This window comes from Scyliorhinus torazame, chromosome 1, assembly GCF_047496885.1.
Source record: "Scyliorhinus torazame isolate Kashiwa2021f chromosome 1, sScyTor2.1, whole genome shotgun sequence".
Lineage (NCBI taxonomy): Eukaryota > Metazoa > Chordata > Chondrichthyes > Carcharhiniformes > Scyliorhinidae > Scyliorhinus > Scyliorhinus torazame.
Window position 1 is genome coordinate 38,292,215 of NC_092707.1, and position 288,358 is coordinate 38,580,572.

General features: G+C 49.2%; 1 protein-coding gene across 1 annotated transcript; it reads left to right on the forward strand.

The window, feature by feature from the left end:
* Window positions 1-959: 959 nt before the first annotated feature.
* Window positions 960-164,818, forward strand: LOC140413697 (NACHT, LRR and PYD domains-containing protein 1b allele 2-like). The gene is made up of 8 exons (XM_072500926.1): window positions 960-1,202; window positions 3,595-3,613; window positions 47,162-47,415; window positions 47,509-47,628; window positions 48,543-48,684; window positions 124,929-124,970; window positions 161,389-161,427; window positions 164,769-164,818. The coding sequence occupies exons 1-8, from the start codon at window positions 960-962 to the stop codon at window positions 164,816-164,818; spliced, it is 909 nt and encodes a 302-aa protein (XP_072357027.1).
* The last annotated feature ends 123,540 nt before the right edge of the window (window positions 164,819-288,358 follow it).

The window sequence follows — 288,358 nt, forward strand, 5'->3', positions numbered from 1 at the left end:
GGACCTCCCATCTAAGGTCATTGAACGTCTTGTGGCCCTGTCGCCAGGCCTTCAGGGCTTGATACTAGTCATTGACGTTGCCGGCCATGGTTTCCTATTCACTTCTGTGGCTTTGCCTTGCGGACCTCCTGACCTTTGACCTTTCACTGCATTGTTTCTATCCTTTAAAAGTTATTTTTCCTTGTATTTACCAATTTTTCATGTTACTTTATAAAAGTTATTTTATAAAAGTAAACTTTTATTTTGTTTCACCTAATTTCAATCCCCAATTATATGTGTTATTTTTGAAATACAGCAGTTAATTTTAAATCACTTCCCTTATCTACCTAGTGTAAATTCACATTCATGCATTACCAATGGTCTGCTGGCTTGGTGATGGAGGAAAATCTGAAAAGGTTATGCTCAATAATTTTATCAAACTTATAGAATCATATAATACCTGCAGTGCAGAAGGAGGCCATTCGGCCCATTGAGTCTGCACCAACCTTCTGAAAGAGCACCCAACCTAGACTCAATTTCCCACCCTATCCGCGTAACCCCACCTCGGGGCAATCTTGCGCAGCTGATTCACCTAACCTACACATTTTTGGACTGTGCGAGAAAATTGGAGCACTCGTAGGAAATCCATGCAAACTGAGGAAGAATGTGACAGTCACCCAAGGTTGGAATCGAATCCGGGCCTCTGGCAACGTGAGGCCATTGTGCCATCGTGTCACCCTTGTATTCACCAATCCAAAGAGGCATGGAAGATCCAGGTTGTATGCAAGCTTGCCTTAGTTCTGGCTCTCATATAAATAAAGAGAAGGACCTGCTGCATTGTGACGTGGGGCCAGGAGGAACAACAGCTTGAGCAACAAGAGACAATGGTGCCTCTAGAATGTTAAGATGCTGATGAAGATGGACAAATGCAACAGTGAGCATTGACCCTACCACGGGTGTATCTCAAGTGGTGCTTATTCATGGAAATGTTGAAAGGCAAAGCTGCAGGAACCTTCACTTGTGTGCAGCATTCCCCCATCTGTTTCACACAGCCATACATGGAAGTCACAGAAGCTCTGTTCATGAAAATGTACAAGAGGGCTGGTATTTGCAGCAATATCTGGTTTCCTGCAAATGCAGCTGCAATTGACTGCACATATGGTCTTGAGAACTCCCTGGCAATATTCTGTCAGATTAAACAATCGAAAACAATTTCACTATTGGTACGTACAGCTAAATTATGATCCCAGAAGGCATTTTTGTGCTTGGAGACAGAGAGCTCAGAGCGCTTTAGTTTTGAGTCACTTGCAGATGCCACAGGTATTGCAGGCTGGCTACTTTGGGACAAGAGACACTTCCAGAAGATGTGGCTGTTGATGCTAGTTCAACATCCACAGAATACTGCTGAGGAGAGATAAAATGCTGCAACCCTTCTGGGTTTGTGCCACATCAGCCATTGACTGCGCCACCACTGCACCGTTGGCCAGTGCCTGGGCAATGCCGCCGATGCCCTCAGCCATGGCCCTTGTGACTGGGCCATGCTGAGGAGCGCCGCTGCAATGTCCAGGTGGTCCTGGCACATGGCTGCCTGTGAGAGGGCAACCCAGTCCTCGGCCAACGCCTGCGCAGAGTTCCCTAGAGCTTGGACATCCTGGCACATGAATGAAACCTTCAACCCCAAGACCTCCACCGCTAATGCCACCCATGAGATGTTGGCCTGGTTAACACGCATGGCCGGCACCATCTTCTGCTGCTGCAGGTGGTGCGATTATTCCAATTGCACCTGCAGGCGTTAGACGTTTCCTGACACCCTCTCATGTCTCTGGCTCTGAGATTGCATCTCCACAATAGATGGGGCCGCCCTTTATAGAATCCTGAAACAAATCCGTATTGCAGCTAGTCCTTGAGGTCAGGCTGCCCTCCGACTTTCCGCCCCCTCAGGGGTTCCTGCATCCACCTGCTGGACCGCAGCAAGTGTGTGGTGCACATCAGATGTTGCCCCAGGAGCCTCTTCGCTAAATTTCCCAACCGATGTGCGTGTCTCTGGGATGGTGGAGGGTGTTGGCAGACAGCTGTGACTGAAAGTCAGTGTCATCCCCGGACCGGTGGTCCGGAGTGTAGCCGGCTCCGGGGCGATGGTTTCCGTCCGTGTCCTCGCTGCTCTCCTGAGGATTGGGTTGTGCTTGGGTTCGGGCGATACCAGAAGGGTCTATGTCATCGCCAGGTGATCCTCCCAAGACACAAGACATGACGCATGATTGGACGTGGGAAGGGCTGATGTGTGGTGGTAGACGGGGCAGCGTAGGTAGTGGTGGTGAAGGGGCAGTTAGGGGTTGTGGGGATGAATGGGGCAGTGCGGGGAGGTGTGTGGTGGTGGGGCAGTGTACCGGGGTGACTGGGGGTGGTGGGAATGTGCGGGAGTGGCGACTCACGTGCCACGGGGAACCGGAAATCAACTCATTACTCACCTGATACCGACCTCTGCACCCCGAGCCTGGTGGTCAAGTCCCGGGTCCACTGTTCTGCTGCGTGAGGGGCCGCAGGTCCAGTGGTTCCCCCTCCGGTTTTCTCCCGTTCCTGGCGGTTGTGCGCTACCTTCTCCTATGGGTGGGGGAGGAGTCAGAAAACGCACAGTATTAGACAGTCGGATACATGCAGCACACGGAGTAGGTAGCTGGTGGTCTTTGGCCAGGGCTCCTGGCCATGGCGGCTGGTATGGGTGCTTGGAGGTGGTGTAAGGTATGTGTTCGGTCGCTGTTCAGTTTGCGGGGGGGGGGGGGGGGGAGGATTATAGGTATGTTGATTGTGGGTTAGTGCCAAGCCCACAGTGCTGCCTCCTCATCCTGGCCGCCCTGAGGAGATTGTGAATTTTCTTGCAGCACTGCTGGCCAGTCCTAGCGGTGTTGCCCATGGTGCTCACAGGCTTTGCCACCTGCACCAATGCCCGGTGCACGGCAGTGGGTGACAATCGCCTCCCCACCGCAGGGTATAGGGTGGCCTGCTTCTACTTCGCTGCGTCTCGTAGGGTCTCAAGTTCAGCATCAGTGCATTGTGGTGCTGCTCGAATTGCTGCCATCATGTTGGCTGGGTTGAGTGTGTGTGTGGGGAGTGGAGTGCTTATATGCAGCTGCAGCTTGTCAGCCTCTCGAGTGCCAATCCCTAATCCAGCAAATCTGACACTATTTTTCATTGCAATCGATTGTTTTCCACGTGGTGGTGGTGCTAGACCCTTAAAAGTTCGTGGGTTGATCTAGGAACAGCTCCAATTTTTCTGTCGTAGAACACCACCGATTCAGTCCCTGCCTCAGCACTTTGTTTCTGGCGTGGAGAATTCTGCCAGAGGTTCAGATGTTTGCACGACCATGGTGGAAGTGTCCAGTACTCACCACAGAGTGTGATGTGGCCTGGATCATCGTTGTCTGTTGTGCCCTGCATGACCTTGTACTGCGAAAGAGAGGTATCTTGGCAGAGGGAGACATGGAGGAGTGAGATATCTCCTTCGATGAGAAGAATGGTGAAGGGGTGAATCTTATTAGGGCCAGGATGTTGCTGAGCCGCATGAAGATTCCTCAGAAAATCTCTGATTTGACAGTTGTGCTCATGTCATTCTAATAGCTACCAGATTGCAAGCAGAGTAAGCTACTGATACATTTATGTAACAGTTTGGTGTCATCTTGTTTGCTGGCTGGAAGCCAGCACCTCTTTGTTTGCAGACATTACTTCCCTCCAATATCCATGATTTATGAGAGATGAATTAAATAGCACTACTTCCCATCTGCCCTCATGTTAATTTGAATACATTAAGCTCTGGTTAAATACAGGCGCTGGTGGTAAGTGGCCATTGTAAAACCTAAACAGCACTCCCAACTCTCACGAACGTAGGAAATTTCAAGTAGAATAATAATTTCACCCATACCCTCACATAGCCAACATGCGTGGCAGCAGTTTGACATCATAACTTGTCAGGGATGCTTTTATGTCACCATGACCCTTGTTTTCAAAGGGGAACGACCAGGCAGGAAATGATTTCATGCAGCAATACATCGATGGGTGAACAGGGAGGAGAAGCATAAGAACGCAGAAGCATAAGAACGCCATCTGTGCCCTTGAGATCACTCCCCAATGCTGATTGATGCGGGATGACTGTGCCCCTGCCCCACCAATCACGCATCATAAACCCATATTATAATATTTGAATCTTGATTTGATTGTATTTCCTCAGGTAATCCATACCTTGAAAAGAATTGAACCAATTTTGTCACTATCATTTTTGCCATAATCTTCCCCAAAGACATTGCCTCAGGAAATATTCATAATTTAAAAAATATACTGATATCCCCTTCTGGTTTTAGGTTGGGGTCTGACACAATTCAGTAAGACCCTGCTGAATTGTTCTTCAAAAGCTGGTATCAGAACAAAGGATGCAGATTCGATTAATGCTTGGGGTTGCTCCTCCACCTGACATTATGACATGTCTTGCAAAATATATTCATATATTCATGCAATCCTGGCCAATAAAAAGGTTTCAGTATTTTAGATTGCATTTTTCTAAACCCTGAGCGACCCGCCATTGGAATTTTAGGAACCACTTGAAAAATTATTTTACAACACCCTAATAGGAGCTGATGAACTACTGCCGAATCCCCATTGGCTGACCTTTGAGGTAGTCTCCATTTCCTCATTAGCACTTTGTATTTTTTTTTAATAAACATTTTATTGAGGTATTTTTGGTATTATAACAACAAAAAAATAAACAATCTCCATGAAACTACAAACACAGTGCAAAAGCCGTCTCCCTTCCTGACAGGTTCCACCTTTATTAATCCCCTACTCTAAGCTAAACTAACCCCCCCCCCCCCCTTCTGCTGACGATTAATTTTCCGCGAAGAAGTCGTGAACGGTTGCCACCTCCAGGCAAACCCTAACGGCAGTGAAAGAGCGCGAGGAGAGCGGTGGGGACACAGTGAAAGAGCGCGAGGAGAGCGGCGGAGACACAGTGAAAGAGCACGAGGAGAGCGGCGGGGGCACAGGATAAAAGAGCACGAGGTGAGCAGCAGGGGCACAGTGAAAGAGCGCGAGGAGAGCAGCGGAGACCTTGATCTAAAAGCAGGTGGGGGAGGGGAGTCAATTCAGGACAGTTTAAAAAGAGCAACTTGTAAACTCACTCCCAGTGAGTTCTCCCAGTGAGCCAGAGAGAAGACAGCCAGAGTGAGACAGCAAAGAGTGAGTTTGGGAATTTGAATCTAGGTTTGAATTGAATTGAATCAGTAAGGCAGCTCCTTTTAAATTTCAGGAGTTTAAATTAATTTAAATTAGTCTAGTATTGTGCAGTGTAGGTTAACAAGGGTTGCCCCACCCACTCACATAACTGGTTGGCAGTTAAGTGCCTGTCACTTAAATCTACCTTGATCTAAAAGCAGGTGGGGGAGGGGAGTCAATTCAGGACAGTTTAAAAAGAGCAACTTGTAAACTCACTCCCAGTGAGCCAGAGAGAAGACAGCCAGAGTGAGACAGCAAAGAGTGAGTTTGGGAATTTGAATCTAGGTGGGAATTGAATTGAATTGAATTGAATCAGTAAGCAGCTCCTTTTAAATTTCAGGAGTTTAAATTAATTTTAAATTAAGCTAGTATTGTGCAGTGTAGGTTAACAAGGGCTGCCCCACCCACTCACAAAACTGGTTGGCAGTTAAGTATCAGTCACTTAAATCTACCCTGATCTAAAAGCAGGTGGGGGAGGGGAGTCAATTCAGGACAGTTTAAAAAGAGCAACTTGTAAACCCACTCCCAGTGAGTTCTCCCAGTGAGCCAGAGAGAAGACAGCCAGAGTGGACAGCAAAGAGTGAGTTTGGGAATTTGAATCTAGGTGGGAATTGAATTGAATCAGTAAGGCAGCTCCTTTTAAATTTCAGGAGTTTAAATTAATTTAAATTAAGCTAGTATTGTGCAGTGTAGGTTAACAAGGGCTGCCCCACCCACTCACATAACTGGTTGGCAGTTAAGTGTCAGTCACTTAAATCTACCTTGATCTAAAAGCAGGTGGGGGAGGGGAGTCAATTCAGGACAGTTTAAAAAGAGCAACTTGTAAACCCACTCCCAGTGAGTTCTCCCAGTGAGCCAGAGAGAAGACAGCCAGAGTGAGACAGCAAAGAGTGAGTTTGGGAATTTGAATCCAGGTGGGAATTGAATTGAATTGAATCAGTAAGGCAGCTCCTTTTAAATTTCAGGAGTTTAAATTAAGCTAGTATTGTGCAGTATAGGTTAACAAGGGCTGCCCCACCCACTCACATAACTGGTTGGCAGTTAAGTGTCAGTCACTTAAATCTACCTTGATCTAAAAGCAGGTGGGGGAGGGGAGTCAATTCAGGACAGTTTAAAAAGAGCAACTTGTAAACTCACTCCCAGTGAGTTCTCCCAGTGAGCCAGTGAAGACACAGCCAGAATGGGACAGCAAAGAGTGAGTTTGGGAATTTGAATCTAGGTGGGAATTCGAAGCTGGGTGGGGAGGAAGTGCTTTTTATCCCTGGTAAGTAGTGTTTCTGTTTTTCTGTTTCTTTTCATTGGTATATTTATTTATTTTTTCTTGTTTTTTTGTTGTTGAAATTGTAGTTGTTGAAGTTAACAGAAGGTTTAAGACATGGCAGGAGATCTCAGACCTGTGTCATGCTCCTCGTGTGCCATATGGGAGCTCAGGGACACGTCCACTGTCCCTGGCTCCTTCACGTGCAAGAAGTGTGTCCAGTTGCAGCTCCTGTTAGACAACTTGACGGCTTTGGAGCTGCAGATGGACTCACTTTGCAGCATCCACGATGCTGAGGACGTCGTGGATAGCACGTTTAGCGAGTTGGTCACACCGCAGGTGAAAGGTACTGACGGAGATAGTAAATGGGTGACCAAAAGACAGAGCAAGAGTAGGAAGGCAGTGCAGGTGTCCTCTGCGGTCATCTCCCTGCAAAACAGATATACTGCATTGGATACTGTTGAGGGAGATGGCTCACCAGGGGAAGGCAGCAGCAGCCAGGTTCATGGCACCGTGGCTGGCTCTGCTGCGCAGCTGGGCAGGAAGAAGAATGGCAGGGCTATAGTGATAGGGGACTCAATTGTAAGGGGAATAGACAGGCGGTTCTGCGGACGCAATCGAGACTCCAGGACGGTATGTTGCCTCCCTGGTGCAAGGGTCAAGGATGTCTCGGAGCGGCTGCAGGACATTCTGGGGGGGGGGGGGGGGGGTGAACAGCCAGCTGTCGTGGTGCACATAGACACCAACTATATAGGTAAAAAACGGGACGAGGTCCTACAAGCTGAATTTAGGGAGCTAGGAGTTAAACTAAAAAGTAGGACCTCAAAGGTAGTAATCTCAGGATTGCTACCAGTGCCACGAGCTAGTCAGAGTAGGAATGTCAGGATAGAGAGGATGAATACGTGGCTCGAGAGATGGTGCAAGAGGGAGGGATTCAAATTCCTGTGACATTGGAACCGGTTCTGGGGAGGTGGGACCAGTACAAACCGGACAGTCTGCACCTGGGCAGGACTGGAACCGATGTCCTAGGGGGGGTGTTTGCTAGAGCTGTTGGGGAGAGTTTATTCTAATGTGGCAGGGGGATGGGAACCGATGCAGGAAGTTGGAAGGTAGTAAAACAGGGACAGAAATAAAAGGCAGTAAGGGGGAAAGTGTAAGGCAGAGAAGCCATAGTCAAAAATTAAAAAGGGCGACAGTACAAGGTACAGTGACTGAGGGGAGCTCAGTGAATAGGACCAGGAATGCTAAAAGAAATAAAACGGGAAGTGAAAACATTAATGGTAAGCAACGTGGCAGGTTGTTACATGAAGCTATGGGTTCGACGACAAGGAAAATTAGGAGAAAGGTTAAGAGGAAATATAACTTAGGAGAGGTTACTGATCGAGGTGTTAAGATTCAGAACAGAGGTAAAAAAAGCCAACATAAGTGTACTTTACCTGAATGCTCATAGTATTCGGAATAAGGTAAATGAGTTGATGGCGCAAATCATCGTGAATGACTATGATTTAGTGGCCATTACTGAAACATGATGAAAGGATGGTCATGACTGGGAGTTAAATATCCGAGGGTATCAAACTTTTCGGAAGGACAGAGTGGATGGTAAGGGAGGTGCGATCACAATATGGTGGAATTTAAAATACAGATGGAGGGTGAGAAGGTAAAATCAAGCACTCGTGTTTTGTGCTTAAACAAAGGAGATTACAATGGGATGAGAGAAGAACTGGCTAAGGTAGACTGGGAGCAAAGACTTTATAGTGAAACAGTTGAGGGACAGTGGAGAACCTTCCAAGTGATTTTTCACAGTGCTCAGCAAAGGTTTGTACCAACAAAAAGGAAGGACGGTAGAAAGAGGGAAAATCGACCGTGGATATCTAAGGAAATAAGGGAGAGTATCAAATTGAAGGAAAAAGCATACAAAGTAGCAAAAATTAGTGGGAGGCTAGAGGACTGGGAAATCTTTAGGGGGCAACAGAAAGCTACTAAAAAAGCTATAAAGAAGAGTAAGATAGATTATGAGAGTAAATTTGCTCAGAGTATAAAAACAGATAGTAAAAGTTTCTACAAACATATAAAACAAAAAAGAGTGGCTGAAGTAAATATTGGTCCTTTAGAGGATGAGAAGGGAGATTTAATAATAGGAGATGAGGAAATGGCTGAGGAACTGAACAGGTTTTTTGGGTCGGTCTTCACAGTGGAAGACACAAATAACATGCCAGTGACTGATGGAAATGAGGCTATGACAGGTGAGGACCTTGAGAGGATTGTTACCACCAAGGAGGTAGTGATGGGCAAGCTAATGGGCTAAAGGTAGACAAGTCTCCTGGACCTGATGGAATGCATCCCAGAGTGCTAAAAGAGATGGCTAGGGAAATTGCAAATGCACTAGTGATAATTTACCAAAATTCACTAGACTCTGGGGTGGTCCCGGCGGATTGGAAATTAGCAAACGTGACACCACTGTTTAAAAAAGGAGGTAGGCAGAAAGCCGGTAATTATAGGCCAGTGAGCTTAACTTCGGTAGTAGGGAAGATGCTGGAATCTATCATCAAGGAAGAAATAGCGAGGCATCTGGATGGAAATTGTCCCATTGGGCAGACGCAGCATGGGTTCATAAAGGGCAGGTCGTGCCTAACTAATTTAGTGGAATTTTTTGAGGACATTAACAGTGCGGTAGATAACGAGGAGTCAATGGATGTGGTATATCTGGATTTCCAGAAAGCTTTTGACAAGGTGCCACACAAAAGGTTGTTGCATAAGATAAAGATGCATGGCATTAAGGGGAAAGTAGTAGCATGGATAGAAAGTAGTAGCATGGTTAATTAATAGAACGCAAAGAGTGGGGATTAATGGGTGTTTCTCTGGTTGGCAATCAGTAGCTAGTGGTGTCCCTCAGGGATCAGTGTTGGGCCCACAACTGTTCACAATTTACATAGATGATTTGGAGTTGGGGACCAAGGGCAATGTGTCCAAGTTTGCAGACGACACTAAGATAAGTGGTAAAGCAAAAAGTGCAGAGGATACTGGAAGTCTGCAGAGGGATTTGGATAGGCTAAGTGAATGGGCTATGGTCTGGCAGATGGAATACAATGTTGACAAATGTGAGGTTATCCATTTTGGTAGGAATAACAGCAAAAGGGATTATTATTTAAATGATAAAATATTAAAACATGCTGTTGTGCAGAGAGACCTGGGTGTGCTAGTGCATGAGTCGCAGAAAGTTGGTTTTCAGGTGCAACAGGTGATTAAGAAGGCAAATGGAATGTTGTCCTTCATTGCTAGAGGGATGGAGTTTAAGACTAGGGAGGTTCTGCTGCAATTGTATAAGGTGTTAGTGAGGCCACACCTGGAGTATTGTGTTCAGTTTTGGTCTCCTTACTTGAGAAAGGACGTACTGGCACTGGAGGGTGTGCAGAGGTGATTCACTAGGTTAATCCCAGAGCTGAAGGGTTTGGATTACGAGGAGAGGTTGAGTAGACTGGGAGTGTACTCGTTGGAATTTAGAAGGATGAGGGGGGATCTTATAGAAACATATAAGATTATGAAGGGAATAGATAGGATAGATGCGGGCAGGTTGTTTCCACTGGCGGGTGAAAGCAGAACTAGGGGGCATAGCCTCAAAATAAGGGGAAGTAAATTTAGGACTGAGTTTAGGAGGAACTACTTCACCCAAAGGGTTGTGAATCTATGGAATTCCTTGCCCAGTGAAGCAGTAGAGGCTCCTTCATTAAATGTTTTTAAGATAAAGATAGATAGTTTTTTGAAGAATAAAGGGATTAAAGGTTATGGTGTTCGGGCCGGAAAGTGGAGCTGAGTCCACAAAAGATCAGCCATGATCTCATTGAATGGTGGAGCAGGCTCGAGGTGCCAGATGGCCTACTCCTGCTCCTAGTTCTTATGTTATGATAAAAGAGCACGAGGAGAGCGGCGGGGACACTGAAAGAGCGAGTGGCGTGCGGTGGGGACACAGTGAAAGAGTGCGAGGAGAAAGGCGGGGACACAGTGAAAGAGCGCAAGGAGAGCAGGGGAACACAGGATAAAAGAGCGCGAGGAGAGTGGTGATGACCCAGGATAAAAGAGCGCGAGGAGAGCGGCGGGGACACAGCTGCAGGAGAAGCGGACTTCAGATTTTTGGTGGGGGCAGTGGCCCAGGGGTCTGTCGGGAAGGGAAGCTTACCTCTTTAAAATCTTTAAAAACTTACCTTGAAGAATGACATCACAGCAAAGCAGTGACTTGATTGGCTGGTAAGGCAAGTGCTCCAATTAGCAGTTGCTGGGCGAAATTTAACTCTTCGTGTGTTAGTAAGTATTGTGATTGGTAAGTAAAATCTATATTCTTTTCACTTAATCATTATTTGATATATTTGTAATCAGTTAAGGTAAAATGTAAAAATGGCAGGCGATCCCAGACCCGTGTTATGCTCCTCGTGCTCAATGTGGGAGTTCAGGGAGACGGCCGATGCACCTGACTCCTTCATGTGCGGGAAGTGTGTCCAGATGCAGCTCCTGTTAGAGCGCATAACGGCTATGGAGCTGCGGATGGACTCACTTTGGAGCATCCGTGATGCTGAGGATGTCGTGGATAGCACGTTTAGTGAGTTGGTCACTCCGCAGATTAGGATTGGTGAGGGAGATAGGGAATAGGTGACCAAAATGCAGAGAAAGAGCTGGAAGGCAGTGCAGGTGTCCCCTGCGGCCATCTCCCTCCAAAACAGGTATACCTTTTTGGATACTGTTGGTGGAGATGTCTCACCAGTGGAAGGCAGTAGTAGCCAGGCTCATGGCATCGTGGTTGGCTCTGCTGCACAGAAGGGCAGGAAAAAGACTGGCAGGGCTATAATCATAGGGGATTCAATCGTAAGGAGAGTAGCCAGGCGTTTCTGTGGTCGAAAACGAGACTCCCGAATGGTATGTTGCCTCCCAGGTGCACGGGTCAGGGATGTCTCAGATCGGCTGCAGGACATACTGAAGGGGAGGGTGAACAGCCAGTTGTCGTGGTGCATATCGGCACCAACAATATAGGTAAAAAACGGGATGAGGTCCTACAATCAGAATTTAGGGAGTTAGGAGATAAGTTAAAAAGTCGGACCTCAAAGGTAGTAATCTCAGGATTGATACCAGTGCTACGAGACAGTCAGAGTAGAAATTCAAGAATAGTCAGAATGAATACATGGCGTGAGAGATGGTGCAGGAGGGAGGGGTTCAGATTTTTGGGACATTGGAACCGGTTCTGGGGGTGGTGGGACCATTACAAATCGGATGGTCTACACCTGGGCAGGACTGGAACCAATGTTGAAGGGGGTTCTTTTGCTAACACTGTTGGGGAGGTTTTAAACTAATGTGGCAGGGGAATGGGAACCAGATTAGGAAGTTAGAGGTCAGTCAAGAGGCAGCAACTAAAGCCAGTAAGATACTAGATAATAAACTCAATGCGACTAAGGGGAAGAGTAGACAGGGAAGAGATGATGAACGCAAAGGGACAGGTGGTCTGAGGTGCATTTGTATCAATGTGAGAAGTATAGCAGGTAAGGCAGATGAATTTAGGGCTTGGATTAATATCTGAGAATATGATGTTATTGGTATTAGTGAGACTTGGTTGAGGGAAGGGCAAGACTGGCAACTAAATATCCCAGGGTATAGATGCTTCAGGAGGGATAGAGAGGGAGGTAAATGGGTTGGAGGAGTGGTATTACTGGTCAAAGATGATATCACAGCTGTGATTAAGGAGGGCACGATGGAGGATTTCAGCACTGAGGCACTATGCGTAGAGCTAAGAAATAGGAAGGGTGCAGTAACATTGTTGGGACTTTACTACAGGCCTCCCAAAAGCGAGCGTGAAGTAGAGGTACAAATATGTAGACAGATTATAGAAAAATGTAGGAGCAATAGGGTGGTCGTGATGGGAGATTTTGACTTCCCCAACATTGAATGGGACTCACACAGTGTTGGAGGCGTAGATGGAGCAGAATTTGTAAGGAGCATCCAGGAGAGGTTTTTTTAGAGCAGTATGTAAATAGTCCAACTCGGGAAGGGGCCATACTGGACCTGGTATTGGGGAATGATCCCGGCCAGATGGTTGAAGTTTCAGTCGGTAATTACTTTGGGAATAGCGATCACAATTCCGTAAGTTTTAGAATACTCATGGACAAAGACGAGAGTGGTTCTAAAGGAAGAGTGCTGAATTCGGGAATGGCAAGTATAACAAAATTCGGCAGGAGCTAGGGAATGTGGATTGGGAGCAGCTGTTTAAGGGTAAATCCACATTTGAAATGTGGGAGTCTTTTAAGGAAAGGTTGATTAGAGTGCAGGACAGACATGTCCCTGTGAAAATGAGGGATAGAAATGGCAAGATTAGGGAACCATGGATGACAGGTGGAATTGTGAGACTAGCTAAGATGAAAAAGTAAGCATACATAAGATCTAGGCGACTTAAAACTGATGAAGCTTTGGAGGAATATCGAGAAAGTAGGACAAATCTCAAACGCACAATAAAGAGGGCTAAAAGGGGTCATGAAATATCTTTGGCGACCAGGGTTAAGGAAAATCCCAAAGCCTTTTATTCGTATATAAGGAGCAATAGGTAACTAGAGAAAGGATTGGCCCACTGAAAGACAAAAGAGTCTTATGCATGGTGTCAGAGGAAATGGGTGAGATTCTTAATGAGTATTTTGCATCGGTATTCACCAAGGAGAGGGACATGACGGATGTTGAGGCTAGGGATGGATGTTTAAATATTAAGGTGGACAAGTCCCCAGGTCCGGATGGGATCTATCCCAGGTTACTGAGGGAAGCGAGGAACGAAATAGCTGGGTCCTTAACAGATATCTTTGCAGCATCGTTGAGCACGGGTAAGGTCCCTGAGGACTGGAGAATTGCTAATGTTGTCCCTTTGTTTCAGAAGGTTAGCAGGGATAATCCAGGGAATTATAGACCTATGAGCTTGACGTCATTGGTAGGCAAACTGTTGGAGAAGATACTGAGGGATAGGATCTATTCACATTTGGAAGAAAATAGACTTAACAGTAATAGGCAGCATGGTTTTGTGCAGGGAAGGTCATGTCTTACAAACCTAATAGAATTCTTTGAGGAAGTGACGATGTTAATTGATGAGGAAAGGGCTGTAGATGTCATATACATGGACTTCAGTAAGGCGTTTGATAAAGTTTCCCATGACAGGTTGATGGAAAATGTGAAGTTGTATGGGGTTCAGGGTGTACTAGCTAGATGGATAAAGAACTGGCTGGGCAACAGGAGACAGAGAGTAGTGGTGGAAGGGAGTGTCTCAAAATGGAGAAAGGTGACTAGTGGTGTTCCACAATTCAAAAGCGGACTACACGGTCAAGGGAAGAGTCCTGCAGAAAATTGATATACAGAGAGATCTGGGAGTTCAGGTCCATTGTACCTTGAAGGTGACAACGCAGGTCAATAGAGTGGTCAAGAAGGCATTCAGCATGCTTGCCTTCATCGGACGGTCATGTTACAGTTGTCTCGGACTTTGGTTAGCCCACATTTGGAATACTGCGTGCTGTTCTGGTCGCCACATTACCAGAAGGATGTGGATGCTTTAGAGAGGGTGCAGCGGAGGTTCACCAGGATGTTGCCTGCTATGGAGGGTGCTAGCTTTGAAGAAAGGTTGAGTAGATTAGGATTGTTTTCGTTGGAAAGACGGAGGTTGAGTGGGGACCTGATTGAGGTCTTCAAAATTATGAGAGGTATGGACAGGGTGGATAGCAACAAGCTTTTTCCAAGAATGGGGGTGTCAATTACAAGGGGTCACGATTTCAAGGTGAGAGGGGGAAAGTTTAAGGGAGATGTGCGTGGAAAGTTTTTTACGCAGAGGGTGGTGGGTGCCTGGAATGCTTTGCCAGCGGAGGTGGTAGAGGCGGGCACGATAGCATCATTCAAGATGCAACTAGATATATGAACGGGCGGTGAACAGAGGGAAGTAGATCCTTGGAACATAGGCGACAGGTTTAGATAAAAGATCTGGATCGGCGCAGGGTTGGAGGGCCGAAGGGCCTGTTCCTGTGCTGTAATTTTCTTTGTTCTTAGTTCTTTGTTCTTACAGTGACCCTCTCAAGGCGAACTTGATTTTCTCCAAACAGAGAAAGCTAGCCATGTCCGATAGCCAAGTCTCCGACTTCGGGGCCTTTGAGTCCCTATAAGCTAATAGTATCCGTCTCTGGGCTACCTGGGAAGCAAAGGCTAGAACGTCTGTCTCTTTCTCCTCCTTGATTCCCGGGTCTTCCGACACCCCGAAAATCACCACCTCTGGACTCGTGCCACCCTTGTTTTTAACACCGTGGACATGACATCTGCAAACCCCTGCCAAAATCCCCTGAGCTTCGGACATGTCCAGAACATGTGGACATGGTTCGCTGGTCCTCCCGCACATTTTGCACACCTGTCTTCCACCCCAAAGATTCTGCTCATCCGGGCCCCTGTCAAGTGAGCCCGATGAATGACCTTGAATTGTATCAGGCTGAGCCTGGCACATGTTGCGGACGCGTTGACTCTACTCAATGCGTCCGCCCATAGACCATCCTCTATCTCTCCTCCCAGCTCCTCCTCCCACTTGCACTTCAGCTCCTCGGTCTGCATCTCCTCTGACCCCATAAGTTCCTTGTAAATGTCAGACGCTCCCTTCTCCTACCCACCCTCTGGAAACTACCGTGTCCTGAATCTCCCTTGGCGGTAGGAGCGGGAAGGTTGACTCCTGTTTACGTAGGAAGTCCCGCACCTGCAGATACCTGAATTTGTTTCCCCTCGCCAACCCGAACTTCTCCTCCAGCGCCCTCATACTCGGAAAGCTCCCCTCTATAAACATATTCCCCATCCTCTCAATCCCTGCTCTCCGCCATATCCGGTATCCCCATCCATACTTCCCGGGGCAAACCGGTGATTATTACAGATTGTGGACCAGACCGATGCTCCCTCTGCTCCCACATGTCTCCTCCATTGCCCCCAGACTCTCAGGGCCGCCGCCACCACGGGGCTGGTGGAGTATCGTGCTGGTGGGAATGGCAGAGGCGCAGTTACCAACGCCCCCAGACTGGTGCCATTGCATGAAGCCGCCTCCATACGCTCCCATGCCGGCCCCTCCCCCACCACCCACTTCCTGATCATGGCGATATTCTCCGTCAGTAATAGTTACAAAAATTTGGCAGTGCCAGCCCACCCTCTCCCCGACTCCGCTCAAGCATTACCTTCCTTACTCGCGGGGTCTTGCCCACCCAAACAAAGCCAGTGATCACTTTGTTGACCCGTTTAAAAAAGGACTGCGGAATAAAGATGGGGAGTCACTGAAATACAAACAGGAATCTCGGGAGGACCGTTATCTCCACCGTCTGCACCCTCCCAGCCAGTGACAACAGAAGCGCGTCCCACCTCCAAAAATCGTCCTTCATTTGGTCTACCAACCGGGCCAGATTTAATTTATGCAGCTGGTCCCATTCCCACGCCATTTGAGTGCCTTGGTACCTAAAGCTTCCCCCGATTAGTCTAAATGGCAGCTCTCCCATTCGCCTCACCAGCCCCTTGAGGCTCTCAGAGCAATTGCCAACGGCTCTATAGCTAGCGCACACAACAGTGGGGAGAGGGGGCATCCCTGTCTCGTCCACCGGTGCAGTCTAAAATAGCCCGATGTTGTCCTGTCCGTCCGTACGCGTGCCACAGGAGCCTGATACAGCAACCTGACCCAGTCAATAAAGCCCTGCCCAAATCCGAACCGTCCCAGTACCTCCCACACATAATCCCATTCTACCCGATTAAAAGCCTTTTCTACATCCATTGCGATCACTACCTCCACCTCCCTACCTTCCGGGGGCATCATGATCACATTTAACAACCTTCTTCCATTGGCCACCAACTGCCTACCCTTAACAAACCCCGTCTCGTCCTCCCCAATGTCCAGAACATAATCCTCAATCCTGGAGGACAAAATGTTGGCCAACAATATCGCTTCCACATTCAACAGGGATATCGGCCTGTAGGACCCACACAGCTCCGGGTTCTTGTCCAGCTTCAGAATCAGCGAAATCGTGGCCTGTGACATCGACGGGAGCAGCACCCCTCTTTCCCGTGCCTCATTGAACATCTTCATCAACACCGGCCCCAATATCCCAGAGAACTTTTTATAAAACTCCACTGGGTACCCATCCGGCCCCGGGGCTTTACCCGACTGCATGGCCTTCAGACCCTCCACCATCTCTCCCAACCCGATCGGAGTCCGCCGTCCTTCTACCAGCTCCCCGTCCACCTTAGGGAAATTCAGCCCCTCCAAGAAGTGCCTCACCCTCTCCGGCCACACAGGGGGTTCTGACCTATACAGCCTGCTGTAGAAATCCCGAAATGCCTTATTCACCCCTGCTGAATCTCCAACCAGGTTCCCATCTCCGTCATTTACTTTCCCTATCTCCCTGGCTGCCTCCCTCTTTCTAAGCTGCTGTGCAAGCTTCCTGCTGGCCTTCTCTCATAGATCGCTCCCCCCCCTCGCCTTTCTCAGCTGCTCCACCACCCTCCCTGTGGTTGACAAGCCAAACTCTGCCTGTAGCCTCCGCCGTTCCCTTAAAAGCCCTGCCTCTGCGGTCTCCGCATACCTCCTATCGATCTGCTGTATCTCCTTCACCAGTCGGTCCATCTCTGCCCTGTCCACTTTCTCCCTATGGGCCCGTATCGAGATCAGCTCCCCTCTGACCACCGCCTTCAGTGCTTCTCAGACCACCGCTGCTGAAATTTCCCTCGTGTCGTTGACCTGCAGGTAGTTCTGAATACATTTCCTCAGCCGCTCACACACCCCTTCGTCAGCCAAAAGTCCCACATCTAACCTCCAGTGCGGGCACTGGTTACTGTCTTTACTAACCTGCAGGTGAATCCAATGCGGAGCATGGTCTGAGATTGTGATCGCCGAGTACCCCGTGTCCACCACCCCTGCCAGTAAGGCCCTGCTCAAAATGAAGAAATCAATCCGGGAGTAAACTTTATGCACGTGTGAGTAGAAGGAGAACTCCTTCACCCTCGGCTGCCCAAATCTCCATGGATCCACCCCCGCATCTGCTCCATGAACCCTTTTAGTTCCTTTGCCATTGCTGGCACCCTGTCCGTTTTCGAGCTTGACTGGTCCATGCCAGGGTCAATAACTGTGTTGAAGTCCCCTTCCATGACCAACCTGTGCGAGTCCAGGTCCGGTATCTTCCCCAGCATCCTCTTTATAAACTCCACATCATCCCAATTTGGCGCATACACATTTACTAATACCACCTGCACCCCTTCCAGTTTCCCACCGCCCTCCCACATCTGAGACTTCTGCCCGCCTCAAACACCACCCACTTATTGATCAGGATCGTGACCCCTCTTGTCTTTGAGTCTGGTCCCGAGTGAAAGACCTGACTGACCCAGCCTTTCCTCAATCTAACCTGGTCAGTTACTCTAAGGTGCATCTCCTGCAACATTACCACGTCCGCCTTCAGCTTAGAAAGAGGGAGGCAGCCAGGGAGATAGGGAGAGTAAATGACGGAGATGGGAACCTGGTTGGAGATTCAGCAGGGTGAACAAACATGCCCTTTTGTCCGGCCCATTTCACCCTCGAACATTCCAGGTGATCAGCCTAGTTGGGGGGCTCATTGCCCCCCCCCCCCCCCTTCGCTGATCAGCCATCCACTTTTTGGGGCCTGCCTCTCGCCCATGGTCCGCGCCTCCACCGGTCCACCCCCAGGCAGCCTTCGCCCCCAACCTCCTCTCTGTCCCTTAGCCCAAGTCCCTCCCTCGTCAGCACAATATTTACCCCCCCCCAGTGACAACACTCTGTAAACCAACCCCTTTAATAAACCGAACAGATGCACACCCACCCACTGCGCTTCCGTGAGCCAACCCGCCCAGCTAGCTTGGTGGTCCCCATCCCTGGCGCCGGATAGTCTCCCACCTATTGTTCCCTCCTCACCCTCTCCCCTGCTCATACAAACATATCCAACATCAAACAATCCCCACACAATTACCCGCCAGAAAAACACCAAGATCTAAACAAGCACACCTCCATTCCCCAACAGTGCAAATGAAAACCTTAACTCACTCAGCTCTACCGCTGGTCCCAAATCAATGCAAAAGATATAACAAACAGCTTCAATATAACGAAAAACGAGAAACTTTTTTTAAAAGAACAGAAAAACAAACCAAAAAAACATGAACGTTGCAGCAAAGTTCAAAAGTTCTCAGTCCACCAACAGTCCTTTCCTTTTCGCGAAGTCCAGCGCATCCTCAGGCGACTCTAAATAAAAGTGCTGTCCTCATGCGTGACCAAGAGACGGGCCGGATCCAACAGTCCGAACTTCACCTTTTTCTTAAAAAGGATCGACCTAATCTAGTTGAAGCCTGCTCTTCTGGCCACCTCCACACTCAGGTCTTGGTAAACCCTCAGGATACTGTTGTCCCACTTACAGCTCCGTGTCTGCTTGGCCCATTGTAGAATGCACTCCTTATCCAAGTACCTGTGGAATCTCACCACCAATTTTGTCACCGTTTAGAAAATAGCCCATGCCTCTATTCTTTTTTCCAAAGTGCAAGACCTCGCACTTGCCCACGTTGAATTTCATCAACCATTTCTTGGACCACTCTCCTAAACTGTCTAAATCTTTCTGCAGCCTCCCCACCTCCTCCATACTACTTGCCCCTCCACCTATCTTTGTATCATCGGCAAACTTAGCCAGAATGCCCCCAGTCCCGTCATCTAGATCGTTAATATATAAAGAGAACAGCTGTGGCCCCAACACTGAACCCTGCGGGACACCACTCGTCACCGGTTCCCATTCCGAAAAAGAACCTTTTATCCCAACTCTCTGCCTTCTGCCTGACAGCCAATCGTCAATCCATGTTAGTACCTTGCCTCGAATACCATCGGCCCTTATTTTACTCAGCAGTCTCCCGTGAGGCACCTTATCAAAGGCCTTTTGGAAGTCAAGATAGATAACATCCATTGGCTCTCCTTGGTCTAACCTATTTGTTATCTCTTCAAAGAACTCTAACAGGTTTGTCAGGCACGACCTCCCCTTACTAAATCCATGCTGACTTGTCCCAATCTGACCCTGCACTTCCATGAATTTAGAAATCTCATCCTTAACAATGGATTCTAGAATCTTGCCAACAACCGAGGTTAGGCTAATTGGCCTATAATTTTCCATCTTTTTCCTTGTTCCCTTCTTGAACAGGGGGGTTACAACAGCGATTTTCCAATCCTCTGGGACTTTCCCTGACTCCAGTGACTTTTGAAAGATCATAACTAACGCCTCCACTATTTCTTCAGCTATCTCCTTTAGAACTCTAGGATGTAGTCCATCTGGGCCCGGAGATTTATCAATTTTTAGACCTCTTAGTTTCTCTAGCACTTTCTCCTTTGTGATGGCTACCATATTGAACTCTGCCCCCTGACTCTCCGGAGCCCAACGATCTCAAGTACTGCCAGCGGGACCTATTCTCTAGGTCCTCCACCTTCTCCAGGAGCTTCTTCTGCCGGTCTCTCATAATCCCCACCTCCAACTCCACCGCAGTTTAATGTTCCTCCTGCTCAGCCAGCGCCTTCTGGATCGCCTGACCTTGTGCGTCCAATCTAAGCTCCAGCTGCTCAATTGATTCTTTTATCGGGTCCAAGCTGTCCCGCTTCTGCTTTGCAAAGCCTCTCTGAATAACTTGGATCAACTGCTCCATTGACCGCTGGGCTGACAAACCAGAGGTCCAGTCCTCTGCCATGCTGTCTCCTGCTACACTTCAGCCTAAGCCTCCTCTGTCTTTCTGTTTCTGCCTTTACGAGCACTTCTCGTCCTTCTCTCCATGCACCGATGTGGGAATTCAGTACACAATTGACTCTGTCATCAGTTTTGCAATTCAAGTCCAGTAGAAAATCAGGGAAAAGGTCCAAAAGTCCGACAAGAGTGGGAGCCACCAAATGTACGACTTGCTCCTTCATAGCCGCCACAGGAAGTGAGCACTTCGTATTTTAAACAATAACATTCAAGTTTTAATTCTGATTTAGTCGCTGAATAGGCTGTTTGATACAGCCTGTGCATTTCTTCTCACCAAGAGGTCCAAATTTGTCAGCCTAATTTTCTTTACCTTCCTCTTCTTTACTTAAGTTTTCAAAAATAGTGTGAGATAACTGAATTTTTCCATCTTTTCCCTTTTGTATCACTTCTCCCTCTTCCTGGCTAATTTTAAGGGTTTGAGATCTAGTCATGACAGTCAGAAAACAATCCAGGATGTTTTCCTGTAGCATCTCAGTTCCACTGGCTGTTCCAACACTCTCGCTGAGGCCAATATTTTTGAGATAGCCTGGGCATTCCCCAAGAGAAAATCAATTCCTTCTATGGTGATTTGATGCACTATTCCAACTCCAGCAGTCCTCTTGGTATCAGAGACCTTCAGCAGGATTCTCTGTTTCTGAGACTAACTGTTGACACCAAGCACAATCCATGGATATTCACCACAGCAAAACTGGCACCACACCTGGACCGATTCTGCTACTGTTAAGGGGCTAGCACCGGCGCCACATGGAACACAATCGATTATAATGAGAAAAGATGCTGGATTCGCTGGTTTCGTGATTGACACTCAGGAGGCTGACAAGCTGCAGCTGCATATACACTTCTCTCCCCAAACACACCATCCCAACCAACAAGATGACAGTAAGACGTGCAGCCCCATGTTTTTCAGATGCAGAGCTGGAAACCCTCCTGGACGCCATGGAGGACAGGATGGTGAAACTGTACCCCAGACCGGGAAATAGGCTGCTAGCCGCCACTGTTCGTCGTGGCTGGGCAGAGACGGTCAGCACCATGGGCAACGTAGTCCGGACGGGCCAGCAGTGAGAAACAAACTGCAAAACCTCCTCAGGAGGGCGGATGAGCCCCTAACCTGCCCCACATACCGGTACCCATACTGACCGCCATGGCTGGGAGACCTGGCCACTGATGCCACTAGCTACCCACCCCTGGGCTGCATGAGTCAGACTGTCGAACACTCATCTTCTGTTTCGCCCCCCAATGTGAGGAAAAGACCGTGCACAAACACCGGGAGCGGGAGAAGACAGGAGGAGGACCGCCGGACCTGCGGCCCCTCACCATGGCAGAGCAGAGGCCCGGAGGAAAGGGAGGTCGCCGAGGTGAAGTTCGGCCGCAGGCGAGGAAGAGAGACCCCGCTTAGTTGCCGTTCCCCATGACATATGTCAACCACCCCCGCACACCACCCTCACCCCACACCACCCTCATCGGACACGACCTACCCACACTCAATCCCACACCCTACACCACCCTCACTCACCCGACACCACCTCCACACCACTCTCAGCCTACACCAGCCCCACACACCACCCCCTACCCAAATAGCCACCCCCACTTCCTGACGGCCCATGGTCGAATCATGTGTCTTGTGCCTTACAGAACCTTCTGAGGATGCTGCGGGTTCATCTGCCGTTCCTCGTCCCCAGCGAGTGTCGCAGCCGGACGCCCCCCCCCCCCCCCCCGAGCCAAGTAGTGATGGGGAATAGCAGCTTGTACACCAGCCTTCCACCTGAGACTCAGGAGACCCCAGAGATTTGGTCCAAGGGTGACAGTGATTTTCTATCACAGCTATCTCCAACACCCTCCACCATCCCAGAGACACTCAGCCCAATTGGGCATGTTAGTGGAGAGGCTCCTGTGACACTATCTGGTACGCACCACACAGCTGATCTGGTACAGCAACTGGAGGTAGGAACCCCCGAGGGGACGAACAATCGGAGGGCGGACGGCCCCAGGGAATAACTGTTGTCCAGATTGGTCTCGGGCTTCTGGAATGGACAGTCCCATCTATAGTCGAGGTGCAGTCACAGATCCAGGGACTACCTATACAAGGAATCCAGATACGACATCCGCAAAGTCATCAGGGATACCAAGAGACAATATCAGACAAAGCTAGAGTCACAGACTACAGTCACGGACTCTCGTTGGTTGTGGCAAGTCTTAAACAACATAACGGGCTACAAAGCAAAGCTGAGTAGAATTTCCGGCAGCAGCGCACCCCTCCCCGATGAACTCAATGCATTCTATGCTCGGTTCAAGCAGGAAACCATCAAACCGTTGTCAACTGCCCCAGAATCCTCGGACACATCCATATCTACTGTCACAGCTTCAATGGTCATGCGATACATCAACTCCATATTCCCAGAATGCCTAGGTCCAATGCAATTTGCAAACCGCCACAACCGGTCCACAGCAGATGCCATCTCCCTGGCCGTACACTCATCCCTGGAGGATCTCGACAGCAACGTCACTACAAACTATTCATTGACTATAGTTCTGCCTTCAACACCACAATCCCAGCCAGGCTCATATCAAAGATCCAAAGCCTAGAACTTGGCTCCTCCCTCTGCAACTGGATCCTGGACTTTCTGACCCATAGACCACAATTTGTAAGGATAAACAACAACACCTCCTCCACAATAGTCCGCAATATCGGGCCCTGCAAGGCTGCATACTTGCCCCCCTATGGCAAAATTTGGCTGCAACTCCATCTGCAGGTTTGCTGATGACATGACCATAGTAAGTCGGATCTCGAATAACAATGAGTCAGAATACAGGGGGAGATAGAGAACCTAGTGGAGTGGTGTAATGACAAAAATCTCTCTCTCAATGTCAGCAAAACTAAAGAGCAGGTCATTGACTTCAGGAAGCAAAGTATTGTACATAAACCTGTCTGCATTAATGGTACCAAGGTGGAGATGGTCGACAGCTTCAAATTCCGAGGCGTGCATATCACCAACAATCTGTCCAGGTCCACGCATGTCGGCGCTACGACCAAGAAAGAACAACAGAGCCTATACGTTCTCAGGAAACTAAGGAAATTCAGCATGTCCACATTGATTCTTACCAACTTTTACAGATGCACCATAGAAAGCATCCTATCTGGCTGCATCACGGTCTGGTATGGCAACGGCTCGGCTCAAGATCGCAACACACTACAGAGAGTTGTGAACACAGCCTGGTCCACCACGCGTACCTGCCTCCATCCATTGACTCTGTCTATACCTCCCGCTGCCTTGGGAAAATGGGCAGCAAAACCAAAGACCCCTCCCACCCTGCCGATTCACTCGTCCAACTTCTTCTATCCGGCAGTAGATACAAAAGTCTGAGAACAAGCACTAACAGATTCAAAAACAGCTTCTTCCCTGCTGTGACCAGACTTCCTTTTCAAAAAAATATATTTATTCAAATTTTTCAACACATTTTCAACAAACCCCCCCCTGCCACCAAGAAGAAAAAAACAAGAGCACAACAAGCAGAAATTATACATTGGATTTCCCCCATATACAATAACCCCCCATACAACATTTAAAAACACAAATAGGGATAAACCCCCCACCTTCACCCAAACGCCACCCCAATATAAACCCGTCCCCGCCCCCGGTCTGCTGCTGCTGCTGACCTCCTCCTAACGCTCCGCGAGATAGTCTAGGAACGGTTGCCACCGCCTGAGGAACCCCTGCACAGACCCTCGCAAGGCAAACTTTATCCTCTCCAGCTTCATGAACCCTGCCATGTCATTGATCCAAGCTTCCACCCTAGGGGGTTTTGCATCTTTCCATAGTAGCAAAATCCTCTGCCGGGCTACCAGTGACGCAAAGGCCAGAATACCGGCCTCTTTCGCCTCCTGCACTCCTGGCTCGTCCGATACCCCAAATAATGCTAATCCCCAGCTCGGCTTGACCTGGGCGTTCACTACCTTGGACATAGTCCTCGCAAAACCCATCCAGCGCTGGGCACGAACAGAACATATGGACGTGATTTGCCGGGCTCCCCGACCACCTCCCACATCTGTCCTCCACCCCAAAGAACCGACTCAACCTTGCCTCTGTCATATGCGCTCTGTGAGTAACTTTGAACTGTATTAGGCTGAGCCTGGCGCAAGAGGAGGAAGAATTAACCCTACTCAGGGCACCAGCCCACAGACTCTCATCTATCTCCTCCCCAAGTTCCTCCTCCCACTTGCCCTTTAACTCCTCCACCGAGGCCACCTCGTCTTCCTTCAGCTCCTGGTAAATCGCTGAAACCTTGCCTTCTCCAACCCATACATCCGAAATCACCCTGTCCCGAATCCCACGTGCCGGAAGCAGCGGGAATTCCCTCACCTGCCGCCTCGCAAACGCCCTCACTTGCATGTACCTGAAAGAATTTCCCGATGGTAGCCCAAACTTCTCCTCCAGCGCCCCTAGGCTCGCAAACGTCCCATCGATGAACAGGTCCCCCATTCTTCTAATCCCTGCCCGATGCTAGCTCCGAAACCCCCCATCCATCCTTCCCAGGACGAACCAATGATTCTCCCAAATCGGGGACCAAACCGAGGCCCCCACCTCGCCCCTGTGTCGCCTCCACTGCCCCCAGATCTTCAGCGTCGCCACCACCACCAGACCCGTGGTGTACCTTGTCGGCGAGAGCGGTTGCGGTGCCGTCACCAGCGCCCTCAGGCTCGTGCCCACACAGGACGCCATCTCTAGCCTCTTCCACGCCGCCCCCACTCCCTCCATTACCCACTTATGGATCATCGCCACATTGGCTGCCCATTAATAGCCACACAAATTCGGCAGCGCCAGCACCCCCCTGCCCCTGCTACGCTCCAGAAACACTCTTCATCCTCGGGGTCTTATTCGCTCACACAAATCCCATAATGCTCCTGCTTACCCGTTTGAAAAAGGCCTTGGGAATCAAAATGGGAAGGCACTGGAACACAAAGAGAAACCTCGAGAGGACCGTCATTTTGATCGACTGCACCCGACCCGCTAGTGAGAGTGGCAGCATATCCCACCTTTTAAAATTCTCCTCCATCTGCTCCACCAACTGCGTCAACTTGAGCTTGTGCAGGGCCCCCCAACTCCTAGCTACTTGGATCCCTAGGTACCGAAAGCTCCTTTCCGCCCTCTTCAGCGGCAGCTCGTCTATCCCCCCTTCCCTGGTCCCCTGAGTGCACCACAAAGAGCTCACTCTTCCCTACGTTGAGTTTATACCCCGAAAAGTCCCCAAACTCCCTAAGGATCTGCATGAACTCCGCCATCCCCTCCATTGGATCCGCCACATACAACAACAGGTCATCGGCATACAACGACACCCGGTGTTCCGCTCCCCCCCCGAACCAATCCCCTCCATTTCCTGGATTCCCTCAGTGCCATGGCCAGCGGCTCAATTGCCAGTGCAAACAACAAGGGGGATAAGGGGCACCCCTGCCTCATCCACCCGGTACAGCCGAAAGTACTCCGACCTCCGCCGGTTCGTAGCCACACTCGCCACAGGGGCTCTAGATAGCAGCCTGACCCAACTGATGAACCCCTCCCCGAACCCAAACCTCTGCAACATTTCCCAAAGATACTCCCACTCCACTCGATCAAAGGCCTTCTCCGCGTATATAGCTGCCACTACCTCCGCTTCCCGCTCCACCGAGGGCATCATAATCACATCGAGGAGCCTCCGCGCATTTGTATTTAGCTTCCTACCCTTCACAAATCCCAATCGGCACCCCCAAACCAGCCACCTCCTCCTCCTCCACCCTCGGGAACCTCAGCTGATCTAGGAATCGTCGCATCCCCATCTCCCCCGCTGGGGGCTCAGATCTGTACAGATCCCCATAGAAGTCACTAAATACCTTGTTTATTCTCACCGCACTCCGCACCGTATTCCCCCCTCTCTCCTTAACTCCACCAATCTCCCTCGCTGCCTCCCTCTTACGAAGCTGATGTGCCAGCATCCGACTCGCCTTCTCCCCATACTCATACTTCGCCCCCTGCGCTCCACTGTGCCTCTGCTTTCCCCGTGGTCATCAGGTCGAATTCCATCTGGAGGTTCCGTCGCTCCCTAAGTAGCCCCTCCTCGGGGGCCTCTGCAGAACTCAACTCCTGTCCACCCTTAAAATCTCCCCCACCAACCTCTCCCTCTCCCTCCTCTCTCTCTTCTCCCTGTGGGCCCTAATGGAGATTAGCTCTCCCCTGACCACCGCCTTCAACACCTCCCAGACTACCTCCACCTGCACCTCCCCGTTGTCGTTAGCCTCCAAGTATCTTTCAATACATCCCCGCACCCGCCCGCACACCCCCTCATCCGCCAACAGTCCCACATCGAGGCGCCACAGCGGGCGCTGGTCCCTCCTCAACTCCAGCTCCAGCCCAATGGGGGGCGTGGTCCGAGATGGCTATGGCCGAATATTCCGCTCCCTCCATTTTTGGGATTAGCGCCCTACTCGAAATGAAAAAATCTATCCGGGAGTAGGCTCTATGGACGTTTGAAAAGATGGAAAATTCCCTGGCCAGCGGCCTGGCAAACCTCCATGGATCCACTCCCCCCCGTCTGGTCCATAAACCCCCTGAGCACCTTGGCCGCAGCCGGCCTCTTACCCATCCTGGACCTAGAATGGTCCAGTGCTGGGTCCAACACCGTGTTGAAGTCCCCCCCCAATTATCAAGCTTCCTACCTCCAGATCCGGAATCCGACCCAGCATGCGTTTCATAAATCCGTCATCATCCCAATTTGGGGCATATACTTTCACCAGTACCACTCACCATCACATATCGACCTCCATTATCCACTACAATATTTAGTGCCTCGAACGACACCCGCTTCCCCACCATTATTGCCATTAACCCCTCTGTTCTTCGCATCAGCCCTGAATGAAAGACCTGCCCTACCCATCCCTTTCTCAGCCTAACCTGATCTGCCACCTTCAGATGTGTCTCCTGGAGCATAACCACGTCTGCCTTCAGTCCCTTTAAGTGCGCGAACACCCGGGCCCTCTTGACCGGCCCGTTCAGGCCCCTCACATTCCAAGTTATCAGCCAGATCGGGGGGCTACTCGCCCCCCACCCCTCCCTGCCGACTAGCCATCTCCCGCGCCTCCCGCACCCTCCAGTCCCCCAGGCGTCAGACCCCCGCCCCGTCTACCTCTCCTACTTCTAGCTCCACTTTGGCCAATGCAGCAGCAACCCCGGCCTCTCCCGCCATTCCATCGACCCCCCAGTGTGAGAATCCTCCCACCCTTTGGCAGTCAGTGTGTGCTCCTCTCCAGCACCGCCCTTCCCCCCGGCCCCGCCCCATCCTTTCCTAACGCGGGAAAAAGCCCGCGCTTTCCTTACCGTCCCCGCCCCCTCTGGCGCAGCACCTTTTTGTGGCCTTACCCCAACTCCCCATCCCCGGGCCTCCAACCCCCCTCTTCCTCCGCGGGGCCCTGCTCCTCCAACACCGACGCCCACACTCTCCCACAGCCCCCATATCAAATCCATTCACCCATCCCCACCCAGCACCAAAACAAAAAGAACATTCCCCAAACGCAGTAAATACAGTAAACATCCCCCCACGACAGACCCTCAGTTTGAGTCCAACTTTTCAGTCTGAATAAAGTTGCATGCCTCATCAAGCGTTTCGAAATAGTGGTGCCGATCTTGGAACGTGACCCACAATCACGCTGGCTGCAGCATCCCAAACTTCACCCCCTTCCGATGGAGCACCGCCTGAGCCCGGTTAAAACCAGCCCTCTTCTTAGCCACCTACACAGTCCAGTCCTGATAATTTCGCATCTCTGTGTTCTCCCACTTGCTGCTCCGCTCTTTTTTGGCCCATCTCAGGACACACTCTCTGTCCATAAAGCGGTGGAACTTCACCACTACAGCCCTTGGCGGCTCGTTGACTTTGGGCCTCCTTGCTAGGACCCGATGAGCCCCATCCATCTCTAACGGCCTCGGGAAAGCTCCCGCGCACATCAGCGAATTGAGCCTCGTGCTCATATATGCCCCGGCATTGGGCCCCTCCACTCCTTCGGGGAGACCCAAAATCCAAAGATTCTTCCTCCTCGACCTATTCTCCAGGTACTCAAATTTTTCTTCCCACCTCTTGTGCAGCACCTCGTGCGCCTCCACCTTCACCGCCAGGCCCAAGATCTCGTCCTCGTTCTCCGAGGTTTTTTGCCGCACCTCCCAGATCGCCGCCCCTTGGGCCTTCTGTGTCTCCAGAAGCGTCTCAATCGCCGCCTTCATTGGCGCCAGCATTTCTGTCCTCAGCTCCGCAAAGCAGCGTTTAAGAAACTCCTGCTGCTCCTGCGACCACTGCGCCCACGCTGCTTGGTCTCCACCCGCCGCCATCTTGCTTTTTCTCCCTCGCACTTTCCGCTGCACCAGGATCACTTTTTTAACCGCTCCACTCCTGGTCCATTCCATATAGTGCCGGGGGAACTTTGCTGTCACCTTCCCACACTGGAAGCCATCGAACAATTGCCGTTGGGGCCCCTCTGAAGAGCCCAAAAGTCCGTTCCCGGCGGGAGCTGCCGAACGTGCGACCTACCTAGGCATAGCCGCAACCGGAAGTCCCTGTGACCAGACTCCTAAATGACCCTCTTATGGACTGATCTGATTGATCTCTTCAGACATCTTCTCTACTGAGCAGTACTACAGTTCTGTATCCTTCACCTGATGCGTGTCACTACGTCTTTACATTGTGTATTTATGTTTCCCCTCATTGTTTTATTTTCATGTGTGGAATGATCTGTCTGGACTGTACGCAAAACAATATTTCTCACTGTACCACGGTACATGTGCCAATAAACAAATCCACCCATGAGGGGTTGTCGGCGAGCATCCAGCATCTGCAGGTGTAGTTGGAGGAGTCCAACCACATGCAGGAACAACAATGCATGTCACCAAGGCCAACACCACACAGGGTCCGTTTGCGGTGGGGGCATTGGGGCAACAGTCGTGGCTATGGATCAGCATGTCCAAGGCCTGGGCATTCTGTGCAGGCGCTGACTGAGACCCAGGGTAGAGTTGGGAACTCACAGGCAACATTTGCCAGAGCCACCAGGACATCGTAGCGGCGCTCCTGAGCGTGACCCGCCACAACAGGCCATGGCTGGGAACGCCGGCGGCATTGCCCAGGCGCTGGCTGATGTGGCACAGTCCCAGAGTGGGATGGCGCAGTAACTGGCTGATATGATACAAACCCAGGAGGTGGTGGCATAGTCAGTGAGTGATGTGGCCCAATCCCAGACAGAGATGGCCCACTTTGTGACTCGTAGAACGTAGAACGTAGAACATTACAGCGCAGTACAGGCCCTTCGGCCCTCGATGTTGCGCCGACCTTTGAAACCACTCTAAAGCCCATCTACACTATTCCCTTAGCATCCAAATGTTTATCCAATGACCATTTAAATGCCCATAATGTTGGCGAGTACACTACTGTTACAGGCAGGGCAGCCCTTACTACTCTCTGAGTAAAGAACCTGCCTCTGACATCTGTCCTATATCTATCACCCCTCAATTTAAAGCTATGTCCCCTCGTGCACGACAACACCATCCGTGGTAAAAGGCTCTCACTGTCCACCCTATCTAATCCTCTGATCATCTTGTATGTCTCAATTAAGTCACCTCTTAACCTTCTTCTCTCTAACGAAAACAGCCTCAAGTCCCTCAGCCTTCCCTCATAAGATCTTCCCTCCAGACCAGGCAACATCCTGGTAAATCTCACCTGCACCCTTTCCAATGCTTCCACATCCTTCCTATCATGCGGCGATCAGGACTGCACGCAATACTCCAAATGCGGCCGCACCAGAGTTTTGTACAGCTGCAACATGATCTCATGGCTCCGAAACTCAATCGCTCTGCCAATAAAAACTAACACACCGTACGCCTTCTTAAAAACCCTCTCAACCTGGGTGGCAACTTTCAGGGATCTATGTACATGGACACCGAGATCTCTCTGCTCATCCATACTACCAAGAATCTTACCATTTGCCCAGTACTCGGTCTTCCTGTTATTTCTTCCAAAATGAATCACCTCACATTTTTCCGCATTAAACTCCATTTGCCACCTCTCAGCCCAGCTCTGCAGCTTATCTATGTCCCTCTGTAACGTGTTACATCCTTCCGCACTGTCCACAACTCCACCGACTTTAGTGTCATCGGCAAATTTACTCACCCATCCTTCTACGCCATCCTCCAGGTCATTTATAAAAATGACAAACAGCAGTGGCCCCAAAACAGATCCTTGTGGTAGACCACTAGTAACTGGACTCCAGGCTGAACATTTCCCATCAACCACCACCCTTTGTGTTCTTTTAGCTAGCCAATTTCTGATCCAAACTGCTAAATCACCCCAAATCCAATGCCTCTGTATTTTCTGCAACAGCCTACCTTGGGGAACCTTATAAAACGCTTTACTGAAATCCATATACACCACATCAACTGCTTTACCCTTGTCCACCTGTTTGGTCACCTGTCAAAGAACTCAATAAGGTTTGTGAGGCACGACCTACCCTTCACAAAACCGTGTTGACTATCTCAAATTAAATTATTCCTTTCCAGATGCTTGTACATCTTATCTCTCATCAACCTTTCCAAGACTTTGCCCACAACAGAAGTAAGGCTCACTGGTCTATAGTTACCGGGGTTGTCTCTACTCCCCTTCTTGAACAAGGGGACAACATTTGCTATCCTCCAGTCTTCTGGCACTATTCCTGTAGACAATGATGACATAAAGATCAAAGCCAAAGGCTCAGCAATCTCCTCCCTAGCTTCCCATAGAATCCTTGGATAAATCCCATCCGGCCTAGGGGACTTATCTATTTTCACACTTTCCAGAATTGCTAACACCTCCTCAAGAACCTCAAGCCCTTCTAATCTAGCAGCCTGTATCTCAGTATTCTCCTCGACACCATTGTCTTTTTCCTGTGTGAATACTGATGAAAAATATTCATTTAGCACCTCTCCTATCACCTCGGACTCCACGCACAACTTCCCACGACTGTCCTTGACTGGCCCCACTCTTACCCTAGTCATTCTTTTATTCCTGACATATCCAGAGCAAGCTTTAGGGTTATCCTTGATCCCACCTGCCAAAGACATCTCATGTCCCCTCCTGGCTCTTCTTAGCTCTCACTTTAGGTCCTTCCGAGCTAACTTGTAACGCTCTAGCGCCTTAACTGAACCTTCACGTCTCACCTTTACATAAGCCTCCTTCTTCCTCTTAACAAGTGATTCAACAATTTAGTAAACCATGGTTCCCTCGCGCAACCACTTCCACCCTGCCTGACAGGGACATACTTATCAAGGACACGCAGTAGCTGTTCCTTGAACCAGCTCCACATTTCAATTGTGCCCATCCCCTGCAGTTTCCCTACCCATCCTATGCATCCTAAGTCTTGCCTTATCGCATCATAATTGCCTTTCCCCCAGCTATAACTCTTGCCCTGCGGTATCTAACCTACCCTTTTCCATCGCTAAAGTAAAAGTAATCGAATTGTGGTCACTATCACCAAAGTGCTCACCTACCTCCAAATCTAACATCTGTCCTGGTTCATTTCACAGTACCAAATCCAATATGGCCTCGCCTCTCGTTGGCCTATCTACATACAGTGTCAGGAAACCCTCCTGCACACATTGGACAAAAAAGGACCCATCTAACGTGCTCGAACTATAGCGTTTCCAGTCAATATTTGGAAAGTTAAAGTCCCCCATAACAACTACCCTGTTACTTTCGCTCCTATCCAGAATCATCTTTGCAATCCTTTCCTCTACATCTCTGGAACTTTTCGGAGGCCTATAGAAAACTCCCAGCAGGGTGACCTCTCCTTTCCTGTTTCTGACCTCAGCCCAAACCACCTCAGTAGACGAGTCCTCATCGAACGTCCTTTCTGCCACCATAATACTGTCCTTGACTAACAATGCCACCCCTCCCCCTCTTATACCACCTTCTCTGAGCTTACTGAAATATCTAAACCTCGGCACATGTAACAACCATTCCTGTCCCTGCTCTATCCATGTCTCCGAAATGGCCACAACATCGACGTCCCAGGTACCAACCCATGCCGCAAGTTCACCCACCTTATTTCGGATGTTCCTGGCATTAAAGTAGACACACTGCCTGCCGGTACACTCCTGCAACTTAGAAACCTTACTCCTGACCTCACTACTCTCAACCTCCTGTATATTGGAGCTACAATTCAGGTTCCCAGACTCCTGCTGAACTAATTGAAACCCTCCCGAAGAGCATTGGCAAAATTCCCCCCCAGGATATTAGTATCCCTCTGGTCCAGGTGTAGACCATCCCGTTTGTAGAGGTCCCACCTACCCCAGAATGAGCCCCAATTATCCAGGTATCTGAAACCCTCCCTCCTGCACAATTCCTGTAGCCACTTGGTCAACTGCTCTCCCTATTCCTCGTCTCGCTAGCACGTGGCACGGGTAACAACCCAGAGATAATAACTCTGTTTGTCCTAGATCTTAGTTTCCACCCTAGCTCCCTGAATTCCTGCCTTACATCCCTATCCCTTTTCCTACCTATGTCGTTGGTGCCTATGTGGACCACGACTTGGGGCTGCTCCCCCTCCCCCTTAAGGATCCCGAAAACACGATCCGAGACATCGCGGACCCTGGCACCTGGGAGGCAACACATCAACCGCGAGTCTCTCTCGTTCCCACAGAATCTCCTAACTATCCCCCTAACTATAGAGTCACCAATGACTAGTGCTCTACTCCTCTCCCCCCTTCCCTTCTGAGCAGCAGGGACAGACTCTATGCCAGAGACCTGTACCCCATGGCTCCAATTTATTGGAGTTTTTCGAAGGAGTCATATGTGCTCTGGATAAAGGGGAACTGGTGAATGTGCTGTACTTGGATTTCCAGATGGCATTTTCTAAGGTGCCACATCAAAGCAATGAATTGAAAGGTTATTGGGGGTAGAAGGAACTGTGGAGTTGAGGTCACAATCACATCAGCCAAGATGTTATTAAATGGCCGATCAGAGCCGTAAGGCCAGTTAGCCTGACATAATTAGTTGGGAAGGTGCAAGTCTATTATAAAAGACATGATAGCAGAAGCATTAATGGGATTGGACAAAGCCAACATGGGTTTATGAAAGGCAAATCATGCTTAATCCTCATAGAAAAGGGAGAACCAGGAATTTGGTGTATTTGGACTTTCACAAGGTTTTCTGATTAGGTTAGTGGGCAAAATTAAAGCCTAGGGGGTAATATATTGGCATGGATCGAGAATTGTTGACACACAGGAAACAGAGTCTTTTTCTGGGTGGCAGGCAGCGACGAGTGGAGTGTTGCAGGGATCAGTGGTTAGGCCCCTGTTATTGCTTGGGCTGGATCGTTTCAGCTATCAAGAGAGACTGGATAGGCTGGAGTTGTTTTGCCTGGAGCAGAAAAGGCTGAGGGGCGACCTGATTGAGGTGTATTAAATTATGAGAGACATAGATAGGGTGGACAGAAGGTACTTTTCCCCTTAGTGGAAGGATCTATAACCAGGGGCATTTAAGGTAATGGGCAGGAATTAGAGGAGATGTGAGGAAAAACCTTTTCACCAAGAGGGTGGTTGGAATCTGGAACTCACTGCCTGAAAGGATGGTAGAGGCAGGAACCCTCAGCTTTTAAGAAGTATTTGGATCAGCACTTGAAATGCCATTGCATGCAAGGTTACAGAACAACAGGATTAGAATAGTTAAGTGCTTGATGGTCGGCACCTCATTCCGTGCTAAACTGGGTGGCACTGAGTAGCACTCCTTTTTAAAAATGAGTCCCTGGCTGAAGGGCTTCTGTGGGGAGCCGGGGAGGTGAGTAGCCATTGCTGCAAACAACATCACCTGGAGCGGGCGCCGGTCCCCTCCCCATGGCACTCACCCACCCTCTGGCCTTGCGGCTGAAGCCTTGGTTAAAAGGGAATTGGTAATCATGGTTAAGTGAACACGTCACACAACCCAAGTGGATTCCCATGGGTGGGTGGGCCATGTAACGTGGGAGTCATTGCCTAGCAACCCAGTCAGACTGTGATGCCTGGACACTGTGGGAGGGAACACCACACATGCAGCAGCCAACATCGGAACAGCCAGGGAATTGGACAGATCTCCGGGGACATGTCCACGGTGGAGGGCAGGTGGGTGCCGCGGAGAGGGTACCAGCGCCCGGTCCAGGTGACGCCATGTGCGGGTGTCAGAGATAGAGTCTGGATTGGATTGGTTTATTGTCACGTGTACCGAGGTACAGTGAAAAGTATTTTTCTGCGAGCAGCAGCTCAACAGATCATTAAGTACATGGGACGAAAAGAAAATACATAATAGAGCAACACAACATATACAATGTAACTACATAAGCACTGGCATCGGATGAAGCATACAGGGTGTAGTGTTAATGAGGCCAGTCCATAAGAGGGTCATTTAGGAGTCCGGTGACAGTGGGGAAGAAGCTGTTTTTGAGTCTGTTCGTGCGTGTTCTCAGACTTCTGTATCTCCTGCCCGATGGAAGAAGTTGGAAGAGTGAGTAAGCCGGGTGGGAGGGATCTTTGATTATGCTGCCCGCTTTCCCAAGGCAGCGGGAGGTGTAGATGGAGTAAATGGATGGGAGGCAGGTTCGTGTGATGGACTGGGCGGTGTTCACGACTCTCTGAAGTTTCTTGCGGTCCTGGGCCGAGCAGTTGCCATACCAGGCTGTGATACAGCCCAATAGGATGCTTTCTGTGGTGCATCTGTAAAAGTTGGTACGGGGTAATGTGGACATGCCGAATTTCCTTAGTTTCCTGAGGCAGAGTAGGCACTGTTGTGCTTTCTTGGTGGTAGCAGCGACGTGGGTGGACCAGGACAGATTTTTGGAGATGTGCACCCCTAGGAATTTGAATCTGCTAACCATCTCCACCTCGGCCCCGTTGATGCTGACAGGGGTGTGTACAGTACTTCGCTTCCTGAAGTCAATGACCAGCTCTTTAGTTTTGCTGGCATTGAGGGAGAGATTATTGTCGCTACACCACTCCACTAGGTTCCCTATCTCCCGCCTGTATTCGGACTCGTCGTTATTCAAGATACAGCCCACTATGGTCGTATCGTCAGCAAACTTGTAGACGGAGTTGGAACCAAGTTTTGCCATGCAGTCGTGTGTGTACAGGGAGTAGAGTAGGGGGCTAAGTACGCAGCCTTGCCGGGCCCCGGTGTTGAGGACTATTGTGGAGGAGGAGTTGTTCATTCTTACTGATTGTGGTCTGTTGGTCAGAATATCGAGGATCCAGTTGCAGAGTGGGGAGCCAAGTCCTAGGTTTTGGAGCTTTGATATGAGCTTGGCTGGGATTATGGTGTTGAAGGCGGAGCTGTAGTCAATAAATAGGAGTCTGATGTAGGAGTCCTTGTTTTCGAGATGCTCTAGGGATGGGTGTAGGGCCAGGGAAATGGCGTCTGATGTGGACCGGTTGCAACGGTATGCGAATCGCAGTGGATCAAGGCGTTCTGGAAGTATGGAGGTGATGCGCTTCATGATCAACCCCTCGAAGCACTTCATTTCGACTGAAGTCAGGGCCACTGGACGGTAATCATTGAGGCACATTGCCTGGTTCTTCTTTCTGGGGTTCAATGAGGGGGCCACTGAGGCCGGGTGTACGTGGGCAAGGCGTTCCGGGGTTGGGGGGAGAGGTGGTTGGGGCAATCAGTGGGGGAAATGGAGGATCCCGGGATGGGAGCAACCACTATTTGTCAGTCTAACATCCCCTCCCAACACCTTACAGATATTAAATGCTATGGAATGGATTTTGGACCCAGAGCTTGGTGTTGCTGCCAGGCCGGACAGCCAGAAGTCATAGACGGTGGTCGCAGCAGCATCTGCAGATGCTCGAGGCGGCAGACCATGTACCAGACCCCGCGCCACACTGTGGACCCGGCCGCCATCAGGGACCCAGAAGGGGAGTCCCGGAACAGCTCACTGTGTACAGGCATTGCTGCTCGCTTGAACAGATAACAGACAACGTGTGGTCAGGAAGCTCCGCCTCAACAAGGAGACGGTGCGGCACCTGTGCCATGTCCTCGCAGACTTGGCACCACATGGAGGAGGAAGGCACTTGCTCCACGTGGCCGTCCAAGGTCACCGCAGCTCTGAACTTTTACACCTCGGGATCATTCTAGAGCTCGAGCAGGGACATGTGTGGCATCTCGCAGACCACAGGTGAATCCAACAGGTCACGGATGCCCTGTTTACCCGGGCGGAAAACTACATCAACTTTGACATGGGTCAAACCCAAAACATTGCCCGGGCAGCAGGTTTCTCCACCATCGCCAGTCCAGGTCCTGAGAGTCATAGATGGCATGCATATAGCCCTGAGCTCACTGCACCATCTGGGAATGCCCAACGTTAACAGAAAGGGGTTCCACTCCTTCAACATACAAATCATGTGCAACCACCAGATGAAGATCATGCATATGTATACATGCTTCCCGGAGAGTGTGTCCATGACAGCTACATCCTGGGGCTGCCCAGGATGGGCGGCTGATTCTTGGCGGACAAGGGGTGCTCACTGAGGCCCTGGCTAATGACGCCAGTACAGAGGTCGGAGACCGAAGCGGAGACCCGGGCTGTGATTGAGCGGTGCATCGGAATCCTTAAGAGGCGGTTCTGATGCCTCGACCGCTCCAGCAATGCACTCCAGTCCACTCCCCAGAGGGTCGCCTGCTCTGTGGTGGTCTGCTGTGCCCTGCACAACCTCGCACATCAGTGAGGCGACGAGCTGGAGGTTGGTGATGAGGAACTTGTGGCCACCTCGAGAGGAGGAGGAAGAGGATGATGAGGCGGCGCCGGACCAGCAGGGGGCTGGAGGACAAGCCCCGGGAGGAACCGGAGGAACCGCCGGAGGAACAGCTAAATCGCTGGCTTTGAAAGCAGACCAAGGCAGGCCAGCAGCACGGTTTAATTCCCGTAACAGCCTCCCCGAACAGGCGCCGGAATGTGGCGACTCGGGGCCTTTTCACAGTAACTTCATTTGAAGCCTACTTGTGACAATAAGCGATTTTCATTTCATTTTCATTTCATCACCTGCACGTGTGTGTCCAGCGAGGGGAGGTTGCCTGGACAGATGGGCCAAGGATTCGGAGGTTGGCCTGCATTGTGAAGAAAGTGACAGAGGCATCATACTGGTTGTGCACAAGGGTGTTGATTGTGTGTAACATTCCCCACTGGTCCGCTCCCCCCCAATCCTCTTCCACCCCTCCCCCACTCCATCCCAATCTCCCCCCCACCCCAATCCAATAATCCACTCCCCGGTGCACTCAATGATCCAGGAAATGCTTTGCTTTCCTACCTCCGCATCTAGGTGTGTCGCCAGGATGCACATGGGCAGCAGGGTAGCACAGCGGTTAGCATTGTTGCTTCACAGCACCAGGCACCCAGGTTTGATTCCCGGCTTAGGTCACTGTCTTTACGGAGTATGCACATTCTCCCCGTGTCTGTGTAGATTTCCTCCGGGTGCTCCGGTTTCCTCCCACAAGTCGTGCTTGTAAGGCGAATTGAACATTCTGAATTCTCCCTCTGTGCAGGCGCTGCAGTGTGGCTACTAGGGGACCCCCACAGCGACCTCATTGCAGCGTCAATGCCAGCCCACTTGTGACACCAATAAAGATTAAGAGGTGATGGCGGCCGCTGCTTACCTTATCCCGTCACTTCGATGGCCCTGGCGGGCGTCCTCTGGGGGACAGAGGGCCCCAGCTCACTTGTCGGCGGCACATGCACAGCCTTGCCGCCCTGTGCACGTGCTGGCTGCGAGACGCAGGCTCTCCGAGGGGTTAACTCGGGGGAGCTGGTGGCTACCGTTGCCACTCCATGGGACAGGTCTGAATTGACACTCCGCATTCTGCTCCTGCTCGGTGTCCATAGGGCCCTGGGGTTCACCTTGGACGGAGGGGCAGCTGGTTTGAGCTCCAGCTGCCCCTGCACCATCTGGCTCGGTCAGCCTTGGCGGTTCCCCATAGTTTGCACCATCGTGTCAACGCGCTGTGATGCTCCTCAGTGACTGGGACATGCTCAGCAGTGCCTTGGCAATGCCCATCTGCGATTGGGACAAGCTCCGCAGCACCTCACCCATTCCCATCTGAGAGCGGGACATTTCCCACAGCACCTCATCAAGGTCAGCCTGGTACTGGATCACATCCCCCAGCGAGGCGGACATTCTGCCGAAACCCTCAGCCATGGCCGTCACCTACTGCGCGAAGCCTTGGACACCTTCACTAATGGTGCCGACGTTGTGCATCAGGCTCTCCACTGCGGTTGCCACCCTTTCAGTGTTGGCCTCGGTGCCATGGTTTGCCGGCGACATCTCCTGCACCTTTAGCCTATAGGACTCCTCCAATCAGCCGTGGATCTGCTGGAGTGTCGCTGACATCTCCCTCTGAATGTCCTAACTGCTCCCTATCATCTCCATCAGCTCCTGGATTATCTCTTCCAAGGCTAAGCATCAGGTTGGGACTTAGCTGGGTTCTGGAATCTAGCAGACCTCTGACTGCTCACTCACTTGGGTGTTACTGTCTCCACCTGATGTGCATCAGCAACTGTGTGGTGCTCGCCAGATTGTGCCCCATAGGCCTGACCACTAATATTTCTCACCGAGGTCTGTGTATCTGTGCTGGTGGGGGGTGGGATGACAGCTGTGACGTCTCGATCGTGTTTTCCTCGGAGCTCCCCTCTGGGAGGCTGGAGTGGGGGCCACCTGGGATGGGCAGTCGCCATCGGCTGGAGGACCTCTGCAGCGCCTGCCATGGCCCTGAGTGTGTGGACCCAGGTCGAGACCAGCGCGGGACTCCAGGAATAGCAGCGCCAGGGGCTGTGGGTGCCTCGGGATGGTTCCACTCACACCCCGGTCCCATGGGGCCATCGGGCACCCTGAGGGAGGAGGAGGTGATGGGGCCTGTACCGGTGCCTCCATGGGAGGTGCCAGACCATCACTGCGCCTCGGACTCCTCCCTCCCCCCTTTCTGTCCCTGGTGCATCTGTTGGGCAGTGGGTAGAACAGGGCAGAACCACGTCACCTGTATCCATTCAGGCCAAGTCACGTCAGAAGATACCCACCAACGGGGGACCCAGGTCGTAGGGCAGGAATTACAGCAGATTGTTTCATCTGGGGAACCACCTAGGCATAGCTTTAGGGCCTATAAGGCCAGGAAGTTAGACACCAGTTGAGTTTCCACGGGTGCAGAGCACTGTTTAGTTATAGGGGCTAGGGTACGAATCTGTAAATATTTATTCACATTAATGAGCTGTTACCACTGTTGCAACCGTCTCGGTGCTTTGTCACGTAGGTGTGGGGGAATGGACGCATGTTGATGGGGGTTGGGCGGACCCTGTGAGTCACCTGGGTTCCACACCCCCTCCCCACATCCTTGGACTGTCTCCACCACCGTCATTCCAGGGATTCGATGGCACTGTGTGATGGAATGGCCAGCTCACATGCAGGGATCACCCAGGTGGTCGGTTAAAAATGTGACTGCGGACAGGAGTCTGACATTGTCAAACGACGTGGAGCACCAGAGCTCACCGCAGAGTGGGGTCGTCATTGTCATCCATCCCATGGACCAGACCCGCCGTTATTGCCGCCCAAAGGCCTCCACCCCGTTGCGTGACAGGAATGTACTTGGGTGGGAGTTGTAGGCGGGGGTGGCCAGGGGGGGGGAGTGAGGGCGTGGGATGCGATGTCCGTGCCCCTGGCCAGTCCCCCCCCCCCCCCACTGCACCACCCCAACTTGGTGAACCTGGAGGCGATCAGAGCATCCAGTGTGCGTTGGCCCTGGCGATGTTGGCCGGCACTACCCCCGCCTGGGGTATGCATCGCGGCCCCCCTGGGGACGACTCGGTGTTGCCCTGTGTGGGCCGCTGATGGGTGGTGGATGGGTGAGGGTGGCAGAGGGTGGTGTGGAGGGGTGGGGGCACCCATACAACAGGTGTCACTCTGCAGAACTAGGGACTAAGGTGGGTGATCGGGGGTGTGCAGCACGATGGCCGCGGCAATGGTGGTCAGTGACTCTACACCTCCCTTGTCCCGTGGGGTTTCATCCCGGCCACACGGCCCATTCCCCCGTCACCCCCATTGCCCACTGGCTCCGACAGCCCCCCAAACCCCGTCAGTCCGACCAGTATCCGGCCCGGCAGCCTGCAGTTGCTCCCCTCTGTGTCCTACCTCCCCTTTCTCCCTCAGCAGCCACGATGCCGGTTTCACGATTTTTAAAAGCACAAGTGAACCGCGCCATCCAGAATTCGGTCCATTGGAGGAGGAGAATCGCAGAGGCCCTGGAGAATACCAGGTCGGGCCCTCTAATGATATACAATCGGTCTTTACTGTACTGCATTCTGGTATGCATTGACACTGCTGTCGAGGCGATGGAGAATTCCAATTTGGTGTCAAATCGGCGCCTGTGTTGCGATTTCGGTGACGGGCAGTGGAGAAGCCCGCCCTTTGACTGTCACTGCTTTCGTTAGCTGTTGGACGTATCGGTGATATGCTTACCAGAATGTGACCACACGTCTAATTTGGAACTTTGACCCACTTAGGTGACTGGACCTGCACTGGTGCAGGCTGCAGGTGAACATCATGACATTGCATCCTCCTCAGACACGGGTGTCGTCGGATAGAGTAGTAGGTTATGACTGATGTAGACTATGACATAACAGTGACATCAGCAGTAATGAGCCAGAATCTCAAGATAGGAGATGAAACACTACTCATAAGAAACATACCTACTCTAATCTATTTTACGTATAGTGTTAATAAACCAGTTAGAATCTCAGATTTTCAAAACATATTTCTCCTTTGTTGCAGCAGTGAATGTTTTGCTATGAGAGTCTTCAATGAAGCTGAAGGTCCTTTGTCTTCTCAGGTCTTTTCCCAGTATATGTCTTAATGAGCAGAAAATCCTTGAAAGGTTTCTAATTTCTTCTCTTCTACTTCAAGAGAGTTTAAATGTTGATGTCTTTCAACCTCTCTCTTGGATTTAGTCTTTCTTTAAAAAGGACCCATAGTCAATATCTTTCAGTGGTTCCGAAGACTACACTTTGATTACCAGTAGTCCTGCAAAGCTGTTCCATTTCACTGTTGAAGATGATTTCCAAGAAAAAGAAGAATTCTCGCATGTCTTCAAGATGTCTTCCCAAACAGTCGAGAACATTGTGGGAGAGTGAAACCCTCATTACAGTGACTCGGCGTGTAGAGAAGGAAAAGTAGGAGTTGGGATAAAATCTGGAGCTATAAAATTCAATGTAAATAGTTCAAATATAGTTTCACGCTGTTGTTAAATAGATAGAATACTTGGAAGGGAAATGTAGTGTGATGGGTAAATGGAATAGGTACGATAATAAGTGATGTAGACCTTGATTTAACAGTGACTTGCAGTCATGCTAGACTCTCGGGAGAGAGGATGGAACACTGTACTCATGAGAGACATACCTACTCTGTGGGGGATGGTTTAGCTCAGCTGGCTAGACAGCTGGTTCCTGATGCAGCACAAGGCCAGCAGCACAGGTCCAGTTCCCTTAACATAAGACATAGGGGCAGAATTAGGCCACTCGGCCCATCTAGTCTGCTCCGCCATTCAATAATGGTTGATATTTTTCTCATTCCCATTCTCTTGCCTTCTCCCCATAACCGTTGACCCCCTGAGATTGTTTGTGAAAGCCTGCCTTGTCCCTCACCTGAGGTGTGGTGATTCTCAGGTTAAATCACCACCAGTCAGCTTTCCCCCTCAAAGGGGAAATCAGCCTAACAACATCTGGGACTATGGTGACTTTTCTTGTTTGTTATTCACAGCACAGAAGGAGGCCATTCAGCCCATTGTGTCTGCATAGGCTCCCAATAGAGCAACCTAGTTCATTCCATTCCCCAGCCCTATTTGATTTGATTTGATTTTTTATTGTCACATGTATTAGTATACAGTGAAAAGTATTGTTTCTTGCATGCTGTACAAACAATGCATACCGTACATTTACTGAGCGGGTCTCTGGCAATGGGCCCCCTGTGGCTCAGTGTACTCATCGGTGACGCCGTTGTTCGGTGCCCGGAGAATCGGCGAACTGGAGGCGGGCCCGATTATGGCGACAAACTGGATTCTCTGCCCCGGCGTCGGCGTGATTACTGCGTCGGACTGCGGAGAATCCAGCCCAGGATCTATGCACATTTAGATGTGAATGGTGTTATTAGCGACAGGAAGCATGGTTTTGTACGAGGGAGGTCATGTCTCATTAATATCATTACGTTTTTTGAGGAGGTGACAAAAATGATTGATGAGAGAAGGGCTGTGGATGCTGTCTACATGGACCTTCGTAAAGCATTTGATAAGGTCCCTCATGGCAGGCTGGTGCAAAAGATTAAATCACATGGGATCAGGGGTGAACTAGCTGGATGGATTCAGAACTGGCTTGGCCATAGAAGACAGAGGATAGCAGTGGAAGGGTGTTTTTCCGAATGGTTTTTCCAGAGGAACGTAATTAAATGAAAAATGAAAATCGCTTATTGTCACAAGTAGGCTTCAAATTAAGTTACTGTGAAAAGCCCCTAGTCGCCACATTCTAGCGCCTGTTCGGGGAGGCTGTTACGGTAATTGGTGGTGTTCCGCAGGGATCAATACTGGGACTTCTGTTGTTTGTATATAATTGGAAGAAAACGTAGCGGGTCTGATTAACAAGTTTGCAGATGATACTAAGACTGCAGAAGTTGCGGATAGTAATGAAGATTGTCAGAGAATACAGCAGGATATAGATAGGCTGCAAAATTGGGCGGAGAAATGGCAGATGGAATTTAGCCTGGACAAATGCGAAGTGATGCATTTTGGTAGATCCAATTCAGGTGGGAGCTATAAAATAAATGGCAGAACCATCAGGAGCATAGAGACACAGAGAGATCTAGTTGTGCAGGTTCACAGATCCTTAAAAGTGGCAGCACAGGTGGAAATCGTGTTAAGCATTTGGCATGCTTGACTCCAATGGATGGGGAATGAGTATAAAAGCTTAAAAATTATGTTACAGTTATATAGAACATTGGTTCGGCCACATTTGGAATATTGTGTCCAATTCTGGCCACCACACCACCAGAAGGCCGTGGAGGCTTTGGAGAGAGTACAGAAAAGATTTACCAGGATGATGACTGGCATCGGGGGCATTAGCTATGAGGAGAGATGGAATAAACTAGGATTGTTCTCCCTTGAGAGACGGAGGCTGAGGGGCGACCTGATAGAAGTTTATAAAATTAGTAGGTTATAGTTAGGGTGCACAGGTAGAGGCTTTTTCCCAGGGTGGAATTGAAAATTACAAGGGGGCACAAGTTCAAGGTGAGGGGGGATAGGTTCAGTGGAGATGTGTGGGGGAAGTTTTTTACGCAGAGAGTGGTGGTGGCCTGGAATGCACTGCCAAGTGAGGTGGTTGTGGCAGATATGTGAGCGATCTTTAAGACTTATCTGGATAGGCACATGAGCAGATGGGTATAGAAGGATTCAGGCGGTTGGTCTAGATAGAACATGTGATCGGCGCAGGCTTGAAGGGGCGAAGGGCCTGTTCCTGTGCTGTATTCTTTGGTCTTTTTGTTGTTTGACATGGTTATGCTTTTCCTTTGCTAAATCAGCACTCTGTTCCTCAAAGGAGGTGAGGTCTAGGTTTTCGGCCGTATCTCCTCCAATCTTGGACAGTTTTGTTCTGTTCCTTGTCTGCTAAAAGACAGAAGGATTGATTTTGATCAAGTGGGTGCATGACCAGTTCAGGAGCATACATGCCTATTGTCAAGAAACAGGCAGTTTTAACCAATCTGTGTTTGTATTGTCGGATATTATAAATAAGGTATAGATTTAAGTGAGTTTAATTTAGTGCTTCAGTGTGAGAAATGTTAACAGTCCAGTGAGATCCATGTTAAATAAAGATATTTGCCTGTATGGGGTTTTTTGTTTAATTTCAAACTGTGTCTGTATTGTGCTTAGGGAATTTATGCCGTGAAATGCAAAAAAGTGTGAAGAAAGTCTGAGCTGTTGATAAGCAACCATCGGCTACTTTTAAGTTACAAAGACCTTTTGAATGTTGTTTTAACGGGACCCAAGACAGTTGGAGCTTTGCAGTTGGAGAGGAAACCACTCTTTCACCTCCAGCAGAAGCAGGAAAATGGAGTAATGGGAAGAAAGGAAGTCCCAGAAACTAAAGAATAGATATTTCTGGAAACCAGGGAATGAATAAGAAGATTGAAGCCAAAGGAACTGGAATTTGAAAAAAAATACTGTCAATTGGAATTCAAGGATAAAGCAGAGAAAGGGCTCGGAGTTAAAGAGAAACTGCAGTAACCAGATTTAAAGTGAAGAACTAGACATCAGAGGGAAATCAAAAGTTTGGTGTCATGACAGCCTGCGAAGCAGTAGCATTCTATTGGTTTGGTTGAATACCTTAGAGATTGTGTGTGAGCTTGAGTGTATGTGGCATTTCAAGGCAGAGGAATACTAAAAGGAGAGTTCGAAACCCTGGAAGTGGATCCTCGCTGAAGACAGCTAAGGAAAGCATTGTTTGGAAGAAGATTCTACCGCATGTCTTTTCGAGAGTGGAATTTGGGGAGACACCCGTGTGGAAGCCAGAGTCCAGTGAGACCAGTTGTCTCACAGTATAATAATCACCTGGATTGGGGGGGGGGGGTTCAGCGGAGGGTTTCGAGGCAAGGTGGGGAATGTTCATTACCGTGTTTGAGGAGGAGTTCATCGCAGGGTGCTGAGGGGAGGGAGGGTGAAAAAGGGGAAAGATTTGTACAAACATATCGTTGTGTGTTGGGAAGTTTGTTTCGCGAATATTTTATGTGTTGTAACTTTTCAAATACATTTGGAATAAAATACATTCAAAAAAAATAAGCTGTTTGTCCTGTAACTGTTATGTGATTAGAGATTAAAGTGGCTGGCACATATTCCCATTGATATCACAACCACATGAATGTGACATCCATCTGCACAATTCTTAATTTCTAACCTTCTAACTCTGATGCCCACCTGAGAGTAAAAGTAGATAGTGCACTTACCCTGACGGAGTACAGCAGATCATTCACCCTCTTATGGCACTGCAGTCGTGTTCTTTTCTAGGCTCCATGTGTGCTTTTCACCATGTAAACTCCTCCTGTGGTTCAATGGCAGAAGCTGCTGCTGTCGTCATGAGGAAATAGTACCTCCTTTTCTGGATAGCCTGGAGGAGAATATCCAGGGAGGCATCGCTGAAACGTGGGGTTGAAGGTTGCTTTTGTCTCTGATATATGTTTGGGAGACAGCTTTTGGAGCTCCAGGCCTGCAATGAGTGAATGGCTCTATGGGTGCACCTTAAATATGGTGTCCGCACCTTCAATTCAATGTGGTACCAGCAAGGATGAAAAATTCTTGCCTGTCTTTTGTAAGGGCCACGAAGAATCCAGCACGAGTTTGTACAGTCAAACAGAAAGTAGCTTTATTGACAACAATATGTGCACAGTACCAGTTGTTCACTACTGGCTCACTCACTAGCTGGCACCACACTGGCCAGCTCTATTTATACAGTTGCACTGCTAATGATTGCCTCCCCCCCCCCCCCCCCCCGCATTGGGGGAGCTCATATTCCACAAGGAACGTGGGGTAACTGTCATGTGAGAGTACCTTTAGGAAATGGGTGTTTATAAATGGGTATGTATATAAATATCTGATGTGAGAATATTTTAAGAAATGGGTGTTTATTACTGCAGTGATGTCAGAGTGGATGGAGCTGGGCTGTCTCGGCTTTTTACTTTTGTTTTAGGTTGTTTGCTGCAGGGTGTGTTTTAGTTTAGTTTTCAGTGTTGGAGCTGAAACCAGACCAAGCAGGTGTACTGTTGTTCTCTCTGCCATGAAAAGACTATCTCTTGATCATTTGGTGAATTCAGAATTATAAATGTTCTCAGTAGTGAATGTAAACCTAATGTCCTTCTTTTGAAAGGTGTTTTTTCTGTCTTCTGGATGTTTGGGAAGTTATTAAGGATTACTTAGTGTTGTATTCTTTGGGGGTTATATTTGAATTGATGGTTGCTAAGATGTTCATTGCATGTTTCAAAAAGGTTAACTTGATTTCATAGAATAAACATTGTTTTGCTTTAAAAATTACTTTTCCATTTCTGCTGTACCACACCTGTAGAGTGGGCCATGTGCTCCCCATACCACAATCTATTAAAAGCTGTGGGTCAAGTGAACTCCGTGATACACTTTGGGGTTCTCTAAACCCTGGCCCATAACATAACCAATAATAATAATAATTATTATTATCTTTATTGTCACAAATAGGCTTACATTCCGGCGCCTATTCGTGTACACAGGGATAATTCAGAATATCTAATTCACCTAACAGCACGTCTTTCGGGAGTTGTGGGAGGAAACCGGAGCACCCGGAGGAAACCCACGCAGCCACCGGGAGAATGTGCAGACTCCGCACAGACAGTGACCCAAGCCGGGAATCAAACCTGGGACTCGAGCTGTGAAGCAACAGTGCTATCCACTGTGCTACCTATCCCCAGCCAATAGGATCCGGCAGGTTATAACACCGTCCCCGCCATGAAATTCACCGTGGTGCTCATTAGTGTAATTCAATGAACAGTGCAAGATCACGCAAGATTAGTCATCGCATTCCCTCCTTGCCTCATGAAGCGGGAATCACTCCCTGACCTCTAAACGTAGACTTCAGAGTGGAGGATTCAGCCCCATGAAACAAACCAGAATGTAACTTAACAAAACGTATCTGCATACTTTCTGAGTTAAAAGTTAAATTATATTCGCCAAAGTAACTAGAATCCGCATTTTTACGAATTTAATTGTTGTAAACTTCGTAGAGCAGATTATGTTTGGTAGCAAACTAAGATTGTGTAAAATTGTACAATTTCTTTGACAGATGAAGATAAAAAACTAAGATACACATTTGCAATTTTCTATGTGGAAGATCGTTCTTACCAAGTACAGAAACCATCTGAAGTTCATCAAACTCATCTTGCATTAAAAGTGCCAACATTTTCTCTCATGGGGGTTATTGTTGACAAACAATCACCGTTTGCATTCCATAGCGTGGCAATGATTTATCAAATACCGTCTACTGATGCTCAAATTCTCCATATCTATGTTGTTCCAAATGACTTCTCAATAATACAGGTACTATCAAAATATATCGCATTTGATAGTTTTGCAGGATTTTCCTCATTAGATTTTGAATTACAAAAAAATGTTTCATCTTTCCTTTTGCAGTCAGTTCACATGCAGGAATCTCAATCTACGATGCTCGAGTATCCTTCACAGATACAATCACTGTACTTTGGCAGAAAGTATTCTCTACTTAGCCCAGCAGATGTTCTGATAACACCAGAAGTAAGTTGTAGAATAAGGTACAATTGAAAGTTGTGTTCTGGAAAATGTTACTCATGTTGCTGTCTTGTAAACCTGAGAAAGTTGAAAATTGAACTGAATAGAAATGTTAAGACCTTGGGGATGAAAAAGAGACTTTATTTAATTTTTATGGGGGAGCTCTCTGTTCAGCTTTATGGAAGTTGGAAACAAAATTGTGCAAAGTGAGATTCACTTTCAGATACTGCAAATCTCATTTTTCTGTGCCTTGGAGGAAATATTTTCTGTGCGTGGGTTGCAAACCAGACTTGTTCCATTTTGGATTTTTGTGGCTTGCAATATATTGCAAGTATTTGAGAGAAAATAATTTGACTACTTGTTTTAAAATGTACAAAGATTTAGATTTTGAACTTTTATCTTCCCAATTTTAAGATAGGAAAAGAATATTAGGGAAAAATTCCTTTTTGTGGAGCTTGTGGATGCTGATTTCCTAGATGCAAGGAGAGTAAAAGAAGTTGAAATCCATTATGAAAGGTTTCCACACCAACTATGTAATGCTAGGATTTCTTCAGCATCTCCATGTTGGTGAAATTGATTCTGAACTTGGAAGCAGAGTCAGGCCCAGTATATGCATCAAAATGAGGGAGGATTTTGCCTGCCACAGAGTGGAACCGCACTTTAGTGCACGTGTGTTGAGCAAATAACCCATGACATGACAATCGCCCCCTCCCCTGTATGAACAGAACCTTTGGGTACCTAAAATGGAAATACGGCCTAATACCTCTGCACACCCAGCAAGGATGTAATTTGTATGCTCTAAACAAGCGAAATTTTACCTTTTGCATTTTTGCAGTTCTTTTGTACATTATACGCTTGCTTGTAAATCAGTTTTACAAACAAAATTTGGTAAAAATTAGTACCAATTATATTTGTTGCAGGAACTTAAATTTCATTACATTGACATGGATTCAAAGCAGCTATTCTTTGAAGTACTTATTCAAGACGATCATAGTAATCTTGAATTAAAACTCACAAAGAGGAAGAAGATCGATCCTTTATGGAAAACCGAGCTGAAAGTTGGTGAGTATTAAAAAAGTTAGAAAGTTAGAAAAATTGCTTATACAAAACTTCATAACAATTAGCTGATCTCCCATAGTATTGCACACAAAGGTTTTTCAATATATATTTTTCTTGAAGTTTTTCCATTTTAACAAACAACGCAACAAAACCTCAGCACAGAAGACAGGACAGCAACAATACAGTTGGATCAGTGCAATCACTAAACTAAGTTCCTCTATATGTATATACTAGAGAATAAGGGAGAGGAGGATAATACTATGAAAACATGGCAAACTGGTACACACCTTTCCACCCAGTGGTTGAACGCAGGATAAGATCTCAGCGCCATGTTCAGGCGCGCACCAGAACATATCTCCCTCAGCACCAGCTATATCACAGGCATCAATAACACATTATGACATCCTTTTCTAGGATACGAGACCTGCCTGTTCCTTCGCAGCAACCAATGATGAATTCTTAAGCCCCACAAAATGACAGAAATAATTCGCAAGGGCACTAGAATATTTTACACATAACTACCAGGCGCAGCAAAAACCCTAAACTTGGACATAGTACAGAAAGATCATCATTCCACACGTTTGTACAGAGCAGACTAGCAAATATTCATACTATATTGATACTATTGTTTCGGATTGTAACCAAGGTGGTCAGCATCTCCCAACACACTAGCCGTGAGAGGATAAAAAAGGAATCAAGCAGAAGCAGAAGGTCACAGGATAATAGGAACCAGGATACAGCCATGAGCCTATGGTCCCCTAGCACACACCCCACACCACAAGACCAAAATGAAAAGGGAGGAAGCTGCTCAATCAAAACCTTGCTCAGCCCCTTAGCACATCCCGGGAAAAAGGAAAATCGCAAGCATGAGGGAGCAACAGGATACCAACACAGTACAAGACCTGGCCCAGCCCCGTACCCTTTCACACCTAGGAGTCAGTAAAACACGAATCCAAGCCTCAACAAGCCTCACTCCTCTCTTTTTTTTTCTATACAGACGATCTGCTGTTATATGTATCGGACCCAATGGTGGGGATGGACGGTATCATGGCAACCCTGAGGGAGCTTGGCCGGTTCTCCAGATACAAACTGAACATGGCTAAGAGCGAGTTGTTTGTTATTCAGGCGAGGGGGCAGGAGAGTAGGCTAAAGGAGTTGCCATTCAGGCTAGTGGGGGAGAGTTTCCGATATTTGGGGATTCAGGTGGCACGGGACTGGGGCAAGTTGCATAAGCTCAACCTGTCCCAACTGCTGGAATGAATGAGAGAGGAGGGCCAGAGGTGGGATGCGCTCCCGCCTTGGCGGGGAGGGTGCAGACTGTTCAGATAATGATTCTCCCGCGGTTCTTGTTTGTTTTTCAGTGTCTCCCCATCTTTATCCCGCGGTCCTTCTTTAAGAGGCTGAATAAAATTATTCTGAGATTTGTATGGGCGGGGAAGTTCCTGCGGGTGAAGAGAGTGATGCTTGAAAGGAACAGAGGAGAAGGGGGGCTGGTGTTGCCGAACTTCAGCAACTATTACTGGGCGGCCAACATAGCGATGATAAGGAAATGGATGGTGGGTGCGGGGTGCGTTTGGGAGCGGCTGGAGGCTGCTTTGTGCAGGGGCACTAGCTTAGCAGCCCTGGTCACGGCGCCTCTGCCACTTCCGCCAGCACGGTACTCTACCAGCCTGATAGTGGTGGCGGCCCTTCGGATCTGGGGCCAGTGGAGGAGGCATGTAAGGGAGCATTGGTGCCTCACTCCTCTCTAACCACGTCCAATGCAGCCCCGCCGAAACTAGAGGATTCACATCATCCTCAACTGAGGAGAGCCCACCACTAAGGAGAAGAAGAATCATCAAGACACTCAACAACTGGCCGTGCAGGGAGGCCACCCGTCCCATCCCCCGACGCAAGAAGGGAAATCTCCCGAGACACAATGGGCGGGATTCGTCATTGGCTGATGCCGGAAATCGGGAAATGTGGAGAATCATTTTTGACACCAAAATCGTGGTGGGTGCCGGTTTCATGCCAAATCACAATTCTCCGGTGCCTTGACAGCGGCTTCAATGTATTCCACTCTGCATGTACAGTAAATACCCTCGGCAAATCATTAGTGGGCCTCACCCAGTATTCTCTGGGGACTCCACGATATTCCACCTCCACCGGGGCGAATTCCTGATGGCGAAGTTCACTTGTTCACTTTAAAAATCGTGAATCTGGCGCCATGGCTGATGAGGGAGAGAGAGGAGGTAGGGCATGGAGAGGCGCGACCGTGGGCTGCTGATCCTGATACTGGCTGGGATGGGGGATTTGGGCCCTGCCAGGACATGGGGAGGGGGGTGACGGTGGACGGGCCGTGAAGCTGGGGTAACCCCCCACTAGACTGGGGCAGTGTCCAGACATGGGCCGCCATTTCCTCGGCTTGCAGGTCAGCCATCTTGCTGCGCACCCCACTGACCACCCACCTGGCCCCAGGTTCTGCAAAGTCCCACTGGTCGTATGGGTGCCTCCACTCCGCACCCCAGCTCCCACTCTCCACCCCACCACCCCCACACCCCACACTCCGTCATACCACCACCCCCCCAACTGGCTGGCATCTACCAGCAGGGCATGACACGGCCCACCCAGGACAACGGCCATTGTAGCACCTATGGGCGGAGGGCCACTGAGTGTACTACTGGCAAGGGCAGTGTCAGCTAACGGTACCCCAGACAGCAGGAATAGGTGCCATGGTGCCTCCCTGTTCTGGCCGCTCCCCACCAAATGCGCCAGGGACAGGAGGGGAGGAGTCCGAGGTGCTGCGGTGTTCCGGCATCTGCCCTGCGGGAGTCACCGGCATAGGTCCCATTTTCTTCTCCTACCTTGGGGTGTCCGATACCCTATGGGATGGTGTTGGGAGCATAGCTATATTCTGAGGCTAACCGGCACCTGGTAATGCCGTCTCGGCCAAGGCCGTGTCCACAGAGCAGAGGGAGTGGACCACCTCTGTCTGGCACTGCGCCACATCACCCATTGACTGCCACTACCTTCTGGGTCTGTGCCACATCGGCTCGCGAGGTTCTGGCCGTTGCTGCGGCTGGACACCAGGCGGGTCCACCCCATCACCAGTGGGTCCTGCAAGACACAAGACAAGACGCATGATGAGACCGAGGGCCAGGGAGTAGTGGGTGTAGTGGGATGTCAGGGTGGTGTTGGGGGGAGGTGGTGTTGACACACGTGGCACGGGGAACCGCAACTCAGCGGGGTCTCACTTCCTCACTTGAAGCCGATCTCCAGCCCGGCGACTGCCCTTTCTTTGGACCTGCTGTCTACGTTCAGGGCCTGCCGGTCTGCCATAGTGAGGGGCTGCAGGGTCCCTCTCCAGTCTTCTCCCACTCCATGTCGTTATGAGCAGCCTTCTCCTGGGTGGTGGGAAAACAGAAAACACAGTTTTAGACAGTCCGACGACACTTGCAACCCAGGGGGTGGGTAGCTGGTAGTTTCAGTGGTGAGGGTTCCCGGCCATTGCGGCTGGTATGGTTCTGGCATGTGGTGGAGGATGCGGTTTCGGCCTGGTGCGGGGGGGTGGGGTTACGGGTGTGTGGGACGGGGGCTGTTCAAAGAATATAGAATTTACAGTGCAGAAGGAGGCCATTCGGCCCCCTGTACCGGCCTCCCTGAACAGGCGCTGGAATGTGGCGACTAGGGGCTTTTCACAGTAACTTCATTTGAAGCCTACTTGTGACAATAAGCGATTTTCATTTCATTTCAATCTGCACCAGTCCTTGGAAAGGGCACCCTACTTAAACCCTTACCTCCACTCTATCCCCGTAACCCAGGGCTCAGCGCTGCCTACTCACTCTGGCCACCCTAAAAAGTTTGTGCAGTTTTTTATTTTTAATGGCACTGCAGGCCGGTCCGGATACTGTTTCTGGCGGCGGTGACGGTCTCTGCCACTGCGCCCAGGCTCGGCGAAAGGCGGCGTTTGGCAGCCTACTTCCTGGGCTGGGGTTCAGGGTGGCCCGCCTCTCCTCCACGGCGGTCCAGAGGGTCTCAAGCTCAGCGTTGGTGAATTGTGGGCTGCTGTTCTTGCTGCCATCTTGTTGGCTGTGATGGCGTGTGTGGGGATGAAGTGTGTATATGCAGCTGCAGCTTGTCAGCCTTCTGTTTGTCAATTGCGAATCCAACACTAGTTCTCATTGGAATCGATTGTGTTCTATTTGGTGCCGGTGTTAGCCCCTGAACAGTTGCTGAATCGGTCCAGATGCGGCTCCATTTTGGCTGTCGTGGAAGTCCATGAATTCTGATCTAGTCTCAGGAATTGAGACTTCTGCCGAATATACCCCAACTGGACCTACAACAGCACACTACCTATCCAAGTAAGGATAAGAAACCACCAAAAGAGAGGAGCACCAGGATTAGCCAAATGATGCCAGACATGGACCAGCATTGCAAACCATGACAAAAAAGATACTAGCGGCAGAGCAGTGTAGCCTGATCTCAGATAAGCACTGCGCACCCCCTTCCCCCCCGCAGAGGATGCCTGACATTCAGGAAGGAGGACATTTAGGAAGCCACTCTGTAAGATCACCTGGGGGAGTGCGCCTAACTTCCCCATTCGGCCTATTCTCTAAACGAAGAACCAACACACTTCCACAGCATACAGACTCTCACTCCCATCCTGGCACCCACAGGCTACCAATAAACAGTTTCCATCTCCAGGCGAACCCTTCCATCGACCACCTTGAGGTCAATTTAATTTTCTCCAGCCTAAGGAAACCGGGAAGGCCGCTCACCCTTACCCTTGACTTCGGAGGCTCCGTCCCTCCACTCCAACAGGTTCCGTCTCCAGGTTACCAGAGAAGCAAAGGCCAGAACGCCGTCCCTCTCACCCCCAGGACTCCCGGGTCTTCCGACACTCCGAACATTGCCAATTCTAGACTCGGGACCACCTTCACCTCCAGTACCTTTGACATCACGCCAATGAACTCCGCCAAAATCCCTGCAACTTTGTGCAGGCCCAAAATATGTGAACATGATTCACGCAACCCCCCCACCCCCCCGCACACCTATCCTCCACCCCCTCAAAGGACTTACTCATTCTACTCACCGTTATATGCGCCCTATGGACTTCCTTAAATTGGATGAGACTCAACCTGGCGCACGAGGAGGACCCATTCACCCTCCTCAAAGCTTCCCAGCCTTCAGCTCACCCCAACTCCTCCCACTTTCTCTTAACTACTCGTAACGGGGCGCCCTCCCAATCCATCAATTCATTATATGTCTCTGACACCCTGCCCTCTCCAACCCCTGTTTTCGATAGCACCTTGTTCTGCAACCCTGGGGGAGGCAGATCAGGAAAGGACAGCCCCTGCTTTCTCACGTAGTTCCATAAAGGACGGCGCCTGCTTTCTCACGTAGTTCCGCACCAGTAAGTATTGGAACGCGTTTCCACTGGACAACTCATACTCCTCCATCAGTCCTTCCAAACTTGGGAAGTAGCCCTCCACGAACAAATCTCCAAACCGCTCAATCCCCGCCCGCCACCCTGAAATCCCCCGTCCAGTTCCCCTGGAGCGACCTTGTGATTCCCACAGATCGGGGCCCAAACCGAGGCTCCCTCAAGCCTCAAATGCTTTCGCCACTGCCCCCACACCCTCAAGGCTGCCACTACTACCGGACTTGCGGAGTACCTGGCCAGCGAGAACGGCAGAGGCGCCGTCAACAACACTCCCAAATTAATACCCTTACACGAGGTTGCCTCCATCTGCTCCCAAACCAACCCCTCCCCCACTACCCACTTCCATACCATGGCTATATTTGCTGCCCAATAATAATTCATTAAATTTGGCGAGGCCAACCTGCAAACCCACCCACCCCCCCACCCCCACCCTCCCGCCTCGCCCCCGCTCCAACAGTGCCTTCTTTACCTGAGGGGCCTTCCCTGCCCACAAAAATCCCAATATCAATGAGTTGACCTTCTTGAAAAAGGCCTTGGGGATAAAAATTGGGAGGTTCTGGAAAGCAAATAAAAACCTCGGGAGCACAGTCATCTTTACGGACTGCACCCCCTGCGCCAGTGACAACGGAGCACATCCCACCGTTTAGATTCACCCTTCATTTGTTCCACCAATCGAGTCAGATCCAACTTCTGTAATTGTTCTCATCCCGCACCACCTGGACACTTCAAATTCGCCTCCACTACCTTAAACTGCAGCCAGCCCATCTCCTCTCCTGCCCCCTCGCCTGAATCGGGAAGATCCCACTCTTTCCCATGTTTAATTTGTACCCTGAAAACCAGCTGAATGTCACCAAAATGTCCATGATACCCTCTATGCTTTCCAGTGGGTCCGATATTTTCAACAGCAGGTCGTCCACATATAGGGACACCCTGGGCTCCATCCCCACCCCTCGCACAATTTTCCTCCAGTTCCGAGGCACTCTAAGCGCCATCACTATAAGACCATAAGACATAGGAGCAGAATTAGGCCACTCGGCCCATCGAGTCTGCTCCGCCATTCAATCATGGCTGATATTTTTCTCATCCCCGTTCTCCTGCCTTCTCCCCATAACTCCTGATCCCCTTATTAATCAAGAACCTATCTATCTCTGTCTTAAAGACACTCAGTGATTTGGCCTCCACAGCCTTCTGCGGCAAAGTGTTCCACAGATTCACCACCCTCTGGCTGAAGAAATTCCTCCTCATCTCTGTTTTAAAGGATTGACCTTTTAGTCTGAGATTGTGTCCTCTGCTTCTAAAGTACCCCAAACTCACCCAAATCAAATCCAATCTACTTGCCCAACCAGAACCGCCCTAGCACCTCCCACTCTATCCAGTCGAAGGCCTTTTCACGTCCATCGCGACCGCCACCTCCGCATTTTGGCCATTTGGGGGCATCATTATGGCATTTACCAGGCGCCTGATATTGGCCGACATACGCCTCCCTTTTATGAATCCTGTTTGGTCCCCCACATCACCTCGGCACACAATCCTCAATCCGCGAGACCAGAATCATAGCCAGCAACTTGGCATCCACACTCAAAGAACAAAGAACAACCAGCACAGGAACAGGCCTTTCTGCCCTCCACACCTGTACCCTTCTATACCCCGTCTGTTCATGTGTCTATCTAGATAAGTCTTAAAGGTCGCAAACGTATCTGCCTCAACCTCTTCATTTGGCAGTGAAATCCAGGCCACCTCCACTCTGTGTCAAAAATATCCCCTGCACATCCCAACTGAACCTTTCCCCTCTCACCTTGAACTTGTGCCCCCTTGTAATTGTCATTTCCGTCCATGGAAAAAGCCTCCAACTGATCACCCTATCTATACCGCTCATAATTTTATGAAATGAAAATCGCTTATTGTCACAAGTAGGCTTCAAATGAAGTTACTGTGAAAAGCCTCATCGCCACATCTCATCCCAGTTTATACAATCACTCCTCATAGCTAAAACCCTCCATACCAGGCAACATCCTGGTAAAATTTCTGTACTCTCTCCAAAGCATCCACGTCCTTCTGGTGGTGTGGTGACCAGAATTGGACACAGTATTCCAAATGTGGCCTAACCAACGTTCTATACAACTGTAACATAATTTGTGAGCTTTTATACTCGACACCCCGTCCTATGAAGGCAAGCATGCCATATGCTTTATTTACCACCATTTCCACCTGTGTTGCCACTTTTAAGGATCTGTGGACCTGCATCCCAGATCTCTCTTTGTATCTGTGTTCCTGATGGTTCTTCCATTTATTTAATAGCACCCACCTGAATTGGGTCTACCAAAATGCATCACCTCACATTTGTCCGGGTTAAATTCCATGAAAAATGAAATAAAAATTGCTTTTTGTCACAAGTAGGCTTCAAATGAAGTTACTGTGAAAAGCCCCTAGTCGCCACATTCCGGCGCCTGTTCGGGGAGGCTGGTACGGGAACCCTCCCCGAACTTCCATCTGATATTTCTCCACCCAATTTTGCAGCCTATCTGTATCCTGCTGTATTCTCTGACAATCTGCATCACTATCCGCGACTCCTATAATAATAATCTTTATTAACATAGAACATAGAAAATACAGCACAGAACAGGCCCTTCGGCCCACGATGTTGTGCCGAACCTTTGTCCTAGATTAATCATAGATTATCATTGAATTTACAGTGCAGAAGGAGGCCATTCGGCCCTTTGAGTCTGCACCGGCTCTTGGAAAGAGCACCCTACCCAAACTCAACACCTCCACCCAACACCAAGGGCAATTTGGACATTAAGGGCAATTTATCATTGGCTAATTCACCTAACCCGCACATCTTTGGATTGTGGGAGGAAACCGGAGCACCCGGAGGAAACCCACGCAGACACGGGGAGGACGTGCAGACTCCGCACAGACAGTGACCCAAGCCAGAATCGAACCTGGGACCCTGGAGCTGTGAAGCAACTGTGCTATCCACAATGCTACCGTGCTGCCCTTGAGAACAAATAAATCTACACTATATCATTTAACCGTAATCCATGTACCTATCCAATAGCTGCTTGAAGGTCCCTAATGTTTCCGACTCAACTACTTCCACAGGCAGTGCATTCCATGCCCCCACTACTCTCTGGGTAAAAAACCTACCTCTGATATCCCTCCTATATCTTCCACCTTTCACCTTAAATTTATGTCCCCTTGTAATGGTTTGTTCCACCCGAGGAAAAAGTCTCTGACTGTCTACTCTACCTATTCCCCTGATCATCTTATAAACCTCTATCAAGTCGCCCCTCATCCTTCTCCGTTCTAATGAGAAAAGGCTTAGCACCCTCAACCTTTCCTCGTAAGACCTACTCTCCATTCCAGGCAACATCCTGGTAAATCTTCTTTGCACCTTTTCCAAAGCTTCCACATCCTTCCTAAAATGAGGCGACCAGAACTGTACACAGTACTCCAAATGTGGCCTTACCAAAGTTTTGTACAGCTGCATCATCACCTCACGGCTCTTAAATTCAATCCCTCTGTTAATGAACGCGAGCACACCATAGGCCTTCTTCACAGCTCTATCCACTTGAGTGGCAACTTTCAAAGATGTATGAACATAGACCCCAAGATCTCTCTGCTCCTCCACATTGCCAAGAACTCTACCGTTAACCCTGTATTCCGCATTCATATTTGTCCTTCCAAAATGGACAACCTCACACTTTTCAGGGTTAAACTCCATCTGCCACTTCATGCCCAGCTCTGCATCCTATCTATGTCTCTTTGCAGCCGACAACAGCCCTCCTTACTATCCACAACTCCACCAATCTTCGTATCGTCTGCAAATTTACTGACCCACCCTTCAACTCCCTCATCCAAGTCATTAATGAAAATCACAAACAGCAGAGGACCCAGAACTGATCCCTGCGGTACGCCACTGGTAACTGGGATCCAGGCTGAATATTTGCCATCCACCACCACTCTCTGACTTCTATCGGTTAGCCAGTTCGTTATCCAACTGGCCAAATTTCCCACTATCCCATGCCTCCTTACTTTCTGCATAAGCCTACCATGGGGAACTTTATCAAATGCCTGACTAAAATCCATGTACACTACATCCACTGCTTTACCTTCATCCACATGCTTGGTGACCTCCTCAAAGAATTCAATAAGATTTGTAAGGCAAGACCTACCCCTCACAAATCCGTGCTGACTATCCCTAATCAAGCAGTGTCTTTCCAGATGCTCAGAAATCCTATCCTTCAGTACCCTTTCCATTACTTTGCCTACCACCGAAGTAAGACTAACTGGCCTGTAATTCCCAGGGTTATCCCTAGTCCCTTTTTTGAACAGGGGCACGACATTCGCCACTCTCCAATCCCCTGGTACCACCCCTGTTGACAGTGAGGACGAAAAGATGATTGCCAACGGCTCTGCAATTTCATCTCTTGCTTCCCATAGAATCCTTGGATATATCCCGTCAGGCCCGGGGGACTTGTCTAGCCTCAAGTTTTTCAAAATGCCCAACACATCTTCCTTCCTAACAAGTATTTCCTCGAGCTTACCAATCTGTTTCACACTGTCCTCTCCAACAATATCGCCCCTCTCATTTGTAAATACAGAAGAAAAATACTCATTCAAGGCCTCTCCTATCTCTTCAGACTCAATACACAATCTCCCGCTACTGTCCTTGATCGGACCTACCCTCGCTCTAGTCATTCTCATATTTCTCACATATGTATAAAAGGCCTTGGGGTTTTCCTTGATCCTACCCGCCAAAGATTGTTCATGCCCTCTCTTAGCTCTCCTAATCCCTTTCTTCAGTTCCCTCCTGGCTATCTTGTATCCCTCCAATGCCCTGACTGAACCTTGTTTCCTCAGCGTTACATAAGTCACCTTTTTCCTCTTAACAAGACATTCAACCTCTCTTGTCAACCATGGTTCCCTCACTCGACCATCTCTTCCCTGCCTGACAGGGACATACATATCAAGGACATGTAGCACCTGTTCCTTGAACAAGTTCCACATTTCACTTGTGTCCTTCCCTGCCAGCCTATGTTCCCAACTTATGCACTTCAATTCTTGTCTGACAACATCGTATTTACCCTTCCCCCAATTGTAAACCTTGCCCTGTTGCACGTACCTATCCCTCTCCATTACTAAAGTGAAAGTCACAGAATTGTGGTCACTATCTCCAAAATGCTCCCCCACTAACAAATCTATCACTTGCCCTGGTTCATTACCAAGTACTAAATCCAATATTGCCCCTCCTCTGGTCGGACAGTCTACATACTGTGTTAGAAAAGCTTCCTGGACACACTGCACAAACACCACCCCATCCAAACTATTTGATCTAAAGAGTTTCCACTCAATATTTGGGAAGTTAAAGTCGCCCATGACTACTACCCTATGACTTCTGCACCTTTCCAAAATCTGTTTCCCAATCTGTTCCTCCACATCTCTGCTACTATTTGGGGGGCCTATAGAAAACTCCTAACAAGGTGACTGCTCCTTTCCTATTTCTGACTTCAACCCATACTACCTCAGTAGGCTGATACTCCTCGAACTGCCTTTCTGCAGCTATTATACTATCTCTAATTAATAATGCCACCCCCCCACCTCTTTTACCACCCTCCCTAATCTTATTGAAACATTTATAACCAGGGACCTCCAACAACCATTTCTGCCCCTCTTCTATCCAAGTTTCCGTGATGGCCACCACATCGTAGTCCCAAGTACCGATCCATGCCTTAAGTTCACCCACCTTATTCCTGATGCTTCTTGCGTTGAAGTATACACACTTCAACCCCTCTCCGTGCCTGCAAGTACTCTCCTTTTTCAGTGTTCCCTTCCCCACTGCCTCATTACACGCTTTGGCGTCCTGAATATCGGCTACCTTAGTTGCTGGACTACAAATCCGGTTCCCATTCCCCAGCCAAATTAGTTTAAACCCTCCCGAAGAGTACTGGAAAACCTCCCTCCCAGGATATTGGTGCCCCTCTGGTTCAGATGCAACCCGTCCTGCTTGTACAGGTCCCACCTTCCCCAGAATGCGCTCCAATTATCCAAATACCTGAAGCCCTCCCTCCTACACCATTCCTGCAGCCACGTGTTCAACTGCACTCTCTCCCTATTCCTAGCCTCGCTATCACGTGGCACCGGCAACAAACCAGAGATGACAACTCTGTCTGTCCTGGCTTTTAACTTCCAGCCTAACTCCCTAAACTTATTTATTACCTCCACACCCCTTTTCCTACCTATGTCGTTGGTACCAATGTGCACCACGACTTCTGGCTGCTCCCCCTCCCCCTTAAGGATCCTGAAGACACGATCCGAGACATCCCTGACCCTGGCACCCGGGAGGCAACATACCTTCCGGGAGTCTCGCTCGCGACCACAGAATCTCCTATCTATTCCCCTAACCATTGAATCTCCTACAACTATTGCTTTTCTATTCTCCCCCCTTCCCTTCTGAGCCCCAGAGCCAGACTCAGTGCCAGAGACCTGGCCGCTAGGGCCTTCCCCCGGTAGGTCATCCCCCCCAACAGCATCCAAAATGGTATACTTGTTTTGAAGGGGAACGGCCACGAGGGATCCCTGCACTTTCTGCCTGTTTGTTTTTTTCCCCCTGACTGTAACCCAGCTATTCTTGTCCTGTACCTTGGGTGTGGTTACCTCCCTGTAACTCTCCTCAATCACCCCCTCTGCCTCCCGGATGATCCGATGTTCATCCAGCTTCAGCTCCAGTTCCCTAACACGGTCTTTGAGGAGCTGAAGTTGGGTGCACTTCCCGCAGGTATAGTCAGTGGGGACACCGGTGGTATCCCTCACCACCCACATCCTACAGGAGGAGCATGTAACTGGCCTAGCCTCCATCCCCTCTTACCTGACAGAATATAGCTGCCGTGTGGACTAACTAGATCTCCGCCCTCCGACCCTGCTCCCAGTCAGCTACACTTTCTGTAAACTCCTGGCTCTCTTCGCACTCTTTGCAGAAATGTCGGAAAGAAAATGAAAGGAGCACCTTACTCCCTCCTCACCTAACTCCCTCGGTCACCAAACTCTCACTATCGCACTCAAATGCACCAAATTCAGCACTCCCACAGTCACCAAACTCTCACTATAGCACTCAATTGCACCAAATTCAGCACTCCCACAGTCACCAAACTCTCACTATAGCACTCAATTGCACCAAATTCAGCACTCAGTGCAAAGTCTGCACTGTCGGGGATCACTTTTATACTGTGAATCTAGCCTCTGAAAACTGGCCTAATCCAATTAACTAATTAACAAGCTCCAGCTGCAAGTGCCTACAAGTAGAAGCCTGTTTAAAGCTTATTGAAAATTCACCTTCTTCTAAACCAAACAGCAACTTTTAAGTTAATTAACTCAATAAAAGAAAGACTAAACTTTAGATAAAAATGAAGCCTTATACTCCCTCGGTCACCAATCTCTCACTATCGCACTCAAATGCACCAAATTCAGCACTGTAGGGGATCACTTTTATACTGTGAATCTAGCCTCTGAAAACTGGCCTAATCCAATTAACTAATTAACAAGCTCCAGCTGCAAGTGCCTACAAGTACAAGCCTGTTTCAAGCTTATTGAAAATTCACCTTCTTCTAAACCAAACAGCAACTTTTAAGTTAATTAACTAAATAAAAGAAAGACTAAACTTTAGATAAAAATGAAGCCTTATATCCCTCGGTCACCAAACTCTCACTATCGCACTCAAATGCACCAAATTCAGCACTCAGTGCAAAACTTTATTGTCTCAAGTCGGCTCACATTAACTCTTCAATGAAGTCACTGTGAAAAACCCCTAGTTGCCACATTCCGGCGCCTATTTGGGTACACAGAGCGAGAATTTAGAATGTCCAAATTACCTAATGGCACGTCATTCGGGACTTGTGGGAGGAAACCGGAGCACCCTGAGGAAACCCATGCAGACATGGGGAGAATGCGCAGACTGCGTACAGACAGTGACCCAAGCCGTGAATCGAACCTGGGACCCGGGCGTTGTAAAGCCATAGTGCTAACCACTATGCTACCGTGCTGCCCTGCAAACTTGGGGGCTGGATTCTGCGACCCCCCCGACGGGTCGGAGAATCCCCGGGGGGTGGCGTGAATCCCTCCCCGACGCTCCGTGCCGTCTGCTGAATTCCCCGGCGCCGATTTTCGGGCGGGGATGGGGATCACGCCGCGCCGGTCGGGGGCCGTTGGGAGCAGCCCCCCCTGCAATTCTCCGGGCCCCAATAGTCTGAGCGGCCACCCGTTTTCGGCCAGTCCTGCCGGCGTGAAATAGACATGGTCCATCCCGGCAGGACCTGGCTTAGAGGGCAGCTAGCAGGGTCCTCGGAGGAGTGCGGGGGGATCCGGCCCCGGGGTGGTTCCCCCACGGTGGCCTGGCCCGCGATCGGGGCCCATCTTTGCCGTGGGGGCACTCTTTACCTCCGCGCCGGCCTCTATAAGGTTCCGCCATGGCCTGCGCATGCGCAGGGTGTTTCTTCTCCGCGCCGGCCATGGCGGAGCCTTATAGAGGCCGGTGCAGAGAAGAAACCCCTCGCGCATGTGCAGGAAACACGCAGGCGTGTTCTGCGCATGCGCCAGAACACGCAGGCAGTCCTGCGTATGTGCCAACTCGCGCCGGCAATCGGCAGCCAGTCCCTCCAGCGCCGGCCTAGCCTCCGGATGTGCGGAAGATTCCGCAACTTCGGGGTGCCTCGTCGCCGGACTGGTTCATGCCGCTCTTGCCGCCTGTACGGGCCGCCCCGCCAGTTGCGGAAGAATCCCGCCCAGTATCATCCGCAAACTTGCTTATCAGACCAGCTACATTTTCTTCCAAGTTATTCACATATATTACAAACAGCAGAGGTCCCAGTACTGATCCCGGCGGAACACCACAAGTTACAGACCTCCATTCAGAAAAACACCCTTCCACTGCTACCCTCTGACTTCTATGGCCAAGCCAGTTCTGAATCCATCTAGTTCACCCTTGACCCCATGTGATTTAATCTTTTGCACCATCCTGCCATGAGGGACCTTATCAAATACTTTACTGAAATCCATGTGGACAACATCCACAGTCCTTCTCACATCAATCATTTTTGTCATCTCAAAAAATTCAGTAAAATTTGTGAGACATATCCTCCCTCATACAAGACCATGCTGTCTGTTGCTAATAACACCATTCACTTCCAAATGTGCATAGATCCTGGGCGGGATTCTCCGAAATGGAGGCAGAGTGTCCGCGCCGTCGTGAACGCAGTTGCATTTGACGATGGCGCGAAGCGGGTGTGGGCACTATCAATTCTGGCCCCGGCGCTGGAGCGGTTCACGCCGCTCCAGCGTCCCTTCCCGGCGCCAACTGGGCGCCGCTCAAACCCGCGATTTCCTCACCGCACTGGGCCCGACGCAACATGGCGCTGGGGTTCAGGGGCTGGTCGCGTAACAAAATAGGGCCGGGGTTGGAGAGGCCGGCCCGCCGATTGGTGGCCCCCGATCGCGGACCAGACCCCATTGGAGGCCCCCCCGGTGAAGGAGACCCCCTACCCACCGCCCCCAGAGGCCGCTCCCCCGACCCTGCACGCAGAGTTCCCGTCGGCTGCGAGCAGGCGTGGACGGCGGCAGCGGGACTCTGCCGTTTCCGCGTGGTCGCTCGGCCCAATGAAGGCCGGAGAATCGGCGGCCCAGCTGCGGACAGCGGCCTGCGACCGGCACCGCGCCAAACGAACTGGCGCAAATGGCTCCCATTCTCTGCTCCTCAGAGAATCGCGTGCCGGTGTCGGGGCGGCGTGGCGCGGTTGCGGCGATTCTCCGGCCCGGCGTGGTGCTTGGAGAATCCTGCTCCCTATCTCTGAGAATCGTTTCCAACAATTTCACTATCACTGACATCAAGCTCGCTGGCCTATAATTACCCAGGATATCCTTGCTACCCTTCTTCAATCCAGGGACAACATTGGCTGTCCTCGAATCCTCTGGGATCTCACCTGTCGCCTACGAGGAAACAAAGGTTTCTGCCAGAGGCCCAGCGATTTCATCTCTTGTGTCCCTCAGCAATCTGGGAGAGATGCCACCTGACCCTGGGGACTTGTCTATCTTAATGCCCGTTTAACACACCTAACACATATTTCCTCATAATAACAACCTGTTCTAAAGTGTTTACACATCCCTCTGAGACACCATCAACCAACATGTCCCTCTCCTTTGTGAATACCGATGCAAAATACTCATTTAGGATCTCACTTCCTTCCTTTGGTTCTGCACATAATTTCCCTCCTTTGTCCTTGAGTGTACCAACTCTTTCTCTAGCTACCCTGTTGTTCCTAATATACGTATAAAATGCCTCGGGATTCTCCTTAATCCTGTCTGCCAAGGACATTTTGTGACCCCTTTTTGCACTCCTAACTCCCTGCTTGAGTTCTTTTCTACTTTCCTTGTATTCTTCAAGTGCTTCATCTGTTTTTAGTTGCCTAGACCTCATCTATGCATCCTTTTCCTTTTTGACCAGACTCGCAATTTCCCTGGTCATCCACGGTTCCTGAATCTGGCCTTTCCTGTCTTTCTTTTTCACTGGCAGGTGCCTGTCCTGCAGTCCCATCAACTCCTTCTTAAAAGACTACCAAATGCCAAATTTGAATTTACCCTCAAACAGCCTCTCCCAAACAACAGCCTCCAAATCCTGCCTAATCTGGTTCTAGTTAACCTTCCCCAATTTAGCACCTTAACCCGAGGAAACCACTTGTCCTTTTCCATGAGTATCCGAATGCTTATGGAATTGTGGTCACTGTTCGCCACATGTTCCCCCCACTGCAAATTTGATGACCTGGCCAGGCTCATCCCTCGTACTTCGTCCAGTATATCCCCTCTCTAGTCGGACTATACACATATGGGGCGGGATTCTCCGATCCTCTGCTGGGTTGGAGAATCGCTGGGGGGGGGGGGGGGGGCATGAATCCTGCCCCCGCTGGCTGTTACACCAGGTATTTGGCAGTGGGATCTGGCTGCGCGAGTGGCCTACGGGGTCCTCGGGGGAGGGCGCGGGGTGATCTGGGCCCGGGGGGTGCCCCCATGGTGGCCTGGCCCGCGATCGGGGCCCACCAATCCACGGGCGGGCCTGTGCCGTGAGGACACTCTATTGTGGTCCTCTGCGATGGCCGAAGCGGAGATGAACCCCTCCTGCGCATGCGCTGGGATGACACCAGCTCACACTAGCGCTCCCGCGTATGCGCCAACTCGCTCCGGCCAGCGGAGGCCCTTCGGCGCCGGTTGGCGTGGCACCAAGTCCCTTCCCCGTCGGCCGGCATGGCGCAAACCACTCCGGGGCCGGCTTAGTGCCTGAAGGTGCGGAGGACTCCGCACCTTTGGGGCGGCCTGAAGTCGGAGTGGTTCACGCCACGCCTCGGCGCCGGGACCTCCCGTCCCGCAGGGTAGGGGAGAATCCCACCCATTGTTCCAAAATACCTTTCTTGACACACTTAACAAATTCCTTGCCATCCGGATGCCTAACCCTAAGGGATTTCCAGTCAATATGAGGAAAATTAATGTTTCCCACTACAACAACCTCTATCCAGAATGTGCTTATCTGTTCTTCAACTTCCTGTGGGCTGCTGGGAGGGCTGTAGTACACCCCCATCATAGTGACTGCTCCCTTCCTGTTTTTGAATTCTATCCACAGTGCCTCATTACTTGATTCTTCCAAGGTGTCCTCCCTCTGTACAACTGTAATATGTTCCCTCACCAGTATTGCAACTCCCCCACCTCTTTTACGCTCCCCCCTGTCTCGCCTAAAATACCTATATCCTGGAATATGCAGCTGCATATTTTTGAGAAAGGGGGACAGCCATTGGGGACCCATTGGGGACCCCTGCACTGTCTGCCTACTCCGTCTGGTGGTCGCCCATCTATCTTCCTGTACCCTGGGTGTGACCACATCTCTGTAACTATTATCTATAACAATTTCAGCTAACTGTGCTTCTCAGTGTTTCCAGCTGCCGTTCCAACCGATCCACGCGTTCGGTGAGCTTCTGCAACTGAATGCACTTCCCACAGATGTAGTCCTCAGAGACACTTGAAGTGTCCATGATGCCCCACATCGTGCAGGAGTAACACACAACCCCACCAATAGACATCGCTCTCCCTCTTTTGGTTGTTAGATTAAAAACTAAATTCCAGTTAGGCCCTTAATAAAAAATACTGCTGCTTCTTTCACGAATAGGCCCCGAAACATTTATGTGCCTTCTGGTTACTACAGGTTGGTATCCAATATTAAATCTAGCTTGCTACCCTCAAGTAAGTGTGAGAAAAAGAAAAAAGATAAAACAAAACAAAACTCTTACCTTATAAAATGTAGCTCAGAATCTATTTCGGTGAGCCTCAGAATGAAAAGGTTCAGGACACAAGTCACCTGATTTATAGAGAACCAATCAGGAGTCGCTCTCTTGCATGTCTGATGTCTACGGAAGGCTCACCTGGCACTCAATTTAAACACCGACCGGACACTGCTCCCGCGATTCCCGGCTGCTCCCATGATGTAGGACGGTTGGACCCACCGGGTCCTTGTCTTTCTTCAGGATCAGAGATATTGAGGCCTGTGCCAATGTAGGGGGGGAGCTCACTCTTCTCCCTAGCCTCATTAAATGCCCTCACCAGCAGGGGCCCCAAGTCACCCCAAAACGTTTTATAAAACTCTTCTGGGAAATCGTCCAGACGCGGGGCCTTCCCTGCCTGCATTGCCCACATACTCTTCAACACCTCCACCAATCCAATGGGCGCTCCCAGCCCCTCTACCAGACCCTCCTCCAATCTGGGGAATTCCAGCCCACCCAAAATATCCCGCATTCCCTTCCCGTCAGCCGTGGATTCCGAATCATAAAGCCTCCGATAGAACTCATCAAACACCCCATTCACCCCTATTGGATCCAATACCACTCCACCCTTGCCGTCCTTCACCCTGCCAATCTCCCTCGCCACCTCCTGCTTCCTGAGCTGGTGGGTGGGCCAGCATCCTGCTAGCCTTCTCCCCATACTCATACACTACCCCTCCGCAACTGCCCCACTGCGTTCCCTGTGGACACCAAACCAAACTCCATCTGGAGCTTCAGCCTCTCCTTCAATAATCCGGCCTCTGGGGCTTCCGAGTACCTCTGTCCACCCGTACTATCTCGTCCACCAACCTTGCCTTCTCTTATTGTACATAAAAAGCAAGAAGGTAGCCAGGGAAAGGGTTGGCCCACTTAAGGACAAGGGAGGGAATCTATGTGTTCGGCTAGAGGAAATGGGCGAGGTACTAAATAAATACTTTGCATCAGTATTCACCAAAGAGAAGGAATTGGTGGATGTTAAGTCTGGAGGAGGGTGTGTAGATAGCCTGGGTCACATTGAGATCCAAAAAGAAGAGGTGTTGGGCGTCTTGAAAAATATTACGGTGGATAAGTCCCCAGGGCCTGATGGGATCTACCCAGAATACTGAAGGAGGCAAGAGAGGAAATTGCTGAGGCCTTGACAGAAATCTTTGGATCCTCACCGTCTTCAGGTGATGTCCCGGAGGACTGGAGAATAGCCAATGTTGTTCCTTTGTTTAAGAAGGATAACAAGGATAATCCAGGGAACTACAGGGCGGTGAGCCTTATGTCAGTGGTAGCAAAATTACTGGAGAGAATTCTCCGAGACAGGATCTACTCCCATTTGGAAGCAAGTGGGAGTATTAGCGAAAGGCAGCACGGTTTTGTGAAGGGGAGGTTCGAACTTAATCGAGTTTTTCGCGGAGGTCACAAAGATGATTGATGCAGGTAGGGCAGTGGATGTTGTCTATATGGACTTCAGTAAGGCCTTTCACAAGGTCCCTCATGGCAGACTGGTACAAAAGGTGAAGTCACACGGGATCAGAGGTGAGCTGGCAAGATGGATACAGAACTGGCTAGGTCATAGAAGGCAGAGAGTAGCAATGGAAGGGTGCTTTTCTGATTGGAGGTCTGTGACTAGTTGTGTTCCGCAGGGATCAGTGCTGGGACCTTTGCTATTCATAGTATATATAAATTATTTGGAGGAAAATGTAACTGTTCTGATTAGTATGTTTGCGGACGACGCAAAGGTTGGTGGAATTGCGGATAGTGATGAGGACTGTCAGAGGATACAGCAGGATTTAGATCATTTGGAGACTTGGGCGGAGAGATGGTAGATGGAGTTTAATCCGAACAAATGTGAGGTAATGCATTTTGGAAATTCTGATTCAATGTTATGGGCCAGGGGTTAGAGAACCCCAAAATGTATCATGGAGTTCACCTGACCCACAACTTTTAATAGATTGTGGTATGGGGAGCAAAACAATGTTTATTCTATGAACTCAAGTTAACCTTTTTAAAACATACAGTGAACATCTTAGCAACCATCAATTCAAATACAACCCCCAAAGAATACATCACTAAATAATCTTTAATAAATTCCCAGCAGCATCCAGAAGACAAAATGAACCCTTTGTACAGAAAGACATCTGGCTTAACTTCACTACTGAGAACAGTTACCACGTTGAAATCAGCAAAAGGACATTCATAAGCTTGCAGAGATTCACACACATCCTGCTATGATTGCAGCTTCTCCAAAACTAAAATGAAACCAAACCCACCTTGCAGCAAAAAGCCTAAAACAAAAGTAAAAAGCTGACAGACAGCCCAGCTCCACCCACTCTCCGACATCCCTGTAGTAATAAACACCCATTTCTTAAAGGTACTCTCACGACAGATATTTATATACACACCCATTTATAAGCACCCATTTCTTAAAGGTACTCTCACATGGCAGCAGGTAGGGAACATACAGTTGGGAATATACTCCTTTAACTCATCTCACTTTCTCCAAATCAAAGGTGTAGCAATGGGTGCCCGCATGGGTCCGAGCTACGCTTGCCTTTTTGTGGGATATGTGGAACATTCCTTGCTCCAGCCCTATCCGGGCCCCCTCCCACAATTCCTTTACCAATACATTGATGACTATTTTGGTGCTGCGTCATGCTCTCGCCCGGACCTGCAAAAATTCATCAATTTTGCTTCCAGTTTCCACCCCTCCATCACTTTCACCTGGTCCATCTCAGACACTTACCTTCCCTTCCTTGATCTTTCTGTCTCCATTTCCGGCAATAGACTATCCACTAATATCCACTACAAGCCCACTGACTCCCACAGCTATCTGGACTATAGCTCTTTGCACCCTACACCCTGTAAGGAGTCCATCCTTTTTTCTCAACTCCTTCGCCTCCGTCGCATTTGTTCCGATGATGCCACTTTCCAAAATGATACTTTGAAAATGTGTTCCTTCTTCCTCAACCGTGATTTCCCACCTACAGTTGTGGACAAGGCCCTCAACAGTGTATGGTCCATCTCTCGCGTCACTACCCTCGCCCCCCCCCCCAACTCCCTCCCAGAACAAGGATAGAGTCCCCCTCATTCTCACATTTCATCCCACCAGCCTCCGTATGCAATGCATAATCCTCCGCCATTTTCACCAACTCCAGCGTGATGCCACCACCAAACACATCTTTCCTTCACTCCCTCTGTCAGCAATCCGCAGAGACCGTTCCCTCCGAGACAATCTAGTCCACTCCTCCACCATACCCAGTACTTCTCCCATCACACCCAGTACCTCTCCCATCAACGAATCCCATGGAATCGCAGAAGGTGTAACACCTGCCCCTTTACCTCTTCCATGCTTAACACCCCAGGCCCAAAACACTCATTCCAGGTTAAGCAGCGTTTCACTTGCATCTCTTCCAATTTGGTCTACTGCATTTGCTGCTCCCAATGTGGTCTCCTCTGTATCGGAGAGACCAAACGCAGACTGGGTGATCGCTTTGCTGAGCATCATCGGTCTGTATGCATTCAGGACCCTGACCTTCCTGTTGCTTGCCATTTTAACAAAAGACCTTGCTCCCATGCCCACATGTCTGTTCTTGGCCTGCTGCAATGTTCCAGTGAAGCTCAACGCAAACTGGAGGAACAACATCTCATTTTCCGGTTAGGCACGCTACAGACTTCCGGCCTGAACATCAAATTCAACAACTTCAGATGATCAGCTCTACCCCACCTTGACCCACTTGTTTTCATCCCATTTCATTTCAACTGTCTTTACCATTTCTTTCTTTCTTAATATATATTTAATCCCCCCGCCCCCAATTTTATCCACCTTTCCTTAACCTTTCTCCTCTTTGCTTCCCACTTCCCCTTCCCCCTTATCTACAGTTCATCCTCTGATGTTAGTTTCTCTGCTGTTTGACCTTTCACATCTATTGTTCCCTCTGTGGCTTGCCATTAGCACTGATTCCCCTTGGTTTCTGTGGCCATTAGCACCCGGTTTCCCTGGGCTTCTGTGGCTGCGCCTTATCTTTCATTCTCTCTCCACAGTATAAATATTTCCCACTTTCTCTGTGATGCACTATCAATTACCACAAAGACGAGAATAGTGGAATAATCGAGGCTTTATTGAGCAAAGATGTTGTGCCTCTTGTAGCTGCCACCAGAATGGCTGCAGCATCGGCGAGTACACACATTTATACGCCGCCCACTGGGCGGAGCCAGCAGGCAGGGTTTTACCTATGTACCTCTATTATACGTGTACTACCGTAATACATATAACACTGCTAGTGGTGACCACCACATTCACCCCCTGTTAAAAAAAGCGTCCGGCGGGGGTGGTGGAAAAACGAATTACAAGTTCAGCCTGTCGGGGGCCATGACCCTCCTCTGCGATCGCCTCAGTCCTGGTGGTGATGTGGGCGCCGACTTGATCACCTGTGACTCCGGGAGTGTGTTGTCCTCGTCTTCGTCATCCCTGAGTGGAAACAATGGGAGGACGGTTCCTTCTGGGGCGGGGGCTGCGATGAGGTTCGCTGAGGGGAGGGTGAGTGGAACAGGGGTGAATGAGGCAACCGGGGGGGGGGGGGGTGTCAAGTCGGGGGCCGTGGGTGGGGATCCAGTGGGTGCCAGGTCCCGGAGGGAGACTGTGTCCTAACGCCCGTCGGGGTGTGCCACTTAGGCGTACTGCGGGTTTGCGTGTAGGAGGTGGACCCTTTCGACCAAAGGGTCCGACTTATGGGTCCGCACATGCTTGCGAAGGAGGACGGGTCCAGGAACTGTCAGCCATGTTGGGAGCGAGACCCTGGAGGTGGACTTCCTGGGGAAGGCAAAGAGGCGTTCATGAGGGGCCTCGTTCATCGCGGTGCATAGGAACGATTGGATGGAGTGGAGCGCGTCGGGGAGGACCTCCTGCCAGTGGGAGACCGGGAGATTTTTAGACCGCAGGGCCAGCAGGGGGGCCTTCTAGACCGTCCTGTTCTCCCTCTCCACCTGTCCATTTCCCCGGGAGTTGTAGCTGGTCGTCCTGCTCGAGGCGATGCCCTTGCTGAATAGGAACTGACGCAGCTCATCACTCATAAAAGAGGATCCCCGAACTCTGTGGACTTAAGTGGGGAAACCGAACAGTGTGAAGAGGATGTGGTGGGCTTTAATGACCGTGGCAGAAATCATATCGGAGCATGGGATGGCAAAAAGGAACCGGGAGTACTCATCGACCACGTTCAGAAAGTACGTGTTGCGGTCGATGGAGGGGAGGGGTCCTTTGAAGTCCATGCTGAGGCGCTCAAAGGGGTGGGAGGTCTTCACCAGGTGCGCTCGATCTGACCGGTAGAAGTGCGGCTTGCACTCCGCGCAGACCTGGCAATCTCTGGTGACAGTCCTTACCTCATCAATGGAGTAGGGCAGGTTGCGGGCCTTGATGAAATGTAAGAACCAGGTGACCCCCGGGTGGCAGAGGTCATAGTGGAGAGCCCGGAGTCGGTCCACTTGTGCGCTGGCACATGTACCGCGGGATAGCGCGTCAGGGGACTCGTTGAGCTTCCCCGGGCAATACAAAATCTCGTAATTATAGGTGGAGAGCTCGATTCTCCACCTCAAGATCTTGATCTTGCCCCGCTGTGTGTTATTCAACATGAAGACAACCGACCGTTGGTCATTGAGGAGAGTGAATCTCCTGCCGGCCAGGTAATGCCTCCAATGTCGCACAGCTTCCACAATGGCTTGGGCCTCCTTCTCGACAGAGGAGTGCCGAATTTCGGAGGTATGGAGGGTATTGGAAAAGAAGGCCACGGGCTTGCCTGCCTGGTTGAGGATGGCGGCCAGAGCTACGTCTGATGCATCGCTCTCGACCTGAAAGGGGAGGGACTCGTCAACTGCGTGCATTGTGGCCTTGGCGATGACTGCCTTGATGCGGTTGAAGGGCTGGCGGGCCTCAGCCGACAGGGGAAAAACTGTGGACTGAATGAGTGGGCGGGCTTTGTCCGCATAATTAGGGACCCACCGGGCATAGTAGGAGAAACACCCTTTTGTGATGTGCATCAATGTAAATGCATGTAGGCTAGCTAGACACTAGAGGGAGCACCAAAGACATCACACACACACACTCAACCAATAGATCAGGTAGATGGGACCGACCAATGGGCATTCACGATACACGCGGAGGTGACACGACCACAGGGGGCATTACACCAACCCATATATAAAGGACACCAAACACATGATCTGCCTCTTTCCATTGGAGACAGTCAGTGAGTACAGAGACAGGGTTGATTCAAGATCACTCCCACCTCGTGGAATGCAGCAACTGGTTAGTCAGTCTGGGTAGTTACAGTAGGATTAGCAGTAGTATCGAACCCGAGTAATAGAAGTGTAAATAGTTTAATAAACGTGTTGAAGTTATCTCCACGTCTGAACCCTCCTTTGGCAAGTGCACCACAAGGAAGCCGCTTATGTTACACCAACAAAACAAATCATGGTACCAGGACTGAACTGTTTCATAGATTATCATAGATTATCATAGAATTTACAGTGCAGAAGGAGGCCATTCGGCCCATCGAGTCTGCACCGGCTCTTGGAAAGAGCACCCTACCCAAGGTCAACACCTCCACCCTATCCCCATAACCCAGTAACCCCACCCAACACTAAGGGCAATTTTGGACACTAAGGGCAATTTATCATGGCCAATCCACCTAACCTGCACATCTTTGGACTGTGGGAGGAAACTGGAGCACCCGGAGGAAACCCACGCACACACGGGGAGGAGGTGCAGACTCCGCAGACAGTGAACCAAGCCGGAATCGAACCTGGGACCCTGGAGCTGTGAAGCAATTGTGCTATCCACAATGCTACCGTGCTGCCCCTAATAATAATATTAATAATAATCTTTTATTGTCACAAGTATGAAGTTACTGTGAAATGCCCCTAGTTGCCACATTCCATACAGTTTCAATCCATACAGCCATACATCAGCGTACAGTGACAACCAGCAATACCCAGGCAAGATGTTTGAGATCCGGGTTCCGCAGCAGCTCTAGTGCCACGGCGATCTCCGCGAAAACTGACGGGTATTCCGGCAAATGTTTGAATTCTTCCTGGTCACAGCCGACCTGGAAGACCTGGCCGATGCTGAAAAGACAGAGCTTCTCCTCACCATCGCTGGTACCAGAGCAGAAGAAATCTTTTAAAAATTCAAGTTTTCCAAGGGGCAAAACAGGAGCGACTTCCAGGCAGTCCTGTACAAATTCGGCAAATACTGTGAGGAAAACACACTCCAACCAGCAAGAAAAGAAGAGAAGCGCCAGTACTCACAACGAGGCCGCGATCCCGGAGCAGAGAACAGTTTTGATCGGCGGCCATCTTTCTAAAGGGACTGCACTTGCGTAGTTGCGAGACGCCGCGCATGTGCAATCACGAAAATGGCCCCTGGTAAATGAACCGCGATCTGCGCATGCGCAATTGTTTCCTACGCAGTGCGTCACGTGCGTCATGACGCCCATTTAAAGGGAAACGTCCCAAATCAAAGAAAAAATCTTTTAAAACCGTAAAACAACGTTCTTTCACCTGGAATGACAGCACAATGCCTCAAATTGAACCAGTAAATGAAATTAACCTCAGAAGAGCCCTGCAACAAGCAGTTACCTACGCCCAAACTGATGATTCCGACCTTGAATACTTCGATACCGACTGTTACATTTTCTCTGGACCTTGCGAGCCCAATGCCAGCTCCGACGCAAACAGTGATTTTTTTTTTTTGTTGAATATGTTCATTCAAATTTTCCAACAGAATTTCTAACAAACCCCCCCCAATAACAAAAAGAAAGAAACACAAACACAACAGTCAAAAATTATACAAAACTTATATATTGGGTTTCCCCGCTTTACAGTATCCCCCCCCCATATGACATTCAAAGGTACCCATAGGGAAGCCCCCCCCACCCATCCGAATTCCCCCCCGAAAGAGACCCCCCCCCTCCCCCCCCACCCTTGGGCTGCTGCTGCTGACCTCCTCCTAATGCTCCGCGAGATCGTCTAGGAACTGTTGCCACCACCTGAAGAACCCCTGCACAGACCCTCGTAAGGCAAACTTTATCCTCTCCAGCTTAATAAACCCTACCATGTCATTTATCCAGGCTTCCACACTGGGGGGCTTTGCGTCCTTCCATAATAGCAAGATCCTCCGCCGGGCTACCAGGAACGCAAAAGCCAGGATACCGGCCTCTTTCGCCTCCTGCACTCCCGGCTCGTCCGTTCCCCCAAATAGTGCTAACCCCCAACTCGGCTTGACCTGGACTTTCACCACCTTGGACATGGTCCTCGCGAAACCCCTCCAAAACCCATCCAGTGCCGGGCGCGACCAGAACATGTGGACGTGATTCGCCGGGCTTCCCGAGCACCTCCCACATCTGTCCTCCACCCCAAAGAACCTACTCAACCTCGCCCCTGTCATTTGCGCTCTGTGAGTAACCTTGAATTGTATTAAGCTGAGCCTGGCGCAAGAGGAGGAAGAATTAACCCTACTCAGGACATCAACCCACAGACCCTCATCTATCTCCTCCGCAAGCTCCTCCTCCCACTTGCCCTTTAACTCCTCTACCGAGGCCTCCTCTTCTTTCAGCTCCTGGTAGATCGCCGAAACCTTGCCTTCTCCAACCCATACACCCGAAATCACTCTGTCCTGAATCCCCTGTGCCGGGAGCAGCGTGAATTCCCTCACCTGCCGCCTCATAAATGCCCTCACTTGCATATACCTGAAAGCATTTCCCGGGGGTAGCCCAAACCTCTCCAGCACCCCTAGGCTCGCAAATGTCCCATCGATAAACAGGCCCCCCATTCTTCTAATCCCTGCCCGATGCCAGCTCCGAAACCCCCCATCCATCCTTCCCGGGACGAACCGATGGTTCTCCCGAATAGGGGACCAAACTGAGATTCCCACCTCACCCCTGTGTCGTCTCCACTGCCCCCAGATCTTCAACGTCGCCGCCACCACCGGACTTGTGGTGTACCTTGTCGGCGAGAGCGGCAGCTGTGCCGTCGCCAGCGCCCTCAGGCTCGTGCTCACACAGGACGCCATCTCCAACCTCTTCCACGTCGCCACCACTTCCTCTATTACCCACTTATGGATCATCGCCACATTGGCAGCCCAATAATAGCCGCACAAATTCGGCAGCGCCAGCCGTCCCTGTCCCTACCACGCCCCAGAAACACCCTCTTTAACTTCGGGGTCTTATTTGCCCACACGAGACCCATGATGCTCCTACCTACCCGTTTGAAAAAGGCCTTGGGAATCATAATGGGAAGGCACTGGAACACAAAGAGAAACCTCGGGAGGACCATCATTTTAACCGACTGCACCCCGCCCGCTAGCGAGAGTGGCAGCACATCCCATCTTTTGAAATCCTCCTCCATCTGCTCCACCAACCGCGTCAAATTGAGCTTGTGCAGGGCCCCCCAACTCCCAACCACTTGAATCCCCAAGTACCGAAAGCTCTTTTCCGCCATCTTCAATGGTAGGTCGTCTATCCCCTTTCCCTGGTCCCCTAGATGCACCACAAAGAGCTCACTTTTCCCTACATTGAGCTTATATCCCGAGAAGTCCCCAAACTCCCTTAGGATCCACATGACCTCCGCCATCCCCTCCACTGGATCTGCCACATACAGCAATAGGTCATCCGTAGCACTTCCCAAAGATACTCCCACTCCACCCGGTCGAAGGCCTTTTCCGCGTCCATAGCTGCCACTACCTCCGCTTCTCCCTCTACCGAGGGCATCATAATCACATTGAGGAGCCTCCGCACATCAGTGTTTAGCTGCCTGCCCTTTACATATCCCGTCTGGTCCTCATGAATCACCCCCGGGACACAGTCCTCAATTCTCATAGCCAGCACTTTTGCCAGCAACTTAGCATTCACATTGAGGAGCGAGATCAGTCTATACGACCCACATTGCAGTGGGTCCTTGTCCCGCTTCAGGATCAGAGAGATCAGCGCCCCGGACATTGTCGGGGGCAAGGTCCCCCCCTCCCTTGCCTTATTGAAAGTCATCACTAGCAACGGGCCTAGCAGGTCCACGTATTTCCTGTAAAACCCGACCGGGAACCCATCTGGCCCCGGGTCCTTCCCCGCCCGCATGCACCCCAATCCTTTAACCAGCTCCTCCAGCCCAATTGGCGCCCCTAAACCAGCCACCTCCTGCTCCTCCACCCTCGGGAACCTCAGCTGATCCAAAAATCGTTGCATCCCCTCTTCCCCCGCTGGGGGCTCAGATCTGTACAGATCCCTATAGAAGTCCCTAAATACCTTGTTTACTCTCACCGCACTCCGCACCGTATTCCCCCCTCTATCCTTAACTCCACCAATCTCCCTCGCTGCCTCCCCATACTCATACGTCGCACCCTGCGCTTTCCTCCACTGTGCCTCTGCTTTTCCTGTGGTCAACAGGTCGAACTCCGTCTGGAGGTTCCGCCGCTCCCTGAGTAGTCCCTCCTTGGGGGCCTCTGCATATCTCCTGTCCACCCTTAAGATCTCCCCCACCAACCTCTCCCTCTCCCTGCCCTCTCTCTTCTCCCTGTGGGCCCTGATGGAGGTTAACTCTCCCCTGACCACCGCCTTCAGCGCCTCCCAGATTACCCCCACCTGCACCTCCCCGTTGTCGTTGGCCTCCAAATATCTTTCAATGCACCCCCGCACCCGTACGGAATCCCACATCAAGACGCCACAGCGGGCGCTGGTCCCTCTCCTCCCCCAACTCCAGCTCCACCCAGTGCGGGGCGTGGTCTGAGTGGCTATGGCCGAATACTCCGTTCCCTCCTCTTTCAGGATTAGCGCCCTACTCAAAATAAATAAATCTATCCGGGAGTAGGCTCTATGGACGTGGGAAAAGAATGAAAATTCCCTGGCCAGTGGCCTGACAAACCTCCATGGATCCACTCCCCCCATCTGGTCCATAAACCCCCTAAGCACCTTGACCGCAGTCGGCCTCTTACTCGTCTTGGACCTAGAGCGGTCCAGTGCTGGGTCCAGCACCGTGTTGAAATTACCCCCCATTACCGCGGATGGATATGGCTGGCACGAGGGGACATAACTTTAAACTGAGGGGTAATAGATATAGGACAGAGGTCAGAGGTAGGTTCTTTACGCAAAGAGTAGTGAGGCCGTGGAATGCCCTACCTGCTACAGTAGTGAACTCGCCAACATTGAGGGCATTTAAAAGTTTATTGGATAAACATATGGATGATAATGGCATAGTGTAGGTTAGATGGCTTTTGTTTCGGTGCAACATCGTGGGCCGAAGGGCCTGTACTGCGCTGTATTGTTCTATGTTCTATGTTCTATTATCAAGCTTCCTACCTCCAGGTCCGGAATCCGACCCAGCATGCATTTCATAAATCCGGCATGATCCCAGTTCGGGGTATATACGTTTACCAGTAGCACCCGCACCCCCTGCAACCTACCGCTCACCATCACATATCGACCTCCATTATTCACTACAAATTCATTGCCTCAAACGACACCAGCTTCCCCACCAGTATTGCAACCCCTCTGTTCTTCGCATCCAGCCCTGAATGGAATACCTGCCCTACCCATCCCTTTCTCAGCCTAACCTGATCTGCCATCTTCAAATGTGTCTCCTGGAGCAGAACCACATCTGCCCTCAGTCCCTTGAAGTGCGCGAACAACTGGGCCCGCTTGACCGCACCCTCCAGCCCCCCAGACGGCGGACCCCCGACCACCTCTCCTACTTCCAGCTCCCCTTTGGCCAATGCAGCAGCAACCCTATACCCCCCTCTCCCCGCCCCCCCCCCCACCCCTCCCCACTAGATCCACATCTAGCCCTTTTGCTCCCCCCATAACACTCCCGTAAGTCAGCTGACTCCTGCTGACTCCGGCCTCTCCCACCATTCCATCGACCCCCCCCCAGTGTGAGAATCCCCCCTCCCCCTCCCTGGCCGTCCGTGTGCGCTCCTCTCCAGCACCGCCCACCCCCCCCCCCCCGGCCCCCACCCCCGTCCTTCCCTCGCGCGGGAAAAATCCCGTGCTTTCCTGAGCCGGCCCCGCCCCCTCTGGCGCAGCTCCTTTTGCGGCCTTACCCCAATTCCCCATCCCCGGGCCTCCACTCCCCCTCTTCCTTTGTGGGGGTCTGCCCCTCCAACACCGACGCCCACACTCTCCCACAGTCTCCCAATCAAATCCCTTCACCCATCCCCATCCAGCACCCAAACCAAAGGAACATTCCCTAAACGTAATAAACACCATATACACAGTAAACATCCCATCACAACAAACCCACAATTTGAGTCCAACTTTTCAGTCCGTATAAAGCTCCATGCCTCATCAGGCGTTTCAAAACAGTGGTGCCGATCCTGGAACAATCGCGCTGGCTGCAGCATACCGAACTTCACCCCCTTCCGATGGAGCACCGCCTTAGCCCGATTGAAACCAGCTCTCTTCTTAGCCACCTCTGCACTCCAGTCCTGCTAGATTTGGATCTCCGTGTTCTCTCACCTGCTGCTCCGCTCTTTCTTAGCCCATCTCAGGACACACTCTCTGTCCATAAAGCGGTGAAACCTCACCACTACAGCCCTTGGCGGCTCGTTGGCCTTGGGTCTCCTTGCTAGGACCCGATGAGCCCCATCTAGCTCCAGGGGCCTCGGGAAGGCTCCTGCGCCCATCAGCGAACTGAGCATCATGCTCACATGTGCCCCAGCATCGGGCCCCCCCACTCCTTCGGGGAGACCCAGAATTCGAAGATTCTTCCTCCTCGACCTATTCTCCAGGTCCTCAAATCTTTCCGCCCACCTCTTGTTCAGCGCCTCGTGCGCCTCCACCTTCACCGCTAGGCCCAAGATCTCGTCCTCGTTCTCCGAGGCTTTTTGCCGCACCTCCCGGATCGCCGCCCCCTGGGCCTTCTGGGTCTCCACTAGCTTCTTCATTGGCGCCAGCATTTCGGTTTTCAGCTCCTCAAAGCAGCGTTTAAGAAACCCCTGCTGCTCCTGCGACCACTGCGCCCATGCTGCTTGGTCTCCACCCGCCGCCATCTTGTTTTCCTCCCTCTCACTTTTCACTGCCCCAAGATCACTTTTTTCACCGCTCCACTCCTGGTCCAATCCATATAATGTCGGGGTGACCTTGCTGTCACTTTCCCACACCGGAAGCCGTCGAACAATTGCCGTTGGGGCCCCTTTAGAGAGCCCAAAAGTCCGTTCCCGGCGGGATCTGCCGAACGTGCGACCTACCTAGGCATAGCCGCAACCGGAAGTTCCCGACGCAAACAGTGATGATATGGTCCTAGAAGACTAAGACTCGGACGAACCTTTCAACTTGGGAGGCCACCCCAGTACCTAATCCGAACCGCAACTAGACGTGTTGCACATTGGCGACCCCCGTATTGAATCCGACGCAGACGCGGATTCGTTCTCCGGATTTGAGGATCTTCAGCCCAGCAGCAGATATGACACCCCAACTCGTGAGTGCAGGATGATGCTGCAGCCTGAAACCAAGAGACAGAGAGCGGTACAGGCCCACAGAGAGCGGCCTGCTGCCACACAGTGCGTGGTCCACGCACCGCTCGGGGTTCCCGACTCTTCAAAAGAAGACATGCAAGATTCCACACCGCAGTCCTTGCATGAAGAAGAAGTGAATCCAGTGTCACAAGCCTCCACAGCGAGCTCGTGGACAGACTCCACGATAGAAGAAACGCAAGACTCCAGAGCGCAGTCCTTGCACATACAAGACGTGACCCCAGTGTCACAAGCCTCTGCAGCGAGCTCGTGGACAGCCTCCATGATAGAAGCAACACAAGACTCCGACGCGTAGTCCTTGCAGGAACAAGACCATGAGGATCGAGCAACCTCCTCTGACCAACTAGCGGCAGACGACGCAAGTCTGCCATGCTCAAGTAAACAGCAAGAAGACTATGACAGTCTACCACGCTCCAGTGCACAGCAGGACGACCATGACGGTCTATCATGCTACAGTGAAGAACAAAGCGACGATGACAGTCCAAGCCCAAATGAAGGACAACAGCAAGACAATGACAGTCCACCCACATTGTTTGCGCCACCAGATGAAGACTCTGACAATTTACCCAACCCAAGTGAACAACAAGCAGCTACTGAGGATCTACCCACGTATGTGAGATGAGTGACGACAGCATCCCACTTCCCATGCAAGATGTGCAAAGTGACAGACCTCAGCTGGTGTGTACAGAGGCACTCAACGATCACTGTGAGACCACTGGTGACTCCGGTGACACCACGATACTTCCACGGTCATTCGCTCGAATCTCTCCACAAGTCAATGCATCCCTGCATGTTCCGACTCCAGACGTGCAGCTTCAAGAAATCTCAGCTGACTCCAGTGAACCTGCTAAGACTCCGGACGGGGAGCATCAACAAACCAACACCGACTCTGTTGAAACAGACCAGACTCCAGATGGGGAGCAACCAAACGCCGACTCTGATTCACGTAAGCTGGACTTTACTCCAGACAGGGATTGCCGCAACCTCAGTGATGGCACGCTCAGGGTGACAGCAGATGCCACAACGATGGAGATGGATCACTTAACAATTACACTGGGTCAGTAATAACAGCAATAACAAGTAATAACAGTCCAAGAGGAATACACCAATATTCACCACAGCTATATCCACACATTGTTTCCACACCAGCAGTGCAGCCAATGACAGCTCATGCTGGACAAACTCAGTATTCAGGCATGCAGCAGCCAGCAATCTATGCAGCATAATCTCAAACAGGCCAGCACTACGGATTGCCCACTAATGGAATCAAGACCAAAGGAGGATTCTCGCAAGCGCAATCTGCACTACAGACTGGATGCCTTAGTTACAGCACAGGATTTGCTGCACACCAGCCTGTCCACACCACATATTCCTATCAGATGCAAGGTTCTAGTTTCACACCATCACCAGGTATTTATGCGAGCAGCAATTCTGTTTCCAATTCGACAAGCTTGAACGGTTCTCAGCAGGATCACCCTCCCTGCACAGCACGTGGCCAGAACCAGTATGTACAGTCTTATCCAACTTCACCATATGGCACATCCATGACCTCGAATGATATTGTTGATGGTACCTCTTCAACGCCAACACCTTATCAGCTGCAAGATGCCATCTGACAGCACCATCACAAACATCGAAAAAGAAAAAGACTCCAAATCAGACAGCGAACTGATTTGACCACTTCTTGGTTCCTGTGGCACAGGGACGTTGATGGCGTTCATAACCAAGAGAGACATTTGACCATGATGATTGATGGTTTTTGGACTCACACGAATGATTCGGACTTATTGTTTAAACACTGTTCCCATGACTTGTATATACCTTCAGCTATCTACCTGTTTTTTGTTCAATTTTCTCAAAGTGTGCAGAAAATATGTAACATATAAAAAAGGGGGGATGTGGTGATGTGCATCAATGTAAATGCATATAGGCTAGATAGACACTAGAGGGAGCACCAAAGACATCACACATACACACGCTCAACGAATAGATCAGGTAGATGGGACACGATCAATGGACATTCACGATACGCGCGGAGGTGACACGACCACAGGGGGACATTACACCAACCCATATATAAAGGACACCACACACATGATCTGCCTCGTTCCAGTGGAGACAGTCAGTAAGTACAGAGACAGGGTTGATTCAGTAACACTCCCACCACGTGGATTGCAGCAACAGGTTAGTCAGTCTGGGTAGCTATAATAGGATTAGCAGTAGTGTCGAACCCGAGTAATAGAAGTGTAAATATTTGAATAAACGTGTTGAAGTTATCTCCACGTCTGAACCTTCCATTGTCAAGTGCACCACAAGGAAGCCGCTTATTACACCTACAACATAATAAATCACACCCCAGGCATCGTTTCAGGGCCTTGGGGCAGTGGAGGAGGGGGAGTTCCATGAGGGGGCACATGCGGTCGGGGTCGGGCCCTAGAACTCCATTTTCCACGACATAGCCAAGGATGGCTAAGTGGTTGGTGCGGAACACGCATTTCTCCTTATTGTACATGAGGTTAAGGAGTTTGCGGTCTGGAGGAATTTTTGGAGGTTAGCGTCGTGGTCCTGCTGATCGTGGCCGCAGATGGTGACGTAGTCTAGATACGGGAAGGTGGCCCGCAGTCCGTACCGGACGCCGAAGGGAACCCTAAGGAAGTGATAGAGGCGGCCACCTAGAACATAGAACATAGAACATTACTGTTTCGAACACAGTGTATTGGCGGTCCTCCGGGCGGATGGGGAGCTTGTGGTAGGCGGACTTCAGGTCCACTGTGGAAAAGACCTGATACTGTGCAATCTGATTGACCATGTCAGATATGCGTGGGAGGGATAACGCGTCGAGCTGCGTGTACCGATTGATGGTCTGACTGTAGTCAATGACCATCCTGTGCTTCTCCCCAGTCATCACTACTGTCACTTGAGCTCTTCAGGAGCAGTTGCTGACCTCAATGACCCCTTCCCGCAGAAGCCGTTGGACCTCCGACCTGATGAAGGTCCTGTCCTGGGCACTGTACCGTCTGCTCCTGGTGGCGACGCGTTTGCAATCCGGGGTGTGGTTCGCAAACAAGGAAGGTGGATCGACTTTAAGGGATGTGAGGCCGTATACGGTGAAGGGGGTGGGGGGGGGGGGGAGGAGTAGGGGTCCGCCAAATTTTAAGGTTAAGCTTTGGAGATGGCACTGGAAGTCCAGGCCCAGTAACAGGGCAGCGCAGAGGTGGGGGAGGACGTTGAGCAGGAAGTTGCTAAAGTCTACGCCTTGGACAGTGAAGGTCGCGATGCAGTACATCCGGATTTCCACGGAATGGGATCGGGAGGCCAGGGAGATTTTCTGGGTAACGGGGTGTACCGTGAGGGAGCAGCGCCTTACCGTCGTGGGGTGGATGAAGCTCTCTGTGCTCCCGGAGTCAAAAAGGCAGGACGTCTCATGCCCATCGATTTTCACCGTCGTTGTTGCGGTCGCGAGGTTGCGGTGCCGGGACTGATCCAAGGTGATTGAGGCGAGCTGCGGCAGATGCTGGGAGGTCCCGGGCTGGTCAGCAGTGGTGGAGGTAGCGGCATAGAACATAGAACATTTCAGCGCAATACAGGCCCTTCGGCCCTCGATGTTGCGCCGACCTGTGAAACCACTCTAAAGCCCATCTACACTATTCCCTTATCGCCATATGTCTATCCAATGACCATTTGAATGCCCTTAGTGTTGGCGAGTCCACTACTGTTGCAGGCAGGGCATTCCATGCCCTTACTACTCTCTGAGTAAAGAACCTACCTCTGACATCTGTCCTATATCTATCTCCCCTCAATTTAAAGCTGTGTCCCCTCGTGCTAGACATCAACATCCGAGGAAGAAGGCTCTCACTGTCCACCTTATCCAATCCCCTGATCATCTTGTATGCCTCAATTAAGTCACCTCTTAACCTTCTTCTCTCTAACGAAAACAGCCTCAAGTACCTCAGCCTTTCCTCATAAGATTTTCCCTCCATGCCAGGCAACATTCTGGTAAATCTCCTCTGCATCCTTCCTATAATGTGGTGACCAGAATTGCACGCAATACTCCAAATGCGGCCGCACCAGAGTTTTGTACAGCTGCAACATGACCTCATGGCTCCGAAACTCAATCCCTCGTCCAATAAAAGCTAACACACCGTACGCCTTCTTAACAACCCTCTCAACCTGGGTGGCAACTTTCAGGGATCTATGTACATGGACACCGAGATCTCTCTGCTCATCCACACTGCCAAGAATCTTACCATTAGCCCAGTACTCTGTCTTCCTGTTATTCCTTCCAAAATGAATCACCTCGCGCTTTTCTGCATGAAACACTATTTGCCACCTCTCAGCCCAGCGCTGCAGCGCTGTAACTTGTACCATCCGTCTGCACTGTCCACAACTCCATCGACTTTAGTGTCATCTGCAAATTTACTCACCCATCCTTCTACTCCCTCCTCCAGGTCATTTATAAAAATGACAAACAGCAGTGGCCCCAAAACAGATCCTTGTGGTACACCACTCATAACTGAACTCCAGTCTGAACATTTCCCATCAACCACCACCCTTTGCCTTCTTCCAGCTAGCCAATTTCTGATCCAAACTGCTAAATCACCCTGAATCCCATGCCTCCGTATTTTCTGCAGTAGCCTACCATGGGGAACCTTATCAAACGCTTGACTGAAATCCATGTACACCACATCAACTGCTTTACCCTCATCCATCTGTTTGGTCACCTTCTCAAAGAACTCAATAAGGTTTGTGAGGTACGACCTACTCTTCACAAAACCGTGTTGACTATCTCTAATCAAATTATTCCTTTCCAGATGATTATACATCCTATCTCTTATAAACCTTTCCAAGATTTTGCCCACAACAAAAGTAAGGCTCACTAGTCTATAGTTACCGGGGTTGTCTCTACTTCTTGAACAAGGGGACAACATTTGCCATCCTCCAGTCTTCTGGCACTATTCCTGTAGACAAAGATGACTTAAAGATCAAAGCCATAGTCTCAGCAATCTCCTCCCTAGCTTCCCAGAGAATCCCCGGATAAATCCCATCCGGCCCAGGGGACTTATCTATTTTCACACTTTCCAGAATTGCTAACACCTCCTCCTTATGACCCTCAAGCCCTTCTAGTCTCGTGGCCTGAATCTCAGTATTCTCCTCGACAACATTGTCTTTTTCCTGTGTGAATACTGATGAAAAATATTCATTTAGCACCTCTCCTATCTCCTCGGACTCCATGCACAACCTCCCACTACTGTCCTTGACTGGCCCTACTCTTACCCTAGTCATTTGTTTATTCCTGACATATCGAGAGAAAGCTTTAGGGTTATCCTTGATCCTACCTGCCAAAGACTTCTCATGTCCCCTCCTGGCTCTTCTTAGCTCTCGCTTTAGGTCCTTCCTAGCTAACTTGTAACTCTCGAGCGCCCTAACTGAACCTTCATGTCTCATCTTTACATAAGCCTCCTTCTTCCTCTTGACAAGTGTTTCGACTGCTTTAGTAAACCACGGTTCCCTTGCTCGACCACTTCCACCCTGCCTGACATACTTATCAAGGTACATACTTATCAAGGACACGCAGTAGCTGTTCCTTGAACAAGCTCCACATTTCCATTGTGCCCATCCCCTGCAGTTTTCCTCTCCATCCGATGCATCCTAAGTCTTGCCTCATCGCATCATAATTGCCTTTCCCCCAGATATAACTCTTGCCCTGTGGTACATACCTATCCCTTTCCATCAATAAAGTAAACATAATCGAATTGTGGTCACTATCACCAAAGTGCTCACCTACCTCTAAATCTAACACCTGTTCTGGTTCATCACCCAGTACCAAATCCAATATGACCTCGCCTCTCGTTGGCCTATCTACATACTGTGTCAGGAAACCCTCCTGCACACATTGGACAAAACAGACCCATCTAAATTACTCGAACTATAGCGTTTCCAGTCAATATTTGGAAAGTTAAAGTCCCCCATAACAACTACCCTGTTGCTTTCGCTCCTATCCAGAATCATCTTTGCAATTCTTTCCTCTACATCTCTGGAACTTTTCGGAGGCCTATAGAAAACCCCTAACAGGGTGACCTCTCCTTTCCTGTTTCTAATCTCAGCCCAAACTACCTCAGTAGACGTGTCCTCATCAAACGTCCTTCCTGCCACCGTAATACTGTCCTTGACTAACAATGCCACCCCTCCCCCTCTTTTACCACCTTCCCTGCGCTTCCTGAAATATCTAAACCCTGGCACCTGCAACAACTATTCCTATCCCTGCTCTATCCATGTCTCCGAAATGGCCACAACATTGAAGTCCCAGGTACCAACCCATGCAGCAAGTTCACCCACCTTATTGCGGATGCTCCTGGCATTGAGGAAGACACACTTTAAACCACCTTCCTGCCTGCCGGTACACTCCTGCAACTTTGAAACCTTACTCATGACCTCACTACTCTCAACCTCCTGTCTACTGGAGCTACAATTCAGGATCCCAAGCCACCGCTGAACTATTTTAAACCCTCCCGAAGAGCATAAGCAAATTTCCCCCCCAGGATATTGGTACTCGTCTGACCCAGGTGTAGACCATCCCGTTTGTAGAGGTCCCACCGACCCCAGAATGAGCCCCAATTATCCAGAAATCTGAAACCCTCCCTCCTGCACCATCCCTGTAGCCATGTGTTCAACTCCTCTCTCTCCCTATTCCTCGTCTCGCTCTCACGTGGCACGGGTAACAACCCAGAGATAATAACTCAGTTTGTCCCAGATCTAAGTTTCCACCCTAGCTCCCTGAATTCCTGCCTTACATCCCTATCCCTTTTCCTACCTATGTTGTTGGTACCTATGTGGACCACGACTTGAGGCTGCTCCCCCTCCCCCTTAAGTGGGCGCATCTCGGATGAGAGGAAAAATGTCAGGACTCGCCCGTGAATAAAGCTTCTGCAGGTCCGAGGGTTCCTCAGTGGATGTTCGGAGGTAGCTTTCGAAGCAGGCTAGCCAGTGGTCAAAAGATGACGTAGCGTTGGCTGCGTTCAGGCTTGATGCGACGATCCATCTTTTAAAAAATCTTTGCTCAATAAATTGATGCACTATCAATTACCACAAAGACGAGAGTAGTGGAATAATCGAGGCTTTATTGAGCAAAGATGTTGTGCCTCCTGTAGCTGCCACCAGAATGGCTGCAGCACCGGCGAGCACACACATTTATACGCCACCTACTGGGTGGAGCCAGCAGGCAGGGATTTACCCATGTACCTCTATTATACGTGTCTTTCCATAATACATATAATACTGCTAGTAATGACTACCACACTATGTGTGTTAGCTTTGACAAAGAGTCATCGGACTCGAAACGTTAGCTCTTGTCTCTCCTTACAGATGCTGCCAGAGCTGCTGAGATTTTCCAGCATTTTCTCTTTCGTTTCAGATTCCAGCATCCGCAGCAATTTGCTTTTATACAGTGAATGGTAGAACCCTCAAGAGTATTGACTGTCAGAGAGATCTAGGTGTACAGGTCCACATGTCACTGAAAGGGACAATACAGGTGGAGAAGGTAGTCAAGAAGGCATGCTTGCCTCCAGTGGCCGGTGCATTGAGCATAAAAATTGGCAAGTCATGTTGCAGCTGTATAGAACCTTAGTTAGGCCACACTTGGAGTATAATGTTCAATTCTGGTCGCCACACTACCAGACGGATGTGGAGGCTTTCGAGAGGGTGCAGAATAAATTAATCAGGATGTTGCCTGGTATGGAGGGCATTAGCTGTAAGGAAAGGTTGAATAAACTCGTTTTGTTCTCACTGGAACAACGGATGTTGAGGGGCAACCTGATCGAGGTCTCCAAAATTATGAGGGGCACGGACAGATTTGATAGTCAGGGACTTTTTCCCAGGGTAGAGGGGTCAATTACTAGGGGGCATAGGTTTAAGGTGCGAGGAGCAAGGTTCAGAGGAGATGTACGAGGCAAGTTTTTTTACACAGAGGGTAGTGGGTGCTTGGAACTCGCTTCCGGAGGAGGTGGTGGAAGCAGGGACGAGAGTGACATTTTTAGGGGCATCTTGACAAATACATGAATAGGCTGGGAATAGAGGGATATGGACCACGGAAGTGTAGAAGATTTTAGTTTTGACAGGCAGCATGGTCGGTGCAGGCTTGTATGGCTGAACGGCCTGTTCCTGTGCTGTACTTCTCTTTGTTCTTTGTTCTGCCCGCTCCTCCTTTTCCCTGTGGGCCCGAATTGATATAAACACCCCCCTGACCACTGCCATGAGTGCTTCCCATAGCGTGGCGGCCGAGACCTCACCTGTATTTTTTACCTCACCCGCTCGCACACCAGCTCCTCCGCGAGCAGCCCCACATCCAACCTCCACTGCGGGAGCTGAGCTGCCCGCCGATCCACCCGCAAGTCCACTCAATGCGGAATGTGGTCCGAGACCACGATTGCTGAATATCCCGAGTCCACCACCTCCGCCAGCAATGACTTACCTACCACAAAAAAAATCAATCCGCAAGTAAACCTTATGCACATGGGAGAAGTGTGAAAATTCCTTTGCCTTCGGCCTCCCAAACCTCCACAGGTTCAGTCCCCCCATGTGCTCCATAGACTCCTTCAGCTCCTTCACCACCACCAACACCCTCTCCGACCTCAAACTCGATCGGTCCATCACAAGGTCAATGACCGTGTTAAAGTCCCCGCCCCCATAATCAGCCCGTGTGAGTCCAGGTCTGGGGTCTTCCCCAATACTCGCCTCATAAAATCCACATCGTCCCAATTTGGGGCATAAGCATTAACTGGGACCACTGGCATCCCCTCAAATTCCTGCTCACCATCACAAACCTCCTCCACCCCGAATCTGCTACGATATTCCCCACCTCAAACGCACCTGCATAGTGACCAACACTGCTACTCCACATGTCTTCATAACCAATCCTGAATGGAAAACCTGGCCTCCCCCACCCTTTCCTTTGCCTTGTCTGGTCCCCAATCTTCAGATGTGCCTCTTGCAAAAAGGCCACATCCGACTTCAAATTCGTCGGATGCACGAAAACCCGCGACCATTTGTCTGGCCCAGCCAGCCCCCTCACGTTCCATGAAACCATCCTGGTTGGAGGGCGTCCCCCCCCCCCCCCGTGCCGGTTAACCATATCCCTTCTTATGCCAGTTCCCCGCCCGTGCCACGTGACCCTCCAGGGTTCCTGTTAACTAGCCCGCCCATGGCGCCACCGCCTCCTACCCCCCACTGATTACCCTCCCCACTGCTTGCTCCTCCCTCAACAGTGCAATAATAAACAACACAAGAAAAACAAAAACACACCAACAGTCAATAAGGTGCATTCACCCCCTCATCATCTCAAAACATCTCGGAGAAGAGTTCCCCCGCCACCCACCAAACAAAAAAAACATTCATGAATTACCAAGGAACAGGACAAAAGAAACCACATTCCTCTCCACACCCCTCCTCCACAGTTCAATGTTCCCTTTTCATGCCATTTCATTGTCCCTCAAAACTTCCGTCACATCCTCTGGTGTTCCAAAATAGTGCTCTTTATTATTAAAGGTTACCCAGTGGCGAGCTGCGTGCAGCATCCCAATCTTCACCCCCTTTTTAAAGAGGACAGCCTTCACCCAATTAAACCCAGCAGAGAGAGCAGTTCAATGTTCCTCCTGCAGAATGTTCAAGGTGAGGACCACCATCAGCGGCCCTGCTGAGTTCACCTGTGGGAAGTGCACCCATCTCCACCTCCTCAAAGACCGTGTTATGGAACTGGAGCTGAGGATGAACTGAGGATCATTCGGGAGGCAGAGTCGGTTATAGATAGAAGCTACAGGGATGTAGTCATTCCTAAGAATGAAGGCAGCTGGGTGACGTTTAAAAGGAGGTGGAAGAAGCAGTCAGTGCAGGGATCGCCTGCGGTGTTCCCCTCAATAACAGGTATACCGTTTTGGATACTGTTGGGGGGACGACCTTTCAGAGGTAAGCCAAGGTGACCAGGTCTCTGGCACTGAGTCTGTCCCTGTGGCTCAGAAGGGAAGGGGGGAGAGCAGGAGAGCAATAGTTATTGGAGACTCTACAGTTAGAGGTACAGATAAGCGGTTCTGTGGCAACGATAGAGGCTCACGGTTGGTGTGTTGCCTCCCGGGTGCCACGGTCCGTGACATCTCTGATCGTGTTTTCAGGATACTTAAAGGCGAGGGGGAGCAGCCACAAGTCTGGTACACATCCGTACCAACGACATAGGTAGGAAAAGGGACGGGGACGGGGATGTAAAACAGGAATTCAGGAAGCTAGGGTGGAAGCTGAGAGCCAGAACAGACCGTGTTGTCATCTCTGGTTTGCTGCCAGTGCCACGTGCTAGCGAGGTGAGGAACAGGGAGAGAGTGCAGTTAAACACGTGACTACAGAGATGGTGTAGGAGGGAGGGTTTCAGTTACTTGGATAATTGGAGCACATTCTGGGGAAGGTGGGACCTGTACAAACAGAACGGGTTACAACTGAACCAGAGGGGCACCAATATCTTGGGAGGGAAATTTGCTACAGCCCTTCGGAGGGGTTGAAACTAATTTGGCAAGGGGATGGGAAACTGATTTGTAGTCCAGGAGATAGCGTTGCTGGAGTTCAGGAAGTTGAGGATAGTGCAGTACTGAGGAAGGTACCAAGGTCACAAGAGTGGACCTGCAGGCATGAAGGTGGTATGAAGTATGTCTACTTCAATGCGAGGAGCATCAGGAATAAGGTTGGTGAGCTTGAAGCATGGATTGGTACCTGGGACTACGATGTTGTGGCCATTACGGAGACGTGGATAGAACAGGGGCAGGAATGGTTGTTGGAGGTTCGGGGGTTTAGATGTTTCAGTAAGATTAGGGAAGGTGGTAAAAGAGGTGGAGGAGTAGCATTGTTAATCATGGATAGTATGATGGTTGCAGAAAAGCAGTTTGAGGAGGATCTGTCTACTGAGGTAGTGTGGGCTGAAGTTAGAAATAGGAAAGGAGCGGTCACTTTGCTAGGAGCTTTCCATAGGCCCCCAAACAGTAACAGAGATGTGGACGTAAAGATTGCAATGCAGATTTTGGATAGGTGCGGTAGTCACAGGGTAATTGTCATAGGTGACATTAATTTTCCAAATATTGATTGGAACCACTATAATTCGAATAGTTTGGATGCGGCTGTTTTTAATCCAGTGTGTGCAGGAGGGTTTCCTCACACAGTATGTGGATAGACCGACAAGAGGTAGGGCCACATTGAATTTGGTACTGGGTAATGGACCAGGCCAAGTGTTAGATTTGGTTGTGGGAGAGCACTTTGGAGATAGTGACCACATTTCGGTGACTTTCACTATAGCAATGGAGAGGGATAGGAACATACGGCAGGGCAAGGTTTATAACTGGGGGAAGGGTAATTACGATGCGATTAGGCAAGAATTGGGGAGCATAAGATGGAAACAGGAACTGTCAGGGATAGGCAAAATTGAGATGTGGAGCCTGTTCAAGGAGCAAATACTGTGTGTCCTTGATATGTATGTCCCTGTCAGGCAGGGAGGAAATGGTCGAGTGAGGGAACCATGGTTTACAAAAGAGGTTGAATGTCTTGTCAAGAGGAAGAAGGGGGCTTATGCAAGGATGAGAAAACAAGGTTCAGTTAGGGCACTTGAGGGTTACAAAATAGGGATACTCAGGAGAGTTAGGAGGGGGCATGAGAAGTCCTTGGCGGGTAGGATCAAGGAAAATCCCAAGGCTTATGTGAGGAATAAAAAAATGACCAAGGTAAAGTTAAGTCCGGTCAAGGACAGTAGTGCATGGGAACATGTGCATGGAGTCTGAAGATATAGGAGAGGCCCTAAATGAATACTTTTCGTCAGTGTTCACAAAGGAGAGGGGCCATGTTGTTGAGGAGGATAGTGCGATACAGGCTGGTAGGCTGGAGGAGGTAGATATTCGGAAGGAAGACGTGTTAGAAATTTTGAGAAGCCTGAGGATAGATAAGTCCCCTGGGCCTGACGGGATATATCCTAGGATTCTTTGGGAGGTGAGGGATGAGATTGCAGAGCTTTGATCTTTATGTCCACACTGTCTACAGGAATAGTGCCAGAAGACTGGAGAGAGGCGAATGTTGTCCCCTTGTTCAAGAAAGGGAACAGGTATAACCCTGGGAATTATAGGCCGATTAGTCTCACTTCGGTCATCGGTAAATTATTGGCAAGGGTCCTGAGGGATAGGATTTATGATCATTTGGAAACATACAGCTTAATCCAGGATAGTCAGCACGGATTTGTGAGGGGTAAGTCTTGCCTCACAAGTTTGATTGTATTCTTTGAGGAGGTTACTAAGTATATAGATGAAGGTCGAGCAGTTGATGTCGTATACATGGATTTTAGTAAGGTGTTTGATAAGATGCCCCATGGTCGGTTCATGCAGAAAGTAAGGAAGCATGGCACAGAGGGAAATTTGGCCGATTGGATCAGTAACTGGCTATCACATAGAAAACAGAGGATGGTGGTAGATGGTAAATTTTCATCCTGGAGCCCAGTCACCAGCGGTGTACCACAGGGATCAGTGCTGGGTCCTCTGCTATTTATGATTTTTATCAATGACTTGGGTGATGGAGTTGAAGTTTGGGTTAGTAAATTTGCTGATGACACCAAGATTGGTGGAGTAGTGGATAATGTGGAGGACTGTTGTAGGCTGCTAAGAGACATTGATAGGATACAGAGCTGGGCTGAAAAGTGGCAGATGGAGTTTAACCCTGATAAGTGTGAGGTGATTCATTTTGGTTGGAAAAATTTGAATGCGGATTACAGGATTAACGGCAGGGTTCTGAAGAATGTGGCGGAGCAGAGAGATCTTGGAGTTCATGTACATAGATCTCTGAAAGTTGCCACCCAAGTGGATAGGGCCGTTAAGAAAGCTCATAGTGTGTTAGCATTTATTAACTGGGGGATTGAGTTTAAGAGCCGTGAGGTTATGCTGCAACTGTACAAGACCTTGGTTCAACCACATTTGGAGTATTGTGTGCAGTTCTGGTCATCTCATTATAGGAAGGATGTGGAAGCATTGGAAAGGGTGCAAAGGAGATTTACCAGGATGCTGCCTGGATTGGAGGGTAGGTCTTATGAGGAAAGGTTGAGGGAGCTAGGGCTTTTCATTGGAGCGAAGGAGGATGAGAGCTGACTTAATTGAGGTGTATAAGATGATGAGAGGAATAGATAGAGTGGACGTTCAGTGACTTTTTCCTCGGGTGGATGTAGCTGTTACAAGGGGGCATAGCTATAAGGTTCATGGTGGAAGATATAGGCGGGATGTCAGAGGTAGGTTCTTTACTCAGAGTGGTTGGGGCGTGGAACGCACTGCCAGCTATGGTAGTGGAGTTGGACACTTTAGGAACTTTCAAGCGGTTATTGGATAGGCATATGGAGTGCACTAGAATGATTGGGAGTAGGTTGATTTTATTTTAGTTTCAGACTAGTTCGGCACAATATCGTGTGCTGAAGGGCCTGTACTGCTGTACAGTTCTATGTTCCTCTTCGCCAAGTCCGGGCCCAGGTCATCGCAGCTCACTACCCTCCCAGGTGCATCTCCTCGTCTGCCTCGCCCACCTCAAGGTCTTCTCCTTACCTTGGAACCGGTGAAGACGCACCACCATTGCCCTCGGAGGCTTGTTTGCCCACGGCCTCCTCATTAGCGCCCTGTGTGCTCTCGGTCAACCTCCAGGGGCCGGGCAAAGGCCCCCTCTCCTATCAGCTTTTCCAACATTCCAGCCACGTATGGAGCAACATCCCATCTCGGCCGCCAGCGAAGCCAACTACTCGTGCTCCCCCAACGCCTCCTCCACTTTCTGGATGGCCTGACCCTGGGACTCCAGCCTCTGCTCCACCTGGTCAATTCCAGACTTCAAGAGGCGTACCGCCTTGGCTAGGTTCTCGTGGGCCTCTCTCCTCTGCTGGCTGAACTTCTCATTTAAGAAGTCCAACAGTTGGCCCATCGACCATTGGGTAGGCAGCGCAGGCTCGACACCATCCGTCATCTTAAGCTGTGACGCACAAAAATTCTTCTGCTCCAGGTGCTCCGTTGTTCTTGACCCACTTCTGGTCCTTGGATCCATCCACCAGTCCCACCACTGGAATCAAACTCACCTCAGACACTTCCTACATCTTTTTCAGCCACAGATCCACTCTCCAAACGGGGAAAAGGTCCGAAAAAACCTGCCTCAAGCGGGAGCTGCCAAATGTGCAACCGTTCACACCATGGCCGTCACCGGAAGTCCGGACTTACCATAAGACCATAAGACCATAAGACATAGGAGCGGAAGTAAGGCCATTCGGCCCATCGAGTCCACTCCACCATTCAATCATGGCTGATTTCAACTCCATTTACCCGCTCTCTCTCCATAGCCCTTAATTCCTCGAGAAATCAAGAATTTATCAACTTCTGTCTTAAAGACACTCAACGTCCTGGCCTCCACCGCCCTCTGTGGCAATGAATTCCACAGACCCACCACTCTCTGGCTGAAGAAATTTCTCCTCATCTCTGTTCTAAAGTGACTCCCTTTTATTCTAAGGCTGTGCCCCCGGGTCCTAGTCTCCCCTGCTAATGAAAACAACTTCCCTACATCCACCCTACCTAAGCCATTCATTATCTTGTAAGTTTCTATTAGATCTCCCCTCAACCTCCTAAACTCCAATGAATATAATCCCAGGATCCTCAGACGTTCATCGTATGTTAGCACTACCATTCCTGGGATCATCCGTGTGAATCTCCGCTGGACCCGCTCCAATGCCAGTATGTCCTTCCTGAGGTGTGGGGCCCAAAATTGCTCACATTATTACATAGTCATATCACTCACTACCTTACCAACTATCCACCCACCACTCTCCCATGGTCCTACACATCGTCTCTGTAATCTGGGTGAGGGACATCTAAAGTGCATTCCCTCTTTCTAAATGCAAGGATTAGAGCAGATGGAAATAAAAGGCAAGACCATGCACAACCTTCATTAGACACTACCACCTTAGTATGGCTTTTGCCATGACAGGCGACCTTCGCCTCTCTGTTCAGATGTTATACGCCCTTGTCGGGTTAAAAGACAAGGGCTGGTTTAGCACACTGGGCTAAATCGCTGGCTTTTAATGCAGACCAAGGCAGGCCAGCAGCACGGTTCAAGTCCCGTACCAGCCTCCCTAAACAGGCGCTGGGGCGATCTGGCCCCCGGGGGTGCCCTGGCCTGCGATCGGGGCCCACCAATCCGCGGGCGGGCCTGTGCCGTGGGGGCACTCTTTCCCCTCCGCGTTGGCCATATCCGGGATGACGTCAGCAGCCGCTGACGCTCCCGCGCATCCGTGGACTTCCGCCGGCCGGCGGAGTCCCTTCGGCCCTGGATGGCGTGGCGCCAAAAGCCTTCCACACCAGCCGGCGGGACAGCAACCACTCCGGCGTGGCCCTAGCCCCTAAAGGTGAGTGCTTGGCTCCTAAAGGTGCGGGTTTCCGCACCTTTGTGGCGGCCCGACGCTGGAGTGGTTCACCCCATTCCATCCCGCCGGGATTCCCGCCCCGCCGGGTAGTGGAGAATCCAGCCCCTAACGACGAGCATCCAGGACAAGACAACGTAAGACCGGTGTTCGTGGTCTCCGACTGAACCCAGGCCTTGACGGCTGAAATCCCGAGCCTTCAAATCGAGATTGTGAATGCATGGCAGCCAATTCACAAATTCAGCCAGGAATTCGTTCTTTATTCTCCTCAAGATACCAGGTGCACGAACACTCGCTGTTTGGCTTCAACTCCCCAAGTCGGTGAAGATAAACGACATACCGTGCAGCAGGATTCCAAAGGACTGAAGGCCAGTCCCCACCAGGGAAATTTCTCTATTAAGTGACAGGATTGTATTTTATGCTTCCACTCATCTCTCAAGGTCATGTTGAATGAATACTTCTTATCTGCCTTCACCCAAGAAAATGAGGAGGTAGATATAAACCTCGGGGAGAGAGACTGTGAGCTTCTTGAGAAAATTGTTATAGGGAGTGACAAGGTATTGGAGGTTGGCAGGCTGAAAAATGGACAGATCTCCAGGTTCGGATGAATTCATCATAGAATTTACAGTGCAGAAGGAGGCCATTCGGCCCATCGTGTCTGCACCGGCTCTTGGAAAGAGCACCCTACCCAAGGTCAACACCGCCACCCCATCCCCATAACCCAGTAACCCCATCCAACACTAAGGGCAATTTTGGACACTTAAGGGCAATTTATCATGGCCAATCCACCTAACCTGCACATCTTTGGACTGTGGGAGGAAACCGGAGCACCCGGAGGAAACCCGCGCACACACGGGGAGGATGTGCAGACTCCGCACAGACAGTGACCCAAGCTCGAATCGAACCTGGGACCCTGGAGCTGTGAAGCAATTGTGCTATCCACAAGGCTACCGTGCTGCCCCTGCATCTGGGGAATTGTGTCCCCGGATGCAGTGGTAAGTGAGGGAAGAGATTGCAGGGGCTCGGATCCAAATTTTTTATCCCTTTCTCCTCATGGGGGAGGTGCCAGAGGACTGGAGGACAGCTAATATGATCCCAATATTTAATAAAGGTTCTAGAAATAAGCCAGGGAACTACAGGCAAGCGAGTCACACGTCAGTGGTCGGAAAACTATTGGAGAAAATTCTGAAGGAGAGAATCTATCTTCACTTGGAGAGGCATGGTTTGACCAGGAATGGTGAGCATGGCTTTGTCATGAGGGAGGTCATGCCCAACAAATTTGATAGAATTTTTTGAGCATGTGACCAGGTGTGTAGATGAGGATAGTGCAATTGATGTAGTTTACATCGTTTTCAGCAAAGCCTTTGACAAGGTCACACATGGGAGACGTATAAAGAAGGAAAATGCACGTGGGATACAGGATAACCTCTGCAGGTGGATTCAAAATTGGCTGAGCTGCAGGAGATAGCGGGTGATACAGATGGTTGTTTTAGTGACTGGAAGCCAGTGTCCAGTGGCGTACCACAGGGACCTGTGCTGTTCCCCAATTATTTGTCATTAAATAAACAACATGTAGGGGGTAGGATCAGTAAGTTTGCAGATGACACAAATATTGGCCACGTGGTTAACAGTGAGTCTGAGAGTCTTGGGTTACAGGAAGATATCGACAGGATGGTCAAATGGGCAGAAAAGTGGCAGATGGAATTTAACTCTAAAATATGTGAGGTTATGCACTTTGGAAGGTGTAATGTGACAAGGAAGCATTCAATGAATGGCCTGACATTGGGAAATTCCGAAGAACACAGGGACTTTGGCGTGTTTGTCTATAGATTTCTGAAGGCAGAAGGGCAGGTTAATCGGGTGGTAAAAGAGGTAAATGGGACACTAGCCAATATCAATCAAGCCATAGATTACAAAAGCAGCGAGGTCATGTTGGAGTTGTATGGAACTTCGGTGAGGCCACATCTGGAGGACCGTGTGCAATTCTGGTCGCCACATTTTTGGAAGAATGTGATTGCACTGGAGGGGGTTCAGAGGCGATTCACCAAGATATTCCCTGGGATGAACGATTTAAGTTATGAAGAGAGGTTGGATAGGCTTGGACTGTTTTCGCTGGAGGAGAGAAGACTGAGGAGCGACTTGATCGAGGTGTACAAGATTTTGAGGGGCATGGACAGAGTGGATAGGGAACAACTGTTCCCCTTAGTTGAAGGGTCAGTTACGAGGGGGCACAAGTTTAACATTAGGGGCAGGAGGTTTAGGGGACCTTTGAAGAAAAAAGCTTTTACCCAGAGGGTGGTGACAGTCTGGAATGTACTGCCTGGGAGGCTGGTTGAGGCGGGTTGTCTCACATCCTTTTAAAGACACCTGGATGAGTACTTGGCACGTCATAACATTCAAGGCTGTGGGCCAAGTGCTGGCAAATGGGATTAGGTCAGCAGGTGAGGTGTTTTTCATTCATCGGCGCAGATTCTATGGGCCGTCGGGTCTCTTCTATATTATTCTGTGACTCTGATATTTTGCAGTTCACCAAAGTGAGCACTGATATCCTGCATCATGGAGCAAAGGTCATCGTCCACAACATAATTTGCAATGGTAGCCATCATCCTGATGCCGGCAGCTTGCCGAGGCATAGCCCCAGTGACAAGCAAAACTGCCATTGCAAGCTGGGCCCCAACCATAGTTGCCTCTGTCTGCCTCAAACAAACAAGGATTTTTTGACTTATGTCAGATACTCATCGCCAAAATAGTCAGGATCTTCCAGGACATAATACAAGATATATACCCCAAAAGGAAGTAATTATGGGATGTGCATCAGGATAAAAAAGGATTTAAAGACAAGTTAAGCCAGAGCCTGCAAAAACGCAGCCACTCCTGCATTTACATCACGTGACTCTCACAAAAAGTTTCTCTTCGCAAAAAAAATGCATCTCTTTTTCTCTATCTTTTGTTTTGCATCTTTTCCACTTCAATTATTTTGTTTTATCTTTGTTCTCTTTCATCCCTGTGCAAAGTTACACGCTTTTGTTGTTCATTCTAACTCTTTTGAAGTTAAAGATTGGGCAGGAAGAATAGAAGCTAGAATCAGGGAATAAGATAAAAACAGAAATCGCTGGGAAATCTCAAGAGGTCTAGCAGCATCTGTGGAGAGTGAAACAGAGTCGATGGGCTGGATTCTCCGTTTCAGCGGCTAAGTGCCGGCTGAAATGGTGAATTTGCGGGCCTTTTACCATGCCAAAATTGCCATCGAACCCTCACCGATTCCGGGAGCGCTGAGGGGATAGCAGCAACACCGGGTGAAACTTACGGCTCCTGTGCCAAAAATGGCCGGAGAATGGCCAAGTCCCTGGCTGTGCGTGCGCACGGTGACGACCTGCAGTCGTTGCGTCATACAACATGGCGCCAGCCATGCGCCGACCGAACCCACCAAATGTGACCCCACCAATCCCCACAGCCCTCGCAGAAGCCCCCCCTCCCGGCCAGTGGTGTGGATCCCGGTCGAATGTAGCGGTGCTGGACACAGTCCGCAGCCGGCATGCCGGGTTACCGACTGCTCAGACCACACGTCAACCGTGCGGTTGGGAAGTCGGTCCATCGGGGGCAGATATCGTGGGTGGGCCTTCCGAAGACGCGCCAATGACGTTTCAACAGCATGCGGTGTGCAAAGTGATGACTCCATTTCGGAGGGCAGAGACTCGAAAACCGACGTCAAACCGGCCCCTGTTTTGGGCGTTGCAAGGGATTCCTCACCTGATCGCTGATTACGTTATCGGTGTTGGGCAACAAGAATCCCGCCCAATGTTTTGAGTTCATATGACTTTTCTGAAGGAGGCTGGAGAGGAAATTGCTGAGGCCTTGACAGAAATCTTTGGATCCTCGCTGTCTTCAGGGGATGTCCCGGAGGACTGGAGAATAGCCAATGTTGTTCCTCTGTTTAAGAAGGGTAGCAAGGATAATCCCGGGAACTACAGGCCGGTGAGCCTTACTTCAGTGGTAGGGAAATTACTGGAGAGAATTCTTCGAGACAGGATCTACTCCCATTTGGAAGCAAATGGACGTATTAGTGAGAGGCAGCACGGTTTTGTGAAGGGGAGGTCGTGTCTCACTAACTTGATAGAGTTTTTCGAGGAGGTCACTAAGATGATTGATGCAGGTAGGGCAGTAGATGTTGTCTATATGGACTTCAGTAAGGCCTTTGACAAGGTCCCTCATGGTAGACTAGTACAAAAGGTGAAGTCACACGGGATCAGGGGTGAACTGGCAAGGTGGATACAGAACTGGCTAGGCCATAGAAGGCAGAGGGTAGCAATGGAGGGATGCTTTTCTAATTGGAGGGCTGTGACCAGTGGTGTTCCACAGGGATCAGTGCTGGGACCTTTGCTCTTTGTAGTATATATAAATGATTTGGAGGAAAATGTAACTGGTCTGATTAGTAAGTTTGCAGATGACACAAAGGTTGGTGGAATTGCGGATAGCGATGAGGACTGTCTGAGGATACAGCAGGATTTAGATTGTCTGGAGACTTGGGCGGAGAGATGACAGATGGAGTTTAATCCGGACAAATGTGAGGTAATGCATTTTGGAAGGGCTAATGCAGGTAGGGAATATACAGTGAATGGTAGAACCCTCAAGAGTATTGAAAGTCAAAGAGATCTAGGAGTACAGGTCCACAGGTCATTGAAAGGGGCAACACAGGTGGAGAAGGTAGTCAAGAAGGCATACGGCATGCTTGCCTTCATTGGCCGGGGCATTGAGTATAAGAATTGGCAAGTCATGTTGCAGCTGTATAGAACCTTAGTTAGGCCACACTTGGAGTATAGTGTTCAATTCTGGTCGCCACACTACCAGAAGGATGTGGAGGCTTTAGAGAGAGTGCAGAAGAGATTTACCAGAATGTTGCCTGGTATGGAGGGCATAAGCTATGAGGAGCGATTGAATAAACTTGGTTTGTTCTCACTGGAACGAAGGAGGTTGAGGGGAGACCTGATAGAGGTATACAAAATTATGAGGGGCATAGACAGAGTGGATAGTCAGAGGCTTTTCCCCAGGGTAGAGGGGTCAATTACTAGGGGGCATAGGTTTAAGGTGAGAGGGGCAAGGTTTAGAGTAGATGTACGAGGCAAGTTTTTTACGCAGAGGGTAGTGGGTGCCTGGAACTCACTACCGGAAGAGGTAGTGGAAGCAGGGACGATAGGGACATTTAAGGGGCATCTTGACAAATATATGAATAGGATGGGAATAGAAGGATACGGACCCAGGAAGTGTAGAAGATTGTAGTTTAGTCGGGCAGTATGGTCGGCACGGGCTTGGAGGGCCGAAGGGCCTGTTCCTGTGCTGTACATTTCTTTGTTCTTTGTTCTTTAACTTTGAAGAAGAGTCATACAGTCTTGACGTGTCAATTACATGGGCGGGATTCTACGGTCGCTGACGCAAAAATCGCGTTCGGCGATCAGCTGGAGAATCATTGTTCTTGCCGAAATTGGGGACGATGCTCCGCCCCCTCCAATGTATGCCACGCGCTGTATCGACAGCCTCAGGGTGTTGTCTGAGGCCCTCCTCCCGATGCTCCGCCCCCGACCGGCCGCGTTCCCGACGGTGTGGGTCCCTCATGCTATTATTTGTCTGGAACTCGGCATGGCGGCTGCGGGCTCAGTCCAGCGCCGCCACAGTCAGGGGAGAGCTTATCCACAGGCAAGGGGGAATTTGGCAGGGTCTGGGGGCACTGTTGGGGGGGTGGTCCGGGGGTTGCTAGCCGGCCAAAGGGCGGGTACTATTTGGCAGGCCGGTTCCGCGGGCAGCTGGCGCCATGTTGCATGCGTGCCGCTGCAGGTCACCCGCATGCGCATGTGCGGCCACGGACCCTGCAACTCTCCACCTGTATCGGCATCTAGAGCCGGGTGCCCTGCGCTGCCTGCCTGCTAGCCTCCCACCAAACGGAGGATTGGCGGCTGTTTTGCAGCAAAGCTTTGGTCGGAAATGGCCATCATTCCCACGCCGGCATCAGGACATAACCTGAAAATTGGAGAATCCAGCTCCCTTTCTCCCTCCACTGATGCTACCTGACCTTGCTAAGTTTTCCAGCAATTTTTGTTTTTATTTCAGTTTTACAGCATCTGCAGTACTTGGCTTTTATTTTAGGAAGTAAGAGGCCTGGAGACCAAATTGGAAGGCTGCACAAGTTCAAGAAGAACATAAGAACTAGGAGCAGGAGTAGGCCATCTGGCCCCTCGCGCCTGCTCCACCATTCAATGAGATCATGGCTGATCTTTTGTGGACTCAGCTCCACTTTCCGGCCTGAACACCATAACCCTTAATCCCTTTATTCTTCAAAAAACTGTCTACCTTTATCTTAAAAAGAAGCTCCATCTTCACCTTCATTTTAATCGGTGTTAATTTTTAGAACAATTAAAACAAATATACTGGATAAAGCAGTTGAGACAGTAGAGAAGACATTAACAGTAAGGGGCAGATTCTCCGTTTCAGAGAGTATGGGCGGATTCTCCATCCCGCCGCACCAGTTTTCTCGTGCGGCGCGCCCCACCGGCAACTGGATTCTCCGTCCCGCCATCCATCCAATGGTGTTTCCCATTGTGTGCAGCCTCACGCAGTTGGGAAATCCCCGGGCATGGGTGTGCTGCCGGTGTAACGGAGAATCCCGACAGCGGACAATCCAGCCCTATGTGTTGATGCCGGGACTGAATCGGTGGACTTCAATGATAACTAATTTGCCGCCGGTCCCGAAGCAATTAATGGGCTAGCACTGGCGCCACATGGAACTCGAAGGATTCCAATGAAAAACAGTGTCTGATTCAGCGGGGTTGGGATTGCCCCTTGAGGGGCTGACAAGCTGCTGCCCCATATCAGCACACCACTCGCCACACACACTTATCCCAGCCAACAAGATGGCAGCATGAAGAGTGGCACCCAGCCCGCGGACATAGAGCGCGAGATCCAGTGCTGCTGGACGCTGTGGAGGAGCTGCGGGCCACCCTGTTCCCCTGGAGACAGGTTGCGGGATTCTCCGTCGGAGGGATCATCCGCTTCGCCTGCAGTGCACCCAGGCCCGTGGGTTCCCGAAGGCATGGGATGACCCACAATGGAAAATCCCATTGGCCAGCTGCCAGAACGGAGGAATCTGCTGCCGGTGGGGGTGTGCCACCTGGAGAATCTCGCCCAGGATTTCTGAGAAAATAGGAGGCAGCATCAGAATGGCTCCCTGATGTAGTTCCATTGCAGGGAAAGCTGCCTGGGTGGCCTGGAAAATGCACCAGCTGCCCAGTTACGCAACCGATTTGCGTATTTAAGGCTCCAATTGGTGTGATTTAGAGGGTTTGTTGACATTTTGGCAACCTTCCGACCAATTGTGAAATCTGCCAGCTTAATTAAGGTAGCCTCTTTGTGGCAGCCCTGGTGAGTCAGACCCTCCATTCCATGAACAAGAATCTGTGCTAGTGGAAATTAACAGTGCAAGCTGCTTTGAGGTACTTTCCCCCTCCTATTCAATGGCCTTAAATCTTCTGGCCTTTCTTCTGGCTCTAATTTATGGCTGGCAACTGGAAATAGAGGCATTCTCACATCTCATCACATATTTCAGCAGCGCCCACAACTGATGGGGTTTCTGATCTTTTAGCATTGATGGCCTCCTATTAGCCCTCCAGACTGAGCAGTCTGCTTGCTGTCCTTAATAGGATGGGAAGTGGAAAGGTGACCAGTCAGGTTGCGACCAGCATGAAAAGAACTCTTCTGCTTTGACAATTGAGCACTTTATGGACCCTATTTGGTTTTAATGTTAGGGTCTCAATGTCTGCAACAAAATCCTGCTTATTAAATGGTTTCTCTCTCCACAGATGGTTGCTAATGTGCTGGGTCTTTTTTATTAACTGTCTTTGTTTCAAATTTCCAGCATTTGGAGTGTTTTACTTTTGTATGAAAATTTAAGATACTTGTGTTCCCATACTCCTTAAATTTGAAGGAAATTGCTATCTGGTTACTGTAACAGTTGCTAAAACAAATAATATATGGAGTGGGAATCTCTGTCGGCCAACAGCGGAATTGGGAAACGCGATTGGGCGGCGAATCGATTATGACACCGAAAGCGTAGTGGGTGCTGGTTTCATGCTAAATCGCAATTTTTCATCGCCTCAACAGCGGCGTCAATGCGGTCCAGAACACATGTACAGTAAACATCCTTGGCATATCATTAGCGGGCCTGCGGTATTCTCCGGGGCTGCCACAATTCTTCGCCTCCGCTGGGACGAACTCCTGACAGCAAGGTTAATTTGTGCTTTTCAAAATCGTGAAACTGGCGTCTTGGATGATGAAGGAGAGGAAAGGAGGGAGGGCACGGAGAGGCGCGACTGTGGACTGCCGGTCTGGACGCTGGCTGCGATGGGGGAGACACTGCTAGGACCGGGGTAGGGGGGGTGGAGGGGGTTGGGGGTGGGGGGTTGTGACGGGGGGAACGGGCCCTGGACCAGGGTGATCCGTCACGGGACTGGATGGTGTCTGGGTATTGACTACCATTACCATGGATGGCAAGGCAGCTATTTTTCTGCGCACTGCACTGTCAACCCACCGTGGCTCCTGGTCCTGCAGAGTGACACTGGTTGTACGGGTGCCCCCATCCCCGCACCCCAACCCCCATCCTCCACACCACCAAACCCCGCACCCCAGCCTGCACTCCCCCATCTCCTGCACTCCAGCCCTCATCCTACAAGTACCCGCAAATAGCCCCCACCCCATCACCACCCGCACCCCAGTCCACACTCTTTCAATCTCCCCGCATCCCACCCTCTGCCAAAGCACCCCTCCAAATGGCTGCCACCCGCCAGCGGGGCATCATGCCACTCACCCAGCGCAAACACCCTGTAGCCCCTATGGGACGCTGGAAGGGTGTCAGGGTGTGTACCGCTGGCAAGGGCAGCATCACTTGAAGGTACCCCAGATGGCAGGGACGGATGCCAGGGCCAGAGGCCCCCACGGTTCCGGACACCCAACGGGCCAGCTATGCAGAGGGGAGGGGTTGAGGCATGTGGGAGCAGAGTCTGTAGTGCCAACCGAGGGCACCATGTAGCCGGTTGGACCTGGTTGGGCACGGGTGTACGCACCATGCTAATATGTCGGCCCTTCACCCCCTGCACACTCTGGATACTGAAATTCAACCAGCAATGGTGGCCTTCCTCGAAGTCGCTACAGCCCTGCGGGGTGACCTGCGGTTGTACGAGCTGGAGCTGCTTGAGGAAGAAGAAGCTGCAGCAGTGGAACCTGGCCCAGAGGAATAAGAGACAGCTGCTCATGATGGAGAGCCGGTCACCCAACATGCCGAGGAGGTGCAAAGGAGGCGCCACATGCGGCCTCGCATGAACCTGCAGTGCCTGACATTCAAAGACCTGCCTGACCGGGCATGCCATCGAAGACTTCGGTTGAGCAAGGGGACAGCGTGATATATCTGCCCGATCATGGCGCGCCTGACATCGCAGGGAATGGAAAAGCGCACCCGCTCCCAGTGGCCTTTAAGATGACGGTAGCCCTGAACGTCTATGCCACGGGATCCTTCCAGGCATCGAGTGGGGACCTGTCTGGTTACTCACAGAACTCAGTGCACAGGTGCATCAGCGCCATCGTGGACGTTCTGAATACCCAGTCAGTACAATACGTCCATTTTAATGTGAATTGAGCTTACCAGGCTAGGCTGCACAGTGGTTAACACTGTCGCTTCACAGCACCAGGGTCCCAGGTTCGATTCCCGGCTTGGGTCACTGTCTGTACGGAGTCTGCACGTTCTCCCTGTGTCTGCGTGGGTTTCCTCCGGGTGCTCCGGTTTCCTCCCACAAGTCCGAAAGACGTGCTGTTAGGTGAATTGGACATTCTAAATTCTCCCTCAGTGTATCCGAACAGGCGCTGGAATGTGGCGACTTGGGGCTTTTCATATTAACTTCATTGCAGTGTTAATGTAAGCCTACTTGTGACAATAAAGATTATTATTATAAAAGGCTGCCCGGGCGGTAGGCTTCGCCGCCATCGCCCGAGGTCCAGGAGTTGATCGACACGATGCATATCGCCCTACGAGCACCTGCAGATGACAGGCCGCTCTGGACAAACTGAAAGGGGTTCCATTTGATGAACGTGCAGCCGATATGTGACCATCAGTTGTGCATCATGCAGGTCTGCACCCGATGCTGAGCAGTGTGGACAACACCTTCGTCCTGGCACACTCGACGATTCCCGGCCTTTTCGGTCGCCACTTCGAGTTGGCTCGTGGGTGACAAGGGCTATCCACTGCTGTGTTGGTTGATGGCCCCTATCCAGAGGCCAGAGACCGATGCGAGACCAGCCACAACGTCTCCAATGACGCGACCAGGGACGTGACCAAGCGGTGCTCCAGTCTCCTGCAGATGAGATTCAGATGGCTGGACCACTCTGGAGGGGCCCTCCAGTGTGGCGCTAAGAGGAGCGCCCGCATAATGATGGCCTGCTATGTCTTCCACAACACTGCGCAGCAGAGGGGCGGCATGCTGGAGGAAGAGGAGGAACACCAGTCCTCGTCCAACGAGGAGGATGTGGAGGAAGGCGAGGGTGGGCAGGACATGGGGTCTAGGCAGGTGCGGGAGGCCGCAAAGGCCAATGCGCACAGACGCTCTGATCATCTCCAGCGTCACCAACGAGTGGGAGGACTGGCCAGTGGCTCGAACATCACATACCACCAGTCCCCCACCTGCAACCCCCTCCATAATACAGACCTGCCACATTATGGGGGTGTGGAACCTGGGTTGGCAGTAGCAGTGGGTCTGGTCCATAGGATGGAGGATGCTGACAACCTGCTCTACAATGGGCTCTGGCACTCCACATCATTCAACAACGTCTGCCTCCTGCCCACGGTAGCACTTCCTATGTCCACCTGGGTGATTCCTGCATGCGAGCTGGCCTTTCCATCACGGTCCCATCGGATACCTGGGACCCCTAGGGTGGTGGAGGTGGGGGCGGTGGAGAGGGAGGGTGGAGAGCCCATCTCACCTACAATGTCTGCCCATTCCCCCCCCCACACCCCCTCTCTGGCCCGCCCAGACCAGCCCACTCCTCACACCTTTCTGACAGCATGTTGTAACAGTGTGAACAGGTGTTTAATGTGAACAAATATAGACAGAGTCGTGCCCTAGTCCCTATCACTAAACTATGCCCTACACCCATCCCAACTTAACTAGTGTTTAATTTTCTGGCCCTACGGGCCCTAACGCTACGTCTAGGTGGGTCCCCAAATGGCACATCAGGAATGGACGCGGCCTGCTGCGATTCCCGCCCTGCGTCCTGGGTCCCCTTTGCAACCGTTTTTTGGGACGACGGCCTGGATGACCCAGCTGCTGCTCGGGTGTCCCATGTGGCGTGGTGCCGCCCTGTTCTGCCCGCTGCCCACCAGATGCATCAGGAACAGGAGGCGAGAAGTCCAAGGTGCTGCGGTGATCGAGCCCCTGCCTTGCAGGAGACACTGGCTCGAGCCCCATCACCTCCTCCTTTGGGGTGCCCGATGGCCCCCGGGTTCTAAGGGTCGGGGTTGAGAGCGGAGCTATCCCCTGAGGTTCCGCCGCCACCTTGTGCAGCCAGACCTGGAGGCCCACTCTCGTCTTGGCCAGGGTCTGCATGCTCATGGCCATGGAGCACAGTGATTGTGCCATCTCCCTAGGGACTGGGCCACCTTTCTCTGTGTCTGTCCCTTCGGCCAGTGTCTGGCCAATGCCGCCGACATTCTCAGCCATGACCTGCTGTGACTGGGCCACGTTCAGGAGCGTTGCTGCAATGTCCTGCTGGCTCCGGCACATGACTGCCTGTAAGGGGGCAGCCCTGTCCTGGGCCTCGGCCACTGCCTGCGCAGAATGCCCCAGACCTTGGACATGTTGATCCATAGCCGCAACCGTTGCCCCAAAGGCATCCACTGCAGATGCCACCCAAGCGATGTTGGCTTGGGTGGCACGCGTGGTCAGCTCACCCTCCTGCTCTTGCACATGGTTGGACTCCTCCACCTACACCTGCAGGTGCTGGATGCTCACCAACAACCCCTCATGAAGTCCCTGGCTCTGCAACTTTATCTCCACGTTCAATGCGACTGTCCTTTCCAGGAGCCCGAAATCCGTCTGGACGGAACCTAGTCCATGGGGCAGCCCGCCCCTCCCTGATGCACTGGAGCGTCTGTGTTGTGCGTGTCACGTTCTGTAGACTGGCCGGAGTGAATGATGAACATCTAGTTTAAATACTTTATTGCGAAACAACTGCGTGATGAGATAACTAGGCTATATAAACTAATAAACTACTAACACTACTTAACTATTGTAGAGCTACTGCAAAATACGTCTATCCTCCAGCCCGACTTACTCCCAACTCTCCAGCCTTAGGGTCACATGGTCTCTTTACATTGCTACTGAGTAGTCGGAGGTCATGCATGGCATTATATACAAACTTGCTTTATGCGATCATCACATCCCCTTTCCTTTTGACAATTAAATAATTTACATACATTAAATTACTTTTTTACATTTCACCATGTTATGCATAGTAGCTAGCACTATGGCTTCACAGCGCCAGGGTCCCAGTTTCGATTCCTGACTTGGATCACTGTCTGTGCAGTCTGCACGTTCTCCCCATGTCTGCGTCGGTTTCCTCTGGGTGCCCCGGTTTCCTCCCACATGTCCCGAAAGACGTGACGTCAGGTGAATTGGACATTCTGAATTCTCCCTCTGTGTACCTGAAGAGGTGCCAGAACGTGGTGACTAGGGGCTTTTCAAAGTAACTTCTTTGCAGTGTTAATGTAAGCCTACTTGTGACAATAAAGATTATTATTATTATTTACATGTTCAGAATTTTTTTTGGTCTGTCACAAGTTCAGTCTTTCTGGCTTGCGCTTTACCGCACAGTAGCACAGTGGTTAGCACTGTTGCTTCACAGCGCCGGGTCCCCGGTTCGATTCCGTCTTGGGTTACTTTCTGTGCAGAGTCTGCACGTTGTCCCTGTGTCTGTGTGGGATTGCTCCGGGTGCTCCAGTTTCCTCCCACAAGTCTCAAAAGACGTGCTTGTTTGGTGAATTGGACATTCTGAATTCTCCCTTCGTGTAGCCAAACAGGTGCTGGAGTGTGGCGATTAGGGGATTTTCACAGTAACTTCATTGCAGCGTTAATGTAAGCCTAGTGTGACAATAATACAGATTATTCTTATTCTTATTCTTATCCTTGTAGACCTCCTCAGTGTCTGCTGAACTTGCAAAGGTTCTTCAGTTTGTACCTTTGCCTTTTGTTTGCTTCCCTCACTGTGTGCAGACGTTCACTCTCCTGCACTGCGTGCAGTTTCGTACCATTGTGTCAATATCCCAGAGGATGTCTGGCCAGTAGACCGGGGGCATGATTCTCCACCGGCGGGATGCTCCGTTTTGCCGGCAGCCTGGGGGTTTCCCGACGGCGTGGGGCTGCCCCACAGTGGGAAACCCCATTGACCAGCCGGCGTAATGGAGCATCCCGCCGGCAGGGTGAAACAGCAATGCGGCGTGGCGGGGCGGAGAATCCAGCCCCGTGTCTTCGGCTCTCTTTTTACTTTCCGCTGTGCTCTGCATGGAGTTCGCTCAGAACCACCGATCGTAAAGATTTCAGAATTACTAGATGCTTTTTTCTCAGCAAACCACCATCTGCAACACTCAACTCTGCTCTCACTTTGTACAAACCGGAGCAGGATTCTCTGGTCCATCCTTCACGGAGATATCATCTCACCTTTTGCAACATTGGGTCCTCCAAGGTTTCTTTCCTTAGTTTGACACCATCAATACAGGTCATCCGTTGTGGAGTTTCTTGCGCTTCTTTACATCTACCATTGAATTAATCTAGTCTGTAGGGACTTCAATACGCTTAATGACGTCCAAGGCATTCTCTCCAGCTCTGCCTTTAGATTATCCCTTACTGGCGCTGGCACACGTCTCGGCTTATTCATCACAGACTTTGCATCTTCCATTAATTGAATCTTGTATGTGTATGGTAATGTATCAAATCCTTGGAAAATTTCAGGGAAATAAGAATCATCATAATAATAATCTTTATTAGTGTCACAAGTAGGCTTACATTTTAAAACTGCAATGAAGTCACTGTGAAAATCCCCCAGTCGCCACACTCTGGCACCTGTTTGGGTACACAGGGAGAATTCAGAATGTCCAATTCACCTAACAGCGCGTCTTTCGGACTTGTGGGAGGAAACTGTAGCACCTGGAGGAAACCCACGCAGACACGGGGAGAACGTGCAGACTCCGCACAGACAGTGACCCAAGCTGGGAATCGAACATGAGACCCTGGAACTGTGGAGCAACAGTGCACTGTGCTATCGTGCTGCCCCGTGATAACAGTCTGAGTCTATTCAGCCTCTCCGCATAGCTAACACCCTCTAGGCAACATCCTGGTAAACCTTATCTGTAACCTCTCCAGGACTGGATTCTCCAATGTTGAGACAACGTGCTGATGCCGTTGTGAAAACTGGGGACTTTTACGATGGCAAAAATGACGCAGCAGGTGCAATTATACAGCAGTTCTATAGGGGCTAGCACCGTAGGCACATGAAACGTAACCGTTTTGAACTGAATCGGCGCCGGATTCACCAGGTCCGTGATTGCCGTTCATGAGACTCATACGCTGCAGCAGCACTTAAACGATTCATTCCTCCACTCACACCGTCCCAGATAGCTGGAAGGCGAGCAGCGCCACGGTACCGGGACGCTGAGCTGGACACTCGGACGCCGTGGGGAGAGACGGATGATCCTGTACCCCGGCTCGGGAGGTAGCTACTGTCGACCCATTTAATTTTTGCTATCTCCCGTCCGTCCAACATCTGCTTGAAACTTGAGATGTCTTTCCTTAACCTTTTCTCATTGACACTTTTTGTAGAGTGCACATTTTCCCACAGGGATTTATTGTCAATGTGACACTCAATGGGTATGTTACCCAAATCCCCTAATTCCAAAATTTCTCTCAATATCTGAGATATATAAAATGTCATATCCACTGCCTCTACAAGGGCTTAATGTCTCAGCTCTTAAACCCCCTGCCCCATCACATAAATTTGCATAGGACGCATCACTATAAACTATGAGTTTCAAGTGCTGAAGATCACCTAAAACCGAGAATCTCAAAACACACTCTTGCATTTTTAGTTTGACCAACGCTTCATTTGCCTTCATTATATCTTCCACTTTAGGATCATTCATTTTTGTACCCAACTCTAAGACACCAAAACTAACGTCCGGTCTAGTCTGTCTACCTAACCAATTCAGTTGCCCAATTAAACTTCGCAGTTGCTCTTTTTCCATCTTTGAAATCACTGCGTCTTTTTGTGAAACCCGACCATGACTAATTGCTATTGGGCTGATGCTCTCCAAATAATATTGTTGATGTAAAGTTGCCTTAACTTAGTCTGCCTGATTTCCAGTCCAATATATTTAAATGCACCGGAAGCCTGACTTCCAACCCTGAATTCTTTCCTCAACCCAGAGAAATCACTAGTCCCACCCCACAAAAAAATCATCGACATACATCATAAAGATGCCAGAAAGATTTCCCTGATGGTGCCAGTAAAACATTGCCGGATCTGCTTTCAACTGGCAACAGCCTAACTTTAACAATGATGTGGAGATGCCGGCGTTGGACTGGGGTGAGCACAATACGAAGTCTTACAACACCAGGTTAAAGCCAAGTTATAGCCAAGTTCCGCACACATGAGTGCGGCCTCAACCGGGACCTGGGATTCATGTCGCATTACATTCATCCCCCACCATCTGGGCCTGCGAAATCCTACCAACTGTCCTGGCTTGACACAATTCACTCCTCTTTAACCTGGGGTTACCCCATCTCTGGATCTGTAAAGATTTAATCACCTGCTAATGGTCGCATTCCAAGCATTGTTTGGCATCTTTGAATCTGTCTATATATGTGTTTCTGGAACATACCTCTTCAATCACCTGAGGAAGGAGCAGCGCTCCGAAAGCTAGTGACATCGAAACAAACCTGTTGGACTTTAACCTGGTGTTGTAAGACTTCGTACTGTAACTTTAACAAAACTGACCTTACCGAAAAATACCAGACTCTAAACCCATCATTTAATCCATATACACATTTGTTCAACTTCCAGAGTACCCCTTCTGTGTTAGCTGCTTCTTTAGGAGGACGGACAAAAATGTCTCTCTGAAGCTGATGTCTCTGCAAAAAGGCAGCTTTTATATCTATAGTGAGAGATTTGCATTCCCATGCCTTTGTGGCTAATAGAGTCAAGAAGATCTTTAAAATTACCTTTCCTGCCGTAGGTGAATCTACCCTTAAATCCTGATCTTCTAATTTTTCTTCAAATCCCCTTGCCACAAGCCTGGCCTTTGCCTTGTAAGTTCCATCCGGAAGAACCTTTTCCGTGCAAATCCATCTGTGGGATAGAGCTCTTTGTCCCCTATCTGGTACTATCTGGTATACCCCAAATTCACTCCAACTGTGCAGTTCTTGCTGTTTGGCATCTTTGATAACTTTTTCATCTAATTTATTGGAAGCCACCAAAATTTCATGTGCATGTGGGCTTCTACTCCTAGTAGTATTTATAGTCTTACCCATATTCCGAGACCTTGATAAACTACGTCCCCTATCCCTCCTGGTATCTCGTTCTGTACTGCTACTGCTTGATCTTTCCCTTCTGTGGGACGTCCTTTCAATAGTTCTCGACCTTTTGCTGCGAACCTGTTCACTACAATGTGGGCAGCATGGTAGCACAAGTGGATACCACTGTGGCTTCACAGCGCCAGGGTCCCAAGTTCGATTCCCTGTTGGGTCACTCTCTGCGCGGAGTCAGCACGTTCTCCCCGTGTCTGTGTGGGTTTCCTTCGGGTTCTCCGGTTTCCTCCCACAGTCCACAGTCCAAAGACATGCAGATTAGGTGGATTGGCCATGATAAATTGCCCTTAGTGACCATAAAGGTTAGGAGGGGTTATTGGGTTACAGGGATAGGGTGGAAGTGAGGGCTTAAGTGGGTCGGTGCAGACTCGATCGGCCAAATGGCCTCCTTCCGCACTGCATGTTCTATGTTCTATGTTCAATTCTCTGTACTTTCTGGACTGGCACTGTGTTTCTATGCCATCCATTTTTGAACGTCATTTTCCCAATCCATTGTCTTGACACCCTCCTCTGAATGTTGTACATTCAACCAATGTTCATACTTTCCAGTGGCCTTCCCTGCTATACTAATAATAGTTGCATCCTTCCATTGACTAGACCCTTCAGGCAAGTATATTACTTTTGTACCAACTTTTGGCAGTTGTCCTTTCGGAAAAATGGCCTGTTCTAATTCATCAGAAGTATTGTGTTCCTCTACAGAAACCCTGTCTATATCAATTAATTGGTCCCCATAGTTCTGTGACACGTGCGTACCAGATGACCCTGGTTCCTCATCGTGTCTGTCTGCTCTGTCCAAATTAAAAAATTTGTAATCTGTCTCCATTATCCTTGATGAATGTACCCTAACAGTTTGATTGCCATTTTGCAAAATGATTGTTTTGCCAGCTCTCCCTATGATCTTTCCTGGGCCTTTCCATTAATTATAATTGTCTCTCTTATAGTATACTATATCTCCTTGCTGGAAAACGGTATTTGAAGGCCGTACACTATGCCTTGAAGCTCTGCGAATTCTTTCAGAGACTTCTGCTTCCAAAAAAGCTTTTCTACTGCTATGCAATGCATTTAAATGCTCAGCAAAGGTAGAGATAATTGTAGACCCTTCCCAAGCTGGAGGCTGGTCTTCCAAAATGGACAGAATTTTAGGATTTCTACCAAACACTAATTGATAGGGACTATAACCCCCAACCATCTGCAATGAATTATTTGCATGTACCGCCCATGTTAAAGCTGAATTTAACTTGCAGTTTGGTCTATCTGCCAAAATTTTCCGGAGCATGTCATTTCTTACAGCATGGTTTCTTTCACACACACCATTACTAAATGGGCTTTCCGCTGCTGTATTCATAACTGTGATATTCACGTTTTCACACATATCTCTAAACTCATCATTAGCAAATTCTCCCCCAGTGTCCGTAAGGAATTTTTCTGATGGGCCCATTCCTGTTCCTATCCATTTTTCCACGATTTGATCGAGAATTACTCTCTTTTCTTTACTTCGTACAATAGTTGATTGACTAAATCTGGTTGCTAAATCTACGAAATGCAAAATAAATATATTGTTAGCTTTATCCCAGATCTTAAGGCCCATGGCCACAATATCGTTAAAATCCCTGGCCAAAGGTAGGGTTACTATCAGTCGTGATGGTGTCCTTCTGTACTTCCTACAAATTTCACAGCGATCACTAACCTGTTCTTTCAGCTTAGTATAGTCTTCATCCCTTACTCCTGCATTCTTTAATAAATATTTCAGCCTCCGAGGTGACGGATGCGGAAATTGCAGTTTTATTACAACAAGCTTTTTATCAGCTAAAGTCCCAATTCCAACTGCCATTAACAGATCCTTAACAACTGCACCTGAAATATTGGGCGGGATTCTCCCATACATCGGCTAAGTCTTGACGCCGGCGTCAAAACGGGAGTGTTGCACATCGGCGTCAATGGTCGTTTTGGGGCCCCATTCTCCGGTCCACACGGGGGCTAGTACGGGCGGGAAACACGGGGGTGCGGCCTCAGAGTAGCGTCTGAGACGCGGCGCCACGCAATCGACGTGGCGCACATAAGGCGACGTGAGCGCATAGACCGCCAACCCACCCCCCCCCCCCCCCCCCCCCCCCCAGGAGAAGAGCGCCCATAACCAACGAGAGTGGGCCCAAACAGGAGGGGGCGAACCTGACTTGCAGCCCCTCACCGTGCATGAGCAGAGGGCAGTGGGCATAGCTGGTGCACCCGAGGACCGGGAGATTGCCAATGCCGAGATCGGGGGCGCACCATCACGTGAGATCCCCCCTGCCTGGCTCCGTTCCCCTCAGCCCTCTCCACTCAACACTCCCCCCTCAGCCCTTTCCCCTCAGCCCTTTCTCCTTAACCCTCTCCCCTCAGCCCTTTCCCCTCAACCCTGTCCCCTCAGCCCTCTCCCCTCAGCACTCTCTCCTCAGCACTTTCCTCTCAGCACTTTCATAGAACATAGAACAATACAGCGCAGTACAGGCCCTTCGGCCCACGATGTTGCACCGAAACAAAAGCCATCCAACCTACACTGTGCCATTATCATCCATATGTTTATCCAATAAACTTTTAAATGCCCTCAATGTTGGCGAGTTCACCACTGTAGCAGGTAGGGCATTCCACGGCCTCACTACTCTTTGCGTAAAGAACCTTCCCCTCAGCCCTTTCCCCTCAACCCACTCCCCTCAGCCCTTTCCCCTCAACCCTCTCCCCTCAGCCCTCTCCCCTCAGCACTCTCCCCTTTGCACTTTCCCCTCAGCCCTTTCCCCTTAGCACTCTCCCCTCACCCCTTACTGCGACCCACACCCCTGTCCACCTGCCTAACCATAATGGTGTATTGTGTCTTGCAGGGCCACGCGGCGACCGACCCGGCCCACCTGGCAGACCCCGCCCGCGTCCAGCGCCTGGCCGGCCAGCCGACGCAGATCAATCGGGCGCACCTGGCAGACCCCGCCCGCGTCCAGCGCCTGGCCGGCCAACCGACGCAGGTTCACCGGGCCCATCAGACTTACACCGTCCCCGCCCACCGCCTGGGCGGGCAGCCCACAGGGACTCGAGCAGCGACGGGGAGGGCCGCTCCAACTACAGCCCCCTGGCCAGTCCAGCGACGACACAGGGGACAAGCAGACACGACATGACGACTCAGCATACCAGCACACAGGGGACAGACAGACAGACACGACACAACGACACAGGACAACAGAACACAGGGGACACAGACATGACACGACAACACAGGACACCAGCACACAGGGGACAGACAGACATGACACGACAACACAGGACAACAGCACACAGGGGACAGACAGACATGACATGACAACACAGGACACCAGCACACAGGGGACAGACAGACATGAAAGGACACAACACGACACCAACATGGAGAGGACGGACAGACAGGACACCGCACCCCAGGGGACTCCCGACCACAGGTCCGATGAAGACAGTGAGGTTGCGTCACAGCTGTCTCCCACACCCTCCGCCACCGCAGAGACTCTCACCTTACTTGGCCATTTTAGTGATGAGGCTTCTGGACACTAACTGGTGCACACCATACAGCCGCTCCGGTACAGCAGGTGAAGGTAAGAGCAGCCGAGGGGCCGGACGGTCGGGGGGCAGTCCGGCCCCAGCAAACAGCAGCTGCCCAGACGGGTCCTAAGTTCCTGGAATTCCTTCACCCACCCATAGACCCGACACAGTCAGGGACCCAGGGATGTGAGAAGGGGGTGACGGCCGGTTTCCAACATCTGCAGACGCAAGTGGAGGAGTGAATCCGCGTCCCGGAGCAGGAAATGGTGCCGGTCATGAGTGGGGCTATCTGTGCACAAGGCCTCCGCGGCCCAGGACAGGACTGCTCTCTCACAGGCAACCATGAGCCAGAGCCAGCTGAACATCGCAGAGGCAACAACCTGGCCCAGTCGCAGCAGGCCACCGCTGAGAGCCATTGCCCTGGTGCTGGCCGGCATTGTACAGAGCCAGAGCGGGATGGCCAACTCCCTATGCTCTATGGCTACAAATGTTCAGACCCTAGTCGATACCAGCAGGGGCCTCCAGGACTGGCAGCGCATGGTGACGGGGGTGCCCCGGGTGCTGGATCCGTTCACAACCCCGTCCCATGGAGAGTCCCGGGGACCACCGGGCACCCCGAGGGAGGAGGAGGTGATGCGGCCTGTTCCGGGTCCTCCTGCAGGGGAGGTCCCGGAACTCCGCGCCACCTCGGATTCCCCCCCTACCGTCTCTGGTAGATCTGGTGGGCAACGGGCAGAACAGGGTGGCACCAAGCCATCCCAATCGCCCGAGGTGCAGCCCGGCCCATCCAGGCTGGGCCGCCCCAGGAAATGGCCGCCAAAGGAGACCCTAGTCACAGGGCAGGGGTCACAGGAGTCCATCTCCAGTTCTGCTGTACCGTCTGGGGGAACACCTAGACGTAGTAATAGGGCCCGTAAGGCCTGAAAGGTCGACCCTGAGTAAGTTGGCACGGATGCAGGGCACAGAATAGTTAAATGAGCTTGGGCACATGTACAGGACGTCCATCATTAAACACCTTTCACACCTATGTAAGCTGCCTCTGTGCTCTGTCCAACGCATCTGGGGGTGGGGCGGGGACTGGGTGTCAGTGTGGGTGCGGGTGGAATATTGAGCTCCGGTGAGTGTGACGTGCGGCCCCGCGCCCCCTCCTCCCCCCACGATTCTCCCACCCCAACCCGCCCCCAGCCATACGACAGGGCCATGAGATGCAGTGTCCTAGGCTGCATGCAGGGTCCACCCAGGTGGAGGGTCTTGATGTGGCCATGAGTCAGACACTTTCTAATGATGTGCAGCTCTGAGCTCATCGCAGAGCGGGCTGTCATCATCCTCCATGCCTTGTACCAGACCTGCTTACACGGTCAACCGTGTGACCCCCATCCCGTTGTGCCGCAGGTGAATGTGCCATTGAGGGGTGGTTTGCATGCGGGTGATGTGGTGGTGGGGGAGGTGAGGGTGGTCGGTGGAGGGGGAGGTGCCGAACTCTGCTGCCTGTGCCCCATGCCCATCAATCCTGCCACCCACCGTGGTTGCTGAGACGTGCGGCTATCAGCGCCTCCCGTGCTTGCTGGCTCAGCCGGCAGCGTCAGGCAGCATCCCGTTGCCGTCCATCCCCCATGTCCCGTGCATCGCCACCCCCCCCCTCCCCCCCCGCCATCCCCCTCATCTGGAGAGGAGTGCCCTTCGTCCTGATCCTCCCCCTCCTCCTCCCCCAGCTATGTTGTGCAGGATGCAGCAGACCACAACGATGCGGCCGACCCTCACCGATGGGTACTGGAGGGCCCCTCCAGAACGGTCCAGGCACCTGAAGCGCATCTTGAGCAGCCCAAAGCACCTATCGACCACACCCCTGGTTCCACTATGGGCATCATTGTAGCGATGCTCCGCGGCGGTCTGTGGCCTCCGTATAGGCGTCATCAGCCACAACCGCAATAGAATAACCCCTGTCGCCCAGCAACGAGCCCCGCAACCGGGGGGGGGGGGGGGGGGGGGGGGGGGGGGGGGGGTTGTCCCTCGAACATACCAGGGATGAACGATTGGGCCAATATAAAAGAGTCATGCACACTGCCAGGGTATCTGGCGCATAGTACATAGAAAATACAGCACAGAACAGGTCCTTCGGCCCACGATGTTGTGCCGAACCTTTGTCCTAGATTAATCATAGATTATCATTGAATTTACAGTGCAAAAGGAGGCCATTCGGCCCTTTGAGTCTGCACCGGCTCTTGGAAAGAGCACCCTACCCAAACTCAACACCTCCACCCAACACCAAGGGCAATTTGGACATTAAGGGCAATTTATCATTGGCCAATTCACCTAACCCGCACATCTTTGGACTGTGGGAGGAAACCGGAGCACCCGGAGGAAACCCACGCAGACACGGGGAGGTTGTGCAGACTCCGCACAGACAGTGACCCAAGCCGGAATCGAACCTGGGACCCTGGAGCTGTGAAGCAATTGTGCTATCCACAATGCTACCGTGCTGCCCTTGAGAACAAATAAATCTACACTATATCATTTTACCGTAATCCATGTACCTATCCAATAGCTGCTTGAAGGTCCCTAATGTTTCCGACTCAACTACTTCCGCAGGCAGTGCATTCCATGCCCCCACTACTCTCTGGGTAAAGAACCTACCTCTGATATCCCTCCTATATCTTCCACCTTTCACCTTAAATTTATGTCCCCTTGTAATGGTTTGTTCCACCCGGGGAAAAAGGCTCTGACTGTCTACTCTATCTATTTGCATCCTGTGGTCACAGACCACCTGCACGTTCATTGAGTACGTGCCCTTCCTGTTCATGCACATGGCCCTTTCATCCGATGTGGGCCGCATGGCGATGTGCACTCCAGCGAATGCCCCCTGGACCATGGGTATCCGAGCAACAGCGGCGAACCCCGCTTCACGGGCATCCTGGTGGGCGCGGTCCACAGCGAACTGTAAGTATTGGTCCGCGATGTCATACAGGACGTCAGTGATGGCCCGGATGAACCTGTGCACCGATGTCTATGAGATGCCAGACATGTCCCCACTTGGCGACTGGAACGACCCCGCCGCGAAGAAGTTGAGGGCGACCGTCATCTTGACGGCTACCAGGAGGGCATGTCCACCCCCAGCCCCACGTGGTGCCAGGTGTGCCATAAGGTGGCAGATGTGGGCGACAGTCTCCCAGCTCATTCGGAGTCTCCTCCTGCACGCCCTGTCTGGGAAGTCCTCGAAGGACATGCGGCGCCAGTAAACGCGAAGCCTCATCGGACGCCTCCGTGGCCATGGTACATCTTCCTCATCCTCCTCCTCGGTATCCTCGTGCTGTGGCACCCCCACGTCATGGTGCTCCTCTTGCGCCTCTCGGGCGTGTGGCCCTGCTGCCTCGGCGGCTTGCACGTGCCCGACTGCGGCCCGTTCATCTGCAGCAGGCTCCGCCACCTCCCTGTCGCCCCTGCTCCAGCTCCCACTGGGCCTCATGCAGGGCAGCGTCCCCACCATGGTGGCCAACAACACTGGAAGATGGCTTAACATTGTACGATCTGCAGGGGGTCGGTGTAGACAGGGTTTCATCATTGGCATACTGCCCCTACACAACCAGGTGCCTTGGGCTACATGGCCGGACCCGGTTGCCAGCACGCGCCCCACCCCCGCCCACCTCGGTGCCCTGAGACCTGTCGGCCATCCACCCTGCCAGGGCTACCGTCTGGTGGAACTGCCCGCACAGGGGGCTGCCGTGTGTGCCACCCTGGCCCTACCCGCTGGCGGGTGCCACCAGCTGGGGGGGCATGGGGGTTCTGGCACACGTGAGGATGGCCGGGGACGCCTGAGCCGCAACAGCGAACGGGTTGGGTGGACATCCACGCGTCCGCCGTCATGGCGTTTGGACTGTTGGATCCACTCTGCCATGGCGGGCCGTAGTTGCCCGCAGCCATTGTCTCCCACACCACTCCTTTGACAACCACCCCCGCAGCAGCGTATGTGTGGGAACACCGCCCCCCCCAACCCCCGGGGGCCTCTCTCACATCACCCGCAACCACGGTCGTGTCACTCCCCCTCCCGGGGTCCCCCACCCCAACGCCGTCGACCAAACCCCACCCCGGGGGCCTTCCCCACACCGCCCGCAACCACGGCTGTGCCGCTTCCCCTCCAGGGGACCCCACCCCCTACGCCGTCAACCACCTCCTCCCGCAGCGTCAGCCAGCACGACTGGTTGACGCTTTTTCAGACCGTATTAGAACGGCGCTGGCGTGACATCAAGTCGTGCCGGCGGGACTTCGGCCCATCCGGCCCTGAGGATCGCTGGCCCACCAGAGAATTGCCGCTTTGACCGCTTGCCGCGATTATCCGAGCGGCGGGGCGCCATGCGCGCCCGCCCGTTTTTTTCCGCATTGGAGAATTACGTTCCGACGTCGAAGCGGTGTGGCGGGATTCGCGCAGCCCTCCGAGCATTCTCCGACCCGGTGCGGGCTGAGAGAATCCCGCCCTCCATTTGTCAGTAATGGAATACAATAGTGTCCCGACTGAGTAAAGTCCATCGTCTTTCCAAAAACTGTTGCCGTATCCTGTTCCATACCCAGTTTCATGTGTGCTTTCTTCATCGATGGTCTGCTCAGAAGCAAAGTCATCTCACTTGATACAACATCCGTGCTAATGAAATGATTCACTCATTGCAAGGGATCACCACTCTTTCCAGCGACTTCTGGGTATTATCATCCCCAAACCTGAAACTTGTGGAACTTTCAAATTCCTTAACCTTGTTACGATTTTCAGCATTCAAAGAGTCCAGGTAACATTTTAACCAATCAATTCCACACACAGTAGATGTGCAGCCACTGTCAAATACAGCACAGTTGAAGGATTCTGCAACCAATACCCTCATTACCAGAGTAAAACTGCTTGTTAATAGGACAATGCCTTCTTTCTGGTCACTATCTTTTTCCTCTTCTGACTCTTCTGTGTCATGTGTGGCTTCAAACACTCTATTATAATAATAATAATATAACGTGTTGGACAGTTGAAAGCATAATGGTATTGAGAATCACACCGAAAACATTGATTTCCCTGGGCATTTCTGTGATCCATATTCCTATTTCCATTCTCCATGTCCCTCCTCCTATTATAGGTTCTAAATGGGTTTCTGTCCTCATAATTTCCGGGTCCCGATCTGCCATACTCTTGCAACCTGTTCGTAGCCGTACAATTTCGCCATCCTGTCAGTGGTGTATCTTCCATAGTCTGCTTTATTGCTGACCCCATTTGGGTCATCAGAGCCACAGGAATCGAATGTTTCCCCAGAAATATTTTTAATGCCTCTGTCATCTAATCAAATAAGGTATCCTTATCCGTAAACTTAACTCCTGTCAAAACCAGGAGCCTATCCATTTTGCTCACTCTAGCACAGTCCAGTAATTTAAATGCCAACACAGATTATGGAAATTCCAGGCTGTGTTTCTGCAGCCTTTTATATAGTCTGCTAAATTCCATTATATAGTCTTCAATGGAGATATTCTCTGTTTTCCGGTATCTATCAAAATCTGACCAGGCTTCATACGCACTTAACAAGTCATCCTTTTGATAAATCTTATCCATATATCATAATAGAGTCTCCAGGTCTTCTTCTGAGTCTAATTCTTCCAATTCCAGCCCAGAAAACACTTTGCTTTGGATTTTACTCTCATAAGGTAGAGAAAGAGCCAATGCCATACCTTGTTTCCTCTTTCCCAAGGCAGTTACCTCAGTTCACATAACACCTGCACTTCTCCATTGGTCATATGATCCCCTTTCAGAAAATAAGGAGAATAGTCATATCCGGCCATCTTTATCCTCAGCCATATATATAACTTTTTTTTTCTCACTCACTCCTTGGTTGGGTCTGGAAAAGTTGTTTCTTTCAACCCTTCACATTTGCACAGCAACAGTCCTCTGCTACCACTGTTAGCCATTTAGCTGCTGTTGTATAAAGAGTCAAAACAAAGAACAAAGAAAAGTACAGCACAGGAACAGGCCCTTCGGCCCTCCAAGCCAGTGCCGACCATGCTACCCGTCTAAACTAAAATCTTCTACACTTCCTGGGTCCATATCCCTCTATTCCCATCCTATTCATGTATTTGTCAAGATGCCCCTTAAATGTCGCTAAAGTTCTGCTCCTTCTCACAAACACCTTTATTTTCCTTTAATGCAACTCTGTAAAAAACTCTATCATCACATCACATGCCCCAAAGGCCACCGGAAGCTTCTTTATATATCAGTGTCAATTATTGTATACTTAACATAAATTAATTGGAATGTCTCTTAACCCATTCTTTAACAGAGTGGTCAGAAAGATGGTTGCTGTAATGGCGGTCGGTGCTGGGCACAGCCCCAGCCCTGTGGGGGGGCACCACGGCTGCTCGGCCTCCCTCCCCCTTCCTCGGCCCTGGCAGGAGACCCCCTGCCGCAACCAGCATGGCCGGTGTCCGAGCCGGCAGCCCGCAGTCACCCCACGCCATTTCCTACCTCCTCTCTCTTGCTCAACAGCCAGGATGTCAGGTGCACGATTTTTATTAGCACAAGAGAACCATGCCGTCGGGAAATCGGCCCATCTGAGGAAGCCTGGAGTTTCGGGCGTTAGGCCCTCTAATGATATGCCTACTGTACTTGTAGGCTGCACCCGAGCATCGCATTTACACCATTTTGGGGGGGGGGGGGGGGGGGGGGGGATCACGATTTGGCATCAAACCGCTGTCAACCTCGATTTCGGCGTGGATGCTTTTCTCCGCATGATTGCGTTTCCCGTCGGGTAAGAGAATCCAGTCTCACGGCTACAAAGAATGTATCCTCTCGGCACACTTAATCAATAGCGCTGATATGCTTTGTTCAGGCTTTCTCCTTGCAAGATGATTCCTGCCATTACAGATGGCACCTGTTTTTCGTAAACCGGCATTGCCCTGGCAAATGTCGTTTGCCACATTGCAAACACAAAATGGAGGATTGGGTCGGCCGCTCAAAATGGCCACCAGCACTGGGAGCACGTTTCTTTTTTAGCTGTGTCACCACCCCAATGACGTCTGCCGCCACTTCTGCCTTTGTGCCAAAATGCCGGAGAATCAATGTGCTGAGCTGCTTTGCTGCCAACTCACTAGCGCAACATATTTGAATCTCACTTTCAAGTTGCAGCTCCGGTTCCCAGAGAAGCCACTCACGGACTTTATCATTGGAGATTCCGAAAACTATTTGATCACGTATCATTGACGACTGGAGTGTGCTGAAGTTGCATGACTATGCCTTCAATTACAAGTCAGCGAGGAAGCTATCGAATGCTCCTCCGCGTTCTGGATGTGAGTCTGGAATATATAGCATTGAAAGGTTTCATTTTTTTTAGGGGTGCAATGCCGATCGAATTGCATAAGAACTTCGTCAACGCTTTTGCTGTCAGCCTCGTTTTCAAAGACAAAAGTGTTGAAAGTTTCAACGCCTCTCATTGGGCTGTGCCTGCAGACTAAGGGCTGCAACTTAAAGTTTAAACTGTTACTTAAACACCCTCCAATTCTCATCTGCGTTACCAGTAATCCGAAGCTGTTATGGTGCCTTGATGCCTTCCATCCCAGGCTTCGTAGTTTTACCGCGCCTTAAGCACCAGATGCCAGAAGCTAGTAAGGTTAGTAGCAAAGATGCGTTTTCTTCCATGTTCTTCAAAATTATCTTTCGTGTATCGGATTTCTTTGTACAGAATCTTCAATCCTGGTACCATTTCATGTTCTATAGACTGGCCGAAGTGAATGATGAACTACAGAACATCTGGTTTAAATAACCTATTGTGAAACAACTGCGTGATGAGATAACTAGGCTAAATAAAATAATAAACTACTAGCACTAATTAACTATTGTAGAGCTACTGCAAAATACACCTATCCTCAAGCACGACCTACCCCCAACTCCCCAGCCACAGGGCCATGTGGTGGGTTTACACTGCCACCCAGTGGTCGGTGGTCGTGCACCTTGCTTTATGCATATCATCACAGCATGTACCAGAGAGTGTCCCAGGAGCCTCTTCACTAAAGTGCCCAACTGAGGTGAGTGTCTCTGGGATGGTGGAGGGTGTTGGAGACAGCAGCAGTGCCATCCTCAGATTCGAGCTCCAGGTTTTCTTGGGTTTCAGGCATGTGAGTCAACTCCATGTCGGTATCGTCATCACTGCTCAGCACACGGGGTGGGGTGGGGGGTTTGGGTTGTGGCACTGGCTTGGGGGTGGGGTCCCCCTCCCCCATCACCAGCAGCTCCTGCAAGACTTAAGTCCAGTCACGCGATTAGACAAGGGCAGGGGGGGGGTGGGGGGGGGGGGGGGGGGTGGCGAGGCTGGTGATGGGTTGGGGTTAGTGTGGAGGTGAGAATTGGGGTCAGGGTGCTTTTGGGGTAAAGTTGGTGTGTGTGGTGATGGGGGTGGTATACATGGCACGGGGAACCGCACCTCAGCGCGGTCCCTCTTCCTGATTCGTGGCCGATCTCACCCCGGTGACTTTCCTTTCCTCAAGCCCACCAACCATGTCCAGGACCCGCTGGTCTGCTACGGTGAGGGGCTGCAGGTCATGCGCTCATCCTTCAGTTTTCTCCTGCTCCCGGCGGTTATGGGTAGCCTGGTGGGACGGAAACAGAAAATGCACAATGGTAGACAGTCCGATGCGTGCAGCTGAGGGGCTGGGTAGCTGGTGGCTTCAGTGGTCAGGCACCCGGTCAAGGCGGCCGGTGTAGTTGCCAACATGCGGTGTTGAATGGGGTTTTTACTGCCCTCCTGGTTGGGCCGGGGTGGTGGGATTATGGGTGTGTGAGACGGGGGTTAGTGCCAGGTTCACAGTGCTGCCTACTCACCCTGGCCGCCTCGAGGATGTTATGCAGTTTCTTGCGGCATTGCTGGCCGGTCCGGACGGTGTTGATGGTGGCTCTGACCACCTCTACCACCTGTGCCCAGGCATGGTGAACAGCAATGACAGCAGCCCCTTTCCCCTGCTGGGAGTGAATTGTGTGCGTATGCAACTTCAGCTCGTCAGCCTCCCGAGTGTCAATCGTGCATCCAGTGAATCCGGCATCGTTTCTCATTGGAACTGATTGTGTTCCATGTGGCGGCAGTGCTAGCCCCTTAACAGTCGTCAAATCGGTCCAGGTGCGGCGCCAGTTCTGCTGTCGTGGAAGTCCACGAATCCTGCCCTGGCTTAGTCTCAGGAACGGAGAATACTGCCGATGATCTGACATACTCAGCATTGGAACCTTATGCTACCAAAGTTCAAGAGAATGAAACAATTGACTGAGAACAAGATTAAAATGAATCAGTCACAATCAGCCTTTATAGCTGAATACAATATTATTTTGTTTTTGCAGAAAATGGTAAAATTTCATCCTTAACCGATTCAGCAATCAAAGGTAAGTGTGGAAGTGCTTTGAAAGCATCCATTTAATTGGAGTTATTTTACCATCTAAAGCAATAAGCAATCAATATTTTGACTTGAAAAGATGTATGTTTACATGAGATGCCGTAATTGTTGCTGCAAACGTTTTACTGGTTATAGACATTTGCTCTGAGTTTCTGTGCAGTCGCGATGAGTTGTGCTGTGTTTGTGCTTGAAAGTTGATTACATGCATACACATCTCTAAAAACCTTTTTGTTAATGAATGTAGCACAGCTTATTTCACAGGGTGCAAGTGAGCTGGAGGTATAGGAAGTGGGTGATATGCCCTCCCTGCTTAGCAGAGGCTGAGGAGACAGCTGGCTATCAATGACTTTGGACTCATGGAACCTTATCCGTAGAAAATAATGGGCTGGATTCTCTGCACCCCTAGCCAAAATCGGGTCCTGCGCCGGGGTGGAGAATCCACTTTTGCGCATGGAATCGGGACCGGTGCCGGTTCCCCGATTTTCCGGGTCGTGAAAAGCGTTGTACTCTCCACCGTGTATCCCCTACCTGTGGCCATTGCTGGAGGCCCACCCCGCCATTCTCCGCCCCCGACCGGCCAAAGTCCCGATGGCGTGGATCTAACATGGTCCTACTGTTCGGGATAATAGCGTGGTGGCTGAGAACTCAGTCCCCGGCCGCCATGGCCGGGGGCGGGCCGATCTGAGGTCAGGGGTGGCCTCATACGGGACCAGGCTAATTTTGGGCGGCGGTCCGGGTCGCACGCGTGGCTGAACGGGGCCATGAAGCACGGCGAGGCCGCTGCCGTGTGCATCATGCGCGGCCTCTTGTTTTTGAAAACTCACCACTATTCTTAGAAGTCCCCCTATACCAAAAAGGGCCGACATTCTCAATGGTGATCAGGGATTCTCACTCCCCGACTCCGATACAGGCTTCAGTGGGTGTTATTCAGGTCAAACTATGTTTTCAAGTTATCCCCCGGTATAACCCATACCTTCACCGAAGATTTCATCTACTTACCAATTAGTAGCATCGATCCTGAGTCCCGCATTGCTAAGTAAGTAAAGTAGATTTTGGAATAACCACTATTTCAGGTTAAATTAAGTTATTTTATTATTATATTTTTTCTTTTAAAAGCTGCAAATACTTTCTTTACAGAAAGGAAAAGGTTTTTGCTTCTGGATCCTTCTGGTTGGATGAAGGGACCTTCAGGCCCAACTTGACAATCAATCTTCTTTTTAAAGTCTGGTCTTCTTTAGATGTATTCGCTGATGAGCTCAGTTGCTGTGTCCTATCTTTCCCATGTACCGAGCTGTGAGAGCTGACTCTGCTGGCTGTCTTTGAGCTGGCTCTGAGCTGACTCTGGCTCCTCTTTAAATTCTAGTCTTCCTTAGATGTATTAGCTATTTTAGCACGGCTGCTCTGCCCTGTCCCTTTCCCATGGCCGAGCTGACTGTAATCTGACTCTGCTTCTCCCCTCTCTCTCTCTCCCTCTGGTTCTGGTTCTGGTTCTGGTTCCCTTTCTTCGGGTTTATATATTTTTCTAACAGTTATCTAGTTTTTATGACTTTATTGTAAAGTAACTTATTTCACTTTGATTGTAAAAAGTATCTTTGATCTAAACCTTCTCATCAAACTAAGTATTCATTTTGACATGACTTCATCTCATAGATCTGATTACATTGTTTCCTTTGTGATGTTCAAAATGCTTTGGTTTCAATAGAGGTGTGAATTTTAATTTCTGCCATTTCTATAGTTTTATTTTCCAATTGTGTCCTCAGCTCATAATTTTCACTTTGATTTTGGCTTTGAATTATGTTTCTCATAGACTGATAGTCTCCAGTTTTCTTTAATTTACCTGGTATGAGCAAATTCATACCTAGAATTGTCACCAAATTCAACTGAACCTTATCTTTTCCTTTCCAGATGCTACTAAGATAGTTACTTTCAATGAAGGTGTGAGCCATTGTTTTTGGCTTCATTCAAAATCCTGTTTGTCTTGTTTGCTAAGCCTGCTTGACCAAGGCTATCTGTATTTTACAATCCTTCCCTGGCAGCTGCTGTTAACCCTTCGTGGGATCTTTCCCTACATTCTCTCGTGTTTCTCTCAGACCAGGTATTGCCAGACTTCCATGTTTCAAATGACACACCTTTCCATATTTTCAATAACACCTCTGACCTGGAAGTGCGGGGGCCCGTATCTGCAGCTAAAGCTGCTAGATTCACGATGGGTCCTTGCTAGCCCCCGGCAGGGCTATCAATATGTGGCCTTTTCACGCTGGTTTTTCTGGCCTGAAAGGCCACAGTTTTTACAACGGCGTGAGGACATAGTCCCTGAAACGGAGAATCCAGCCCAATGTTCAAGGAATATCATATGCACATGCAGGTGCTAGATCATTCTCCAAGGATGTGCAGCACCTGGCTGTTTTGACTTCAGTCTGTCGATGCGAATTTCAGTGTGATCTGCATGCAGCAGAGAGGTTGTCATGAATCAGGAACCCAGTCTTCAAAAAAGTGGGCACAATAAAGAAGCCTTACAACACCAGGTTAAAATCCAACAGGTTTGTTTCGAATCACTATTTGAAACAAACCTGTTGGACTTTAACCTGGTGTTGTAAGACTTCTTACTGTGCGCCCCCCCCCCTCCCCCCCACCCCCCAGTCCAACGCCGTCATCTCCACTTCAAAGAAGTGGGTTGTGCTGTGTTACTTTAACTGAAGTCCTGTTTTGCTGTGGGCTTTGCTGAGTTACTTTAACTGAAGGTGGCACAGTGGCACAGTTGTTAGCATTGCTGCCTCAGAGCGCCAAAGACCTGGGTTTGATTCCGGCCTTGGTGACTGTGGAGTTTGCACGCTTTCCCCATGTTTGTGGGTTTCCTCCAAGTGCTCTGGTTTCCTCCCACAATCCAAAGGTGTACAAGTTAGCTGGATTGTCCATGCTAAATTGCCCCTTAGTGTCCAAAGACATACAAGTTAGGTGGATTGGCTTTGCTCAATGCATGGATTTACGGGGATAGGGCGGTGGAATGGGCATAGGTAGAGTACTTTTTCAGAGGGTTGTCTGCTTTCCCTCTCCACCTGAACTGCCTCCTTCAATGATCTGTACACCCATGCACATAAGTCCCTCTGCTCTTGCACGTCTTTTAGAATTTTACCCCAAATTTTATATTGTCTCACCCTATCAAAATGCATCACCTCGCACTTCTCCTCATCTGACACCTATCTGCCCACTCCCCCAATGTTCTTAATGAATGTATTGCAAAGCAGCTATTTAGGTAATGATACCCAGAGTGTGACAGGAAAGGACAGTGTACAAACATTTTTTTAAAGCTGCGATAGGGGTGGGGGGAATGGTTAAGAGGCAAAAATTACCCCCATCGCTTTCGCTGCTTTTAAAAAATGTTTGTACACTCTGTCCTTTCCTGTCACACTCTGGGTATCATTACCTAAATAACTGCTTTGCAATACTTACATAACCATTTGCTTTGTAAGCCTGTGAATCCCCTCTCCATAACCATTCCCACCTCTAGTTTAAAATTCTCTCTACTTCCCCAGTTATGTGGTTTGCAAGAACACTGGTCGCAGCATGGTTGAGACGCAAGCCAGCCAAAGGTACACCCCCCACTTTCCATGGTACTGATGATGGTGTCCCACAAAGCAAAACTCACTTCTCCCACACCAGTCTTTGATCTCTCATCTCTCTGATTGTATGTACTCTATTACTCTTTGCCAATTTGCACGCAGCTCAGGTAGCTTCATCGATCCTTTCTGTTATGTCTTCAAAAACACCAACAAGTTAGTCAAACATAAATCAAGTACATGCTGGCTTTCCTTAATTAACCCACATTTGTCTATGTGATGATTACTCTTGTCCTGAGTTATTGGGTGGGATTTTCCATCCCCTGACGCCGATTTTGGGCAGGAGTCATGATGCTGGCCGGGAGGCTTCGGCGAGGGCTGGGGGGGACTGGTGGGGCTTGCCCTGGGGGTGGCGAGGGGGTGTCCGGGGGGCACTATCTGACAGGTCAGGCCCGCGCACGGCCGGATGCGCACGCCAATCGGACCCAGCAATTCTCCAGGTGTTTATACCGGGAAGGTTGCTAGCCCCTTGCTGGTGTTGGGGCTGCGCCGATTTTTCCCACGTAAAGCGCCACGGATCCTCTGGACATAGAACATAGAACATACAGTGCAGAAGGAGGCCATTCGGCCCATCGAGTCTGCACCGACCCACATAAGCCCTTATCCCCATAACCCAATAACCCCATCTAATCTTTTTGGACACTGAGGGCAATTTAGCATAGCCAATCCACCTAACCTGCACATCTTTGGACTGTGGAAGGAAACCGAAGCACCCGGAGGAAACCCACGCAGACACGGGGATAACGTGCAGACTCCGCACAGACAGTGACCCAGCAGGGAATCGAACCTGGGACCCTGGCGCTGTGAAGCCATATTGCTAGCCACGTGTGTTACCGTGCTGCCCCAAAATCGGAGGACCAGCCCGTTGGTTCCAGTAGTTTCCCCACCAAAGTTAAACTGATTGGTCTGTAGTTGCACCGACTTATTTTTACTCACTTTTTTGAACATTGGTCGAACATTTGCATTTCTCCAGTTCTCTGGGATTACCCCTGACTCGAAGGAAGACTGAAAACTTATGACCAGTGTTTCCCCAATTTCGACTCCCACTTTCCTCAGTATCCTTGAATGCTTCAAATCCGGTCCTGGTTCCTTATTAACATTACCTCTTCAAAAATGTATCCAAAGGGCAGCACGGTGGCACAGTGCTGCCTCACGGCTCCGAGGTCCCAGGTTCGATCCCGGCTCTGAGTTACTGGCCGTGTGGAGTTTGCGCATTCTCCCCGTGTTTGAGTGGGTTTCGCCCCCACAGCCCAAAGATGTGCAGGCTAGATGGATTGGCCACGCTAAATTGCCCCTTAATTGGAAAAAATTAATTGGGTACTCTAAATTTATCAGAGAAATGTATGTGGTGTATCCAAAATCTCCTTTTCAATTATAAACCCATCTAGTGTCTGAATTACCAAATCTTTTATCGTGGCCTTTCTTTGTAAGGCATTTGTATGTCATTTCCTTGGTAAGGAGAGGTGGCGGGCAGCACAGTGGTGTAAAATCAGGAGTGCTTGACCCTGGGAGACCTCAACATTGACTCTGGAGCACATAACGTGTCATGATATCAAGTCAAGCAAGGGCAAGGAAACCACATACAGCCCTCTTCTAATTGATGATTCAATACTTTTCCATGTTGAAGTACCGAGGGTAACAAGGACACAGACGGTGTGATTTAGTGGTCTCATTACTATGAAAATGGTGCCCCGATCTGCAAGGAGCATTTCCTGCTGGGCTCGCCAACATGAAATGACTCAAGTGCGGCCTTGGCGGAGAAAAAGTCCCCGAGGCAAAAAAAAACGGTTAAGTGCTGTTGAATAATGGGCTCTTTCTCGGCGCTGCAGCCGCCAAGGGACACCCTGCTAAACGTGTACTGTGGGTGGGGACTTTAATGTCCGTGACCAATATTGGCTCAGTAACACCACAACTGACCATGCCAGTCGAGTTCTGAAGGACACAGCTGCCGGATTTGGCAGCGGGTTGTGAGAAAAGTAGCAATACAGCATGAGGAAATTCGAGATACATGTAATGTGGGTAATGTAGTAATAATGGCAACTTCAATTTACATATAAATTGGGTAAACCTATTGAGCACTAATGCTGTGGAGGATAAGTTCCTGGATTGTGCACAGGATGGGTTTGAAGATCAGGATATTTTATATTTAGTACTATGTAATTAGAAATGTCGAATTAATAACCTTGTTTTAAAGGAGCCTTTAGGTAATAATAACCCTAATACAATAGAATTTCACATTGAGTTTGAATATGATATAGTTAATTCTGAAATTAGTGTCTTAAATCTGTACAAGGGAAACAATGAAGGTATGAGTGGCAATTTGGCTGTTGTTAAGGACTTTATTGATGTTATATGTGAGGGTATCCCACACTCAGAAGGATAACTTGGAATACCAGTTCTTGGAGGCGTATATTTTCAATTTTGTGTACTGTGAGAAAAGATATGTTCATCAGGGAGGAACTGTCCAGTCGGTTTGTGATCAATTAATAAAGAATATTTATTCTCGTAAAAGAAAAACACAAGACAAGGAGGACTATATTACACTACAACAGTGCACCTAACTACACTGATGGCTATACAGACAATATTGCATGTATGTTCCCAATTATTCCCAATTGTTCCCAATTACCCACATGTCCTGAACTCTTGAGGCACTTCATGTTCTGAAACAACATCCAATATTATCTAACTCTATGAGCTAAATCCAGCGGATAATTACCACGCACAGGTTATTTGTCTACATTTGGGGAGCACCGAATGCTGCTCTTCAAATTTGGGACAGGGGTATTAAGGCGGTGCTGTAAATACGGGTACGGCTTTCGCTACTTTCCGAAATATAACCTTCCGACAGTTTTGTCGCAACAAAAAATCTATCAGTTTTACCTTATCGCCCTGTTAGTTACGATTGCATATACACACTTCCGAATTATGAGTATTGATCAGAACTGCTTGAACACTTGTGGTTTTCTGTTTCCAATTGGATCTCTAATTCAAATTCTGGGTTCTCCCGGAGTGGTTTTCCACTTCTAGATCGGGTCCCATCAGGATATCGCCAAATAATGTTGCTATTTTTCTCCTTGGTTCAATTGCTCTGTTTTATTACCTTTGCTCTCGAGTCGCCAGGTATCTTTATGACACTGCCACGAGGTTCAAGTCCCAGTAATAATCAATAATCCAATACACCGATTAGTAAGATTTAAATCAAAGCACATTTATTATACACAGTAATCGCTACTTGTGGCACCATCGATAACACACAAGGCGGGACGTAGTGAACTCAATCGAGGCTTTATTGAGCAGACTTGTTCCCCAGCAGCTCAGTTACAGAATGCGGCTGCTGGGAGAACCTGGGTTACATAGAACGATACAGCGCAGTACAGGCCCTTCGGCCCACGATGTTGCACCGAAACAAAAGCCATCTAACCTACACTATGCCATTATCATCCATATGTTTATCCAATAAACTTTTAAATGCCCTCAATGTTGGCGAGTTCACGACTGTAGCAGGTAGGGCATTCCACGGCCTCACTACTCTTTGCGTAAAAAACCTACCTCTGACCTCTGTCTTATATCTATTACCCCTCAGTTTAAAGCTATGTCCCCTCGTGCCAGCCATTTCCATCCGCGGGAGAAGGCTCTCACTGTCCCCCCTATCTAACCCCCTGATCATTTTGTATGCCTCTATTAAATCTCCTCTTAACCTTCTTCTCTCCAACGAAAACAACCTCAAGTCCATCAGCCTTTCCTCATAAGATTTTCCCTCCATACCAGGCAACATCCTGGTAAATCTCCTCTGCACCCGCTCCAAAGCCTCCACGTCCTTCCTATAATGCGGTGACCAGAACTGTACGCAATACTCCAAATGTGGCCGTACCAGAGTTCTGTGCAGCTGCAACATGACCTCCTGACTCCGGAACTCAATCCCTCTACCAATAAAGGCCAACACTCCATAGGCCTTCTTCACAACCCTATCAACCTGGGTGGCAACTTTCAGGGATCTATGTACATGGACACCTCGATCCCTCTGCTCATCCACACTTCCAAGAACTTTACCATTAGCCAAATATTCCGCATTCCTGTTATTCCTTCCAAAGTGAATCACCTCACACTTCTCTACATTAAACTCCATTTGCCACCTCTCAGCCCAGCTCTGCAGCTTATCTATATCCCTCTGTAACCTGCTACATCCTTCCACACTATCGACAACACCACCGACTTTAGTATCGTCTGCAAATTTACTCACCCACCCTTCTGCGCCTTCCTCTAGGTCATTGATAAAAATGACAAACAGCAACGGCCCCAGAACAGATCCTTGTTGTACTCCACTTGTAACTGAACTCCATTCTGAACATTTCCCATCAACCACCACCCTCTGTCTTCTTTCAGCTAGCCAATTTCTGATCCACATCTCTAAATCACCCTCAATCCCCAGCCTCCGTATTTTCTGCAATAGCCTACCATGGGGAACCTTATCAAACGCTTTGCTGAAATCCATATACACCACATCAACTGCTCTACCCTCGTCTACCTGTTCAGTCACCTTCTCAAAGAACTCGATTAAGTTTGTGAGGCACGACCTACCCTTCACAAAGCCATGCTGACTATCCCTGATCAAATTATTCCTATCTAGATGATTATAAATCTTGTCTCTTATAATCCCCTCCAAGACTTTACCCACTACAGACGTGAGGCTCACCGGTCTATAGTTGCCGGGGTTGGCTCTGCTCCCCTTTTTGAACAAAGGGACCACATTTGCTATCCTCCAGTCCTCTGGCACTATTCCTGTAGCCAATGATGACATAAAAATCAAAGCCAAAGGTCCAGCAATCTCTTCCCTGGCCTCCCAGAGAATCCTAGGATAAATCCCATCAGGACCCGGGGATTTATCTATTTTCAGCCTGTCCAGAATTGCCAACACCTCTTCCCTACGTACCTCAATGCCATCTATTCTATTAGCCTGGGTCTCAGCATTCTCCTCCACAACATTATCTTTTTCCTGAGTGAATACTGACGAAAAATATTCATTTAGTATCTCGCCTATCTCTTCAGACTCCACACACAGCTTCCCATCCCTGTCCTTGACTGGTCCTACTCTTTCCCTAGTCATTCGCTTATTCCTGACATACCTATAGAAAGCTTTTGGGTTTTCCTTGATCCTACCTGCCAAATACTTCTCATGTCCCCTCCTTGCTCGTCTTAGCTCTCTCTTTAGATCCTTCCTCGCTACCTTGTAACTATCCATCGCCCCAACTGAAACTTCACACCTCATCTTCACATAGGCCTCCTTCTTCCTCTTAACAAGAGATTCCACTTCTTTGGTAAACCACGGTTCCCTCGCTCGACGCCTTCCTCCCTGCCTGACCAGTACATACTTATCAAGAACACGCAGTAGCTGATCCTTGAACAAGCTCCACTTATCCAGTGTGCCCAACACTTGCAGCCTACTTCTCCACCTTATCCCCCCCAAGTCACGTCTAATGGCATCATAATTGCCCTTCCCCCAGCTATAACTCTTGCCCTGCGGTGTATACGTATCTCTTTCCATCATTAACGTAAACGTCACCGAATTGTGGTCACTGTCCCCAAAGTGCTCTCCTACCTCCAAATCCAACACCTGGCCTGGTTCATTACCCAAAACCAAATCCAACGTGGCCTCGCCTCTTGTTGGCCTGTCAACATATTGTGTCAGGAAACCCTCCTGCACACACTGTACAAAAAACGACCCATCTAATGTACTCGAACTATATCTTTTCCAGTCAATATTTGGAAAGTTAAAGTCTCCCATAATAACTACCCTGTTACTTTCGCTCTTATCCAGGATCATCCTCGCCATCCTTTCCTCTACATCCCTAGAACTATTTGGAGACCTACAGAAGACTCCCAACAGTGTGACCTCTCCTTTCATGTTTCTAACCTCAGCCCATACTACCTCGGAAGATGAGTCCCCATCTAGCATCCTCTCCGCCACCGTAATACTGCTCTTGACTAGCAGCGCCACACCTCCCCCTCTTTTGCCTCTTTCTCTGAGCTTACTAAAACACCTAAACCCCGGAACCTGCAACATCCATTCCTGTCCCTGCTCTATCCATGTCTCCGAAATGGCCACAACATCGAAGTCCCAGGTACCAACCCATGCTGCCAGTTCCTCTACCTTGTTTCGTATACTCCTGGCATTGAAGTAGACACATTTCAAACCACCTACCTGAACACTGGCCCCCTCCTGCGACGTCAAATCTGTGCTCCTGACCTCTATACTCTCATTCTCCCTTACCCTAAAACTACAATCCAGGTTCCCATGCCCCTGCTGCATTAGTTTAAACCCCCCCAAAGAGCACTAACAAATCTCCCCCCCAGGATATTTGTGCCCCTCAGGTTCAGATGTAGACCATCCTGTCTGTAGAGGTCCCATCTTCCCCAGAAAGAGCCCCAGTTATCCAGAAACCTGAATCCCTCCTGCCTGCACCATCCCTGTAGCCACGTGTTTAATTGCTCTCTCTCCCTATTCCTCATCTCACTATCACGTGGCACGGGCAACAACCCAGAGATAACAACTCTGTTTGTTCTAGTTCTGAGCTTCCATCCTAGCTCCCTGAAAGCCTGCCTGACATCCTTGTCCCCTTTCCTACCTATGTCGTTGGTGCCAATGTGGACCACGACTTGGGGCTGCCCCCCCTCCCCCCTAAGGACCCGGAAAACACGATCCGAGACATCACGTACCCTTGCACCTGGGAGGCAACATACCAAACGTGAGTCTCTCACGCTCCCACAAAATCTCCTATCTGTGCCCCTGACTATCGAGTCCCCAATTACTAATGCTCTGCTCCTCTCCCCCCTTCTCTTCTGAGCAACAGGGACAGACTCCGTGCCAGAGGCCCGTACCCCATGGCTTACCCCTGGTAAGTCCCCCCCCCCCACAAGTATCCAAAGCGGTATACTTGTTTCTCAGGGGAACGACCGCAGGGGATCCCTGCACTGACTGCTTCTTCCCAGTCCCTCTTACAGTTACCCATCTATCTCCAATCTTTGGTGTATCTAATTCCCTGAAGCTGCTATCTATGACCCCCTCTGCCTCCCGAATGATCCGAAGTTCTTCCAACTCCAGCTCCAGTTCCCTAACTCGGTCTTGGAGGAGCTGGAGATGGCAGCACTTCCTGCAGGTAAAATCAGCAGGGACACTAACGGCATCCCTCACCTCAAACATCCTGCAGGAGGAACATTGCACTCCCTTCCCTGACATCCCTCTAACTTTCTACCAAGATCTGGCTATCAACTAAATTAAATTAAAAAAAAAAAAAATAATAATAATAAAATATGGTACCTCACACCAATGGGTTTTATTATTAGGTTAGAGGAGGAGGGCGGGTGGGAGACACTACATGTGTAGTGTCTCGGGTTTCCTCTCCACCAGAATTTATTGGTGAGGGTCTTCCCAGAAGTCCGCGGGTCGAACTTCCTGTTCCCGCCTTAAACACTAAAATTAAAAAAAAAACAGCAAAGAGGGACCGAAAACGGGATCAGGTAAGTGTTTACCGCTGAAATTGACTAGCCTGCTCCTGTGAAGGTCTCCCAGAAATTGACTAACCTGCTCCGCTCCCGCTGAAATCGACTGGCCTGCTCCTGCAAAGACAAGTGTTTTTAAAGGAGAGACTTACCTCCCAGAAATCACTTGCGCACTTCTCCCGCTGAAATTGACTAACCTGCTCCGCTCCCGCTGAAATCAACTGGCCTGCTCCTGCAAAGACAAGTGTTTTTAAAGGAGAGACTTACCTCCCAGAAATCACTTGCGCACTTCTCCCGCTGAAATTGACTAACCTGCTCCGCTCCCGCTGAAATCGACTGATTCTTATACCCCGCCTTTCTGGGTGGAGCCCAGTAGGCGGCAGATCCAATCAGGACCCAGTATCTATCCACCAATAGCCTCTCGGCATCATGGTGTACCGTATTACCCCTAATACATACCGCCACACTACTCATGCACAAATTCTACGTCTAAGCTACTTCTAAAACTAACAGGCCTATATTTAACTTTGGACTGGCCCACCAGGTCAGGGGAACAAATGGCCTTTCGTTCGGGTTCTGAGCCTGCGGGATTCGAAGTTGGTACGGATTGGTAGCTAGGAGCGCCTATCTCGTAGTGAGTGTTGAATTAAGACTTACGATTGTCGGTCTTCACTGCACCGGTCACGGTCAATGTTGGTTCGTTGCTGGGTGACCCGGGCAGGAAGGAGAGAGTGAAGAGGAGCTGCTGAAGAGTGAAGAGAGAGCGATTTGAACTTGGGGCTCAACTCTTATAGTCCACAGGGGCTTCCCGCCTTTCGGGGCGATCCCTGTATCTGGTCCCAAGTGATTGGACTTTGTCCCAATCGCTTGGTTCAATTTTCTCCAATACTGGAGCGGGTCCTTGATCGATGGGCGGTCTTGAGGTGCTCGTTCACCTCCTTTGTGTTGGCTCCTGCTGGCGCCGAGGAGTCTGGCTTTGCTTTGTGTGTCAAAAAATGTTACTCATTGTTCCCGGGGATTGCTCATCAGTATGCAGATGGCTGTTACTTTGTTATGCTGATGGCCGCTGGTATTGATGTTGTCTGGTTTTTTGCAGAGGTAAATACACAGCAAACCTGCAGCTGCTGGTTTTTGTCTTGTTGGCTGACTTTCCCATCAGCCTTTGCCGTTCGCCATTTTAAATCGGGAGTTGGCCAATTTAGGTGGCTACACCTCACAACCCCCTGCACTTGGTTGGGCGAACCACAGTTGTCCAGCATGGAGGAAGTCCATGTTTTGTTGCATTCGGAGTTCAGTAAATCCAGCGATGATCATTGCAAAGAATAGGGGCCCTAGATTCATTCTGTAGTTTGTCTGTCTTCCGTGTATTTCCGTGTCTTTCCTAGGGAATCAAGCATAGCATTGTGTTATTATCGTTGGTTAACATCTGTATTTTAGTCTTTCTCCAATAATTCCAATTACCCTTTATGATTGTCACCATGTGTGACTCCCCCGTTTTGTTTTAAATAGATTTTGGAGAGAGACCAGAAATGCAAATTAAAAGTGCAGAATTCCATTGTTCGAGTATCTCACAGCTTGTGTGGTCGATGTTTGGAGTGAGCGGACATTTTCTTCGACCAGTCTCCATCTTACTCACAAGCATGGGAGATTGAGGCTTAGCTTAACCAGCCGAATTTCAAGGCGGCCAGTTTTATAAAGTTTTGTCCCAGGGGCACAGACGGGTTCCGTGAATAGCAACAGTAATCAACAACCGTTGTGTCTTAAGTGTAATTAGCATGTGAGAGTGAACGACCGAAGGGTTCTAGAAAAAGGTGGAAGAGAGAAGGGTTTCGAGTGCGGAGCGTTGTGGAATACATTTTTTATCCCACAACCAAACAGAGGGGATAGGGTCAGAATGGAAGTGAAGATTAAGACCTGCCCAAGGCAATGTAGTGTGCAGAAAACCATTCCAGTGAATCTGAGGGTGACATGGGGTGCGTATAGGCCGCTACAGGTAACAAAGTTGTGGGATCCCCGGATAGGGCGGGGAAAATGTCATTTCTCCACTACCAGACCTGTACTTGACCAGTTTTTGGAGTCCTCAGGTAGGGCAGTGATCAGTGCCGTGTCTCCCTACCTGGGGACCGTGACAAACGGGAAGAGTTTGTATTCTTGTGAAATCTTTCTCCATGCGGATAGCACATCTAAAAGGCGGGAAGTTCACCAACTACAAGTACTGAAAAACGGAAAAAATCTCTCATCGTGTGAATTCGATGAGGTGTGCGGTTCAGCATGGGGTCAACAGATTGTGTCTTTGACTGTATAGAGATCTTTTTATACGATGTGGTGTCGGTCTGACATGAATTAAAATCATGTGTTAAAAAGAGGTGAGGAAGAAGAAGAGGAAGAGGGCCAGAGGCTCCATCAGAAATTGGATACTTTAATTCTTAGTAGGCATCCACTTGTTATCATCTGGACACTTCAGATATTTGCGTACATTAATTATTCCGCTAAATCATTTCCCAGAAATTGTCTGAATTATCTTCCCCTCCTGGCCGCCAGACCTGCGTCTGCAGGTTCATAAAGTTGCTCTGGGCGTTTGCCGCATGGGCCTGTAAATTGTCGGATCTGCCATGCCTTACCAATCTGCGAGAAGGGTTACGGTGCCATGTGGAGGATTGGGGTTGTGGCGTGGCGGAGGGCAGTCATGGTCTGGGGTGCTGGAAGTGGAAGCAATGTTGCGAGGGGAGGGCAGATAAATGGGTGGTTACGTTGGGCTCCGTAGGCTTTGAGTTGGTTGATGTGGAACCAACCAGTCTTACCGTGAGGGTATGTTATTTTGTAAACTGAGGGGCTTACTTTGTCAGAAATGGAGTAGGGGCCTGCGAATTTAGGGGGCAGGATGGAGCTTGGGTTGCACACGGTAGCATTGTGGATAGCAGAATTGCTTCACAGCTCCAGGGGCCCAGGTTCGATTCCGGCTTGGGTCACTGTCTGTGCGGAGTCTGCACATCCTCCCCATGTGTGCGTGGGTTTCTCCGGGTGCTCCGGTTTCCTCCCACAGTCCAAAGATGTGCAGGTTAGGTGGATTAGCCATGATACATTGCCCTTAGTGTCCAAAATTGCCCTTAGTGTTGGGTGGGGTTGCTGGGATAGGGTGGAGGTGTGGACTTGGGTAGGGTGCTCTTTCCAAGAGCCGGTGCAGACTCGATGGGCCGAATGGCCTCCTTCTGCACTGTAAATTCTCTGAGAGGTCTATGAGATAACTTGCTGGCCGACTGTGTATTCTATGGGGTGGACCTTTTTGTCAAAGTTGGCTTTACTCTGCCTATTCCTCGCGCCTAGTCGGACAGCAGCAGCCCATTGTGCCGGTTTAATGTTTTCGGTGACCTGTTGCACTGCTTTGTCGTGGTTGAGAGCGGTTACTGCGGGGTTGGCCAAATCAAGTTCTAATAAATACTCAATGCCTTTCATGGGTCTCCAAGTATTAAAGGTGTGTGTGTGGGGGGGGGGGGGGGGAGGGGGGGGTGTGTGAAACCTGTAGAACTGGAAACCGAGTTTCTAATGTACATGAGGGCAAAGGGAAGTACTGTGTCCCAAGTGGTGTTGTTCTGCTGCACCGTTTTCCTAATCGTCGTTTTTAAAGTGTGGTTCATGCGCTCTATGATGGCACTGGACTGGCTATGTGGAATTACTGTTGAATGCCAAATATTGTCATTACCATTTGCATTCCCCTGCCGGTGAAGTGGGAACCTTGGTCTGACTCAATGCTGCGTGGAAGATCCCAGCACGTGAATATCTGATGGGTCAAGATTTTAGCGGTGGCCTTTGCTGTGTTGGAATGAGTAGGAAATGCCTCGACCCATTTAGTGAATGTATCGATAATGACCAGAACATATTTGAAACCATTTCTGCAGGGGGTAGGGGACCAATATAATCGATTTGAAGATTTGTCCAGAGCCCTCTACAGGTCAGGTGTGTCTTAATTATCCCTTCAAATTTGGGAATTTGAATCTAGGTGGGAATTGAATCCAATCCAATCGCTAAGACAGGTCCTTTTAAATTTCAGGAGTTTAAATTAATTTAAATTAATCTAGAATTGTGCAGTGTAGGTTAACAAGGGCTGCCCCACCTACTCACATAACTGGTAGGCAGTTAAGTGTCAGTCACTTTAATCTACTTTGATCTGAAAGCAGATGGGGAGGGGAGTCAACTCAGGCCAATTTAAAAAGAGCAACTTGTGACTCATTCCCATTGAGTTCTCCCAGTGAGCCAGTGAAGACACAGCCAGAGTGGGACAGCAAAGAGTGAGTTTGGGAATTTGAATCTAGGTGCGAATTCGAAGGTGGGTGGGGAGCAGGTGCTTTTTATCCCTGGTAAGTGACTGGTAAGTAGTTTTTCTTTTCATTGTCTTATTTATTTTTTCTTTCGTTGTTTAGAATTGTAGTTGTATACGTTTACCCAAGGTTTAAGACATGGCAGGAGATCCCAATCCTGTACCATGCTCCTTGTGTGCGATGTGGGAGCTCAGGGACGCGTCCACTGTCCATGGCTCCTTCACATGCATGACGTGTATCCAGTTGCAGCTCCTGTTAGACGACTTGATGGCTCTGGAGCTGCAGATGGACTCACTTTGCAGCATCCGCGATGCTGAGGACGCCGTGGACAGCATGTTTAGCGAGTTGGTCATACCGCAGGTGAAAGTTACTGAGGGAGATAGAAAATGGGTGACCAAAAGACAGAGCAAGAGTAGGAAGGCAGTGCAGGTGTCCCCTGCGGTCATCTCCCTGCAAAACAGATATACCGCTTTGGATACTGTTGAGGGAGATGGCTCACCAGGGGAAGGCAGCAGCAGCCAGGGCCATGGCACCGTGGCTGGCTCTGCTGCGCAGCTGAGCAGGAAGAAGAATGGCAGGGCTATGGTGACAGGGGATTCAATCGTAAGGGGAATAGACAGGCGGTTCTGCAGACGCAATCGAGACTCCAGGATGGTATGTTGCCTCCCTGGTGCAAGGGTCAAGGATGTCTCGGGCGCGGCTGCAGGACATTCCGGTGGGGGGTTGAATAGCCAGCTGTCGTAGCGCACACAGGCACCAACGATATAGGTACAAAACGGGACGAAGTCCTACAAGCTGAATTCAGGGAGTTAGGAGTTAAAGTAAAAAGTTGGACCTCAAAGTAGTAATCTCATGATTGCTACCAGTGCCACGAGCTAGTCAGCGGAGGAATGTCAGTATAGATAGGATGAATGCGTGGCTTGAGAGATGGTTCAAGAGGGAGGGATTCAAATTCCTGGGGCATTGGAACCGGTTCTGGGGGAGGTGGGACCAGTACAAACCGGACGGTCTGCACCTGGCCAGGACTGGAACCGATGTCCTGGGGGGTGTTTGCTGGAGCTGTTGGGGAGGGTTTAAACTAATGTGGCAGGGGGATGGGAACCGATGCAGGAAGTTGGAAGGTAGTAAAACAGGGACAGAAACAAAAGGCAGTAAGGAGGAAAGTGTAAGGCAGAGAACCCATAGTCAAAAAATCAAAAATGGCGACAGTACAAGGTACAGTGACTGAGGGGAGCTCAGTGAATAGGACCAGTAATACTAAAAGGAATAAAACGGGAAGTAAAAACATTAATGGTAAGCGATGCGGCAGGCTGTTACATGAAGATATGGGTTCAGTGACAAGGAAAATTAGGAGAAAAGGTAAGAGGAAATATAACTCAGGAGAGGTTACTGATCGAGGTGTCAAGATTCAAAACAGAGGTAAAAAAGCCAACATAAGAGTACTTTACCTGAATGCTCGTAGTATTCGGAATAAGGTAAATGAGTTGATGGCGCAAATCATCGTGAATGACTATGATTTAGTGGCCATTACTGAGACATGGTTAAAGGATGATCACGACTGGGTGTTAAATATCCACGGGTATCAAACTATTCGGAAGGACTGAGTGGATGGTAAGGGAGGTGGTGTAGCTCTGTTATTTAAGGATGACATCCGGGCAATAGTAAGGGATGACATCGGTGCTATGGAGGATAAGGTTGAATCCATTTGGGTGGAAATCAGGAATAGTAAGGTGAAAAAGTCACTGATAGAAGTAGCCTATAGGCCACCAAATAGTAACATTATGGTGGGGAAGGCAAGAAACAAAGAAATAATGGATGCATGTAGAAATGGTACAGCAGTTATCATGGGGGATTTAAATCTACATGTCGATTGGTTTAACTAGGTCGGTCAAGGCAGCCTTGAGGAGGAGTTTATAGAATGTATCCGCGATAGTTTCCTAGAACAGTATGTAATGGAACCTACGCGGGAACAAGCGGTCCTAGATCTGGTTCTGTGTAATGAGACAGCATTGATTCATGATCTCATAGTTAGGGATCCTCTTGGAAGGAGCGATCACAATATGGTGGAATTTAAAATACAGATGGAGGGTGAGAAGGTAAAATCAAACACTAGTGTTTCGTGCTTAAACAAAGGAGATTACAATGGGAAGAGAGAAGAACTAGCTAAGGTAGACTGGGAGCAAAGACTTTATGGTGAAACAGTTGAGGAACAGCAGAGAACCTTCCAAGCGATTTTTCACAGTGCTCAGCAAAGTTTTATACCAACAAAAAGGAAGGACGGTAGAAAGAGGGAAAATCGACCGTGGATATCTAAGGAAATAAGAGAGAGTATCAAATTGAAGGAAAAAGCATGCAAAGTGGCAAAGATTAGTGGGAGACTAGAGAACTGGGAAATCTTTAGGGGGCAACAGAAAGCTACTAAAAAAGCTATAAAGAAGAGTAAGATAGATTATGAGAGTAAACTTGCTCAGAATATAAAAACAGATAGTAAAAGTTTCTACAAATATATAAAACAAAAAAGAGTGGCTAAGGTAAATATTGGTCCTTTAGAAGATGAGAAGGGAGATTTAATAATGGGAGATGAGGAAATGACTGAGGAACTGAACAGGTTTTTGGGGTCTGTCTTCACAGTGGAAGACACAAATAACATGCCAGTGACTGATAGAAATGAGGCTATGACAGGTGAGGACCTTGAGAGGATTGTTATCTCTAAGGAGGTAGTGATGGGCAAGCTAATGGGGCTAAAGGTAGACAAGTCTCCTGGCCCTGATGGAACGCATCCCAGAGTGCTAAAAGAGATGGCTAGGGAAATTGCAAATGCACTAGTGATAATTTACCAAAATTCACTAGACTCTGGGGTGGTCCCGGCGGATTGGAAATTAGCAAACGTAACACCACTGTTTAAAAAAGGAGGTAGGCAGAAAGCGGGTAATTATAGGCCAGTGAGCTGAACTTCGGTAGTAGGGAAGATGCTGGAATCTATCATCAAGGAAGGAATAGCGAGGCATCTGGATGGAAATTGTCCCATTGGGCAGACGCAGCATGGGTTCAAAAAGGCAGGCTGTGCCTAGCTAATTTAGTGGAATTCTTTGAGGACATTACCAGTGCAGTAGATAACGGGGAGCCAATGTATGTGGATATCTGGATTTCCAGAAAGCCTTTGACAAGGTGCCACACGAAAGGTTGCTGCATAAGATGAAGATGCATGGCATTAAGTGTAAAGTAGTAGCATGGCTAGGGGATTGGTTCATTAATAGAAAGCAAAGAGTGGGGATTAATGGGTGTTTCTCTAGTTGGCAATCAGTAGCCAGTGGTGTACCTCAGGGATCAGTGTTGGGCCCACAATTGTTCACAATTTACATAGATGATTTGGAGTTGGGGACCAAGGGCAATGTGTCCAAGTTTGCAGAAGACACTAAGATGAGGGGTAAAGCAAAAAGTGCAGAGGATACTGGAAGTCTGCAGAGGGATTTGGATAGGCTAAGTGAATGGGCTAGGGTCTGGTAGATGGAATACAACGTTGACAAATGTGAGGTTATCCATTTTGGTAGGAATAATGCAAAAGGAATTATTATTCAAATGATAAAATATTAAAACATGCTGCTGTGCAGAGAGACCTGGGTGTGTTAGTGCATGAGTCGCAAAAAGTTGGTTTACAGGTGCAACAGGTGATTAAGAAGGCGAATGGAATTTTATCCTTCATTGCTAGAGGGATGGAGTTTAAGACTAGGGAGGTTATGCTGCAATTGTATAAGCTGTTAGTGAGGCCACACCTGGAATATTGTGTTCAGTTTTGGTCTCCTTACTTGACAAAGGACGTACTGGCACTGGAGCATGTGCAGAGGAGATTCACTAGGTTAATCCCAGAGCTGAAGGGGTTGGATTACGAGGAGAAGTTGAGCAGACTGGGACTGTACTCATTGGAATTTAGAATGATGAGGGGGGATCTTATAGAAACATTTAAAATTATGAAGGGAATAAATAGGATAGATGCGGGCAGGTTGTTTCCACTGGCGGGTGAAAGCAGAACTAGGGGGCATAGCCTCAAAATAAGGGGAAGTAGATTTAGGACTGAGTTTAGGAGGAACTTCTTCAACCAAAGGGTTGTGAACCTTTGGAATTCCTTGCCCAGTGAAGCAGTAGAGACTCCTTCATTAAATGTTTTTAAGATAAAGATCGATAGTTTTTTGAAGAATAAAGGGATTAAGGGTTATGGTGTTCGGGCCGGAAAGTGGAGCTGAGTCCACAAAAGATCAGCCATGATCTCATTGAATGGCGGAGCAGACTCGAGGGGCCAGATGGCCTACTCCTGCTCCTAGTTCTTATGTTCTTAGCATAACGGTCGGGATCGTTTTGAGCACAAATGAGGCAATTCTCACCATAATGGGTGACATCGCTTTTCAATTCAGGCAACCAACCTTTGGGTGTCTACCAGACACCTTTGGGTGTCTGCCAGAAGTGACCATTGCGGGCTCCAGCTTTAGCTAAGGCGTCTGCCTTGAGATTACTGGGTGGGGAGGTGCACTTTAATTTTCTCTTTAACTTTAATGATGCTATATGTGCGGCCAGCGGCTTCTTTAAGGATGTGTTTCAGTACAGGGAGGAGGGTAGGGGTTTTCCGTCGGCGGACACAAAATCACGAGTTTCCCATAGGGGAATTCGGTTAAACTGTTGCAAACATACATGCTGTCTGGGTGTATGTCCGCAGGCATTGGGAAAGAGTCCGGGTGGTCAATTACATAGGCTATGGCTGCGAGCTCTGGTGCCTGGGCTCCTAAATGTCCTGGTAATTTTAAAGATACCTCTTCTAGTGAGTGTCCCTGTGGATCCTCAATATAAATCCCGCAACTAGTTATCCTAACACCATCCTCTACAGTGAAGGAGCCGTCCACATAGATTTTAAATGTGTTCACTGAGTTTTGGGAACCTGGTTTCTCTCTGCCTGCATGTGACTGCAGTGAATTGGGAATAAAGGGTCCTGTGTGGTGTTTGGCTATAATGATCTGGCACTCATGTGGGGTCCCTGCATATTGTAAATTGTCTGCTAAAAATGTATGGGTCTTGGTACGCTTTATGGAGGTGTCCCCGCCTTGCAGTAATACTGTCCAACGAGCTGCTCTGACCTGGCTAACTGAACCGTCCTTTAGTCTGCCGTCTAACAAAAGTTGAGTGGGGGTGTGATCGGTGAGAATCGTGACTGGGTTGAGGCCTGTAATATATGCGAAATATTGAACTGCCCAAAAGACTGCAAGCAGGTGTCGTTCACAGCCAGAAAATCCCTGTTCCATGAGGTCTAGAACTCTGGAAGCATAGACCACTAGTCCTAATCGGTCATGGCATCCCTGTCGGAGCACTGCTGATGGTGTTTGATCGGTGGTTGCTACTTCTCTGGCATATGGCAAGTTAGGGTCGGGAACTTGTAAAGCGGGGCTGTTCCTATGTTTTGTGAGGGCCACAAAGAATCCAGCAAAAGTTTTAAGGATACAAAGTAATAACATTTATTTCCAATAACATATATATATATAACAGCAGCAGCAACGTCCCTTGCTGCACACTCCTTCCTGCTGGTTCCAAACTGGCCAGCTTTATTTATACTTGGAGTTTACTAATGGTTTCTCTGCCCCCCTCATTGGGGAAGCTCATACTCCCACAGGATTGTGGGATTGTCATTAGTCCCCAGCCAATGGTAAGCAGGCAGGTTATAACATCCCTCCCCCCCCAAAGTCCAAGGAATCCACCGAAGACCCTGGCGAAGGAGGGCGTCGGACTCGTTTGGCCGCAGGCCGGACACCATTTGCACGCGGCCCTGGATCAGGCGGCGTGTAACGAGATGGAGACCGGCGCTTCCGTGATGAACGGCGCAACGGTTGTACATCCACGACCCGTGGATCCGAGGATTCCCCCTCTGATGCATCCTGTGTCTCCATCTCGGAGTCAGAGTCTGCTGCCTCCGTGATGTCAGCGTCTCTATCTCCATTCAGTCCCGTAACGACCTGCGCAGGCTTCGAGTGAGGCACCAGTGGAAGATTGTGAGGACTACCTTCCCTTGTCTCTGGTCTCTGCGGCTGTAGAAATGAGCTCCGGGGGCGGGGAATCTTTTGACGGGATAGTCTTCTGGACCGAACGTGGTCTACATGTTTTCGCTGGAGACGACCCTGGGCTTGCACTTGGTAAGATATCGGGCCCGTTTGGTGAAAGATTACACCAGGAACCCATTGGGCACCACCAGCAAAATTCCGAACGACCACTGGGTCACCGAGCACAAACTGCTGAATCGGCCGATGCCGAGAAAATCCCTGTCCTTGCCGTTCTTGTGTGCGGCGTACTTTTGCGCCAATGTCCGGGAAAACCATACTAAGGCGGGTGCGAAGCCTCCGGCCCATTAGGAGTTCTGCGGGAGCTACCCCAGTCACTGCATGGGGGGTGGTCCTGTACGTAAACAAAAAGCGAGCCAGTCTCGTGTCCATTGATCCGGAAGACTGCTTCTTTAGGCCTCTTTTGAATGTCTGCACTGCGCGCTCTGCCAACCCATTTGAAGCCGGGTGGAAAGGGGCAGTGCGGATATGGCGGATGCCGTTCATCTTCGTGAACCTCGCAAACTCCTCACTCGTGAATGGAGTGCCGTTATCCGTGACCAGCACCTCGGGGAGGCCATGCGTACTAAACGATAAACGCATCTTTTCAATTGCTGCGCAGGACGTTGTCCCCTGCATCTTATGCACCTCTAGCCATTTGGACTGGGCGTCAATTAGTAGAAGGAACATGGATCCTTGAAAAGGGCCTGCGAAATCTGCATGCAAGCGCGCCCAAGGCCGCCCTGGCCATTCCCAGTGATGTAGGGGCGCGGCCGGCGGAAGCTTCTGATACTCCTGGCAAATGGAGCAGTTTTGGGCCACCTGCTCAATGTCGGTGTCGAGGCATGGCCACCAGACATAACTCCGGGCCAACATTTTCATTTTGGTCACGCCTGGATGCCCATTGTGCAAGTCTGTTAGTATCAGCTCCTGGCCTTTTTCCAGGACAATCACATGCGTCCCCCACAAGAGGATGCCGTCTTCCACGCTGAATTCTGACAGCTTGGAGGAAAATGCCCGCAACTCGCCTGGGAGCTGCCTATGCTGCCCACCATACAGGACTATGTGCCGAACCTTTGACAGGACTGGCTCCGTCTGGGTCCACTCACGGATCTGTGATGCCGTGACAGGCAAGGTGTCCATAAAATTTAGGGTTGCAACCACCTCACCGGCCGTGGGGGTTGACATGGGGCCGGTCGATAAAGGCAATCGGCTCAGTGCGTCGGCATTTGCTATCTGCGTACCTGGTTTGTGCTCCAGAGAATACTCGTATGCAGCTAGCAACAAACCCAGCGCTGGATCCGTGCAGAAGTAATGGGCGGTATTGGCTTATCCTCTCTGAAAAGTCCCAGCAGGGGCTTATGATCAGTCACGATAGTGAAATGGCGGCCGTACACGTACTGTTGGAAGCGTTTCACCGCATAAACCACTGCCAGGCCCTCCTTCTCGATCTGCGTGTACCTCTTCTCCGCTGCAGTCAATGTGCGGGAGGCGAAAGCTATCGGTCGCTTGGCCCCGTTCTCCATCTTGTGGGTCAGGACGGCCCCAATACCATACAGGGATGCATCACATGTGACGAGTAAAGGCTTTCCAGGATCATAGTGGGTTAGTAACCCAGACGACGACAATTGTTGCTTTACCCGCCGGAAAGCGGTTTCTTGCGGCTGACCCCAAACCCAGGTGTGATTTTTCTTTAGCAAAAGGTGCAAAGGGGCCAGCATAGTTGCCAGATTGGGGAGGAACTTCCCGTAATAGTTTACGAGACCGAGAAAAGAACGAAGATGCGAAGTGTCAGTCGGGGCGGGGGCATGTTGAATTGCACGCCCCTTCTCTGCAACGGGGTGCAGACCTTTGCGGTCCACCCGATAACCTAGGTAGACTACTTCCTTTGCCTGAAATATGCACTTTGTGCGATGTAAACGGACTCCAGCCTCCGAAAGGCGTCTAAGGACAGCCTCCAGATTTTCCAAATGTTCCTGCTCCGACGTCCCTGTAATCAAAACGTCATCTAGGTAGACAGCCACACGTGGTAAACCTCTCAAAATGCCCTCCATAACACGTCGAAAAATTGCGCAGGCAGAGGCTACTCCAATGGGCAACCGTGTATATTCATACAGGCCCCAGTGTGTCGTTACATATGGTCGGGAGGCAGGGTCCAGCTCCAACTGCAGGTAGGCGTGACTCATATCTAATTTTGTGAACGAGAGTCCACCTGCAGGTTTCACGTAGAGATCCTCTATGCGAGGCATTGGATATCGGTCGAGTCGGGAAACCGTATTCACTGTAAGTTTATAGTTGCCACACAAGCGAACTGTGGCATCTGGCTTCATTACAGGTACAATTGGTGCTGCCCAGTCAGCAAAACGGACGGGCTTGATAATACCCAAACTCTCCAAACGAGTGAGCTCCCCTTCTACCTTCTCGAGCAAGGCGTAAGGCACTGGGCGCGCCCGGAAATAGCGCGGCGTGGCTCCTGGTTCAACTTGGATACGGGCTACGGCCCCTTTTATTTTCCCCAAACCAGGCTGGAATACATCTGGGCATCGTCCTAGCACCTCAGTCAACCCTTCAGAAACTGTTTGGAGGATGTGCTGCCATTGCAACCGCAAATGGCGCAACCAGTCCCGACCCAACAGGGTGGACCCATGGCCGCGCACCACGATAAGTGGGAAACGCCCCTCCTGGCGTCCATAGACAACAGGGGTCATTGTAGTTCCTGCAATGTCCAGTGGTTCCCCCGTGTAGGTGGCCAACCTGGCCTGTGAGTCGGTTAATGTAAGGGTCTGTATACCCTGCTTGATGCGGTCGAATGTCCTCTGGGCGATCACGGAGACCGCTGCGCCAGTATCCAACTCCATCTCAAGCGGGTGGCCATTGACCCGTACTGTCACCTTAATGGGGGCCACACGAGGAGCTGCCAAACAATGCAGCTGCAAGCAGTCGTCTTCCGTCTCCACGTCCTCAGGAGTAGTCGCCGCAGGTTCATCCACATGGAAGGTACGGCCTCTGGGCTGGTCCCAGTTACGCCCCCTGGGCTGGTCCCAGTTTCGGTCTGAACGACGGCGCCTCTGGCGCCCCCAGGACCACCGTCCGCAACGGGGTCGGCGCCTACAAGTCTGACATGGACATGGCTCCTCATTCATTGGCTCTGGAGAAGGATCCCTTCGGGGAGGAATGTCCGACGGCCACTGGCGTCGGTCCGGACGTTGCCTCGCCCAAGGTACCGCAGGAGTGCGGTGGGACGTTTTCGGATGGAAGGAGTTGCGCTCCAAGGCATGCACTTCCATTCCCTGTAGCTCCTGTACTCCTCGCTCTGCGCTCTCTTGGGACAATACTATTTGAGTGGCCTGTTGAAAAGTCAATGTTGGCTCCGCTAACAACTTTCTCTGGGTGGCCGCATTGTTAATACCGCAAGCCAAACGGTCGCGTAACATTTCTGACAAGGTCTCACCATAGTCACAGTACTCCGCAATCCTGCGTAGCCTGGATAGAAAATCGGCAAGGGATTCTCCAGGGGTCCTCTCAGCAGTATTAAACCGGTAACGCTGGACTATCATGGACGGGGTTGGGTTAAAATGTTGCCCCACTATATTCACAAATTCATCAAACGTTTTGGTGTCCGGCGCAGCTGGGTACGTATGGCTCCTAATCACCCCAAACGTATGCGGGCCACAGGCGGTGAGCAATATGACCACCTAGCGCTCGTTTTCGGTGATATTGTTTGCCCGGAAATTGTAACGCATCTGTTGTGTGTACTGGTTCCAGCTTTCCAGCGCAGAATCAAAAACATTCAAACGTCCGTACAGAGGCATGGTATAATAGAAAACAACTTCCGGACTTCCGGGTGCGGCGATGACCAGCTGAGTCGCACGTTTTGGCAGCTCCCTGTGAAACGGACTTTTGGGCTCTTGATAGGAGCCCCAACGGCAATTTTGACGGCTAAAAACACTGTGCGGTAAACCAGAAGGGAATCCCCCCTGGATACGGATGGAAAAAGGAGGAGAAAGTGGCCAGATTGCAGTGGATCCTTTAGAACAGCGGCAAGGAAGGCAAGCAAAAACCAAGATGGCGTCGGAAGGTGGCAGTTTAACATGGGGCCCTGAACAACAAGAGTTCTTGAAATGCTGTGTGGAAGAGATCAAAAAGGAAATGAAGAAAGAGCTGTTGGCCCCGATACTACAGGCGATCGAAGGGCTAAAGGAGGAACAAAAGACCCAGGAGCGGGAGCTTCGGGTCGTGAAGGCAAAGGCAGCCGAGAATGAGGACGACATACAGGGCCTGGTGGTGAAGACGGAGACGCAGGAGGCACATCAGAAACGATGTGTGGAAAGGTTGGAGGCACTGGAAAACAACGCAAGACGGAACAACCTGAGGATTCTTGGTCTTCCTGAAGGTGTGGAGGGAGCGGACGTCGGGGCATATGTGAGCACGATGCTGCACTCGTTAATGGGAGCGGAGGCCCCGGCGGGTCCGTTGGAGGTGGAGGGAGCATACCGAGTGATGGCGCGAGGACCGAGAGCAGGAGAAATTCCCAGAGCCATAGTGATGAGATTCCTCCGTTTTAAGGATAGAGAAATGGTCCTTAGATGGGCGAAGAAAACTCGGAGCAGTAAATGGGAGAACGCGGTGATCCGCGTTTATCAAGACTGGAGTGCGGTGGTGGCGAGAAGGAGGGCGAGCTTTAATCGGGCCAAGGCGGTGCTTCATAAAAAGAAGATAAAATTTGGAATGCTGCAACCAGCAAGACTGTGGGTCACATACCGAGGGAGCCACCACTACTTTGAGACGGCGGATGAAGCGTGGACTTTTATTGTGGAAGAAAAACTGGAATGAGCGGGTTATTAAAAAGAACGTTCGAACAAAGTGGTGGGGCGAATGTGGGGGGCAAAGAGGGGTTTTATGTACTAATCCTGCGATGTGATAACTTTTCTCTCTCCCACGGGTGGTGATGGGGGGAGGAGGGGAGGTGGAGGAGATGGGGCGTTAGCCATTGGGGGCGGGGCCAAGGGAGAAGCGCGGGCTTGGTTCCCGCGCTATGATAATCATGGCGGGAAGAGAGAAGCAGGAAGGAGGGGGCGTCGCACGGTGCGAGCCGAGGTCACGGGGGGAAGCCGAGGTCAGCCAGAGTTTGCTGACTTCTGGGAGCAACATGGGGGGAGTAATTACGCTAGTGGGGGATCTAGCGGGGGGGGGGGGGGGTGGGAGGGGGGAATTACTGGGTTGCTGCTGCTGGGGAGAGGGGGGAGCTGGTATGGGAGAGGATGGGCGGGGGGGCACCGCCTGGGGGAGATACAGCTGCGTGGGAACCGGGTGAGGAGCTGGAAAAAGGTGATGGCTAATCGACAAGGGGGGGGGTAGGAAGCCCCCCAACTCGGCTGATCACGTGGAACGTGAGAGGGCTGAACGGGCCGATAAAGAGGGCACGGGTACTCGCACACCTTAAGAAACTTAAGGCAGATGTGGTTATGTTACAGGAAACGCACCTGAAACTGATGGACCAGGTTAGGCTACGCAAAGGATGGGTGGGGCAGGTGTTCCATTCGGGGCTAGATGCAAAAAACAGGGGGGTGGCTATATTAGTGGGGAAGCGGGTAATGTTCGAGGCAATGAATATAGTGGCGGATAACGGGGGCAGATACGTGATGGTGAGTGGCAAACTACAGGGGGAGACGGTGGTTTTGGTAAACGTATATGCCCCGAACTGGGATGATGCCAATTTTATGAGGCGGATGCTAGGACGCATTCCGGACCTAGAGATGGAAAAGCTGATAATGGGGGGAGATTTTAATACGGTGTTGGAACCAGGGCTGGATAGGTCGAAGTCCAGGACTGGAAGGAGGCCGGCAGCAGCCAAGGTACTTAAAGATTTTATGGAGCAGATGGGAGGTGTAGACCCGTGGAGATTTAGCAGACCTAGGAGTAAGGAGTTCTCGTTTTTCTCCTATGTCCATAAAGTCTACTCGCGAATAGACTTTTTTGTGCTGGGTAGGGCATTGATCCCGAAGGTGAGGGGAACGGAGTATACAGCTATAGCCATTTCGGATCACGCTCCACACTGGGTGGACTTGGAGATAGGGGAGGAAACAGGAGGGCGCCCACCCTGGAGAATGGACATGGGACTAATGGCAGATGAGGGGGTGTGTCTAAGGGTGAGGGGGTGCATTGAAAAGTACTTGGAACTCAATGATAATGGGGAGGTCCAGGTGGGAGTGGTCTGGGAGGCGTTGAAGGCGGTGGTTAGAGGGGAGCTGATATCAATAAGGGCACATAAAGGGAAGCAGGAGAGTAAGGAACGGGAGCGGTTGCTGCAAGAACTTTTGAGGGTGGACAGACAATATGCGGGAGCACCGGAGGAGGGACTGCACAGGGAAAGGCAAAGGCTACATGTAGAATTTGACTTGCTGACTACAGGCACTGCAGAGGCACAATGGAGGAAGGCACAGGGTGTACAGTACGAATATGGGGAGAAGGCGAGCAGGTTGCTGGCACACCAATTGAGGAAAAGGGGAGCAGCGAGGGAAATAGGGGGAGTGAGGGATGAGGAAGGAGAGATGGAGCGGGGAGCGGAGAGAGTGAATGGAGTGTTCAAGACATTTTATAAAAAATTATATGAAGCTCAACCCCCGGATGGGAGGGAGAGAATGATGGGCTTCTTGGATCGGCTGGAATTTCCCAAGGTGGAAGAGCAGGAAAGGGTGGGACTGGGAGCACAGATCGAGGTAGAAGAAGTGGTGAAAGGAATTAGGAGCATGCAGGCGGGAAAGGCCCTGGGACCGGATGGATTCCCAGTCGAATTCTATAGAAAATATGTGGACTTGCTCGCCCAGGTACTGACGAGGACCTTTAATGAGGCAAAGGAAAGGGGACAACTGTCCCCGACTATGTCTGAAGCAACGATATCGCTTCTCTTAAAGAAGGAAAAGGACCCGCTACAATGCGGGTCTTATAGACCTATTTCCCTCCTAAATGTAGATGCCAAGGTCCTGGCCAAGGTAATGGCAATGAGAATAGAGGAATGTGTCCCGGGGGTGGTCCACGAGGACCAAACTGGGTTTGTGAAGAGGAGACAGCTGAACACGAATATACGGAGGTTGTTAGGGGTAATGATGATGGCCCCACCAGAGGGAGAAACGGAGATAGTAGTGGCGATGGATGCCGAGAAAGCATTTGATAGAGTGGAGTGGGATTATTTGTGGGAGGTGTTGAGGAGATTTGGTTTTGGAGAGGGGTATGTTAGATGGGTGCAGCTGTTGTATAGGGCCCCAGTGGCGAGCGTGGTCACGAATGGACGGGGATCTGCATATTTTCGGCTCCATCGAGGGACAAGGCAGGGATGCCCTCTGTCCCCATTATTGTTTGCACTGGCGATTGAGCCCCTGGCGATAGCATTGAGGGGTTCCAAGAAGTGGAGGGGAGTACTTCGGGGAGGAGAAGAACACCGGGTATCTTTGTATGCGGACGATTTGCTACTATACGTGGCGGACCCGGCGGAGGGGATGCCAGAAATAATGCGGATACTTGGGGAGTTTGGGGATTTTTCAGGGTATAAATTGAACATGGGGAAAAGTGAGTTGTTTGTGGTGCATCCAGGGGAGCAGAGTAGAGAAATAGAGGACCTACCGTTGAGGAAGGTAACAAGGGACTTTCGTTACCTGGGGATCCAGATAGCTAAGAATTGGGGCACATTGCATAGGTTAAATTTAACGCGGTTGGTGGAACAGATGGAGGAGGATTTCAAGAGATGGGATATGGTATCCCTGTCACTGGCAGGGAGGGTGCAGGCGGTTAAGATGGTGGTCCTCCCGAGATTCCTCTTTGTGTTTCAGTGCCTCCCGGTGGTGATCACGAAGGCTTTTTTTAAAAGGATTGAAAAGAGCATCATGGGTTTTGTGTGGGCCGGGAAGACCCCGAGAGTGAGGAAGGGATTCTTACAGCGTAGCAGGGATAGGGGGGGGCTGGCACTACCGAGCCTAAGTGAGTATTATTGGGCCGCTAATATTTCAATGGTGAGTAAGTGGATGGGAGAGGAGGAGGGAGCGGTGTGGAAGAGATTAGAGAGGGCGTCCTGTAGGGGGACTAGCCTACAGGCTATGGTGACAGCCCCATTGCCGTTCTCACCGAGGAACTACACCACAAGCCCGGTGGTGGTGGCTACACTGAAGATTTGGGGACAGTGGAGACGGCATAGGGGAAGGACTGGAGCCTTGGGGGGGGTCCCCGATAAGAAACAATCATAGGTTTGCCCCGGGGGGAATGGATGGGGGATATGGAATGTGGCAAAGAGCAGGAATAACGCAACTGAAAGATCTGTTTGTGGATGGGAAGTTCGCGAGTCTGGGAGCGCTGACCGAGAAATATGGGGTGCCCCAAGGGAATGCATTCAGGTATATGCAACTGAGGGCTTTTGCGAGGCAACAGGTGAGGGAATTCCCGCAGCTCCCGACACAAGAGGTGCAGGACAGAGTGATCTCAAAGACATGGGTGGGGGATGGTAAGGACAGTCAGATATATATAGGGAAATGAGGGACGAAGGGGAGACTATGGCAGATGAACTAAAAGGGAAATGGGAAGAAGAGCTGGGGGAGGAGATCGAGCAGGGGCTGTGGGCAGATGCCCTAAGCAGGGTAAACTCGTCGTCCTCGTGTGCCAGGCTAAGCCTGATTCAGTTTAAGGTATTACACAGGGCACATATGACTGGAGCACAGCTCAGTAAATTTTTTGGGGTGGAGGATAGGTGTGTGAGGTGCTCGAGAAGCCCAGCGAATCATACCCATATGTTTTGGTCATGCCCGGCACTACAGGGGTTTTGGATGGGGGTGACAAAGGTGCTTTCAAAAGTAGTAGGAGTACGGGTCGAATCAAGCTGGGGGTTGGCTATATTTGGGGTTGCACAAGAGCCGGGAGTGCAGGAGGCGAGAGAGGCCGATGTTTTGGCCTTTGCGTCCCTAGTAGCCCGGCGCAGGATATTGCTAATGTGGAAAGAAGCCAAGCCCCCGGGGGTGGAGACCTGGATAAATGACATGGCGGGGTTTATAAAGCTAGAGCGGATTAAGTTCGTCCTGAGGGGGTCGGCTCAAGGGTTCACCAGGCGGTGGCAACCGTTCGTCGAATACCTCGCAGAAAGATAGACGGAATGGGAAAAAGAAGGCAGCAGCAGCAGCCCAGGATCGGGGGGAGGGGGGGGGGGGGGGGGGAGGGGGGGGGAGGAGGAACCAGAAGGACTCTCAGGGTTGTTAATATATACTGTATAGTATGTATAGGTCGTTGCTACAGATAATTATATATTGGACTGTTAAATTATATTTTTGGAGAGTGTTACTTGTGACAAGGCAGTTGCCAATTAGGGCTAGTTTTCATTTTTGTTATTTATTATTTATTCATTTTTTGTTTATAAAATAGGTCATTGTTATCTGTGTTGTTATAATATTGTGTAAAGGATGCACAATGTACTGTGTTGGTTGACCAAAAATTTTCAATAAAATATTTAATAAAAAAAAAGAAAACAACTTCCAACCTGTATCCAACAAAAATCCAGGGAGGTGGCTTCAGCAGTGTCGACAGCTATTCACTTTAACCTTCGTCGCCAGTTTTGTAAGGGCCACGAAGAATCCTGCACGAGTTTTAAGGATACAAAGTAATAACATTTATTTACTGTAACATATATACATAACAGTAGCAGTAACTTCCCTTGCTACATACTCCTTCCTGCTGGTTCCTGAACTGGCCAGCTTCATTTATACTAGGAGTTTACTCGTGGTTTCTCCGCCCCCCTCATTGGGGAAGCTCATACTCCCACAGGATTGTGGGATAGTCATTAGTCCCCAGCCAATGGTAAGCAGGCAGGTTATAACAGTACCCATGTCTGGATCTTGCCTTAGCCAGTGCGTCGGCTTTTACATTTCCAGGGGGGGAGGAACGATGGTGGATGCGGACTTTTATAATGCCAAAGGTCCTGTCCTTGGCTTTTTGCAAAATATGGCGGAGTAATGGGGCTGAGGGGAGTGGTTTCCCATCCGCGGAAACAAATCCTCTTGTTTCCCAGAGGGGCAGAAATTCTGTGAGGCTGTTGCAGACGTATAGGCTAACTGAATATATGTCTGCTGGGCTGGGGAAGGAATCTGGGTGCTCTACAATGTAGGCGATGGCCGCAAGCTCTGCCGCCTGCGTGTCTAAGTGTCTGCGTAATTTTAATGCGATTTCCTCAAGGGCGCGTCCCTGCACGTCCTCAACATAAATCCCACAACCTGTTATGCGTTGCCCATCCAAGACTGTGGAAGATCCATCCACATAGATCCTAATGGGGTCACACGTGTCCGGGTGAGGGGGGCTCTGAGATGGAGTGGTTAGTTTTCTGGGGGGTGTTTTAGCTATAAAGGGGCCTGTATTATGGTGGGGCGAGATGATTTCACACTCATGGGGGGTTCCGGGGTACTGTAAATTGTCCGCTAAGTCTGTGTGGGTCTTTGTCCGTTTTACTGTGATGTCCCGTCCCTGCGTATACACGCAGATTCCTCTTCCCTGTATGCTTTCTGATACATCCGATTTATTTCTACATCTTTTTGGTGTAACTCCGCCTCATCCTCCACCTGTTCTTGTTCTTTTTCAACCATCTGATCAAAAATCGTTTCTGATAATTGCACTTCAACTTCATCTTCACTCTTTGAATTCTCCTCCTGTCTTAACCTGTGACTTTGCAACCTTGTTATGACACAATCCGGAAAAATCCCAGGATATTTGTCCTTCAACACTTCAGTTGTCTGATTTTCCACTGGCTTATCCCGCCTGCGATCCAGCTGTATAATTTCCCAAGATAAACTGTATTCCTGGACAAGATAGTTTCTCTATTACTCCTGCTACCACTTCACCACTCTTCACTGGACTTTCCAACCTTACCTTATATAATTGAACACTACTCCTCGTACCCTGAATTCCACATCGTCCCACCTTTTCTGGCAACATTCTTCCCAAACTACATAATTCCTCATCTCTCACCATTAAAGATTGACTCGCTCCTGTATCTCTTAAAATTGTGACTTCTTTACCTGCTCCTCCTGATACCCATGAGTAAACTTCACCCACACAAGTAAATTCTTTAAAGAGATCTGGCACCTTCTTATCAATCACCTCGTGATCAGGCTGTACAATCTTTTCACCTCCTTCGCTTCACTTGGGCTTTCCTTTACCACTTTAACAAACCTCACTGTCTTATCCTGTTTTACCACATCAGCTTTCCCAGTGCTTTTCTTCAAAAACCAACACTATGACTTCACATGGCCTAGTTTATTACAGTGAAAACATTTGAAACTTTTCATTTCTTTTCCACCCTCCTGGATTTCTTTTTAAATCTGAGGTACACTCTCCTTATTATCTCCCATCAGATCACTTTTACCTTTACCTCTTGAGTATTTCTCATATCCCCAGTTTCTATCCCTCACAGGCTGAAACTGATGACGGAAACCAAGCTTTGCCTTATGACCTAATTCACATCTGCCATTTCTGCTGCTAATCTTGCAGTTTTAACCCTCTGCTCTTCCACATGAATTCTCACTACATCAGGAATTGAATTTTTAAACTCCTCCAAAAGCATAATTTCTCTGAGAGCTTCATACGTTTGGTCTATTTTCAAAGCCCTTATCCACCTATCAAAATTACTCTGATCCTTTCCAACTCCATGGATATTTGACCAAATTTGTTCCTTAAATTTCTAAACCTTTGTCTGTCGACTTCAGGCACTAGTTCATATGCACCTAAGATGGATTTTTTCACCTCCTCATATGTCTCAGATACCTTATTCGGTACTAATGCAACCACTTCACTAGCCCTACCTACCAGCTTTGTTTGAATCAGTAATACCCACATATCCTGTGGCCATTTCATTTGTTTAGCCATCTTCTCAAATCAAATGGAAAAGGCATATACCTCCTTCTCGTCAAATCCATAAGACTTGGCAATGCTTTGAAATATTTAAATAGATTCCCACCAAGCCTTCGACTATGACGCTCTTTCTCACTCGCCTCATCACTATCCACCAACTGTACGTTTCCCTTTACGCCTGCCAATTTTAACTGACTGTCATGTTTCATGGCATTTTTCTGAAGTTCAAACTCTCTCTCTTTATCTTTTTCCCTGTTTTGTATCTCCCTTTCTCTTTCTTTTTCTTCTCTATACCTTTCGTATTCAAGCTGCTTTAATTCTTTCTCATGTTCCATTTGTTTAATTTGCAACTGAAATTTTGCCATTGCCAATGAGTCAAACTGTATCTCAGGCAACTTTAAATGCTTAGCCACTGCCACAATTACCTCATCTTTTTTGCATGTTGTCAGGTAATGTTAACTGCAATGTTTATGCCAAATCTAACAGTCTGCTTTTAGTCTCTATCCGTAAGGTACTGTGTGTGACCGTCTCCACCCCCAAAAACTTCAGAGCCTCTGAAAGGGCCATTGTTCACAACACACTCCCTACTTAAACTGAAATACCACACCTGAAAAGCAACCACAATATGCTCACCCCTCACTGTCCTTAAGTTCACTAAGCCAATCCATTAGATAGACTTTTATACCCCTCAAGCCCCCAATTTGTTATGGGCCAGGGTTTAGAGAATTAATCCTTTAAGCTTTCCTTTTAACATCCATAAGACTTAAAACACCTTTTACCAGAAGCACATCGGGCTAAAGTCACTACTGTTATTAGTTTTAATTCACCAGGATCGAGTTACAGTCTTTAGATTACAGAGAGAGGCTCTAATACACCTTTTGGCTGTGACTGCAGCTACCTAGCTCTGAAAACCAAACTAAAACACACCCTGCAGCAAACAGCCTAAAACGAAAGGAAAAAGCTGACAAACAGCCCAGCTCCACCCAGTCTCTGACACCACTGCAGTCATAAACACCCATTTCTTAAATGTACTCTCACTACAGATATTTATATACATACCCATTTATAAACACCCATTTCTTAAAGGCACTCTCACATGACCGGGTGAATTGTGTTGAGGATGCAGGAATCCTACAGCATGATCTGGACAGGTTGGGCGAGTGGGTAAATCAATGGCAGGTGCAGTATAATTTGGATAAGTGTGAGGTTCTTCACTTTCGAAGCAAAAACAGGAAGGCAGATTACTACCTGAATGGTTGTAAATTGGGAGAGGGGAGTGTGCAGCGGGACCTCGGTGTCCTTGTGCACCAGTCGCTGAAGGTAAGCATGCAGGTGCAGCAGGCGGTAAAGAAGGCTAATGGTATGTTGGCCTTTGTTGCAAGATGTTTCAAGTATAGAAGCAGGGATGTGTTGCTGCAATTATACAGGGCTTTGGTGAGGCCACACCTGGAGTATTGTGTGCAATTTTGGTCTCCTTCTCTGAGGAAGGATGTTCTTGCTCTCGAGGGAGTGCAGCGAAGGTTTACCAGACTGATTCCAGTGATGGCGGGACTGTCATATGAGGAGAGATTGACTAGGTTGGGATTGTTCTCGCTGGAGTTTGGAAGAATGAGGGGGGATCTCATAGAGACTCATAAAGTTTTAACGGGACTAGACAGGGTAGATGCCGGGAAGATGTTGCCAATGATGGAGTCCAGAACTTGGGGTCACAGTCTAAGGATCCAGGGTAAACCATTTTGGACAGATAAAAGGAGACATTTCTTCACCCAAAGAGTGGTGAGCCTGTGAAATTCATTACCACAGGAAGTAGTTGATGCTAAAACTTTGAATATATTCAAGAGGCGGCTAGATATAGCACTCAGGGAGAATGGGATCAAAGGCTATGGGGAGAAAGCAGGATTAAGCTATTGCGTTGGATGATCAGCCATGATCGTGATGAATGGCGGTGCAGGCTCGAAGTGCCAAAAGGCACCCTCCTGTTCCTATCTTCTATGTATCTATGTATTAAATACCACCCAGTGCTTTAGAGTTTCCAATGAAGTTATGACGAAAAATGGGAGAACTCTCTTGGAATGCTTCCTCCATTCCAGTTTTCAGCTGATTTTCTCTCAATTGAACTGAAAATATTGGTTTCCCCAAAACCTAGATTTTGTTTTCTTGCTCACAATTTCAGTTTGTTCTGATTCTAAAGTATAGTAAATTCAGAACTCTGTGCAAAAACGATAAAGACAATAAGCTGGATTCTCCGGCACCCCAGCTGCATGTTTCTCAGCAGCACACGTTAGCTGACGGCGGGATTCTCTGTTTCCGCTGCTCGACAAAGGAATTTCCCATTGAAGCCACCCCACGTTCCCGGGAAACCCTTGGGCGGGAGTGCACTGCTGGCGGGAACAGACAATCCCAACGGCCGGAGAATTCCAGCGAATATGTTAAGATTGAATTCTTATGATGTGCATGCTGCAGTGATTTTTGTGACCCATTGCCTTTCATGGGCTGGATTCTCCGATTTGGAGACTATGTCCTGATGCCGGTGTGGGAACGGTGGCGTTTTACGACCGAAGAAGTGGTGCAAAACGGCCACCGATCCTCCATATGTTGGGGGGCTAGTAGGAATGCAGTGTAGAGCACCCAGTTCTCGCTGCCGATACGGCCGGAAATTGCCGGGTCCGTGGCCGTGCAACATGGCATGAATGACCCACGACGTCTGAAACTCAGCCCATCCTGGGCGGAGCATCAGGAGTAGGGCCTCAAGAAACGTCCTGAGGCCACCCGATGGCGTGCGGCGTACTCCTAGAATATGCCATTTTGGAGGGGCGGAGCACCGCAAAAGCGGCGCCGACCCCTATTTTGGCGCCAACGTGGATCCGGCTGATCGGCGAACGTGATTTCGGCGTCGGAGACCGGAGAATCCCACCCCGTACTTTTATTCAAATTTTTATACACTTTTGAAAACTGTCTTGGAAACATTTTTCATGAATAAAAAAATTAAAAATTGGACCTCTAAATATGATTTCATTTAATTGCAGATGAAAATAAAGAGGAAACACCGTTGTCTTCACCAACAGGTATACTATTAATATTTGATTTTCTTCTCTTGATCATTTTTCCTGTATGCGTGTAAAGGGCATCACCGAGGTGGGCGCAGGAAATTTAGTGCGACAAAGGGGAATATCCATAGCCGTGGTCCATGTATGAACCAGCGATTTATGTAGAAAGGCTGTTGAGATCCTTCCAGCAGACTTTTGAAGTGAGAAAATTATTTAAAAGTAGGTCCCCCTGCTCCTTTCGCCCCTCAAAGTTGTACCATTGAGCCTAAATTGTCTCCCCATGTTTCTTCTACCAAAATGCATTACCTCACATTTCGCTGCATTGAACTTCATCTGCCAGGTCGGTGTCTGCCATTTGGCCAACTTGTCAATGTCCCTTTTACGTCGCTCAGCGTCATCCTCACAATTCAAAGATAGTAGTCTCAGGATTACTTCTGTGCCAGATGCTAATGAATATAGAAACAGGAAGATAGTGCAGGTAAATGCATGGTTGAAGAAATAGTGCATTTGGACTTGTTCTGAGGAAAGACGTGGGGGATGGCTATACATGAATAAAGCCAGAATTAATGTTCTAGCTGAAAGATTAACTGGCATTGTTGGAGAGGGTTTTAACTAATTTGGAGGATTTTGGAGAATAAAGAAGGCCGAGCACCCACCATCCTAAAAATTCATACCTCGGGTTTTTAATAATCATCTAAATTAGTAGTCACCATTACTGATACCTGCGTTTCATTCCAGCTTTATTAATTTGGTGAATTTAAATACTGTTATAGCAGGATTTGAACTCACGTTTTCAGTAATCCGGTGACATAATATAACTATGGCGCCACTGTACTTCCATAAGACACAACATGGGATAGAGTGGGCATCAATAATTTCTAATATTGTACAGTAAAAATTGATTGAAAATGTGTTGATGATTAGAGACCAGATGGCCCTCAGGGCAAACACTCAGAAGGCTAGCTATGGTAATTAGTCCTTGGAGTCAAGTTCCAAAGATCTAGATGCAGTGTGCAAAACGTTCACTGGCCTCATATGAGGTTATGCCAATGAAAGCATCTGAGAATCCATATCTCATTACTATTCTCAGAGACTGCTCGATGCACAACATCTATTTTACTCATTAACAATTGTTTACCAATCAAAACTCTTGCCGAACAGCTTTACCTCACACACCTAGCACTGCTGTAAATTACACACCTTTACCTCACAGCTTGCACAGACTGCCAGCATTTTTCCATAAAGCAGCAGCCAGGTTTCTGATTCAAGGCTGAGGAGGCCAGATAGCCAGGCAGACAGCCTGAGCCAGCAGCATAGACGTTGAGCTGATCTCGGGGGTGTGTGCGTGTGAGTGCCAATGAAGAGACAGGAGCTTGCCGGCAGTCGTCAAGGGGAGTAGCGTGGCCACTCACGACCCCCTGCCAAGGGTTGAGGAGGGTGGGTGACCTAAAAGTATTAAAAAAGAAGCAGCAATTTCTGACCCAGGGTCAGGGGACTGAGGAGGCCAGGTAGGCAGCCAATGAGCCAGCATGGCTCCCGAGTTTGGCGTCGAGCAGAGCTCGGTAAGATGCAAGGGCTGAGGAGGCACCTTTGTCAAAGTCACCCAGACTCGAAACGTTAGCTCACTTCTCTCTTCAGAGATGCTGTCAGACCTGTTGAGATTGTCCAGTATTTTCCATTTTTGTTTTAGATTTCAGTATCCGCAGTAATTTGCTTTTATTAATTTTACGATATGTCGCCAGTGATGGTGAAGTCGGAGAGCGGATTTCCCTGTTTGTCCAGTTACAATCGCACACTTCTGAATGTCTGGAGACAGCAGGTTTTGAAATCGTTGCAAATTTTGTTTTGGACATCAAACATATCGTGGGCAGAGCTTCGATATTGCTGGAAATATGGCAGGAAAATATTCTGGCCTAAAAGCATGGCTGACAATGGAAGCCACTGATTATTAGTCATCCAATGTTCCAGCCACCCCTTGAATTTAATCTGCATCTCTGCAGCTGAATCCTGTGAGGCAGCAATTCACTTCTTTTGACTTTGTTAAAAACTTGTATGCCTTTTGATTTGGTTTCCACGGATCGGTGGAATATGTTACAATCATGCTTGGAGCAGGCACAAGGAAAACATTTGACAGTCAAAAGAATTTGTGACACCAGGTGGTCCGTTCATGCAGATGCTGTTTAGGCTTTGAAACGGAACTTTGGTGATATACTGGAAACATTATCAGACATAGCTGCATCAAATTCCGAAAATCCAAGGCTGGATTCTTCGTCGGCAGGATCCTCCGCTTTGCCAGCTGCGCACTCACGCCCAAGGATTTTCCGACAGCATGTGGTGCCCACAATGGGAAACCTCAGTGGCCGGCTAACCGGGATGGTGGATCCTGCTGCCGGCGGAGGATCTTACCAGGAACCCGGAGTGAAAGTTGGCAGAGAAGTTTGAAAAGTGCAATATTGCTGTTTTTACTGTTTTGTGGAACCGTTTACTCCAAAGAATTTATGCTGTCAGCAAATTGCTGCAAAATGTTGATACAACTTTATTGATTGCTGCACAATTGTTAGCTTCAGTTAAATGTTTTGTCATGGTAGTTTAAAATGAGTATAGTTCAGTGTAAGCAGAGGCACTAACATTAACAAAAAGATAAGAAGAATACAAATGGAGGAAGTAATTTTTCGATGAAACCAGAGACAATGGGCCTGGGATTCTCCAGCCGCGATCGCCGGGCGACCGGAGAACCCTGCAGGAGGTCAATGGACTTCTCCATTGTCCGCGTCTCGCCCGTCGCGATCTTACAGCAGGCGGGGCAGAAGAATACAGCCCAATGGAGTCACTTCAAAAGGGAAAAAGAAGGTAATCATTGAATCTTTCAATGTTAATTGTAGCACAATAATGATGTAATTGCAGAGTAGAAGTGAATCTGAAGAAAACTTGATTTATTTTGAGTGCTTTTCAACAGAAGTTTGGATGAGAATGCTAAAAACCACTGCATTAAGAAATTAAGTGAATTCCACCCGGAGGATATGATGCAAATCTTTTTGTAAATGAAGTGAAACAATTAATTCATTTAATCAGTAATGATGAGCTTTGTGCTTCGAGATCACCAGCTGATTTGTATAGGCTTGTACATGATGGTTTGTAAATGTGAAAACTTTTTGAAAATATTTATAACAATACGTGCAACAAATGCTTCCAGTGAACGTTCCTTACTTGTATTGAACAGAGTGAAAAATTATTTGCAAAGTAAAATGAGACAGGAATCTTTGACAAATTTGAACAGAGTGAAAAATTATTTGCAAAGTAAAATGAGACAGGAATATTTGACAAATTCAGCGATATTGATGATTGTTTGTTATTTACAGCACAGAAAGAGGTCATAGTGTCTGCAATGACTCCCAGAAGAGCAACCTAACGAGTCCCAATCCTCAGCCCTATCTCCGTAGCCTTCTAAATTCATCACTTTCAGAAATATATTCAGCTCTTTTTTGAAACCTCCTCCAGAATCGACCTCCATCACTATTCCAGGTGGCGCATTCCAAACCCCAACAACTCTGAGTAAAGAAGTTTCTTCTCATCTCACCCCTAGCTCTCTTGCTGACAATCTTGAAATTGTGACTGACATAGTAACTAGCTGGAACAGAATATCCTTCTGTACCCTCCCAAAATTGTTCAGAATTTTGAACACCTCAATAAGGTTGCCTCTTAATCTTTGCTCCAAGGAGAACAAGCCCAATTTCTCCAATCTTTCCTTGTATCTAAAATTCCTCGTTCCTGATCTCATTCTAGTTAATATCCTCTGCACTCTCCCCAGGGCTTAAACATTTTTCCTTAAATAAGGTGCCCAGAACTGATAACAAGACACCAAATGTGGTCTGACCAATGATTTGATGAGCTGCAACAATACATTTTTGCTTTTATACTCTATGGGCGGGATTCTCCAGTCATGCTCGCCCGACGACCAGAGAATCCCGGCCGAGATCAATGGACTTTTCCATTGCCGCGTCTCGACCATGCTGATCTTGCGGCGGCGGGGAGGAAGAATCCAACCCAATATCTCTTTTAATAAATCCAGGGATGCTATAAGCCTGCTTAACAACTGTTTCAACTTGCCTGGCCACCTTCAGAGAATTATACACTTGAACCCTGAGGTCCCCCTGCTCCTTACGCCCCTCAAAGTTGTACCATTGAGCCTAAATTGTCTCCCCATGTTTCTTCTACCAAAATGCATTACCTCACATTTCGCTGCATTGAGCTTCATCTGCCAGGTGTCTGCCATTTGGCCAACTTGTCAATGTCCCTTTTAAGTCGCTCAGCGTCATCCTCACAATTCATTATTCTCCCTAGCTTAGTTTCATCTGAAAATTTAGAAATTTTACTCTCAGCATCCACTTTTAAATCATTTATATAAATCAGAAGAAACAAGGATCCCAAAACTGAGCGCTGGGGAACACCACTTTCTACTCGTCTCCAGTCTGAGAAATGCCCATTTATACCTACCCTATGTTTCCGATCTCTTAGCGAACTTCTAATCCATGCTGCCAAGGACCCATCAATCTCAAACATTTTTAATTTGCTAACCAACTTGCCAAGTGGCACTGTATCAAATGGAAGTCTGAATTTCTGAAAGTCCAAATATACAACATTCACGGCACCACCTTCATCCACTGCCTGTGTCACCTTGTCAAAGTACTCAGTTAAATTTGTCAGACATGACCTGCCCTTGGCAAAGCCATGTTAACTGTCTAGTATTAACTTGTTTTTCTCTTAAGTGTATATTTATCTCTTCCTGCAGTATGGCCTCCATCAGTTTTCCCACTATTGACGTCAGGCCGACAGGTCTGTATTTCCTGGGTTATCCTTTGCCCCTTTCATAAACAACGCCGTCACATTTGCAATCCTCCAGTCCGCCGGACTAATCCTGTGTTCATAAAGGCCTGGAAAATTTCTGTCAACGACTCCGCAATATGCCCCCTCACCTCTCTCAGCAATCTAGGATGCAACCCATCCAGGCCTGGCGACTTCTCTACCTGGAGTATTGCCAGCCTTTTTAGAACCTTTTCTTTATCTATCACTATACTGCTCAGTTGCGACATACTCATTTAGTACCACTGCCATACCCTCCGCTTCAGTGAGCAGTTTACCCTGCTGGTCCCTTATGGGCCCCACTCTATCCTTCACTAATCTTTTACCATTAATATGGTTGAAGAACATTTTGCTATTTGTTTTGCACAACCTGCAATCCTTTCCTCATGCTTCGTTATTCCAGTATTAGCTTCTCTCCTGCATTTGAGATACTCTTCCTGATTTCTATTGCTATTATTATTCCGGCATACATCATATACATCTTTTTTCTTCCTTATTTTATCATCAATATCCTTCATCATCCAAAGTACTCTAGCTGTGGATACCCCGTATTTATTTCTCATGGGTACGTACCTAGCTTGCACCCTATTCATCTCTCCTTTGAAAGTCTCCCATTTTTCATCCACTGCTTGTTTAAACCACCAAAATGCATGTCCAATCAATCTTCTCCAGTTCAACTTTTAGATCCCCAAAACTTGCCCTTTTCCAGTCTGGAATCTTAATCTGTGACTGATTTTTAATCTTTACCAATTTAATGTTGAATCACTACTTCCCAACTGCACCCCCACTTTGACGTTCTCCACCTGCCCTGCCTCATTTCCAAGGACCAGGTCCACCACAGCTTGCTTCCTGGTAGGACTGGAAATGTACTGTTCCAGAAAGTTCTCCTGCATACACTGCAGGAATTTCTCCTGTTAAGGCCAGGGTTTAGAGAACCCCAAAGTGTATCATGGAGTTCACCTGACCCACAAATTTGAATAGATTGCAGTATGGGGAGCACACGGCCCACTCTACAGGTGTGGTACAGCAGAAATGGAAAAAGTATTTTTTAAAGCAAAACAATGTTTATTCTATTAACTCAAGTTAACCTATTTAAAACAAACAATGAACATCTTAGCAACCATTAATTCAAATACATCCCCCAAAGAATACAACACTATGTAATCCGTAAGCTGTCCTTTTAACATCCAGAAGACTTAATAAAAAATCTTTGAACAGAAGCACATCAGGTTAAAGTCACTACTAAGAGCAGTTATTAGTTTTAAATCACCAAAGGATCGATTTCCAGTCTTTGTATTACAGAGAGAGAGACTAATACTCCTTCTGGCTGTGACTGCAGCTATCCAGCTCTGAAAACGAAACTAAAACACTCCCTGCAGCAAACAGCCTAAAACAAAAGTAAAAAGCTGACAGACAGCCCAGCTCCACCCACTCTCTGACATCACTGATAAACAGTCATTTCTTAAAGGTACATTTCTTTAACACCTATTTCTTAATGTACTCTCACATGACACTCCCCTTCCGTGCTCCACACTCTATCCTTGAAAGTGCACCTTCACAAGATTTTACTTACAATGATGTAATTGATGATTTTGTGTCAAAGAAAAGCTATCTAACATGCCATGCCAACAAGGGATGAAGCAAGAAAATCTTAAAAATATGTCCCTCTTCCATATTCTCTTGTTTAAATTCTGTTTTTCAAAAAGTACCATTTGCTGGTCTGATATAATGGCTGCTTGTCACATGCAGATAGTTCTAACCGCCATCCCCCATCGCTCTCAAGACTGGCATTCAGAAAGTCTTTTCTAGGAGAAAGAACGGAATCCTGTCAAACAAAGTCACACCACTGATATTGGACTTGGACTCACTGGACTTCACTTGATTGGAGTATTTTCTCCCGCACCAGACTTTTTCTGGCTCATTCTGTCCTGCACTGGCCTGTGCTGCAGTAATGTCATTGGCTGATTTTTCCATCTCGTTGTTCATTGGCCAGTTCTGTGTTTGCTCACCTCAATACACACAGATCGCAATGTTGACCATCTTTACTGTCATTCTGAGAACAGGTATGCTTGGTTTCAATTCAGCAATGACATGCGTGCTTTTATCAGTTAAGAAGCACTTTCAACCACCAGATCAGATAAAGACTTTAGATCATAACTTAGAAAGAGAATAAAAAGACGAGGTGCCAGCTCTGCAATGGCTGTGGTCACATAAAAATTCTGCTGCATAGCGCTTGCAGGGAAGTTTTGTTGGAGTAAGCTACTGCAGAAGGGTTGCACAGTGAATGTCTAGGTGAACAGATTTGATAGAGATGTTCAAAATCATGAGAGGGCTGGACAGAGTAGATCAGGAGAAACTGTTCCCGCTCATAAAAGGATCAAGAACGAGAGGGCACAGATTTAAAGTGATTAGCGAAAGAAGCAAATGTGGTTTGCACTGCCTGAAAGTGCAGTGGAGGCAGTTTCAATCACGGTATTCAAGAGGAAATTAGATGATTATTTGAATAGAAACAATGTGCAGGGGTAAAGGGAAGAGACAGGGGTATGGCACTAAACCATGGTACTCGTTTGGAGAGCCTGCACAGACACGATGGGCCAAATGGCCTTCTGTGCCGTAACAATTCTGTGATTCTGTGAATTTGTCATGTCTGCCATAGAACCTGTGTGCAATAACAAGGTACATAGAGAACCTGCTACCGACTTGCCACAGAACCTTGTACAGAGCATGGAGTCTGTTCTTTCTGCACGGAAATGGTGGTCAAATGTACTTCGAATTGTGGCGTAAAAGTTGACCTGTCGTTTAAGGCACTCCATTTATCTGGCCCCATATTTTTGCATTTATTCATCGTATAAGTCAGTACCCCTTTCAGTGATAACATACTATATTTGCATTAGTAGTCAGTCTCAATTTTTCAATTTGCAAATGCATGTTTTACTTACTGGTACATTATAACTTGGTGCAAGAAATCAGAGATGCAACAGCAGATGTGTTGTGAAGATGCGCAGGAGTTTAAGGCATGTGTACACAGATCCTGCATGGCGAACTGCAAGAATGGTGCTAGCCCACTCTGGCGAAAAACTGGAAGGGCATCCAAAGAGGAGACAGAGAGCACAGAGTTTCACTCTATGCAGATGATCTGCGCCTGTACATCTCAAAGCCACAGGAAGGACTGAAAACAATCATGCAGATCCTAAAAAAGTTTGGAACCTTCTCAGGTTACAGACTCAACCAGGGCAAAAGTGAAGCGGTCCCAGTGAACCCAAACGGGGGAGGGACTGAGCTGGAGGGACTCTCGTTCAAAATAGCCGCAAACAGATTCTGATACCTGGGCATCCAAATAACCAGAGACTGGACGCAGATCCACATATGGGACCTGACTAGCCTGGTGGAGGACGTCAAAAAGGACCGACAGAAACGGGATGCACTCCTACTCTCCCTGGTGGGGGGAGTGCAGGCGATCAAAATGAACGTGCTGCAGAGATTCCTCTTCCTGTTTAGGTCCATACCGATCTTCATCCCCAAGGCCTTCAGAATCTAGATAGCTCAATTATGGTGTTTGTGTGGGGGCGGCAAGAATCCAAGAGACCCCAAATCAACACTGCAAAGTATGAAAATTAAGGGAGGCCTGGCACTCCCAAACTTGCAATATTACTACTGGGCAGCAACAGCAGAAAGAGTGAGGGGATGTGTGCAAGAAAACAACTCGGAGTGGGTGCAGGTGGAGGAGGCCTCCTGCAAGGGAACGACCCTCCGAGCCCTGGCCACGGCAGCACTCCCACCCCCCCCTGACGAAATACACATCGAGCCCTGTGGTAGTGGTGTGGTAGTCACCACTGATGAATATATTGTATATATAGGATGTTGATATCGGTGCTTTACGGTAAGGCCCCTGTACTACAGGTACGGGGGCAGATCCCTGTCTGCTGGTTCCACCCAGTAGGCGGAGAATAAATATATGTGCTCCCAGTATAGCAGCCATTTCGTCAGCTGCTGTAGCCGTTGCCAGCGCCTCCAGACCCTTACCCTCACAAGATGCTGTCTCCAGCCTCTTCCCCCTCCCCCTCCATCACCCACTTGAGCACCATCACCGCATTGGCAGCCCAGTAGTACCCACAGAGGTTGGGCAGCGCCAGCCCCCCCCATCCCTACTCCGCTCCAGGAACACCCTTCTCACCCTCGGAGTCCCTCGCGCCCACACAAACCCCGTTATGCTCCTGTTGACCCGCCTAAAGAAGGCCTTCGGGATAAGAACGGGGAGGCACTGGAACAGGAACAAAAACCTTGGGAGCACCGTCATCTTGACTGACTGCACCCTACCCGCCAGCGACAGTGGCAACGCCTCCCACCTCTTAAACTCCTCTTTCATTTGCTCCACCAGCCTCGTGAAATTAAGTCTATGCAGGGCCCCTCAGCTCCTGGCCACCTGGACCCCCAAATTCCTGAAGCTCCTCTCCGTCCTTTTTAGTGAAAGCTCGCCAACCCCCTCCCCTGGTCCCCCGGGTGAACCACGAACAACTCGCTCTTCCCCATGTTGAGCTTTTCCCCGGAGAAATCCCCGAACTCCTGAGGATCCTCATTACCTCCGGCATTCCCCCTACTGGGTCCGCCACAGATAGCAGCACGTCGTCCGCATAGAGCGACACCCTATGCTCCTCCCCACCCCGCACCAGCCCACTCCAGTTCCTCGACTCCCTCAGTGCCATAGCCAGGGGTTCAATCGCCAGTGCGAAGAGCAGGGGGGACATGGGACACCCCTGCCTCGTCCCTCGATGCAACCGAAAGTACTCAGACTTCCTCTAGTTCGTGGCCACACTCGCCATCGGGACCTCGTACAACAGTCGAACTAACCTGACGAACCCTTCCCCAAACCCGAACCTCTCCAGCACCTCCCACAAGGACCCCCACTCTACCAGATCGAAGGCCTTCTCAGCGTCCATCACCGCCACTATCTCCGCCTCCCCCTCCCTCGCCGGCATCATAATATCGTTCAGGAGCCTCCGCACATTCGCGTTCAACTGCCTCCCCTTCATGAACCCCGTCTGGTCTTCGTGGATGACCTGCGGCACCCCATCCTCAATTCTCGTGGCTAAGACCTTCGCCAGCACCTTGGCATCTACATTTAACAAAGAAATTGGCCTGTAAGACCCACACTGCAGGGGATTCTTGTTACGCTTCAGGATCAGTGCCCGGGACATCATCGGGGCAAAGCCCCCCCCTCGCTTACCTCATTGATTGTCCTAACCAGCAACGCCTCAGATCTGTCCTTCAGTAGGGCGTCAATCTCGTGATTGAGCCATGGTTTCCGGTTGGGGAACGTACGTACTGCTTGATTTGGCACGCAGTCGCCCACACATTTGCTGATGGAAGTCTGTGACGGTGGTGGCATACTCATTGAAGTTGGTCGCTGAGTTCTTAAATATGGACCAGTCCACTGTCTCTAAGCAGTCACATAAGAGCTCTTCTTTTTCCTCGGACCAGCACTTCACAACCTTCTTAGCTGGATTCTCCCGCTTCAGTTTCTGCTTATATGCCGTGAGAAGGAGCACCGTCTTATGGTCTGATTTCCCAAAGTGCGGTCGGGGGATGGAACGGTAGGTGACCTTGATTTTTGAGCTGCAGTGGTCAAGAGTGTTGTCGCCCCTGGTGGGCCAGGAGATGTGCTGGTGGAATTTTGGCAGTGCACTCTTGAGGTTGACCTTGTTGAAGTCTCCGGCCATGATGAACAAGGCCTCCGGATGTTCTGTTTCGTAGTTGTTGAAACAGTTCGTAGTTGTGTACAGTTCGTCCAGGGCCTTCCTTACTTCTGCCTGGGGTGGGATGTAGACCGCTGTGATAATGGCTGAAGTGAACTCACGTGGAAGATAGTATGGGCGGCACTTCACGGTCAGGTATTCCAGGTCCGGAGAGCAGTAGGTCACCAGGATTGCCACATCCAAGCACCAGGAGGAGTTGATGAGGAGGCAAACCCTTCGCTTTGCCTGATGACGTGGTGCGGTCCGCCCGGTGAATTGAGAAGCCATCGGGTTGTACGGCACAGTCCGGTGAGGCGGGGGTGAGCCATGCCCCCTAGTGGCCAAATATCGTCAACCAATTTATTGTTCAGCGCTGCAGATAATCTTCGTAAATTACGTTCATGAGAAGGGTTTTCAGAGCACATGAAAAATAGAGGGGAATTGCCCCCGGTTTTGTCTAAACTCTGTCCCATAATGTCAATAAAATGTGCCCCTGGTAATCAAAAAAATTCCTGGTACCAAATCAAATTGCAGGGTCCCTGACCCAAACTGTATGAGAGGTCCCTGACCCAAACTTAAACCTGTAAAACAAGCAAGAGGTCCCTGACCTAAGGCTAACCACAATTGGGGTCCCTGACCCGGAGTACTCGACTAACAATTTAATAAGTGCAATTTTGATTCAAGCACCGTCACCTGTTTAGTTACTTCTGTCAGGGATGAGGGGTCGAACCACCAATCCGAGAGAGAGAGAGAGAGACCAAGGTGAATCTTACCTTGTGTCGGCGTCTGTCTCTTTCCTTCGGGTCTGGCTCGATCACTTCTTCAGTCCCCCACGGAATTCACTCAGGATATTGGTAACTGCTCACTTGCGCCAAAATGCCAAAGTCAATATTTTCCCGCTTCTGTAGTAGAAAGATACAACACACTCGTTAAGACAGAATAATAAGCTTTATTTTCGAAAACAACTGCCTGCAGTAATGGCTGAAACTTGAAGTCAGAGAGCAGTCAACAAAACTGCTCAGTCTTTCACAAGTTCCGCACTTTCGCGGAGAATTAGCTTAATATTTATACATTATCTTTATCAAGATTATGTGACAACAGTATGGTCAGGAGTTTGATCTGAAATACAAACGGAAGCAAAGACCAGACCATGTTTGGTCATATCACTCATACCATTATTTAGTCCTCAGAGGGAACATTGTAAGGTCAGAATAGACTTGTTTCTTCCTGAACTTATCTTTGTTTTAAATTCCTACGGCCCTGTGTTATGACGAGTTAGTTTTAGCAGGTGTTGCCGAGGTCCGGTGTTTTGGAATGGCTCGACCTTCGCTGATCTTTTCAGACTTCAAGTTATGCAGAGTTGGCCTACGGCCATACTAGTCTGAAAATGGTTAGGGTAGCATTCTTTACTTGGGCCTGGTGAGCTGGAATGAGTAGTTTCAGTCACATTCCCTCACGTTCACCTTTAAGAAATGGGTGTTTACTACAACAGTGATGTCAGAGAGTGGGTGGAGCTGGGCTGTCTGTCAGCTTTTCCCTTTCGTTTTAGGCTGTTTGCTGCAGGGTGTGTTTTAGTTTCGTTTTCAGAGCTGGATAGCTGCAGTCACAGCCAGAAGGGGTGTTAGTCTCTCTCTCTGTAATCTAAAGACTGTAAATCAATCCTTTGCTGATTTAAAACTAATAACTGCTCTCAGTAGTGACTTTAACCTGATGTACTTCTGTCAAACGTTCAGTTTTAAGTCTTATGGATGTTAAAAGGACAGCTTAAGGATAACTTAGTGTTGTATTCTTTGGGGGTTGTATTTGAATTAATGGGTGCGAAGATGTTCCCTGGGTTGTGGGTCAGGTGACCTCCATGATATACTTTGAGGTTCTCTAAACCCTTGCCCATAACAAATTGGGTGCTCGTCCGGGATAAAAGTCTATCTATTGGATTGGCTTAGTGAGCTTAAAGACAGTGACTGGTGAGCATATTGTGATTGCTTTTCAGGTGTGGTATTTCAGGTGAAGTAGGGAATGTGTTGTGGACAATGGCTCTTTCAGAGACTCTGAAGTTTTTGGGGGTGGAGACGGTCACGCGCGGAACCTTACAGACTGAGACTAAAAGCAGACTGTTAGATTTGGCAAAAACATTGCAGTTAACATTACCTGACAAAATGCGAAATTGTGAAGTAATTATGGCGGTGGCTAAGCATTTATAGCTGCCTGAGATACAGTTTGACTCATTGGAAATGGCAAAAATTCAGTTACAAATTAAACAAATGGAACATGAGAAAGAATTAAAGCAGCTTGAATATGAAAGAGAGGAAATGGAAAGAGAGAGAGTGGAAAAAGAAAGAGATAGAGAGGAAAAAGAAAGAGAGAACGAGGAAAAAGAAAAGGAGAGAGAAGAAAGGAGAAAAGAAGGAATAGCCCTAGCAGAACAAAAAGAAAGAGAAAGGGAGATACAGATCAGGGAAAAAGATAAAGAGAGAGAGTTTGAACTTCAGAAAATGGCCATGAAACATGACAGTCAGTTAAAATTGGCAGACGTAAAGGGAAACGTACAGTTGGATGATAGTGATGAGGATAGTGAGAAAGAATGTCAAAGTCGAAGGCTTGGTGGGAATCTATTTAAATATGTCCAAGCATTGCCAAGGTTTGATGAGAAGGAGGTAGAAGCCTTTTTCATTTCATTTGAGAAGGTGGCTAAACAAATGAAATGGCCACAGGAACTGTGGGCGCTACTGATTCAAACAAAACTGATAAGTAGGGCTAGTGAAGTGTTTGCATCACTACTGGAGGAGGTATCTGGGACATATGAGGAGGTCAAAAAATCCATCTTGGATGCATATGAACTAGTGCCTGAAGCCAACAGACAAAGCTTTAGAAATTTAAGGAAAACATTTGGTCAAAACCTACATGGAGTTTGAAAGGCTCAAACAGAATAATTTTGATAAGTGGATAAGAGCTTTGAAAATAGACCAAACGTATGAAGCTCTCAGAGAAATTTTGGAGGAGTTTAAATATTCAATTCCTGATGTAGTGAGAACTCATGTGGAAGAGCAGAGGGTTAAAACTGCGAGATTAGGAGCAGAAATGGCAGCTGATTATGAATTAGTTCATAAATCAAGGCTTGGTTTCTGACATCAGTTTCAGCAGGTGAGGGATAGAAACTGGGGACATGAGAAATACTCAAGTGGTAAAGGTAAAGGTGATCTGATGGGAGATAATAAAGACAGTGTACCTCAGATTAAAAAAGAAATCCAGGAGGGTGGAAGAGAAATGAACAGTTTCAAATGATTTCACTGTAATAAACTAGGCCATGTAAAGTCACAGTGTTGGTGGTTGAAGAAAAGCAGTGGGGAAAGCTGATGTGGTAAAACAGGATAAGACAGTGGGGTTTGTTAGAGTGGTAAAGGAAAGCCCAAGGGAAGCGAAGGAGGTGCAAAGGATTGTACAGCCTGATCAAGAGGTGATTGATAAGAAGGTGCCAGAACTCTTTAAAGAATTTACTTGTGTTGTCAAAGTTTACTCATGTGTATCAGGAGGAGCAGGTAAAGAAGTCGCAATTTTAAGAGATAGGGGAGCTAGTCAATCTTTAATGCTAAGAGATGAGGAGTTACGTAGTTTGGGAAGAATATTGCCAGAAAAGGTGGTAATATGTGGAATTCAGGGTGAGAGGAGTAGTGTTCCATTATATAAGGTAAGGTTGGAAAGTCCAGTGAAGAGTGGTGAAGTGGTAGCAGGAGTAATAGAGAAACTATCTTGTCCAGGAATACAGTTTATTTTGGGTAATGATATCGCTGGATCGCAGGTAGGAATGATGCCTACTGTGGTTGATAAGCAAGTGGAAAATCAGACAACTAAAGTGTTGAAGGACGAATATCCTGGGATTTTTCTGGATTGTGTAGTAACAAGGTCGCAAAGTCACAGGTTAAGACCAGAGTAGAAATCAAAGAGTGAAGATGAAGTTGAAGTGCAATTATCAGAACCGATTTTTGATCAGATGGTTGAAAAAGAACAAGAACAGGTGGAGAATGCGGCGGATATTTTTAGTTCAGGAAAATTAGCGGAGTTACAACAGAAAGATGTAGAAATAGAATGGATATATCAGAAAGCACATACGGAAGGGGAATCTGAGAGTATACCAGAGCGCTATTACCGTAAAAGTGATGTCTTGATGTGAAAATGTACATATGCAGGCGGATGAAAAGTGGGCAGAAGTTCATCAAGTATTATTGCCGGTAGGTTATAGAAAGGAGGTGTTGCGAGTGGCACATGATAATTTGGGAGGTAATTTGGGAATAAGGAATACTCAAAATAAAATCCAGAAACATTTTCATTGGCCTGGACTACATAAAGCTGTAGTTAAATGTTGTCAATCATGTCACACATGTCAAGTAATAGGGAAACCTCAAGCAGTGATAAAACCAGCGCCCTTAATATCCATTGCAGCATTTGAGGAACCTTTTACAAGAGTCCTAATTGATTGCGCAGGACCGCTTCCTAAAACAAAAAGAGGGAATCAATATCTTTTGACTATAATGGATGTGTCTACTAGGTTTCCAGAGGCCATTCCAGTATGTAATATTACAGCTAAAAAGATTGTGGAGGAGTTACTTAAATTCTTTACTAGATATGTACTACCCAAGGAACAAATTCTACCTCAAAGTTATTCAAAGAAGTTATGGATAGCTTTGGAATAAAACAATTTAAATCAACTGCGTACCATCCAGAATCGCAGGGAGCATTAGAAAGGTGTCATCAGACATTAAAGACCATGTTGAGGGCTTATTGTCAAGATTATCCAGAGGATTGGGATAAAGGAATTCCATTCGTATTGTTTGCAATTAGGGATGCACCTAATGGGTCAACCAAATTTAGTCCTTTTGAACTCATTTTTGGTCATGAGGTAAGAGGACCACTTAAATTGATTAAAGGAAAATTGATGGGTGAGAAATCGGAAATTACACTATTGGATTATGTGTCAAATTTTAGGGAACGATTAAATAGAACAGGTGAATTGGCGAGACAACATTTGAAAGTTGCACAAAATGTGATGAAACGGGTCGCGGACAAGAATCCCAACGTTCGTAGTTTTACCAGTGGAGATAAAGTTTTCGTGTTGTTACCAGTGGTAGGTGAGCCTTTAAAAGCTAGGTTTTGTGGACCTTATCAGATTGAAAGGAAATTAAGTGAGGTGAATTATGTGGTAAAAACACCAGAGAGAAAGAAGACTCCCCGAGTGTGTCATGTGAATATGTTTAACGGTACTTTGAAAGGGAAGGAGAAAAAAAGGAGGCTTTAATGATTCTAACTCAAAATGACAAACCAAATCCAGATGACTGTGAATTTGACATACCTCAAATTAAATTGGAAAATGAGCTTGTTCTTAAAAATTGGGATGAATTGTTAAGTTACCTTCCAGAGGAAAAATGAACTGATCTGAAAGAGTTATAGATATCACATGGGCAAGTTTGTAGAAAAAAATTGGGAAGTATTAAAATGGCTATACATGATAGAGATGTGGGAAACGCTGTTCCTATCAAACAACATCCATATAGACTTAAACCTTTAAAATTGGCACAGGTTAACAAAGAGATTGAGAGTATGCTTAAAAATGGCATAATTGAAGTGGGTTGCAGCCAATGGAGCTCACCCATAGTGATGGTACATAACCAGACGGTGCCCAACGGTTGTGTGTGGACTATAGAAAGGCAGTTACAAGAACGGACTCTTATCCTATCCCACGTTTGGAGGATTGCATTGAGAAAGTGGGACAAGTAACTTTTATTTCTAAACTGGATGTACTTAAAGGTTACTGGCAGGTACCTTTATCCGAAAGGGCGAAGGAGATTTCAGCTTTTGTGACTCCAGATGGTATATACCAATTCAAAGTTATGCCATTTGGCATGAAAACCGCCACAGCAACATTTCAACGGTTAACTAATACAGTCGTTTCAGGATTACCCAATTGTGCGGTATATATAGACGATCTGGTAGTTTTCAGCCAGATGGCAGCACGGTAGCATGGTGGATAGCACAATTGCTTCACAGCTCCAGGGTCCCAGGTTCGATTCCGGCTTGGGTCACTGTCTGTGCGGAGTCTGCACATTCTCCCCGTGTGTGCGTGGGTTTCCTCCGGGTGCTCCGGTTTCCTCCCACAGTCCAAAGATGTGCAGGTTAGGTGGATTGGCCATGATAAATTGCCCTTAGTGTCCAAAATTGCCCTTAGTGTTGGGTGGGGTTGCTGGGTTGTGGGGATAGGGTGGAGGTGTTGACCTTGGGTAGGGTGCTCTTTCCAAGAGCCGGCGCGGACGCGATGGGCCGAATGGCCTCCTTCTGCACTGTAAATTCTATGATAATCTATGACATGGAAAGAACATTTAAAACATCTTATGGAGTTCTTCGATCGACTTCAGGAGGCGGGTTTGGTGATAAACCTAGCCAAAAGTGAATTTGGAAAAGCCCAAGTCACTTTCCTTGGCCTTACATTCGGACAGGGTCGATTGGTCCCACGGGAAGTGAAAACGAAAGTTATCGGGGAGTTTCCGATACCCTCGACACAACAGGAAATAATTTGATTTCTTGGCATGAGTGGATTTGATCGAACATTTGAGCAAAGGATTTGTAGCGTGGTTGCTCCACCGATGGACTTGCTGATGAAACGTCAAAAATTTCAATGGACAGCGGACTTTCAACATGCATTTGACTGCCTGAAAGCTGTGGTAACCGATGCTCCTGTATTGGAGAATTGAAAGGGACTCTGTGATCAGATTGAACTGAAGTATCTAACTTTAAAGAGAAATGCCGAGGCGTAGAGGAATGGATGGATCGTGCAGAGACTTTCTTGTTCAAAGAGACTGTCAATCGAAAAGGATTTCGGTTGAAGGAAGAAGAATGAAAAAAAAAATGGACTCTTTTATTATACCTGTAAGCGTGTGTTGCTTTTTTTGAACCGGTGAAGTGTTTTTACTGTGTGCATTTCTTAATTGATGGTGCAAAGGCGAAAAATGAAACCATCTTCAAGTTGATGATTTATTTAATTTTCTTGGAGGGGGGGGAGGTGTCATGTGAGAGTACCTTTAAGAAAGGGATGTTTAAGCAATGTACCTTTAAGAAATGGAGCTGATCATATTACTGAAATGATGTCAGAGGGTGGGGGGAGCTGAGCTCACTTCTGCTTTTTGAGTTTCAGTTTGAGAACGCAGCTGGGAGTGTCTCTGTGTTTTGCTGTGAGCTGCAGGAAGAAACACAGAGCTGGTCTGTTGACTTCTGCAATCCAAAGACTATAAATAAATTGAATGTAACCTAATGTGCTCCTATTTTTGAAGGTTTGAAAGCTTTTGGATGTTTGAAGGAGCAGTTTGAAGGATTATTTAGTGTTGTAGTCTTTTGGGGTTGAAGTAATGGGTGTTAATAGATTCAATGTTTGTTTTAAAAAGGTTAACTTGAGTTCATAGAATAAACATTGTTTTGTTTTAAAAACCACTCGTCCATTTCTTCTGTATCACACCTGGAGAGTACGCCGTGTGCTTCCCACATCACAATCTAGTAAAAGTAGTGGGTCGGTTGAACTCCATGAAACACTTTGGGGTTCTGTAAACCCAGACCCATTACAACATAAAGATGTAGTTAAATGTTGTCAATCATGTCTCACATGGCAAGTGATAGGGAAACCTCAAACAGTGATAAAAACTGCGCTCTTAATACCCATTCCAGCAATTGAGAAACCTTTTACAAGGGTCCGAATTGATTGCGTAGGTCCGCTTCCGAAAACAAAAAGTGGGAATGAATATCTTTTGACCATAATGGATATGTCTACTAGGTTTCCAGAGGCCCTTCCAGTACGTAATATTACAGCTAAAAAGATTGTGGAGGAGTTACTTAAATTCTTTACTCGATATGGACTACCCACAGAAATACATTCAGATCAAGGATCAAATTTTACCTCAAGGTTATTCAAAGAAATTATGGATAGCTTTGGAATAAAACAATTTTAATCAACTGCGTACCATCCAGAATCGCAGGGAGCGTTAGAAAGGTGGCATCAGACATTAAAGACAATGTTGTGGCTTATTGACACGATTATCCAGAGGATTGGGATAAAGGAATTCCATTCATACTGTTTGCAATTAGGGATGCACCTAATCAATCAACCAAATTTAGTCCTTTTGAACTAATTTGTGGTCATGAGGTAAGAGGACCACTTAAATTGATTAAGGAAAAATTGGTTAGTGAGAAATCAGGGGCGTCATTCTCCGACCCCCCCCCCCCCCGCCGGGTCGGAGAATGGCCGTTGGCCGCCGTGAATCCCGCCCCCGCCGAAGTGTCCGGTACCGGAGATTGGGTGGGGGCGGGAATCGGGCCGCGCCGGTTGGCGGGACCCCCCCCGCTCAATTCTCTGGCCCGGATGGGCCGAAGTCCCGCCCAGAAATTGCCTGTCTCGCCGGCGTAAATCAAAGCTGGTATTTACCGGCGGGACCAGGCGGCGTGGGCGGGCTCCGGGGTCCTGGGGGGGGGGCGCGGGGCGATCTGACCCTGGGGGGTGCCCCCACGGTGGCCTGGCCCGCGATCGGGGCCCACCGATCCGCGGGCGGGCCTGTGCCCTGGGGGCACTCTTTCCCTTCCGCCTCTGCCACGGCCTCCACACTGGCGGAGGCGGAAGAGACACTCCCCACTGCGCATGCGCGGGAAACTGTCGGCGGCCGTTGACGCTCCCGCGCATGCGCCACATTTCCGCGCCAGCTGGCGGGGCAACAAACGCCATTTACGCCAGCTGGCGGGGCGGAAATTCCTCCGGCGTCGGCCTAGCCCCTCAATGTTGGGGCTCGGCCCCCAAAGATGAGGAGCATTCTGCACTTTTGGGACGGCGCGATGCCCGTCTGATTGGCGCCGTTTTTGGCGCCAGTTGGCGGACATCGCGCCGTTGGGGGTGAATTTCGCCCCAGAACTTACATTATTGGATTACGTGTCAAATTTTAGGAAATGATTAAATAGAGCAGGTGAATTGGCTAAACAGCATTTAAAAGGTGCACAACAAGTGATGAAACGGGTAGCGGACAAGAAATCCAAAGTTCGTAGATTTGCCAGAGGAGATAAAGTTTTCCTGTTGTTACCCGTGGTAGGTGAACCTTTAAAAGCTACGTTTTGTGGACCTTATCAGAGTGAAAGGAAATTAAGTGAGGTGAATTATGTGGTAAGAACGCAGATAGAAGGAAAACTCACCGAGTGTGTCATGTGAAGATGCTGAAAAAGTACTTTGAAAGGGAAGGAAAGAAAAAGGTCTTAATGATTCTAACTCAAAGTGACGAACCAAATCCAGATGACTATGAATTTGACATACCTCAAATTAAATTGGAAAACGAGGATGTTCTTAAAAATTGGGATAAATTGTTGAGTTACCTTCCAGATGAAAAACGGACTGACCTGAAAGAGTTATTGATATCACGTGGGCAAGTTTGTAGAGATAAATTAGGAAGTACTAAAATGGCTATACATGATGTAGATGTGGGAAATGATGTTCCAATCAAACAACATCCTTATAAACTTAATCCTTTAAAATTGGCACAGGTTAACAAAGAGATTTGAGAGTATGCTTAAGAATGGCATAATTGAAGTGGGTTGCAGCCAATGGAGCTCACCCATGGTGATCGTACCAAAACCAGACGGTACCCAACGGTTGTGTGTGGACTATAGAAAGGCAGTTACAAGAACGGACTCTTATCCTATCCCACGTTTGGCGGATTGCATTGAGAAAGTGGGACAATTAACTTTTATTTCTAAACTGGATTTACTTAAAGGTTACTGGCAGTACCTTTATCCGAAAGGGCGAAGGAGATTTCAGCTTTTGTGACTCCAGATGGTATATGCCAATTCAAAGTTATGCCATTTGGCATCAAAACGCCCCAGCCACATTTCAACGGTTAACTAACAAAGTTGTTTCAGGATTACCCAATTGTGCGGTATACATCTACGATCTGGTAATTTTCAGCCAGACATGGAAAGAACATTTAAAACATCTGATGGAGTTATTAAATCGACTTCAGGAGGTGGGTTTGATGGTAAACCTAGCCAAAAGTGAATTTGGAAAAGCCCAAGTCACTTTCCTTGAGGAGTTTCCGATACCCTTGAGGCAAAGGGAAATAACGCGATTTCTCGGTATGAGTGGAGTTTACCGGAAATTTTTACCGAATTGCAGCAGTGTGGTCACTTCACTGACTGATTTGCTCAAGAAGCATAACAAATTCCAGTGGACAGCAGAGTGTCAACAGGCATTTGACGGCCTGAAAGCTGTGATAACCAATGCGCCTGTGTTGGAGAATTACAAGGGACTCTGTGATCAGATTGAACTAAAGTATCTGACTTTAAAGAGAAATGCTGAGGCGTAGAGAAATGGATGGATTGTGCAGAGACCTTCTTGTTCAAAGAGACTATCAATCGAGAAGGATTTCAGTTGGAGGAAGAAAAACGGGGGGGGGAAATGGACTCTTTTATTATACCTGTTTGTGTGTGTTGTTTTTTGAAACGAAAAAGTATATTTACTGTATGCATTTCTTAAAGGATAGTAAAAAGGTGAAAAATGAAACTATCTTGAAGTTGATGGGTTTTTTTTTCTTGGGGGGAGGTGTCATGTGAGAGTACCTTTAAGAAATGGGTGTTTATAAAGGGGGGTGCATATAAATATCTGTCGTGAAAGTACCTTTAAGAAATGGGTGTTTATTACTGCATTGATGTCAGAGAGTGGGTGGAGCTGGGCTGTTTGTCAGCTTTTCCCTTTCATTTTAGGCTGTTTGCTGCAGGGCATGTTTTAGTTTTGTTTTCAGAGCTGGATTGCTGCAGTCACAGCCAGAAGGGATATTAGTCTCTCTCTCTGTAATCTAAAGACTGTAAATCGATCCTTTGGTGATTTAAAACTAAGAACTGCTCTCAGTTGTGACTTTAACCTGATGTGCTTCTGTTAAAAGTTCTTTTTTAAGTCTTATGGATGTTAAAAGGACAGCTTAAGGATTACTTAGTGTTGTATTCTTTGGGGATTGTATTTGAATTGATGGTTGCTAAGATGTTCACTGTGTGCTTTAAAAAGGTTTCTTGAGTTCATAGCTGTACCACACCTGTAGAGTGGCCCGTGTGCTCCCCATACCACAATCTATTAAAAGTTGTGGATCAGGTGAACTCCATGATACGCTTTGGGGTTCTCTAAACCCTGGCCCTAATTTCCTGTTCAGTGCCATTCCTCACACCATCCTCTGGGTGTTTGGATGTTGGCCGCTGCCTCAGTGATGTTGTTTTCTGCAGTGCTCATGCACAGTCGGATTGGGATGAAGGTACGACCACATGGCACACATACCCATGGGAATCTACTTGGGAATAAATAGAAAATAGAAAATACAGCACAGAACAGGCCCTTCGGCCCACGATGTTGTGCCGAACCTTTGTCCTAGATTAATCATAGATTATCATTGAATTTACAGTGCAGAAGGAGGCCATTCGGCCCTTTGAGTCTGCACCGGCTCTTGGAAAGAGCACCCTACCCAAACTCAACACCTCCACCCAACACCAAGGGCAATTTGGACATTAAGGGCAATTTATCATTGGCCAATTCACCTAGCCCGCACATCTTTGGACTGTGGGAGGAAACCGGAGCACCCGGAGGAAACCCACGCAGACACGGGGAGGACGTGCAGACTCCGCACAGACAATGACCCAAGCCGGAAACGAACCTGGGACCATGGAGCTGTGAAGCAATTGTGCTATCCACAATGCTACCGTGCTGCCCTTAAGAACAAATAAATCTACACTATATCATTTCACCGTAATCCATGTACCTATCCAATAGCTGCTTGAAGGTCCCTAATGTTTCCGACTCAACTACTTCCACAGGCAGTGCATTCCATGCCCCCACTACTCTCTGGGTAAAGAACCTACCTCTGATATCCCTCCTATATCTTCCACCTTTCACCTTAAATTTATGTCCCCTTGTAATGGTTTGTTCCACCCGGGGAAAAAGTCTCGGACTGTCTACTCTATCTATTCCCCTGATCATCTTATAAACCTCTATCAAGTCGCCCCTCATCCTTCTCCGCTCTAATGAGAAAAGGCCTAGCACCCTCAACCTTTCCTCGTAAGACCTACTCTCCATTCCAGGCAACATCCTGGTAAATCTTCTTTGCACCTTTTCCAGAGCTTCCACATCCTTCCTAAAATGAGGCGACCAGAACTGTACACAGTACTCCAAATGTGGCCTTACCAAAGTTTTGTACAGCTGCATCATTACCTCACAGCTCTTAAATTCAATCCCTCTGTTAATGAACGCGAGCACACCATAGGCCTTCTTCACAGCTCTATCCACTTGAGTGGCAACTTTCAAAGATGTATGAGCATAGACCCCAAGATCTCTCTGCTCCTCCACATTGCCAAGAACTCTACCGTTAACCCTGTATTGGGCATTCATATTTGTCCTTCCAAAATGGACAACCTCACACTTTTCAGGGTTAAACTCCATCTGCCACTTCTCAGCCCAGCTCTGCATCCTATTATTGTCTCTTTGCAGCCGACAACAGCCCTCCTTACTATCCACAGCTCCACCAATCTTCGTATCGTCTGCAAATTTACTGACCCACCCTTCAACTCCCTCATCCAAGTCATTAATGAAAATCACAAACAGCAGAGGACCCAGAACTGATCCCTGCGGTACGCCACTGGTAACTGGGATCCAGGCTGAATATTTGCCATCCACCACCACTCTCTGACTTCTATCGGTTAGCCAGTTCGTTATCCAACTGGCCAAATTTCCCACTATCCCATGCCTCCTTACTTTCTGCATAAGCCTACCATGGGGAACTTTATCAAATGCCTTACTAAAATCCATGTACACTACATCCACTGCTTTACCTTCATCCACATGCTTGGTCACCTCCTCAAAGAATTCAATAAGACTTGTAAGGCAAGACCTACCCCTCACAAATCCGTGCTGACTATCCCTAATCAAGCAGTGTCTTTCCAGATGCTCAGAAATCCTATCCTTCAGTACCCTTTCCATTACTTTGCCTACCACCGAAGTAAGACTAACTGGCCTGTAATTCCCAGGGTTATCCCTAGTTCCTTTTTTGAACAGGGGCACGACATTCGCCACTCTCCAATCCCCTGGTACCACCCCTGTTGACAGTGAGGACGAAAAGATCATTGCCAACGGCTCTGCAATTTCATCTCTTGCTTCCCATAGAATCCTTGGATATATCCCGTCAGGCTCGGGGGACTTGTCTATCCTCAAGTTTTTCAAAATGCCCAACACATCTTCCTTCCTAACATGTATTTCCTCGAGCTTACCAATCTGTTTCACACTGTCCTCTCCAACAATATCGCCCCCCTCATTTGTAAATACAGAAGAAAAGTACTCGTTCAAGACCTCTCCTATCTCTTCAGACTCAATACACAATCTCCCTCTACTGTCCTTGATCGGACCTACCCTCGCTCTAGTCATTCTCATATTTCTCACATATGTGTAAAAGGCCTTGGGGTTTTCTTTGATCCTACCCGCCAAAGATTGTTCATGCCCTCTCTTAGCTCTCCTCATCCCTTTCTTCAGTTCCCTCCTGGCTATCTTGTATCCCTCCAATGCCCTGTCTGAACCTTGTTTCCTCAGCCTTACATAAGTCACCTTTTTCCTCTTAACAAGACATTCAACCTCTCTTGTCAACCATAGTTCCCTCACTCGACCATCTCTTCCCTGCCTGACAGGGACATACATATCAAGGACACGTAGCACCTGTTCCTTGAACAAGTTCCACATTTCACTTGTGTCCTTCCCTGACAGCCTATGTTCCCAACTTATGCACTTCAATTCTTGTCTGACAACATCGTATTTACCCTTACCCCAATTGTAAACCTTGCCCTGTTGCACGTACCTATCCCTCTCCATTACTAAAGTGAAAGTCACAGAATTGTGGTCACTATCTCCAAAATGCTCCCCCACTAACAAATCTATCACTTGCCCTGGTTCATTACCCAGTACTAAATCCAATATTGCCCCTCCTCTGGTTGGACAATCTACATACTGTGTTAGAAAAGCTTCCTGGACACACTGCACAAACACCACCCCATCCAAACTATTTGATCTAAAGAGTTTCCACTCAATATTTGGGAAGTTAAAGTCGCCCATGACTACTACCCTATGACTTCTGCACCTTTCCAAAATCTGTTTCCCAATCTGTTCCTCCACATCTCTGTTACTTTGGGGGGCCTATAGAAAACTCCTAACAAGGTGACTGCTCCTTTCCTATTTCTGACTTCAACCCATACTACCTCAATAGGGTGCTACTCCTCGAACTGCCTTTCTGCAGCTGTTATACTATCTCTAATTAATAATGCCACCCCCCCACCTCTTTTACCACCCTCCCTAATCTTATTGAAACATCTATAAACAGGGACCTCCAACAACCATTTCTGCCCCTCTTCTATCCAAGTTTCCGTGATGGCCACCACATCGTAGTCCCAAGTACCGATGCATGCCTTAAGTTCACCCACCTTATTCCTGATGCTTCTTGCGTTGAAGTATACACACTTCAACCCATCTCCGTGCCTGCAAGTACTCTCCTTTGTCAGTGTTCCCTTCACCACTGCCTCATTACATGCTTTGGCGTCCTGAATATCGGCTACCTTAGTTGCTGGACTACAAATCCGGTTCCCATCCCCCAGCCAAATTAGTTTAAACCCTCCCGAAGAGTACTAGAAAACCTCCCTCCCAGGATATTGGTGCCCCTCTGGTTCAGATGCAACCCGTCCTGCTTGTACAGGTCCGACCTTCCCCAGAATGCGCTCCAATTATCCAAATACCTGAAGCCCTCCCTCCTACACCATTCCTGCAGCCACGTGTTCAACTGCACTCTCTCCCTATTCCTAGCCTCGCTATCACGTGGCACCGGCAACAAACCAGAGATGACAACTCTGTCTGTCCTGGCTTTCAACTTCCAGCCTAACTCCCTAAACTTGTTTATTACCTCCACACCCCTTTTCCTACCTATGTCGTTGGTACCAATGTGCACCACGACTTCTGGCTGCTCCCCCTCCCCCTTAAGGATCCTGAAGACACGATCCGAGACATCCCTGGCCCTGGCACCCGGGAGGCAACATACCTTCCGGGAGTCTCGCTCGCGACCACAGAATCTCCTATCTATTCCCCTAACCATTGAATCTCCTACAACTATTGCTTTTCTATTCTCCCCCCTTCCCTTCTGAGCCCCAGAGCCAGACTCAGTGTCAGAGACCTGGCCGCTAGGGCCTTACCCCGGTAGGTCATCCCCCCCAACAGCATCCAAAACGGTATACTTGTTTTGAAGGGGAACGGCCACGAGGGATCCCTGCACTGCCTGCCTGTTTGTTTTTTTCCCCCTGACTGTAACCCAGCTATTCTTGTCCTGTACCTTGGGTGTGGTTACCTCCCTGTAACTCTCCTCAATCACCCCCTCTGCCTCCCGGATGATCCGAAGTTCATCCAGCTTCAGCTCCAGTTCCCTAACACGGTCTTTGAGGAGCTGAAGTTGGGTGCACTTCCCGGAGGTATAGTCAGTGGGGACACCGGTGGTATCCCTCACCACCCACATCCTACAGGAGGAGCATGTAACTGGCCTAGCCTCCATCCCCTCTTACCTTACAGAATATAGCTGCCGTGTGGACTAACTAGATCTCCGCCCTCCGACTCTGCTCCCAGTCAGCTACACTTCCTGTAAACTCCTGGCTCTCTTTGCACTCTTTGCGGAAATGTCAGAAACAAAATGAAAGGAGCACCTTACTCCCTCCTCACCTAACTCCTTCGGTCACCAAACTCTCACTATCGCACTCAAAAAGCACCAAATTTATCACTCAGTGCAAACAAAGTCTGCACTGTAGGGGATCACTTTTATACTGCGAATCTAGAATATTTTGTTTATTAACAGTCAACATCCTGAAAAAGGATAAAAAAGAATAAAGCCAAATCACTTACATCACAGTCACCATTAATCGGCATTCGACATCAGTATAAACACAAAGCTCCAACATTGTAGTTGTACAAAGAAATCCAAATGCGTAGCAGACAGTAAACAGTCAGCAGTATACTAAAGTCTTCAATGGCCTGCCAAAATATGCCTGCAGCAAACTGCTCGTGTTCTCCCCCTAAGCAGTTACCAGTAGAACTGCAAAGGTATCTTTCCAGTCTCTCCATCAAGCTGTTCAATTATATTCACTTCCAGTGCCAGCAGCAGGTCAGACCATGGGCTGGATTCTCCAATTCTGGAGTTATGTCATCACGCCGGCTTTGCTGGGGGCTAGCAGGAAGGCAGCATAGAACGCCCAGCTCTAGCTTCCAATAGGGGCTGGAAAATTGCCGGGTTCGTCGCCGCGCATGCGCATGGTGGCGGCCTGCAGCGGCCGTGCTGTGCTTCATGGTGGAGGCCACTTGCGGACCCGGCTCGCGAAACAGTTCCCCCGCTTCGGCCGGCTCTCGGCCCCGGATAGCCCCACCACAGTGCCCCCACCCCGAATATGTCCCCTCCTGCCTGCTGGACTGAGTCCGCAGCCACCACGTTGAGTTCCCTACAGATGAGACCACACGTGTTCCGCGCTGTTGGGATCTCGGCCGGTTGGGGGCGGAGCAATTGGGGGTGGGCCTCGGGCAATGGCCTGAGGCCATCTGTACGTCTGCTTTGGAGAGGGCGGAGCAACGCGAAAGCGGTGCTGCCCCCGATTCCGTCGGGAATTTGGATTCTCCGACCGTCCGCTGAACGCTATTTCGGCGTCGCCGACCAGAGAATCCAGCCCCATATCTTCTACAACCTCACTCCAGGCCACAGAGGTAGAAGAGTTAGCAGCAAACAAGCACGTGGCCTCCAGGCGGTGGCAGCTACCAGCAGGAGCAAGCAATAAGTATAGTCCCTAACCACCTGTGGATGCATGTGAAGCCCAACCAAGTAAACAAAAGTAAATTAAAGAAGGGACAAAGCAAATTGGGCCCACCCTTAATAGAGGTATTGGCCAAACTAAAACAAAGAGCAACGAAGGCTTACAAAGCTCAAATCAATCTGTGGTCTACCGAAAGGACGTAATGGTGCCAGTGGGTACCCCATGCTCGCTCTCCAAGGACAGCTGGTCGCGAATGAAGCCGCAGAAGTGGGGCAGACATTCAAGCTGGACAACCTCCCGATCGCCAGCTGCCTCGACCTGTTTATAGTGAGTAGGAATCCACTTGGGAGCTATGGAGTACTCACTTAACTACAATTGCCAATTCCCAATTAGCAATAGCCTTTAGCCGTGCTGCCAGAGACCACCTACCTGGTCAGTGGTAGGTATGGGTGGTCGGTGGGCAGACAAGCAGGGGCTGGTGTTGCGATCCAGGGAGTGGCATGGTGGACCCTTGGGCGCCAAGACACTCACAAGCCCCCCCGCCCCCCCCAGGCCATGGTGCCCTGCCCCCCCCCTCCCCCCGAAGGCAGCCCACCCCGACCGAGGCTGCCACTCCCCCCAGGGGACCCCGCAGCAGCCATTCCACCAGCATCATGTTTTTGAAAAGTTGTACTAATCAGCACCTGCATGGCCACTTGTTGGGGAGGTGGTTAGGTCACAGGAGGCCGTAAGATAGGGAGTCACTCCCATTAAGTTGATGGAGATTGGCCTTAAGAAGTGATTATTGGTTTCTCGGCATGCTACGGTAGGAGCCTGATTTCGCCAAAAGGTGTGGGCCAGTTAGATCGCAAACCAGTCGCCGTGCAGCACGCTTCTCAATTTTGGCTTCTCCCGAGATCTAATGGCCTCGTCACATTCTTGCTCAGGCGCAACGCGGCCGATAAAGCATGGCCGATATCTCTGATTCCTTATGCTGTTCGTGTGACAATTGTGCCATGTTTGAATGTTTGTCAGAGTTGTGTTGTAGTTTAGAAGGTGTTTGTTAACTATGAAATCTTTAATATAATATTATTTTGAAAAGAAATGTATCTCTTTGGTAAAAAGCCAGATGTAATAATAATAACTTTTATTGTCAGAAGTAGGCTTACATTAACAATGCAATGAAGTTACTGTGAAAAGCCCGTAGTCGCTCCATTCCAGCGCCTGTTCGGGTACACAGAGGGAGAATTCAGAATGTCCAAATTACCTCACAGTACGTCTTTTGGGACATGTGGGAGGAAACTTGAGCATCCGCAGGAAACCCACGCAGACACGGGGAGAACGTGCAGACTCCGCACAGATGGTGACCCAAGCCGGGAATCGAACCTGGGACTCTGGTGCTGTGAAGCCATAGTGCTAACTATTATGCTACCATGCTGCCCTGTGTAAGGTATCAATTTCATACCGAAGCCATGCTCCCCTGCCTCCAAGTACTTTTCAGTCACTAATCAGTGCAACTCCTCCTTTGACTGTCGTATGACTATTTATATGCCTACAGAAAATTTTGGGATGCCCCTTTATGATGCTGTCCTTCTTTCCTTCTCTAATATGCTAGAGCAGCACGGTAGCACAGTGGTTAGCACAGTTGCTTCACAGCTCCAGGGTCCCAGGTTTGATTTGTGTCTTGGGTCACTGTCTGTATGGAGTCTGCACGTTCTCCCCGTGTCTGCGTGGATTTCCTCCGGGTGCTCCGGTTTCCTCCCACAGTCCAAAGATGTGCAGGTTAGGATAAATTGGCCTTAGTGTCCACCAAAGATTAGCTGGGATTACAGTGGAGATAGGATGGAGGCATGGGCTTAGGTAGGGTGCTCTTTCCAAGAGCTGGTGCAGGCTCGATGGACCGAATGGCGTCGTTCTGCACTGTAAATTCTATGGTTCTATGCTTTTTGTGCCTTCCCTCTGAACCTTCTGTATTGCTCTTGGATTTCAATGATATTTTCCACCTGATACTTTTAACAGCACAGTTTTTCTTCTTTTTAATAAATATTTTTATTCTCCTTTTTCACATTTTCATCCAAACTTACACCCACCAACAAACAGTCAGCAGTAACAAATATAATGTTAAACCCCTGGCCAACAATTCCTCTCTCCCACCAACCCCCAAACACCCCATAATATTTTAAATCATAGAAAAGGATTGACAGGACCAAAACATATAATTTGCGGCCCACCCCCCCGCAACGTTCACAAACATCCTTTACCCCCTTAAAGAGTTGGCTCATCCTCACCTTTGAGAGGTACGCCCTATACACCACCTTCAGCTGTATCAGCCCCAACTTTGCACATGAAGTTGAGGCATTCACCCTCAGGAGCACCTCACACCGCAACCCCTCCTCCATGTTCTCTCCCAACTCTTCCTCCCACTTTGCCTTCATCCCCTCTACCGGTGCCTTCTCTTCTCCCAGAATCGTCCATAAATCAGCAATACCATCCCCTTCTCCAGTCCCCTTGCCGTCAGCACCTCCTCCAATTGCGTGGAGGCCGGCGCCACCGGAAAGCTCTATTCTTCTTCGCGAAATCTCGGACCTCCATATACCTAAACATTTCCCCCTGCCTCAACCCATATTTCGTCCTCAGCTCCTTCAATCACACAAACCAGCCCCCTAGAAACAAATCCTTTAATGCCCTGACTCCCTTCTCCTCCCACCTCCGAAAACTCCCATCCCTCTTCCCTGGGTCAAATCTGTGATTCCCCCAAATTGGCATTTCCCTTGGCCCCGCCCCCAGCCTAAGTGCTGGCGCAAGTGCCTCCAGATTTTCAACATCGCTACAGAAGCGGACTCCCTGAGTATTTCCCTGGGGCCATTGGGGGTGGCTCTGTTGCCAACGCCCTCAGCTCTGACCCCTTACACAGACTCTCCTTCATTCTAACTCACTGGGAATCCCCTCTCTAACCCAGTTCCTCACCTTCTCCACTTTCGCCGCCCAGTAATAATATAGTAAATTCGGAAGACTCAACCCCCTGACTGCTGTCCTCTCTGCAACAGCACCTTCCTCATCCTAGCCACCTCGCCTCCCCATTTAAACGTGATAATCATCTTTTCCACCTCCTTGTAAAATGCCTTTGGCAGGAAGATCGGCAGGCACTGAAAAATAAACAAGAATCACGGCAACACATTCATTTTAATTGCCATACCCGACCTGCCAGCGACAGAGGGACACCATCTCACCTTGCCACATCCACTTTCACCCTTCCCACCAGACTAGTTCTGTTATACCTACGGAGTCCAAACCCAACCCTGTGCCACCTGCACCCTACAGAATGGTAGCCCCCCCCCCCCCAACCCTGCCCCCTTCCCTGGTCGAGACACCAAAAAATTAAAATGAAAAAATGAAAATCGCATATTGTCACAAGCAGGCTTCAATTAAGTTACTGTGAAAGGCCCCTAGTCGCCACATTCCAGCGCCTGTTTGTGGAGGCTGGTACGGGAAAAATATTCACTTTTGTCTAAATTTAGTCCATATCCCTAAAAAGACACTCGTAGCAGCTCCAATATGCTACCCTTCAACACACTCGGTTCCAATACATACAACATGATACCCTTTGCTCTACCCAGCTCCCCGCACTATCCCTTTCCACACCTCCAAACTCCTCAGCATGAACAACAGGGAACATCCTTGCCTGGTCCCATGGTGCAGAGCAAAATAGCCCAAATTCATGTTATTCGTGCGGACACTCGTCCTCGGCTCCCTGTACAGCAGTCTTACCCAATTTACAAATTGTGGCCCAATCCCAAACCGCTCCAGATCTGCCATCAAATACCCCACTCTACTCGGTCAAAAGTCTTCTCGGCGTCCAATGCCACAACCATCTCTGTCTCCCTCCTTTCTGCCGGTGCAATAACCACGTTCAATACGCATATAACGTTCGAAAAGAGCTGCCTCCCCTTCACAAGCACAATCTGACCTTCCCCCATCACATTCGGGAGGCATTTCTCCAACCTACCCGCCAATCCCTTCGCCAACACCTTTGCGTCCTCATTCAAAAATGATATGGGCCTATAATGACCCCCATTCTGTCGGATCCTATCCTTCTTGAGCACAGGGAGATCGATGCCTGCCCCAAAGTCTGTGGCAACAACCCCTCCCCTATTGCCTCCTCAAACATCCCCACCATCAGCGGCACGCATTCTCTCCATACTTGTAAACCGCTCCCCTCGCCCGCCTCAATTGCCTTCTTTGTGGACAGCCGGTCAAAACCTGCCTGCAACTCCTTCCTCTTTTCCAACAGTGTTGGATCCACATCCTCTGCATACCTCCAATCCACTTCCAACATCTCATCTATTAACCTTTGCTGTTCCATCCCCTCCTCCTTATCCACTCTGGTGATATGCATCACTGTAAATACACAAGGGGTGAATGTAAATACACTACAACTAAGTAAACACTGGAGGGAGCACCAGAGACGTCATGACATGCAGACATACAGCTAATGAACACATAGAATAGGACATGACCAATGGGCAGTCAAGACACCCAGAGGTGATACTACCACAAGGGGGCATTACACAACCCATATATAAGGACAGGGCACACATGCTCTGTGTCTTTCCACACTATCAGAATAGGACAGGGGCAGATCAGAAGCATCACACCCACCACGTAGTTAGGGCAGACTGGTTAGTTAGAGTGAGTTACTATAGCAAGATTAGCAGGAGAGTCGAACTCATAGAGAACTGTGCTAATGGTTCAATAAATCACATTGAACTTACTTCAAAGTCTAGAGTATACTTTTGGTCAAAGCTGCATCGAGTTGCAGCCTGTGTTATCCCAGAGTACATAACACTACATGGTACCAGTAGTGCCTGTTGAATCTATATAGTTCAACTCAGTAAGATCCGTGACTACCAGCAACAGCACCCAGGCAAGATGATTGAGATTCCGGTTCCTCAGCAGCTCAGGTACCACGGCAATCTCAGTGCCAACTGGTGTGCATTCAACCAGAGATTTGAGATTTACATGGTTGGACGCGACCTAGATGGCGTGGCCGATGCTGAGAAGATAGATCTTCTACTCACCATTGTACGTAAAAATGCAACAGAAATGTTCAACTCCTTCAAGTACTCCAAAGGGCAGGATAAGAGAGACTTCCAGACAATCCTGGACAAGTTTGAAAACTACTGCGAGATGAACACAATAGAAATCGGTAGAACTGGCGCCTATACTCACCACGAGGCAAAGGTCGGCTTACAACAGAAGCAAACAGCAATTTTGATTGGCAGCCATCTTGGGCAGGGAGCCGCACATGCGCAGTTCCCGAGAAGATGCAAACCGGCGAAACAGTGTTTTGCGCATGCGCGAGAAGCCACGCATGCGCAGTTGCGAAAAGAGCGCACAGTGAAGGAAAAGCGATCTGCGCATGCGCAATCTATTCCTACGCTCTACGTCACAAGCGTCATGACATCTCTGGTGCTCCCTTTAGTGTTTACTTAGTCGTAGTGTATTTACATTAACGCCTTGTGTACTAACAGTGATGCATATCACCACACACTCTGCCTTAAACGATGTCACCTCCCGCTTTCCCACTGCCTTCAAAGCTTCCCATACCACCGCCTGCGAGACCTCACCCATATAATTGAACCACACATATGCTTCAATCACTTTTCCAATCTTATCACAAAACCCTTGGTCCCCCAACAGCTCCACATCCAAACTCCACCCCGGCCTCTGCACTATTCCTTTCTCCAAAACCATATCTACTCAGTGTGGTGCATGGTCCGATATCGCAATTGCCGAATATTCAGACCCCTTGACCCCAGCCAACAGAGACTTCTCCACCACAAAACAATCTATGGGCGAATAGGCCTTATGAACTGAAGAGAAGAAAGATTACTCACGCTCCCCCGGGTGCAAGAATCTCCAAGGGTCCGTTCCTTTTATTTCCACTATTAGACCAGCCAACGCTTTCGTTCCCGCTGACTGGATAAGCGATCACGGTTGTGACCTGTCCAATTTTGGCTCCTGCACCATATTCCAGTCTCCAACCACGATCAATTCATGTGAATGTAAGTTGGGGATGGCCCCACATACCTTCTTCACAAACCCCGCATCATCCCAGTTGGATCCATAAAAGCTTACCAATGCCACCGACCTCCCTTACAATGCCCCTGTCACTATTACGTATCTACCTCCCTGATCTGCCACAACTTGCTCCATTTGGAACCTCATTCTTTTATTCATCAGGACCGCAACCCTGCTATCAAAACCCGAGTGAACACCTGGCTATCCCAGCCCTACCTAAGCCCCTGATTCTTCACCCTCAAGTGAGTCTCCTGCAGCATCGCCGCATCTGCTTTCAAATGCACAAGCACCCTCAACCTCTTCACTGGGCATCTATCCTAACAGGGGGTCTCTCCTACCCCATCCCTGCTTATCCACCATCATCATAATTTCAGGCCCTACCCACTGAGCCTGACCCGTCCCTATCCATTGTTGACATCAAACCCCATCCCCCTCCCAAAATCCCCCCTACACTCCCGCTTGAAGAAACCCCACCCCATGTTGATCTCCTCCCCTCCCTTTTCTCCCCTTCTAGGCCTATTGAAACCTGCTCACCAGGCTCCAATGTCCTCAGCCCCTATCCCCACAACACCTCCGCTCACTAGCCGACTTAAGTTAGCTAGTGCAGGGGCCCCTGCTCAGGCCTTTCCTCCCCTCCCGTCCAGTCGCAGGAAAAAAATATCTACTTTTCAGAAAAAAACGTTGTGACAAAGAACAGCAACAAAAATTGTTAACCTCTATAACAGCATGATGTAAGAATATTATTCAAAGCTATTAAGAACAACAACAAAAAACCTTTAACCTCTATAACATTATGAAGTAGAAACATTATTCAAAGTTACATATATGCATTCTCCCTCTCTTTAACTCCGTCCCAAGCCTTCTGCCTTCATAAATGCCTCCACCACCTCCGCCTCCGCAAGTCTCTGGAGTTGTAGGTCACTCTTAGCTTTGCTGGATGCACCACTCCAAACCGCACTCCACTGTCGTACAATGCCACCTTCACTTGGCCGAAAGCTACTCGCCGCTTTGCCAGTTCCACTACCAAGTCCTGATAGATACGAACCTCGGCACAAGCCCATTGCACCTCCTGCTCCTTCTTTGCCCAGTTCAATACCTTCTCCTTCATATGATATCTATGAAAACTGATAATCACTGTCCTTGGCGGCTCAAAGAACAAAGAAAATTACAGTACAGGAACAGGCCCTTCGGCCCTCCAAGTCTGCGCCGACCCTGCTGCCCGTCTGAACTAAAATCTTCTACACTTCCGGAGTTCGTATCCCTCTATTCCCATCCTATTCATGTATTTGTCAAGATTCCCCTTAAATGTCACTATCGTCCCTGCTTCCACCACCTCCTCCGGCAGGGAACTCCAGACACCCACTAACTTCTGTGTAAAAAACTTGCCTCGTACATCTCCTCTAAACCTTGCCCCTCGCACCTTGAACCTATGCTTCCTAGTAATTGACCCCTCTACCCTGAGAAAAGTCTCTGACTATCCACCCCTATGCCCCTCATAATTTTGTAGACCTCTATCAGGTCGCCACTCAGCCTTCGTCGTTCTAGTGAGAAGAGACCGAGTTTATTCAACCTCTCCTCATAGCTAATGCCCTCTATGCCAGGCAACATCCTGGTAAATCTCTTCTGCATCCTCTCTCAAGCCTGCACATCCTTCTGGTAGTGTGGCGACCAGAATTGAACACTTACTCCAAGTGTGGCTTAACTAAGGTTCTATATAGCTGCAACATGACTTTCCAATTTGTATACTCAATGCCCCGGCCAATGAAGGCAAGAATGCCGTATGCCTTCTTGACTACCTTCTCCATCTGTGTTGCCCCTTTCAATGACCTGTGGACGTGTACACCTAGATCTCTCTGACTCAATACTCTTGGGGGTTCTACTGTAGAGGGTGCCATCTCTGCTACTCCACTACTGGGCCGATATCTGGGGTTTGAGTATCTGTGTGTGTCTCTCTCCAGCTGGCACTGAAACTTCAGAGGCCAGGGGATGCCGCACTGGGACACCTCCACGGAAGAGAGCACTGAATCAAGCCTGCCGTTTATCCCTAACCGGAAGCCTGAGGCTTATATCACACAGATATCCAGACCCCTACCAATGCCCAGGTGATTCTCTCTCTTGCCGGTGGTGCAACACCCACCCGGTTCCTACTTCGCTGGAGTAGCTTTCCCAAGAGAGAGAATAGGACACTGCTGTTTATTACCTAACCAGCAGCCTGTCCTGAGTGAATCGCTCAAGATGACCCTAGATTCTTGAACCCGGAATTAAGGTGAGGAATATTTTAACAATGACTTGGTCAGAGATCGCTGGTGAGAGATTGAAGAATTTAAACGACTCCAATTATCAGCAAATCAAGGTTTATTGCAAAACCCAGGTCAAAATCATCAAACAGAAGAAATTATAATAAAATCTTAAACTCTAACACAAACTAAGTCTATTCAGAAAGTACTATAACGGACACAACAAAAAATCTTATTGTTACACAGTTTTAGCAATGACACAGAACACAAATCAAGTCCCCTTCCCCAAAGCCTCAACCACTATCAAGGTCAAGGGAGTTTCGCAAGCTGCTGCAGGGTACTTACAGTCACAGGCTGCAGAGGTCAAGTCAAAGGTGGAGAGGTCGAGCCAAGAGCCCCTCAATCGAAACACAGCCCCTTTTATATCCGTTTTACCAGGCTTTTTCCTGTGTTCGGCCAGCCCCTTTTGCATTGAATTGGTAAGGTTTAAAGTTCCCGCTGGTCCCGCCCCCTTTGAGCCGGTCAGAGCTGTCGACTTCCGGGTTTTCCTCCTCCTTTGCGTTGTATCAGTCCAAGTTTAAAGTTCCTGCTGGTCCCGCCCCCTTTGAGCCGGTCAGAGCTGTTTGCTTCCGGGTTTTCCTCGCAGGTCCGCTCCTTCCAGCCAGGCAGACCTGCCGCGATTTGAATTTGGCGCCGACTCCGCCCCCTCCTCCCAGTGAGTTCCTGCCGGTGGCTTCTGTCAAGATTGGAGTACCTCCCCCAGGTCCGCCTCCAACTTGGTTTTTTCTACCGTTTATCTTCAAGGGGCTTTTCCAGCGCAATATACTGAGCCCAGACAGTCTGCTTTTTAGGATAACAAGGTTAAGCTCTCTTGTGAAGATTTTCAAAAGTCTTCCAGCTGCTCCGGAGATGGCTGCTATTCTCACCTTGCTATGTTGATGGGGTGTTAATTGGATTCTGCTCTGGTGGAGGCCAGGTCATTTACATCTGCATGGGGCTATGACCATCCCATTGTCCTGCTTGCAGGCAGGCCCCCTGTGTATTCCCGTGCCCCTTTGTCTGTGTTTTGATCTTATCTCGTTGTCTGGCTCCTTCTTCCTTGTAGCTCCTAGGGGGGGGTTTGTAAATACCTATGCCCCTACTCAGCTCAGCGGACCAAGCCTGCTGGGAAATCTGGTTACGTTCTCTTGGCTGAAAAGTCAGTTTACAGTCTCTGGGTTTTATTCTTGGGCAGTCCAAAAAGGGCCGAATTGCCCGAAAACCTTACAGATGCCCCTTCGATACGTCCCTACCTGCTTGGACCGTATCGACACAGGTGAAGGGCAATCATTTCCTTTTGTGTGGACCGTAGGCCCCCCCTCAACAACATGCGAAACTACAAGTCCCAAGACAGTTCCCTTAATCTAGGCTACCCCTAATTTCATTGAAAGGGAAAGACAAGACCATACTTAATTTAAACACACAGTAACATACACACATTTCACCGGAACCCCAAACGTAAGGGTCCCTGTACATATATCACAATCAAATAACTGAAACCCGCGAATCCATACAACTATTTACATTTGAATCTCTTTATTTCACTAAGGATCCTCTTTTCTGGGCTGCACTTCGCTTCTTCCCGTTGAAGGCTCTTCATTTTTCCTCCGTCGTCGATACCTGCAGCTGAGAGGTTCAGTCCAACTGAGGCGACAGCATAATGTACCCCCTGGTACAACATTTTCTTTGTGGGGACAAACACTAAACCATTCTCAGGCCCCCCTGGTGGTGATCGGACAGTTGTGAGGGTCGATTGGTTGGGCTGTGGGCAGGGGTCGCTTTACCTGAACCAGCAGTTCGGTAGCTTTTACAATCATCCCTTCCCTGGGCGTTACACATCCTTCCCCACTGCGGTCAATTCATCCCGTTCCCTGGGTTCTGCCACCACCTAACAAAAGTGATCGATGCCCCTTGTGGACATGCCTTGGTAGACCCCCATAAACACAAATAAATGCCCTGGTCAGAAGCCCACCACTTATCCCAGCAAACGGTGATCCTACCCGGTGACCCCGTGATGGTCCGGTAGGTGTTGTTGTCCAGGCGTTCCCAGTCCGAGGACCGATCCCTCATGTCCAGCCTCAGCTTCCTGAGCCACCACCATCTCCCCAAAGGAACGTCCCCCTCACAGGTTAAACACACCCGCCTGCCCTCAGTCACCCTAACCCGGTCAGTCGCCACCTGTATCTCCTCGCAGAGTACAGAGGCCTCTCCATAGGTGAAGCTCTGGTGGCTGGAGTACCTGGTCGAGTTCGACCCCAGCCACCCAGGCCACCTCCCCAGGTGTGAGTAGCGGGCCTGCTCTGTGGCCACCTGGTTTCCCTGTCCGGTAGTGACCAGAGGGGCTCTGCCGCCAGAGCACCCATAGACAAAGGACTCTTCTGTCTCGCCTCTGCGTAGTTCTCCCGGTCCCACCATCGCCAAGATCAGCAAACTCCACATCGTCGGGTGCCCCATCTGTAAAAGAGACAAAACACATCCTTGCCTCTACAGAACTACCTACCTTAAAGTGCATGGGTTCTATCCAGCGGCAGCAGCAGCTTCCGCTTTGAAGTTGTGAAATCAACATGAAATTGCCGCAGCCTGTCTGTGGTTCTGTGTCCACAGCCCGGCTCTACCAGGGTCCTAGTGCCTGCCGCTATCCGGCGGCAGCAGCAGCTCCCGCTTTGAAGTTGCCGCAGCCTGTCTGTGGTTCTGTGTCCACAGCCCGGCTCCACCAGGGTCCTAGTGCCTGCTGCTCCATCATTATACCATTGCACTAGGCGCTTCTGTGATCCCACGATCCTAAATAACCCACACACCACTACACACTAATTAGAACTAGGAGGGGGAAAATGATATATACAATGCCACCCGTCTCCGGGTGGCCAAATTAAAACTGGGCCCCGCTAAACTGGGGCAGTTCACTTGTTTGGACCAACGGCTCGGGCCAGACCGTCCCCTCCCGGGGGTTCGGGCTGCCCCTTGCCTCTCCTTCCCCAACAGGGTTCGGTGATCCCTCAGCGCTCCCTTCTACTCGGGCCCCCTTACTGCGGGACCGGGTTCTAGGGAGGTGTGATGGGGACCATCTTACCGGGGGCTTGGAGACCCGATTGCTCCTTCGTCCCCTGACTGGTTCCCAAGCCCAAGGTGATACCTCCACTTCCTCCGCCTCCTTAGCCTCTATACTAAGGCAGGCCACCTGACCCACAGGTAAGGGCTTGGGAATCGTTACTGTCCCTGGGCTGGGTGCTTGCAGCACTGTCGTTTTCTTTGGGACTGCCCCTTCGGGACAGCACCTTGTCACCGGTTGTGTGACCGTGGAGTCAGGGACCTCCCCCACCGTCGTTAATTCTGCAGGCGGCTTCTCCACTATCACCCCCAGCCCCCCCCCCAACTTGCTCTTACCGGCCCTGGTGGGGTCGAAAAGTTTGCATTGGTTCACGTGGAACCATTTAATCTTCCGGGGGAGCTGTACTGCGTAAACCATGGGGCTGGCCTTGTCCACTATACTGTACGGTCCCGCGTACAGTGGCTCAAAGGCTCCTACCCGTGCAAAATTCCGGACCATTACTTGGTCCCCTATGGCCCATTCCTGGGTAGTGTGGGGCTCGAGCAGCAGCTTGTTCCTCCGGTGCTGGGTTCCCATGTTAAATGCTGCCTGCCAATTAATTGCCTTCAGCTGCTCCATCAGCTTCTTAGCGAACCTGTCCCGGTTTACCTCCCTAAGCTGTCCCTCTGTCAGGGAAGGTACCCTGACATGGATCGGGGTTCTGATAACCCTCCCTGTCATGAGCTCGTGCGGGGAGTACCCTGTGCTCCTGGACTGGCTTGCTCGGATCCCCATTAAAACTAGGGGTAAGATTTCTACCCACCGGTTGGGCGAGTTGCCTGTTTCTTTCCTGATCCTCTCCTTTATGGTCCTGTTTAACCTTTCCACAGGACCTGAGGATTGAGGGTTATAGGCCACATGCCACTTTGCCTTAATCCCCAGGACCTTTAGGGTCGCTTGCATCACCTGTCCCGTGAAGTGACTCCCCTGATCTGACTCCACAAACTGTGGGAGTCCCCACCTCGAGAATACCTCCCTGACCAATATCCTGGCTGTGCCTGCTGCGGTGGCTGTTCGGCAGGGGAAGGCTTCTACCCACTTTGTGAAAATATCCACCAGCACCAGACAGTACTTGTAACCCCCTGCCGCTGGGGGAAGGGGTCCAATATAGTCGATCTGTATCGACTGCCAGGGCCCCTCCACCCTGCGGATGTGCCCCAACGAGACCTTTCTTTTCTTGGGATCCGGGTTATTAGTAGCACACACCAAACAGCTCGCGCAGAAATCGCGAGCATCCTCCCGGAGGCTCGGCCACCACCCCACCCTCTCCACCCGTTGCCAGGTGGTCTCAGGGCCGGGATGTCCCGCTCCGGGGCTCTCATGGGCCATTTCAATAAATTCCCTATGGTGCTGGGAAGGCACTATCCACTGGTCCCCCCTGAAGAGCATGCCCTCCTTCAGGGTGATGTCCTTTCCCCCATAGGGCCCCTCTATCCTTTCCTGCCTACCCATGGCCGTTATGACTTTCTTTAGCTCGGGGTCCTGTCCCTGGGCAGTGGCTAGATCTGGGGCCAAACTCGTTCCATCCCCCCTCTGGGGCTGTCTTGTAACGGCCGCTACCTGTCCCTCTTCGTACGGGTCCCACGCTATCCCATTCTTAGCCCCCTCTCGAGCCAGGCCGTCTGCTCTCTGGTTCCCCTCGCCCCGTGGCTCTGTTTTGGAGTGAGCTTTCACCTTAAGGATATACCTGTCCTCCCCCTGCCCAACTGCTGCCACGATCTTCTCGAGGAGGGGTTTTGTGGCCAGTGGCTTTCCATCCGAGGAGGTGTATCCTCGGCGGGACCAGATAGCCAGGTACTCCGTGCAGGAGTTGCATGTAAACATGCTATCTGAGCAGATGGTATACGGCGTGGGAAAACGGTCGGGGTGGGTCACCACATACATCACTGCAGCCAGCTCTGCCTGCTGGGCGCTGAGTGTATGGGGGAGTTTAAGGGCCAGGGCTATCTCTGCATCGGGGTCCCAGATCCCACAGCCCGTGAACCTGACGCCCTCTGCTACAGTACTGGACCCATCCACATAGATCTCCCTCCCTGTGGGGTGCAGCCCTGCCCGGAGTCCGAACCCTACCTCCCATACCCCTTCTACGGAACAGTGGTGTGGCTCCCCGGGGTATATCAGGTTGGCTGCGAGCTGTGGCTCATTCAGCCCTTTTACCTGAAGGGCCATTTGTGACAGCAGGAGGGTCCACCTGGTGATTCTGGCGCTGCTGACCGTGTCGTCCTTAATCCTGCCGTCCAGCAGCATTTGGGTCGGGGTGTGATGTGTCAGGAGGGTGATGGGGCCCATCCTGACAAATACCTGCATCCGCTTTACCGCCCAGTGGGTGGCCAGCAGATGCCTCTCACAGTTGGAGTATGCCCGCTCCACGTCTGTGAGGACCCGAGAGGAGTATACCACCGGCCTCAACTTGCCATGCCGGGTCTGGAGGAGCACAGCACTCAGGCCATCACTGCCTGCGGCCACCTCCAGGAAAAACTCCTCCCGGGGGTTAATGGCTCCCAGGGCTGGGGCTTTCTGCAAGTCCTCCTTGAGTCGGACGAACGCCGTCTCACACTTACTGTCCCAGTCCCACTCCACCCCCTTGTGCAGCAGCCTAAGCAGAGGCGCTGCTGTGGTGGCATAGTCCTCAATGAAATCCCTGCAGTAGCCGGTGATTCCTAAAAAGGACCGTATCCCCTTTACATCTACGGGGACTGGGAGTTCCTGCACTGTTTGTCTCCTGGCAGTGTCAATCCCTCTCTCTCCAGCTCTCAGGGTTAACCCCAGGAACTTCACCTCTCCTACCCCGATCTGTGCCTTTTTAGGGTTAACTTTCAGCCCTCCTTTATACAATAACCCCAACAGCTCGTCCACCAGGGGCCCATGCTCCTCACTATTACTGGTGAACAACAGGATGTCGTCCACATACTGCACCAGCTTGTGTGGCTCACTGAACCCCTTTAAGCATTCGGCCATGCATTGATGGAAAATGCTCGGGCTGTTATGGAATCCCTGCGGGAGACAGGTCCAGGTGTACTGTTGCCCCTTAAAGGTAAAGGCAAACTTATATTGGTCCTCCCGTCTGACCGGGACGGACCAAAATCCATTCGAAATATCCAGCACCGTAAAAATTGAGGCGGATGCTGGAATTTCTCCTAGCAAGTCTGCCACGGCCGCCACCGTTGGGGCGCAGGCCGGGATGTTTTTATTCAGGACTCTGTAGTCCACGGTGGCCCTCCAGGAGTTGTCCGTCTTCCTCACCGGCCAGAGCGGTGAGTTCACATGGGTGGCAATTGTCCTCAACACCCCTTGCCGCACCAGTGAGTTTAGGGCCACCTCCAAGTCTGCCTCTGCTTCCCGGGGGAAGCGGTACTGTTTCTGGGGCTGGGACATGGGGTCCCCATCTACCCTGACCTCTGTCCCAGTAACTCTCCCACAATCATGCTTGTGGGTGGCAAAAGCAGCCAGATTCCTGCGGACATACTCCCTGAACTCTTCCGGGGTATTCCTCTCCAGGGCTTCTAAATCGTACCCTTCCTTTGGCTGTACCACGCACAAAGCTCCCTTCTCCTGGGCTCTGTCAATTACCCTCAACTCCCTTTCACTCCCTTCCGTTGCTGCACCCCACAGGCAGTGATTACTTAGGTCCACCAGGATCTGATGAGCCACTATAAAATCAGCTCCTAGGATCCCTTTCCCCTCCTGTTCCCATCTCATCAGGACGCATTTCCAGTGCGCCTGGAGTGCCCCTAACCTGATAGACAGGGGAACAGAGAAAAAACCCATTTTTTCGTTCCCGGTAAATCCGATGAGACTATAGGGTACCCCGCTAGACAGAGGGGATGCTCGGGGATTGTCCGTGTGGACTATAGTACTGGAAGCACCTGTGTCCAGTAGGTAACTCCCGACCGTATCCTGGACCTCCATCTTGACCCAGGGTCTCCCGCACGGGCCATACTCCAGTGGGCATAGAAAGGTGGGCTGCTGAGGGGCTAGTCATTCGGAGGCTTCCCTGGGTGCGGGAGCGGGCTGACCCTGGCCCGTTGCCATTGCCACCTGTCCTGAGCCTTGCAAAAGGGCTAAAATTTTACTTACCTCGATGGTTTCCGGGGCAGCTGCTCCTGCCGCCGGGGTCTGACTCTCTACTGCGGGAGCCCTCTCCTGCTTGCTAGGGTTTTTACATTCCCTCTTGAAATGCCCGGCCTTCCCACACCCGTAGCATACCGGTTTCTTGTCGGAGGTCCGGGTGCCCTCATGCTTCCACTCTCTCTTAGGGGCTGCTGGCGCGATTTCATGCACCCTACCCTTAAGGGGCTTGTCCTCACCCCTCTCCCCATTACGATATGCGAGGGTAAGTTTCCTAAGGACCTCTTCCTCATTAAGGGCCGGGGTCTGCGGGTCGAACCAGTGTTCGGCTTTGGCCCTAACGTTAGGGAGACAGTTGGCAACTAGGGTCTTCAGCCAGTGGGCGGTTCTTTCCCCTAAATTCCGTCTATCCGCGGGAACCCCGCATGCCTCCATATAGACAATCCACAGCCTGTCTGCGAACATGGTGGGAGATTCCCCTGGTTGCTGCTTGGTTTCCCCCACCCTCATGAAAGGGCTCCCCAGATTCAAGCCCATCGCCTCCAGAACAGCAGTCTGTGCTGCCGCCCATGTGTCAGGTCTTCCCCCATTCCCAGAGGTCACTGTCCTGCATAGCTGTGCATCTAGGGTCATCAGGAGCATCCTTATTTGCTCCCCCTCGTCGCAGTCATTAATGCTGGCTGCCTGTTCCACCTCCATAAAATGAAGCGACGGATCCCCTTTTGGAGTTAGCCTGGGAACGTGGGCCACCATCCCCCTGAGCGCGGATGCCCCATGAGGAATGATAATGTCGCCCTCAACCGGTCCCCTATTCGCCAGCCCCGCCGGGGGACCATACCTTCTTTGTCTGACAGGGCACATCTGCCCTACCTGGGGTTCCTGCTCCTCCTCCCCACTGTCCAGCTCTCCTGCCCCGTTGGGTAGCCCCCCTGTCCCCGGGCTAACTACCCATATAGGAGACGCCGCTATCTGGGGATACACCACTGACCCCCCTTGGACCTGCCCCTGACCGGGCGGTCCAAACCCTACCTGCTGACCCGGCCCCATCACCGGCATCCCAGGCAGCGGTCTGTCCCCATCCCATGGGGACCCACATACGAAACCAGGCGGACACGCCGCCAGCTGGGGGTACCCTGCCGACCCCCCTTGGACTTGCCCCTGAACGTGCAGTCCGATTCCCCCCTGCCGACCTGGACACAATCCCGGTGCCTCAGGAGGCGGTCTATTCCCCTTGGCCTTTGGGGAATCATCCGCTGCGAGGAGCACCTTGCCCCTAGGGAACCCCCCTGGACCTACCAGGTGTATCTGTCCCCTGAACTTGGACAAGGTCTCCTCCAACTCCGTTATTCGTGCCTGGCACGGCCCATGGGCACAGTCCCCTACTTCCTCGCGAGCCACTCGGTACGCTGCCTGGATGTCCCGGAACTTCCCCTCCAGCTTCCTACACTGCTCTGTACTCTGAGCATAGAGTTCCTGGAGCCTCCGTTCCTTTTCTTTACCCTCCACTATCTGGCAGTGGAGATAGTCCTTCTCACACCGGTTAGACTCGCTTTCCTGTTTCATTTCTGCCAATTCCTCCCGCAGTCGTTCCGCTGCGCTAGCCTCCTGCTCTAACTCTTCGATCCTTTGCTCTGTTTTGACTACCTGCTGAGACAGGCAGACCAGCCAAACTGCCTTCTCCAAGTGCTTTTTGTGCGCCTTACTTTCTGTCCATGCAGCCGCTGCCATTACCGGTTGCTCCGCATTGATTAGTTCTGAGACCCAAGGTTTGGTGAGGTTGACCTTTTGCCACATATACGAGAAGATTCTCTCCTCCATTTTACTTCGTTCCCTCACCCCCTCTGCCAAGTCACATACTCCACGCCACCGGGGTCCTGCCGCGGTCGCCATTGTAGAGGGTGCCATCTCTGCTACTCCACTACTGGGCCGATATCTGGGGTTTGAGTATCTGTGTGTGTCTCTCTCCAGCTGGCACTGAAACTTCAGAGGCCAGGGGATGCCGCACTGGGACACCTCCACGGAAGAGAGCACTGAATCAAGCCTGCCGTTTATCCCTAACCGGAAGCCTGAGGCTTATATCACACAGATATCCAGACCCCTACCAATGCCCAGGTGATTCTCTCTCTTGCCGGTGGTGCAACACCCACCCGGTTCCTACTTCGCTGGAGTAGCTTTCCCAAGAGAGAGAATAGGACACTGCTGTTTATTACCTAACCAGCAGCCTGTCCTGAGTGAATCGCTCAAGATGACCCTAGATTCTTGAACCCGGAATTAAGGTGAGGAATATTTTAACAATGACTTGGTCAGAGATCGCTGGTGAGAGATTGAAGAATTTAAACGACTCCAATTATCAGCAAATCAAGGTTTATTGCAAAACCCAGGTCAAAATCATCAAACAGAAGAAATTATAATAAAATCTTAAACTCTAACACAAACTAAGTCTATTCAGAAAGTACTATAACGGACACAACGAAAAATCTTATTGTTACACAGTTTTAGCAATGACACAGAACACAAATCAAGTCCCCTTCCCCAAAGCCTCAACCACTATCAAGGTCAAGGGAGTTTCGCAAGCTGCTGCAGGGTACTTACAGTCACAGGCTGCAGAGGTCAAGTCAAAGGTGGAGAGGTCGAGCCAAGAGCCCCTCAATCGAAACACAGCCCCTTTTATATCCGTTTTACCAGGCTTTTTCCTGTGTTCGGCCAGCCCCTTTTGCATTGAATTGGTAAGGTTTAAAGTTCCCGCTGGTCCCGCCCCCTTTGAGCCGGTCAGAGCTGTCGACTTCCGGGTTTTCCTCCTCCTTTGCGTTGTATCAGTCCAAGTTTAAAGTTCCCGCTGGTCCCGCCCCCTTTGAGCCGGTCAGAGCTGTTTGCTTCCGGGTTTTCCTCGCAGGTCCGCTCCTTCCAGCCAGGCAGACCTGCCGCGATTTGAATTTGGCGCCAACTCCGCCCCCTCCTCCCAGTGAGTTCCTGCCGGTGGCTTCTGTCAAGATTGGAGTACCTCCCCCAGGTCCGCCTCCAACTTGGTTTTTTCTACCGTTTATCTTCAAGGGGCTTTTCCAGCGCAATATACTGAGCCCAGACAGTCTGCTTTTTAGGATAACAAGGTTAAGCTCTCTTGTGAAGATTTTCAAAAGTCTTCCAGCTGCTCCGGAGATGGCTGCTATTCTCACCTTGCTATGTTGATGGGGTGTTAATTGGATTCTGCTCTGGTGGAGGCCAGGTCATTTACATCTGCATGGGGCTATGACCATCCCATTGTCCTGCTTGCAGGCAGGCCCCCTGTGTATTCCCGTGCCCCTTTGTCTGTGTTTTGATCTTATCTCGTTGTCTGGCTCCTTCTTCCTTGTAGCTCCTAGGGGGGGGTTTGTAAATACCTATGCCCCTACTCAGCTCAGCGGACCAAGCCTGCTGGGAAATCTGGTTACGTTCTCTTGGCTGAAAAGTCAGTTTACAGTCTCTGGGTTTTATTCTTGGGCAGTCCAAAAAGGGCCGAATTGCCCGAAAACCTTACACTACCATTCACTGTATATTCCCTACCTATATTAGACCTTCCAAAATGCATTACCTCACATTTGTCCGGATTAAACTCCATCTGTCATCTCTCCGCCCAAGTCTCCAAACGATCTAAATCCTGCTGTATCCTGACAGTCCTCATCACTATCTGCAATTCCACCAACCTTTGTGTCGTCCGCAAACTTACTAATCAGACCAGTTACATTTTCCTCCAAATCATTTATATATACTACGAACGGCAAAGATCCCAGCACTGATCCCTGCGGAACACCACTCGTCACAGCCCTCCAGTCAGAAACGTACCCTTCCATTGCTACTCTCTGCCTTCTGTGACCTAGCCAGTTCTGTAGAGTTTAACTTAGGCTTAGGCATCAGCGACCGATGAGCTTGGTCCAATTCATGCCGAGAGGGTTCTTCTCCCTCCCCCATCAGTTCTGCCAATGTCTTGGCAAAGTACTCTGTTGGCGTCGGGCCCTCCTCCCACTCGGGCAGGCCCACAATCCTTAAATTTTGTCATTTCGTCATTTTTGTCAAACCCTCTACGTTCTGCCTTCGGCTGCCTCGTGTTCTGGGCCCTGCCCTGCTGCTGCTTCACGCACTGGCCTCAGTCTCACTGCTCCTGCTGTTCCACACTTTAACTTCAGCCCTGCTGTTTGTTGCTAACTTTGGCTGTTGTCTCTTAATTTGGCTCTGTTTAATTACGTTTGCTCAAGAGTCGCGAGGTATCTTTCGGCACTGTCACAAGGTTCAGAACCAAATACTGATCAAAGACTCGATACACCAGTTAGTAAGTTGAAAAGCAATGCTCATTTATTTACACACAGTCAAATCTACTCATGCATAAACTCTACAAACTAAACTACCACTATTACTAAAGCCTATACTTAGCTTCAGGTGCCCACTCAGTCAGAGGAACAATGGCCGTTGCTCGGTTCTGAGGCTGCTGGGTTGAGCTGTTTACAGGGTAGCAACTAGGAGCGTCTATCTCGTAGCGTGCGTTGACTTGGAACTTGCTTGGTCTGGTGTAGCTGCTAGGCTGGTCTCTCTTCGCTGAGAGCCAAAGCCAAAGAAGAAAGATTCTCCCTTGGGGAATACCTTTTATACTAATAAGGGCTTTGCCCGCTTTTGGGCGGGCCTTGAACTTGGCCTCAATTAATTGGGCCTTTCCCAATCATTCGTATCGATCTTCCTCCAATAGAGGGGTGGTTCCCTGATTGCTGTGCGTGTCCTAGGTGACCGTTGATCTGCTTTGTTTTAGTCTCTTCTGGCGCCGGGGTATCTGCCTTAACATTGTGTATCTAAATGTTTCCCTTTTGTCCCCGGAGATGGCTCATGAGTATGTATATTGCTGAGCAGTTTCTGTCCTGTCTGAGAGCTTAAGGTTCTAATCAACAGACAGAGCTTGCACCTGCTTGTTTCTTAGTATTGTCCAATTTTCCCCGCATTCTTTGCAAGTGTCCATTTTATAACCTGGACGTGGCAATCCCAGATGGCTACACTTCCTCCTTGTGATCCTCAATGCGAAGCGTGAAGGATCACACTACTCCGTTGTCTTCATCCTCTGACCAACCGGGGCACCCGTTCCTAGGCTCTACACTGTCCTATCCTATGTAACATAATTTTACCTAAACCACTTCAATTACATTCATTATCATAAAAACTCTACGGGGCGCTATGACATTAATACATGCATGACAGAAAAATAAAAAACTGGAACCTCTAACTATTCTCAATAAACTATCCTTATTCAAACAATCCAAAAATCTATACATCTTAACCTGTACAAAATAGCAGCACACAGATTTCTCTGGCCTGGCAGTCAGACACAGAGGTTTACATCTCTTTATTCCACAGAATACATAAAGAAAAATGGATGCTCTTTAATCCGTCCCAATGGGTCCGGGGATCAGGTGAAATCCGAAAATGGGGGACCTAAACCTGTGTACCGGGGTACGAGAGCGATATGCTCTCTTTCGCCATTTCCTAACTCTGATGGTTTGCACGACACTGCAAAGTATCGCCAGCACTAAGAGTGCTTCGACTACATATGAGAGTGAGTACCAGGTGATAAACTTATAGAACATAGAACATAGAACAATACAGCACAGTACAGGCCCTTCGGCCCACGATGTTGCACCGAAACAAAAGCCATCTAACCTACACTATGCCATTATCATCCATATGTTTATCCAATAAACTTTTAAATGCCCTCAATGTTGGCGAGTTCACTACTGTAGCAGGTAGGGTATTCCACGGCCTCACTACTCTTTGCGTAAAGAACCTACCTCTGACCTCTGTCCTATATCTATTACCCCTCAGTTTAAAGTTATGTCCCCTCGTGCCAGCCATATCCATCCGCGGGAGAAGGCTCTCACTGTCCACCCTATCCAACCCCCTGATCATTTTGTATGCCTCTATTAAGTCTCCTCTTAACCTTCTTCTCTCCAACGAAAACAACCTCAAGTCCATCAGCCTTTCCTCATAAGATTTTCCCTCCATACCAGGCAACATCCTGGTAAATCTCCTCTGCACCCGCTCCAAAGCCTCCACGTCCTTCCTATAATGCGGTGACCAGAACTGTACGCAATACTCCAAATGCGGCCGTACCAGAGTTCTGTACAGCTGCAACATGACCTCCCGACTCCGGAACTCAATCCCTCTACCAATAAAGGCCAACACTCCATAGGCCTTCTTCACAACCCTATCAACCTGGGTGGCAACTTTCAGGGATCTATGTACATGGACACCTAGATCCCTCTGCTCATCCACACTTTCAAGAACTTTACCATTAGCCAAATATTTTGCATTCCTGTTATTCCTTCCAAAGTGAATCACCTCACACTTCTCTACATTAAACTCCATTTGCTACCTCTCAGCCCAGCTCTGCAGCTTATCTATATCCCTCTGTAACCTGCTACATCCTTCCACACTATCGACAACACCACCGACTTTAGTATCGTCTGCAAATTTACTCACCCACCCTTCTGCGCCTTCCTCTAGGTCATTGATAAAAATGACAAACAGCAACGGCCCCAGAACAGATCCTTGTGGTACTCCACTTGTGACTGTACTCCATTCTGAACATTTCCTATCAACCACCACCCTCTGTCTTCTTTCAGCTAGCCAATTTCTGATCCACATCTCTAAATCACCCTCAATCCCCAGCCTCCGTATTTTTTGCAATAGCCTACCGTGGGGAACCTTATCAAACGCTTTGCTGAAATCCATATACACCACATCAACTGCTCTACCCTCGTCTACCTGTTCAGTCACCTTCTCAAAGAACTCAATAAGGTTTGTGAGGCATGACCTACCCTTCACAAAGCCATGCTGACTATCCCTGATCATATTATTCCTATCTAGATGATTATAAATCTTGTCTCTTATAATCCCCTCCAAGACTTTACCCACTACAGACGTGAGGCTCACCGGTCTATAGTTGCCGGGGTTGTCTCTGCTCCCCTTTTTGAACAAAGGGACCACATTTGCTGTCCTCCAGTCCTCTGGCACTATTCCTGTAGCCAATGATGACATAAAAATCAAAGCCAAAGGTCCAGCAATCTCTTCCCTGGCCTCCCAGAGAACCCTAGGATAAATCCCATCAGGTCCCGGGGACTTATCTATTTTCAGCCTGTCCAGAATTGCCAACACCTCTTCCCTACGTACCTCAATGGCATCTATTCTATTAGCCTGGGGCTCAGCATTCTCCTCCACAACATTATCTTTTTCCTGAGTGAATACTGACAAAAAATATTCATTTAGTATCTCGCCTATCTCTTCAGACTCCACACACAATTTCCCATCCCTGTCCTTGACCGGTCCTACTCTTTCCCTAGTCATTCGCTTATTCCTGACATACCTATAGAAAGCTTTTGGGTTTTCCTTGATCCTTCCTGCCAAATACTTCTCATGTCCCCTCCTTGCTCGTCTTAGCTCTCTCTTTAGATCCTTCCTCGCTACCTTGTAATTATCCATCGCCCCAACCGAAACTTCACACCTCATCTTCACATAGGCCTCCTTCTTCCTCTTAACAAGAGATTCCACTTCCTTGGTAAACCACGGTTCCCTCGCTCGATGCCTTCCTCCCTGTCTGACTGGTACATACTTATCAAGAACACGCAGTAGCTGATCCTTGAACAAGCCCCACTTATCCAGTGTGCCCAACACTTGCAGCCTACTTCTCCACTTTATCCCCCCCCAAGTCACGTCTAATGGCATCATAATTGCCCTTCCCCCAGCTATAACTCTTGCCCTGCGGTGTATACTTATCCCTTTCCATCATTAACGTAAATGTCACCGAATTGTGGTCACTGTCCCCAAAGTGCTCTCCTACCTCCAAATCCAACACCTGGCCTGGTTCATTACCCAAAACCAAATCCAACGTGGCCTCGCCTCTTGTTGGCCTGTCAACATATTGTTTCAGGAAACCCTCCTGCACACACTGTACAAAAAACGACCCATCTATTGTACTCGAACTATATCTTTTCCAGTCAATATTTGGAAAGTTAAAGTCTCCCATAATAACTACCCTGTTACTTTCGCTCATATCCAGAATCATCTTCGCCATCCTTTCCTCTACATCCCTAGAACTATTAGGAGGCCTATAAAAAACTCCCAACAGGGTGACCTCTCCTTTCCTGTTTCTAACTTCAGCCCATACTACCTCGGAAGAAGAGTCCCCATCTAGCATCCTCTCCGCCACCGTAATACTGCTCTTGACTAGCAGCGCCACACCTCCCCCTCTTTTGCCTCCTTCTCTGAGCTTACTAAAACACCTAAACCCCGGAACCTGCAACATCCATTCCTGTCCCTGCTCTATCCATGTCTCCGAAATGGCCACAACATCGAAGTCCCAGGTACCAACCCATGCTGCCAGTTCCCCTACCTTGTTTCGTATGCTCCTGGCATTGAAGTAGACACACTTCAAACCACCTACCTGAACACTGGCCCCCTGCTGCGACGTCAAATCTGTGCTCCTGACCTCTATACTCTCATTCTCCCTTACCCTAAAACTACAATCCAGGTTCCCATGCCCCTGCTGCATTAGTTTAAACCCCCCCCAAAGAGCACTAACAAATCTCCCCCCCAGGATATTTGTGCCCCTCAGGTTCAGATGTAGACCATCCTGTCTGTAGAGGTCCCACCTTCCCCAGAAAGAGCCCCAGTTATCCAGAAAAACTTATCACACCAGGTCAGGGTATTGCTTGCTGTCGCGGGGCTAGTTATCTCGGGGTTCCATGTATTGCAGGGGTGGGAATCATTTACGGTTTGTGGAGTAGGGGTCAGGGGGGTAGCGTCCGCACACAACTGAAGGTATCCCGCTAAGAGCCATGTGAACACGAAGGCTGTCTTCATCTTTGTCGGACTTCTTCTTTGTCTTCCTCTGGGGTTCCAGAAGTTCCGGAGTTCTGTGAACACAAGCATGATTTCTGTTATTATCTTGCTTAAGATCTTGTATGTCTGTCTGTCTGTCCTTTATTGCCAATTTCCCTTTATAATTGGTCACCATCTGTGACTCACTCATTTTTTTAAAAACCGAGTATTTGGACTAGACATCTAAGAAAAATACTGCCGTACTGCGAGCTATCTCGCAGCCTGTGTGATTTACCATCCTAGTGTTTGAGGATGTAAATAGCATAGGGAAGATACCTAAGGGTTGCCAAAACCAAACAAAAGAATTTCAAACGTGATGATCCAAAATCGGGTAAGAAATGGGTGGAATCCCCAGGTAGGACGGTGATCAATGCTGTATGTGCTCTACCCGAGCATAGCTGACCAGAGTGGGGTCCTCAGGCAGGGCGGGGACCAACCGGCAAGAACGGGTAAGAGTGTGGTCGTCGTGAGGGCTGCCTCTCGAATTAGGAGAGTAGCTATGAGTTGTGTTCTGTCGACAAACTAGTTCCTCTGAACTATTGTCTGGGGACAAAGTTGTTCCTCTAACAGGCGTTGGCCGTCAAAGGAGTGGTGACGTGGGGCCATGAAAACGTTTGTGTTTACGAACAACACTTAACGTTAACACTAAAGAACAAACATACAACGAAAATGGTGCAGGTTCCATCAGAATGGACACTGTACCTCTCCATCGGTTCCTTTTTTCTCCATCATCTGGACATCTCACTGCTCAATAGCGAACAGGGTCGCAAAGGGATTCGTTTGGTGGGAGTCAGACTCTATGTCATCATCTTCTCCCGGCTGCCAAACTTTTGACTGTAGTAACCGTGCTAAAGCTGCTTGGGGTGAATTGGGGTCCATCTCATCATTCCGGATGAGCCTGAACGAATTGGCTTGGTGCCAGAATTGTGTGTCGAGGTTGGAGCTGCTATGCTTCAATCCGTAATCGTTGGACCGTGGGTCTGGGTCAGGGGCTTTGATATAAGTAATCTCAAATGGGTCAGTAGAATCATGATCAGATTTGCTGGGGCCTGGTACAGGGGTATAGTCGGAACGTGGTGTGCTGTGGCTATCGCCATCGTGTCGCTGCTGAGGGAAGGGAGAGGTTGAGGGAAGGGAGAGGTGGAGTCGTGCCTCTGGGGGCGGAGTTGAAGTCGTGTCTGAGGGAGGGCTGGAGTGGTTGAGGGAGGGTAGGAATAAATAATCTGTGGGCGGGGCGTGCTCGTCCGCTGCTGCGAGCAGGATGTGGTGTGTGTGGCTATTCTGCGAGCCGTAAGCCTTGAGCTGGTTTATATGAAACCACGCAGACTTACCATTGGGATAGGTTATTTTGTGTACTGAGGGGCTGACTTTGTCCGAACTGGAGTACGGTCCGGAAAATTTTGGGGAAAGGAATGTACTGGGGTTGTAAAGGGAAAGCATAACTTGTTGCCCTACTGTAAACTCAGTGGCGTGTACTGTTTTGTCGAAACAAGCTTTGCTCTGTTTCTTCCTGGTCCCAAGTCTCACAGCTGCTGCGAGTTGGGCTGCCTTTATGTTCTCTTAACAATTGTTTAACTGCATTTTCATGCGTGAGTGCTGTAACTGCGGGGCTGTCCAAATCCAGTCCTAATAAATACTCAGTGCCTTTCATGGGGCGTACCCTCATGAGGGTGTGGGAGGTGTATCCTGTGGACGTGGATACCGTGTTTCTTAAAAACATTAAAGCAAATGGGAGTACTGAATCCCAGGTGCTGTTATTCTGCTGTACCATTTTCCTGAGGGTGGCTTTCAATGTCCTATTCATTTGTTCTACAATACCTCTTGACTGGGGGTGGTATGCGATATGGAACTTTTGTCTAATGCCGAAAATCGTGAGGACGTTTTTCATTACACGTCCGGTGAAATGGGAGACTTGATCGGACTCTAGACTGCGTGGGAGGCCCCATCTTGTAAAGGTGTGGTGTGTTAATATTTTAGCCGTTGTCTTGGCCGTATTAGTTCGCGATGGAAATGCTTCCACCCGTTTTGTGAAGGTGTCTATGACCACCAACACATACTTAGAACTATTTCTGCACGGGGGTAGGGGTCCTATATAATATATCTGGAGATTTGTCCAGGGTCCATTAACAGGGTGGGTATGACTAAGTTGAGCCTTTTTAGCATATCTGTCCGGATTGTTCTGGGCACAGATTAAGCAATTCTCTATGTAGTGCGTTACATCGGTTTTTAAATCAGGCCACCAACAGAGCGGTCTGAGGTGGGCTACGGTGGGTTCAATACCTTGGTGTCCATGATTGTCATGGAACTGACAAATGATCTGGTTCCCTCCTGGCTGGGAACTATATAAATGCCATCCTTTAAAATCACACCATCATGTGTTGTTGTTGCATTCTTGTAATTATCATACGGGGCTGGGAAGGTACGCTTTAAAACTTCCCTGAGTTTCTCGTCCTCTTTCTATGCCTTCGCTAAATCCTGAATGTTGGTCTGTAAGACCTGAACTGCGTGTGCTGGGGTGCTTTCAGGGGCGTTCCAAAAATAACTATGCCTGGAGCCTGCCTTCGCTAGGGCGTCTGCTTTAACGTTATCGGGGGGGGGGGGGGGGGGGGAAGAACGGTGATTACTGCGAACCTTAATTATTCCGTATTTCCTATCCTTCGCTGTCTCTAACATATGGCGGAGTAATGGGGCTGAGGGTAGGGGTTTCCCAGAGTGGTAGGAACTCTGTCAAACTATTGCAGACATACAAGCTGTCCGAATAGATGTCTGCTGGGGTCGGGAACGAGTTGGGGTGGTCTACAATGTATGCAATTGCTGCCAGCTCTGCTGCCTGCGAGCCTATGTGTCCTGGCAACTTTAAAGAAATTTCATCTAGGGCGCATCCCTGCGCGTCCTCTACATATATACTGCAACCAGTAATTCTCTCTCTATTTAACACTGTGGAGGAGTGTTACATAAATCTTCAGGGGTACTCACGTGTCTGTGGGCTGGGGTCTCTGGGGTGTACTACCTGTTTTCCTGGGAGGTGTTTTGAGAATAAATGGGCCTGTATTCTGTTTCGTGGTAATGATCTCACATTCATGAGGGGTGCCTGCATACTGCAAATTATCGGCAAGGAAGGTGTGCGTCTCGGTTTGTTTTACGAAAGTGGATGTCCCGTCCCTGTAAAAGATGGGTCCAACGGGCTGCGCGGATTTGGCTGACTGTGCCATCTTTAAGTTGGCCGTCTAACAATAGCTGTGTCGGGGTGTGTTCTGTGAGGTTGGTGATGGGGTAGAGTCCTGTAATGTAGGCGAAGTATTGTACTGCCCAAAAAACTGCGAGTAGGTGCCTTTCACAGGCAGAAAATCCTTTCTCCACAGGCTCTAACATGCGTGAGGCGTATGCTACGGGGCGTAATTGATCATGGCGTTCCTGGAGGAGCACGGCTGAGAGGGTTCGATCGGTGCTTGCAACTTCGATTGCGTATGGGGAAAGTGGATCTGGGACCTGTAGTGCGGGGTTGTGCTGAGTGCTCTTTTTAAAGCATCCACGGCATCTGTATGCTGTGGAAGTCATTCCCAAGGTGCCTGCTTCTTGAGAAGGTCGGATAGGGGCGCTGCTTTTGTGGCGAAACGGTCAATATGGTTTTGGCAATAGCCAACCAGTCCTAAAAATGACCGGAGGGCTGAGACATTGTGGGGAAGGGGCAATTTGACGATCAAGTCAATTCTCTTTTGCTCGATCTCACGTTTACCATGAGAGTTCACTGTTCCCAAGTAAATCACTGTTTCTTTCAGAATCTGGGCCTTCTTGGGGTTGACTTTACAACCAATTTCTTTTTGGAGTCCTAGGAGCTCGTCGAGAAGCGAAATGTGCTCTCTCTTTGTGTCTGTCTGTCGTAACATGTCGTCTACATACTGGACCAGACAATTGGGACGGGAAAATTTTGCTAATCCATTTGCCAGCTGTCGGTGGAAAATGGAGGGGGAGTTGTGGAAGGCACATGCACGTGTATTGTTGTCCTTGGAATGTAAAGGCAAATTTGTACTGGCATGCTTTAGCCAATGGAATGGACCAAAAGCCATTACTAATGTCCAAAGCCGAATTTTTTTTTGACTGTGCTCCCTGTTTGAGCATGGTCTCGGGACACATGGCTACGGTGGGGGCTGCTGCTGGGGTTACTTTGTTCAGTTCCCGGTAATCAATGGTCAGTCGCCATGATCCAATATTGACTGGGACTCACTTAGTGCCAGGGGCTTAGACGGGGAAGAATTTGTAAGGAGCATCCAGGAGGGTTTCTTAAAACAATATGTAGACAGTCCAACTAGGGAAGGGGACGTACTGGACCTGGTATTGGGGAATGAGCCCGACCAGGTGGGAGAAGTTTCAGTAGGAGTGCATTTTGGGAACAGTGTTCACAATTCAGTAAGTTTTAAAGTGCTGGTGGACAAGAATAAGAGTGGTCCTAGGGTGAATGTGCTAAATTGGGGGAAGGCTAATTATAACAATATTAGGCGGGAACTGAAGAACCTAGATTGGGGGCGGATGTTTGAGGGCAAATCAACATCTGACATGTGGGAGGCTTTCAAGTGTCAGTTGAAAGGAATTCAGGACCGGCATGTTCCTGTGAGGAAGAAGGATAAATACGGCAATTTTCGGGAGCCTTGGATAACGTCAAAAAAAAAAAAGGAGGCATTTGTCAGGGCTAAAAGGCTGGGAACAGACAAAGCCTGTGTGGAATATAAGGAAAGTAGGAAGGAACTTAAGCAAGGAGTCAGGAGGGCTAGAAGGGGTCACGAAAAGTCATTAGCAAATAGGGTTAAGGAAAATCCCAAGGCTTTTTACACGTACATAAAAAGCAAGAGGGTAGCCAAGGAAAGGGTTGGCCCACTGAAGGATAGGCAAGGGAATCTATGTGTGGAGCCAGAGGAAATGGGCGAGGTACTAAATGAATACTTTGCATCAGTATTCACCAAAGAGAAGGAATTGGTAGATGTTGAGTCTGGAGAAGGGTGTGTAGATAGCCTGGGTCACATTGAGATCCAAAAAGACGAGGTGTTGGGCGTCTTAAAAAATATTAAGTCCCCAGGGCCTGATGGGATCTACCCCTAGGACCTTCAAGAGTATTGAAAGTCAGAGAGATCTAGGAGTACAGGTCCACTGGTCACTGAAAGGGGCAACACAGGTGGAGAAGGTAGTCAAGAAGGCATATGGCATGCTTACCTTCATTGGCAGGGGCATTGAGTATAAGAATTGGCAAGTCATGTTGCAGCTGTATAGAACCTTAGTTAGGCCACGCTTGGAGTATAGTGTTCAATTATGGTCGCCACACTACCAGAAGGATATGGAGGCTTTAGAGAGGGTGCAGAAGAGATTTACCAGAATGTTGCCTGGTATGGAGGGCATTAGCTATGAGGAGCGGTTGAATAAACTCGGTTTATTCTCACTGGAACGACGGAGGTTGAGGGGCGACCTGATAGAGGGCTGCAAAATTATGAAGGGCATAGACAGAGTGGATAGTCAGAGGCTTTTCCCCAGGGTAGAGGGGTCAATTACTAGGGGGCATAGGTTTAAGGTGAGAGGGGCAAGGTTTAGAGTAGATGTACGAGGCAAGTTTTTTACACAGAGGATAGTGGGTGCCTGGAACTCGCTACCGGAGGAGGTGGTGGAAAGCAGGGACGATAGTGACATTTAAGGGGCATCTTGACAAATACATGAATAGGATGGGAATAGAGGGATACGGACCCAGGAAGTGTAGAAGATTGTAGTTTAGTCGGGCAGCATGGTCGGCACAGGCTTGGAGGGCCGAAGGGCCTGTTTCTGTGCTGTACATTTCTTTGTTCTTTGTTCTTCTTTGATCCATCCGGTTTCCTGATGGGCCAGATTGGTGCGTTGTTTGTGGAGGCTACTGATCTGAGTACGCCTTGGTCCAACAAACTCTCTATGACTTTGGAGATTTCTCCCTCTGCTTCCTGGGGAAATCTTTACTGCTTCTGGGGTTTGGGGTCGGGACCTGTAATGTTCACAAAGCCAGCCAAATTGCCACAGTCTAGCTTGTGCTGTGCAAATGCTGCTTTATGTTCCTGCTGGACTGCCCTAACTTGTTTGTCTGGACTAATGGTTCGAAGGTCGAACCAGAAGTCTCCTACTGAGCTGATTCTGTTTACGTACTCTCCTACTGTGAGCGTGGCGGGGGCTCGTGCTGCCTTTGCCATTTTCCAAACACACTTGTTAACTGGGTCAAAGGAAAGGTTATGGGAGCTCATGAAATCGATTCCAAGGATACGTTCTGCTGCCTGGGGCAGATCAACTAAAATTACGGGGTGCTTAGCTGTGATGTTCGCTATTTGTATTGCTACAGGGGCTGTGATGTGTCCCTGTTGTAAATGGCCTGTAAAACCGCTGCGTGTGATGATGTCTGTTGTGGGCCACGTGTCTCGCTGAAACATCGTGGAGGAATTGAGTGTGGTGCGGGACCCTCCTGTATCCCAAAGAAATTCTACGGGTTGTCCCCGGACTTTGCCTGCCACTACCGGTCTACCGGACTTGTCCCAAAGGGTGTCGCAGACCCAAGTTGGGGAGCCTGAACACCGTCAGTCGGTGCCGTTCATGTCTGCATTCTCTGAACCGGCGCTAACGCTATGGATCGGCTTTGCCCTATTCCTGTTTAGGGTGCCTGTCTGTTGGCTTCTCTGCTGCTTCTGGGGCGCATTGTACTCTCGTGCAAAGTGTCCTAGCTGTCCACAGTTGTAACATTCCTGAGCTTTGGGCTGGGGTGGGCTGTTCCTGCCCTCATTTACCCATGCGGGGTTCTGGTGTGCTTTAACTGGGTTCATCTCTGCCTGCTCTTCATCTAGTGTTATAAATGCGGTTTTGCCTGAAATTGATTGCTCCCAAGCGCGGGATAATCTCTTCAAAACCCATTCTCCATTGTGGGCCTCGTCTGAGGGGTCATAATTTGCGCAAGCTTTTGGTCCTGCTCTGTGGCGTGGGAGACTAGAATTCGGGTCCATTTGGCCATATTATCTGGGGACAAATGGGCGCGGGCTAACTCTCCGAAAACTGCGGTGAAGTGATTCCACAAACATCCAGCAAACGCTGTGGGGTGCTCTGTCTTCTTTTGCCTCCACTTATTTAGGCCTTCTACGGGGTCTCTGGAGCGCACAAAGACTCCGTGAGACGAATAGAGTGAAGTCGATGAGGCTTTATTAAGCGTGTCTGTTCCCCCGCAGCTCAATAGTAGACTGGCCTGCGGGGGAGGACTCCGGCTTCTTATACTCCGCCTTCAGGGCGGAGCTAGAGGTCAACGGCCAACCAGGACCCGGGATCTGTCAGCCAATGATATTAGGGCTTCCAGTCCCACATGACCCCCAATACATACTACCATGTTCACCCCTTGTCAAAATTGAACCCGGCGGGGTGATGCTTCGTATGGTGGTAAGGGTTTACAGGGCTGGTCCTGGGAGGAAAAAAAAAACATTCACATGGCAATACAGTATTGTACAATTTTGTCCTGTTTCAACTATTTACAGAGGGTATAGGGAGAAAAGCAAAATGTTCTTGTGAAAAGTCCATATTTTGATTTAGATCGACGCCACGAGTCGGTCGGGCGGCCTGGTCGTCCGTGTCGATCGCCTCGGCCCCGGTGGTGGTGCTTGTACCGGTGTTGTTGTCTCCGGGAGCCTTACTGTTTCAGCTTGGGCTTTATTCTTGGTCGGGCCTGAGAGGAGGGGAACCGAACCTCCTGGGAAGGGGGCGGTCGCGGGATGCGGCGGTGGCAGGAAGGGGGTGGGGTTGGGTGAATGGTGTCGGGGGGGTGTGTGTGTTGCCGGCGGGCGCCAGATCCCGCAGGGAGACCGTGTCCTGTCGGCCGTCGGGGTACTCCACGTAAGCGTACTGCGGGTTCGCGTGGAGGAGGTGAACCCTTTCGACCAACGGGTCCGCCTTATGTGCCCGCACATGCTTTCGGAGCAAGATGGGTCCTGGGGCCGCCAGCCAGGTCGGCAGCGACGTTCCAGAGGAGGACCTCCTAGGGAAGACAAGGAGACGCTCATGAGGCGTTTGATTAGTGCTCGTACATAATAACGACCGGATGGAGTGGAGAGCGTCCGGGAGGATCTCCTGCCACCGTGAAACTGGGAGGTCCCTGGACCGTAGGGCCAGTAGGACGGCCTTCCAGACCGTGCCGTTCTCCCTCTCTACTTGCCCGTTCCCCCGGGGGTTGTAGCTGGTCGTCCTGCTTGAGGCTATGCCCTTACTGAGCAGTAACTGGCGCAGCTCGTCACTCATGAAAGAGGACCCCCTGTCGCTGTGGACGTATGCGGGGTAACCGAACAGTGTGAAGATGCTGTTCAGGGCTTTAATGACTGTGGCCGCGGTCATGTCAGAGCAGGGAATGGCAAAAGGGAAGCGGGAGTATTCGTCCACCACATTAAGAAAATATGCGTTGCGGTCGGTGGAGGGGAGGGGCCCTTTGAAATCGAGACTGAGGCGTTCAAAGGGGCGGGAAGCCTTAATCAGGTGCGCTCCATCCGGCCTGAAAAAATGCGGTTTGCATTCCGCGCAGATGTGGCAGTCCCTTGTGACTGTACGGACCTCCTCTAAAGAGTATGGGAGATTGCGGGACTTGATGAAGTGGAAAAACCGAGTGACCCCCGGGTGGCAGAGGTCCTCGTGGAGGGTTTGGAGGCGGTTAATTTGTGCGTTGGCACATGTGCGCGGGATAGGGCATCGGACGGCTCGTTCAGCTTTCCGGGACGATACAAAATCTCATAGTTGAAGGTGGAGAGCTCGATCCTCCACCTTAAGATCTTGTCGTTTTAGATTTTGCCCCGCTGTGCATTATCGAACATGAAGGCTACCGACCGTTGGTCCGTGAGGAGAGTGAATCTTCTGCCGGCCAGGTAATGCCTCCAATGTCGCACAGCTTCCACTATGGCTTGGGCTTCCTTTTCCACTGAGGAGTGGCGGATTTCTGAGGCGTGGAGGGTTCGGGAGAAAAAGGCCACGGGTCTGCCCGCTTGGTTAAGGGTGGCCGCTAGAGCTACGTCGGAGGCGTCGCTCTCGACCTGGAAGGGGAGGGACTCGTCGATGGCGCGCATCGTGGCCTTTGCGATATCTGCTTTGATGCGGCTGAAGGCCTGGCAAGCCTCTGTCGACAGAGGGAAGGTCGTGGTCTGTATTAGGGGGCGGGCCTTGTCTGCGTACTGGGGGACCCACTGGGCGTAGTATGAAAAGAACCCCAGGCAGCATTTCAGGGCTTTTGGGCAGTGCGGGAGGGTAAATTCCATGAGGGCGCGCATACGTTCGGGGTCGGGGCCTATTATCCCATTGCGCACTACGTAGCCCAGAATGGCTAGCCGATTGGTGCTAAAAACGCACTTGTCCTCGTTGTACGTGAGGTTCAAGGCTTTGGCGGTCTGGAGGAATTTTTGGAGGTTGGCGTCGAGGTCCTGCTGGTCGTGGCCGCAGGTGGTTACATTGTCGAGATACGGGAACGTGGCCCGCAACTCATGTTGATCAACCATTCGGTCCATCTCCCGTTGGAAGACCGAGACCCCGTTTGTGACGCCAAAAGGGACCCTTAGGAAATGGTATAATCGCCCGTCTGCCTCAAAGGCTGTGTACTTGCGGTCACTTGGGCGGATGGGGAGCTGATGGTAGGCGGACTTGAGGTCCACGGTGGAGAAGACTTTATATTGGGCAATCCGATTGACCATGTCGGATATGCGGGGGAGAGGGTACGCGTCTAGTTGTGTGTACCTGTTGATGGTCTGGCTATAGTCTATGACCATCCTTTGTTTCTCCCCTGTCTTCACTACTACCACCTGCGCTCTCCAGGGACTATTGCTGGCCTGGATTATGCCCTCCTTTAGTAGCCGCTGGACTTCGGACCGAATGAAGGTCCGGTCCTGGGCGCTGTACCGTCTGCTCCTAGTGGCGACGGGTTTGCAATCCGGGGTGAGGTTCGCAAACAAGGACGGGGGTTGCACCTTGAGGGTTGCGAGGCCGCAGATAGTGAGTGGGGGTATTGGGCCGCCGAATTTGAACGTAAGGCTCTGTAGACTGCATTGGAAATCTAATCCCAGCAAGGTGGGGGCACAGAGTTGGGGAAGGACGTTTAGTTTGTAGTTTTTGAACTCCCTCCCCTGCACCGTTAGGGTAACTATGCAGAATCCTTGGATCTGTACGGAGTGGGATCCTGCAGCTAGGGAAATCTTTTGTGCGCTGGGATAGGTGGTCAAGGAACAGCGTCTTACCGTGTCGGGGTGGATAAAGCTCTCTGTGCTCCCGGAGTCGACTAGGCATGGCGTCTTGTGGCTGTTTATTAGCACCGTTGTCGTCGTCGTCTGGAGTGTCCGGGGCCGAGCTTGATCGAGCGTAATTGAAGCGAGACGTGGTTGTAGTAGTGGAGTGGGGTCCGTTGTTGCCGTCCAAGATGGCGTCGGTGATGGACAAAATGGCCGCCCCCATACATCGCACGTGGCTGGGGGTCACAAGATGGCGGCGGGGGTGGACAAAATGGCCGCCCCCACGCGTCGTACAGGTCTGGGACGGTCCAAGGTGGCGGCGCCCTTCCTCCCCTCGTGGTGGCCGGGACCCAAAATGGCGGCGTCTGCGGGTCGCACATGGGGCGCTGGGGGGGCTGGGGAGCGCTAGGACCGCGCGGAGCTCCCTCACCGGGGACAGCGGTGGTCGGGACCCAAGTTGGTGGCGCCGGCGGGTCAGACGTGGGGCGCGGGGTGGGGGTTAGGGGGGCGATAGTGACGCGCAAAACTCCCTCTTCTCCGTGGAGAGTGGTGGCCGGGACCCAAAGCGGTAGCACCGGCGGGTCATACATGGGGTGCGGGGAGGGGGGTTGGGGAGCGTAAGCGGCGTGCAGGGCTCCCTTTTCTCCCGGGACCGCGGTGGTCGGGACCCAGAGCGGCTGCGCCTGCGGGTCGTACATGGCGTGCTGGGGGGGTTGGGGCGCGTAAACGGCTTGCAGGACTCCCTGTTCTCCCGGGACAGCGGCGACCTCGTGGGACCGGCACACAAACCTGTAATGGCCCTTTTTCCCGCAGCTCTTGCAGATAGCTGCGCGGGCCGGGCAGCGCTGCCGGGGGTGTTTCGCCTGGCCGCAGAAATAACAGCGGGCGCCCCCGGTGCGACTCGGCGTTTGGACCGCGCAAGCCTGTGGGGTGTCCGGGGGGGGGCGTGGGTTTGTCGCGACGGGTACGTACGGAGCCCAATGGGCTGCCGCGCGGTCGGGGCCGTAGGCGCGGGTATTACGCGCGGCCACGTCTAGGGAGGCTGCTAGGGCCCGGGCCTCTGAGAGTCCTAGCGACTCTCTTTCTAGAAGTCTTTGGCGGATTTGGGAGGAATTCATACCTGCCACAAAAACATGTCCGTGTGTTCATTTGCGTTCACCGAAGGGCAGCTGCAGGCTCGTCCCAAAATCAGCAGCGCGGCGCAGAATTCGTCCATCGATTCTCCGGGACCTTGCCGTCTCGTCGCGAGCTGGTAGCGAGCGTAGATTTGGTTAACTGGGCGGACATAGAGACTTTTCAGTGCTGCGAACGCCGTCTGGAAATCTTCCGAGTCTTCGATGAGGGAGAAGATCTCCGTGCTCACCCTCGAGTGCAGGACCTGTAGTTTTTGGTCTTCTGTGACCCGGCTGGTGGCCGTTCTGAGGTAGGCCTCGAAACAAGTCTGCCAGTGCTTGAAGGCTGCTGCCGCGTTCACTGCGTGGGGGCTGATTCTAAGGCATTCCGGAATGATCCTGAGCTCCATAGTCCTTTTTAGGCACGCTTAATAAATTGTAGCGCACAAAGACTCCGTGAGACGAATAGAGTGAGGTCGATGAGGCTTTATTAAGCGTGTCTGTTCCCCCGCAGCTCAATAGTAGACTGGCCTGCGGGGGAGGACTCCGGCTTCTTATACTCCGCCTTCAGGGCGGAGCTAGAGGTCAACGGCCAACCAGGACCCGGGATCTGTCAGCCAATGACATTAGGGCTTCCAGTCCCACATGACCCCCAATACATACTACCACAGTCTCCTCTGTTAAAGCCGATCGCATCAAGGATCACTGTGTGCATCTCTTGGAGTGTGCCTCCTCCTACATTCTGTGGGTCGGGAATGGCTGCCACAACTGAAAGGTCGAGGCTTAAAACTGTGAGCTTCACTTGCTCCTTTTCATCCAGGCTGTACATGGTAGCCTGTTGTTTGACTTTCGCGAAAAATTGGAGGGGATCTGATGTGGGAAGGAACGGTGTAATTTTCCCACAGGCGTCCCGTAATTGGGTCACGGTCAACGAGGTTGTGTAAAGGAAATCTGCTTCTCCTGCGACCCTGCGGTGTGTGGTTACAGGGTTCATGGGGCTGTGTTCTGCCTGTTCGGTTGGGGGTTGGGGCGCTTTCCTTTTCTGGGATTTTTCCTGCGTACATGTCCCATGTACGTATCTATGGGCAGTCTCGTTTAATTCCTGCCAGTCGGGGCCGTTTTCCTGATCTATTGTGGTCCAAATGTGCTTTGAAATCCATTTTGAACGGAAAGCTGAGATTGCATGTCGGCAATTTGCTTCCGGCACTTTGCGTGGTCAACGGAGCTCTGCCTTTGTTCTGTTGTGGAAGTATGGAGTGCTCGTAGGGCTGCTTTTAAATCATTGCACTGTTTCTGCAATTTCTCCATTTGTTGTTCTCTCTCTGTCTTACCAAGACCGCATGTTACGTGTCCTGGTAGGCCTTATCATATTGCGTCTGAAAACTGTTCAAATGCGTGAGACAAGACTGATGTGCCCACTTGGCATCATCCACCTCTCTGTCCCTTGCTGCTAACTGCTGTTTTAAATCTCGAATCTCCTTCTTTCCCTCACTCACGTCTACCTCGCTACTTCTGTCTCTCTCCTCTATCTCTCTACGGAGCGTCCTAACAACCTCCTGTGTGCCTCGCAATTGTGCCAAACAGGACATGATTGCCATCGGCTTGCGAACTTTCCCCAAGCTCTTCTTGTGGATCTCTGACAGGTTCTCCCACCAAGTATGTCCTATACTCCCGGTACCTGTTTCCTCATTATCGCAGAATTCACTCCAAAGTGGCTATCCTTTCCCTTTGAGATATTTCCTGATCTCATCTTCCCAAACGGGACACTGTCCTACTCTACTGGTTGCTGCGAAATCAAATTCCTGGGGGTTCATAAGGTGTCCCATTGCCTTCATTGCCATTCTCTCTATCTAGGTTCTCTACTGAATTTGGAACAGGGGGTGATAAAGTGGTGATGTAACCATGGGTACGGCTTACGCTAATTTCCAGTCTACAAAATTCTTGACAGTTTAACGCAACAAAATCTCTCAGGTTTACCTTATATCCCTGTTAGTACGCATGCATTAACACACTTCCGAATCTCAGAGGCTTGATCAGTAATGTTCTTATGCGTGTGGTTTTCTGTTTCTAATTGGATTCCAATTCAAATTTGGGTTCTCTCGGAGTGTTGGGCCACTTCTAAGTCGAGTCCCGTCAGATGTCCCCAGTAAATGTTGCTAACTTTGGCTGTTTGACTTTTAATTTGGCTCTGTTTAATTATGTTTGCTCAAGAGTCGCCAGGTATCTTTCGACACCGCCACAAGGTTCAGAACCGAATACTGATCAAAGACTCGATACACCAGTTAGTAAGTTGAAAAGCAATGCTCATTTATTTACACGTAGTCAAATCTACTCATGCATAAACTCTACAAACTAAACTACCACTATTACTAAAGCCTATACTTAGCGTCAGGTACCCACTCAGTCAGAGGAACAATGGCCGTTGCTCGGTTCTGAGGCTGCCGGATTGAGCTGTTTACAGGGTAGCAGCTAGGAGCGTCTATCTCGTAGCGTGCGTTGACTTGGAACTTACTTGGTCTGGTGTAGCTGCTAAGCTGATCTCTCTCTTCGCTGAGAGCCAAAGCCAAAGAAGAAAGATTCTCCCTTGGGGAATACCTTTTATACTAATAAGGGCTTTGCCCGCTTTTGGGCGGGCCTTGAACTTGGCCTCAATTAATTGGGCCTTTCCCAATCATTCGTATCGATCTTCCTCCAATGGAGGGGTGGTTCCCTGATTGCTGGGCGTGTCCTAGGTGACCGTTGGTCTGTTTTGTTTTAGTCTCTTCTGGCGCCGGGGTGTCTGCCTTAACATTGTGTATCTAAATGTTTCCCTTTTGTCCCCGGAGGTGGCTCATGAGTATGTATATTGCTGAGCAGTTTCTGTCCTGTCTGAGAGCTTAAGGTTCTAATCAACAGACAGACCTTGCACCTGCTTGTTTCTTAGTATTGTCCAATTTTCCCCGCATTCTTTGCAAGTGTCCATTTTGTAACCGGGACGTGGCAATCCCAGATGGCTACACTTCCTCCTTGAGCTGAGCTTGAGGCTCAGCTGCCTCACCCTCTGCCACATTTTCGGTTACCTCACTCCTGGATTCACGCCTGCCACCTCGACTGCCTCATGTCATACTCCACCCCCGCCACTCCAACTGCCGTACACCCCGGGCTTGATGCTTCCGCTCCGGCTGCCCGACACTCCCGCGGGCTTCTTCACCGGTTTTAAACTGGTTTGGTTTGGCGCCCGTCCCTTAGGCCCGAAAGGCCGAAAAAGTCAGGGGGGAAGAAAATGGGGAAACCCCCCGAAAACGGCAAGAGTACCAGCCAGCAGGAGCCTCTTAATGTGGTTGTTCCGCTCGCGAGCGCCACCGGAAGTCCACAGTTTTTCTTCTTTATCGTAATTTCTATCTCTTTTTTGATCAAGAGAGTTCTGGATTGGTTTGCCCAATTTTTCCCTTTTGAGGGAATATACCTTGGACGGGATTCTCCGTTTCTGAGGGCTGGGTTCTCCGATTTTGAGACTATATCCGGAGCATGTGTCTTTTATTATGACCAAAAGGTTGACGCTACCCCCACACCAATGCTTCGCCCAGTGGGGGGGCTAGTAATCGTGCCAGGTAAAACCCCCGGCTTTCCGTGCAGATACGGATGGAGAATTGCCGGGCCCTTGGCCACACATGCGCACAGTGGCGACCTGCAGCGGCGGCACCGTACAACATGCGCCGACCGCGTGCGGACCCGGCATGCCAGATGCCCCGTAACCCCCCTCGCCATCCCCGGACCACCCCCACAGTCTCCCCAGCCCATGCCGAAGCCCCTCCTGGCCAGCGAAACAGCTCACCCCGCCCCGACTGTGGCGGCATGGGGTTACAGTCCACAGCCGCCATGCAAGGTTGACGAAACCTCAGACCACAAGTGATCTACGTTGTCGGGAAGTCGGCCGATCGGGGGAGGGCCTTTAGATGACGTCCTGAGGCCGCCCCAATGGCGCCGCATACTCACCGATGATGCCATTTTGAAGGATGTGGAGTATCCGAAAAATGGCGCCGCCCCCAATTTCGGTATCAAAAGGGATTCTCCGGTCAATCGCCGAAAGCGATTTTGCCATTGGCAATCGGAGAATCCAGCCCTAAGTGTTGACGCCAACACGGAATTCGTGGACTTTCATGACAGAAAAACTGTCGCCACACCTGCTTCGATTCCGCTACTGCTAAGGGGCGAGCACTGGGGCTATGTGGAAATCAATCGATTCTAATGTGAAACAGTGCCGGATTCGCTGGTTTCGCGATTCACACTCAAAGCTGACAAGCTGCATCCTTCACTCCCCACACACTTCACTCCCCACACATTCCATCCCAGCCACAAGATGGCAATAAAGAGAGCGGCACCAAATTTCACGGACGCAGAGCTCGAGACCCTCTTGCACGCTGTGGAGGAGAGGAGGATCACACTGTACCCCCACCCGGGAAGGAGGCTGTCAGCTGCTGCCGTTTGCCACGTCTGGGCGCAGGTGGCAGAGGCCTTGAGTGCCCAAGGCAACACCGTCTGGATGGGCCAGCAGTGCCACAAAAAACTGCATGACCTCCTCAGGCCGGCCAGGGTGAATAGGCAACAATGTGCCCTATGCACCAATCCCTGTCCCAGACAGCCGTAACCCTAACCACCCCCACCCACCAGGTGGACGGCTGAACTCCCACCCTGCACCACATGCCGGTACCCTGGCTACTGAGGCCACCAGCTACCCAACCTCGAGGCTGCATGGATCGGACTGTCTAACACGGTAGTTTTATGTCCCCCCACCCCCCGCAGGAGAAGGCTGCACAAAACTGCTGGGAACAGGAGAAGACGGGAAAGGGGACCGCCAGAATTGAGGCCCCTCACCGTGGCCGATCAGAGGGCCCTCATCATGCTCATGCCAAAACCATTCCCCCCAATCCCACCCAACATGCCCACCCCCACTCCACGCAGTCCGCGGTCCAATCATTCGTCTTGTTTTGTGTCTTGCATGTCCTGCTGGAGATGGGGCGAATCCATCAGGTGTCTCCCTCCCCCAGCCAGTGTCACAACCGGAGCCCCCCTGTGAGCCCAGCAGTGACGGGGAGAGCAGCTCGGACACCGGCCCTCCACCCGACACTCAAGAGACCAGGAGCTCGGGTCGGAGAAGGAAAGTGACTTTCCGTCACACACCTATCTCCAACACCCTCCACCATCCCAGACACTCACCTTGGTTGGCACTATATTGAAGAGGCTCTTTAAACACCATGTGGTGCTCACCACACAGTTGACCTGGTACAGCAGGTGGAGGTTGTAGCACCAAAGGGGTGGAGGGTCGGGGGGCAGTCAGGTCCCAGGGACTAGCTGCCATCCAGACAGGTTTTGAGCTTCTGGAACAAACAGTCCCATCCAGAGTAGAGATGCAGTCGCAGAACCAGGGACTGCATGGGGGGTTGTCGGCGAGTATGCAGCACCTGCAGGTGCAGTTGGAGGAGTCCAACCGTGTGCAGCAGCAGGAGGTGTGCCATCCATGTGTGCCGCCCCGGCCAACGCCGCATGGGTGGCATCTATAGAACATAGAACATAGAACAATACAGCGCAGTACAGGCCCTTCGGCCCACGATGTTGCACCGAAACAAAAGCCATCTAACCTACACTATGCCATTATCATCCATATGTTTATCAATAAACTTTTAAATGCCCTCAATGTTGGCGAGTTCACTACTGTAGCAGGTAGGGCATTCCACGGCCTCACTACTCTTTGCGTAAAGAACCTACCTCTGACCTCTGTCCTATATCTATTACCCCTCAGTTTAAAGTTATGTCCCCTCGTGCCAGCCATATCCATCCGCGGGAGAAGGCTCTCACTGTCCACCCTATCCAACCCCCTGATCATTTTGTATGCCTCTATTAAGTCTCCTCTTAACCTTCTTCTCTCCAACGAAAACAACCTCAAGTCCATCAGCCTTTCCTCATAAGATTTTCCCTCCATACCAGGCAACATCCTGGTAAATCTCCTCTGCACCCGCTCCAAAGCCTCCACGTCCTTCCTGTAATGCGGTGACCAGAACTGTACGCAATACTCCAAATGCGGCCGTACCAGAGTTCTGTACAGCTGCAACATGACCTCCCGACTCCAGAACTCAATCCCTCTACCAATAAAGGCCAACACTCCATAGGCCTTCTTCACAACCCTATCAACCTGGGTGGCAGCTTTCAGGGATCTATGTACATGGACACCTAGATCCCTCTGCTCATCCACACTTTCAAGAACTTTACCATTAGCCAAATATTCCGCATTCCTGTTATTCCTTCCAAAGTGAATCACCTCACACTTCTCTACATTAAACTCCATTTGCCACCTCTCAGCCCAGCTCTGCAGCTTATCTATATCCCTCTGTAAACTGCTACATCCTTCCACACTATCGACAACACCACCGACTTTAGTATCGTCTGCAAATTTACTCACCCACCCTTCTGCGCCTTCCTCTAGGTCATTGATAAAAATGACAAACAGCAACGGCCCCAGAACAGATCCTTGTGGTACTCCACTTGTGACTGTACTCCATTCTGAACATTTCCCATCAACCACCACCCTCTGTCTTCTTTCAGCTAGCCAATTTCTGATCCACATCTCTAAATCACCCCCAATCCCCAGCCTCCGTATTTTTTGCAATAGCCTACCGTGGGGAACCTTATCAAACGCTTTGCTGAAATCCATATACACCACATCAACTGCTCTACCCTCGTCTACCTGTTCAGTCACCTTCTCAAAGAACTCAATAAGGTTTGTGAGGCATGACCTACCCTTCACAAAGCCATGCTGACTATCCCTGATCATATTATTCCTATCTAGATGATTATAAATCTTGTCTCTTATAATCCCCTCCAAGACTTTACCCACTACAGACGTGAGGCTCACCGGTCTATAGTTTCCGGGGTTGTCTCTGCTCCCCTTTTTGAACAAAGGGACCACATTTGCTGTCCTCCAGTCCTCTGGCACTATTCCTGTAGCCAATGATGACATAAAAATCAAAGCCAAAGGTCCAGCAATCTCTTCCCTGGCCTCCCATAGAATCCTAGGATAAATCCCATCAGGTCCCGGGGACTTATCTATTTTCAGCCTGTCCAGAATTGCCAACACCTCTTCCCTACGTACCTCAATGCCATCTATTCTATTAGCCTGGGGCTCAGCATTCTCCTCCACAACATTATCTTTTTCCTGAGTGAATACTGACAAAAAATATTCATTTAGTATCTCGCCTATCTCTTCAGACTCCACACACAATTTCCCATCCCTGTCCTTGACTGGTCCTACTCTTTCCCTAGTCATTCGCTTATTCCTGACATACCTATAGAAAGCTTTTGGGTTTTCCTTGATCCTTCCTGCCAAATACTTCTCATGTCCCCTCCTTGCTCGTCTTAGCTCTCTCTTTAGATCCTTCCTCGCTACCTTGTAACTATCCATCGCCCCAACCGAAACTTCACACTTCATCTTCACATAGGCCTCCTTCTTCCTCTTAACAAGAGATTCCACTTCCTTGGTAAACCACGGTTCCCTCGCTCGACGCCTTACTCCCTGTCTGACCGGTACATACTTATCAAGAACACGCAGTAGCTGATCCTTGAACAAGCCCCACTTATCCAGTGTGCCCAACACTTGCAGCCTACTTCTCCACCTTATCCCCCCCCCAGTCACGCCTAATGGCATCATAATTGCCCTTCCCCCAGCTATAACTCTTGCCCTGCGGTGTATACTTATCCCTTTCCATCATTAACGTAAACGTCACCGAATTGTGGTCACTGTCCCCAAAGTGCTCTCCTACCTCCAAATCCAACACCTGGCCTGGTTCATTACCCAAAACCAAATCCAACGTGGCCTCGCCTCTTGTTGGCCTGTCAACATATTGTTTCAGGAAACCCTCCTGCACACACTGTACAAAAAACGACCCATCTATTGTACTCGAACTATATCTTTTCCAGTCAATATTTGGAAAGTTAAAGTCTCCCATAATAACTACCCTGTTACTTTCGCTCATATCCAGAATCATCTTCGCCATCCTTTCCTCTACATCCCTAGAACTATTAGGAGGCCTATAAAAAACTCCCAACAGGGTGACCTCTCCTTTCCTGTTTCTAACTTCAGCCCATACTACCTCGGAAGAAGAGTCCCCATCTAGCATCCTCTCCGCCACCGTAATACTGCTCTTGACTAGCAGCGCCACACCTCCCCCTCTTTTGCCTCCTTCTCTGAGCTTACTAAAACACCTAAACCCCGGAACCTGCAACATCCATTCGTGTCCCTGCTCTATCCATGTCTCCAAAATGGCCACAACATCGAAGTCCCAGGTACCAACTCACGCTGCCAGTTCCCCTACCTTGTTTCGTATACTCCTGGCATTGAAGTAGACACACTTCAAACCACCTACCTGAACGCTGGCCCCCTCCTGCGACGTCAAATCTGTGCTCCTGACCTCTATACTCTCATTCTCCCTTACCCTAAAACTACAATCCAGGTTCCCATGCCCCTGCTGCATTAGTTTAAACCCCCCCAAAGAGCACTAACAAATCCCCCCCAGGATATTTGTGCCCCTCAGGTTCAGATGTAGACCATCCTGTCTGTAGAGGTCCCACCTTCCCCAGAAAGAGCCCCAGTTATCCAAAAATCTGAATCCCTCCCGCCTGCACCATCCCTGTAGCCACGTGTTTAAATGCACTCTCTCCCTATTCCTCATCTCACTATCACGTGGCACGGGCAACAACCCAGGGATAACAACTCTGTTTGTTCTAGTTCTGAGCTTCCATCCTAGCTCCCTGAAAGCCTGCCTGACATCCTTGTCCCCTTTCCTACCTATGTCGTTGGTGCCAATGTGGACCACGACTTGGGGCTGCTCCCCCTCCCCCCTAAGGACCCGGAAAACACGATCCGAGACATCACGCACCCTTGCACCTGGGAGGCAACATACCAAACGTGAGTCTCTCACGCTCCCACAAAATCTCCTATCTGTGCCCCTGACTATAGAGTCCCCAATTCCTAATGCTCTGCTCCTCTCCCCCCTTCCCTTCTGAGCAACAGGGTTAGACTCTGTGCCAGAGGCCCGTACCCCATGGCTTACCCCTGGTAAGTCGTCCCCCCCACAAGTATCCAAAGCGGTATACTTGTTTCTCAGGGGAACGACCGCAGGGGATCCCTGCACTGACTGTTTTTTCCCAGTCCCTCTTACAGTTACCCACCTATCTCCAATCTTTGGTGTAACTAATTCCCTGAAGCTGCTATCTATGACCCCTTCTGCCTCCCGAATGATCCGAAGTTCTTCCAACTCCAGCTCCAGTATCTGCGGTAGAGGCATTGGGGGCGACGGTTTTCGCTATGGATCAGCATGTCCAAGGCGTGGGGCATTCTGTGCAAGCGCTTGCTGAGGCCCAGGACAGGGCCTTGTCCCACAGCCACCTGGAAATCGCAGCGTCGCTCCTGAGCATGGCCTCGTCACAGCAGACCATGGCTGGAAAATTCGGCATCATTTCCCAGGCACTAGCCGACGTGGCGCAGACACAGAGAGATGTGGCCCTGTCCCAGGGGGAGATGGTGCAGGCATTTGCTGATGTGACACAAAGCCAGAAGGCGGTGGCACAGTCGCAGCGTGATGTGGCACAGTCCCAGGCGGAGGTAATCCACTGCCTGTGCTCCATGGTCGTGAGCATGTGCACCCTGGTCGACATCAGAGCAGGCCTCCAGGACTGGCAGTGCCAGGAAGTGGGGGGGCCTCAGGGGATAGCTCTCCGCGCACTCCTGTCCCATGGAGTAGCCCGGGGGCTATCAAGCACTCATGGGAGGAGGAGGTGATGGGGCCCATGCCAGTGACTCCCGCAGGAGACGTGCCGGAGAACTGCAGCACCTCGGACTTCCCCATCCCCCTCCCCTCCTGTCCCAGATGCATCTGGTAGGCAGCGGGCAAAACAGGGGCAGCACATGCCACCAGGGCAGCAGCCGGGCCCATCCAGACCCGGTTGCCCCAGAAGATGCCAGCCAACAGGGACGCTGCAGGGCAGGAATCACAGCAGGCTGCCTCCACTCCTGCTACACCATATGGGGATCCACCCAGACAAAGCGTTGGGGCCTGTAAGCCTGGAAGCTAGACACCAATTAAGTTGGCATGGGTGCTGGACACAGTTTAGTTATAGGAGCTAGGGCTAAAATCTGTATACATTCGTTCACATTAAACACTTGTTGCCAACGGTACAACCTGCCTCGGTGGTCTGTCTGATGGGTGTGAGGGGTAGGCTGGTCTGGGCTGGCCGGGGGTAGGGGGGCGGGGAATGGGTGAACGTTGTGAGGGGGAATGGGTGGACCCTGTGGGTGGCCTGGACTCCCCAACCCTCCGCGCTCCCCAACCGTCCCTGCCCCCGCCACCCTACGGATCCGATCAGACCATGTGGTGGAATGGCCATCTCGCATGCAGGGATCACCTCGGTGGATAGTGCTACCGTGGGCACGAGTCAGACTCAACATACGATCCAGAGCACCAGAGCTCATCGCAAAGCGAGTTATCATCATCCTCCATCCTATGGACCAGACCCAATGTTACTGCCAACCCACTGCCCCCCACCCCGTAGTGCGGCAGTTATGTATCATGGAGCTAGTTGCAGGCTGGGAATGGCTGTCGGAGGGTGGGTGGGGGAGTGAGGGGGTTTGGGGTTGGGATGCGGTGTCCGTGCCCATGGCCAGCAACCCCCCCCCCCCGCCTAGAGGGTGAACCTGGAGGTGATCAGAGTGTCCCGTGCGCGTTGGCTCTGGTGCACACATTGTGCAGCCTCCCGTGTCTGCCTGGGCTCCATGTGCTGCCCACCTCCCCCTCCCCCACATCCTCTTCATCGGGCGAGGCCTGGCGTTCCTCCTCCTCCTCCAACACATCGCCCCTCTGCTGTGCGATGTTGTGGAGGATACAGCAGGCTGCCACAATGCAATCGACCCTCTCAACATCATACTGGAGGACTCCTCCAGAGCGGTCCAGGCACCTGAACCGCATCTTCAGGATGCCGATGCACCACTCAGCCACGCCCCTAGTCGTAGCATGGATTTTGTTGTAGCAGGTCTCTGCTTTGGTCTGTGGCCTGCGGACAGGCGTCATGAGCCATGATCGCAGTGGATAATCCCTGTCAGCCAGGAGCCAACCTGACAGCCAGGGGGGCATCTTGATCATGTCAGGAATCGTCGAGTCTGCTAGAATGAAGGCACCATGCACACTGCCCGGGTACCGGGCACAGATGTCTGATGGTCACATATCAGCTGCACGTTCATCGAGTGGAATCCATTTTGGTTTGTGTACAGTGGCTTGTTATCCGTAGGTGCCCGTAGGGGACATGCATCCAGTTGCTCACCCCCTAAGCCAGAGGCATACCGTGGATGGCGACATACCTCGCTGCCCGGGCATCCTGCGGTGGTTGAAGTTGATGTATTGAGCTGCCTGGGCGTATAGGTATTCCATCACGGCAAGGAAGCACCTGTGCACCGAGGTCTGTGCAATCCTGGAGAGGCCCTCACTTGGCGCCTGAACAAAAAACAAAAACAGTACAGCACAAGTACAGGCCCTTCGGCCCTCCAAGCCTGTATCGGTCATGATACCACCCTTCGCCAAAACCCTCAGCACTTCCTAGTGCTGTATCCCTCTCTACCCATCCTATCCATGTATTTGTCGCGATGCCTTTTGAATGCCACTAATGTATCTGCTTCCACAACCTCCCCTGGCAGCGGGTTCCATGAACTCACCACCCTCTGTGTGAAAAACCTGCCTTGCACATCTCCTGTAAACTTTGCCCCACAGATCTTAAACCTATGCCCCCTAATGATTGACCCATCGACTCTGGGAAAGAATGCCTGCCCATCCACTCTATCCATGCCCCTCATAATCTTGTAGACCTCTATCAGGTCATCCCTCAACCTCCATCTTTCTAATGGAAACAGTTTGAGTCTATTCAGCCTTTCCACACAGCTAACTCCTTCCAGACCTGGCAACATCCTGGTAATAACTTCTTCTGCACTCTCTCCAAAGCCTCCACACCCTTTTGGTAGTGTGGTCACCAGAATTGTGCGCAATATTCCAAGTGCTGCCTTACCAAGGTTCTATGTAGCATGACTTACCAGTTTTTATACATGATGTCCAATGAAGGCAAGCATCCCATATGCTTTCTAGACTACCTTGTCCACTTGTGTTGCTACTGTCAAAGATCTGTGGACCTGTACGCCCACTCAGATCTCTCTGACTTTCTATATTGCAAAGAGTTTTGCCATTTACTGTATATTTCCCCTGTCATGAGAATGTCGCTTTAAACAATTGTTAGCTGCTCATGTTACTGCAGTGATGTCAGAGTGTGGGTGGAGCTGAGCTCTGGTTCTGCTTTTTAGTTTCACTTTGAGTAAAGTTTGGGTGTGTCTGTCTTTTTGTTTTTGTTTTTCAATGTGTTGCAGCTGAAGTCAGCCAAAGCAGCTGTACTGTTGATCTCTGCCATGAAGGACTATCTCTTGACCATTTGGTGAATTCCGAAGAATTATAAGTGTTTTCAGTAGTGAATGTAAACTCTGATGTGCTTCTGTTTAAAGGTTTGTTAAGTCTTCTGGGTGAAAAGGACAGCATACAGATTACTTGGTGTTGTATTCTTTCGGGGGTGTATTTGATTTACTGGTTGCTAAGATGTTCACTGTTTGTTTTAAAAAGGTTAACTTGAGTTCATAGAATGAACATTGTTTTGCTTTAAAACACTTTTAATTTCTGCTGTACCACACCTATAGAGTGAGCCATGTGCTCCCCATACCACAATCTATTAAAAGTTGTGGGTCAGGTGAACTCCATCACACACTTTGGGATTCTCTAAACCCTGGCCCATAACAATTGGGCGCTCGAGGGGGATAAAAGTCTATTTATTGGATTGGCTTCGTGAATTTAAAGGCAGTGATGGGTGAGCATATTGTGGTTGCTTTTCAGGTGTGGTATTTTAGTTTAAGTGGGGGAGTGCGTTGTGGACAATGGCTCTTTCAGAGGCTCAGAGGTTTTTGGGGGTGGAGACGGTCACACGCAGTACCTTACGGACAGAAACTAAAAGCAGACTGTTAGATTAGACAAAAACATTGTAGTTAACATTCCCTGACAAAATGCGAAAAGCTGAGGTAATTATGGCGGTGGTTAAGCATTTAATGTTGCCTGGGATACAGTTTGACCCATTGGAAATGGCAAAAATTCAGTTGCAAATTAAACAAATAGAACACGAGAAAGAACCAGGGGCTGGTTTAGCACAGGGCTAAATTGCTGGCTTTGAAAGCAGACCAAGGCAGGCCAGCAGCACGGTTCAATTCCCTACCAGCCTCCCCGAACAGGCGCCGGAATGTGGCGACTAGGGGCTTTTCACAGTAACTTAATTTGAAGCCTACTTGTGACAATAAGTGATTTTCATTTCATTTCATTAAAGCAGCTTGAATACAAAAGAGAAGAAAAAGAAAGAGAGAGATAGAGAGGACAAAGAAAAGGAGAGAGAAGAAAGGAGGAAAGAAAGAATAGCCCTAGCAGAACAAAAAAAGAAAGAAAGGGAGATACAGAACAGGGAAAAAGATAAAGAGAGAGGTTGAACTTCAGAAAATGGCCATTAAACATGACAGTCAGTTAAAATTGGCAAACGTAAAGGGAAACCTACAGTTGGATGATAGTGATGAGGGTAGTGAGAAAGAGCGTCATAGTCGAATACGTGGTGGGGATCTATTTAAATATGTCCAAGCATTGCCAAGGTTTGACGAGAAGGAGGTAGAAGCCTTTTTCATTTCATTTGAGAAGGTAGCTGAACGAATGAAATGGCCAGAGGACATGTGGGTATTACTGATTCAAACAAAACTGGTAGGTAGGGCGAGTGAAGTGTTTGCATCACTACCGGAGGAGGTTTGTGAGATGTATGAGGAAGTGAAAAAATCCATCTTAGGTGCCTGAAGCCTACAGACAAAGATTTAGAAATTTAAGGAAAGAATTTGGTCAAACGTACATGGAGTTTGAAAGGATCAAACAAAGTAATTTTGATAGGTGGAGAAGGGCTTTGAAAATAGACCAAACGTATGAACCTCTCAGAGAAATTATACTTTTGGAGGAGTTTAAAAATTCAATTCCTGATGTAGTGAGAACGCATGTGGAAGAGCAGAGGGTTAAAACTGTGAGATTAGCAGCAGAAATGGCAGATGATTATGAATTAATTCATAAATCAAGGCTTGGTTTCCGGCATCAGTTTCAGCTTGTGAGGGATAGAAACTGGGGACACTCACGTGGTAGAGGCAAAGGTGATCTGATGGGAGATAATAAGGAGAGTGTACCTCAGATTAAAAAAGAAATCCAGGAGGGTGGAAAAGAAATGAAAAGTTTCAAATGTTTTCACTGTAATAAACTAGGCCATATAAAGTCATAGTGTTGGTGGTTGAAGAAAAGCAATGAAGAAGGCTGATGTGGTAAAACAGGATAAGACAGTGGGGTTTGTTAGAGTGAAAAGGAACACCCAAGGGAAGTGAAGGAGGTGCAAAAGATTGTACAGCCTGTTCGAGAGGTGATTGATAAGAAGGTGCCAGATGTCATTAAAGAATTTACTTGTGTGGGTAAAGTTTACTCATGTGTATCAGGAGGAGCAGGTAAATAAGTCACAATTTTAAGAGATACAGCGGTTAGTCAATCTTTAATGGTGAGAGATGAGGAATTATGTAGTTTGGGAAGAATGTTGCCAGAAATGGTGGTAATATGTGGAATTCAGGGTGAGAGGAGTAGCATTCCATTATATAAGGTAAGGTTGGAAAGTCCAGTGAAGCGTGGTGAAGTGGTAGTAGGAGTAATAGAGAAACTATCTTGTCCAGGAATACAGTTTATCTTGGGTAATGATATAGCTGGATTGCAGGTGGGAGTGATGCCTACTGTGGTTGATAAGCCAGCGGAAAATCAGACAACTGAAGTGTTGAAGGACGAATATCCTGGGATTTTTCCAGATTGTGTAGTAACAAGGTCGCAAAGTCACAGGTTAAGGCAAGAGGAGAAATCAAAGAGTGAAGATGAAGTTGAAGTGCAATTATCAGAAACAATTTTTGATCAGATTGTTGAAAAAGAACAAGAACAGATGGAGGATGAGGCGGATATTTTTAGTTCAGGAAAATTGGCGGAGTTACAACAAAACGATATAGAAATAAAACGGATGTATCAGAAAGCATACAGGGAAGAGGAATCTGCGTGTATACCAGAGTGTTATTACTGTAAATGTGATGTCTTGATGAGAAAATGGAGACCTTTACATATGCAGGCGGATGAAAAGTGGGCAGAAGTTCATCAAGTAGAGGGTATAGAAAGGAGATGTTGTGAGTCGCACATGAGGTACCAGTGGGAGGTCATTCGGGAATAAGGAAAACTGAAGCTAAAATCCAGAAACATTTTTATTGGCCTGGACTACATAAAGATGTAGTTAAATTTTGTCAATCATGTCACACATGTCAAGTGATAGGAAAAGCTCAGGCAGTGATAAAACCAGCGCCCTTAATACCCATTCCAGCATTTGAGGAACCTTTTACAAGGGTCCTAATTGATTGCGTAGGACCGCTTCCTAAAACAAAAAGTGGGAATCAATATCTTTTGAATGGATGTGTCTACTAGGTTTTCAGAGGCCATTCCAGTATATATATTACAGCTAAAAAGATTGTGGAGGAGTTACTTAAATTCTTTACTAGATAGGGACTACCCACAGAAATTCAATCGGATCAAGGATCAAATTTGAAAATGAGGATGTTGTTAAAAATTGGGATAAATTGTTGAGTTATCTTCCAGAGGAAAAATGAACTGACCTGAAAGAGTTATTGATATCACATGGGCAAGTTTGTGGAGATAAATTGGGAAGTACTAAAATGGCTATACATGATATAGATGTGGGAAATGCTGTTCCAATCAAACAACATCCATATAGACTTAATCCTTTAAAATTGGCACAGGTTAACAAAGAGATTGAGAGTATGCTTAAAGTTGGCATAATTGAAGTGGGTTGCCAATGGAGCTCACCCATAGTGATGGTACCTAAACCAGACAGTAGCCAACGGTTGTGTGTGGACTACAGAAAGGTTAATGCAGTTACAAGAACGGACTCTTATCCTATCCCATGTTTGGAGGATTGCATTGAGAGAGTGGGACAGTCCGCTTTTATTTCCAAATTGGATTTACTTAAAGGTTACTGGCAGGTATCTTTATCCGAAAGGGCGAAGGAGATTTCAGCTTTTGTGATTCCAGATGGTATATACCAATTCAAAGTTATGCCATTTGGCATGAACAACGCCCCAGCCGCATTTCAACGATGAACTAACACAGTCGTTTCAGGATTGCCCAATTGTGCGGTATACATTGACGATCTGGTAATTTTCAGCCAGACATGGACAGAACATTTGAAACGTCTGATGGAGTTATTCGATCGACTTCAGGAAGCGGGTTTGGTGATAAAACTAGCCAAAAGTGAATTTGGAAAAGCCCAAGTCACTTTGCTTGAGGAGTTTTCGATACCCTCGAGACAAAGGGAAATGATGCGATTTCTTGGCATGAGTGGATTTGATCGAACATTTGTGCAAAAGTGTTGTAGCGTGATTGCTCCACTGATGGACTTGCTGAAGAAATGTCGAAAATTTCAGTGGACATCAAACTTTCAGCAGGCATTTGACTGCCTGAAAGCTGTAATAACCAATGCTCCTGTGTTGGAGTATTGCAAGGGATTCTGTGATCAGATTGAACTAAAGTATCTGACTTTAAAGAAAAATGCCGAGGCAAAGAGCTATGGACGGATCGTGCAGAGACCTTCTTGTTCAAAGAGACTGTCAATCATGAAGGATTTCAGTTGGAGGAAGAAGAACGAAAAAAAATGGACTATATTATTACACCTGTTTGCGTGTGTTGTTTTTAAAAAAATTATAAAGTATATTTACTGTGAGCATTTCTGAAAGGATAGTGAAAAGGTGAAAAATGAAACCATCTTGAAGTTGATGGTTTATTTTTTTGGGGGCGGGGGGGAAGTGTCATGAGAATGTCGCTTTAAGAAATTGTTAGCTGCTCATGTTACTGCAGTGATGTCAGAGTGTGGGTGGAGCTGAGCTCTGGTTCTGCTTTTTAGTTTCACTTTGTGAAAGGCTTGGGTGTGTCTGTCGTTTTGGTTTCGTTTTTCAGTGTGTTACAGCTGAACTCAGCCAAAGCAGCTGTACTGTTGCTCTCTGCCATGAAGGACTATCTCTTGATCATTTGGTGAATTCAGAAGAATTATAAGTGTTTTCAGTAGTGAATGTAAACTCTGATGTGCTTCCGTCTAAAGGTTTGTTAAATCTTCTGAGTGAAAAGGACAGCATACAGATTACTTAGTGTTGTATTCTTTCGGGGGTGTATTTGATTTACTGGTTGCGAAGATGTTCACTGTTTGTTTTAGAAAGGTTAACTTGAGTTCATAGAATGAACATTGTTTTGCTTTAAAAAGTACTTATAATTTCTGCTGTACCACACCTGTAGAGTGAGCCGTGTGCTCCCCATACCACAATCTATTAAAAGTTGTGGGCCGAGGAACTCCATGGTACACTTTGGGATTCTCTAAATCCTGGCCCATAACACCCCTCTATGTTAGACCTACCAAAATGCATTAGACTTACCAAAAGGCATACCTCACATTTGTCCGGATTAAACTCCATTTGCCATTTCTCCACCCAAATCTCCAACCTGTCTATGTCCTGCTGTATCCCCTGACAACCCTCAACACTATCTGCCACTCCACCAACCTTGGTGTTTCATGTGAGAGTACCTTGAAGACATGGATGTTTAAGCAATGTACCTTTAAGAAAACAGTGATGTCAGAGAGTGGGTGGAGCTGAACTCAGGTCAGCCATTTTGAAGTTTCAGTTTGAAAAAGAGCTTGTGTGTGTCTGTGTGTTTCCAGAGAGCTGCAGTTTGAAAAAGCAGCTTGTGTGTGTCTGTGTGTTTCCAGAGAGCTGCAGCTTGGAGGAAACGAGCTTCGGGAGTGTCTGTGTTTTGCAGTGAGCTGGATTTGCTGTGATCTCTGCTATGAAAGACTGTCTCTGGATCATTTGGGTGATTTAAACTCATAATCGTAAAGCTTTTAACCTGATGTGATTCTGTTTAAATGTGCGAAGTCTCTTGGAAGTTTGAAGGAACATTTTGAGGAATTATTTACTGTTGTAATATTTTCGGAGTTATCTTTGAAGTAAGGGGCGTGAAGAGATCCAATGTTTATTTAAGATGTTAAGTTGAGTTCATGGAATAAACATTGTTTTATATTTAAAAACCCACGTGTCCATAATTGTAATCCCACACCTAGGGAACAAGTCGTGTGCTGGGAAAAGCAACAATGGCATTAAAGGGGGAGGTTGGTTGAACTCCATGATACTTTTTGGAGTTCAGAAAACACCTCGCCCATAAAAGTGTCATCCGCAAACTTACTAATCAGACCAGTGACATTTTCTTCCATATCGTTTGTGAATACCACAAACGACAGAGGCCCCAGCACCGATCCCGAGCACTAGTCACAACTTTCCACTCAGAAAAACACCCTTCTACTGCTACCCTCTGCTTTCTGTGACCATGCCAGTTCTGTGTCCATCTTGCCTCACCTCCCGTCCTGTGTGTCTTCGCCTCTTGTACCAGTCTTCCTTGTCAAAGGCTTTACTGAAGTCCACTGTCCTTCCCTCATCAATCATCTTTGTCACCTCCTCAAAAAACTCAATGAAGTTAGTGAGGCATGACCTCCGCTTCACAAAACTATGCTATCTATCGCTAATTAGTCCATTTGTTTCCAAATGGGTATAAATCCTGCGCTTAAAAATTCTCTCCAATAATTTATCTACTACCGACGTGAAGCTCCCCGGCCTATAGTTTCCTGGATTATCACTGCGACCTTTCTTATGTAGCGCTACCATATTGAAAATGAAAAAATGAGAATGAAATGGAAATCGCTTATTGTCACAAATAGGCTTCAAATGAAGTTACTGTGAAAAGCCTCTAGTCGCCACATTCTGGCGCCTGTTCGGGGAGGCTGGCCTGCCTTGGTCTGCTTTAAGAGCCAGCTCTTTAGCCCTGTGCTAAACCAGCCCCATTGGCTATTCTCCAGTCCTCTGGGATCTCACCTGTAGCCAAAATGTCAGTCAAGGCCTCAACAATTTCCTCCTTAGCTTCCCTCAGTATTCTGGGGTAAATCCCATCCGGCCCAATGGTGTTTCGGTCTTCCAAAAGGAGATTGACCGAATGGTCGACCGGTACGGCTTGCAGGCCACGTTTCCGTACTAGACAACGTGACCATCTGCGGCCATGATCAGCAGGACCACGACGCCAACCTCGCTAAATTTCTCCGCACCGCCACTCTCCTCAACCTCATGTACAACAAGGAGAAGTGTGTGTTCCGTACAAACCACTTAGCCATCTTCGGCTACGTGGTCCAGAACGGATTTCTGGGGCCCGACCCCGACCGCAACCGCCCCTCATGGAGCTTCCCTGCCCCAAGGCCCTCAAACGCTGCCTGGGGTTCTTCTCGTATTACGCTCAGTGGGTCCCAAACTATGCGGACAAGGCCCGCCCACTCATACAGTCCACTCATTTCCCCCTGACGGCAGAGGCCCAACAGGCCTTCGCCCGGATCAGAGTTGATATTGCCAAGGCCACAATGCACGCTGTAGACAAAACACTTCCTTTCCAAGTAGAAAGCGATGCATCGGACGTCGCCCTTGCCGCCACCCTCAACCAGGTAGGCAGGCCCGTGGCATTCTTTTCCCGCACCCTCCATGCCTCCGAGATTCGGCACTCATCCGTCAAAAAGGAGGCCCAGGCTATCGTTGAGGCTGTGCGACATTGGAGGCATTACCTGGCCGGCAGCAGATTCACTCTCCTCACTGACCAACGGTCGGTTGCCTTTATGTTTAATAATACACAGCGGGGCAAGATCAAAAATGACAAAATCTTGCGGTGGAGAATCGAGCTCTCCACCTATAACTACGAGATTAAGTATCGCCCTGGCAAACTCAACGAGCCCCCAGACGCCCTATCCCGAGGTATATGTGCCAGCGCACAGGTAGACCGACTCCGGTCCCTGCACAACAGCCTTTGTCACCCAGGGGTCACTCTGTTGTATCACTTCATTAAGGCACAAAATTTGCCGTACTCCGTTGAGGAAGTAAGGACGATCACCAAGGACTGCCAGGTCTGTGCGGAGTGCAAACCGCACTTCTACCGGCCGGACCACGCGCACCTGGTGAAGGACTCCCGCCCCTTTGAACGCCTCAGCGTGGATTTCAAAGGCCCCCTCCCCTCACGTATTCCCTCAGTGTGATCGATGAATACTCCCGTTTTCCCTTCGCCATCCCATGCCCCGACATGACGTCTGCCACTGTCATTAAAGCCCTTAATTCTATCTTCACTCTGTTCGGCTTCCCCGCCTACATCCACAGTGACAGGGGATCCTCATTCATGAGTGATGAGCTACGCCATTTCCTGCTCAGCAAGGGTATCGCCTCCAGCAGAAGGACGAGCTACAAACCCCGGGGAAACGGACAGGTAGGAAGGGAGAATGGGACGGTATGGAAGGCCGTCCAGCTGGCCCTGCGGTCCAGAAACCTCCCGGCCTCCCGCTGGCAAGAGGTCCTCCCTGATGCACTACATTCCATTCGCTCATTACTCTGCACTGCTACTAACAGTACACCACATGAATGCCTTTTTACCTCCCCCAGGACGTCCACATCCGGGGTATCACTCCCAACTTGGCTCACAGCTCCGGGAACCGTGCTTCTCCATAAACATGTGCGGCTCCACAAGGCGGACCTGTTGGTGGAAAGGGTGCACCTGCTCCACGCAAACCCACGGTACGCCTATGTGGCGTTCCCTGACGGCTGCCAGGATACCGTCTCCCTCAGGGACCTGGCACCAGCAGGTTCCGCCCCCACACCACACCCGTCGCCCCCGGCGCCACCCTCCCCTCCCCCGTCGCCCCCATCACCCCCCCCCCCCCCCTGCTAGAACCCTCCGTCCTCCCCCTGCCCACCCCCGTTGATGAAGAGGATTTTGGCACGCTCCCGGAGTCAACTTCGACCACGTCAGCACCAACATTGCCGGCTCCACTTCGTCAATCCCAGAGGACGATCAAGGCGCCGAACCGGCTGAACCTCTGACCTGCCCACCGGATGACCAGAGACATTTTTTTTTCACTGTTCTGTAAATATTAAAGATTGCGAATTGTATATAGTTATCCACCACCCCCGGCGTACTCAATTTTAACAGGAGGTGAATGTGGTAAACTACTGTGTTCCTATATTAAGGGTTGTATGGTAGAACCTGCACTACAGGTTCACCTGGGCCCCTGCATGCTAGCTCCGCCCAGGAACAGGGTTATAAATATGCGTGGCGTTCAGCTAGCAGCCATTTCGTCAGCTGCTGCAGGAGGCCACACTTCAGACACTAATAAAGCCTCAGTTTGAATTCAACTTCGTCTCCAGCCAAATTGATCGTGCCTCATATTTATCCTTCGATCTCTCAGGAAGTTGATTTCCTGAATCCTAATCAACTGTTGGTTGAAAGAGTCCCACATGTCCGATGTTGATTTACAATCCAACAACTGCACCCAATCCAAATTGTTCAATTCCTATCTAATGTTATTGTAATTTGCCTTTCCCCAGTTTAGCAACGTAACCCGAGGGTTACGCTCATCCCTTTCCAAAACCATCCTAAAACTTACGGAATTGTGGTCACTACTTCCAAAATGTGTCCCTGCCGAAACCTCGTCACCTGTCCAGGCTTATTCCCCAATACCTGGTCCAGTTCTGCCCCTTCCCCAGTTGGACTATCTACAAATTGCATCAAGACGCCTTACACCTTACAAACTCTGCCCCATCCAAGCCCCTAGCACTAAGAGAGTCCCAGACAATCCTAGGGAGGAGCCGGAACAACACAGCGCATTGGACTTCCCCCCGCGCCCCTCTTGTTCCTGACGCATCTGGTGGGAAGCGGGAAGAACGGGGCGGCATCACGCCACCTGGCACACCCGAGCAGCAGCAAGGCCCATCCATGCCCAGTCACCCCATAAGACGGCTGTCAAAGGAGATCCAGGTCACTGGATGGGAATTGCAGCAGGCCGCCTCCACTCCTAATGTACCGACTGGGAATACACCTAGGTGTAGCATTAGGGCCCAGAAGGGTAGACACCAGTTAAGTTGGCACGGGGCAGGGCATAGTATAACATTAGGTACTATGGCACAATGCTGTCTGTATTTGCTCATATTAAACATCTGTGCACAATGTTGCAACCTATCTCAGTGCTCTGTCAAGGGTGTGAGGGATGGGCTGGCCGCAGGGGTGTGGGGGGGAGGTTGGGCGGACACTTGGGGTGGGTTTGTCCGAGGGACCGCAGTCCCACCCCCATTCCTCCCTCCTGCCCACTTCACCGTCCCCACACCAGGGATTCAATGGGACCATGTGATGGAATGGTAGGTATCACGGAGGGGTTTGCAAGGCAAGGGAGTGCGGAGTTGTGCAGGGTGGGTGATCATGGAAATGAGTGGTTGGGCGGGAATGGGGGGCGGATGTGATATTGGTGCCGCTGGTCAGTCCCCTCAACCTTTCTCTCTCTAAATCTCCCTTCACCCATACCCTCACTCTCTTCCTCTGTTAGTTTATACCCCTGATCGCAGTCCTATTTATGTGGTTGGTTGGACCCCTGTCCCCGCCCAGTTCAAGTGGCGCCCGTCTCAACAGAGTTGCTCAGACTTCACTGAGTACTACTGCATTTCGTTCTCTAATCTGCTTGTCCCTAGACCAATTGTCTTACAGCTCAGGTAGCTAGCCAGATATGATTCCTTTTGATGCTCTGCAGTTTAATTTGACCCTAAGTGCTTACATTCTCTCATCAGAACATCACCCCTGATTCTACCTACTTTGTTGGGTTTCACATGGGCAATGACAACTGCATTCTTTCCCTCCCACTCCAAGTTCTTTACAATCAAGTGGAATTCTGGTAGAGGGTAAGCAGCCCAATTTTAGGAACTTCCTGTCATTACAGAATGTGGTAGTCACCACTGATGTATATATTGTACAAATAGGATGTTGATATAGGTGCTTTACGGTAAGGCCTCTGTACTACAGGTTCGGGGGTAGATCCCTGCCTGCTGGCTCCGCCCAGTAGGCGGAGTATAAATATGTGTGCTCCCAGTACAGCAGCCATTTCGTCAGCTGCTGTAGGAGGCCACACATCTCAGTGCAATAAAGCCTTGATTACATCCTACTCTCGTCTTTGTGTAATTGATCGTGCATCACAGAAAGAACAGTACCTAATCCCCTGCCTATAGGTTTAAGGCAGTTCGAGGAGTATCACCCTATTGAGGTAGTATGGGTTGAAGTCAGAAATAGGAAAGGACCAGTCACCTTGTTAGGAGTTTTCTATAGGCCCCCCAATAGTAGCAGAGATGTGGAGGAACAGATTGGGAAACAGATTTTGGAAAGGTGCAGAAGTCATAGGGTAGTAGTCATGGGCGACTTTAACTTCCCAAATATTGAGTGGAAACTCTTTAGATCAAATAGTTTGGATGGGGTGGTGTTTGTGCAGTGTGTCCAGGAAGCTTTTCTAACACAGTATGTAGATTGTCCGACCAGAGGAGAGGCAATATTGGATTTAGTACTGGGTAATGAACCAGGGCAAGTGATAGATTTGTTAGTGGGGGAGCATTTTGGAGATAGTGACCACAATTCTGTGACTTTCACTTTAGTAATGGAGAGGGATAGGTACGTGCAACAGGGCAAGGTTTACAATTGGGGGAAGGGTAAATACGATGTTGTCAGACAAGAATTGAAGTGCATAAGTTGGGAACATAGGCTGTCAGGGAAGGACATAAGTGAAATGTGGAACTTGTTCAAGGAACAGGTACTACGTGTCCTTGATATGTATGTCCCTGTCAGGCAGGGAAGAGATGGTCGAGTGAGGGAACCATGGTTGACAAGAGAGGTTGAATGTCTTGTTAAGAGGAAAAAGGTGACTTATGTAAGGCTGAGGAAACAAGGTTCAGACAGGGCATTGGAGGGATACAAGATAGCCAGGAGGGAACTGAAGAAAGGGATTAGGAGAGCTAAGAGAGGGCATGAACAATCTTTGGCGGGTAGGATCAAGGAAAACCCCAAGGCCTTTTACACATATGTGAGAAATATGAGAATGACTAGAGTGAGGGTAGGTCCGATCAAGGACAGTAGCGGGAGATTGTGTATTGAGTCTGAAGAGATAGGAGAGGTCTTGAACGAGTACTTTTCTTCTGTATTTACAAATGAGAGGGGCGATATTGTTGGAGGGGACAGTGTGAAACAGATTAGTAAGCTCGAGGAAATACTTGTTAGGAAGGAAGATGTGTTGGGCATTTTGAAAAACTTGAGGATAGACAAGTCCCCCGGGCCTGACGGGATATATCCAAGGATTCTATGGGAAGCAAGAAATGAAATTGCAGAGCCGTTGGCAATGATCTTTTCGTCCTCACTGTCAACAGGGGTGGTACCAGGGGATTGGAGAGTGGCGAATGTCGTGCCCCTGTTCAAAAAAGGGACTAGGGATAACCCTGGGAATTACAGGCCAGTTAGTCTTACTTCGGTGGTAGGCAAAGTAATGGAAAGGGTACTGAAGGATAGGATTTCTGAGCATCTGGAAAGACACTGCTTGATTAGGGATAGTCAGCACGGATTTGTGAGGGGTAGGTCTTGCCTTACAAGTCTTATTGAATTCTTTGAGGAGGTGACCAAGCATGTGGATGAAGGTAAAGCAGTGGATGTAGTGTACATGGATTTTAGTAAGGTATTTGATAAAGTTCCCCATGGTAGGCTTATGCAGAAAGTAAGGAGGCATGGGATAGTGGGAAATTTGGCCAGTTGGATAACGAACTGGCTAACCGATAGAAGTCAGAGAGTGGTGGTGGATGGCAAATATTCAGCCTGGATCCCAGTTACCAGTGGCGTACCGCAGGGATCAGTTCTGGGTCCTCTGCTGTTTGTGATTTTCATTAATGACTTGGATGAGGGAGTTGAAGGGTGGGTCAGTAAATTTGCAGACGGTACGAAGATTGGTGGAGTTGTGGATAGTAAGGAGGGCTGTTGTCGGCTGCAAAGAGACATAGATAGGATGCAGAGCTGGGCTGAGAAGTGGCAGATGGAGTTTAACCCTGAAAAGTGTGAGGTTGTCCATTTTGGAAGGACAAATATGAATGCCCAATACAGGGTTAACGGTAGAGTTCTTGGCAATGTGGAGGAGCAGAGAGATCTTGGGGTCTATGTTCATACATCTTTGAAAGTTGCCACTCAAGTGGATAGAGCTGTGAAGAAGGCCTATGGTGTGCTCGCGCTCATTAACAGAGGGATTGAATTTAAGAGCCGTGAGGTGATGATGCAGCTGTACAAAACTTTGGTAAGGCCACATTTGGAGTACTGTGTGCAGTTTTGGTTGCCTCATTTTAGGAAGGATGTGGAATCTTTGGAAAAGGTGCAAAGAAGATTTACCAGGATGTTGCCTGGAATGGAGAGTAGGTCTTACGAGGAAAGGTTGAGGGTGCTAGGCCTTTTCTCATTAGAACGGAGAAGGATGAGGGGCGACTTGATAGAGGTTTATAAGATGATCAGGGGAATAGATAGAGTAGACAGTCAGAGACTTTTTCCCCGGGTGGAACAAACCATTACAAGGGGACATAAATTTAAGGTGAAAGGTGGAAGATATAGGAGGGATATCAGAGGTAGGTTCTTTACCCAGAGAGTAGTGGGGGCATGGAATGCACTGCCTGTGGAAGTAGTTGAGTCGGAAACATTAGGGACCTTCAAGCAGCTATTGGATAGGTACATGGATTACGGTAAAATGATATAGTGTAGATTTATTTGTTCTCAAGGGCAGCACGGTAGCATTGTGGATAGCACAATTGCTTCACAGCTCCAGGGTCCCAGGTTCGATTCCGGCTTGGGTCACTGTGTGCGGAGTCTGCACGTCCTCCCCGTGTCTGCGTGGGTTTCCTCCGGGTGCTCCGGTTTCCTCCCACAGTCCAAAGATGTGCGGGTTAGGTGAATTGGCCAATGATAAATTGCCCTTAATGTCCAAATTGCCCTTGGTGTTGGGTGGAGGTGTTGAGTTTGGGTAGGGTGCTCTTTCCAAGAGCCGGTGCAGACTCAAAGGGCCGAATGGCCTCCTTCTGCACTGTAAATTCAATGATAATCTATGATTAATCTAGGACAAAGGTTCAGCACAATATCGTGGGCCGAAGGGCCTGTTCTGTGCTGTATTTTCTATGTTCTATGTTCTTATATTTTCTCCTATCATTTTCTCAATTTGAATGGCATCCTTCTGCATTTTGCCATAGCCAATAAGTATACTCATCCACCTTGCCTCATCCTCATCTACATGCGTAGTAAGCACCACTACCTGTTGGAAAATGTCAGGGACTCACTCTTTTCCATCACTACCTGCTGATTTCCCAAAACTGCCTGAGTTGCATTAGCACCCTCCTGTCCCCGACCGTTGACCAACTAAAGTTATGTGCATCCTAAAGAGCGAACCCGCCTGCTGAAACAGTGTCTGTATAAATGTCCCTCTTTCCTGATGACCCGCAATGTCCACAACTGAGACTCCAGTTCAGCAACTCTTGGGCCAAAGTTTCACAAGTTGCAGACACTTGATGCAGATATGGTTGTCTGATATTATATAGTGCATTCCACACATTCCCAGATGTTGCCATCACAACACAGCATCAGCCTTGCCATTTCTGTCCAAATTTATTTATTTAACTAGTTAATTCGTTAATAATTTATACAGCTAAAATAATAGAATGTTGCACTCTTCTAGCTTGGAGTTAAAGGAAGAAAACGCGCTAATTATGGGAGGCTGCAAAATAAGTCGAAAAATCCCCACCTCTTTCCTTTCTCCTTCCGCCTGAATTCCCATGTGAATCAAATTCCCAATATATACTCGGTCTACGTCTCACTCCTGTGTACTCTCCTCCTTATGTATCTCCAAACTTGGTGAATATGTTGGTAATGACTAAAAGCAAAGTATTGCAGACGCTGGAAATCTGAAATATAAGTAGAAAATGCTTGATAAACTGAACTCATCAGGCAATATTTTTGGAGAGAAAAACAGAGTTAACATTAATTCTGTTTATCTCTCCACCGATGCTGCTTGACCTGAGTTTATCCAGCATTTACTGTTTTTCTGCTGGTAATAAAAGCTGTTGATATGGACGCCATATTATTTGACGTTGTCTTATATTGCTTCCTCCAGCCTTTATATACTTTTGAAAAGTTCAAAGTAAACAAAGGAATCCTCTTCAAAAATAAGAAAAAGAACTTGTATTATCAATATGATTCAAATATATTTCAGATCAGGAAGCTGTGGAGGAACGGGAAGCTGAACCAAGAGAGCGAAGACCTTTGGTTTCATCGTCAGGTATGTATTCAGCATTGCTTCATTTCATTAAAATGTCATTCAAAACAGCGACTGAACTGTGCCCTAGCCACTAACATTTGCGCAGATACTGAGTTGGTGAGTGTGTTTATAACCTCGATTGACAGTGACTCTCCAGTAGCCGGGATTCTCTGATCCGAGTTCGCTCGCCACTGCTGCCAGCAACAATAGAGAATTGGCGGTCAGCCAAAACTCCATTCACTGTGGCAGAATCCTGCGGTGTGAACGGATGGAGAATTCACGCACTTTTTCCTCAATTGACTGAAAAGCTTATAGTTCTTGTGCATGTGAAATGAAAAAAAGAACAGACATTGGTTGTGGTGAGGCAAGATGAGGTCTGAAAAATGTTATATTATTAAATTGTAACATTAATTGTAATATAAATATTCCTTTTTGTCTTGCCGAGTTGTATTGAATTCTGATTTGAAATAGTAAAATTCGTCCAGATGATGGCAAAATGTTCATTGAGTAATATATCATAAACTAGTGAGTACTTTCACTTCAATAGTAGAGTAGTAAAACAAGTAAGGAAGTTGAAAACTGACAGTTATAATAATACACTACACTCTGATCTGATCACGTCTTCACTCTAGCTGTTCTCCACACATACAAACTAAAGAAAGAGTAGGAAACTCCTTTTATAGCTCCTGTTAGTGTTTACCATCTAGTGATCATCTGTCTGCACTTACTTTACATTAACTGAACATGTATTAACATCATGATAAAGAGATCTCTACAAAAAAATACATCAAAATATTGCAAATGCGAGCAATATAAAATGAAACTAGGAAAATGCTAGAAATACTCAGCCAGGTGGGCAGAAGCTATGGAGAGAAATAGAGTTAGTGGGTGTTAGCCTCTAGCTGCTGTTGAATAAAGAATCAAGAGATCTGCTCCTTTTCCCAAACACTTTTATTTTTCTCAGAACACACTCAGCACCAAACTCTATCATCACATCACATGCCTCAAAGGCCACCTGTAGCCTCTTTACATATCAGTGCCAATTATTGGATCAATGAGACATCTAATTGGAATGTTTCTGAAACCATTCCTTAACAGTTTCCCCTTCCGACTTCCGGTGGCGTGGGCGAGCAGGGCGGCCGCAGCAACAAGAGCTCCTGCCGGTGGGCGCGATTCGCGGCGATTTCGGGGAAATCCCCGAGTCTTCACGCGCGCCCCCCCGACTATCGTCGGCCTTTGGGGCCGCCACGAGCAGCCAGCGGGGCCGTTTTAACTGAGGCGCCGGGCCTGGCGCGGCGTCGAGGTCAGAGCAGCGGGAGCGGAGCTACGAGGAGGCCAAGGCGGCAGGCCCGAGGCCAGGGCACCATGTAGGGAGGGTGCTCCACGTCGGATGGCTCCCACCTAGGAAGAAGAAAGAAGGTTGAAGCCTGGTCCCAGGTGAATGCAGAGGAGAAAGAAAGAAGATTTAAGGAAATTTGGAAAAAGTTTTTTGGTTTTTTTCTCCTCCCCCTTTTTTTTTCAAAAAAGAAGAATGTCAGATTGATGAAGGGCAGGAGGGTGAAGGGGGAGAGAGGAGAAAAGAAAGAAGATAAAAAACAATAAGCCGCGAAAAGATGCGAAGAGAAGCGTTGAAGATAGGAGGAAACGCGGGTTCGCCGCCGAAGGAGAAGACGAGCAAAAGTGTTGACAGGATGGCGGAAGCCGAACTGCAAGGCGGGGCCGCACTACGTACGGTGGAGAAGATGACCGAGGTGATGGTGGTGGAGCTGGAAAAACATTTGGTGAGGCACATGGAGGTCTTGAGGAAAGAGATGGCGGTCGTGTTGAGGTCATTGTTGGAGGAGGCAATCGGCCCGATGAGGGTGGAGGTGGCAAAGGCATCGGCCGAGGTGAGAGAGCTGGGCGAGAAGATGAAGGAGGTGGAGGAGGCCGTGACACGACACAGCGACCTGGTCACCTCGATGGGGGATGAGCTGCTGAGGGTGGTGGAGGTTAACAGAGGACTCCGAGCAAAGCTGGAAGACTTGGAAAACCGCTCAAGGCGGCACAATTTGAGAATTGTGGGCTTGCCCGAAGGGACAGAGAGCCCAAGGCCAACGCAATACGTCGCTAAGAAGTTGGCGGAGCTGAATGGGGAGGGTGAGAACCCCACCCAGTACGAGCTAGTCCGAGCTCATCGGTCATTAAGGCCGAAGCCCAAAGTGAACGAGCCGCCATGGGCAGTAATTATCTGCTTCCATAAGTTTTGCATGAAGGAGAAAGTATTAAGCTGGGCGAAGCAGGAGCGTGAGGTGCTGTGGGATGGTACTGCGGTTCGGATCTACCAGGACTTGACGGTGGAGTTGGCAAAAAGACGAGCAGCGTTTGGGTGAGTGAAGGCGGCTTTGTACAAGAAGGGGGTGCGATTTGGTGTGGTGTACCCGGCGAAGTTGAGAGTAACATATAACGCCAAAGACTTTTATTTTGAGACAGCGGAGGCGGCTAAGGCGTTCGTGAGGGTAGAAGGCGTGGGACAGACGTGAAGAGCGGAACTGGAAGAGAGACTGTGGACTGTGTTTGAGCGGCTGGAAAATGTACAAATGTTACAACGTTCTTTTTACTGATTTGTATTGAAATTTACTTCTCTTTGCATTGTTACAGAGTTCAAGTTAATGGCGTTCTGTGTTGCGATGGTTAAATGTTATGTTAGTGAATTGTAGGGGTTGGATTGTTGGGTTTGTTTTGGTGTTTCTTTCTCTGGGACTGGGCGGAAGGGGGCGAGAGGCCTTGGTGGGGGGAGCCACCCGCGCTAGCTAACTAAAGTCAGTTAGTGAACGGGGGTGAGGTGAGAGGAGGACTGCGGACGTTGGAGCCTGGATAGAAGGCTTCAATGGGCCTACGAGGTGAGCAAGAGGGGGTGGGGGGGATGGATGTTGGGGGATGTTTTTGTAGGGGGGGTTCTTGGGAGGGGGGGAAGGGGTTTGATGTTAACAATGGACAGGGGCGGGTCAGGCTTATAGGGCAGAGCCCGGTGGTATGGTGATGGTGGATAATAAAGGTGGGGGGGGGGGGTGAGAGACCCACAGTAAGGATAATCACGTGGAACGTGAGAAGGCTAGGAGGTCCGGTCAAGAGGTCAAGGGTGCTTGCATATCTTAAAAGTTTGAAAGCCAATGTAGCAATGCTGCAGGAGACTCACTTGAGGGTGAAGGACCAGGTGAGACTTAAAAAGGGCTGGGTTAGCCAAGTGTTTCACTCCGGATTTGATGGAAGGGCTCGAGGGGTAGCGGTGCTGGTCAGCAAAAGGGTACGCTTCCAGATGGAGAAGGTGGTGGCAGATCAGTGGGGTAGATATGTGATTGTGACAGGGGCACTGGAGGGGAGATTAGTGGCGCTGTTAAGTGCATACGGTCCCAATTGGGACAATGTGGGATTCGCGAGGAAGGTGTTTGGGCTATTCCCGACTTGGACACGCATGAGCTGATTGTGGGGGGGGGACTGGAACTTGGTGCAGGAGCCAAGGTTGGACAGATCACGGCCGCGCTCGCTGGTCCCATCAGGGGGGGGGCGAAGGCGCTGGCTGGGCTAATGGTGGAAATGGAAGAGTTGGACCCTTGGAGGTTCCTGTACCCAAGGGAACGGGAGTATTCATTTTTCTCAGCGGTCCATAAGGTATACTCGCGGATCGACGTTTTTGTGGTGGGGAAGGCTTTGCTGGCTGGAGTCAAGGGGTCGGAATACTCTGCAATTGCAGTGTCAGATTACGCTCCACATTGGGTGGATATGGTGCTGGAGAAGGCGGCAGCGCAGAGATCAGGGTGGAAACTGGATGTGGGGCTTTTGGAGAACCAAGTGTTCTGTGAGAAAATTGAAACGGCAATTAAGGAATATCTAGGTTTCAATTGTACGGGTGAGGTGTCGAAGGCAGTCGTCTGGGAGGCTCAAACGCAGTGGTGAGAGGTGAGGTAATTTTGTTTAAGGCCAGGGTGGATAAAGAGGAGAGGTTGGAGTGGCAGAGGGTAAGAGATGAGATGTTGGAGGTAGATAGGAGGTATGCAGAGGATGGGGACCCGGCGAAGCTGGAAAAGAGGAAGGAACTACAGGCGAGCTTTGACCGACTGTCCACCAGGAAGGCGGTGCGCCAACTGAGACGAGCAAGGGGTGTAGTTTATGAACATGGAGATAAAGCAGGTCAGCTCCGGAGGGAGGCAGCGGCAAGGGAAATTCTTCAGGTGAAGGATAGGGCAGGGAAGTTGGTGGTGGCCCCAGTGCTGATTAACAAGGTTGTTGAGGAGGTTTATGAGAGGTTGTACAAGTCAGCGCAACTTGGGGGAGACCGTGAGATGCAGGAATTTCTAGATGGGTTGGAGTACTTGGAACTATGATGTTGTTGCCATTACAGAGACCTGGTTGAGGGAAGGGCAGGATTGGCAGCTAAATGTTCCAGGATTTAGATGTTTCGGGCGGGATAGAGGGGGATGTAAAAGGGGTGGCGGAGTTGCGCTACTGGTTAGGGAGGATATCACAGCTGTACTATGGGAGGACACCTCAGAGGGCAGTGAGGCTATATGGGTAGAGATCAGGAATAAGAAGGGTGCAGTCACAATGTTGTGGGTTTACTACAGGCCTCCCAACAGCCAGCGGGAGATAGAGGAGCAGATAGGTAGACAGATTTTGGAAAAGAGTAAAAACAACAGGGTTGTGGTGATGGGCGACTTCAACTTCCCCAATATTGACTGGGACTCACTTAGTGCCGGGGGCTTAGACGGGGCAGAGTTTGTAAGGAGCATCCAGGAGGGCTTCTTAAAACAATATGTAGATAGTCCAACTAGGGAAGGGGCGGTACTGGACCTGGTATTGGGGAATGAGCCCGGCCAGGTGGTAGAAGTTTCAGTAGGGGAGCATTTCGGGAACAGTGACCACAATTCAGTAAGTTTTAAAGTGCTGGTGGACAAGGATAAGAGTGGTCCTAGGATGAATGTGCTAAATTGGGGGAAGGCTAATTATAACAATATTAGGCGGGAACTGAAGAACCTAGATTGGGGGCGGATGTTTGAGGGCAAATCAACATCTGACATGTGGGAGGCTTTCAAGTGTCAGTTGAAAGGAATTCAGGACAGGCATGTTCCTGTGAGGAAGAAGGATAAATACGGCAATTTCCGGGAACCTTGGATAACGAGAGATATTGTAGGCCTCGTCAAAAAGAAAAAGGAGGCATTTGTCAGGGCTAAAAGGCTGGGAACAGACGAAGCCTGTGTGGAATATAAGGAAAGTAGGAAGGAACTTAAGCAAGAAGTCAGGAGGGCTAGAAGGGGTCATGAAACGTCATTGGCAAATAGGGTTAAGGAAAATCCCAAGGCTTTTTACACGTACATAAAAAGCAAGAGGGTAGCCAGAGAAAGGGTTGGCCCACTGAAGGATAGGCAAGAGAATCTATGTGTGGAGCCAGAGGAAATGGGCCCGGTACTAAATGAATACTTTGCATCAGTATTCACCAAAGAGAAGGAATTGGTAGATGTTGAGTCTGGAGAAGGGTGTGAAGATAGCCTGGGTCACATTGAGATCCAAAAAGACGAGGTGTTGGGCGTCTTAAAAAATATTAAGGTAGATAAGTCCCCAGGGCCCGATGGGATCTACCCCAGAATACTGAAGGAGGCTGGAGAGGAAATTGCTGAGGCCTTGCCAGAAATCTTTGGATCCTCACCGTCTTCAGGTGATGTCCCGGAGGACTGGAGAATAGCCAATGTTGTTCCTCTGTTTAAGAAGGGTAGCAAGGATAATCCAGGGAACTACAGGCCGGTGAGCCTTATTTCAGTGGTAGGGAAATTACTGGAGAGAATTCTTCGAGACAGGACCTACTCCCATTTGGAAGCAAATGGACGTATTAGTGAGAGGCAGCATGGTTTTGTGAAGGGGAGATCGTGTCTCACTAACTTGATAGAGTTTTTTGAGGAAGTCACAAAGATGATTGATGCAGGTAGGGCAGTGGATGTTGTCCATATGGACTTCAGTAAGGCCTTTGACAAGGTCCCTCATGGTAGACAAGTACAAAAGGTGAAGTCACACAGGTTCAGGGGTGAGCTGGCAAGGCGCATACAGAACTGGCTAGGTCATAGAAGGCAGAGAGTAGCAATGGAAGGATGCTTTTCTAATTGGAGGGCTGTGACCAGTGGTGTTCCGCAGGGATCAGTGCTGGGACCTTTGCTGTTTGTAGTATATATAAATGATTTGGAAGAAAATGTAACTGGTCTGATTAGTAAGTTTGCAGATGACACAAAGGTTGGTGGAATTGCGGATAGCGATGAGGACTGTCAGAGGATACAGCAGGATTTAGATTGTTTGGAGACTTGGGCAGAGAGATGGCAGATGGAGTTTAATCCGTACAAATGTGAGGCAATGCATTTTGGAAGGTCTAATGCAGGTAGGGAGTATACAGTGAATGGTAGAACCCTCAAGAGTATTGAAAGTCAGAGAGATCTAGGAATACAGGTCCACAGGTCACTGAAAGGGGCAACACAGGTGGAGAAGGTAGTCAAGAAGGCATACGGCATTCTTGCCTTCATTGGCCGGGGCATTGAGTATAAGAATTGGCAAGTCATGTTGCAGCTGTATAGAACCTTAGTTAGGCCACACTTGGAGTATAGTGTTCAATTCTGGTCCCCACACAACCAGAAGGATGTGGAGGCTTTAGAGAGGGTGCAGAAGAGATTTACCAGAATGTTGCCTGGTATGGAGGGCATTAGCTATGAGGAGCGGTTGAATAAACTCGGTTTGTTCTCACTGGAACGACGGAGGTTGAGGGGCGACCTGATAGAGGTCTACAAAATTCTGAGGGGCATAGACAGAGTGGATAGTCAGAGGCTTTTCCCCAGGGTAGAGGGGTCAATTACTAGGGGGCATAGGTTTAAGGTGAGAGGGGCAAGGTTTAGAGTAGATGTACGAGGCAAGTTTTTTACGCAGAGGGTAGTGGGTGTCTGGAACTCGCTACCGGAGGAGGTGGTGGAAGCAGGAACGATAGTGACATTTAAGGGGCATCTTGACAAATACATGAATATGATGGGAATAGAGGGATACGGACCCAGGAAGTGTAGAAGATTGTAGTTTAGTCGGGCAGCATGGTCGGCACGGGCTTGGAGGACCGAAGGGCCTGTTCCTGTGCTGTACATTTCTTTGTTCTTTGTTCTTGAGCACCTGAGGCTAGGGGAGGGGGACAGGGCTACATTAGAAGGAGCAATAGTGGAGCAGGAGATAAAGGATGCGATTGGGAGGATGCAGTCGGGGAAGGTGGCAGGGCCGGATGGGTTTCTGGTGGAATATTATAAAAAATTTAAGGATAGGTTGGAACCACTGATGGTGGGGATGTTTGAGGAGGTGATTGGGAAGGGGGTGCTGCCGCAAACCTTGGGGCAGGCATCGATTTCCCTGTTACTAAAAAAAGATAAGGATCCGACGGAGTGTGGGTCGTATCGGCCCATATCACTTCTGAATGTGGACGTAAAAGTGTTGGCGAAGGTACTGGCGGGTAGGCTGGAGGAGTGCCTTCCGAAGGTAATAGGGGAGGGTCAGACGGGGTTCGTGAAAGGGAGGCAGCTGTTTTCGAACATTAGGAGGGTTTTGAATGTTGTTATGGCACCGGCGGAAAGAAAGGAAACAGAGGTAGTTGTGGCATTGGATGCCGAGAAGGTGTTTGATCGGGTCGAATGGGGGTACCTGATGGCAGTGCTGGAGCGGTTTGGGATTGGACCAAGGTTTGTGAACTGGGTAAAGTGATTATATAAGGAACCGAAGGCGAGTGTCCGCACAAATAATATCAGTTTGAGATACTTTTCTCTCCACCGTGGGACGAGACGGGGATGTCCTATGTCCCCCCTGCTGTTTGCACTTGCGATTGAACCGTTGGCCATCGCATTGAGAGGTTCGGGAGCATGGAAAGGAATAGTGCGGGGGGGGGGGGGGTGGGTAATAGAGCATAGGGTGTCCTTATATGCCGACGACTTGCTGCTGTATGTGTCGGAGCCGAGTGCGTCGATAGGAGGAATATTGGAGCTACTGCGGGTATTTGGGTCTTTCTCGGGGTACAAGTTGAACCTGGACAAGAGTGAGTACTTTGTGGTGTCTCGGCCGGGGGTGGGGGCAGTGTTGGGGGGGCTGCCATTTCGTAGAGCAGGGACTCATTTTAGGTATCTGGGGTGCAGGTTGCCCGGGAGTGGGGGAGGCTTCGCAGGTACAACATCACTAGTTTGGTGGGGAGAGTGAAAGCCGATCTGGCAAGGTGGGGTGGCCTTCCTCTGTCACTGGCGGGTCGGGTACAGGCGGTTAAAATGAATGTGTTGCCGCGATTCCTGTTTATTTTTCAATGCCTACCGATTTTCCTGCCAAAGTCTTTTTTCAGGGAGATTGAGGGAAGGATTACCTCATTCATATGGGGAGGGAATGTGGCCAGAGTGAGAAAGGTGCTGCTACAGAGGGGAAGGCAGGCAGGGGGTTTGGGTCCCCCGAACCTGTTGTACTACTACTGGGCGGCGAACGTGGCAAAAGTGCGGAGCTGGGTCAGAGGGGTTGATTCTCAGTGGGTCAGAATGGAGGAGAGTTTGTGCAGGGGGTCGGGGCTGAAGGCACTTGCAACAGCGCCGCTCCCGATAGCTCCGGGGAAATATTCAGGGAGTCCGGTAATAATCGCTTCATTGAAAATCTGGAGGCAGTTTCGCCAACACTTCCGGTTGGGTTTAGGGTCAAGGGAAATGCCGATTTGGGAGAACCACAGATTTGAGCCAGGGAGGTGGGCTGGAAGTTTTCGGAAATGGGAAGTGAAGGGGATTAAGACGCTAAAAGATTTGTTTCTTTGGGGTCGGTTTGCAGGATTGAGGGAGCTGGAAGCGAAGTATGGGCTAGAGCAGGGAGAAGAGCTTAGGTACATGCAGGTTCGGGATTTTGCTAGGAAGGAGATACAGAGCTTCCCAGAGGAACCGGCCTCCACATTGCTGGAAAAGTTGTTGACGACAAGGGGACTGGAGAAGGGGCAGTGTCGGTGTACGGAGCTATCCTGGAAGAGGATAAGGCACCACTGGAAGGGATCAAAGCAAAGTGGGAGGAAGATCTGGGAGAGGCTATAGAGGAGGGAGCCTGGTGTGAGGTGCTCCGGAGAATGAATGCCTCCACCTCATGTGCGAGGTTGGGGCTGATACAGCTGAAGGTGGTATATAAAGCGCACCTCACGAGGGCGAGGATGAGCCGATTTTTTGAAGGAGTAGAGGATGTGTGTGAGCGTTGCGGGGCCCGCGAATCACGTTCATATGATTTGGTCCTGTCCAAAGCTAGGGGAGTACTGGAAGGAGGTGTTTAGGGTAATTTCCAAGGTGGTGCGTGTGAAGCTGGACCCGGGTCCCCAGGAGGCCATATTCGGGGTGTCGGACCAGCCAGGGTTGGAAACGGGTGAGGAGGCAGATATCATAGCCTTCGCCTCGTTGATCGCCCGAAGGCGGATCCTGCTGGGATGGAGAGCAGCCGCTCCACCCAGTGCCCTGGCGTGGCGGGCGGACCTGTTGGAACACTTGACCCTTGAGAAGGTTAAGTTCGAACTGAGGGGAAGCTCGGAGGGGTCCTACAAGTCATGGGCACTATTTATTATGCACTTTCAAGAACTGGATAACATCAAACATTAGTTAGGGGGGTGGGAGGGGGGGCTGTGTAGATTAAGGCTGACTATGGGTAATCCCTGATTCCTATTTGTCATTTGTTCATGTAAACATGCGGGCTGACGTTTGGGGGTTGGTGGGCGGATGGGATTGTTATTATTATAGGGATTGACATATCTTGCTGATTATTGTTTATTGTTGATGGGTGTAAATGTGGGAGAAAATGTGAAAAAGGAAGAGAATAAAAATATTTAAAAAAAAAAAAAACGTCTCCCCTTCCTTGGAGAAATAAAAAATTTGGTGAAAACTAAATTTCACGAAATCAAAAACACACGCAATTACCCCCCCTCTTTTTTTTTTGAAAGGAAAAAAAACAAACAGTCACAGAAACAGGCACCCTTCATTAACAATATTCAAAAGTTTCTGTGCCCCTCTTTTCGTTAAATAGTTGGACAATTGAAGCTACCGTCGACCCATTTAATTTTTGCTACCTCCCCTCTGTCCAACAGCTGCTTCAAACTTGCGATGTCTATCGTTAGCCTTTTCTCATTGACACTTTTTGTAGAGTGCACATTTTCCCACAGGGATTTATTGTCAATGTGACACTCAATGGGTATGTTACCCAAATCCCCTAATCCCAAAATGTCTGTCAATATCTGAGATATATAAAAGGCCATATCCACTGCCTCTGTGAGGCTTAAAGTCTCAGCAGCCAATGTGTTTTTGACCACTCTCCCTATTTTCTTTGTTTCCCACACAAGGGGGCAACATTTACCATTGTTCCACAAAAGAAAAATTATAAAACCTCCTGCGCTTGGAACCGTATCACATAAATTTGCATAGGACACATCACTATAAACTATGAGTTTCAAGTGCCGAAGATCACCTAAAACCGGGAACCTCAAAACACACTCCTGCATTTTTAGTTCGACCAACGCTTCGTTTGCCCTCGTTACATCTTCCACTTTAGGATCATTCATTTTTGTACCCAACTATAAGACATCAAAACTAATGCCTGGTCTAGTCTGTCTACCTCACCAATTCAGTTGCCCAATTAAATTTCGCAGTTGCTCTTTTTCCATCTTTGAAACCACTGCGACTTTTTGTGAAATCCGACAACGACTAATTGCTATTAGGCTGATGCTCTCCAAATAATATTGTTGACGTAAAGTTGCCCCTAACTTAGGCTGTCCGATTTCCAGTCCAATATATTTAAATGCACTGCGGTGAAGCCTGACTTCCAACCCTGAATTATTTCCTCAACCCAGAGATTACAATAGCTTCAAAATCACTAGTCCCACCCCACAAAAAATCATCGACATGCATCAAAAAGATGCCAGAAAGATTTCCCTTATTGTGCCAGTAACACATTGCCGGATCTACTTTCAACTGGCAACAGCCTAACTTTAACAAAACTGACCTTACCGAAAAATACTCTCGACGCATCATTTAATCCATATACACATTTGTTCAACTTCCAGAGTACCCCTTCTGTATTAGCTGCCTCTTTAAGAGGACGGAGAAAAATGTCTCTCTGAAGCTGATGCTCCTGCAAACAAAGCAGCTTTTATATCTATAGATTTGCATTCCCATCCCTCTGTGGCTAATCGAGCCAAGAAGATCTTTAAAATAACCTTTCCTGTCGTAGTTGAATCTACCCTTAATCCCGATCGTCTAAGTTTTCTTCAAATCCCCCGGCCACAAGCCTGGCCTTTGCCTTTTACGTTCCATCCGGAAGAACCTTTTCCGTGCAAATCCATCTGTAGGATAGAGCTCTTTGTCCCCTATCCGGTACTTCTGTGTATACCCCAAACTCACTCCAACTATGCAGTTCTTGCTGTTTGCCACCTTTGATAACTTTTTCATCTAATTTATTGGAAGCATCCAAAATCTCACGTGCATGTGGGCTTCTACTCCTCGTAGCATTCATGTTCCGAGACCTTGGCAAACTTTGTCCCCTATCCTGCCTGGTATCTCGTTCTGGCCTGCTACTGCTTGATCTTTCCCTTATGCTGTGGGATGTCCTTTCAATAGTTCGCGACCTTTTCCTGTGAATCTGTTCACTATCCGATGTACTATCTGAACTGGCACTGTGTTTCTGTGCCCTCTATTTCTGAACTTCGTGTTCCCAATCCATTGTCTTGACATCCTCCCCTGTATGCTGAACATTCAACCAGTGTTTATCCTTTCCAGGGCCTTCCCTGCTCTACTAATAACAATTGCATCCTTCCATTGACTAGACCCTTCAGTCAAGTACATCACTTTTGTGCCAACTTTTGGCAGTTGTCCTTTCAGAAAAATGGCATGTTCTAATTCATCAGAAGTATTGTGTTCCTCGACAGAAACCCTGTCTATATCAGTTAAGTGGTCCTCATAGTTCTGTAACACGTGTGTACCAGATGACCCTGGTTCCTGAAGGATTTCTACCATTCGGTTACCAGCAGCGCTTTACGATTACTGGAACTTAGTAGAAATTTAAGTTAAAACTTCTCAGTTGAAGGATTTCTACCATTCGGTTACCAGCAGCACTTTGCGATTACTGGAACTCAGCAGATATTTAAGTTAAAACTTCTCAGGTGCCATTAAGAATAGTTTTATTTGTCTTTTATTGAGTACAATTTGAAAGTCATTTAAAAGGCAATTCGTAGACAATTTGAAGCTTTCAGAGAATCACAGACATTATCTTTTTGCTTAGGCAGACAGCTCGACAATAACTTTTAAAAGGTCAAAGTCTGAAAATAAAATATGAAAAAGCGAGAGAGAGAGTTAATCTCCAACTTCAAACCAACAAAACAAAAACTAACAAACTACCCACAAAAACCTACCCTACAATCTACCTAAAAAACTAATCTACAACTAAACTAATCCCAAACTAAAACTCAAACTAAACTCAATATGGCGGGCCGAAACTTCTTTAGTTATACCCTTTCATATCTGTCTTAAGTCATCTAATCACACCCCAATATAATCCTAATTGGTTTGGGTCAGACTCAAACACATTTGATTTGACGGCAAGCCGTCCATCTTCAATATGTAACATTACTTCTATTTGTTGCGTATCTGCATATTTGTGTATGTTAAAGAATGCGATATGGTGCTTTATCAAAGCCAAAATATGCTGGCTTGGCTATTGCAAATGACTTGCAAAATATAAATCAAAGTCTGTTTCAATTTAGCAAAGTGAATTATGCTGCTTCTCTGAAATTGTTATGTTTTGAGAAAGTTGGAATCAAATATATATTTGATTCGATGTCTTATAAACTATCCATTTTAAAACTACAGCAATAATCTAAAATGTTTCAGCCTTATAAGTTATGGAATGTGGTTCAGGCTATTATAACAATGGAGCCTTCATATTATCTTATCAGGCAATGTTGTTGTTATGGGTCTTCTCTGTCCTTGGACACTGACTTGAAAAATGTATTCAACCTGTCTGTTTTATCAGACTTCGGTGTTACTTTAAAACTATGTAAAATGAATTTGCAGAATATGTGTTTTACCAATCCTTAATTTAAAACTGGGGCTTAATATTTACGCTTAAACAGCTATCTTTTATCTATATTAGGTGTATTAGAAATACCTGGCTTTGACAGTTGCTCATCATAGAACATAGAACAGTACAGCACAGTACAGGCCCTTCAGCCCACGATGTTGTGCCGACCATTTATCCTAATTTCAGATCAACCTAACCTACACCCCTTCAATTTACTGCTGTCCATGTGCCTGTCTAAGAGTCGCTTAAATGTCCCTAATGACTCTTGACTCCACCACCTCTGCTGGTAGTGCATTCCACACACCCACCACTCTGTGTAAAGAACCTACCTCTGACATCTCCTCTATACCTTCCTCCAATCACCTTAAAATTATGTCCCCTCGTAACAGCCATTTCCACCCTGGGGAAAAGTCTCTGGCTATCCACGCCTCACATCACCTTGTACACCTCTATCAAGTCACCTCTCTGCCTTCTTCACTCCAGTGAGAATAGCCCTAGCTCCCTCAACCTTTCTTCACAAGCCATGCCCTCCAGTCCAGGCAGCATTCTGGTAAATCTCCTCTGGACACTCTCCACAGCATCCACATCCTTCCTACAATGAGGCTACCAGAACTGGACACAATATTCCAAGTGTGGTCTAACTAGAGTTTTATAAAGCTGCAGCAAAACCTCGAGCCTCTTAAACTCAAACCCCCTCTTAATGAAAGCCAACACATTACACGCCTTCTTAACAATCCTATCAACCTGGGTGCCAGCTTTGAGGGATCCATGTACGTGGACCCCCAGATCCCTCTGTTCCTCCACACTTCCAAGAATCCTGCCTTTAACCCTGTATTTAGCATTCAAATTTGACCTTCCAAAATGAATCACTTCACATTTATCAAGGTTGAAATCCATCTGCCACTTCTCAGCCCAGCTCTGCATCCTGTCAATGTCCTACTGTAATCTGCAACAACCCTCAACACTATCTACAACTTCCAACCTTCGTGTCATCGGCAAACTTACTAACCCACCCTTCCACTTCCTCATCCAAGTCATTGATAAAAACCACAAAGTGCAGAGGTCCCAGAACAGATCCTTGCGGGTCACCACTGGTCACCGGCCTCCAGGTGGAATCCACTACCACTCGCTGTCTTCTTTCGGCCAGCCAATTCTGTATCCAGACAGCCAAATTTCCCCGTATCCCATGCCCCCAACTTTCTGAATGAGCCTACCATGGGGAACCTTATCAAATGCCTTACTGAAATCCATATACACTGCATTCAGTGCCCGACCTTCTTCAATGTGCCTCGTCACATCCTCAAATAATTCAATGAGGCTTGTGAGGCATGACCTGCCCCTCACAAAGCCATGCTTACTATCGTTAATCAAACTAGGTTTTTCTAACTAATCATAAGTCCTATCTCTCAGAATCCTTTCCAATATTTTGCTCACCACAGACATAAGACTGATGGGTCTGTAATTCCCAGGGATTTCCCTATTCCCTTTCTTGAACAGGGAAACAGCCTTTGCCTCCCTCCAGTCATCCGGTCTACTCCAGTGCAGAGTGAGGACGCAAAGATCATCGCCAAAGGCGCAGCAATCTCCTCCCTTGCTTCCCTTAGTAACCTTGGATATATTCCGTCAGGTTCAGGGGACTTATCAATCCTGATGCTTTTCAAAATTTCCAGCACATCCTCCTTCTTAATATCAACCTATTCGAGTCTATTAACCTGGTTCACACGGTTTTCTTTTTTTTGTAACAAACACATTGAATGTATAAAACAGTATACAAAGAACAATAAACATAGTGCAAACACTGACACCCGTCCCTCCATGGCCCGCCTATTTGACCCCCAATTCTACGCTACCCTAGCCACCACCCCCCCCCCCCCCCCCCCGCCCCCTGGCTGACGATTAATTCTCTGCAAAAAAGTCGATGAATGGTTGCCACCTCTAGGCGAACCCTAACGCTGACCCTCTCAAGGCTAACTTAATCTTCTCCAGGCCGGGAAAGCTCGCCATGTCGGTTAACCAGGCCTCCGACTTCGGAGGCTTTGAGTCCCTCCAAGCTAGTAACATCCGTCTCTGGGCTACCAGGGAGGCAAAGGCCGGAACATCTGCCTCTTTCTCCTCATGGACTCCCGGAACTTCCGACACCCCAAAAATCACCACCCCTGGACTCATTTCCACCCTTGTTTTCAATACTCTGGACATATCATCCGCAAACCCCTGCCAATATCCCCCAAGTTTTGGACACGCCCAGAACATGTGGATATGGTTCCCTGGTCCACCTGCACATCTTACACACCTGTCTTCCACCCCAAAGAATCTGCTCATCCGGGCCACTGTCATGTGAGCTCGGTGTACCACCTTGAATTGGATCAAGCTAAGCCTTGCGCATGTAGCGGTTGCGTTGACTGCTCAATGCTTCCGCCCATAGGCCGTCCTCCAGTTCCTCCTTCCACTTACGCTTCAGCTCCTCGATCTGTGTCTCCTCTGCTCCCATTAGTTCTTTGTAGATGTCGGAGACGCTCCCCTCCCCTAGACACTACCCTATCCTGGATCACCCTTAGTGGCAGGAGTGGGAAGGATGTTACCTTCCTGCGCAGAAAGTCCCGCACCTGTAAATATCTGAACTCTTTCCCTGTTGCCAACCAAACTTCTCCTCCAGCACCCTCAAGCTAGGGAAGCTCCCTTCCTGGAACAGGTCCCACATCCTCTCATTCCCGCCCTTTGCCATACTCGAAACCCGCCATCCAACTCCCCGGAGCAAACCGGTGGTTGTCACATATTGGGGACCAAACCGATGCACCCAGTGTTCAAACGTACCTCCTCCACTGACCCCAAATCCTCAGGGCTGCCACCATCACAGGACTGGTGGAATATCTCGCCGGCGGGAATGGCAGAGGTGCCGTTATCAACGCCCCCAAGCTGGTGCCCCTACATGAAGCTGCCTCCATCCGTTCCCAAACCGACCCCTTTCCCACCACCCAATTCCTTGTCATAGCAATATTGGCCGCCCAGTAGTAATTACTGAAGTTTGGCAGGGCAAGCCCCCCCTCCCCCCCGATTCCTCTCGAGCATCACCTTCTTCACCCGCGGGGACTTACCCGCCCAGACAAAGCCCAAAATGATTTTGTTAATCCTCTTAAGAAAGGACCGCGGGATGAAAATTGGGAGGCATTGGAACACAAATAAAAATCTCGGTAGGACCGTCATCTTAACCGTCTGCTCCCCCCCAGCCAGCGACAGCGGTAGCGCATCCCATCTCCAAAACTCGCCCCTCATCTGCTTGATCAACCGGGACAAGTTCAACTTATGCAACCGGCCCCAGTCGCGCGCCACTTGTATCCCGAGATACCTAAAATTGTCCCCCGCGAACCAAAAGGTAGCTCCCCCAGCCGACCCTCCTGACCTCTTGCCTGGACTACAAACATCTCGCTCTTTGTCATATTCAGTTTGTATCCCGAAAACTGGTCAAATTCCCCCAGAATCGCCATGATCTCATTCATCCCTGCCCCAGGATCTGCTACATATAAGAGCAGGTCGTCTGCGTACAGCAAGGCCCTATGTTCCACCTCCCCCCCAACCAGCCTCTTCCAACCCTTTGAAGCTCTCAGAGCAATTGCCAGCGGCTCTATAGCCAACAAAAACAGCAGTGGGGAGAGGGGACATCCCTGTCTTGTCCCCCGGTGCAGCCTAAAATAGTCCGAGGTCGTCCTATTCGTCCTTACACTAGCCTCCGGGGCCTGGTACAGCAGCTTAATCCAATTGATAAAGCCCCAACCGAACCCAAATCGTCCTAGCACCTCCCATTGATAGTCCCACTCCACCCGGTCGAACGCCTTCTCTGCATCTATGGCCACAACTACCTCAACCTCCCTGCTTTCCGGGGGCATCATAATCACGTTGAGCAGCCTTCTTATATTGGCCACCAATTGCCTACCCTTGACAAATCCGGTTTGATCCTCCATAATCACATCCGGCACACAATCTTCAATCCTGGAGGCCAAAACTTTGGCCAGCAGCTTAGCGTCCACATTAAGCAGTGAGATAGGCCTATAAGACCCACATAGCTCCGGTTTCTTGGCCCGCTTCAATATTAATGAAATAGTGGCCTGTGACATCGTCGGGGGAAGCACCCCTCTATCCCTCGCCTCATTAAAAACCTTGACCAGCAACAGCCCTAGTATCCCCGAGAATTTCTTGTAGAATTCCACCGGGTACCCGTCCGGCCCCGGGGCTTTACCCGACTGCATTGTCTTCAAGCCCTCAGCTATTTCTTCGGCCCTGATCGGGGCCCCCAGCCCATTCACCAGCTCCCTGCACACCCTTGGGAAGGTCAGTCCGTCCAAAAAGCATCTCATCCCCTCGGGCCCTGTGAGGGGTACCGAGCGATAGAGTCTGCTGTAAAAATCCCTGAACGCCCTGTTTAGCCCAGCCGAGTCCCTTACCAGATTCCCATCCCCATCAACCATCTTTTCTATTCCCCTGGCTGCCTCCCTCTTCCGAATCTGCTGTGCCAGCATTCTGCTGGCCTTCTCCCCATGTTCATAAAACGTCCCCCTCGCCTTTCTAAGCTGCTCCACTGCCTTGCCTGTGGACAACACCCCGAACTCAGCCTGCAGCCTACAACGTTCCCTTAACAGCTCCACCCCTGGGGTCACCGCATACCTCCTTTCTATCTGTAGAAACTCCTTAACCAGTCAGTCCGTCTCTGCCCTATCCGTCCTGTTCCTATGTTCTCGGATCAAAATCAGCTGCCCTCTTACCACTGCTTTCAGCGCCTCCCAGACCACCGCTGCTGAGACTTCCCCCGTGTCGTTGACCTGCAGGTAGTTCTGCATGCACTTCCTTACTCTCTCGCACACCGCCTCGTCCGCCAACAAGCCCAAGTCCATTGCGGGCGCTGGAAGTTCTCCTCACTAACCTGCAGTTCCACCCAATGTGGGGCATGGTCCGAAATAGTGATGGTCGAATACCCCGTGTCCACCACTCCCGCCAGCAGATCCCTGCTCAAAATGAAAAAATCAACCTGGGAGTACACCTTATGCACATGCGAATAAAAAGAAAACTCCCTCCCCGTCGGCTGCCTAAACTTCCATGGGTCGAACCCCCCATCTGCTCCATGAACCCTATCAGTTCCTTTGCCATTGCTGGCATCCTTCCCGTTTTCGAACATGACCAGTCCAGGCTGGGGTTGATGACCGTATTAAAATAACCTCCCATCACGAGCTTGCGCGAGTCCAGATCCGGTATCTTCCCCAGTACCCTCTTTATGAATTCTACGTCGTCACAGTTCGGCGTGTACACGTTGACCAAGACTACCTTCCTCCCCTCCAGCTTACTGCTCACTATGACATAACGCCCCCCCTGTCCGAGACTATACTGCCCGCCTGGAATTGCACCCGCTTGTTGATTAAAATCGCCACCCCTCTAGTCTTGGTGTCCAGCCCCGATTGAAAGACCTGACTGACCCAGCCCTTCCATAGCCTAACTTGATCCACTACTTTCAGGTGTGTCTCCTGCAACATCACTATGTCCACCTTCAGAGCACTCAGATGCACGAACACACGTGCCCTCGACAGGCCCATTCAACCGTCTAACATTCCAGGTCATCAACCTGGTTGGGGGGCACCGCACCCCGCCCCTCCGCCAATCAGTCATCCATCTTCCTCGGCCTGCCCCCAGCCCATGCGCCGCGCCTCCATCAGCCCGCCTCCTGGCAGCCCCCACCCCCAACCTCCTCTCTGTCCCAAAACCTAAGTACCTCCCTCGTCAGCAGAGTAACTCCCCCCCCCCCCCCACCGAGCAACACCACCTTGTAACCTAATCCCTGCCCTATTTTGAACATATACACCTCCCCCCCCCCCACTGTGCTTCCTAGACTAGCTCACCCAGCTAGCCTTGTGACCATCGCCTCCGGTGCCAAGATGTTTCCCACCTATTGTTCCCTACTCCCCCCCCCCCACCCCACCCCCACCCCCCCTGCCCATCAAAACCAATTCCCTCATCAAACCGAGACCGAACAATCTCCCAATTACCATAGGACACAACCCAAAACAGACAAACCCCACCCCCCCCCCACAAATAACCCCCCCAATAGTGCAAATCAGAGTAATAAAAGGTAAAAAGCTCCCACCAGCCACCCCCATCAAAACACCAAAAACCCATAGAAACCGAATAACTTTTACTCCCCCATCTTCGCCCAAACCCCAAACTTGAAAAGCAGAAGAAAAACAACAATCAAAGCATATATACATCACTCAGAAAGGCTACCACTTAAATCCCAAAAGTTCTCAGTTCTGAGCCTGTCCCTTCTTCTTGGCAAAGTCCATCGCGCCTTCGGGCGACTCAAAATAATGGTGCTGGTCCTCGTGCGTAACCCAAAGACGTGCCGGATAGAGGAGCACAAATTTCACCTTCTTCTTAAACAGGATCTCCATGACTTGCCTGAAGCTTGCCCTCCTTCTTGCCACCTCCACACTCAGGTCCTGATAGACCCGCAATATGTTATTGTCCCACTTGCAGCTCCTAGTACGCTTGGCCCACTGGAGAACACACTCCTTATCCAAACATCTGTGGAACCGGACCACCATCGCCCTTGGGGGTTCCCCCGGCCATGGCTTCCTCACCATCGCCCTGTACGCCCTGTCCATCTCCAACGGTCGGGGGAAAGCCCCCTCCCCCAGAAACTTCTGGAACATATTTGCCACAAACACGCCCGCGTCAGCCCCCTCAGCCCCTTCAGGGAGACCGACAATTCTTAAGTTCATCCGGCGAGCTCTGTTCTCCAGATCTTCCAGCTTCTCCAGTAGCCTCTTTTGCTGATCCTTCAGCATCCCCTCCTGACCCGCCAGCGCTTTCCCCAACTTCTGAATCGTCCGATCCTGGGCATCCAGCCTGCGCTCCAACTGAGCGATCGACTCCTTTATCGGGTCAAGACAGTCCTGTTTCTGTCTGGCAAAGCCCCCCTGGATGACCTGCATCAGCTCCTCCGTCGATGGCTGGGCCGTTGCAGCAGGGGTCCGACCATCAGCCATGTTATCTTCAGCTGCCACCTCCACCCAGCCCTTACTTATCTCTTTATTTCTTCCTCTCCGGTCCCTTGGGGTTCTCCGTTCCATGCACCACTGCATGAGTCCAGAGCCTAATTGTATGCACCTTCAAAGCCAAAACTCAAAACCACGAAAAAGTCGGGAAAAAGGTCCAAAAGTCCGGCCAGAGTGGGAGCCACCAAGTGTGCGACTTACTCCCTCATATCCGCCACCGGAAGTGGTTCACACTGTTTTCATGAGCATCAAGGCCCTCTCTCTAGTGAATACTGAAATAAAGTATTCATTTAGGGCCTCCCCCATCTCCTCATGTCTGTCTGCTCTATCTAAACTTGAAAATTTGTAATCTGTACCCATTATCCTTGATGAATGTACCCTTGCTGTGTATGATTGCCACGTTGCTAAATAATTGTTTTGACATCGATGCCTATGATCTTCCCTGGGCCTTTCCATTCATTGCAATTGTCTCTCTTATAGTATACTATGTCTCCTTGCTGGAAAACGGTATTTGATGGGCGTACATTATGCCTTCAAGCTCTGCGAATTCTTTCAGAGACTTCTGCTTCCAAAAAAGCTTTTCTACTGCTATGTAATGCTAATTGTAATCCCTTCCCAAGCAGGAGGCTGGTCATCCAAAATGGACGGAATTTTAGGCTTTCTACCAAACACTAATTGATAGGGACTATAGCCCCTAACCATCTGCAACAAATTCTTTGCATGCACCGTCCATGCAAAGGCTGAATTTAACTTGCAATTTGGTCTATCTGCCAAATTCCTCCGGGAGCATGTCATCTATGACTGCATGGTTTCTTTAATACACACCATTGTTAAATGGGTTTTCCGCAGCTGTATTCATCACTGTGATATTCACATTTTCACACATATCCCTAAACTCATCATTAGCAAATTCTCCCCCGTTGTCTGTAAGGAATTTTGCCGGTGAGCCGATTCCTGTCCCTGTCCTTTTTTCCACAAACTGATCCAGGATTACTCTCTTTTCTTTACTTCGTACAATGGTTGATTGACTAAATCTGGTTGCTAAATCTACAAAATACAAAATAAATATATTGTTAGCTTTATCCCAGATCTTAAGGTCCATGGCCACAATGTCGTTAAAATCCCTGGCCAAAGGTAGGGTTACTATCCGTCGCGATGGTGTCCTTCTGTACTTCCTACAAACCTCACAGCAATCACTAACCTGTTCTATCAGCTTAATATAGTCTTTATCCCTTACCCCTGCATCTTTTAATAAATTTTTCAGCCTCCAAGGAGACGGATGCGCAAATTGCCTATGCAGTTTTAATACAACAAGCTTTTTATCAGCTAAAGTCCCATTTCCAGCTGGCAATAACAGATCCTTAACAATGCACCTGAAATATTATTTGTCAGTAATGGAATACAATAGAGTCCTGACTGTGTAAATTGTAAGTCCACTGTCTTTCCAAAAACTGTTGCCTTATCCTGTTCCATATCCAGTTTCATGTGTGCTTTCTTCATCAATGGTCTGCTCAGAAGCAAAGGTATCTCACTTGATACAACATCCGTGCTAATGAAATGATTCACAATGGCAATATTGCAAGGGATCACCACTCTTTTCAGCGACTTCAGAGTATTATCTTCGCCAAACCTGAAGCTTGTGGAACTTTCAAACTCCTAATAGAATCTTACAAGATAATGAATGGCTTAGATAGGGTGGACGTAGGGAAGTTGTTTCCATTAGCAGGGGAGACTAGGACCCGGGGACACAGCCTTAGAATAAAAAGGAGTCACTTTAGAACAGAGATGAGGAGAAATTTCTTCAGCCAGAGAGTGGTGGGTCTGTGGAATTCATTGCCACAGAGGGCGGTGGAGGCCAGGACGTTGAGTGTCTTTAAGACAGAAGTTGATAAATTCTTGATTTCTCGAGGAATTAAGGGCTATGGAGAGAGAGCGGGTAAATGGAGTTGAAATCAGCCATGATTGAATGGTGGAGTGGACTCGATGGGCCGAATGGCCTTACTTCCGCTCCTATGTCTTATGGTCTTAACCTTGTTACAATTTTCAGCATTCAAAGAATCCAGGTAACATTTTAACCAGTCAATTCCACACACAGTAGAGGTGCAACCACTGTCCAATAAAAGCACAGTTGAAGGATTCTGCAACCAACATCCTCATTACTGGAGCAAAACTGCTTGTTAAGAGGACAATGCCTTCTTTCTGGTCACTATCTTTTTCCTCTTCCGATTCTTCCATGTCATGTGTAGCTTCAAACACTCTATTATAACGTGTTGGACAGTTGAAAGCTTAATGGTATTGAGAGTCACACCGAACACATCGATTTATCATACCCTGGGCATTTCTGGGGTTCATTTTCCGATTTCCATTCTCCATGTCCCTCCTTCTATTATAAGTTTTAAATGAATTCCTGTTCTCATAATTTCCAGGTCCCGATCTCCTTCCATATTGAACCCTGCTGATTTCATCTGTGGGACGTGCACCCATCTCCAGCTCCTCAGAAACCGCGTTAGGGAACTGGAGCTGGAGCTGGAGCTGGATGAACTTCGGATCATTCGGGAGGCTGAGGTGGTCATAGATAGAAGCTTCAGTGATGTAGTTACTCCGAAGAATAAAGATAGATGGGTGACGGTGAGAGGGGCTGGAGGAAGCCTGCACTTTTCAACTCCGAGATGGCCTCCGTGCAGTTGTTGGAGGACAAGCCGGTGCATGCTGTGTGGGATCACGATCCGGTCCAACTTCAAGAGGACACCATCAATGTTTTTGGGATCCTTAAGGGGGAGGGGGAGCAGCCCCAAGTCATGGTCCACATAGGTACCAACGACATAGGTAGGAAAAGGGATAGGGATGTAATGCAGGAATTCAGGGAGTTAGGGTGGAAACTTAGATCTAGGACAAACAGAGTTATTATCTCTGGGTTGTTACCTGTGCCACGTGATAGCGAGACAAGGAATAGGGAGTTGAACACCTGGCTACAGGGATGGTGCAGGAGGGAGGGTTTCAGATTTCTGGATAATTGGGGCTCATTCTGGGGTCGGTGGGACCTCTACAAACGGGATGGTCTACACCTGGACCAGAGGGGTTCCAATATCCTGGGGGGGGGGAAATTTGCTAATGCTTTTCGGGAGGGTTTAAACTAGTTCAGCAGGGGCTTGGGAACCTGAATTGTAGCTCCAGTATACAGGAGGTTGAGAGTAGTGAGGTCATGAGTAAAGTTTCAAAGTTGCAGGAGTGTACCGGCAGGCAGGAAGGTGGTTTAAAGTGTGTCTTCTTCAATGCCAGGAGCATCCGGAATAAGGTGGGTGAACTTGCGGCATGGGTTGGTACCTGGGACTTCGATGTTGTGGCCATTTCGGAGACATGGATAGAGCAGGGACAGGAATGGTTGTTGCAGGTGTCGGGGTTTAGATATTTCAGTAAGCTCAGGGAAGGTGGTAAAACAGGGGGAGGGGTGGCATTGTTAGTCAAGGACAGTATTACGGTGGCAGAAATGTTTGATGAGAACTCGTCTACTGAGGTAGTATGGGCTGAGGTTAGAAACAATAAAGGAGAGGTCACACTGTTAGGGGTTTTCTATAGGCCTCCGAAAAGTTCCAGAGATGTAGAGGAAAGGATTGCAAAGATGATTCTGGATAGGAGTGAAAGCAACAGGGTAGTTGTTGTGGGGGACTTTAACTTTCCAAATATTGACTGGAAACGCTATAGTTCGAGTACTTTAGATGGGTCTGTTTTTGTCCAATGTGTGCAGGAGGGTTTCCTGACACAGCATGTAGATAGGCCAACGAGAGGCGAGGCCATATTGGATTTGGTACTGGGTAATGAATCAGGACAGGTGTTAGATTTGGAGGTAGGTGAGCACTTTGGTGACAGTGACCACAATTCCATTGCGTTTACTTTAGTGATGGAAAGGGATAGGTATATACCGCAGGGCAAGAGTTATATCTGGGGGAAAGGCAATTATGATGCGATGAGGCAAGACTTAGGATGCATCGGATGGAGAGGAAAACTGCAGGGGATGGGCACAATGGAAATGTGGACCTTGTTCAAGGAACAGCTACTGCGTGTCCTTGATAAGTATGCACCTGTCTGGCAGGGAGGAAGTGGTCGAGCAAGGGAACCGTGGTTTACTAAAGCATTTGAAACACTTGACAAGAGGAAGAAGGAGGCTTATGTAAAGATGAGACATGAAGGTTCAGTTAGGGCGCTCGAGAGTTACAAGTTAGCTAGGAAGGACCGAAAGAGAGAGCTAAGAAGAGCCAGGAGGGGACATGAGAAGTCTTTGGCAGGTAGGATCAAGGATAACCCTAAAGCTTTCTGTAGATATGTCAGGAATAAATGAATGACTAGGGTAAGAGTAGGGCCAGTCAAGGATAGTAGTGGGAAGTTGTGCTTGGAGTCTGAGGAGATAGGAGAGGTGCTAAATGAATATTTTTTGTCAGTTTTCACACAAGAAAAAGACAATGTTGTCGAGGAGAATACGGAGATTCAGGCTACTAGACTAGAAGGGCTTGAGGTTCATAAGGAGGAGGTGTTAGCAATTCTGGAAAGTGTGAAAATAGATAAGTCCCCTGGGCCGGATGGGATTTATCCTAGGATTCTCTGGGAAGCTAGGGAGGAAATTGCTGAGCCTTTGGATTTGATCTTTAAGTCACCTTTGTCTACAGGAATAGTGCCAGAAGACTGGAGGATAGCAAATGTTGTCCCCTTGCTCAAGAAGGGGAGTAGAGACAACCCCGGTAACTATAGACCAGTGAGCCTTACTTCTGTTGTGGGTAAAATCTTGGAAAGGTTTATAAGAGATAGGATGTATAATCATCTGGAAAGAAATAATTTGATTAGAGATAGTCAACACGGTTTTGTGAAGGGTCGGTCGTGCCTCACAAACCTTATTGAGTTCTTTGAGAAGGTGACCAAACAGGTGGATGAGGGTAAAGCAGTTGATGTGGTGTATATGGATTTCAGTAAAGCGTTTGATAAGGTTCCCCACGGTAGGCTACTGCAGAAAATACGGAGGCATGGGATTCAGGGTCATTTAGCAGTTTGGATCAGAAATAGGCTAGCTGGAAGAAGACAAAGGGTGGTGGTTGATGGGAAATGTTCAGACTGGAGTCCAGTTACTAGTGGTGTACCACAAGCATCTGTTTTGGGGCCACTGCAGTTTGTCATTTTTATAAATGACCTGGAGGAGGGCGTAGAATGATGGGTGAGTAAATTTGCAGATGACACTAAAGTCGGTGGAGTTGTGGACAGTGCAGAAGGATGTTACAAGTTACAGAGGGACATAGATAAGCTGCAGAGCTGGGCTGAGAGGTGGCAAATGGAGTTTAATGCAGAAAAGTGTGAGGTGATTCATTTTGGAAGGAATAACAGGAAGTACTGGGCTAATGGTAAGATTCTTGGCAGTGTGGATGAGCAGAGAGATCTCGGTGTCCATGTACATAGATCCCTGAAAGATGCCATCCAGGTTGAGAGGGTTGTTAAGAAGGCGTACGGTGTGTTAGCTTTTATTGGTAGAGGGATTGAGTTTCGGAGCCATGAGGTCATGTTGCAGCTGTACAAAACTCTGGTGCGGCCGCATGTGGCGTATTGCGTGCAATTCTGGTCGCCGCATTATAGGAAGGATGTGGAAGCATTGGAATGGGTGCAGAGGAGATTTACCAGAATGTGGCCTGCTATGGAGGGAAGATCTTATGAGGAAAGGCTGAGGGACTTGAGGCTGTTTTCGTTAGAGAGAAGAAGATTAAGAGGTGACTTAATTGAGGCATACAAGATGATCAGAGGATTGGATAGGGTGGACAGTGAGAGCCTTTTTCCTCGGATGGTGATGTCCAGCACGAGGGGACATAGCTTTAAATTAAGGGGAGATAGATATAAGACAGATGTCAGAGGTAGGTTCTTTACTCAGAGAGTAGTAAGGGCGTGGAATGCCCTGCCTGCAACAGTAGTGGACTCGCCAACACTAAGGGCATTCAAATGGTCATTGGATAGACATATGGACGATAAGGGAATAGTGTAGATGGGCTTTAGAGTGGTTTCACAGGTCAGCGCAACATCGAGGGCTGAAGGACCTGTACAGTGCTGTAATGTTCTATATTCTCGTAACCTGTTTGTAGCCATACAATCTTGCCATCGTGTCAGTAGTGTATCTTCCATAGTCTGCTTTATCGCTGACTCACCCATTTGTGACATGAGAGCCATAGGAATTGAATGTTTCCCCAGGAACCTCTTTAAGGCCTCCATCATCTGATCGAATAAGATATCATTATCCGCAAACATAACTCCTGTCAAAACCAGGAGCCTATCCATATTGGACACTCCAGCACAGTCTAGTAACTTAAATGCCAACACAGATTGTGGAAATTCCAGACGGTGTTTATGCAGCCTTCTGTATAGTCTGCTAAATTCCATTATGTAGTCCTCAATAGAGATATCCTCTGTTTTTCGGAATCTATCGAATTCTGACCATGCTTCATACGCACTTAACAAGCCATCCTTTTGATAAATTTTATCCATAAAACGTAATAGAGCCTCCAGCCCTTCTTCTGAGTCTAACTCTTCCAATTCCAGTTCTGCAAACACTTTGCTTCGGATGTTACTCTCATGATGTAGAGAAAAAGCCAATACCATACCTTGTTTCCTCTTTCCCAGGGCAGTTACCTTAGTCCACATAACAACTTCACTTCTTCATTGGTTGTACGATCCCCTTTCAGAAAATAGCGGGGAATAGTCATATCCGGCCATATTTCTCCTAGGTTCAGCCATTTTTTTCTTTTTGTTTCCTTCTCACCCACTCCTTGGTTGATGTTTTTTTGTCCTGGAAAAGTATCTTTCAACCCTTTACATTTACACAGCAGCCATCCTCTGCCACCATTGTCAGTCTCTAGCTGTTGTTGAATAAAGAGTCAAGAGATCTGCTCCTTTTCCCAAACACCTTTATTTTTCAGAGAACACACTCAGCACCAAACTCTATATTACATCACATACCTCAAAGGCCATTTGTAGCCTTATACATATCAGTGCCAATTCTTGGATCAATGAGACATCTAATTGGAATGTTTCTTAACGGTGGGCGGGATTCTACGTTCCCCGACGCCGATTTTGTAATAGGCGATCGGGCAGAGAATCCCTTTTGTGGCCGAATTCAGGGGCGGCGCCTGTTTGACGCATGTTTTGTATGCTCCGCCTCCTCCAAAATGGTGTGCGCATGCTGCTGAATGGCCTCAGCGCGTCACCTGAAGGCCGCCCCTCGGTGCTCCACTCCCAATGGGTCAAGTTCAAGACGACGCGGTTCACTTCTGGTCTCAGCCGTGCGGGAACCCAGCGTGGTGGCTGTGGACTGTGTCCAGCGCCGCCACAGTCGGGCGGGAGCCATGCTGCTGGCCGGGTGGGCTTCTGCGAGGGCTGTGTGGACTGGTGGGGTGTTGCCGGGTGGCACTATTTGTCAGGTCGGATCCGCGCACGTCCATCGCCATGTTTTACGTCTGTTGCAGGTCTTCGCTGTACACATGCACAGCCATGGATCCGGCCGTTCCCCAGCCGTTTATTTTGTGGAGGCCGGGGTTTTACGTGGCGCATCTGCTAGCCCCTCACTGGTCACAGCATCGGTGAGGGAGTGCCGCCTGGCTGCTAGGCCCCCCCCCCACCGGAGCAGGGAATCGGTGGCCGTTTTGCGCCAGTTTTCCTGGCGTAAAACGCCACCGTTTTCACGCCGGTGTGGAGACTTAGTCTCCCAAAAGGTTGATGTTCCAAAATGGTGAATTATACATACCCTCAAATAGCAGAAACCCACATCAGAGAGGCGAAAAGGTAACGGGCTGTATTCTCTGATTTTAAGACGAAGTGCTGACGCCGTGCCCAACCAGGTTACATGGGCTACAAGGTGGCCCCGGTTGGCACTGCGGATCCCACCCACGCATGTCCCCCCACCCCAACCTCTGCACCTGGGCCTCATCGGTGCCCCCACTCTTGGCATCCGTCTCTGCTGCCAGGGGCACCATTGGCTGGCACTACTCTCACTGGGGGCTGCCTCCGGTGGTCTTCCGGTGGGTGGTTCCCAGTTGGGTGGGGTGTCCGGGGGTGTGAGGGGGTGCGCCTGTACGGCCGGTGTCACTGTGTAGAACCAGGGGTGATCAGCAAGATGGTCGCTATAATGGCGGTCGGTGCCTGGGCACCGTCCCAGTCCTGTGGGGGAGGCTCCTGTCTGCTCGGTCCGCCCTCCCCTCCCCTCCTCTGGCCCTGGCAGGGGCCCCCCGCCGCAGCTAGCATTGTCGGTGTCCGAGCCTGCAGCCCGCAGTCACTCCATGCCATTTTCTACCTCCTGTCTCTCGTTCAGCAGCCAGGATGTCAATTTCAAGATTTTTAAAACTGCAAGTGAACCAAGCCGTCGGGAAATCTGCCCATCCGAGGCGCTGAATCGCGGAAGCACCGGAGCATCGGGTGTCAAGCCCGTTAATGATATGCCTACTGTACTGTCACTCTGCACAGCGAATGGCACATTTACGCCATTTTGGGGGGGGGGCCAGAGACTCCTGATTTGGTGTCAAACCGGCGTCTATCGCGATTTAGGCGTCGGAAGGTATTCCCGATTTTGCCGTCGGCTCACGGATAATTCAGCCCAATAAGTCTAATTGGGCTTGTCTACTGGGGGGTGGGTTAACCGGAAAACATTCACTCTTGCCTAGATTCAATTCGTAAGCAGCGAAGGAGCCAAGATATTAAGCTTTTTCATTGTAGCGTCTGTGGAGAAAGTTGTGTCCGTAATATACAGAAGTAGGTCATCTGCATAAAACGATGCCTCATGCTCCACCCATCATGGCAAATACTCCTCCAATGACTTGAGGCCCTCAACGTTACATGGGGAAGCTTTATTGCCAAGGCAAACAAAAGTGGGGAAAGAGGGCAGCCCTGTCTAGTATCCCTATTTATGGGGAAGTACTTTGAGTGTAGCGTGTTTGTGCGAACGCTGGCCATGGGGGCATTATATAACAACGGATCCAATAGGCAAGTTTATGGCCGTGTCCAAATCTCCCAAGAATCTGAAATAAATATTCCCATTCCACCCTATCAAATGCTTTTTCAGCGTCCAGAGATACTATCAGTCCAGGCTCGGGTGTAGGGGAGGGGGAAAAAATAAAGTTTAAAAGATGACATCGGCACTGCAGGACAAACACCTGTCTGAGGAGGAGCTAGGAGAGGTCAAGGTCTCGGATACATATGGGGAGCTCTTGAGAGAATGCCCCGAACAGTGGCGGACCTACATTTTTGGGGCCCTGAAGCTTGAACTGTTATGGGGGCCCTTCGCAACCAGCAACAAGGTCTGGGTAACCACTGTTATCTTCTTCAATGGGGTTGTTCCACGACAGATCACCACAAATTAAAAAAAAATTTAACCACTACATCTCAGATTTTGATTAAAATTGCTGTACTGGATTATCTCACATGTCAAAGTCACTGCTGTTAATAAAAATCTCCTATGCCTTATAGTTTTTGGGTTATGGGGGGATGGAAATTAGGGAAATGTTATATAAATGCATGATGCATTATAGAATGATGAAATAAAACATAGAAAAGACCACAGTCAATATAATCCTTTATTTTAGACACCTATGAGAATACATACTACATGAAGCACATTTTACAAAATACTCTTTTTTTCTGTTTTTTCTAGCAACATATTCACGGACAGTTTTGTCATATGAGAGCTTCCTTGCAATGTCATTTTCTCGAGACAATATGCATAAAGAATTTAAGCGCTCTTCAGTCATGGTAGACTGAAATTTGTTCTTTATAAAGGACAGCTTTGAAAAATTCCTTTCTGCTTCACAGCTCGTGATAAGCATTGTCAAGTACAGCTTACGCGCAGTAGTAATATTGGGGAGCACTTCAATTAGGTGTTGCTCACAAATAAGCTCAAGAACTTCTGCGCATTGCATTTTAGATGCTGTGTTTTCTTCTGTGTTATGGGATTTCCTAAGGTGCAAATATTCTTTGAACTGATAACACTTGTTTACTAATTTGTGGTCAATATCATCTTTGTATTACGATATTATAAGTTTAATACTGTCCTCGTCAATTTCAGAATTGTTCACCAATTCTGAGAGGAACTTGAACCTTTTTGCAATCTGCTCATATGGGTCAATCCTCTTGCGTAACTGGATTATCAAGCAGTCATAGAGTTGATATAGAACTTCTATCCTAAATTTGTCAGCTCCTCTCAAAGAAGCAATACCACTTGTTCCATCTGAGAATTTCCTTGTAACAATGCGTTTGGAAGCATCAGAATAACTAGAGGTGATATTTTCACACAAACCTTTTGCTTCTGATTCATAATGTGCAATCCTATTGCTCTGATTTTCTCTGAGTTCTTTTACAAATGAAAGTAAATATGATAGCAGAAGATAACCTTCAAATACATCAAAACCAGGCGTTTGGAGTTTCTTACTTGTTTTGTTGAAACGCTCCAGCACTTCTTCCCAAACGACTGTTAAAATAGCATATTCCAGCTTTACCAACTTGTGCTATAAATTCGTTGCATCTCGTTTACATTCAGGCTTCTCTTCTGAGTCTTCAAAAATATGTTTGCGAGTTTGTAAAATACCCATATATTCATTTTTAATTGCCCGGACTGCTTCATAGTGTGCAGACCATCGAGTTACACTTAAGCTCTTTAGAGAAAAATGTAGATTACCCTGTGTGTTTAAAATCCCCATCTTTGTGGAGATCCAGAAAAGAAAACATACAGCTCCTGTAAAATGCCAAAATAGTCAACAACTTCAGGTACAGTAGACACTGCCTTTTCTTCAACAAGGTTAAGTGAATGGACTGCACATGGTACATAGTCTGCGTACCTGTTAATGTTTTTAAAGAGTGCTTGCAGCCCTTTCTCCGAGCCCTTCATGTTAGATGCATTATCGTAGGACTGACCACGGATATTTTCAAGTGAAAGCTTATGTTCACCCAAGACTTGCTGTATTTTGTTGAACAAGGTCGTGGATGAATGGTTTTCTATCGGTAAAAATGTTAAAAATCTCTCACAAGTTTTTCCATTATAGCAATATCGAAACACAATTACCAGCTGCTCAACATGTGTCAGGTCAGGCATAGAGTCAACAATAATAGAGTAGTATTTGGTGTCTAGGTTGTTGATTTGATTCACAATTTCATCTTGCACATGTTTTCCCATGATTTCTATCAATTCTTCACACACGGGTTTGGATAGGTAAGTAGCATTTACTTTTTCATTTTTACATTTCTCGAGATGTTCATGTAAAAATGGGTCGAACTCTGCAATAAGTTCAATGGCTCCCATGAATTTTCCATTATTTGGTGAGCCCCACTTCTCCTCATGACCTCTAAATGCCAAACCTCTTTCACTCAGAAATTTCATAACAGCAACAACTCTTTTCAGTACTTCAAAATAGTACTGTATGGTTTTTCTCATCTGTTCTTCAAGTTGCTGATCCACAGTATTTTTATTTGACTTTCTTGTTATCCAACACAACATCGCCCTCTTATGTTCCATGCTGTCTTCATGATTCTCCAGAGTTCTGAGTACATTCATCCAGTCAGAAAACCCATCAAAGTGATGTTTGGCATTTAGAAAAGAGTTTGCAAACAAAACAGTATATACAGTCTTTGCTCTCTGAGTAAACTAACCAGGATCTCATCACAGTATGGCCATTTTTCAATCTTTTTTCAAAATATGTGTTTGAGAAACTTCTGTTTTGCTCCTTGTAGACCCTGCTTGATTCGGTATATACATCATCTGTTTTTTATTTTGAAAAAAACCTATGTCTTGCATTAAACAATTCTGTATGAAATCATGATCAACTGTTATGGGCCAGTTTTCGAGGTCACTGTATTCTTTGAAATCACTGTGTCATGTTTCTGCTCAGTCTCTGCTTGTTCCGCGGTACTTTCATGTTGACCACTGTGATCGTCATCTGTATCAAAAGCATCAACAGTGGGTTGAATATTGTTAGAAAGAGCTCCCACGGTTTGTGCACTATCACTGGCTTCAATGGTGTTTGCTTGGCTTGTTTCAACTGTAGGTGTTGACAAACTTGACATTGCAAAATAGTTTGTTAGTTTTTGACATTTAGAAATTTCGTCGGATCGCTTTTCATTGAGTTTGCTTTTTTGGTATCCACTTAAGTACTTTTGTGAACTCATTATTATTCCTCTAGAGTCTTGACCTCTGTTAAAAAGGGAAAAAAATTACATTAGCCACAGCAGAACAGCCAACTTACCGCGACACTCCTCCTTTACAACATCTGTGCTGCTGACTCTCAAACTTTGGGATTGTTGAAATACATACAACAAAAAATTAATCAATTTGAGTCGTGCGACTATTGTCGCATGCTTTGAAAGGAAAACATTTTAAGTCTACTTTCTGAGACAGGGTTTTTAAAAAAACCCTTCTCAGAAAATAAACCGCCATTTTTTAAGATGTATAATAAATAAGCTAAATAGGCTATGTTCAAGCTAGCCTACGCTAGACTAAGTTAGGCAAGGCTAGGCCACCAAAACTCATAGGCTAAGGTAATGTAACACAATTTTACCATTATTTGAACACTTTTCATAATAAACACTTGTAATTTAACCCAAATTCACCCTTTTATTACTTTTTCATAAAGACTTGTAATATAGTATTAACCTAGGCTATGCGGTCGTAGCCTACCTTCCGTTCACCTCTTCGTAAAAACAATAGGCTTAGGCTAATCTAACACTATTTCACCTTTATTACTTACCTTACTTTTCTAAATATAACATTTATTTATGAGTAGGGGTAATTAAAATATTGTATCCTTATGAACACTTTATTGAAAAAAATTCTTGTCTAGATCGCTATCACGAGTGCTATCACGTTGAAAATTCACGTTAGCATTGTGATTGCCTTTTCAACGGCTCCCCTTATTTGTTACGACACGTCATCTACTGTTTGTATTTCTGTCATAAATGTTAATAGTGTTTTAAATTATTTATAATTATTTTATATGAAATATATTTTGAATGAAACATCCTTAATTTGAAAGTTTTTTTCATTTATTGCTAGCCTACATGATATTTTAATAACCGTTTAATTTTTATTTTAACTATTATTTTGTATTGAATTACACTATATTATTAATATTATTATTTTTTAAAAACCCCTTCTCATACAGTAGACCCAAAATTTTTAAGCAATGTGGACTAAAGTCGCTTCTGGGGCCCCTCCGGGATTAGGGGCCCTGAAGCTTAAGCTTCATTAGTTTCATAGTAGATCCGCCCCTGGCCCCGAAGGAGGAGGTTAGGCGTAACTGGGAGCAAGAGCTGGTGGGACTTTGGGGGCTGGAGTGTAGAGTGAGACTTTGCGGAGGGTTAATGTGTCCTTGTCTGATCCAGTTCAAAGTGATACACAGGGCACACATGACTGTCAAAGAAGAATTGGTTCTTTCCAGGGTTCGAGGATAGGTGTGGTTGGTTTGCGGGTGAGGCCAGCAAACCATGTCCACATGTTTTGGGCGTGTCCGAAGTGGGGGGTGGTTTTGGACAGGATTTGCAGACATAATGTCGAAGATTTTGGGGGTAACAATAGCTCCGAGTCGGAGGTGGCAACATTTGGAGTGTCGAAGGATCCGGGACTGCTGGTGGGGAGAGAGGCCGATGGGTTGGTCTTTGCCTCCCTGAAATCCCGGAGACCGATTTTGTTGTGCTGGCGAGACTCTGAGTCACCGAGTGCAGGGGTATGGGTGAGCGATTTTTGGGGCCGAGGCCCCAACTTCCCCCCTATGCCGCCTCCACTACCCCCAGATTTTGAGGGCCGCCACCACCACCGGGCTCGTGGTATACCTCCTTGGAGGGAGCGGCAGCGGCAATTGCCAGCGCCCCCAGACTCATACCCACACAGGACGCCGTCTCCAGCCTCTTCCATGCAGCCCCCTCCCCCTCCATCACCCACTTGCGCACCATCATCGCATTGGCGGCCCAGTAGTACCCACAGAGGTTGGGCAGCGCCAGCCCCCCCTATCTCTACTCCGCTCCAGGAACACCCTTCTCACCCTCGGAGTCCCTCGCGCCCACACAAACCCCATTATACTCCTGTTAACCCGCCTGAAAAAAGCCTTCGGGATAAACACGGGGACGCACTGGAACAGGCACAAAAACCTTGGGAGCACCGTCATTTTGATTGACTGCACCCTACCTGCCAAAGACAGCGGCAACACGTCCCACCTCTTGAACTCCTCCTCCATTTGCTCCACCAGCCTTGTAAAGTTAACCCTATGCAGGGCCCCCCAGCTCCTGGCCACCTGGACCCCCAAATATCTGAAGCTCCTCTCCGCCCTTTTTTAGTGGGAGCTCGCCAATCCCCCTCTCCTGGTCCCCTAGCTGAACTACGAACAGCTCGCTCTTCCCCATATTGAGCTTGTACCCCGAAAAGCCCCCAAATTCCCTAAGGTTCCTCATTACCTCTGGCATTCCTCCCACCGGGTCTGCCACATACAGCAGCAGGTCGTCCGCATAAAGCGACACCCTATGCTCCTCCCCACCCCGCACCAACCCCCTCCAGTTCCTCGACTCTCTCAGTGCCATAGCCAGGGGTTCAATCGCCAGTGCAAAGAGCAGGGGGGACAGGGGACACCCCTGTCTCATCCCTCGGTGCAACCGAAAGTACTCGGACCTCCTCCTATTTGTGGCCACACTCGCCATCGGGACCTCATACAACAGCCTAACCCACCTGACAATCCCCTCCCCAAATCCAAACCTCTTCAGCACCTCCCACAGGTACCCCCACTCTACCCTATCGAAGGCTTTCTCAGCGTCCATCGCCAGCACTATCTCCGCCTCCCCCTCCCTCGCCGGCATCATGATAACGTTCAAAAGCCTCCATACATTCGCGTTCAACTGTCTCCCCTTCACAAACCCCGTCTGGTCTTCATGGATGATCTGCGGCACACAATCCTCAATCCTGTTGGCTAAGACCTTCGCCAGCACCTTGGCATCTACATTTAGCAAGGAAATCGGTCTGTAAGACCCACATTGCAGGGGATCCTTGTCCCGCTTCAGGATCAAGGAGATCAGTGCCCGGGACATCGTCGGGCGTAAAGCCCCGCCCTCCCTTGCCTCATTAAAGGTCCGAACTAACAGCGGGCCCAACAGGTCCATATATTTTTTGTAGAACACGTCCGGGAAACCGTCCGGCCCCGGTGCCTTCCCCGCCTGCATGCTTCTTATCCCTTTGATCAGCTCCTCCAGCCCAATTGGGGCCCCCAGTCTCGCCACCAGTCCCTCTTCCACCTTCGGAAACCTCAATTGGTCCAGGAAACGGCCCATCCCTCCCTCCTCCCGTGGGGGCTCGGATCGGTACAATTCCTCGTAGAAGTCCCTGATGACCCCATTGATGCCAACCCCACTCCGCACCATGCTCCCTCCCCTGTCCTTAACTCCCCCGATCTCCCTAGCTGCGTCCCGCTTCCGAAGCTGATGCGCCAACATCCGGCTTGCCTTTTCCCCATACTCGTAGACCGCCCCCTGGCCCTTCCTCCACTGCACCTCCGCCTTCCTGGTGGTCACCAGGTCGAATTCGGCCTGGAGGCCGCGCCTCTTCCTCAACAATCCTTGCTCAGGCTCTTCCGCATACCTCCTGTCTACCCTCACCATCTCCCCCACCAGCCACTCCCTCTCCCCCTGGTCCCTCCGCTCGTTGTCGGCCCTCATGGAGATCAGCTCTCCCCTCACCACCGACTTCAGCGCCTCCCATACCATCCCCACTCGGACCTCCCCGTTGTCGTTGGTCTCCAAGTACCTCTCTATACTTCCTCGGACCCGCTCGCTCACCTCATCGTCCGCCAACAGCCCCACCTCCAAGCGCCACAGCGGGCGCTGGTCCCTCTCCTCCCCCATCTCCAAGTCCACCCAATGCGGGGCGTGGTCCGAAATGGCTATTGCCGAATACTCGGTATCCTCTACTCTCGCTATCAGCGCCGTATTGAAAATGAAAAAGTCAATTCGAGAATAAGCCTTATGGACATGTGAGAAGAATGAAAATTCCCTAGCCCCCGGCCTTGCAAATCTCCAAGGGTCCACCCCTCCCATTTGGTCCATAAATCCCCTCAGCCCTCTAGCCGCTGCTGGCTTCCGACCCGTCCTATACCTGAAGCGATCCAGTGCCGGATCCAACACCGTGTTAAAGTCTCCCCCCATTATCAGGCACCCCACTTCCAAGTCTGGGATCCGACCCA

Excerpts from the sequence above, each read along its gene's own strand:
- LOC140413697 (XM_072500926.1), top strand. The coding sequence starts at position 960 with ATGGAAATGTTGAAAGGCAAAGCTGCAGGAACCTTCACTTGTGTGCAG. Across the intron at positions 48,685-124,928 it reads GAAAACCGAGCTGAAAGTTG|AAAATGGTAAAATTTCATCC; the intron begins GTGAGTATTAAA and ends TTGTTTTTGCAG. Across the intron at positions 161,428-164,768 it reads ACCGTTGTCTTCACCAACAG|CACAGAAAGAGGTCATAGTG; the intron begins GTATACTATTAA and ends TGTTATTTACAG.